Genomic DNA, 288,358 nt, shown 5'->3' with positions numbered 1-288,358 from the left:
AATTTAGAGGTAGTTGTAACTGCACAGTAGTAAAAGTTCACTAAAAAGTTGGCTTCCAAATTGCCGCCAACGACCCGTAGTTATGTCTCACGGAATGACAAACCTGGAGAACAAGGTGTGTACTAGCAACCTTGCAGTCAATTTAGTTGATATTTTTTGTATTATGACGACTTCTGGCCACCTGGTAAAACGATCGATGGTCGTCAGGAAATAACATTGTCCCACGGACTGTGTTAGCAGCCCTGCAATTTCTACATGTATGTGCAGATATCTTGCCAGTGGCATCAGAAAATGAGTAACAGCTATGAAGGTATGTCTAACAATCTTATTACGCTAGTATGTCAGATATACTCATGCCCATGTGCAACAATCTTTTTGCACTATCAAAAGTTGTGTGACCCAGAGTGCAAAAAGATTGTCACACATGGGCATGTGTATATCTGACATGCGAGCATAATAAGATTGATTACATGCACTCCAGAATAGTAAACTGATCCCGCAAGACTCTCAAATTGGACACTTTCATCCATTTATTGAAGACGGACTCATTCATCTGGGGTGTAGACTACAGTTAACAGACCTCACCATTACTTCTTGATTGTTCACCAGAGTCCTCATATTTCAAACACTTATTGGTCTTCATCATCTTGGTGTCTGAATTGTGTTATCCAAACTTTGGCCAGAATTTTCGGTACTTAATGGTCGTCAAACCACTAAAAGAGTGCTGCATACACGCTTACCAAGCAAGATCATGAAGACTGCAAGAGGAAAACAAAGTGAAGGTCCCCCACCCACAGATCAAATGAGACCATCTACTACTTTTGCTGTTACGAGCAAAGACTTTGCTGCTCCTCTTTACATCAAGACAGGCTTGACCATGGAAAAGGCCTATATAATACTCTTCACTTGCATAACAAAATATGCAGTACATTTAATGCTCTGCTACAGTATGAACACCAACACATTTTTGATGGTTTTACAGAGCTTTGCTAGCTGAAGTGGATTGCCACACACCATCTACACTGGTACCGCAAAGACCTTTCACGCTGCTAACCAAGAATTATCGGAATTGTGAAACTCACTGACCACCTCAGAGACTCAAAGCTTCCTCACCAAAGATGGTGAAAGGGTACAGTACCGCCCGACATTGAAAATAGGTACAACATACTTCATTATTTTTGTCAGAACAACACATTATTTTTGTAAAATAACTCAATTTCAATTAATACAGCGAAGTCGGATACCAGTGTGGGAAAGAATGACAATTTATTTATTCAATTGATCACATGTGCACTCCCACAAAGTAAATCCCTACATCCAGTTTGGTGAGATCTGTGAAATGAATGAATGTATGGTCGTCTGCTAACCGCAGATAGTGAATGTGAATATATGATCATCTTTGAGACGATCCTTTGGTGGTACCAAAGAGATGAAACTTACCTGAGCTTTGAGCGCCTGAAATGTGGCTGACCAATACTGTAGCAAGGTGCTCCCCCACTTCAGCAGAGGTGCAAGAGGACCTCGAGAACGGCCATGTTTCAACACTCTGCCGCTGGATCTTGTGCTGTTATGACCTGTTTTAGTTGTGCTCCGTAATGACGAAAGAGTGGAGACATGGTATGCATGTGGAATATTTAAGAGTAGTTTGAAATAATAATTTCTCTATTTCAGGAACTTTTGTGGGGAGAATTAAATGTCAGGCAGGTAATATTAATGGGACTGTAGTAGTCTTCGGAAGTGACCATTGGTCACAATGAAACCACGTGTAGCAATAAGTTGAAATACTTCCGTGTGCTTAAGTTAAGCTGAATTACTAGCGCGTGTACAATAAGTTGAAATGTTTAAGAAATAGCGTGTGTACCATAAGTTGAAATATTTAAGAAATGGCGTGTGCAGGACTTGAAATTAGAGACGAGTACTTCCACGTGGTGAGTACTGTGTGAGTCTCAAACTGTGTATGAGACAAAGGATAAAGAGAAGTACTCGTCCATGGTATCAGTTGAGGACTCGTGTGTGTGATGAATACGTTCTTAATATTACTTTGCGTGATATGATTCCGTGTGACGCTAGAATCAAACTCTGAGAGAGAAGCAAGGTGAGTCGGCCGTCTATCCAGCAACGCCACTGGGCTTGCATTGCACAGGAAGACGTGCATATATCTCCAGATTTCATAGTAGGAAAGTATAATTACGAAGTGGGGCAGTGTCGTATGAAACTGGGATAAATATTAATTGAAGTGGGAAAGCTGAAAGTGATAATGTTGTGACTATTACCTGTGTAGTATTTCATATTGTAGTGTGGTGTATGTCATGTAATTTGGGTATGTGTGGTTTGCATGGGAGAGTAGCGAGGTAGTTTCAAAAGATTAGTGGGTTATGCTTGTTCCTTCTGTACCGCTCGGTCTGGAGGAAAGTTTCGTGATGATGATTGTGAGAGTCGAAGTGTGAGAAATAATAAAAGATCCACCATCCTATCCAGAAAGTGCACTGTAGCGTTAAATAATTACGAGACCATAATATAGAGATTCACCAATGTAAAGCCATGCCCACTGGGCGGAATTTCTCATGTGTTATTGTTGTAGGTTATAGAATTTGTGTGTTTAGGTTATAGAATTTATCGGAATAAATAAGATAGTGAAAAGAAAAAGATTTTCCTTCGAATTGTATGTAGTCATGATGTCCCGAATTTATAATGTGTGCGCCATTCATATTCAGTGCGGTGGCCACGTGTCGATAAAAGCCGTTAAATAAAAGACATAAAGAAAATGTGGTGTTGCCAGTGCGTAGTGAACAGTCTGAGTTCTGTAAATCACTGATAGTCAGATGTGCGTTTCCATTGCGTATTATTCATACAGGAGGATAATTTGTAACTTAATTGTGAGTACGAGAGTTCATGTTACGCGATAAATAAGAATGAATCCACTCGCTTGGCAGACCACTCATCTTGCAGGCCTGACTGCTTGATGCCACAGTATGAGCAAGGCATGTGGGTGCCTCTCAATGGAATCACTTGGAAGTTGTGAATCTTCAGGTTTTGGCGGTGCAAAGACTTTCCACCAGAAGTTGTTCGGAGATTGAAACCAAGTGGTCCGGTGCCTCCTAGACTTTATGGACTACCAAAGGTCCACAAGAAAGATGTTCCTCTACGCCCCATAGTGAGTAGCATAGGCTCTCCGACCTATGACGTTGCAAAACATCTGGCATCATTGTTGAGGCCTCTTGTGGGAAAATGTACTCACCACGTAAGAAACTCTGCTGACTTCATTAGTAAACTGAAATCATTGAAAATGAACCCATCTGATATATTAGTTAGTTTTGATGTGGTGGCTTCATTTACAAAGGTTCCCCTTCCAGAATCTCTACAACTTATTGAAAGAAGTTTTGACAAAGAGATTTCAGCTTTATTTAAACATGTTCTGATCTCCACATATTTCTTAGTTTACAACGAATTTTTTGAACAGACGGACGGAGTCGCTATGGGTAGTCCCTTATCCCCTCTGGCGGCCAATTTATTTATGGAGGACTTCGAGGAGAGGGCGCTTGAATCTGCTGACTTGAAACCCACGGCATTCTGGAGGTATTTTGATGACACCTTTGTAGTTTGGCCCCATGGTGAAGACAACTTGCAAGACTTCTTAAGACATCTGAACTCCCTCCACGATCTAATAATGTTCACAATGGAAACTGAAAAGGAGGGATGCCTTCCATTCTTGGATGTTTTGGTTTGGCGCAGAGAGGATGGCACTTTGGGAAATGAAGTGTATGGGAAGCCGACGCACACCGATCTGTATTTACGTGCAGATAGCTGCCACCATCCTGCCCAGACAATGAGTGTTCTCCGAACATTGACTCACAGAGCGCATATTATTTCTGACGAAAGCAGTGTGCAAGATGAACTTTCCCACTTACAAAGAGTGTTTGAAGACAATGGGTACTCTCCACAACAAATTCAGAGGGCACTGAAAACGAAACCGAAAGAGGCCACAAAGAAATCAGAAGAAGGTGAAGGAACCTTTAAATCGATGGCCTTCCTGCCATATGTGGGAAGCCTCTCATCAAAAATAGGACGCATTCTCGGCAGACACAAAGTAAAAGTGATTTTTCGTCCTCCACCCAAGACAGCTGCACTCATGGGCTCCGTCAAAGATGATTTGCTGCTCCGAAAATCTGGAGTTTACAAAATTCCATGTGAATGTGGCCTTTCTTACATCTGACAAACAACTCGTACTGTCCAAGAAAGATGTACAGAACACCGGAGGTACACACGACTTTTACAGCCTAACAAGTCAGCAGTGGCAGAGCACTGTATGGATAATGGTCACAGTATGTTGTTTGACAACGTCGAAATTTTGGCAACTACATGATCTTTTTGGGACTCAATAGTGAAGGAGGCCAATCGCAATTCGCTTGACGACGAATTTAATTAATAGAGATAGTGGTTTCAATCTTGATAAATCATGGAATCCGGCACTTGCTGTAATAAACTCGCAAAGACGTCGTCACAGTGCAGCTCACAATGATATATCGATATGCCAAAACAAATCAACTGCGGAGTCATAGATACAACTCGCGCATTATGCACGTCTCTGCCGCCGACCAACGTCTATGGCGCATTTGCATCTGTGGCCGCATGCGCAGTCGCGCGGTACAACAGTATAAAGGGTCGAAGCGAGCACTGGAGCGGCAGTCTTGCGGCTAACTCTGAAGATGGCTGAACGTTATACAGATTATTAATATTAGAAGAAGAAGGAGATTTCTTGCGGCTGCACAACCGAAACTTAATGGAACACTTGGAAGTTCTTTACACCACAGAAGTCTTGGTGGGGAGTATGGTGGGAGAGGAAACTGGGCACCATCAAGTAATGCTTATGGAAGGTGTTGGGACGATCAAGTCTACCAACAGAGCAACTCTATACCATCTTGCTTTGTTAGTAAAACCTCATTGTAATCATAGTTAATGTCTCTGAATTTTTAACAGTCTAGAGTTGGTGCTTCGTAAATACGTTCATAGATAAATATGCAACCCCCCATCAGAATACCACTAAAACCCTAAAGGGTTTCTCTGTTGATGAGACTGGTGACATAGGAGAGAAGATGAATGTTGCACAATAGCTTTGTGTATTCATGGAGAAAAAATGTTCATGGAAAAAACGCGAGAGTGATGATTAAGGCTTTTTTTATTGTTTTTTTATTTTTTACTATTGAGTACTCAAGTTTGTAACTAGGAGATTTATAAACAGTTCTTCATGAAAGTAGGAAACGCTTTTTCTACAAATTTTGGGGGCTCCGCCCGAAATGAACTGAACAAGTGACGATGCATTTTTGTCTCCTAATCTACGATGCATTCGATGAATTTTCCTGAGCGTCGTTTTGCCAGCGACAACGTAGCGACGTGTAATTGTGGTGATTTTGGATCTACGACTAGGATTCACACTACAACGACGATTAGGAACAGCAGAGCGAGGCAAGGGGAAATTTTAAGCATGACGAAAGGAGAAATAGCCGATGAAAAAATAAGAAAAAAAACTAGAAACGGCAATATTCGTTGAAATCGGGAAACTAAACAACAATATAAACTCTGCGCCAGTTGAAACGATTAAAGCTCTACATAAGTTAATTTTCTGAACAGTTCCTGAGGACAGAAGAAATCGGAAACGCGTGAGAGATTTTTCTGGTTTTACTGTTCAATCACCATGTGATGTACTGGAAGCTAAGAAGTCCATCACTGAAGCAGAGGTAGGAGTAATACCCAGTACATTTTGTGAAGTAGTGGGCGAAAAAATGAAATGACTGCTGAGATTTGATGCTATTTACCCAGCACTGACAAACTTGGGGTGAACACTAACAACAACATAGAATATGAGGAGGATAGTAATGATGCTGATGATGAAGAAGAGGACGCCATCCAGATGGGTAGCAATAAAATATCGAGTTTACTTGAAAAGATGGAGACAGATTCCAGTTTAGAAAGATACAGTAAAAGGGAACATGATTCCTGCCCCATTCAATGTAAATGGTCAATGTACATTTCCACCGTCATTTCGTGAGGTGGAGGGTGCTATGATGTATCATGCAGTGTAACTTGCTGTGACAGTGTGTAACGGAACATATTAAAGGCTTTACTGTACCGAAGTATGTGATACCCTCCAAATTCAATCAGTTTAACGAGTATTTATGATTATAGAAAAGTTATTGTGTATGTTAACAATGATTGCATAACATGTCTCCATAAACAGTCAACACATTAAATTATACTGAATAACTGACCCACACAAAAGTTAATATCACTTGATCACTGATACAGCAAATGTCATCATGTAAAAACACTAAGTTCATCTTAAATAATTAATATGAAGTACGAAAAATAGTGGCCAACTTAGGTATTTTGGATCTCCTTAAATAAAAATCACCCAGTGAAACCTATTTGTTCACTAGGAGCGTTTTCACTCAGTATTCACGTAATCAATCCTATTTTAGACGAAAACCAATGTAATTCTTAATAATTCATGTTATTTACTTATTTATGCAAATTAGAGAAGTCAATTGACAAACTTATAAAAAACGGCCTTTTTGTAACAAAGAATTATTCTGTCAAGTCAACAAATCTGTCTGTCATTTTAATAACATGTTAAATTATGTCACTCGATGCAAATTAATAACTTTTCTGCACAAATTATGATAACAGATGTACATGTGACTTGTAAACTATATCTCTTTTTAGTAGTTCTTTGACAATGTTATAAATACAAGCAGCAAGAACGGTCGGGAAGCAGTCGGAATGTCACTTTGGTAAAGTGTGTTTGTGTGTTATTGTTTGAGGTGGATAAACAATGCAAAGAACATGTAACGGAAATACTACTTTGTGTTGTGTCATGGTCTTTGGTGGACAGTGGAATTAAGATGGCCACCAGAGTAATAAATATTTGAAGTTTACATATTTGTTGGTTTCGCTCGTTCTTTATCATCAAAAGCATATAAAAAACACGGGACTTCATGTTTTTAACCCTAGACAACCAGATTTAGAGCCAGCATCAGCATCGAGACACAGCAGCGATCCAGCAAGTAGCAGCGATTACCACAACACAATGCATTTTAATGGCGCCAACCTAACATCAAGTGCTAACAAGCTCCATAAATGGTAGTGAAATTGTGCGATTATAGCAATTAGCTATATGTACGACTAGGCGACCATTACAAGTGTGAGAGAGAGACAAAGATATTGTTTATTACTCTGTGGCGGTCAGCGCTCACATAATTATTCTTAGGATATAGAGTTTTTTGTTCTTGTTAAGAGTAATTTTTAGGGGAGAACAACCATTCTTCTGATGTACAAAAATCGACGCCATTGCGAGTTTTTGATTCACATTGTAAAATATAAGTGCATATGGAAGGAAATCAGTTAATAGAACAATAAAATATTGTTCATTTCAAGAAGGTACGTCTTATTATACACCCAGCGATATACTGCTATTGTGATTTACTAATAAACACCAACTGAGAACAGTTCCGACGGGAGCTTTCAGTTCTAGAGAAATAGTTCGATGTTTTCTCAGGAAAAGAAGTCACTTCATGGATCATTCAAATCCACAATAGTAACTGGACATTTCTCAGAACTGAAAGCAATCTGATTGCTATGCAACAGAGCCCCGAAGAATATTTCTCCGTACTTTGGTTACCACTTTCAGCTCAACACGGTATCTGGAGCAGATTTCTACAAAAGCGGAAGCGTGTAATCGCTATCGGTTTCACACGTCGCCCTGTGTACGCTGTATGTATTTACCCACAACAGTGAACATACAGTTACTCACACACATAGAAAGACAGTACTAGGTGGTGTGGGGAAACATTTCAGTATAAAGGCCCTGTAGAGCTAAACAGTAATTAGCCTAGTAAGAAAGGAGTCTTTATAGATGTCTACCGTTAGACAGGACACGATCCTGATACAACACTCATAGTGAACCTGCAATATAAATATGTTAGTAATTTAGTAATCAATGTTTCATTGTGTGTATATGTGTCCAGTTTTATAGAGAAACTACATTATGGTCCTTTGTATGTTTCATGCTAACTGAACGTGCGGGAGTACCTTGTGAAGAGAACGAGTGCGCCGTCCCAGCAGCCGAGCAGAAACTTTAAAAAGGCCAGAACATTTGAATTACTAGCTTTCTTGAGCATTTATGCATTGTATTAATTTTCTAAGCATAAATAGTGTTGCTATATTACTTTTACTAGAATTCCAGTATTTCAGTAGATATAGTAAGAAAATATTTTATGTGTTATCTATGGACTGTTTTTGTGTCACATTGTAAATTGTACATTAACAGCATTAGGGCATTAACGTTTTTGCGTGTGTAAAAGTTAAATAGTCACTTTTGTAGGACTTAATTAAAGGAGAAACTGTCAATTGCTCATTTACATGGTGATAACTAGATCTATGTTCAAAGCCAATAAGCAAGCACGCATCACAATGCCACATAATGAATTAAATAGTGTGAATGCATCGTCAACTAATGCCACAGAATTTAATACCGCCGTAGTTAGCGATATGTCGATTACGGCTGAGCAACCAGCAATAATCAATGCGCTCGCGCCGTCGACACAAACGGTTGCTAGTTCCGACATTCATATGTCGAAAGAAGTCCAGAGAAATATGCAGCAACCAACAAACAACATGATTTTCATCTCTGACACAGACGCGTGCGAAAACGAAATGACTGTACCGAAAATTGTGTCGGTACAATCCTCATTAAGCCCAGTGCAATCGCCAATTGCTGAGAATACCGATTTGTTATCCCAGCTGATGTCAAGTTTGACTGTCATAACACAAGGGATTAAAGCATTGGAAACCACGTAATCTAATCTTTCAACGGCACAATCCACGTTTGCAAACGACATGAATCGTAGATTCCAGGCATTGGAAACTACGCAATCCACTTTTGCAAATGACATGAATCGTAGATTCCAAGTATTGGAGAGTGCGCAATTTAATTTGGCTCAGGAGCAATCTAATAAACTAAAAGAAATAAGTGATAAGATTACTGAAAAATTCCAGAGTTTGGAAACAAAGCAGAGTCACTTGATTGCCAGTCAGGCACAACTCATAGTTACACGAGAACAACAGTATCAGGAATTAACAAACAAATACAAAGACATCTTATGTCGTCAAGATACACTAAATCATCAAGTGCAAGAAGTTATTCATGTACAGAACACTATTGCGCAAGACGTGAATACAATTAAGCATGATAACGAGCAAGCTGTCATTGAGCTTACTCGGAGGATAGACACTCTCAGTCTCGAAGGCGAGAAACACATAGAGAAACTTTTCAGCGAACATAAGATCGCATTCTCTAAGGACATTGAAGATTGGGCGAAAGAGCAAACCGAGACAGTGCGAAATTATGTTTACAAAACCTTGGTTCAAATGGCTCTGAGCACTATGGGACTCAACATCTTAGGTCATAAGTCCCCTAGAACTTAGAACTACTTAAACCTAACTAACCTAAGGACATCACACACACCCATGCCCAAGGCAGGATTCGAACCTGCGACCGTAGCAGTCCCGCGGTTCCGGACTGCAGTGCCAGAACCGCACGGCCACCGCGGCCGGCGACAAAACCTTCAAAGAAACGGTTTCTAACGTGCAAGTTAACAACGAAGCTGCACAAGAACAACTTAAATCAGAAGTTAAAGAGATTAAGGAGAATACAGGAGATGAATTTCCTGCTTGGAAAGCAAAGACAGAAAATACATTAAAAGCATGCGAGCAGGGTCTAGTTAATACTAAAGGGGCACATACTGCTTGCAGTTTATCAAAAGCAGACATTATTCCTGATGAAACCAGTGAAACCGAATCCATGCAACAATATCCATGTATTGGTGCATATTTACATAATCAACCAGAAACAAATTATCGAGATTATCATTCACCGCGAAGTAGCCACCAGATTACACCTGTGACTAGGAATGAAGAAAAAATGCTTAAATATCGTCAATTCCAGATATTTATTCCCGAAAGGAAGTCGATCAATCCCGTGGTATTTATCAAGCAATTTAAAGGGATATTGCCGCGAATGTGGACTGAGCAACAAAAAATTATGTACGTTGCAGGATCAGGATTCATACATGGACATGAATCGATGTGGGCGTCAGAAGCATCCGATTGGTGTCAAGATTATGACCAATTTGAACGCGCTTTCTTGCACAAATACTGGAATAAGGGAGTACAAGAAAGACTACGTAAGGAAGTTTTTGACCCATAACCTTTTTCTTTCAAAAATGGATCTTTAAGAAAGTATTTCGAGAAGTATATAAATAAAGGCAAATACTGGAATGAACCAATCCCGACGCAGGATATCATTCGAATATTAAAGGGCAAACTTCCACTTGAACTTAAGGAAAAACTTCTACATGTGCCTGAACAACATGTAGAAGATTTTCTAGCCACATTGGATTCAATAGACATTCTGTTCGAAGAATCACGTGTGCGCTATAACCAACCAAGTTACCAACCTAAAAAATACAATAGTAACAACAAACAGTATGGAAACAAACCTTTTGTACACAATTCACCAAACCCACAGGTGAATTATTTCCAGAAAAACGTGAAATTTGGTAACGAAAATCCCGACCAGTGTAATCATGACCAACAATGTGAACGAACATATAAACGGAAATGGAGGAGGAATAATAAGAAGAGGAAAGGATACTATCAAGAAGGGAATTATCAGCAAAAACGCCGATATCAGCAACCAACCCAAGAATATCACAACCAACCACAAACTTCAGGTTGGGTACCAAATGATAATGCAAATGAATGGAGAAATCAACCACCAATAATAACCGACGTAACGGAGCAGACATCTACTAATAATGGACAATCGTCAAACTAAACTCGACTGTCAGAAGCCCTGACGGTGCAGTCGAGGAAGTTTTCAGGGGCGAAAATTCAAGCGTCAATTTTTTTTCGGTACAATGATGGCAGATTATTAATAGAAGAACTTCAGCAGGATATGATGCCTTGTCAAGAGGAACATGTCACTGTACCTGTTGCGAAAATTTCAGGCGGTAATTGAAGGCATTACTGTGCAAGTTACTTTAGATACAGGAGCAGCAGTAAATGTCGTTTCTGAGAAGTTATTTCAAAGAATACTTCAGAACGCAAATCCACCGATTTTTCCTGTTCAATGCTGTAGAATTGTAGGTCCTACTGGTCATAAGTCTTCTCAGGTTAAAGTGCAGTCTCAACTCCAGTTAGATATAGGAAATGTAGCTATAAATTGCACGTTCCTTGTAATAGAAAAATTGGATGAGGAGTGTATCCTGGGTATAGATGAATTTAGAGAGAGAAATTGGCATATCGATTTTTCTCTAGGCCGTGCCACTTTTACAATAATGGATCAGAAACATCAACTGAATCTTCTCAGGGAATATAGTACCCATGAAAAGTATTGTCAGGGACGAAAGCTGCAAATAAAGTGGATACATAGCAAACCTGTACGGTATTACCAAATTAATTACTTGCAACCAGTTTTAAACCCTGAAGATATGGTATATGAAAAGGTGCAAGAACCTGAATATTTGCAACAACACCAAAGAAAGCAATTATATGATCTTCTACAGGAATATCATGAAGTCTTTCAAGAAAGATCTGGTGTAATCAAGGGATACACATGCCATTTAGATGTGATACCACACCAAGTTTTCTGCCGTATTTTTTATCTAGTACCGTGGCACCAACGAAAGGCAGTTGATGCGGAAATCCACCAGATGCTTGAATGGGATCTGATCGAACCTTTGACGAGTCCATACTGTAGTCCGCTTCATGTTGTCTCGAAAAAGGGAAGAAAAGTTCGTCTCGTGCTAGATGCACGGCAGATTTAAGATTATCGTGCCCGTGTGAACTCATCTGGAAAATATCGATGAGCTAATTCAAAAATTCGAGGGAATGAAATACTTAACAAATATAGATTTGAGAAGTTCATTTTGGCAGATGGCTCTAGACGAACCATCAAAAAAGTACACCGCATTTGTACATGCAGGTAGAAGCTATCAATTTAAGGTTTTACCTTTCAGGCTAAACGTGAGCTCAGGAGTTTTTATAAATGCTCTAGATTATGCATTGGGACCTGCACTTCAAAGCAATTTAACTCTGTTTGTGGACGACATGCTCATAGCTACGACCACATGGAAGGAGCACGTTGATTTATTGAGAAGAGTGTTAGAACGTTTCAAGGAAGCAGGCATAACCGCAAATCTGCAGAAGTCCCATTTTGCTCGAGATAAAATCCAATTTTTGGGTCATCTTATAAATGGAAAAGGCATCTTACCGGACTCCGAGAAACTAAAGGCAATCAAAACTTTGCAGTTCCAACAACAAAAAGGCAGTTAAAGGGCTTCCTCGGAGTTGTCTCTTTTTTCAGGCGTTTCATCCACGACCATTCTATTAATGTAGAACCGTTGTACAGCTTGTTGCGCAAAAATACTCCGTGGGTGTGGACGCAACAATGTCAGAATGCATTTGAAGCAATAAAACGTGCCTTAGTCAATTCACAAATATTATATCATCCAAATATGAGCCAAGAATTCGGTTTAATGGCAGATGAAGTCGGAAATTGGAATAGGTTCATGCCTCTTCCAAGTAAAGATGATAGATAGAAAATCAACTTTCTGTCCAATAACTTTTGCTAGCAGACTCTTAACTGCTTGTGAAAGAACATATACGACTACCGAAAGGGAAGCATTGGCCGTAGTCTGGTCATTTAAGAAATTTTACTATTACATATATGGAGCGAAGACAACAGTATACTGTGACCACAAAGCGTTAAGTTTTTTGCAAATTTGTAAATGTTGTAGATGGAGATGTAGATGTAGATGTAATTTATTACATCCAAGATTAGCAAGATGGACGCTCTCACTCTAAGAGTTTCAATTTGAAATTAAATACCTAAGCGGACAGGATAATTTCATCGCTGATGCACTGTCTAGAATGCCAGATGGAGATTTGTCAACTATCAACATCACGGGCAATCCGTCCGAATTTAATGTTCTTATAATGACTGATAGAATATATAGGAAACATTTTCTTGACATGTGTAAGAACATGGAAAAACTACAGAATGAAGATCCTCGTTGGCATTCAATAAAGGAAACTTCAGCAAAGCCTGGAGACGATGATCTGAAGAGACTGTACAAAGTTGAGGACGACGTCTTATTTTTCAAAGGGCATCTTGATTCAGATAATTGGAAGGTGTGTATTCCCGAGAAGAATGAGAATGACTTAATTTTGCACACGCACATCACTTGGGGACATTTTGGAGTATTAAAGTGTGCTCGGAAGATTCAAGCATATTGCTACTTCCCAAACATTCGCAGGAAAGTGCACAGACAGTTAAGGAAATGTAAAATTTGTCAGCTAGCCAAATCAAGAAATTTTTGTGTGAAAGATTTCCTACATCCTATAATACCCACTAAACCGCTGTCAATCATTTCGGTCGACGTCTGTGGTCCTCTACCATCATCAAGGGGAGGATGCAAATATATTGTAGCTTTTCTTGATATATTCACTAAGTATGTCAAACTTTATCCATTAAAATCAGCTACTGCTGCATCCATAGCCAAGAAGCTGGTCACAGATTATATAGTCAAGGTAAGCAGACCAGAGGCTATTCTTTCTGACGATGGGTCAATGTTCACTGGATTTCGTTGAGGGCAAACATTAGCCATTATAAAAAATTCTAACATCAGTGTACCACCCTTCGGCGAATCCCGTGGAACGAATTTTTCGTGAATTAAACCGGTTCATGAGAACATATTGCCACAACCAGCAACCCAAATGGATCGATTATCTTCACGATTTTCAGGAAATTGTAAACAATATGCCACATACTACGACAGAATACACCCCATACAAACTGATGTTTGGAAAACAGGAACAGAATTACTGGATCCGACCAATTCCTAAAGTAGTTCTTAACAAAATAGACCTACAAAATAAAGTACGACAATCCTTACTTAATATAATGGACAAGGCAAGAACAAGGCAGATATATTTTGACAATCGACTTGGAAAAATAAAAACATATATAGTGAAAGACCAAGTTTTAGTAAAAACTCATCCTAAGGCTTCACTTATACAGAGCAAGAACACAAAATGGCAATTATTGTATCAAGGACCATTTGTGATTACCAAAATACCCCATCCAGGAACTTATGTTTTGAAGGATGTGAAGAATGGAAAGGTGAAAGGAATGTATCCTCATCATTTGTTAAAGCAATTTCATGATGACCGAAGATTCTGAAGATTGAAAATACTATTCTTATACCTATGAATCATACTTAGGATAGTTTCTTTCTTTTTGCAATTTAGTAGTTAGCTTTTCTTTTCAGGCATAATGTACGAGAGATATGCAGACATTATGTATTGGTTTTCCACTGTAAAGATAAGTTTTCTTTTCAGTATGCAGAGAATTTAGCTATAGTATGAATGATTTCGTTTAAAATTTTTTTATTTAGTAGATAGTAACTTCAATCAGCTTTCACAATGCATAATGACCATGGGTTAGTGACTCAAATGAATCTGGTCTATGGCAAGGTATTTTTTCTTGTGTCAATTTAACAATGTCAGTGTATGTTTGTATTTGCTTTTTTACTCGCTGAGCTGAAGTCATGCTGTTCCGTAGGGGTAACCCGTTCTCGGTTTTAAAAGGACGCCTATTACTTTGTTTCAATCTTTTGTGATGAACATTGTCTTTATAATTGTACTATTGTTGTAACATACCTGTATATGTAAATTATGTTATGTCAATTGTTGCTCACGAAGTTACCAACTGAGCGAATGCCTTTCAGTTATAAGCACATCAACAAGTATTAAAGTCCATCTGAAAGATGACGAGCATAAGTTGACACGGCAGCACCAGTTGGATTTGTGTATAGTGCATTCTAGGGTTGTTGATAGAAATGAAGAACACCTTAAGACTTCCGAATATTTCGAATTCAGGACAGAGAATTAGAAAGAACTTTAGATTAGATTCTATTTCAGCTCAGCATAGATCAAACACCTTTTCCACGGAACTTACACTGACTCTTATTTTCACGTTAACCATATGCGGAAAACCATAATACCCACGAGGAGACGGTGAAATGGGAATAGAATTCAGTTACCCGGAGATGACAGATAGAAGGGGATCGTAGATGGACGTAAACCAATGCGTCAACGGTTCACCTCAAGACACAGAAGATTAACAGTGTTGTGTTTCTTTTGTGAACAGTGTTTAAATTCATTAAAAAAAATCCATATTGTAAATATTTTTTTATTTTCCATTGTAATTCAATTAATTTTCTTTGCAAATGAGAAATACGAGGATGGTAAATCTACCCAGAGGTTTTCTTTGGTTTTCCTTCGTGGGGCTTGGCCGAATGGCTAGATTATCCGTTTGAGACATCCCAAGGCGAGTGACAGAAGCTTTGAGTGATGATGAAAAAGGTTTCTGATCACATCTTATGCCATCCTCGACAAATGAATAAAAGCAAGCATGTAAGCTATGCATATATGCTGCATCAGGAATTCAGCACAGGCTTTGTCAGCAGTATATGCACCCAAATCTATAATTTACATTTAGATAGTCATTCACTAATACCAAAATATCATAAGAAATACAGTGGACATTAATACTCTAGTGGACATTAATACAGCGTCATAAACAATCACCGATATAGTGTTGTGTGAACGCTCGTGTTTGTTTTTGCCCAAAAACGTTCGTCCATAAGAGGGGCATATATGATGTATCATGCAGCGTAACTTGCTGTGACAGTGCGAAAGAGAGACAAAGATATTGTTTATTACTCTGTGGCGGTCAGCGCTCACATAATTATTCTTAGGATATAGAGTTTTTTGTTCTTGTTAAGAGTAATTTTTAGGGGAGAATAGCCATTTTTGATTCACATTGTAAAATATAAGTGCATATGGAAGGAAATCAGTTAATAGAACAATAAAATATTGTTCATTTCAAGAAGGTACGTCTTATTATACACCCAGCAATATTCTGCTATTGTGATTTACTAATAAACACCAGCTGAGAACAGTTCCGACGGGAGCGTTCAGTTCTAGTGAAATAGTTCGATGTTTTCTTCGGAAAAGAAGTCACTTCATGGATCATTCAAATCCACAATAGTAACTGGACATTTCTCAGAACTGAAAGCAATCTGATTGCTATGCAACAGAGCCCCGAAGAATATTTCTCCGTACTTTGGTTACCACTTTCAGCTCAACACGGTATCTGCAGCATCCGGAGCAGATTTCTACAACAGCGGAAGCGTGTAATCGCTATCAGTTTCACACACCGCCCTGTGTACGCTGTATGTACATTCCTGGAAATTGAAATAAGAACACCGTGAATTCATTGTACCAGGAAGGGGAAACTTTATTGACACATTCCTGGGGTCAGATACATCACATGATCACACTGACAGAACCACAGGTACATAGACACAGGCAACAGAGCATGCACAATGTCGGCACTAGTACAGTGTATATCCACCTTTCGCAGCAATGCAGGCTGCTATTCTCCCACGGAGACGATCGTAGAGATGCTGGATGTAGTCCTGTGGAACGGCTTGCCATGCCATTTCCACCTGGCGCCTCAGTTGGACCAGCGTTCGTGCTGGACGTGCAGACCGCGTGAGACGACGCTTCATCCAGTCCCAAACATGCTCAATGGGGGACAGATCCGGAGATCTTGCTGGCCAGGGTAGTTGACGTACACCTTCTAGAGCACGTTGGGTGGCACGGGATACATGCGGACGTGCATTGTCCTGTTGGAACAGCAAGTTCCCTTGCCGGTCTAGGAATGGTAGAACGATGGGTTCGATGACGGTTTGGATGTACCGTGCACTATTCAGTGTCCCCTCGACGATCACCAGTGGTGTACGGCCAGTGTAGGAGATCGCTCCCCACACCATGATGCCGGGTGTTGGCCCTGTGTGCCTCGGTCGTATGCAGTCCTGATTGTGGCGCTCACCTGCACGGCGCCAAACACGCATACGACCATCATTGGCACCAAGGCAGAAGCGACTCTCATCGCTGAAGACGACACGTCTCCATTCGTCCCTCCATTCACGCCTGTCGCGACACCACTGGAGGCGGGCTGCACGATGTTGGGGCGTGAGCGGAAGACGGCCTAACGGTGTGTGGGACCGTAGCCCAGCTTCATGGAGACGGTTGCGAATGGTCCTCGCCGATACCCCAGGAGCAACAGTGTCCCTAATTTGCTGGGAAGTGGCGGTGCGGTCCCCTACGGCACTGCGTAGGATCCTACGGTCTTGGCGTGCACCCGTGCGTCGCTGCGGTCCGGTCCCAGGTCGACGGGCACGTGCACCTTCCGCCGACCACTGGCGACAACATCGATGTACTGTGGAGACCTCACGCCCCACGTGTTGAGCAATTCGGCGGTACGTCCACCCGGCCTCCCGCATGCCCACTATACGCCCTCGCTCAAAGTCCGTCAACTGCACATACGGTTCACGTCCACGCTGTCGCGGCATGCTACCAGTGTTAAAGACTGCGATGGAGCTCCGTATGCCACGGCAAACTGGCTGACCCTGACGGCGGCGGTGCACAAATGCTGCGCAGCTAGCGCCATTCGACGGCTAACACCGCGGTACCTAGTGTGTCCGCTGTGCCGTGCGTGTGATCATTGCTTGTACAGCCTTGTCGCAGTGTCCGGAGCAAGTATGGTGGGTCTGACACACCGGTGTCAATGTGTTCTTTTTTCCATTTCCAGGAGTGTATTTACCCACAACAGTGAACATACAGTTACTCACACACATAGAAAGACAATACTAGGTGGTGTGGGGAAACATTTCAGTATAAAGGCCCTGTAGTGCTAAACAGTAATTAGCCTAGTAAGAAAGCAGTCTTTATAGTGCTTTTAAGTCATTTAGTGGCGGTGACAGATATTTAGAGCATTTTAACAACTGGGGCATCATTCCAATGTACTGTTATCCGAGATGGCAGCGATAACGTCATCCAAGATGGCGGCGATTACGTCATCTAAGTTGGCAGATTTTGGCGGGAAATTTGAATTTTGGCGGGAAAGTGCCACGCATCCCTCCCACAGAAAAATGACGCAAATTTCAAATTACAGCATGATAATGCGTCACACCGAGAAAAATGGCGGGAAAAACGGACATGTATTTTTTATTTAACCAGTATCAAGCATGTGCGTTTGCCATGAGCTCTAGAGTGCAACTGGCTTAGCTGATATCTTCGTCACCAGAGAGCGCCACTGTGACATCATCCAAGATGACGGATTTTGGCGGGAAGTATGAATTTTGGCGGGAAGAAGGTCAATTGGGCTACCTCCACTAACCTAACCCCCCTCCCGCCAGAAAATGGCGGGAAGTTCAAATTACAACATGATAATGCGGCACACATAAGAAAATTGCAGGAAGATAGGTCACTTGTACTTTCGCTACCAAGCGAAGAAAATTGAGGGAAAGAAAGCACACTTGTACTAACCTCAGTCACCTGACTGCCAGCACCTCCTAGGAACTGGCGCCAAGTTTGAATTCTGGCAGTAAAGAAAGGTCACTTCGGCTTTCGTTACCAACGTAAGAAAATTATTGCAAACGAAGCTCACCACCGCCACTAACCTAAGTTACCAAGCCGCCACCTCTTCCTAGGGTGGGTGATAAAAGGACTCAGCATGCATTAGGCTGATGGAGAGAGGAAAGAGTGTAATTTATTTATTTAGGTATGGAGTATATTTATCACAGAACACACACGCTGACGTGTCCCACAGTATACAGACCCGAAATCTACTCCTACACACATGCTTGCTAATTGTAAACCGTCAAAAATAACGCATGCACAATCTACAGACATCCAAACCACTCCTAAATAATGCAATACATTTACGTCGAGAGAGCCAAACAACTCTTAAATTGTGTAAATAATAATCCATGTGAAAGAGCCTGCAAACATGCTTGCTAATCATCAACTTTCTAAATCATTCACCACTCTTTATTTAAAGAATTAGAGGCAGCACCACCACCCAGTGTATTCGCCACTGAGTCCATAGCCCAACTGACTTAGTTCATATCAGTGCCACTAGAGGACGGTGTAGCGACGTCAGGTGGTGACACTAGTACCATAAACTAAGATGGTGCCACCTAGTGGGTTCACCACGAGCTCCAGACCCCAACTGGCTTAGTACATTTCGTCGCCACCAGAGGACGCCTCCATGACACCAGCTAATGGTGCAAGTACAGTTATCCAAGATGGCTGCAAACAGTGTGTTCTCCCCAAGGCCTAGTACTCAGTACCAACAACAGAGGACGCTGTCATCCTTTTCGTGATGTAAACCAAGATGGTGAGGGAAGATGGTGGGAAAACGACTCAGCCTGCTCTGGGCCGCTGGCGAGAGTATGGATGGAGTGCACTCTATTTATTTTCAAACAACTTATTTAAGGATAGAGTATATCTATCACACTCATACAAAACATCCACACTAATGAGCCTGGGGTCATATTGCACAGTCCACAGACATGCAACCAACTCGTGTGTTCAGTACATAATAGCAAACTGCTCCTAAATAATTCTTCACACGGATGTGCAGACACTCTCAGTACTCGTAAACAGTCCAAATAACGCATGGCACAGCCTACAGGTCCGCTCGCAAAATAACGCAACAGACAAGCGCAAGCACCCTCCACCACACCCTGTCCACTGTGAAGTCACACGCCCATCAGCTGTCAAACCGCGCGCAGGTCCCTGCTCGGCTTTGCAAACATGAGGTGGCAGCAGCCCCATTCATACATAACACCTGAGAAATTCCTATCCAAATACGTGTTCACCTATACACACGTGCTGACGTGGTCGGCTGGGAGTGCAACCGCGGGTTGCAGCCCAACGCAGGCCAAGGTTGTAGGTGGGCGCCATTAATGACCAGGGGCTTATTTACATAGTGTGCAATCCAAGCAGAGCCGCGCGCGTGGGACGTTCCTCGCTACCCTCACTCTAACTGCTGTCCGGCGACGACACTGCAGAGTTCAGTCGCATAATAGCAGATCCTGCTTTCTCCTTAGCGATTCTAATGGACTATACATCACGACTGACTCACGCTTCACCGTGCGTAGCCACATACTACCACAAAATGAGGCAGCCGCAGCTCAGGTTTCGCGTGCTCCACCAGTCGCCGAGCCGGCGTCATTGAACATCGTTGAAAGTTGCATGCCTCCATACAGTCACCGTTATACTGTCATTGCATTCAAAGCGTGTTCACGCCAGTCTCATATTCGAGGCATCCCCAGGCGCCACTTGTCTTTACCATTGAAGGCAGAATAGCACAGAACCTGTTGACACACACGTTCATCCACACGTACCTGCCCCAGCATGACTGACACACAGCCATCTAAAACATTCTCAATGTTATTCTTACATCACATGGCTTTGTGAAAAAAAAAAATCTCAGCCAAGTCCAACTCTCCGTAATTTTATAGTGCCTCAGAATTAGTTAACATCCACTTTCCAGACATAACGTGATAGCCTTCCTGCTCGCAACATACTAAATGTTCTCACTGCTCCTATATCCCACCACAATCAGTCGAGCATTCTCATTAGCTCTTATCGAATTTACCAACCCAATTGACCTTCTTCCCGCCAAAATTCAAACTTCCCGCCAAAATCCGCCATCTTGGATGACGTCACAGTGGCGCTCACTGGTGGTGAAGGTATCAACTAAGTCAGTTGGGCTCTAGAGCTCGTTGCGAACACATATGCTTGATACTGGTTAAATAAAAAAGACATGTCCGTTTTTCCCGCCAATTTTCTCGTTGTGACGCATTATCATGTTGGAATTTGAAATTTTCATAATTTTTCTGTGGGAGGGAGGCGTGGCACTTTCCCATCAAAATTCAAACTTCCCGCCAAAATTCGCCATCTTAGATGACGTCATCGTCACCATCTTGGGTGACATCATCGGCGCTATCTTGGTACTCTGGAATGATGCCCGTGTTGTCCCAATACTACGTGGGCAGTTCAATAAGTAATGCAACACATTTTTTTTCTCGGCCAATTTTGGTTGAAAAAACCGGAAATTTCTTGTGGAATATTTTCAAACATTCCCGCTTCGTCTCTTATAGTTTCATTGACTTCCGACAGGTGGCAGCGCTATACGGAGCTGTTAAAATGGCGTCTGTAACGGATGTGCGTTGCAAACAACGGGCAGTGATCGAGTTTCTTTTGGCGGAAAACCAGGGATTCTCAGATATTCGTAGGCGCTTGCAGAATATCTACGGTGATCTGGCAGTGGACAAAAGCACGGTGAGTCGTTGGACAAAGCGTGTGTCATCATCGCCGCAAGGTCAAGCAAGACTGTCTGATCTCCCGCGTGCGGGCTGGCCGTGCACAGCTGTGACTCCTGCAATGGCGGAGCGTGCGAACACACTCGTTCGAGATGATCGACGGGTCACCATCAAACAACTCAGTGCTCAACTTGACATCTCTGTTGGTAGTGCTGTCACAATTGTTCACCAGTTGGGATATTCAAAGGTTTGTTCCCGCTGGGTCCCTCGTTGTCTAACCGAACACCATAAAGAGCAAAGGAGAACCATCTGTGCGGAATTGCTTGCTCGTCATATGGCTGAGGGTGACAATTTCTTGTCAAAGATTGTTACAGGCGATGAAACATGGGTTCATCACTTCGAACCTGAAACAAAACGGCAATCAATGGAGTGGCGCCACACCCACTCCCCTACTAAGAAAAAGTTTAAAGCCATACCCTCAGCCGGTAATGTCATGGTTACAGTCTTCTGGGACGCTGAAGGGGTTATTCTGTTCGATGTCCTTCCCCATGGTCAAACGATCAACTCTGAAGTGTATTGTGCTACTCTTCATAAATTGAAGAAACGACTTCAGCGTGTTCGTAGGCACAAAAATCTGAACGAACTTCTCCTTCTTCATGACAACGCAAGACCTCACACAAGTCTTCGCACCCGAGAGGAGCTCACAAAACTTCAGTGGACTGTTCTTCCTCATGCACCCTACAGCCCGGATCTCGCACCGTCGGATTTCCATATGTTTGGCCCAATGAAGGACGCAATCCGTGGGAGGCACTACGCGGATGATGAAGAAGTTATTGATGCAGTACGACGTTGGCTCCGACATCGACCAGTGGAATGGTACCGTGCAGGCATACAGGCCCTCATTTCAAGGTGGCGTAAGGCCGTAGCATTGAATGGAGATTACGTTGAAAAATAATGTTGTGTAGCTAAAAGATTGGGGAATAACCTGGTGTGTTTCAATGCTGAATAAAACAACCCCTGTTTCAGAAAAAAAATGTGTTGCATTACTTATTGAACTGCCCTCGTATCTAGTTTAAAAGTGGATCATGGACTTCGAGGAAGCCACATTTTTAGTGGGTTAGAGTGAAATGCAAATGCTTGTTTTCACAATAAAGTCATGTGAAAGTCTCGCTAAGCTTTTTGCTCCCCATGAGCTGCACTTGAGCTTTGCAGGAAGAATTCGAAGTGAAAAAAAGTGCTGCAGAGACCTATCAGTTGCGGTCTCGAGGAAAGAAGAAACGGGAAGTATCTCTTCAAGAATATGTTCTCGTAATGAAGGAAACTGCAATCATGCTGATTTCGAAAACGACTCGGTATTTTAGTATGTGACTGACGGGACAGAAGACGACTCAGTCACCATACTTCTACTTTAATGTGCTGGAAGTGTGAAAGAGCTTAAGGGGAAAAAATGAGACAGTATGAAAGATCTGTGAAGTCATTGCCAAAGAGAAGTAACGAAAGATAGAGCAATGAAAATTTAAACTCAAGTAGTAGAAATATTAAAATCACAGCTTGGGATCCAAACAAAAACTATTCAATTAGTGGTCACAAATCCTATAGTGGTTGCAACTACAAGAGCAACTGCAACGAGTATCTGAATGCACAAAGGAGAATAGCCAAAAGGCGGCTATCAATGCAAACACTGTTAAGAAGAGTATTGCCAACCGTAAATTTAGAAATGTGCCAGTAAGTAATTGAGAGATGATAGTGCTAATTGACTGTGAAAGTCAACTACATATAATATGGGTGCTTGTGCTCCATGTTTGCAAAAAATGGATGTAGTGTTGACAGGATTTGATAAAAACTTCATCTCTCCACAAGTGTATTTTACAGGCATTGTTGAGACTGATGATACGCAAATTGAAACAAATAAGAGGAAGCTCATCTTCCATGTACCCACGTAGCAGACAAGTCACTATTAGATATTAAAGCTTTCGTACTGATGAAAGAATCAAACACATCGAAGATTTAATGATTAATCACACCCAAGCAAAGACAAAGTCCATTGGCATGAGAATGGAGAATGTTGTGAGAGAACAACAATTAATATACGTCTAATTCACCCAGAAGACTGTCACCAGGAGAGAAAAAAATTGTTGGCAATCAAGTTGTCACGTGGCAACTACGTTATGCAGTAAATATACCCACTCTATTTTGCAAATTTTTTTAAAGGCCTCAATAGTAATTATAGTAATAATAATAATAATAATAATAATAATAATAATACGTAAGTACTGCACCCAAATTTAAAGCAAAGTTAAGCTCGCCACCTATAAGATGACATGAGTTAATATATTTTCGTCTTTAATCAGAGTAAATGTAAATGAGAGCATGCAGAGGGCTGTGGGCAGGCATAGATCGAACGATTGGTATAGAAGGGTTTGAGTCATATCGAGCAGTAAGGCGCATTGGTGGATGTGGACTTATGTAGATGAGAGTGCCAATCGCGCGGGAAAATGATGAGCTTCTAGTACCTTCTAGAACAATTTCAATGTAGTAATACCGTTCTGGTATCAGAAAGTGCGAGTGGTTGTGAATACTGAGGGGAACCCCTCCTGTGGAACTTCGATAGCGATATTGCGAGATATCGGCGTAGAGAGAAAATAGTCCCACTTGTTCGTAAACCTTTAGGTTAAGAAAAATATATTTTAAAGGTACTCTAAAGCACGTAATTGAGGACATGGCTTAAGAAAACGATCTCCTCCCTTACATGCTGTTTTATTTCATTAGTTTATAAAATACGTAACGACATGGTACCCGTCGGCGCGGAGTTACGAATAAAGTGGAGGGTAATGCTTGTTTTGGCATTGGCGCTTTCGCTCTTGAAGGTCGCTCTGGGTACTTCTTGATGGACAGACCCGTATCTGATCGCTCCGATGAAATGCTATCTTTATTTGGTCAGTAAGTACTTTTACAGTTACAAACGGCTTCCCAGGCAACGCTCCGAGTGTCTGAAACAGCAGCTGAGTAGCGACAGGTTATTCCGCAATTTAATACGCCAGTAAAACCGTACGCAGGGCATTGGTTTTGATTGTGTGATACTAAGTCTTATTGGAACTCTGATGAAGTTTAGAACAACGGTAGAACCGCGTATCACAATCAAGTTGCAGTCTCATCGACTTGGGTAAGTGATTTCTTGCATGGCTCGGCACTGGTGTAAACTTTCGGTAAGTCTTCAAGGTTTTATTGTACGCAAGATTGTCGTAGAGTCGAGTGCAGTTAAACGAATCTAAATTCATTGTGTAATGTAGTATTGTTCAGGCGAGTGAGTGTTTGTTGTAGTTGAATCATTAGAAGTCCTGTGTGGAAGTGCAAAATTAATTGCTTAACTCTGAGTGAAACCGGTATCTAAATTCTATGTACGTAAAGAGAAAACATTGTTTTAGGAGGGGCTAACGTACATTGCATTGTTCTGAAGGATAGAGCCTGGATTCATTGTGAAGATATTTTAGCAACAGAAATAAGAGATGTGTCATCATAAGGCGCATAAGGGAAGACATTAACCTGATTCTCCGTCATTTGTGGGCTCTCGGATTAACTACAGGTGCCAAGCAATACTGTAATAGCAATCCCTTGCACTTGTAACATGTGCTTCATTGGAGGACACTGCGCCTCTGAACTATATTTTATTTGTCACGTTAGGTCAGCGTTCTTATTTGCTGCAACACCCTTTTTCATTACAATATTACTTGGTCGATTTGTTGCTTCCCAAGACTGCTTACAGTGAGTAGTATCGAGAGCGGGAGAGCAGGACTATATTTGAGAACCAAATATCTTCATGAAATATAAAAGTAGTGGTCTGTGGAGCTTACTACAAATAACAAACGTTAGCTGGACGTTGGTATGCTGCGCGCCCGATTTAATACAAACTATATGGCACCAAGGCTCTCAAGTGACTCACCACGGGCCCCGATACATTAAAAATAGTATGCAACTCATTTTGTATCACATTCCAGCATTCGGTTTAATCATAATGGTAGTCAAGTGGAATAAATCTCAGAGTAATTAATTGCTCCACCGACCCTGCTACCTTCCAAAGTCTACATCAAGGAATAACAGAACCAAGTTAATCTGAATGTGCTAGCCACATCGTAGTTGTAAAAAGAAAAATGGGGATTGTCATGTCTGTATAGACTACAGAAACATAAAGAAGATCACAGTGAACGATCGTTATCCATTGCTCCTCATAGAAGATCTTTAAGGTAGACCTCAAGAATGGTTCCTTTCACGTTGTTGTTGAAGAACAAAGCCGAAAATATACCTCGTCTGTGACACAGTCAGGGCAATTTCAGTTCAGGGAAGTTCCATTTGGCTAATCAAATTCACTTGCAGTATTCTAGCGTTTTATGAACACTGTGTTTTGGGCACTGGCTCAAGAGAACATCAACTTTATTTACATGGACTATACTTTAATACCAACAAAGAGTGATGATGATGCAGGTAAGCGGCTTGGTTTAGCGTTAAAAACTGCAGCAGAATACAGTTTTGAAATTAATTTTTCATAATGCCATTTCTTGAAAAGAACTGTTAAGTTTCTTGAGTAAGTGATGGGGTGTGGTCAAATGCAACCTGAGAAGAAAATAGCTGTTCAAAACATTCCAGAACATAAATCTATCGCAGCAATACAAAGTTTCCTAAATCTAACAGGAAGCTTTAGAAAGTTTGTCTCAAATTACACTGCTACTGCCAAACCTCTGAGGGATTTACTGAGGAAAAATAGAGAACATAAATTTGAAGGACAGAGGCGAGTGTTCGAAATGCTCAAAGGTATTTTTTCATCGGATCCAGGTCTAAAAATCTACAGCCCAAAATGTGAAACTGAACTACACACAGAAGCAAGCAAAGAAGGTTTTGGAGCCATGTTATTACAAACACTTGCAGATGATTATAATATCCATCCAGTGTCGTGTATGAATAAAACAAACAACAACTCAAGAGGAAAAATACATCAGTTATTAGCTTGAAGTTGTAACCACTATTAACGCCTTACAGAAACTCTGGCCGCATTTACTAGGAATACGTTTTAATATTGCAACAGATTGTGCTTCATTCCAAACGTCTATGGATATGAAGTACTTGTCACCAAGAATAGCAAGAAGGGCTTTAGTATTGCCAATCTGGCTGTAGGATGAAACATTTAGATGCCCTAAGTATTTGTGTGATTGTACTGTTTGCTGGTTCCACACACTATGCAATGTAAATTCATGAAGCTTGTGCATGAGATTGGTCATTATACAATTAAGAGAACTGAGGAAGAAGTAGAAGAAGTTTTTTATGTAGCAGATTTGACTGCCAAGGTGTAAAGAATGATCTCAAATAGTGTAAAATGTTTAATTGTGAGTAAGAAATCTGGAAATAAGGTAGGTTTCCTTCATCCCTTATTCAAAGGAAGTGAGTCTTTAGGTATATATCACAGGGATCATATTGGACCACTCCAGTCAATGCACAAACGATGCAATCACATTGTCAGTATTACTGATGCATTTACCAAATTTACCTGGCTGTATCTCACAAAGACTACGAAATCAACAGAATTAGTAAGCTGGAATTAACAGCAAACTAATTTTGGAAAACCGTGCAGGTAATTACAGATAGGGGGACTAGCTTTACTTCTCAATAATTCTAGGAGTATTGCACTACATAAGAAGTTGAAAACATTTTAATAACAACAGGAGTCCCTAGAATCAATGGACAGATTGAGGAGATCAATTCTACTGTAGCTAAAATCGTTGGTAAGCTTGGTACTGATAGCCGTAATGATGGTACAAGGTGGTACAGTCAGTTCAACATGTCATGAATTCAACTTACAACAGAAGTAGTGGGAGGACACCATCTGAACTTTTGGTAGGAGTTAAGATGCACACACAGACTGATTTTTACGTCACGGAATTATTAGAAGAAGTAGAGGTTGAAAATACCGCTTCAGTTGTAAGATTCTTTTTATTTTTCAGTGACTATGGGAAAATGAAAAGAACCTTACAACTGAAGCGGTAATTTCAATATCTGCTATAATACTTAGCTGCAGATGAATCTCCAGAAGGATTGTTTGTATTAGAAGAATAAATTATTAATTCATTTGAAAAGAGATACAATAAAATGAAGGGAGATACTAAGCTACAGATGGGGCTTGGACGGGGGGGGGGTTAAGTGTTTCCATGCTGACGAGACTGGTGACATGCCAGAGAAGCTGAATACTGGACAGTCTATAGTCCACAAGTATTTCTGCAATACCGTATTGTTCTTATTGTGTAGTATGTGCAGAGTTTGGAATGAATATGGGAAAGAGTTTTCTCATTGTAAACTAAATCATTACCAACAGTGTAGGATGTGAAAGCAGAGAACACCAAAAACAGTTGTGTAAATATTTTGTACTTGATTTATTATTTTCATGTAAAATGCACTTCCGTCAATAATAATACATGCAAAACAAATATTAAGGTGCGTGTGATAACTGAATACTATGTGTCAGGTTACCATAATTCTTTTCAATACAAATATCAAACTTTAAATGTGATGTGAGGCTTTTCTGGCATATATACTGTTTGAAGGATTCTTGGGTGTCCAACCACATACGATTGTCGAATGCCCGCGACATTTCGGCGAATAACCGTTCCATCAACGTCAAGTGGTGCTGATGCAATGGTCTGTGTGCTTTCTGCCGCTAGTAAATAAATCCAGGTGCTATTCCGTGCGCCGACGGCGCGTGACGAGTCTGATGGTGGGGGGAGCGGTGGCTACGGTATGTGGTTGGGGGTGGGGGGGGGAGGAGGGGGCACAGTATCTCTTCGGTGGCCGTGGCGGAATGATCTCGTGTCCACTTGCACCATTCCTCTTTGATAGAGCTTGTTGGTAAACAGTTTCCCTGTGGATGAATGTTGATGAGATTGTCTGCCACACGGGTTTCTATGGTCTCTTTGAAGATTCAATCCCAGTAGTTATTTGTGGAGCCTAGTACTTTGTCTTGCCATAATTCCCTGTGTGTACAGTGGCTGTACAATGTTCTGCTATGGCAGATTGGCTTGGTTGACCAATGTGGGTGTAGCATTAGTGTTCTTTGTATCGATCTTCCACCATACAAACTGTTTAGCTGGTACAGGATTTGCCACAGCCATACGGAATTTTTATATGCCACCTTTCTTCAGGCCGACATCGTCTTTCACCATTCTTAGTAAGGTGCGCTTCTTAGCTGCTGGTCGGAAGACTGTGTCGATCTTTTGTTGCCTCAGTAGTCTCCCTATTTTGGACGACACGTCGCCTGCAAAAGGTAGAAACACCAGGCCTTTTTACTCTTCTTCTGTTTGTTCTTCATCTTGGTCCCTGCTGTGCTTCTGTTGTCGGTAGATTCTTTGCATTTGGCGGTTGCAGTATCCGTTCTTGCGGAATACAGTCTCAAATTGTTTGAGTTCCGTTGATAGGTTCTGTACGCCCGAGATCGTATGTGCACTGGGTATCAAGGAGTTAAGTTCTCCGTTTAGCTGAGCCAGATGGTGGCTGCTATAAGTATGTAGGTACAGGTCAGTGAATGTGGGCTTGCAGTAGGCACTGTGACATAGCAAGCCATCTAACCTGCGCTACACTGGGACATCAAGAAAGAGTAGTTGTCCACCTTCCTCGATTTACATAGTGAACTCTATGTTATTAAGGATGGAATTGTGATGTAGTAGAAATATTTGTAATTGATCCTTTCCTTATAACCAGATTACAAATGTGTCGTTCACATGTCGGAAGAAACATACGGGCTTCAGTTCAGTGGTTTCCAGGGATATTTCTTTGAAACTCTCCATGAATAGGTTGGCTACCACTGGAGACAGAGGGCTCCCCATGGCCACTCCATCAGTCTGCTTGTCGTATTGGCCGTTGAAGACAAAGCAGGTTGATCTTAACGCATGTCTGAAAAGTTGTGTCAGTTCTGCCCTGAATTTCTCACTGATTAAGTTGATAGAATCTTCCAGGGGGACTTGTGTAAATAGTGACAAGACATCAAAGCTAACCATGATGTCGGATTCTTGTAACGTTAGCTCCTTTAGGTGGCCAATGAAGTCCGTCGAATTCCAGAAGTGGTGCACACATGTGTCCATGAAGGGTTGTAGCAGCCTGCCAGATGCTATGTGAGGGGGTACTTCGGTGCCCCTATGTTGCTAACTATCGATCACATTCCATCTTTGTGCATCATTGGAAGGCCATATATCCTCGATGCTACTGCCGAGCATTAGCAAAGTCTCTCGACGTCCTTATAGTAGAGCATGATATTTTTCAGCATGTTGGAGGTGCCCTATTGTGCACTCCTAGAAATGGAAAAAAGAACACATTGACACCGGTGTGTCAGACCCACCATACTTGCTCCGGACACTGCGAGAGGGCTGTACAAGCAATGATCACACGCACGGCACAGCGGACACACCATGAACCGCGGTGTTGGCCGTCGAATGGCGCTAGCTGCGCAGCATTTGTGCACCGCCGCCGTCAGTGTCAGCCAGTTTGCCGTGGCATACGGAGCTCCATCGCAGTCTTTAACACTGGTAGCATGCCGCGACAGCGTGGACGTGAACCGTATGTGCAGTTCACGGACTTTGAGCGAGGGCGTATAGTGGGCATGTGGGAGGCCGGGTGGACGTACCGCCGAATTGCTCAACACGTGGGGCGTGAGGTCTCCACAGTACATCGATGTTGTCGCCAGTGGTCGGCGGAAGGTGCACGTGCCCGTCGACCTGGGACCGGACCGCAGCGACGCACGGATGCACGCCAAGACCGTAGGATCCTACGCAGTGCCGTAGGGGACCGCACCGCCACTTCCCAGCAAATTAGGGACACTGTTGCTCCTGGGGTATCGGCGAGGACCATTCGCAACCGTCTCCATGAAGCTGGGCTACGGTCCCGCACACCGTTAGGCCGTCTTCCGCTCACGCCCCAACATCGTGCAGCCCGCCTCCAGTGGTGTCGCGACAGGCGTGAATGGAGGGACGAATGGAGACGTGTCGTCTTCAGCGATGAGAGTCGCTTCTGCCTTGGTGCCAATGATGGTCGTATGCGTGTTTGGCGCCGTGCAGGTGAGCGCCACAATCAGGACTGCATACGACCGAGGCACACAGGGCCAACACCCGGCATCATGGTGTGGGGAGCGATCTCCTACACTGGCCGTACACCACTGGTGATCGTCGAGGGGACACTGAATAGTGCACGGTACATCCAAACCGTCATCGAACCCATCGTTCTACCATTCCTAGACCGGCAAGGGAACTTGCTGTTCCAACAGGACAATGCACGTCCGCATGTATCCCGTGCCACCCAACGTGCTCTAGAAGGTGTAAGTCAACTACCCTGGCCAGCAAGATCTCCGGATCTGTCCCCCATTGAGCATGTTTGGGACTGGATGAAGCGTCGTCTCACGCGGTCTGCATGTCCAGCACGAACGCTGGTCCAACTGAGGCGCCAGGTGGAAATGGCATGGCAAGCCGTTCCACAGGACTACATCCAGCATCTCAACGATCGTCTCCGTGGGAGAATAGCAGCCTGCATTGCTGCGAAAGGTGGATATACACTGTACTAGTGCCGACATTGTGCATGCTCTGTTGCCTGTGTCTATGTGCCTGTGGTTCTGTCAGTGTGATCATGTGATGTATCTGAGCCCAGGAATGTGTCAATAAAGTTTCCCCTTCCTGGGACAATGAATTCACGGTGTTCTTATTTCAATTTCCAGGAGTGTATCTTCTCAGTCGGGTCTGCTTTAATTTTCCGATATGCTGGATGATCTAGTAATTGGAGCATCTTATGTTCATAGTCGCATCTCTCAAGAATAAACCCCTTGTCGGCAGAGAGCATGACTATCTCTGTAGACGTCGTAGACCTGTCTTTCCACTGTGGAGATATTTCTTCTAGTCAGCGTTGTTTTCGAAATAATCCGACACGTTTCCCTCCTGATTGCTTCAGCTTTGACGTCAGGTAGCCCTTTCTACTGAAGATATTATTTCAGTGAATGGGAGAGTTGCACGTGTTGGCGCAAAGTTGAGCCTCTTTTCAAGTACAGCTATAGCTGTATCGGTCAAGTGGTTTTCCTATGACGTTGATCACGATGTGTCATGTAGTCTCTGTTTCTTCTTGTGGTTTGCCAGGTAGTCGTGGAAACTTAGTAATCTGCTTCTCCATGGATATCGAGTACGTCCATTCTGCTTGGGCCCAGATGACACCATCCACCCATTCCCAGGTGTATCCTTGGAGCACGAAGGATAATTGCAGGTGAAGGTGCAGCAGCTTCTTGGCATTCTTATCGAGTTATTGTCAGGTGTAGCGAATCCTTACCCTGTCCAGGGCCAGGGCCAGGCTGGCTCTTCACTTCATACGATTCACTGCAGGTGTGCATATGTTATGAACGACTTTGGCGAAAGTAGGGATGGTGTGTCTTTCCCTGCAACTTAACAAGAAGGCGAGAGAACTTGGCAGACATCCTTCCTGTTTTAGAAGCTTATCACTTTCTTCATCATGTTGTTGTTGTGGTCTTCAGTCCTGAGACTGGTTTGATGCAGCTCTCCATGATACTCTATCCTGTGCAAGCTTCTTCATCTCCCAGTACCTATTGCAGCCTACATCCTTCTGAGTCTGCTAAGTGTATTCATCTCTTGGTCTCCCTCTACGATTTTTACCCTCCACGCTGCCCTCCAGTACTAAATTGGTAATCCCTCGATGTCTCAGAACATGTCCTAAAAACCGATCCCTTCTTCTAGTCAAGTTGTGCCACCAGCTCTTCTTCTCCCCAATTCTAATCAATACCTCCTCATTAGTTATGTGATCTACCCATCTAATCTTCAGCATTCTTCTGTAGCACCACATTTAGAAAGCTTCTATTCTCTTCTGGTCTAAACTATTTATCGTCCACGTTTCACTTCCATACATGGCTACACTGCATACAAATACTTTAAGAAACGATTTCCTGACATTTAAATCTATACTCGATGTTAACAAATCTTTCTTCTTCAGAAACGCTTTCCTTGCCATAGCCTGTCTACACTTTTGTTGATGTTCATCTTGTATCCCCCTTTCAAAACATTGTCCATTCCGTTCAACTGCTCTTCCAAGTCCTTTGCTGTCTCTGACAGAATTACAATGTCATCGGCGAACCTCAACGTTTTTATTTCTTCTCCATGGATTTTCATACCTACTCCGAATTTTTCTTTTGTTTCCTTTACTGCTTGCTCAATATATAGATTGGATAACATCGGGGAAAGGCTACAACCCTGTCTCGCTTCCTTCCCAACTGCTGCTTCCCTTTCATGCCCCTCGACTCTTATAACTGCCATCTGCTTTCTGTACAAATTGTAAATAGCCTTTCGCTCCCTGTATTTTACCCCTTCCACCTTTATAATTTGAAAGAGAGTATTCCAGTCAACATTGTCAAAAGCTTCCTCTAAACCTACAAATGCTAGAAATGTAGGTTTGCCTTTCCTTAATCTTTCTTCTAAGATAAGTCTAAGATAAGTCACGTGTTCCAACATTTCTGCGGAATCCAAACTGATTTTCCCCGAGGTCGGCTTCTACCAGTTTCTTCATTCGTCTGTAAAGAATTCGCATTAGTATTTTGCATCTGTGACTTATTAAACTGATAGTTCGGTAATTTTCACATCTGTGAACACCTGATTTCTTTGGGATTGGAATTATTATATTCTTCTTGAAGTCTGAGGGTATTTCACCTGTCTCATACATCTTGCTGACCAGATGGTAGAGTTTTGTCAGGACTGGCTCTCCCAAGGCCGTCAGTAGTTCCAATGGAACGTTGTCTACTTCCGTGGCCTTGTTTCGACTCAGGTCTTTCAGTGCTCTTTCAAACTCTTCACGCAGTATCATATCTCCCACTTCATCTACATCCTCTTCCATTTCCATAATATTGTCCTCAAGTACATCGCCCTTGTATAGACCCTCTATATACTCCTTCCACCTTTCTGCTTTCCCTTCTTTGCTTAGAACTGGGTTTTCATCTGAGCTCATGATATTCATACAAGTGGTTCTCTTTTCTCCAAAGGTCTCTTTAATTTTCCTGTAGGCAGTATCTATCTTACCCCTAGTGAGATAAGCCTCTACATCCTTACATTTGTTCTCTCGCCATCCCTGCTTAGCCATTTTGCACTTCCTGTTGATATCATTTTTGAGACGTTTGTATTCCTTTTTGCCTGCTTCGTTTACTGCATTTTTATATTTTCTCCTTTCATCAATTAAATTCAATATTTCTTCTGTTACCCAAGGATTTCTACTAGCCCTCGTGTTTTTACCTACTTGATCCTCTGCTGCCTTCACTACTTCATGCCTCAGAGCTACCCATTCTTCTTCTACTGTATTTGTTTCCCCCATTTCTGTCAATTGTTCCCTTATGCTCTCCCTGAAACTCTGTACAACCTCTGGTTTAGTCAGCTTATCTAAGTCCCATCTCCTTAAATTCCCACCTTTTTGCAGTTTCTTCAGTTTTAATCTACAGTTCATAACCAATAGATTGTGGTCAGAGTCCACATCTGCACCTGGAAATGTCTTAAGATTTAAAACCTGGTTCTAAATCACTGTCTTACCATTATATAATCAATCTGATACCTTTTAGTATCTCCAGGGTTCTTCCATGTATACAACCTTCTTTCATGATTCTTGAACCAAGTGTTAGCTATGATTAAGTTATGCTCTGCACAAAATTCTACCAGGCGGCTTCCTCTTTCATTTCTTAGCCCCATTCCATATTCACCTACTACGTTTCCTTCTCTCCCTTTTCCTACTACCGAATTCCAGTCATCCACGACCATTAAATTTTCGTCTCCCTTTACTATCTGAATAATTTCTTTTATTTCATCATACATTTCTTCAATTTCTTCATCCTCTGCAGAGCTAGTTGGCATATAAACTTGTACTGCTGTAGTAGGCATGGGCTTCGTGTCTATCTTGGCCACAATAATGCGTTCACTATGCTGTTTGTAGTAGCTTACCCTCACTCCTATTTTTTTATTCATTATTAAACCTACTCCTGCATTACCCCTATTTGATTTTGTATTTATAACCCTGTATTCACCTGACCAGATGTCTTGTTCCTCCTGCTACCGAACTTCACTAATTCCCACTATATCTAACTTTAACCTGTCCATTTCCCTTTTTAAATTTTCTAACCTACCTGCCTGATTAAGGGATCTGACATTCCACGCTCCGATCCATAGTACGCCAGTTTTCTTTCTCCTGATAACGACGTTCTCTTGAGTGGTCCCAACCCGGATATCCGAATGGGGAACTATTTTACCTCCAGAATATTTTACCCAAGAGGACGCCATCATCATTTACTCATACAGTAAAGCTGCGTGCCCTCGGGAAAAATTACGGCTGTAGTTTCCGCTTGCTTTCAGCCGTTCACAGTACCAGGACAGCAAGGCCATTTTGGTTAGTGTTACAAGGCCAGATCAGTCAATCAAGCAGACTGTTGCCCCTGCAACTACTGAAAAGGCTGCTGCCCCTCTTCAGGAACCACATGTTTGTCTGGCCTCTCAACAGATACCCCTCAGATGCGGTTGCACCTACAGTACGGCTATCTGTATCGTTGAGGCACTCAAGCCTCCCCACCAATGGCAAGGTCCATGGTTCATGGGTGGAGGGGTCCATGGTTCATGGGGGGAGGTACATATATTCCCTGTAGAGGTTGATAATATGTGATCTGAGGCTTTTTCGGCGTATAGGCTGTTTGAAGGGTTATCGGGTGTCCAGCCGGGTACGATCGTCGAATGCCCATGATATTTTGGCGAATAACCATTCTGCCATCACCAGATGGTGGTGATGAAATGTTCCATCCGCTCTCTGCCACTACTATTCATCCCTTGCGGGTCCAAGCGTGATTCTGTGCTCTGACGGCGCGCGGAATTTTTGGTGGTGGGGGATGTGCAGGCTCCGGTAGGTGGTAGGGGGACCACAGTACCTCTTCAGTGGCTGTGGTGGAATAATCTCGTGTCTGCTTGCAGGTCCTTGACAGAGCTTAGTATTAGTTCCACAGCCCTTAATTGAGTTGGTAAATAGTGTCCCCGGTGACGAGTTTGTCTGTTTCGCGAATTTCTATGGCCTCTTTGAAGGAGCGCATATGATCTCAGATGAACAGAACCTATCGATGGAACTCAGATACCTGGTGACTGTGTTCTGCAAGAATGGATATGACAACCACCAAATCCAAAGGGCCTTCTACATTTACATCTACGTGATTATTCTGCTATTCACAATAAAGTGCCTGCAGAAGGTTCAATGAACCATCCTCAATCTGTCTCTATACCGCTCTGCTCTCGAACGCCGGGCGGGAGAAACGAGAACTTAAATTTTTCTGTGTGGGCCCTGATTTCCCTTATTTTATCATCATGACCATTTCTCCGTATGTAGGTTAGGTGGCTGCCAACAGAATGTTTTCGCAGTCGGAGGAGAAAACTGGTGATTGAAATTTCATGAGAAGATTCCGTCGCAACGAAAAACGCCTTTGTTTTAATGATTGTCACTCCAATTCACGTATCATGTCTGTGGCACTATCTCCCCTACTTCGCTATAATACAGAACGAGCTGCCTTTCTTTGTACTTTTTCGATGTCATCTGTCAGTCCCACCTGATGCGGATCCCACACCGCACAGCAATACTCCAGAATAGGGTGGACAAGCGTAGTGTAAGCAGTCTCTTTGGTAGACCTGTTGCACCTTCTAAGTGTTCTGTCAATGAATCACAGTCTTTGGTTGGCTCTACCCACAACATTACCTACGTGATCGTTCCAGTTTAGGGTATTTGTAATTGTAATCCCTAAGTATTTAGTTGAATTTACAGCCTTCAGATTTGTATAACTTATCGCGTAATCGAAATTTAACGGATTTCTTTTAGGACTCACGTGAATAACTTCACACTTTTCTTTACTCAGGGCCAACTGCCATTTTTCGCACCATACAGATATCTTATCTAAATCACTTTGCAATTCGTTTTGGTCATCTGATGACTTTACAAGACGGTAAATGACAGCATAATCTGCAAACAATCTATGACGGCTACTGATTTTGTGGTGTATGTCGTTAATATAGATCAGTAACAATAGAGGGCCTATAACACGTCCTTGGGGAATGCCAGATATTATTCTTCTGACAACAGAAGCACAGGAGGGCCCAAGATTAGGAACAAATGGAAGAAGAGAAAAAGAGAAAAAAGGCCTGGCATTTCCACCTGCTGCAGGCAATGCGTTGTCCAAAGTAGGAAGACTATTGAGGCAACACAAGATCGATACTGTCTTCTGAACACTGGCTCAGACACGCGCCTTACTAGGAACAGTGGAAGACGCTGTACGCCTCAAGAAAGCGAACATATACAAAATTCCGTGCAGCTGTCACAACAACAAAAAATCATATGGTGGAGTCCAAAGAATTCATATGGTGGAGGATCGATGCCTGGGCCAACAAAGCCAATCTGCCCTTGCATAACATTGTATAACCTCTCGGCACACAGGGAATTATGATGAGACAAAAGTACTAGTCTCCACAAATAACTATTGGGACAGCAGCTTCAAAGAGACTATAGAAATTAGCGTAATAGACAAACTCATTAACAGGGACACTGGTTACCAATTCAGTAAGCCCTGGGAAACAGTATTAAGCTCTATCAAGGAGTGACGATGCAAGCAGACACGAGATCATTCCGCCACGGCCGCCGAAGAGATACTGCGCCCCCTCTCCCTCCATCCAACCACCTACCGCAGTCTACGCTCTCCTCACCACTGGACGCGCTACACGTTGTTGGAGCATGGAATCGCACCTGAATCCGCGAAGAATAAATACTAGCGGCACAGAGCGGACAGACCATTGCATCAGCAGCATTTGACGTTGGCAGAACGGTTATTTGCCAAAATATAGTGGGCATTCGACGATCGTATCCAGCTGGACACCTGAGAACCATTCCAACAACAAACTTTATCTTGCCAAGAGATTTTGAAATTTCTATAGCGAAGGAAAGTAATGATCTATTCCTCTAGAATCTAGCTACAGACCGGTAACGATAAATGGTAAAACTTGGCCCCACTGCGTCTTCCTCTGATGTGCTCATTTGTGCATTTAAGAAAATTCCTTTTCAGTTTTGATTTAGTATTTCCTTATATTGTTGCTTCCCAAATTTCCTTCTGGGCTATTATTAGTGTTATTTTCTGACGATCTTGTATCATGCAACAAAGAAAATGTACATCATTATTGTATGAACACTGAAGTTCTTCACAATGGTATGAACGATAGCAGTTATAACGTCCAATAGGCACAGTCCCTGTGAGGTCGCCAGTCTAATGAACAAAAAACATAATGATGTCATCATATTGTAGTGGCACCACAGTTTAAGATAGGAAAGTTAGATTCAGTGCAACATTTCTGAGCACACAAGTTACAGCCAGGCGTGGGCCAGTTGACAGTAAGTTATACTGACCAGCGGTTGCGAAGTAGAATGGAGGCTAGAGGGCGGTTGAACTGAAGAAAATAGTAAATGCAGGGGTATGCATGGCGCAAGTTACAGATAGAAGGGGCCCACTGGCGCAACCCAGATGTGGTGAGTATGTGACACGGAGCGGCGCGTTACCAAAACAGGCGCTCACAGCAAAGTACAAATAGGTGCCGTTTTCTAACGAGAGTCAATCAAGTGTGGCAGCTCTCCTTGATGGTGGGACGTGATCTCAGCTATGCCAGCGAGGTAGGATGCAGTGGGCCGCTCGGTGGCCCCCAGCCGAGCATTGCTGAGTCAACGGGGAAGAGGACAGCTGAGTCGGCCGCTGACGCAGCCCTGATGACGCAGTCCTACAAGGCCGACACACAGCAGCGCATTGCACTGGTTCGCTGGGGTGGTGGCCTCAGCACTGCAGGACCCTGTGACATAGACCAAGGTGTATGGGGCACTGTGGTGGAAACAAATAAACCACGTGGAAAGTTCTTGGACGAGTCTCAATATGGTGCCTTCTACCTCATTCCGCTACATTTGGTGTCAGAATATCGGATGTCGTCTGTACAGTACGATGTTCGAGCCCACCGCCTGCATTACATTCACAAGATGTGGTGAGTTTTGACCAGTTTTCTTTTGAGTATTGGACGTTTTCTTGCCTTTTTTTTTTTGTTTTTTCGAGTATGGCTCCTGGCAAGCCACATTTTAGATGTTTTGCTTGGGCATAGTATTTTTTGTTGTAAAAAGTGTTAGTGTATTTGGGGCAGTAAATTTTTTGTGGTATTTAATTACTTTTGTATTGGTTTGAGTATGATGTTACCGAGTGTGATTTGGCGCTCTAGGAAGTCAGGTTGTTCTTGTACTTAGTTGTTTTTTTTTGTGACTAACTGGGAATGAAAGCAACACAATGGCAGAGTCAGGAACGCGAGGTGTGTCTGAACCACAAGCAGTATGGGTTTTGTTGGAAAAAGTAGCACAATTGACAGCAGGCAATACGCAGTTGAGAAATGAATTAACATCTGGAAGTGAGTGGGAAACTGCAACTGATCAGTTGTTGTTGCCTCGGGTGCAGGAGATTGATCCAGCGGCCGCGAGTTTGATTATTCCGTTTTCTGGCAAAGCATCTGAGGATGTGCGTTCGTTTGTGGAGGACTTGGCAATTTCAGCTGTGATGAATGGTTGGTCTGATGAACAGCTGTTACGAATTGCCAAGATTAGATTAACGGGTGGAGCGAAAACATATGTAAGATGTAAGGTGTTCTGAGGCCTTAAGGAAAGCAGGACAGTTTAAGCAGTTAATGGAAGGGCTTTTACAAAGGTACAAGATATAGCATAGCGCTCAATACTTTAGAGAGAGGTTAAGTACAGTGACAAAGAGACAGGGGGAGACAATGGAGAAATTTGCGGACAGGATAAGGGAAATTAACGAGTATACCTACGAGTTGGGTCAGAGTATGAGGCGAATGGTATTCTGTTGCAGGAGGCCGAGCAAAGGGTACTTGATGTATTTTGGAGGGGGTTACCGACCCATATGTCACGGAAAGTGCGCGAAGGGACTTCAAATGATTTGTATTCGGCCATTCAGCTAGCAATTCTATGTGAGTAAATAGACGTGGCAATGTGGGTACGTGCTAGTCAAACAGTGATTACAGTAGGTATAAAATGTTATAAGTGTGGTTGTACAGGACATGTTCAGAGGCAATGTACCCAGTCACCAAGGAATAGAGGAAGGGGTGGAAATCAGCAGCGGGGAGGATGGAGAAGTGGAGATAGCAGATGTGGACGAGCGTAAAGCGGCAGAGGGGGCCCGAGACCCACCTAAGGGAGCTCCCATTTAGTTTCAATGCTACTAATACATATGCAGAGGTGGATTGTTCAGTGGTTGGTTCCATAGGAACTAAAAGGTTTAAGATTTTGTTGGACACAGGGGCGAAAGTGTCAGTGGATACTAGGAATATAATGGGACGAAGGAAGCTAGCTCCACCACGTTATAGGTTGCGGGGAGTGGGGCATAAGGAGGTCACGCCTTTGGGGTCGGTGACAGCTGACTTTCGAATACAGAAAGTCCGATTTAATGCATGCATGGAGGTAGTACCATGGGTAAGCGAGAGCTACGACATGATCCTAGGAGTAGATTTCTTCCATCAACATCATGCCAAAAAATTGAACTTGGATAACGAACTGTGGAACTTGGTGGAATGTTATTTCAGCTAGGGGAAATGTTGTCAATGCAGAGCTGCCGTGAGGGGCGTTAAGCGTAATGAACAAACCAATTGAACCGGTAAATTAGCATTAAGACTTAATTCGCATGAGTGTGTGTCTAGTGGCACCAGGAAGTAGCTTTGGGTAAGTGTGGAGTCGAATCTCCCTGTGGGTACGGTATGTGTTATTGAACCATTGGAAGATAATGAAGTTTTGGGTCCACTGGGTTGTTTTGTGAAAGGTAGTGTTGTACGTGTACAGGAGAGGAACAACGGGTGAATAGTTCCCGTGAACGTGGATAATTTTAGCGCTGTAGACGCGAATTTGAGGAAAGGAGTTTTAGAAGCAAATTTAGATGTGCCAGATGACGAAGACTGATGTTCGAGAGCTAGGCGAAGCGAACAACCACTAACTGCCGATAGACCTGCATTGCGTGACAAAATTAAGCATTTGAAAGGAGGAGAAAGAGAGCATATTGAAGAATTATTGTGGGAATTTAATGATTTGCTTTTTCCTCAAGGGCTGTTGCCAGCAACTCCATTAAGTCAACATAGGATACCTACCAACAGGAAATGCAGCATCTGTTTACAGTAAACCATACAGAATACCTAGGTATTTGCAGCCGATTGTGGAGGATTTCATTGATCAGCAGCTTGTGGACTGTATTATAGAGCATAGTAATAGTTGCTCAGGAGCGGGCATTGCCGTTGTGCCTAAAAAATCTACGGATGGAACTAAGAAATACGGGTTCTGTTGTGGCTACTGATACCTCAATAATAAGACAGTAAAGGACGCATACCCCATTCCAAAAATATCGGAGACTTTGGATCACTTAGGACAGTGCCAGTACTTTTCTACGATGGATTTGACAAGTGGTTATCATCAGTTATGGGTGGCTCCAGAGGATCGTCCAAAAACTGCTTTCTCTACACCTGGAGGCCGTTACCAGTACATTAGAATGCCATTCGGTTTGAAAAACGTTCCAGCAACATTTCAGAGGTTGCTAGACAGTGTCTTGAGGGGTTTGAAACCACGGTAGTGTCTGGTCTATTTGGATGACATTTAGTGTTTTCAAGTAGTATGGAGCAACATAGACAGCGGTTGAGGGAAGTCTTTATGAGGTTAACAGCAGCTCGTTTGACGTTGAGCCTGGAGAAGTGTCATTTTGCATTAGTAAAAGTAAAATATTTGGGTCATATTATCAGTAAGGGCGGAGTGCGAACAGATCCGAGGTTGGTACAGGCTGTAAAGGATTTTAGAGAACCGTAAACAGTTGACGAAGTGCAGTCATTCATCGGAATTTGCAATTTCTATCGAAAGTTCGTGAAGTATTTTGAATATTTCACACAATCGTCGACGCGATTGTTACAGAAGGATGTGAAATTTGAGTGGACAGGAGAGAGTCATAAAGCGTTTGAGAAACTGAAAGAAGTGTTAACATCAAGTCCGGTTCTAGTGTTTCCAGATTTTGAAAAGGAGTTTATATTAGCATGCGATGCATCGAATCAAGCATTAGGGTGTGTTCTTAGTAAAGGAAATTGACGGGAAAGAACATCCTGTAGCCTATGCGTCTAGGCAGTTGAATGCAGCAGAGAGGAATTACTCAACAATGGAGAGGAAGATGCTTAGCGTAATCTATGGAATCACATATTTTAAATGTTATTCATATGGGAGAAGATTTCGGGTAGTGACAGATTGTGCTACGTTGAAGTGGTTGTTGGGGTTGAAGGATTCGTCCACTAGACTCGCTCGATGGGCTGTGAGGCTTAATGAGTTCGACACGACTGCTACGGTCGCAGGTTCGAATCCTGCCTCGGGCATGGATGTGTGTGATGTCCTTAGGTTAGTTAGGTTTAAGTAGTTCTAAGTTCTAGGGGACTGATGACCACAGATGTTAAGTCCCATAGTGCTTAGAACCATTTGAACCATTTAGTTCGACTACGAGGTGGTCCACAAGCCTGGGAAGAAGCACGGTAATGCGGATGCACTAAGTGGGAAGGTGGCAAAAGTAGAAATCATAGGTTATGACCAAGCAGTATGGAAAGAATTACAGGACGCGGACAACGATTGTAAATTGTATCGGACTCAGCCACAATTTAATATGTACGACAGTCTTCTGTGCAGATAAACGAAGTAAGGGCCGAGGGTAGCAGTGCCAGCGAAGCTGAGAGATGAGGTTTTAAAGGAAGCACATGATCATGTCTTATCTGGTCATGGAGGGTGCAGAGTGACGAATAGGAGAGTGGCGGAGAGGTATTGGTGGAGAGGTAGGAAAGGAGATGTGGATCAGTATGTCAAGAATTGTATACCATGTGCGCAGAGAGCAGATTTGAGTCGGAAACAGATACAGCTACAACGATTACAGGAAGCGACATGTCCACTTTCTTTGTTGGGGATTGATGTCTTAGGACCTCTTAGGCGAACACCATTGGGGAACAGTTTCGTTCTAACAATAATAGACCATTTCCGAGGCATGTGGAGATGGCGGCTATACCAAATCAACAGGCAGCAATGGTCGCGCAAACATTTGTAAACAACTGTATTTTGAAGTTTGGTGTATCAGAGACAATAATTACTGACCAAGGGACCAACTTCATGGCAGATTTAATGAAGGAACTGAGTGAATTGTTATATGTAAAGAAGTTGAGGATGAGCCCATTGCATCCACTGGCTGCACGGAAGGACAGAACGGGTACACAGAACAATCGGGATGATGCTGAGTTTTTATGTGGATTCTCATCACCATCAGTGGGACGAGTATTTGAGGCATATTGTATGCGCATACAATGCAAAAGTCCATACAAATACCGTTTTGTCTCAATATGAGGTAACGTACGGGCGAAAAATGCCGTCATCGTTTGATTTAGTGAGGCTACAGAAAGGAAGGGCCGGTGAATCTGTACGTCAATTTGCAAGGATAATTCGGGATGTTTGTAAATGGGTACAAGAGGCGAATACAAAGGCTCTGGAAAGGCAGGAAGATGCAGTAAAGCGGAAAAGAAGTTTACCACAGTATAGAGTGGGGCAATGGGTAATGCTGTCCAGCCCCTATACCGTACGCAAAAATGGAAAACGAAAAAGTTCCTCGCGAGGTATCAAGGGCCATACCAAGTTGTTGAAACCACATCTCCCGTTAACGTTAAGCTTCAGCTGCTGCCAACTAGAACTACAATAGTACGCATTGAGTGGTTGCGGACATTTAAAGGTTGCCCAGATGAGATTCCAGGCGTGTCACAGGAAGGAAAGAGGAAGAAAGAGAGACTGAAGAGAGGTGCTAAGCACAGAGAAAACCAGGAAGAAAGAGTACAGCATGAAGTAATGTATGCTTTGCGATCCAGAAAGTAGTAGAGTGTTTGTGGTTTTTTTGTTTTTCTGGTTATGTATCATTGGGTTTGCATTGATTAATAAGGCATTGTATTTTATACGTGTTTTCGAGTATTGTGAGGCTGCTAGGGGCAGCAGTCTTTTTGAAGAGGTAGTAAGGGTGATGGTCATGCCTGTCCTCAGGTCACTGGAAAGGGAAGTGTAGCATCTGACATATGTGGAGTGTTGTTGGAGGAGAAATCAAACGCAGTTCTGTAGAAATAAATGCTTCGGAGTAAATTTTGCGGCAAACCCGTAATAAATATGTGTTGACCGATGTCAGAGTCGTACGATTTCCTGTTTAAATTTTTAGTTATCGACAATGCTGGGTCAGGAAAGTCGTGATAATTGCACCAGTTCAAATAATGTAATTTAAGGATGAAAGTAGTCGCACAATCGGTGTTGGGTTTGGATAAAAAATAGTGAATGTTGGAGGAAAACCTGTGAAGCTACAAATATGGGACACGTGCACGGTGCAGCTATTTTTAGCCAAGGGGAAAGGAACAGACGGTCCAAGGCACATCGTGGAACCAAAATTGAGCTTGCAACAGGTCGGGATGCATTGGATCTTCTCCACCTATGAGTATTTGTTAGTAGTAGCAAGTTGTTTTGAGTGGGGAGTATTAGCGGAAGCGAAACGTATAGAGCTCGAGGGGAGCAGAATTTTAATCAATGGAATTAAGTGTAACATAATAGAACCAACCTTCCATCTGCCAGCATCAATTTCAGGAGTCACACAATTGAATGTTACACGGCCACAGCTGTACTGGCGAGAAGCAACTTTAGAGGTTTTGCCAAGACAGAAAGCAGCAGCAGCAGCAGCAAGTCGTATACTCTTAGCTTACTTATTTGTTACATAGTTTAACTCTTAATTTCTTTGCGTGTTTTTGGTATTTGCATTGTTTAATTCATAATTTTCGGGCGTATTATAGTATTTGAGAGTTGTAGCATCGCGTTTTAGTACCTGAATAGTGTAAATTCGCGTAGTCGTCTGTCTTCTGTTTTCGTTTTGAACGGCCAGTGTCGGTTGGTCACAGCCAGTGTGCTCCCTGCCGCCGTTGGATAACCAGCTGCAGCAGCAGGTCGTATACTCTTAGCTCACTTATTTGTTACATAGTTTAATTCTTAATTTCTTTGCGTGTTTTTGGTATTTGCATTGCTTAATTCATAAATTTCGGGCTATAATAGTATTTGAGAGTTGTAGCATCGCGTTTTAGTACCTGAATAGTGTAAAATCGCGTAGTCTCCTTCCGCCGCCGAGCAGTGTGTCAGCAGTGCGCAAGTAGCAGCATTACTGCATTTACCAGGCAATCTTGTATTTTAATAACCGTTTAAATTTTGTGTCGAATTGTTTGTGCTCTCTGTAGATTAGTTCAGACGTTCTTTGCACAACAGTTTTTAGCATGGATAGGGACTGCAACTGCTGTGTTCGGATGCAGTCTGAGTTGGCATCCCTTCGCTCCCAGCTTCAGGCAGTGTTGGCTTCGGTCACACAGCTTGAGGCTGTTGCCAATGGGCATTACTGTGGGGGTCCGGATGTGGGTTTGTTGAGGTTAACCAGCTCGTCCCACGCATCCCCCGATCGGACTACGACTGTGGCTGCCCGGGATATTGCCCACATTGAGGCTGATCCCTGACCTGTGGTAGAGTGGGAGTTCGTCTTGAGGTGTGGCAGGGGGCGAAAGACATTCCGGAGGGCTGAACGGAAGGCCTCTCCAGTTTGTCTGACGAACCAGTTTCAGGCTCTGTCTCAGGCTGATACTGATCTTCGGCCGGACATGGCTGCTTGTCCTGTTCCAGAGGTTGCCCCTCAGTCTGCAAGATCTGGGCGGTCGCAGAGGGTGGGCTTACTGGTAGTTGGGAGCTCCAACGTCAGGCGCGTAATGGGGCCCCTTAGGGATATGGCAGCAAGAGAGGGGAAGAAAACCAATGTGCACTCCGTGTGCATACCGGGGGGAGTCATTCCAGATGTGGAAAGGGTCCTTCCGGATCCATGAAGGGTACAGGGTGCACCCATCTGCAGGTGGTCGCTCATGTCGGCACCAATGATGTGTGTCGCTATGGATCGGAGGAAATCCTCTCTGGCTTCCGGCGGCTATCTGATTTGGTGAAGACTGCCAGTCTCGCTAGCGGGATGAAAGCAGAGCTCACCATCTGCAGCATCGTCGACAGGACTGACTGCGGACCTTTGGTACAGAGCCGAGTGGAGGGTCTGAATCAGAGGCTGAGATGGCTCTGCGACCGTGTGGGCTGCAGATCCCTCGACTTGCGCCATAGGGTGGTGGGGTTTCGGGTTCCGCTGGATAGGTCAGGAGTCCACTACACGCAGCATGCGGCTACACGGGTAGCAGGGGTTGTGTAGCGTGGACTGGGCGGTTTTTTAGATTAGATGGCCTCAGGCAAGTACAGAATGGGCAGCAGCCTCAAAGGGCGCGGGGCGAAATCAGGACATGAGGGGGCCAAGCAGCAATCGGTATTGTAATTGTAAACTGTCGAAGCTGCATTGGTAAAGTACCGGAACTTCAAGTGCTGATAGAAAGCACTGAAGCTGAAATCGTTATAGGTACAGAAAGTTGGCTGAAGCCAGAGATAAATTCTGCCGAAACTTTTACAAAGGCACAGACAGTGTTTAGAAAGGATAGATTGCATGCAACCGGTGGTGGCGTGTTTGTCGCTGTTAGTAGTAGTTTATCCTGTAGTGAAGTAGAAGTGGATAGTTCCTGTGAATTATTATGGATGGAGGTTACACTCAATAACCGAGCTAGGTTAATAGTTGGCTCCTTTTACCGACCCCCCGACTCAGCAGCATTAGTGGCAGAACAACTGAGAGAAAATTTGCAACACATTTCACATAAATTTTCTCAGCATGTTACAGTCTTAGGTGGAGATCTCAATTTACCGGATATAGACCGGGACACTCAGATGTTTAGGACGGGTTGTAGGGACAGAGCATCGAGTGACATTATACTGAGTGCACTATCCGAAAATTACTTCGAGCAATTAAACAGAGAACCGACTCGTGGAGATAACATCTTGGACCTACTGATAACAAACAGACCCGAACTTTTCGACTCTGTAAGTGCAGGACAAGGAATCAGTGATCATAAGGCCGTTGCAGCATCCCTGAATATGGAAGTTAATAGGAATATAAAAAAAGGGAGGAAGGTTTATTTGTTTAGCAAGAGTAATAGAAGGCAGATTTCAGACTACCTAACAGATCAAAACGAAAATTTCTGTTCCGACACTGACAATGTTGAGTGTTTATGGAAAAAGTTCAAGGCAATCGCAAAATGCGTTTTAGACAGGTACGTGCCGAGTAAAACTGTGAGGAACGGGAAAAACCCACCGTGGTTCAACAACAAAGTAAGGAAACTACTGCTAAAGCAAAGAGAGCTTCACTCCAAGTGTAAACGCAGCCAAAACCTCTCAGACAAACAGAAGCTAAACGATGTCAAAGTTAGCGTAAGGAGGGCTATGCGTGAAGCGTTCAGTGAATTCGAAAGTAAAATTCTATGTACCGAAGTGACAGAAAATCCTAGGAAGTTCTGGTCTTACGTTAAATCAGTAAGTGGCTCGAAACAGCATATCCAGACACTCCGGGATGATGATGGCATTGAAACAGAGGATGACACGCGTAAAGCTGAAATACTAAACACCTTTTTCCAAAGCTGTTTCACAGAGGAAGACCGCACTGCAGTTCCTTCTCTAAATTCTCGCACAAACGAAAAAATGGCTGACATCGAAATAAGTGTCCAAGGAATAGAAAAGCAACTGGAATCACTCAACAGAGGAAAGTCCACTGGACCTGACGGGATACCAATTCGATTCTACACAGAGTACGCGAAAGAACTTGCCCCCTTCTAACAGCCGTGTACCGCAAGTCTCTAGAGGAACGTAAGGTTCCAAATGATTGGAAAAGAGCACAGGTAGTCCCAGTCTTCAAGATCGAGCAGATGCGCAAAACTATAGACCTATATCTCTGACGTCGATCTGTTGTAGAATTTTAGAACATATTTTTCCTCGCGTATAATGTCGTCTTTGGAAACCCAGAATCGACTCTGTAGGAATCAACATAGATTCCGGAAACAGCGATCGTGTGAGTCCCAACTCGCTTTATTTGTTCATGAGACCCAGAAGATATTAGATACAGGCTCCCAGGTAGATGCTATTTTCCTTGACTTCCGGAAGGCGTTCGATACAGTTCCGCACTGTCGCCTGATAAACAAAGTAAGAGCCTACGGAATATCAGACCAGCTGTGTGGCTGGATTGAAGAGTTTTTAGCAAACAGAACGCAGTATGTTATTAACAATGGAGAGACGTCTACAGACGTTAAAGTAACCTCTGGTGTGCCACAGGGGAGTGCTATGGGACCATTGCTTTTCACAATATATATAAATGACCTAGTAGATAGTGTCGGAAGTTCCATGCGGCTTTTCGCGGATGATGCTGTAGTATACAGAGAAGTTGCAGCATTAGAAAATTGCAGCGAAATGCAGGAAGATCTGCAGCGGATAGGCACTTGGTGCAGGGAGTGGCAACTGACCCTTAACATAGACAAATGTAATGTATTGCGAATACATAGAAAGAAGGATCCTTTACTGTATGATTATATGATGCGGAACAAACACTGGTAGCAGTTACTTCTGTAAATTATCTGGGAGTATGCGTGCGGAACGATTTGAAGTGGAATGATCATGTAAAATTAATTGTTAGTAAGGTGGGTACTAGGTTGAGATTCATTGGGAGAGTCCTTAGAAAATTTAGTCCATCAACAAAGGAGGTGGTTTACAAAACACTCGTTCGACCTATACTTGAGTATTGCTCATCAGTGTGGGATCCGTACCAGATCGGGTTGACGGAGGAGATAGAGAAGATCCAAAGAAGAGCGGTGCATTTCGTCACAGGGTTATTTGGTAACCGTGATAGCGTTACGGAGATGTTTAGCAAACTCAAGTGGCGGACTCTGCAAGAGAGGCGCTCTGCATCGTGGTGTAGCTTGCTCGCCAGGTTTCGAGAGGGTGCGTTTCTGGATGAGGTATTGAATATATTGCTTCCCCCTACTTATACCTCCCGAGGAGATCATGAATGTAAAATTAGAGAGATTCGAGCGCACACGGAGGCTTTCAGACAGTCGTTCTTCCCGTGAACCATATGCGACTGTAACAGAAAAGGGAGGTAATGACAGTGGCACGTAAAGTGCCCTCCGCCACACACCGTTGGGTGACTTGCGGAGTATAAATGTAGATGTAGATGTAGACCTTGTTAAATCAAATTCTGGAGTCAGATTTGTTGAGATCCGTAAACCAGTTCATTTTAGAGTATGAGTAAGAGGGGTTTGTGCAACATGTGGCTCAGTATAGGGAAAGGCAACGGCAAATAACGATCATTTTGAGCACATCTGTGCCAAGTGTCATCGCAGCCTTAAATTTGTTATGTGTTGTTTTCTTTCTGATCAGGCCAAGAGCTAATACCAAGAGGGAACGACGGGTAGTCCAAGTCCCAGTGGATTGGATACCGAGGGCATGAGATGAGTAGGTAAGGGGTTGATCGAGCAGTGGTCATGCAGTAAGGAATTTTTACGTTTTGTTTCATGTCATGGTTTCAAGGGGCACTAGACCACATTTAAGTTTTCTAATAGTAAGGAAATATACCATAGATGCTGACCCAAATAAATTAAGAGCTGGTTAAGGGTCGACCCGGGGACCGGGTCGGGGGATAATGTAGCGGAACCACAGTTTAAGATAGGAAAGTTAAATTAGGTGCAACATTTCTGAGCACACAAGTTACAGCCAGGTGTGGGCCACTTGACATTAAGTTACGCTGACCAGCAGTTGCGAAGTAGAATGGAGGCTACAGGGCCGTTGATCCACTGAAAAGAGTAAATGCAGCGGTTGTTGTTGTTGTGGTCTTCAGTCCTGAGACTGGTTTGATGCAGCTCTCCATGCTACTCTATCCTGTGCAAGCTTCTTCATCTCCCAGTATCTACTGCAACCTACATCCTTCTGAATCTGCTTAGTGTATTCATCTCTTGGTCTCCCTCTACGATTTTTACCCTCCACACTGCCCTCCAATGCTAAATTTGTGATCCCTTGATGCCTCAAAACATGTCCTACCAACCGATCCCTTCTTCTAGTCAAGTTGTGCCACAAACTTCTCTTCTCCCCAATCCTATTCAATACCTCCTCATTAGTTACGTGATCTACCCACCTTATCTTCAGCATTCTTCTGTAGCACCACATTTCGAAAGCTTCTATTCTCTTCTTGTCCAAACTAGTTATCGTCCATGTTTCACTTCCATACATGGCTACACTCCATACAAATACTTTCAGAAACGACTTCCTGACACTTAAATCTATACTCGATGTTAACAAATTCCTCTTCTTGAGAAACGCTTTCCTTGCCATTGCCAGTCTCCATTTTATATCCTCTCTACTTCGACCATCATCGGTTATTTTACTCCCTAAATAGCAAAACTCCTTTACTACTTTAAGTGTCTCATTTCCTAATCTAATTCCCTCAGCATCACCCGACTTAATTTGACTACATTCCATTATCCTCGTTTTGCTTTTGTTGATGTTCATCTTATATCCTCCTTTCAAGACACTGTCCATTCCGTTCAACTGCTCTTCCAAGTCCTTTGCTGTCTCTGACAGAATTACAATGTCATCGGCGAACCTCAAAGTTTTTATTTCTTCTCCATGAACTTTAATACCTACTCCGAATTTTTCTTTTGTTTCCTTTACTGCTTGCTCAATATACAGATTGAATAACATCGGGGAGAGGCTACAACCCTGTCTTACTCCTTTCCCAACCACTGCTTCCCTTTCATGCCCCTCGACTCTTATAACTGCCGTCTGGTTTCTGTACAAACTGTAAATAGCCTTTCGCTCCCTGTATTTTACCCCTGCCACCTTCAGAATTTGAAAGAGAGTATTCCAGTTAACATTGTCAAAAGCTTTCTCTAAGTCTACAAATGCTAGAAATGTAGGTTTGCCTTTTCTTAATCTTTCTTCTAAGATAAGTCTTAAGGTCAGTATTGCCTCACGTGTTCCAACATTTCTACGGAATCCAAACTGATCTTCCCCAAGGTCGGCTTCTACCAGTTTTTCCATTCGTCTATAAAGAATTCGCGTTAGTATTTTGCAGCTGTGACTTATTAAACTGATAGTTCGGTAATTTTCACATCTGTCAACACCTGCTTTCTTTGGGATTGGAATTATTATATTCTTCTTGAAGTCTGAGGGTATTTCGCCTGTCTCATACATCGTGCTCACCAGATGGTAGAGTTTTTTCATGACTGGCTCTCCCGAGGCCATCAGTAGTTCAAATGGAATGTTGTCTACTCCCGGGGCCTTGTTTCGACTCAGGTCTTTCAGTGCTCTGTCAAACTCTTCACGCAGTATCTTATCTCCCATTTCGTCTTCATCTACATCCTCTTCCATTTCCATAATATTGCATGGTGAAAGTTACAGACAGAAGGGGCTCACTGGCACAAGGGTGGCGAGTACGTGACTCAGAGTGGCATGTTACCAAAACAGATGTGCACAACTGAGTATAAATAGGTGTTGTTTTCTAACGAGATTCGATCAAGTGTGGCAGCTCTCCTGGATGGCGAGGCTTGTCACACCACAAGCTACACGCAGCAGCAGATGGGGCACCAGCCTTCCAGTCCACGGCGGGTCGCTGGTTCGACCCTATGAGGCCAACGTGGGGTCCGTAGCCAGCCAGCCAGCCAGTGGTGGGTCACTCCATGGCTCGCTACTGCCGGCAGGTGTCCTGGCTTCCAACACACGCCAGAAGCATCCCCAGGTAAGGGCCACAGATTTGGATGCCGGATCGCAGGCACTTGTGGTCGCCGCGATCTCAGCTACGCCATCGACGAAGGACGCAACGGGCAGCTCCACGGCTCCCAGCGGAGCAGCGCTGAGTCAACAGGGAAGAAGACCGCTGAGCCAGCTGCCAGCACAGCTCTGACTATGTGGTCCTACAAGGCCAACATACAGCAACACGTTGCACTGGGTCGCTGGGATGGTGGCCTGAGCATTGCGGGACCCTGTGACTCGGACCAAGGTGTATGGAGCACTGTGGAGGAAACAAATAAATCATGTGGAAAGTTCTTGTTGAGTTTTAATATGGCACCTCCTGGCACCCAACCACTACAATAATATGGCGGCCCTCATAGAAAGTGAAAGAAATATTTGGTACAAGTTTTTACAATGACATTTTCTAGAGAAAATGTTAACATTTATATATTTTGTCTTTCCTTGATAAATTTTGGTTAAGATTGGCTTTTACCTCAACATTTTGTAGTACCTTGGTTCCTGTAAATTAGCTGTGGTCCACCCAACACATCTTATATTGTTTTCATGTAGCCTGGATTCAGCAGTCGGAAGTGATTTTTGTGTTTTGCTTTCCTGTGGTTTTTGTACACCAATAATTCTTCCTTCATATTTTCAAAGAGAAATAAAAGAATGCTTTTGCTTTTAAAAATGTCGCCAATTACATTTTGCACTTAATCATTTTTATTACAGAGCACTGTTGTGTCTGAGCCTTCTCAACCTCTCATCACAGACAGAAGAGACTCACTAAGAGTAATTGAATGTAGTCTAATTGGCAACTCTCATCTGTAATTTCACACAATTATGTCTTTGGTTCTTATTACACTGTACAATTTACCATAAGCTGTTATAGATAATAAGATTTATCATCAAAACAAAAGAAAAAGTATGACTCTTTTTTCTTTCATTTTGTTTAGATACATTACACTAAACTTAATTACTATTCTGTTGTGTAACAATGTGTGTATGTATGCATGACTTACCCAGATGTAGTCCTTCAGTCCATGAATTATTGCACGACACATTTCCATAACTATGTCTCCAGAGAATACTTTGACGTAAAACTGCATTTGTAAGCTGCAGGTCTTCGAATGTACCAGTAGCTAGGTATCATGGCGTCACAGATCATTGCTGACTTCATGAAACTGCGTCTCTGATTGTAGTACTTTGCTTTTTGATTATGGGGTCAACCATTTCCTGTAATGCCTCAAATGATGGATGATCAACATACAAAAATTTGTGATAGTCTTGTTTTCCTCAATCGGGGGTTTTCATGAGTGAATCTTTCATGCTCCTTGTATCAATTCTTCAGCCATCTTCTTTTATTTTTTGGAATGCAACGAAGTAGAGCAATTATCACAGCACAACTATTCCAATACTCAAAGAATCAATAATATTGTACAATAGCATTGCCCAGCTTTATTGTGGAATCTAGGGAGACCTTCAATATTATTCACAATCGCTTTAGAGAAATAACTGAGCAATTATTTTATGTGATGATATATAAATGACAGGTTCCCATAGTGGAGTTCATACAGGCCACCAACGAACCATCACATCACTCACGTCAAGGTTTATTGAGAAGAAAGTTTTGACGGCAGCACCCTCTGCCAACATTGGGAGTTAACACATTTTCGCTATGCTCAGTCAAGTTGTAGCAGTGGTTTTCACGTATCTGTATCTTTTTAAACTTTATTATATTATTGTGCTTCGTTTTCATGGCAAATAGTAAATATTCTGTGACGACTTCGATATTTTTTCCGGTGAGTTTTCTTTCACAAATAAGTCAGACATCTGAAAGCGAAAAATTATTGAGGCTGTACAATAACAGAACAGAGATAACGCTCACATTTTATATAAATTAAAGAAATAAATTGATGAAGCAATTTTTATTAAATAACTTTGTAAGTGAGAAAGTCACCTCTAATGAAGGAGGAAAAACTTTCTTTTTGAGACGTTATTAGTTACGTAGGAAGGGAAATAATGGTTAAAGTAAACAGGCTTTATTTATTCTCTTATAAATATCGTCTGATGTGTTCATATGTATACTTTTTCACTTGCAGGTAAATGTCTATGTTCTGAAACGTTCTTGCCCTGTTCAGCACTTTACCATACGAAACTGATGAAGCTCATACATTATGAAGTTTACTTTGGCCATTAATAAAGTTTGTGGTTATCATGTAGCACAGGTCGGTAATAACACACTTTAGATACTGTAAATGCATTTATTAGACAATGAAGCAAGCAAGAACACACATGGCAGTTCAAAAGTTGTGCACCGAGAGAGCATAGCACATAAGCAGTCCAAAGAGGCCATAGTCAAAGTTAGGGTGCTCTACGCCAGACTCGCCACAGAGCATCCTCCCCCCCCCCCCCCCCCGGAAGTGCATTGCATTGCAGAGGGAAGCTACCTCACATGAATTCATGCCACTGCGGCGGTTGAAGATAGCAGCCGGCGTAAGAAGTAGGAGCATTGAAATCTGCGTTGCAAGAGTCCCATGCGGCCAACTGCTGCGTAGGCGGTGGAATGTCACTCAAAGTCAAGCCCGCAGCATAAGGAGACAGAGTGGCAGCAACAGCAGGCAGATCATAAGTGTTGGAATGCAGGTCAGAGAGGCAGTTAACAGACGCAGTCTGTGGTCGTCCATTTAGATGAATTACGAATGTATTCACACCTCGAGATAACATGCGGTGAAGGCCCAAATAAGCTGGTTTCAAGGATGCTCTCACGGAGTTGTTATGCAGCATCACAAATTCACATGATGCAAGGTCCTTGTGGACAGACACCAGTGGGGTGGAACGAGGGTGTTGATGGGGGGGGGGGGCGGGGGTGCACAGGTGTGTGACTTTCACATGAACACATTCAACAAGGGCCAGAATATCCACAGTATCATCCGATGGTATGTGGGTGTGGAATTTAGCGACACCGCAGAGCTCACACAGTTGAGCACAGATTCGAACTGTTGTCCCTGATCAGTCGTGAGGGAAGGGGACAGCCAAACCGCATGATCCATGCGGATACGAAAGAGTGAGCTATGCTCTCGACTGTGATGCCAACGAGAGGGACCACCTCGACCCAGCAGGTTACGCGGTCGATGATTGATAATACACTCCTGGAAATTGAAATAAGAACACCGTGAATTCATTGTCCCAGGAAGGGGAAACTTTATTGACACATTCCTGGGGTCAGATACATCACATGATCACACTGACAGAACCACAGGCACATAGACACAGGCAACAGAGCATGCACAATGTCGGCACTAGTACAGTGTATATCCACCTTTCGCAGCAATGCAGGCTGCTATTCTCCCATGGAGACGATCGTAGAGATGCTGGATGTAGTCCTGTGGAACGGCTTGCCATGCCATTTCCACCTGGCGCCTCAGTTGGACCAGCGTTCGTGCTGGACGTGCAGACCGCGTGAGACGACGCTTCATCCAGTCCCAAATATGCTCAGTGGGGGACAGATCCGGAGATCTTGCTGGCCAGGGTAGTTGACTTACACCTTCTAGAGCACGTTGAGTGGCACGGGATACATGCGTACGTGCATTGCCCTGTTGGAACAGCAAGTTCCCTTGCCGGTCTAGGAATGGTAGAACGATGGGTTCGATGACGGTTTGGATGTACCGTGCACTATTCAGTGTCCCCTCGACGATCACCAGTGGTGTACGGCCAGTGTAGGAGATCGCTCCCCACACCATGATGCCGGGTGTTGGCCCTGTGTGCCTCGGTCGTATGCAGTCCTGATTGTGGCGCTCACCTGCACGGCGCCAAACACGCATACGACCATCATCGGCACCAAGGCAGAAGCGACTCTCATCGCTGAAGACGACACGTCTCCATTCGTCCCTCCATTCACGTCTGTCGCGACACCACTGGAGGCGGGCTGCACGATGTTGGGGCGTGAGCGGAAGATGGCCTAACGGTGTGCGGGACCGTAGCCCAGCTTCATGGAGACGGTTGCGAATGGTCCTCGCCGATACCCCAGGAGCAACAGTGTCCCTAATTTGCTGGGAAGTGGCGGTGCGGTCCCCTACGGCACTGCGTAGGATCCTACGGTCTTGGTGTGCATCCGTGCGTTGCTGCGGTCCGGTCCCAGGTCGACGGGCACGTGCACCTTCCGCCGACCACTGGCGACAACATCGATGTACTGTGGAGACCTCACGCCCCACGTGTTGAGCAATTCGGCGGTACGTCCACCCAGCCTCCGGCATGCCCACTATACGCCCTCGCTCAAAGTCCGTCAACTGCACATACGGTTCACGTCCACGCTGTCGCGGCATGATACCAGTGTTAAAGATTGCGATGGAGCTCCGTATGCCACGGCAAACTGTCTGACACTGACGGCGGCGGTGCACAAATGCTGCGCAGCTAGCGCCATTCGACGGCCAACACCACGGTTCCTGGTGTGTCCGCTGTGCTGTGCGTGTGATCATTGCTTGTACAGCCCTCTCGCAGTGTCCGGAGCAAGTATGGTGGGTCTGACACACCGGTGTCAATGTGTTCTTTTTTCCATTTCCAGGAGTGTATGTATCTGTACCGCTCGGAAGGGGCAAGTGAACCAACCCCATCGATGTGGATGTGCCGAAGGCGACCTCTTGGAATGCTGAACTTTCCTAATGAAGGTTGGGCATGCCTGGTGACCTTGCTATGCTAGGGTGGGATGCACACGCTGGTCCAAGTGCGGCAGTCGTGCTTCACGCCGGACCAGACAAAGTGTTCAGTAACCAGTCTCATCGTAGCCTGTGTTCCTGGGTGGGCCAAGTTGTGCAAAGCATTAAAGACCCCATGCCGAAGAGCCAAAGGTACCAAGGGGTGGGGAGTGCCCATAGAGATGTCCCAAAGGACCAGGGTCATCGATCTGAGCAGGACATGAGGTTGCACAGTGAGCGATGACTCGTTATCTGAATCAAATCACTGCATATCGATGTCTTTGGTCTGAAGTCAGGAGAGCTTATCCAAGTTCAATGGTGTGGTTAGCACGCAGATGCAAATAGGTATTCTGTCCAACATTCTCCATGCTGCAGATATAGCATGCGTCAGAAGAGTGTTAACAGATGTAGTCCTTATGGCGGAAACATCTTGGCGGAAGGTCCTTAGCCAGGTTATGAATAGCATCCACAAGAGGCTCGTGATCAGAGTAGATGATGAAAGGTTGCCCCTCAAGATCACTATGGAAGTGTTTAATCGCCTTGTACACTATGAGAAGTTTGCAGTCGAAAGTCGACCACTTACACTGGCTCTTAGTCAGTTTCTTGGAAAAGAAATGGAGCAGTTGGGTGGAGTAGGTGGTGTGCTATTGTAAAACAGCACCCACAGCTGAGTCACTGGCATCAGTCGTGATTGAAATACGGGCCTCAGGGTCAGGGTGGGAGAGAGTAATGGCTTTGGCGAGTGCAATTTTAAGGATACCAAATGTGTCAAGCATGGGTTTGGTCCAGACCAACTTCTGTTTCCCCACGGTGTTTTTGCTGGAGAGGGCATCGGTGAGGGCCAATTAAAGGGATGCAGCCTGAGGGATGTCGCGGCGGTAAAAGTTTGCCATAACCAGAAGACTATGGAGTTAAGCATAGGCTTCATGAAGAGGGAGATCAAGTATGGTTTCGACACGAGAATACGTCGGTTGGAAGTCTGTCAGGAGAGACAGTATGGCCTAGGAACGTAACTGATGTGGAACAGAGTTGAAATTTATCATGTTTGATCACCACGCCATTGGCAACGAGGGCCGAGCGGACTGCACTGAGGTGGACTTGATGCTCCTCAGCAGAGGAGGAAAAGATCAGTATGTCATCTAAGTAAGCGTAAGCAAATGGCAGAGGTAGCAAAATGGAATGATGAACCGCTGCCACATCTGTGCAGCATTTTCAATCCATAAGGCATGTAACAGTATCGAAATAGGCCAAAGGGTGCGATGATGGCCATCTTCAAAATATCCAGCGGATGCATAGGGAAATGATGGTACACCTTCGAACAATCTAAAACAGAAAAGAACTGAGAACCATGTAGTAATTGCTTGAAATCCTATATATGAGGAAAGGGATAGTTATCGATAATTGTGCAAGCATTAAGTGACCTGCAGTTCCTGCACATGCTTAAGGACCCATTCTTTTTAGGAACAAGGTGGATAGGTGAAGACCAGTTGCTATCGGAGGGGCGGAGCACGCTTAAAGCCAACAAATCCTGAACAATTTCTTTTGTGCGCAGAAGTTTGGGAGCATTAAGGGGCCCAGCCTTATAATGTACAGGTGGACTGTCTGTGGTGCGAATCCTACGACAAGTGCCATTACTGATGTCAGATACCTGTGAAGGGAGACCAGCAAGAAAAGGGGGGGGGGTCAGAAGGGTTCCACAGGCAATGACAGTTCACTGACCTTGCTGGGGTAGGGCAACATGGGTCGGGTGTCAGCTGTAGTCAATGAAGGAAGGCGTGGCGCAGTAGCCACGCGATGCGAGGAATCCTGAGTAGTGTGAACAGTTGTGTCTTGAAGATGCGTCTGCAGCGATGTGGAAATGATAGCAGCCAGTGGAATGCTCAATGCAGAAGCAATTTGGTGAGGAGACCCAGTAGAAGCATGTGTTGGTTCACCTTGCTGCAGTTCTGCAGATACACAATGTATTGTACCCCATGTGTGTGACAATTCAGCAGAGACAGAGGCATTGTGGGTGTGTAACGCATCGTTCTGGGTGTGGGGTTCGTCGATTTGTGTGCGAACATCCGACAAATTAGAGAGCTGTATAGTAATATGCTCGAGCAGAGAAGCACATGTGGAAAACATAGGCAAGGAGGCGTAGAGCAAAGTCAGGCTGAACTTGTTCGAGCACGGAACAGTAGAACCAGGTGTGTGGCAGAGCATGGCGGCCTGCAGGTCTGGTGGAAGTTCATAATGGTGTAGAAAGTCCAACCCAATCACAGGTTCATCCACGTCAGTGACGTGGAAAGTCCAAGGGAAGGTGTGGACTGGTGATAGGCGAAGTGACATCTTGATGGAGCCAAGGACCACGATAGGAGAATGATTAGCAGAGATCAAAGCGAGGTTAGAAGGTGAAAGCATGTTGCCTGCGTGCTTGGCCAGGATAACACTGACGTCGGCGCCAGAGTCAACGAGAAAGGGAGTGCCCGATGACCAGTCAGTGATGTAGAGGTTTCGCACCACTGGAGCGAGTGGTGCAGCATCAGACAGTAGGTTCCGTGAAGGAGTGTGATGGGACATGGTGCTTAAATGTGACCACCAGAATCGTTTTGGTAGGCGCAAGGCAGCCGACAGTTGCGTGCGGCATCCCCATAAGTAGCATGGTACCAGCATAACAGTTAAGCTTGGAGGCGAGGTGATGTGGAGTGGGCGGGGGCCGCAGCTGGATGTGTCATTGCTGGTGGCTGCTCGGGCATTTGCTCAGGTGAGGTCAGCTGCTGTCAGGAGACTACATTCAGTACCTCCAGGAGACTACATTCAGTACCTCCTATAGGCCGCTAGGTGGCAGCTCCTGACAGGCGGCTGAGGTGCTGAGGCGGGTGCACTAGTCTCTGCATGCAGAGCGCAGAACCAAAGGTGCAGGCGTGCCAACTGAGGGTGATGGTGATGCCCATGACAGGCGGTGTCAGTGACGAATTATAGCATAACCTCGATCGGGCATATGTAAGTGAACCTTGAGAGGGTCAGCAACGTGTGATAGCAGGTGAAGTTGTAGATCCGAAGGCAGTTTGACCATCCACAAAGTTCAAAGCGTGGCATCAGGTAATGCTTGATCATCAAATAATGCCGAAGGCACCGCCAATGCTGCGAAGGTGTGCGGTCGTCGAGGTGCTTGTCATGAATAATGTGGTGGATAGCCTCTGCTGGTGGGAGAGAAAGGCGCTCCATGAGCAGTGCTTTTGCCATTGAATACTTGTGCAAAGCAGGCAGTAAGAGGAGCAGATCGCTGATGAGGTCGGGATGAGCGTGAATGTGACTCACCAGGCAGAAGAAATGTGCGTCGTCATCTGAAATACCGTGGATATCCAGTAGGTGATTCTCTAACGCGAACCAAGTGTTTGGGTTATTTTTTTGCGAAGCAGGCAGCTTAGGAAACCTGCTGGGTAACACATGTTGATGGAGCACTGGCAGATGTAGATCCGTGTGTGCTGCACAGGAATCCCCTGACACCGAAAGTGCAGTAGCAGTGGATGGTGTATTGCCCAAGATCTGCGTCGGTGGGTGGCTGCATGTAGCAAACGGTGTGGAGGGGGCAGGTACAAAAGTTTGCACGGTGTGTCCCAACTGCAGGCCCAACGATGAACACGATGCTGGTGTAACAGCCGGTGCCGTTGCAACAGCGGGCTAAATGCAGTTGCGGTGCACCCACGGTTGGCTGATCCGGTAACCGGCGCGAGCGGAACGGCTGGTGCCGTTACCAAAGTGCGGGGAAGGCGATCATGGTGTAACCATGGAACGGGGTTGCTGTGACATTAAGTATATAAGAAGGCGCAACCCTGTGCATAGGAATGTTGGAATAACAGTTCTGGAACTTCGTCGGCACATGAAACCAACCCGAAGGTGACTGCGTAGGTGAGGGGTAAACCACAATGTCCTTAATTGGATGATCGTACACGACGCCATTAGGCTGCGTGCACTGTCCATGTTGTGGCCATTGTTGAGCTGCTGCACTTGACAGTGGTCATGTTGAACCGGTTAAGGTTAGGTGACTGGGCGTAAATAATTTTTCACTTTTAACCAAACCCGCATTACGTACATGTGTATATACGCAAGCACAGTTAATAGGGTGCACGGCAATAGCACAGAAAGACACTGGTAGATCCATTGTTCCAAAGACAATGTGGGCTGGCACAGGAAGTCCGTTAACGATGAAAAGGAGTACAAAATAACTCGCGATCATAAGACGACGAAGTCGGGGTCACCACTGTTGTTATCACGTATCGTAGGTCGGTAATAACACACTTTAGATACCGTAAATGCATTTATTAGACATTGAAGCAAGCGAGAACACATATAGCAGTACAAAAGTTGCGCGCCGGGAGATCATAGCACACAAGCTGTCCAAAGGGATCATATTCAAAGATAGCGCGCTCTACGTCAGAGGCGCCACAAGTTTACCACTGTTATTTCCTCAGTTCCGATACTATAGTCTGAATTTTTGCATCGCGCAAGTTAACTCATAACTTCATTTTTCACCTTTCGGTAGTGGGCAGTGATCTCTAAGCTATAGAGGTCACTGGTACTGGGTTAAATGAATCGATATGACGTGACGTTGCGCTACTGTCCTTTGAAGTGACGACCACTATTAGCTGGGCTTAAAGTCTTCTCCACTGATGACAGTACGGTAACTTACGTGCTAGTGTACTTAGGTTTCCTCTAAAGTTTTCGGCTACATCTGAGATTATCAATGGTCGTTAGAGTTGACATTCTATTCCGTTAAAGGTCTGTTTGAATGTCGCTATTTTCAGTGTAACGTTGAATGTTTTGATGTACCGTTCACGTCGAGTGTGAATCGACCTAAATACTCCACCTCCTAGAATAGTCCTTCACTGTATAGTCTTCACTAATGCTGAAGATCTTTGTAGTGAGGCAAAGTGCCCTCATATGGTTCAAAATGTAAATATGGGTGTTGACGTGCGAAAATAGTTGCAAATAATAACTTATAAAATGTAACAAAAACAAATTAATAACTTCTTCCGTGGCCTGCTGCTTGGTGTGTTAAAAAATAACAGTGCAGAATCATATGGAAACTGACTAATTCTCATACTAAAAGCTGAATTATAGTGCTGTAAATATGACTTCAGTTTTTCGGAAACTCGCTGCTGTTAAGATAAAAAATGGGACATTTAATAAAGTTGGCGTCCAGAAAGTCAGCACATGGTCACCCCTTGCTACAGCTTTCAACAGTAGACCAGCAAGAAAATTAAACTTCAGCATTTCACAAGATGATGTGGTGAGTACTGTGCTTTCTGTTTACCTTTCTGTTTATAGCCATGCCCTTTGTTGAAGATGGCATGTCACACCGAAATATGGATTTCGAGAGCAAGATTAGACTAATTACAGCGCTCACAGAGACGTATAAACAATCATTTTTCCTGCTCACCGTACGTGAATGGAAGCTTTTAATAGCTGATACAACGGGAGCATCGTCTGCCACGCAGTTCGCAGTGGTTTACATAGTATGGATGCAGAAGTAACTATATATTCTGCAACCATGTGTTGACTAATACACAGCACACTTTTGGCTAAATCGGCTTTGTTCATACATCGAATATCTCCTTTTTACCAAAGTGCCAGTACACGGCTTCCAAGTCTCGTTTTCGAACCAGCTGTTTTCACTTGCTGATCGCATAGTAATGCAACATTAACGAATCATTGTAAAAAGTACTGTGATGTCGGTAAGTTTGTAAACAACGTCAGATTTAGTAGCACAGAACTATTTTATTTGCTACCACACACACATTCGTTAGCTTCGATAACTCGCAGTCAAATTGTTAGATTTCAACGTAAACTAGACCCAATCAAGATTTCAGAACGCAGGGGGAGGGATGTTATTCCAGTTCGTTACTCCAACCTCGTCCTGTGTGTATATGACGCCAGTATTAAACGCTTCTTCGAATATACCTCTTGCCATTCGTAAACATATGATTAAAAATTCACCCAACTTATTTCTTAATTTTTGTTAACACAAAAGAATTGAGTTGTTTTGTCAGTATAATAGGATGTCGAGTCGTAAACTTTTCACTTCCAAGGTATATCATTTTTGTAAGACTTGTAGCTATGGAGATCTTCAGAATCGGTTATTTTATTTTTAAGTTATTATTTACGAAGCAGATTCTACCAGACACCTTCCTCACTCCAAGATTGCGTAGAATAGAAGACCCATTCCGACCGAAATTTTGGTAGGTCCTCTATTTACTGTAACTTCTCAAGTCCAGTGACGAATAGTTTGGTGTTGTCTAGTTTCGTTTTCTCTGTGTTTTCCTGCTTGTGCCGACTTGATGTAGCCTGACACAGAAGGATCAGTCATGTCATCATGCTCCATAATATTTTACTCTTATAGAATTTACTACAGGTGTTGAAGTAGCTAGGAATGCTTTTCGTTTCAGACATACTGATCAAATTTAGCTGCTGCAGAATGCTTTCAGTAAGGCTGATATATTGACAGCCCACTACCTCTCACATCACAGTAGGGCACCTGACTAACTAAAAGTGTGGTATACTAACCTACCAATGAATGTATAGCTAATACTAAATCTTGGCAAGCAGTACTCAAACATGTCACAGGGCCTTCTCTGACTGTTTCAGTGTGACAGAGCTCAGTGCCTACACAGACAATTGACATGCAGAATATATACCAGAATGATTTCGTGTGATTATGATTAGTGACTGTATCAGTTTTCATGTGTAGAGCATCTGCACAGCTAATTGACATGTTGAATAGATACCAGAATGAGATTGTGCGATTATATTTAGTGAATATGCCAATTTTCAATTCTAGAAGGTAACACGCTCTTCCCAGAAGATTGCAGATGTTTGACTTTGTACTATCTCCGATTCTTTAAGGAGAGTGCCCCTTTCATATTGAAAGGATAATGGATCGACCTGGTAATGACATGGTTGCATAGGTAATCTGTAATTTGATACCAGAAATGACAAAGGATGCAATCAAATGGAGCTAATCACAAATCCAATTTTATTGAATAAGGTAATTTTAGCATAAAGTAAAACTAATAAACAAAAATATGAAAGATGACGTAAGTTCATTACATGGCAAGTGATGAAGAGAAAGATAGATATAATGGTACTCAATAACAGAAGAATTATTAAATAGGCTATTGGTGAAAAGAACAACAACAACCACCACTTAAAAAGAAAAAAACCAAATTTTATGCTGTATAATGATTTCAGTTAATCAGCTAAGATCTTGGATTGAACCATCAAGACCAGCTATGTGTCATAAAAACTGCCTAAAATATTTCTTATAAGTTCTTAATAGATACAGAAAGAAAATGGAAAGGCAACTGAGGGCAAGAATAGATGCAGCCGTGAAATACATACATCCATTTAACATGTACAGAAAGGAAATACACTTGTAACTGATGTGTTACCAATAAATAATGGATGTGATAAAAAGTGACCGCTAACCATATAATTGAGGTGCTGAATAATCGAGAGGCAGGCAAATAAGACTGAGAATGTTGGTAATGTTTTGTATGGATACTTTCTCACAGCTAATAGAAAACCTCCACCTTCTCAGAACAGTATACTCATGTGTATGCTGGCATGAATTTAATTGTGCAAGTGTGCTTGTTCGAATTACCTCTGAGGAAGGGTAGGTCTGAAAGCTTAGGATCATTCTGTCTTACAAAATTGTTGATGCTTTTGTGACTGACTGTTGACTTATTGCCAGTTGGCTTTTGTCTTGTGATCTTCAACTGTCATTTATTTAATGATATTTCTGGTGTTTTGTTACTGTGACAGCTAGAGATTACATGTACTTGTTGTGCTAGTGTCTTGAGAGCTTTCCCCTGGTCGTTACCATTGTGGTTCTCCTCTTTGTCATCTGCAACATGTGGAAAAGTGTATGTTGGAATGACTGGACACTCCATCGGTATAACTGAACATAAATGTTAGTAGATATTGGCACAGCTGGGGAAATTAGCCATTGTGGAACACGCACTGTGTTCGGGTGGCTATTTTATAAAATTCACTGACACGCAGCTTCTCACCATGGAGAAGAGCTATCTTGGCTGTTTGTTCAGGGAGGCCATTGAAATTCATAAACAGTACCACAGTTTTAAAAAGAAAGAAGAAAGACTCAACCCAAACGGGTCCTGGATTCTCGTGCGGCAGTGAGTGAGTGTTACAGGTAACAAGGGGAGAACCAAAATGTCCAGGGGAAGGCACCCAAATGTGGTGTGGCACATCCATAACCTCCAACTGTATGCTCACCCCTAGTCTGTTACCACCGATGTGGTGCCAAACATCAGTCAAAGATCATGAGACGAAAGCCAACAGCCAATATGAGAAGGTGCCAAAAAGAAACCAAACTTTTTTATATTATTTATTAAGATTTGAAACACAAACCTTCAGTCCCTGTCAAGTACTCTCCACTTGAAATTTTTTACTATTTTTTTAAACATTGTTTAAATTCATCTTTTGTGATGCTTAACAGTGCCTCCACAATTTTTTTCTTCACCACAGTATTATCAGCAAAATGCTTTTCCATTATGTGTCTTTATCATTCTTGGAAACAAAAAAAAGTTGGACAGGGCAAGATCGGGTGAGTATGGGGGGGTGAGGAACAGAGGTCATACCTTTTTTGGTGAATAATTGTATAGACAGAGCTGTGGGAGTGGGGACATGGCCATGTTAGAAAAATCAGTCACCTGACTGCTACAAATCAGGCCACTTCTGCCGCACATTGTTGCACAATCTTTACAAACCTTCAAAGTAGAAGACCTGGTTATCTGTCAGACCCTTTAGTAGAAACTCTTGATAGCCTTTGCACATTGAAAAACAAATAAGCACTTTTAATGTTTGATTTCACCTTTTGAGCGTTCTTGGGGCGAGGGGAACTTGATGTCTTCCACTGGCTTGACTGTTGCCTTGATTCAGGATTGTAAGAATAGCATCAGTTTTGTCATCTGTGATAATTTTTGGATCATTTCAGAGCACAGAGAGCTTACATGTTTTTTTTTGCCAGTCATAGCACAGATTTGCAGCCAGCCTTTTCATGCCCAAAGGGTGTGTCACAATTTGCTGCACTGAACTGCACGTCACTACCGACAGCTCCATAATTACAGTGGTCCATCTTCGATCTTTGTTGGTGAATGCATGAATGTTTCCAACATTTCCGAACACTTGACCTGTCCCCACATCATTGTCCTTATATGCCGTTTTTAAAATTCCAAGAGTTTCTGTTCCACTTTTTCCAAGCAAAAAGCAAAAGTTCACTGCCACACACCGTTAACGAAAATCAGCCTTTACAAAAACAGTTGTCACTATAAACTGTCAAAACTAATCCTGACCTCTTTCAGTGACAGCACTTGGCTTACTGACTCTGAAATATTTGCTGTATGTGCTCCTAGTGGCCAATCAAGGTACTACAAAAACTCAGCCCACCAAAAAATTAGTTCAGTTCCTTTTGGGTACCCCCCACATATGTTATCAGTCTTGTTGATATTCCAATCACTGAGTGCAGCTTGTGTACTGGGACTTGGTATCTTCACTCGACTTCCATTATTTATAATCCACCAAGAATTTTAGTTAAAGGTAATAACAGTGGAGATGAATGATGAAATTGAAACTTTCAGAATTATTCACAGGTTTCCTACACATGAGATCATAGCTGAATAATTCCTACAAGGTAATAATAATTTTGATTTAAAAGCTAGGGGACAAAGAAAATTTAAGGAACTGTAAAAGCCCATTCCCCATGAATGTTAATGCGATGGGGTGGTTTGCATGCCTCAACTATACAAATAGCCGTACTGTAGGTGCAAGCACATTGGAAAGGTATCTGTGAGAGGTCAGACTAAGAGGAGGCAACAACCTAATGAGTAGGTACAGCGGCAATTGACTGATGTGGCCTTGGAACTTAAGTCTGTTGGTCTTGTTGTGCTGGTACTGTGAATAGCTGAGAAGAATGGGAAACTACAGCTGTTATTTTCCCAAGGGCATGCAGCTATGCTGTATGGCTTGATGATGATGGTGATGGCGTCCTCTTGGGTAAAATATTGCAAGGGTTTTGTGGAGGGGCAGGGGAAAAAGAATTGGCATTCTATGAGTTAGAATGTGCAATGCTAGTTCTCTTAATTGGGTCAGGCAGTTACAGAATTTAAAAAGAAATGTATGTAAGTTGAAGAAGTTATAGTGAGGATTAATGAAGTGCAGTGGCAGAATGTGAAGCAGACAAATGTAAACAGATGTCTAAAAAAAGTGAGGCCGACAAAAAGAGATGGGAAAGCAGAAATAGTTATAGGAGAAATGCAAAGCTGTAGAAGCAGACATGATCATGGGAAAGGGGAAAGATAAAATAGATACCACTTATACAAAAATTAAAGAACCCTTTGGAGAAAAGAAGTATCTATATGAATGTTAAGACTTCAGGTGGCAAGCCAATGCCAACCGAAGAAGGAAAGGTCAAAAGACAGAAGGAACATATATAAAGGCACTACAAGGAAAAATAAATTGGAGACAGTATTATAGACTAGCAAGATGGAGTAATTAAGATGACATGGACAATATACTGTGCAAAGAATTTGACAGATAACTGCAAGACTTAATCCAACATAAGGCCTGTGGATTGGATAGCATTCTCTTAGAACTATTGTGGTTTTTGGGAGAGCTAGTCTTGACAAAACTATTCCACCTGATGTAAGAGACAGAAAAAAAAATACCGCCTGTCTTCAAGCAGGATTTAATAATTCCAGCCCCCACCCCAAAAGAGGTCCTGACAGTTTGGAGTATTAGTGAACCACGATGTTAATAAGTCATTGCAAAATACTAACATGAATTATTTATAGATGAATGTGAAGACTAGGAGTTGCTGACCTTGGGGAAGGTCAGTCTGGGTTTTGGAGAAATGTAGGAACACATGATGCAATGTTGACCATGTGGCTTACTTTAGAATCAGGAAGAAGGAAGGCCAACCTATGTTACATTATTTATGGATTTAGAGAAGGCTTTGGGCAATGTTGACTCGAATACACTCTTTGAAATCCTGAAAGTAGCAGGAATAAAATACAGGTAGCAAAATGTTATCTACAGCTTGTAACCAGATGGTAGTTGTAGGAGTCAAAGTACATGAAAGTAGTAGTTGAGAAAGGAATGGCACAGGGTGTACCCTATTTGTTGTGTACATTGAGAAAACTGTGAAAGAAGCAAAGAAGAAATTAGGAAAGGGAATTAACGTTCATGGAGGAGATGTTACAATTTTGAGGCTTGCTAATGACATTGGAATTCTGTCAAAGATGGTAAAAGATGTAGAACAGCAGTTGGATGGAATGAACAGTGTCTTGAAATAGGTTTTAAGATGAATGTTATCATAAATAAAACAAGGGTAGCAGAATAAAGTCAAATCAAATAGGTCAATTCCAAGGGCCATGCGAAAACTGCCAAGCAAAACAGATGGTACTGTTTTCAGGAGAATGACTCAGAATATGACATTTGTGGACAACATACACTGTGTGATCAAAAGTATCCGAACACTCCCAAAAACATAAGTTTTTCATATTAGGTGCATTGTGCATCACCTACTGCCAGGTACTCCATATCAGTGACCTCAGTACGCATTAGACTTTGTGAGAGAGCAGAATGGGGCACTCCACGGAACTCACAGACTTCGAACGTGGTCAGGTGATTGGGTGTCACTTGTGTCATACGCCTATATATGAGATTCCTGCACTCCTAAAAATTCCTAGGTTCACTATTTTCGATGTGATAGTGAAGTGGAAACGTGAAGGGACACATACAGCACAAATATGTACAGACTGATCACATCTGTTGATTGACAGAGACCACCGACAGTTGAAGACGGCCGTTATGTGTAATAGGCAGACATCTATTCACAACATCACACACGAATTCCAAACTGCATCAGGATCCACTGCAACTACTGTGACAGTTACGCAGGAGGTGAGAAAACTTGAATTTCATAGTCGAGCAGCTGCTCATAAGCCACACATCACGCTGGTAAATGCCAAACGACACCTCGCTGTGTGTAAGGAGTGTAAACATTGGACGATTGAACAGTGGAAAAATGTTGTGTGGAGTGACGAATCGTGGTATACAATGTGGTGACCTGATGTCAGGGTGTGGGTGTGGTGAATGCCCGGTGAATGTTATCTGCCAGTGTGTGTACTGACAACAGTAAAATTCAGAGGTGGTGGTGTTCTGGCATGATCGTGTTTTTCATGGAGGGGGCTTGCAACCCTTGTTGTTTTGCATGGAACTATCACAGCACAGGCCTAAATTGATGTTTTAAGCACCTTCTTGCTTCCCACTGCTGAAGAGCAATTTGGGGATGGCGACTGCATCTTTCAACACTATCGGACACCTGTTCGTAATCCACGGCCTGTGGTGGAGTGGTTACATGACAATAACATCCCTGTAATGGACTGGCTTGTGCAGAGTCCTGTTCTGAATCCTATAGAACACCTTTGGGATATTTTGGAATGCCGACTTGATGCCAGGTCTCACCGACCAACATTGATACCTCTCCTCAGTGCAGCACTCCTTGAAGAATGGGATGACATTCCCCAAGAAACCTTCCAGCACCTGATTGAATGTATGCCTGCGAGAGTGGAAGCTGTCATCAAGGCTAACGGTGGGCCAACCTGTAATGAATTCCAGCATTACCGATGGAGGTCTCCACGAACTTGTAAGTCATTTTCAGCCAGGTGTCCAATTGCTTTTTATCACGTAGTGTAACATGCTTGGATGAAATAGAGAGTATTTGCTGGAAAACTATGTAGTTTTTGAGTGTGAAGTAGCAGTACTTCGCCTGGTCATACGTAAGGAAAAAAAATGCAAAATATGTTATCAATACCAGAAAAAAACAAGGTGGAGAGGTGCTGACCAGTTTGAAGAGTCTTTAAGAGTCGACCACTTCAAGCATTTGAGAGGAATAGTTATTGAAGATAATATGGTACGATCAGAGATAAAGGCAAGAAGCTGCAGGTAACAGGTGCTGTTACAGCTTCTTTAACTCATTAAACTCATTGGAGTCCTCTAAAATTTCAAGACAGTTGAAGATGCCAGTTTACAAAGCAATTATTAAACCAGTTGTAATGTATGTGTCCTAAATGTGGACAATAACGCAGCAGGTCAGAAATGCCTTGGATGGGTGGGGACAGAAAGTACTGTGCAAGATATAGCCTCATTAATGTTACTAATTGAGAAAAAGTAATTATTTATAATTTATATAATCAATATTAGAGTCTTACAGAATTGTGGAAATCAGGGGGTAATTACCCCCAGGTTGGGAACCACCATTGTACTTGAATATAAGTAATGGAATATTTTGGATAGAATAACAACATAATGGAAAGAATAGGACACCTAAAGTAGTATATGAATTATAATAACTGATGATGGTAGAATTAGAGATGATATGAAATGCACACTAGCTATAGCAAGAAAAGCATTTCTGAAAAAGAGGATTTTTTAACAACAGTACTGTGAAACGTGTAGATTGCTAATCACCAAGTAGAGGAGATGTTGAGTCATGGACATGCACAACAAAAAGATTGCTGTTCATGTGAGCTTTTGGCCAGACGACCTACTTCTAACATAGAGAACACACATGCACATTCACGTCAGCACAACTCACCCACACATGACCAATGTTTCTGCCCACAGAGGCCTAAATTAAGAATCAGACGAAGATTAAGATTAAAGTATGATATTACAGCTCTGCTGATGGCAATAATCAAAATGTTGTAATAGATGAAAATATATTAGGCTTTGTTCTCAAAAGTCCACAAATATTGTAGACTCTTTTAAGGAATTTATTTGTTTTATTAATAATTGCTGCATATTGACATTAAAAATATGCACTTCCTGAATGAGGGGCTTGGTGGCCTTTGAATAGTACAGCAAGGCTGCATACTTAAGATGTGATAAGGGGCAGGAGGGTATAGTCCAATATAGCAAAGACAAGCCTGATCCTTAAAAAAAAAAAAAAAATTTATACAAAGAGAAACACAAGGATTGCAGAGATCAGCTTTCAGTTCCAATAAGCCACAGCTTGTGTTTCAACTTTTTAATTTTGTGATAGTTTGTTTCCAAGTTATACAAACAGTATTTACTGCTGATCTTATTTATAGCTACTACACTTCACTTAAAATAACACTGTGATTGGCATTTCAGTGAGTCAGGTGAAAGAGGTCTGGTGCCAGTCAACTCCAGCTCTATTGCAGGCTGTATGATGCACTAGCTATTTTTTTTTAAAAGCGATGAGCTTTGCCAAGTCAGGCAGTTACATGGGGTGGATGGGAAGACCCAATTATACTGTAATTTGTATCAGTTGTAGACCACATGGTTTGATGCTAATGCTGGGAAACACTGCCACCTACTACTGACATCTACCTGTTACAAAGTTATTTTATTTAAGCTATACTGCTGCTTCTTTAACAGCATGCAGCTGCACAGGATGTGACACTCCTTTAGAGCTTTATGATTGAGATAGTTTCATATGAAACAAATGTGTAGCAAACAGAACATATTCTATGTAATTTCATCTGTATTGCCATGTTGCTTTTCTATGACATTGTGCCACTGCTTTCAACTAAATGTTTTTATCTGAGTGCTTGCTTTCCTTTTTTGAAAGGGTCTGTTTGGACTGCCAGAACTACGAACCTATGACGGGTTTTATTCCATGAAAGAGAATGCTGTTTTGGAAACAGACAAACTAATAGCTGAGTCATGTGATCCAAACAGGTAAATATATTTTGAAGTACAGTATGTAGGTGTGGAGAATAATTTTTATGAATGTATACAGGGTGTCAGGAAGAAAGATACTTGCTTTGAGGGATGATAATCTTGGTGGTTCTGAATAGAAAACATAATATAGACATGTGCCCTCTTCTGAATGGTTTCTGAGATAGAACACCTTTAATGTCAGTTTTGTATGTTTATCTAACTTAAAAACTGCAACCTGCAGTGAGAACCTGTCACAGCACAAATTTAAAGTACCATAAATTTTGTATAAAAAAGGCCTCTTCATTTTTTCTCTAGGGCTAATAGTTTGAGGTAGTTTCCTGACTTGATAGACCACAGGTGTCCTATATCAAATTGTTCATTTTGAATTTGTTCACACTACTGTGGTACATTGTAAACAGTGATAATGTACTGAATAACGTAGAAAGTAAATAACAATGTCCATTAAACTAGTTCTATCTTGGAAACCATTCAGAACAGGGCATATGTCCATATGAATTTTTTGTGTTCAGAATCACCGATACTGTCATCCCTGAAAGTATGTAGCCTTCCTTCTGACTCATTGTGTATTGCGTATGAAACTGTTCAGCATTTTTTATCGGAAATTTAAAATTTAAGTTATAATTCCATCTGAAATTAGTAATTCAGAAGAATTGTATGAACCAAGGGCACCTGTCTATGACAATTTGGGGAGGGGTCGGGGAGGCAAGACCTAGGGTTACGGGGCATTTTTAATATTTTGGAAGACAAATGGTGACTTGTAAGAACACATAAAAAGGTCCCCTTTCTGACCCTATTAAAAACCTGCATAATATCAACTTTTAAATCATTTTCTTGAAGTAATAACACCTGACTGTACCATATGTATTTCTTTCCTTTCCGTTAGATGTATGGCGGGGGTGGGGTGTATGGACTCCCTTGCCCCTCACGTATGGGCACCTTTAATATCTACATTTTTTTGTATGAAATGTAGTTTATGGATTGGTTAGTTCTGTAAGTAAAACAAAAGTTTTTTGTTTTAGTGTTTCTGTGTCTAATTAAAGGGGTGTTATGTCATAAACTGCAGTAGTAACTGTACATTCGTTTAAATTATGGGCATTCTTTAAAATAGTAAGAGGGTTGTATATTCAAACATCAAGGCCACATAAAATGAGCATGAAATGCACAACCATAAAACTGTGGGTACATAGTAAGGATGTATAGACTCAATCAGTTTAAGTTTTTAGTAATTTCCCTGAATTACATCCTGTAAATGCTGAGTTGGTTCCTCCACTGAGGTGACATCTTAAGTTATTGGTGCACCTTAAGTAACATGACTATTGACAGGATGTTGGTAACACTGCAGTAGAATTTTATTTTGTGTAGAAATTTTTTAAGCCAAGTTTTTGCCTATATCACAAAATGATAATTCTTATGGGCTTACTATTTAAACATACAACAAACATCTTTGGTGTGAAATGTGGCTTGACTATGCATGGGGAAAATGCTAGCGAATTTATATAGACTCACTTTCCTTGTATTAACTACTACATTATTGATTTGTAGAGCATCTGGGAGTCAAAGACAAGGAGCATATTATGAATCAAGCTGCCATAATCACTTGTCACATTTAAAGCCGGAGCAAATGATATTTATAGCAAATGACTTGTTGGGAGCTTGAGGGTATGGAACATTCATTTTCAACGGACATCTCAGAAATTTCTTTAACCTTAAATTATTGTTTGGAGTGCACTATTATTTCTTAAGTTTATAACTTAACATCACAATATTAAAACATAAAAGAAACTGTTGTCCCAGAATGAAGCAAGAAAAGTGGTTCATCATTTTGTAACAGTAAGTGACAATAGTATTCTCCTGACGTAATAACAGTCTTGAATACAGTAAAATCTACCTTAATCAGATTATGTAATTTTCTCAAATCCAAAACATGAATATGGTTTCTAACATTGAGCAGTAAGTAATAAAAGTACTAAAACACCTGGGTGAGATGGAGATGCAGTGAATGGACAAAAATATGGAAATGCCAAAAATACAACACATTACCTAATATGATATAGGAAAACTATTGGCATTCAAAACAGGTTTCAGTTCTCTTGAAATGGGTAACTACAAGTCCTGTATGGTTTTCAATGGAATCTTATACATTCTTCCTGAGAAATAGTGGCAAGTTCTGGTAATAACGATGATGGAGGTGGATAACAATCACACACACTTCTCTCCAAAGTAGACCGCAGGGACTCAATAATATTGAGATCTTGTAACTGTAGTGACAAGGGAAGGTGGCACAATTCATCTTCGTACTCGCAAAACCAGTTTTGGACGATGCATGCTATGTGAAGAGGGGCCTGTTGCCTTGGAACACAGTATCACTATTGGGGAACAAACACGTCACCATGGGGTGGATTTGATCAGTCAAAATAGTCACATAATTTTTGGTGGTGATGCGACCTTGCAGAGTAGCCATGGGGCCCATGGAATACCATGATATGACTGCCCGAATCATAAGTAAATCACCAAATCTCCACAGTAGTTCACTCTGGGGGTGTATACTCAGCTGGATGTTGATTACAGTGACTTTCTTCAATTGTACCATAGGTTTTGTGGTTTCAGCACCACGTTTTCCTGTTCAGGCATTTGCATCACTGATGAGTAGTTTTGGAATCTAGCTTGCCTGTAGTTCCCAGTTTGCAGAGCCCCCTTTGTTTTGTTTTGGTGCTGACAGCACCCACAAGTGTGACACTCAGTTCTGCAGTGACTTTCACAGCTTTTGTCCTGTTATTTCTTGTCACAATCCTTTTCAGTGACCACCTGTCATAATCACTCAACACACACTTTTGTCCATGATGTGACTTAGAAGCTAATGTATTTCTGCTTTCTCTGTATGTGGTAAAAAGCTTTGATATGCTGGTTCTTGAAACACCAAACACTTCTGCTACCTTGGTAGAAAAACCGAGAGTGCCAAGCACCAGCTAGTGAGGTACGACTCAGGAGACTTGGTATGAATTTTTACACCTGTGCAGAACGTGGTAGTACTGGTTGGAAAAGTTACCAAAGTGCTACTGTGGGCTGTATTGTATCCTTTTTCACTTGTTGATCAGCATATGCAGAGTCAAGGCATATGACAATTCCCAAAGAAGAAAAAAGAACATTCCACATATGAAGCCCTACTACAATCCTGAGATGCCAATTGACAATGTGGGCTTCTTGTTCCATGAAACTGAAACCTGCTCAATGCGAGAGGCTACCTTCGATAGTCATCATAATGAAGAGGATGTGACTAACACAGCCAGAATGTCAGGACCCACCTGTACTGCCATGAAGTCTGCCATTGACAAGATTTGGATCAGAGATGACTAAGAATTCTGCATGTGTGCGGAGTTCTGTCTCCTGGCTGTACACTTCCCCTGATTTCACGCCGTGCTGTCTGTGTGGGCACAGGACTAAACTGTGAATGTAGCTCATTTAGATGGCAGTGCAACTGCACAAGAAATACTGAATGTCTCGCAAGGTGCTTGATTTCGTATTTCATAATAATGTATATCACAAACACTAAATTTTCAGTATTATGTAATTATTTTTAGCGTACTGAAGACATAAAATTTTGTATCTTGTACAAACTGTCTTCATACTGACAGTTTATCACTAAGGTTGCCATGTAATTGTGACTCAATTAGTTTCATAATTAAAAATAGCCTTCTGCATACATTCGTTGATCAAAACATTGTATCATGTTTGCAACCTCATTATGGAAATGATGGAAATGTGGGCGCTCCTTCTGAGGAAAACAATGTAGAACTCCTAGACAGTTTTATTGGAAAAGAATTAATGTTTTAAACAGCAATTGCATTGCAGATTGATCGGTTCCATCTGTGCTTGTATAGGTCCACTTTCAACTAAAACACTACCTAAAACAGCTGGGAAGTAGATATGAGGCAGCAGCCAGCTGAGACAGATGCAGCAACAGGGAGGTAACCGATTTTGTGAATTTTATGAGTTCCTGACAAGGAGCAAATTTTATAATATCATCAATGTGCTTTAATAGTTTAGTTTCTCTAGTTTCTGCATGTTAATTTAATATCTAATAGCCACAGTTTTCACATTTTCTTTTGCATCAGAAAAGTAAACTGATTTTGTGACATATTACAAGTTAGTAATCAAGGGCGAATTATTTAGTTTCACCTGAGTGCTTCAGTACTTAGGTTTTTGAATCTCTCCGTATTAATCTAATTTATTAGACACAGCTCCTGGGTTTGCGTCAGTGTCTAGAGTTCCGCAGCAGGTGCAGATAGTCCGCTTATCTGGATAGTTTAGTTTTCCAAGTCATTTAGTCTGGGCAGGGACTTTGCGAGCCGAGTTGGTGAAAGTTTGCTCTCAACTCCAGGCAGTGATGGCATTGGTTACACAGCTTGAGGCTGCAGTGGGTTGGCACCACTGTTGTGGGCCGGCCGTGGGCATCCAATGGATGTCCAGCACGTCAGAGTCCTCCGATCGGTCCTCACTGGTGGCCAGCCCAGTTACTACTCCCATTGAGATTGACCCCTCACCTGTGGTCGAGTGGGAGGTTGCCCTGGGGCACAGCAGGCAGCGAAAGACTTCCAGGCGGCCACACGTAAGGCCTCCCGGTTTGTCTTAAAAACAGGTTCCAGGTGCTGTCTGTGGCCGACATTGTCACTGAGCCAGATGCCATCCCCTATCCTGGTTCAGAGGAAACCTCTCAGCCTGCAAGATCCAGACAGTCACAGAGGGTGGGATTATTGGTAGTTAGGAGCCCCAACGTTAGGCGCCTTATGGGGCATCTTAGGGACATGGCTGCCAAAAAGGGAAAGGAAACCAATGTACACTCTGTGTGTATACCGATGGAATCATTCCATGAAGAGCACAGGATACAGCATAGTCGACAGGACCGATTGCGGACCTCTGGTACAGAGCAGAGTGGAGGGTCTGAATCAGAGGCTCAGACGGTTCTATGACCGTGTAGGCTGCAGATTCCTCGACTTGCGCCAAAGGGTGGCTGGGTTTTGGGTTCTGCTGAGTAGGTCTGGTGTCCACTATATGCAAGAGGCAGCTACACAGGTAGCAGAGGCTGTGTGGCATGGACTGGGCAGTTTTTTAGATTATCGGGTCTCGGGAAAACACAAGAAGGGCTTCGGTCACAAAGGGTGCAGACCGAACACAGGAGGAACGTAGATACAGGAACCATTGGTATAACAGTTGTAAATTGTCGTAGCTGTGTTGGGAATGTACCAGAGCTTCAAGCGCTAATAGAAAGCACTGATGCTCGTATTGTTATAGGCGCTGAAAGCTGGCTAAAGCCAGAGATAAGCTCAGCAGAAATTTTTGTGAAGAACCTAACGGTGTTTCGAAAGGATGGGTTAAACACAGTTCGTAGTGATGTGTTTCTTGCTGTTAGGAGTAGTTTATCTTGTCGCAAAATTGAAGCAGATAGTTCCTGTGAGTTAGTATGGGCAGGGGTCATTGTTGGCAACCAGAATAAAATAATAATTGGATCCTTTTACAGGCCTCCCAATTCAGATGATACAATTGCTGAAAGGTTCAAAGAACAATTAGTTTGATTTCAAACACATACCCGACTCATACGCTTATAGTTGGTGGTGACTTTAATTTACCCTCAATACGTTGGTGAAAATACATGTTTAATTCTGGAGATATTCATAAAACGTCATCCAAAATTGTGCTAAACGTATTCTCTGAAAATTATTTCGAGCAGTTAGTTCATGAGCCCATGTGAATAGTAAATGGTTGTGAAAACATGCTTGATCTCTTAGTAATAAATCATCCTGAGTTAATAACTAGCATCAATATGAATACAGGGATTAGTGAACACGGAGTTGTTGTAGTGAGATTGAATATTATAACCCCTAAATCCTCCAAAAATATACGAAAACTATACCTATTCGAAATAGCAGATAAAAATCCACTTGATGCCTTCCTGAGAGACACTCTCCACCCCTTCCAAATTAATAATATAAGTGTGGACCAGCTGTGGTTTGAATTTAAAGAAATAGTGTCGGCAGGAATTGAGAGATTTGTATCAAATAAATTAACCAACAACAGAGCTGATCCTCCTTGGTACACAAAATGGGTGAGAATACTTTTGCAGTGACAACGAAATAAATATGCCAAATTTAAACAGATGCAAAATCCCCGAGATTGGCCACCTTTTGCAGAAGCTCAAAATTTAGTGCGGACTTCAATGTGAGATGCTTATAATAGTTTCCACAGCGAAACTTTGCTCAAAACTGGCAGAAAATCCAGAGAGATTATGGTCTTATGTGAAGTATGTCAGTGGCAAGAAACAATCAATGCCTTCTCTGCGTGATAGCAATGGAGATACTATTGAAGACAGTGCTGCCAAAGCAGTGTTACTAAACACAGCCTTCCGAAATGCCTTCACAAAAGAAGACAAAGAATTTGATTCAACGTAACATAGAAGTAAATATCCTCGGAGTAGTGAAGCAACTTAAATCCCTTGATAAAGGCAATCTCCTGGTCCAGACTGTATACGAATTAGGTTCCTTTCAGAGTATGCTGATGCATTAACTCCATAATTAACAATCATATATAACCGTGTTCGCTTGATGAAAGATCCATACCTAAAGACTGGAAAGTTGCACAGGTCACACCAATATTCAAGAAAGATAGTAGGAGTAATCCACTAAATTACAGGCCCATATCATTATCATCGATATGCATTGATATTGTGTTTGAACATTATGAATTACCTCAAGGGAAATGGTCTATTGACACACAGTCAACGTGGATTTAGAAAACATTGTTCTTGTGAGACACAGCTAGCTCTTTATTTGTATGAAGTGTTGAGTGCTATTGACAAGGGATTTCAGATTGATTCCGTATTTCTGGATTTCCAGAAGGCTTTTGACACTGTACCACACAAGTTGCTTGTAGTGAAATTGCATGCTTATGGAATATTGTTTCAGTTATGTGACTGGATTTGGATTTCCTATTAGAAGGGTCACAGTTCGTAATAATTGATGGAAAGGCATTGAGTAAAACAGAAGAGATTTCTGATGTTCCCCAAGGTAGTGTTATTGGACCTTTGCTGTTCCTTATTTATATAAATGATTTCGTTGACAATCTGAGCAGCTGTCTTAGGTTGTTTGCAGATGATGCTGTTGTTTATCGACTAATAAAGTCATCAGAAGATCAAAACAAATTGCAGAACGATTTAGAAAAGATGTCTGAATGGTGCGAAAATTGGCAGTTGACCCTAAAAACAGTAAGTGTCAGGTCATTCACATGAGTGCTAAAAGGAATATGTTAAACTTCGGTTACACAATAAATCGATCAACTCTAAAGGCCGTAATTTCAACTAAATACCTAGGAACTACAATTGTGAACAAATTAAATTGGAAGGAACACACAAAAAATGTTGTGGGGAAGGCTAACCAAAGGCTGCGTTTTATTGGCAGGACACTAAGAAAATGTAACAGATCTACCAAGGAGACTGCCTAGACTACGCTTATCAATCCTCTTTTAGAATATTGCTGCACGGTGTGGGATCCATACCAGATAGAATTGACAGAAAACGCCGAAAAAGTTCAAGGAATGGCAGCATGTTTTGTATTATTGCGAAATTTGGAAGAGGGTGTCACTGAAATGGTACAGGATTTGGGCTGGGCATCATTAAAACAAAGGCGTTTTTCGTTGTGACAGAATCTTCTCACGAAATTCCAATCACCAACTTCCTCCTCTGAATGCGAAAATATTTTGTTGACACCGACCTACATAGGGAGAAACGATCACCACGATAAAATAAGGGAAATCAGAGCTCGTACGGAAAGATACAGGTGTTTGTTCTTTCCAAGCGCTATAAGAGATTGTATAATTGTGAAGCTAGTTCGAGGAACCCTCTGCCAGGCACGTAAATGTGATTTGCATAGTATCCATGTATATGTAGATGAGGTTGTCGGTGTCCTCAAAGCATTTAGAAAATTATTCCTCTAATTTTTTCAACATGACGATGAATTCTTCAAGATTTGTGTTTCATTCAATGCCAGTGAGCACAGGGAAGTGAATGGTTTGTTTGTCAGTAGTTGCTCCTTCCACAATGTGATTGTGTTAATGCATCCCCACCAAATAAGGAATGAGATCTTTCTCAACTTGCAAGGTCTTACTGTGGATCATGTGCACTCAAGTTCACTTGAAGTGAGATGTCTGCAATCCATTCTGGATGTTCTAATTTCCATTCCTGCTTTCCTCTTTCCTTCAGAAAATCATCAGTAGAGGATCTTAAATCGAAAAATCATTCCAGACATTCCCCTTGATTTAACCAGCATTCTTTACAGTAGTATAAAGTATCACCATACCCTTCACTCATTTCCATCAAAAACTGCTGCAACTGACTATGTAATAGTGCTAGCGACTTCAGAAAATTTACTGTTTGCATCACCAGTTTCATCATGCTCTCTGTACCTGCTAATTTAGTATGAAATGCTTATTGATGTACAGACCAATGAATCTCGTACAAATCATCTGTTGATTGTTGTAATGTTTTGCTCTTTTATTGTCTACTGAATCTTTAAATTCTTTCTGCATAGTGTTGTAATGCGCTGCATAGTGAATTTGTGGCATCAGTCGATTGTGTGACTGCGTAATAGATATTGAGAATTCTCATTCTTCCCTTCTGTGATTTCCATTCATATTAAAAGTTGGGATGATGATTTACTAGAATGCCTATTTTGTGCAAAAAACCACTGGACCTGTGAATGTCCTTTACATCACAAATAAATAGCCAAGGATAAACAATGCTGACACCATCATTCTGCAGAAGTGAAGAAAGTCATGCCAACTGCAAAATGCCACACCAAATGCTAGAAGAAACAAGTGCTGCATTGCCCTGCTAAATGAAATATTGTGCTGTACTGAGTAGTTCAGAGAAGGACTGAGCTAGATGTGATGTATGGATGTGTGGTGTAGCAGTTAACGTCGCTAGCTAGCATGCTTAGTTACCAGTTCAAATCCAACCACCAGCAATTATTTGTTATTTTGTATTTATTGTCTCTGGAATATCTTGAAACATATTATATTTGTAATGTTTGATTGTTCTCAAACATTCGATGTTTTGTGTAAATAGCAGCACTCTACATTCAGGAGGTCTGTTCTGTTCTGGCCGTTAGCTGGTGATCATAATAAACATGCTTTCAGTGTTAAATGTTGTATTTAATTGTAAACCATGCAATTTGATTTTCACTACTATATGACACCGTCATAAGCCTTTTGGAAATTTACACTGAATTCCCACACTTTCTCAGTAATGTATCTGAGGGGGGGACAAATGATCTAATGTGTCACCGTGTCTGTGGAAATTGCATTGGTAGTCCTCATGTAGTTCTTGAGGTATGGAGATCAGCCTGTTTAATAGGCACATTGATACCATTCCTCAGATGTCTCCATCCAGAATTTGATCTTCATATAACTTTTGGATAAAGCACAATAATTCAATCAAAGATTTGCTTTTCTTCATGAGTCTCCATGTGCTTTCTACATCTATTTGTTCTTTTGAACCAGTCAGGTTTTGCCAGGTTACTTTCCATTTATTTGTAATTTTTTCTTTTACTTCTTCCACCAGATTTCCTAAGTTGTATCTAGTAATTTCAGCCTCTTTTCTGTTTAATTTCCATTTGAATTTTATTTTTATTTTTGGTATTATTAAGAATGGAATAAGTACTTATGGCTGTAATCAATAACTGTTTATTTATGCTTGTGATGGTCTATGGATTCTCTCCGTATTTTACTTTAACATTTATTTCCTTTATCTATATGGAGTTGACATGTAGTTTATAATTAATTTATATTTCTTTTTTTGTGAAATGCATGTGGTCATTCAACTGAACCACCTGTTCTTACCATACATTCAGACACACAGGAATGATTCATGTGAAGTACTGCATATATCATGTGTAGAAGCATTCATGAGGCAGTATGTCCTAATTGTTGTGGGAAACAAATTTAGGTAGTTGTAATTGGCACAGACAGTGAATGCACTGTTCTGATCAGATGTTATGAAATATGACATGTGCTATAATAATAACACAAAAGATTAATAGGCATATATTTAGAAAGGGGGAATGGACTCCTAGCAGCAAATAGTATTTTGTTTTTCCTTTCAGAAGGCTGGTGAAAGTTCAGTGCCAAAATGCTCAGTAACTCTTATTATTTTAATCTAACTAGCTGTGTGTGGTGTTATTAGATGCTTACTGAGGATGTATTTAAGGACTGTGATCTTCATGTAGTTTGTGAAAAAGCACAATAATACATACAAAGAAAGAGAAAGTTTCCATTCCTGGCAGCTTTCAGTCCAAAAATTTTACTATTATTTTGGCTGCCAATAGAAACCATTGAATTTATCACTTGGAATTGAAGGTGAAACTTAACTTGGTGAAACAGTTTTTCAAAACACAAAGTGCAAATCATGAAAATATGCCTTTGCATTCATAAATTGCAAAAGACTAGATATCTTCTTTAAGTTCATAATGTACTGTCTTATGTTTTTTGTGTGTTTCAGAGAACTGTTGACTATAATTATTACTCAGATTTATCCAGCATTGTTGTCTCATGTGTTTTTCTTTTTTATATGAAGGTCACGAAAGATGGTTGAAGTTTTTGACGAACTGTCAGATACGTTGTGCAAAGTCGCAGATCTGGCTGAGTTCATTAGAATTGCTCATCCAAAAGCAGCATACTCACAAGCAGCAGAAGATGCATGTGTTAGCATCAGTGGAATAGTTGAAAAGTAAGTTTGGATGGCTGTTATCTTTGTTAGGAACTGCATGGTCATAATGTTGTTGTGATGTGTAGAGAATTTGAATACTATTTAGACCTATAATTTGTTTCTGGCACTTGAAGTAACTTTTCTCTCCGTGCTGTGTTCTGTGTTTGTGGATAATGCCAGTGTTTCACTATAATTTGGATTCCACATTAAACCCAACTACTTCTTGATTAATGACTGAATGTGCAGGTTCACAAGCATCGTGCAATGTTGTTGCAGGTTTTGGTATATCACTGTAGGTATACCATTGAGGTCCCCTCCCACCATAAACTTCTTTTACTCGCTACATATCTATTCAGTGCTTGCACAACTATTTTTCTAAACTTGACCCACAGTACCTTTATGTGCTCCTACATGTTTCGAATTCCTCATTTCTCTTTGTCTAGTTTACTGAACATACAAATATTTCTACTTTTTTAGTTGCTGTTTGTACTTTGGTAATCATTGTATGACTACACAAACCAGAGTGGGAGATGCGAGTCAGAGATACTGAATGACTACTGCTCTATAAGTTCCTACTCTACCATAATCCAGCATAACTGAAGAGGGTGCGAATGAATTAATTTGCATTGTCCAGGGTTATATGCACATCATTATAATTATCTGTCTCTAAAATAGCAGCAATGAGGTGAAAGGTTAAGCGAATATATGGACCAGATTATATAATTGAATGACATTGGATAGATAAAATATCCATTCACCAAGTGGCGGCAGAACATGCACATAAAAAGAGGTTATAATTAAGCAAGCTTTTGGAGCTAGTGTCTCCTTCTTCAGGCACAAAGATTGAAGGGGAAGGAAGAGGGGGCAAAGGAAAAGTCACCCAGAAGGCCTGGGAAGACTGTGTGGTAAGTCTCCCTGGCACATAGTTCTGGATGACTTTTCCAGAATCCATCCCATCACCTAGCTCTCTTCAGTAATTTTCCTTCACCCCTCTTCCTTCCTCTGCAATCCTTGTGCCGGAAGGAGAAGGCACTGGCTCCGAAAGCTTGCATAATTATAGCCACCTTTTTTATATGTGTTCTGCTGCCACTTGAATAGATTTTTTTATCTATCCAATTACATTATATTGTCAAAAATGATTGTTTTCATTGTTAGACTATATAATTTAGGTGATAGATGTATTGGTGTAAATTTTAATTAGAGTTTATTCTATTAAACCTGAATCAGTGTGACCTTTCAAAACCAGGGATCATAGACTTCTTGTTCATGCAACCAGGAGCGTGATAAAATGCCAGTGGTCATTTCTGCTGAATATTAAAGTTCACTTAATACAATTGCACCATTACTCTATGGAAATTCGAATAAAGTTTCATTATTGTTCATAGTAGTAATTCAGTATTCAGCATAACTTGCAATTTTTATGAAGTCCCACATGGAACTAAACCGAAAAATTTATAAGTATAAAAAAATTTAGAATATAAATGATTGATTGGTTGCCTGATTTATGCAGGGAGACAAAACAACAGTGGTCTTAGCCCACTGTTACCCATGCTGAAGCTGAGTTTACTGTATGGTTTCTTTCCCTGTAAGTCCAGTAGCAGGAGACCTTTTACACAGGGACAGTTCCTTCAGGAATTAATGAGCAACTATTCTGTTTCATTTGGCCTCCATTTCTTCACATTGGAAGGTAAAATGTGGCACAGTTTTAAACCCCTCATAACACAGTTTGCACTTAGTGACTTCTTTCTCAATGCCCATCATTTGTAAGTGTTTCTCAAAGTTTCCATGGCTGGTCATCGGTCCTACCATGAGTTTAATCTGTCTCTTGTTCAAACTCAGGGTTTCAGAACTTCTCTAGAAACATTACTTTGGCATCATTAGTTTGCTGTTTTTCTGTTTTTGGGATCTTAGTCCAGTTTTTTGTGTGCTTCCTCCTAATCCAGCTACATAGTTTTCATCTTACCACCACCTTAGTGATGGTTAGAACAGGTTCCGCTCCAACAAATGGAGTCATTGTACCTGTCTTAGGTAGCTTATCAGCTTGTTCATTGTCACTGATTCCTAAATGACCAGGGGCCCACAGCATATTTACCCTGTTGCTTTATTCTTGATTCACTTGGGTTTCATGGCATTTGGCAACAATATTTGGTCTTATTGCAGTGGCTCATAGAGATTTTGGAGCTGCTTGTTAATAAATGTAGATGGCATGATTCTTGTCACACCTATGCAGATTATCTTCCATGCATGCTCTGGTAGTAGATATTTCCACCTGGAATATTGTGGTCAGCTACCCTAAAGAGATTACTCTCTCTAGTGTAGGCTGCATCCCATAAACCCCAGACCCAGCACTTTAATATGTTTTTGATCCTTCAGTAAACTAGGCTATAGCAGTATTGGCAGTATTGAGGTTTGTTCTTCCACTGCTCACTACTTCAAGTTGTTATCTTGAAAGGTTTATTGAAGCAGCTGGAAGTTATTCTACAGCTGACAGACATATCCCTGACCAATCCTTTACTCACCACACACACTGTTTGGTGTGGGATTCTGGCTTTCCTAAAGCTTTTTAGCTATTTCCAGTTGTTAATCTGCCACCTCAATTGTAACCCAAAGGTGCAATGGGGGATGTCCAGCATGGTTTCCATCCCAACAGTGGCCGTGCTGCTAATTCCATCTGTTACGGCTAAGCAGGCCAATCTTTGTACCTTTCCAGGCTCTTTAGTAGCCACCTTCCATTGTTCTTTGTTCCACCATATGATAGCCCCATAACTTATCGTTCCATGTCAACAAACAACCCTTACTAAGGTGGTGATCCGACTTGGCGTGTAGGTCAGAATGCATTTTACTTGAACATTGCATGAGAACGTTGAAATGAAAAATTAGAAATAACATAAAGATTTGAAATACCAATTAGACTGGCTGAGTGACTTACAAAATTTCTCTCCCTTTAATTTGTAGTGGGGCTGACCTGGTTTGAGGGCTTGCCTGTGTAACTGGGGATAACAAAGTTCTGACCTGCTATATTTGCCAGTTGGCTTTATTTACTGGCTTACACAATGGTCAGATGGTGCAGTGCTGGTGGCTGAACGGTGGCCGAACATTTAACAGCACAACATAGATATAGTTAATCATATGCGACAGTCGTGTGACTAACGTTAGAGGTGGCCCTGAGGAAAATGTTGCAAATTAATATGGCTTGTGGATACTGGGGCTGAACATTGTAAGCAATAGTTTCTTTTAATTCTTTCAGTTAACGTTGATAAAAATTCCAAGTATTAAAGGTGACACAAAACAGAATCAAAAAGTGAATATCAACACTTCAAAAAATTAGAATACTGTTAGAAGGTGGCTGAATTTTCAAGATTAGTTCCCATTGTTTAATCCATAATACTTTTATGTAAGAAAAAGACTTTTTAGTAAAACTTGCCCACCTGTTGCCAAGATTGTTTTGACTATACTGCAGAAGTTTCGCCCAGAAACCCTTACCCATCCTCAGTGCAGTCTCAATCTCTCCCCATGCAATTTCCGTAGTTTTGGAGGCCTGAAGAAAGACATATGTAACGACTGGGTAGCTTTGAATGAACAGGTGCATGTGTGGGTACAATCATGAATGCTTTTGCTACAATTTCTGTTGTCGATTCAGCGATTGGGAACAAGATGAGGAAACATGAGAACTGATGAATGATCAATAATATGTACTTATTTTCCTGCTTTGTTTGTGGAAGTGTTTGTTGGATATCCAGATTAATATTTCCAAGGGCATTGAAGCTTCGGGCAGTGTTTGCAGCAGAATTTCAGGCTTAGTCTGTTGTGCACACTATGCACAAGAAATACATGTGTGTGTATAATATTCTATATCTATCATGCCATTGACCTTTCCCCCAATATTTAGCTTCCACATCGGCATTTTTTGCACACTATAGCAAGCTAGAATGTGTAATGTTTCTACAATTTCCGCATAAATTCTAGAACCATTTGCCTGTCCACTGTCTCAGACACGATATTTTAGATGTGAGTGGGAGAGAGGAACCCTTTCTACTGCGCGTCACGTGCCTGTGTGTGTAGGTGTGAAGTCAGTTGCAAGCAAAAGGTCGACGCAGCGGTTGAACAGCACCGGCAAGTACTTGTCGGGTGATCCATGGAAGTTGTAGTGAAAGCACACGGAAGAAGCACGTAAATTCTGTGTTATTCTGTGCTGTTTGTAATTGTGACTATTGTTAGTGAAAAAAGAACAATTGAGATTCAGAATTGTGAATAAACTCTTATCTTGGGCTTGCTGGAGGCAAGACGTATTTTACGATTTGTTTGTAATAGAGTTATGGTTGTTAAGCCAACTATTTGCTAAATTGACTTAAATCTGTTTCTAATGTGAGATGATATGAGTGACTGACAAGAAGTCTGATATTTATGTGTGAAGTGTGAATTTGGTCCTTTATGAAGCTCAAATATACCAATAGTTGTTGAAAAGTATTCTTCGAGTACCTAATTATTTTGCAAGTAGAGAGAGTCTTTAAGGTTCTTGAAACTAGCATCATTCTTTGGAGAAGAAGTTTGTAGAGATTCCAGAAGCCAGCTATCCAGAGAATAAGATCGGCTGTGTATACCAAGTAAGTTGACTCGTATAAGAGAAGTGGGAAGTTTGCACATACACTTCACACACTCTTAGTCGTCAAAATTTTAGAACATGGCAACTGTGACAGGATTGAAGAAAACAGGTACTTTGAGACGAAAAAGAGAGAAAAAACCATAGCAATTAAGCATAATACGACAAGAGAACCATTAAGAGTAACTGGATTATGCTGGAGTATCTGTGGAGAAAATTTGTAAAGGCAAATAAGGGAGAAGACGTAAGAAAGTCACAACTTGAAAAACCGGAGAGAAGATCTTGACGTATTAGACTAAGAAGAGATATGCCTAGAAAGATACGACTAAGAAGGTCTGGTGTGGGGAGTATACAGCTCTCACATGCATCATGGGGATGGAAACCAGCCTACATCCAACACTGCCGGCACCAGCTGCTGTTCACCGGTGCTGACCTGCCGTCACATCCGCTCACCTATGCTGCAAGATTTCTACACCGGGTGAGCACAAAACAGAACTTTAGTGCCTTAGCAAGAAGTGATACAAACCATTTAATGAACTTTATTAATGTAGTTATTATACTTAAAGTTAATTTTTAAATGCTCGCAAGGTCTAAAGCTTGTAAAATTATGGATCACGTTCAGCAAATTGGAGTGACGTCAGGACCAGCCATGGCTATGAGAATTACTAAAGAAGGGCCTGACTGGTCTGAGTTAGTAAATCTAATCAAAACTCAAAATGCTGCTCTAAGTAAGGAACTAAGAGTAGTACATTCTCGTTTAAATGCTCAGAATGAACTTTAGGATTGTTAAATGCCATAGTCAACTTGCAAAGCAAAGAATTTGCTAATCTGTGTGAAAGCGTGAATGCTTTAAAGATTGAATTTGACATCTTGTATGGCAAAGTAGAGGATTTGAAACTAGACTTAAAGAAAGAATTAACCAATTCTTTGGACATTCACGTAAATCAACTGTTCACTGACTTCAGTCAGAAACAGAATGATCAATTACAAGAATTAGCAAAAAAGTTATAACCTGATATTGAGGAAAAATGTAATACTGTAGAATCAGAAATCAATGAAAAGTTAGGATTATTTGAAAATGTATGCAATGTTAAGTTTGATGCTGTAAAGCAGGGATTGTATACTTTAAAAGAGAGTGTTGAAAAGCAAGATAAATTAATGCCAGTAATCCAATCGCAAATTACTGGTGTAAGTATGCGAGTGGATAATGTAGAAAGAAGGTTCCAAGAGAAGATCGCAAACACTGATACAGTAAATATAAGTAGTTTGGAGAACAATTTGGAGGGATTATAGATCAAAAAGTCACGGAGAGAATCTGGGAATGTGTCGCCTATTGTTTCTTCTGAACTTTCAGATACCCGAAAGGTTATAGATGACTTGTGGAAAGAATTCAAACTTATCCAGGACAAAGTGGAAAAACAGACAACTTCACCCAATGTTGTGTTAACTAGTGAAGTAGTTACTGATTTACGATGGTGAGCAAAGTCGGGGTTATCGAGACAATCCCCTAAGTTTAAGCCAGATGGAGATGTCCATCCAACTCATTTTTTGAAAAGATTCAACCAAGCTATGCCAAAGAACTGGGAGGATTCTAAAAAGATTGAATTTGCTGTGGGTTACCTTCTAGGAGAAGTCTCCGAATGGGGCACAGTAAATATTGAGAACATTTCCTCTTGGGAATATTTTCAAAAGAAATTTAAGGAGAAGTATTGGTCCTCAAGTGCCCAGGAGAAGTTAATATCAGATTTATTATTACAATAATACTTGGGGTACAATGAGGAATTATTTTGATTGGCATCTAACATGTGCAAAGTACTTAGATAAGCTGATGGAGGAAAAAGATTAGTGCGGATTTTAATTAGACAATTACCCATATATGTGAGGAAAGGTATCTTAGGTAATAGATGGGAGGTGGTAGAAGAGTTGTTGTTCTTTGTAGATGCACTTGATGCCTTAAATAAGGGCCACAATGAAAACTTGTACCAAAGTGAAAATCCAAACTACAAAAGGAACAGTGGTAATAATTTTAAAAAAAACTTGAGGCTAACTTAGCTAGAGTAGCCAGGAAAAATGGCAATGACAGTTATCAGGAAAAGCACCCACCTTCGAGTTTAGGCCCAGTAACTTCACAGGAATTTGTACCAAGTAATGATAGAATACAAAGTGGTAACGTAGTATCTCACTTTGGTAACCAACCTGTGATGACTGATAATGAGGAAAACGTAGTGCGATCTGGATCCAGGGCCAGGGCTCATGTCATGGAAATACACTAGGAGGCCTTAGTCCAGACAAGTATGATAATTTTACCCATAAAATACCTACAAAGGAATGGTTGCTACTGGAAGAACCAAGCTTGATTACAAACAATTCACAACCTAAAGTAGCAGAGACCGTAGAAAATTCCGAGGTTAACATATTTATAGATTCAGAGAGTGGGGTATCACTCTTTTACAACCATCCTTTAGTTCATTACTGACTAAACAACACTTACCGTTATTTCCAGTGACCGTAATTTACATAGTTTGAATAACAGGAACAAAAAGTAAGGTTGTAAAGTACGAAACTCAAGAGAACTGCAGAATTGGAAATATATTATTTCGTCAAATGATGTTAATAGTAGAGAATATCAGTATAGATGTATTGTTTGGTTTAGATTGGCTATTAGAGTCTAAAGTGATCTTGAACTTTGACAAAAATCTTCTATGTTTTGGTAAAGGGGACAGTAGATATTGGGTACCCTTTGTGACAGGTAACTACATTGGAAAACAAACAACTGAGTGTCATTGCTTTTGATTAACAGCTACAGCACAATTGTCACCAAAGATCAATAATGTAGATCCAGGAACACATCAAATTGAAATATAAGACAAAGTCAATGAATCCCAAATATTAACCGAACAAGAAAGATGAGATTTATATAAAATTGTAATGGAATATGAAATAGTGTTTTCCGATCGTCCAGGTAATACAGCGACTACATATGTAAGTTCAAAATCAAAGATGACACACCATTTTTTTGTAAGCCAAATCCAATACCTGTAAGTTTGGAAGAAGCTGTTGGGATGAAATCAACAAAATAATTGACAGTAACATTATAGAGCAGAGTTCTAGTGTAATGAATAATCCTTTGCTTGTGGTAAAGAAAGCTACTGGCAGAGTACGATTAGTATTAGACGCTCATACATTGAATATACGTATAGAGACAGAAAGAGAAAGACCAATTAACATCGATGAATTTTTGTCAAAATTTGAAAAGGCGAGTTTCTTTAGCATGATGGATTTGACTGTGGGATATTGGCAAATAATTACACCTGGTATCCAAAAAATATACAGTATTTTTGTTTGATGGTAAATTATATCATTTTAATGTATTACTGTTTGGACTAAATATGTCAATGTCTGTATTTATACTTGCACTAGATGAAGCACTAGGGAGAGATCTGCTAAAGGATTTGATAATATATGCAGATAATATCCTTATAATATCAGCTACCTAGGAAGAACATTGTCGAACCTTGAGTAAGACATTGAAAAGATTTAAAGAAAACGTATTATGATAAAGCTATCTAAATCGTATTTTGCGCGCCAAGAGTGTAAGTTTTTAGGTCATTTTGTAGGGGTGCAGGGAATTAGACCAGAACCTGAATGCATTAAAGCTATTAAAGAATGTCCACACCCTAGAAATGTAAGACAGTTAAATGGATAGGTATGGCTGGGTATTACAGACGGTACGTACGAGGGCAAGAACTAAACGACCCAAGAATTTTACGTTTATTAAGAAAGGGAATACCATGGGTTTGGGATCAAGAGAAAATGATGTGTTTGAAAACGTCAAAAGAGCGCTTATTGAATCACCCGTATTACACCATCCAGTTACGGGCGAACCATTTAAATTGTTAACAGATGCATCTGATAACGGTATTGCTGCAGAACTATTCCAAGGAGAGTGGGCTCTAAATAATGTAGAACACTGAACCATAGCTTTTGCTAGCAGTAGTTTAAATAAGCATGAATTAAATTATACAGCTACCAAAAAAGAACTATTGGCAATTGTATGGAGTATTCAGAAATTCAAACACTGGTATGGGGATCAGAAGTCCATGTTTATACTGATAATCAAGCTCTATCCTTTCTAATGAGTTTGTTGCATAGTAGGTTAATGCAATGCATGCTATTCCTACAGGAATATGATATTCGAATACAATATCTAAAAGGTTCCGAGAACATTGTAATGGATGCTTTGTCTAGGCTACCAATTGGAATGGAAGAAGTAAAACGTACGGAAGGACCCAGCATTATTTTTGTAATTAATTTTATGTCAGCAGAATATCCAAACATCAGGGTACAAGAGATGGCTCGAAGAACAACAGAAAATATCCATCATGATCCCTTTTTTACAGAAATGTTTTCTATGTGTAATTGGAATTCCTTATCTGCTAATCAAGTAGGAAAATGGAAAATTATAGGTCATAATTTGCTTTGGAGGGACAGCGTAACAGCGCAACATTGGTGCTTATGCATTCCAAAGGTAATGGAAGACGCACTTGTGTGGTGTGTTCATACAGGATATGGACACTTTGGAATAAAAAAGTGTGTAGCCCATATGAATAAGTTTTATTATTTTAAGAAGCTAGGGCATAAAGTAGCATCTTTGATAAGAACTTGTGAAATTTGCCAGAAAGTGAAAGAGAATAATACTCATATGAAGTACAAAATGTATCCGATTATTCCTAAGTTGTTGCACGATCTCACAGCAGCAGATTTTTTTGGACCAGTTCCAAAAGGAAAGGGAGGAGTGTCATACATTTTGGTCATCATAGAGTGTTGGTCAAAATATGTTAAACTATATCCAGTCAAATGAGCCAATATGCAGACAGTTATACACTGTTTACAATACTGTCTGGAAGTAGGTAAACCAAAATGGTTTATTACAGATAATGGCTCACAATTCATGAGTAATGAATTTATAGAATTTCTAGTGTGGGAAGGTATTTGTCAAGTGCTAATATCCAACTATAACCTGTCCTCGAATCCGTGTGAACGAGTAATGAAGGAATTTGGAAAACTATGCCGTACCTGCTGCCATGAGAAACGTACTTTATGGGCAATGAAAATTAAAGATTTTGAACTTATTCTTAATGAATTACCGCATGTATTGATTGGGTTGACACCATTAGAAGTAATAGGCAAACCCTTTGTAGGTGAACCTGTGATTAAATTGTTTTAATTGGCCCGAACAACCTATTTTCAGTTATGAACTGAATCAGGAAATAGTTTCTAAGAACTTAGTTGAAAAGGCACAACAAAGAGTGTGGAACCTCAATACCAAGTTGGTGACCTAGTTCTCATAAACCATCATCTTCAAAGCTCGACGCTAGAGAAAGAGATTCATAAGTTTTCCAAAAATATGAAGGACCATACCGAGTACAAACAGTTATCCATCCCAAGGCACTATTTTTAGTGGATCCTACAACTGGATGAGAAAAGGGAAACTATAATGTAAAGGGCGTAAAGTTATATATCCCCCAGGGACGTTAACATTCCGAGTTAATGGGCGGAGTGACAACTGTCGGATCCTGAGTTGTTTTCGGTGTTTCTTCCATAATAGTTTTGCTGCACCAAATTCCTATCAAACTATTCTGTTATATATCCCCTAGGGACGTTAACGTTCTGAGTTAATGGGCAGAGTGACGACCATCGGATCCAGAGTTGTTTTTGGTGTCTCTTCTATAATAGTTTTCATGCACCGAATTCCACCAAAATCTTAAACTATTCCACTATCCCACACTCAGAGATACTATTAAAAAAAATCATACTAAATAACATTTGTGATTATATCATCCCCAATGGTTCCTGGTGGGGGATTTCCTTGTTCCATTCCATCAGACTACTAACAACGTCTGGCTCCCTATATAATATCTCAGGGGACTAAAGAAGCTTCTGCATATGTGCCTCTGGTACCACTCTTATGTATCCTGCAAGAGCACGTATGAGGTAGGGATTTGCACAGTGCATTCGCATTTACCTGTCCCCAGTCTGAACTTGTCCCGACTTTGCTCAGTTGCAGCATGAGGTTTAAATTTGCACATATATTGTCTCTGATCCCTGTCATTTGGCACTGCTCTGGGACAAGATATATCAAGTTCACATGGTCAGCTCTTCTCTCCTTTGGTTTTGATCAGCATATTCTCCATGTATAATTAGGTCATATTTTTGCTTGAAATGGTTTTGGTATGTAATCTCTTCACCAGTTTCATTGCAAAGCTGTGTAGAGGTCTTGATAAAAGCAACGTCATCAATTTTGTATGTTCTATTTATATAAGGTGTCATTACGATGACTCCAACACTGGTTTTCATGAAAGATGCCTGGTAATGCCTTTATTCGTCACATATTTATGGGTAAATATGGAGAATCGTGTCATAGCGCATAACTTTCAAAATAATTTCTGAATTCATGAGAATACTATTCTCATATTGAATGTAATATAATCGGACCAGAGTTCCAATTTATACTTCTTGACGCATATTTTTCTTAGTCAACTGAAGGAAATATTAAGTTAGCAGAAAATATAATATTAGATGACTAATTAAACAACTGTGATAACATAGTATATAGATTTTCTACTTTGCAGAGAATATTATGAGATGTATATAATAAGAGGTAAACATTCCACGTGGGAAAAATATATCTAAAAACAAAGATGATGAGACTTACCAAACAAAAGTGCTGGCAGGTCAACAGACACACAAACAAACACAAACATACACACAAAATTCAAGCTTTCACAACAAACGGTTGCTTCGTCAGGAAAGAGGGAAGGAGAGGGAAAGACGAAAGGATGTGGTTTTTAAGGGAGAGGGTAAGGAGTCATTCCAATCCCGGGAGCGGAAAGACTTACCTTAGGGGGAAAAAGGACGGGTATACACTCGCGCGCGCGCGCACACACACACACACACACACACACACACACACATACATACACATACACATATCCATCCGTACATACACAGACACAAACAGACATTCCAATCCCATGAGCGGAAAGACTTACCTTAGGGGGAAAAAGAACAGGTATGCGCGCGCGCGCGCGCACACACACACACACACACACACACACACACACACACACACACACACACACACCCCCATCCGTACATACACAGGCACAAGCAGACATTCCAATCCCATGAGCGGAAAGACTTACCTTAGGGGGGAGAAAGGACAGGTATACACACACACACACACACACACACACACACACACACACACACATATCCATCCACACATACACAAGCAGACATTTCTGCTTGTGTCTGTGTATGTGCGGATGGATATGTGTGTGTGTGCGAGCGAGTGTATACCTGTCCTTTTTCCCCCTAAGGTAAGTCTTTCCGCTCCCGGGATTGGAATGACTCCTTACCCTCTCCCTTAAAAACCACATCCTTTCGTCTTTCCCTCTCCTTCCCTCTTTCCTGACGAAGCAACCGTTTGTTGCGAAAGCTTGAATTTTGTGTGTATGTTTGTGTTTGTTTGTGTGTCTATCGACCTGCCAGCGCTTTTGTTTGGCAAGTCTCATCATCTTTGTTTTTAGATATATTATGAGATGTGATGTAGATGGGAGGGCTTATATCAGTTCTGAAAGGAGTGGGTATTGCGGATAAAAGCATGATTTACGAGAACACACAAATCATGACTGACACAAAGCACACATCACACCTTTCAAACAACCCTCACAAACAAGTGTGCTTGATTCTTCATCACATGCTGTTTCCATAGGTTTGCTAAGATTTCCTTCGGGGACCTCAAGGGTGAAGGTGGGAATGTCCGCTCTGTAGGAGACGAGTTAACACCAAATCTCCTCCGGCACCTCACTCAAGTACCTGTGAGGTAGGGATCACAGGGAAGGGGGATGGGAAGGGTTTCCTGTCTTTGGGGCTATCTTCTTTCTCTTCTTCAATCTTAGCAACCATTTCTATTTATTTCCTTTCTTACTTCTCATTTGAGGATCTACCTATTTTTTCCCTTTTTCCATATTAACATACTTCTGTCACAGAAGTCCTTCCTACTTTCCGTGGTTTCTAATAACCTACATTTTTTCTTTCAATAAAAAGGCCGAAGAATCAGACTATTTACAAACTAATTGACGGAGTTGTCTCATTTTTGGTGAAAGTGTAGCTTAAAGTCCAACTTAAAGATATCACTGTAGGTGTTCAAAATGGTCACCATTAACATCCACACACAAATGATGCTGCCGAACTGCAGCACAAACTGACTGCAACGTGTTCAGTTGGATATTTGCACATGAATGTACAATGGATTCTCAAAGTTCATCTAATGTGTGTGGCTTTTGTCGATAAACGGCGTCCTTTAGTGTTCCCCACAGGTAAAAGTCCAGAGGAGTTAGGTCTGGGGAACATGGTGGATACTCCACAGCACCTCTACGGCCTATCCATCTCCCTGGTATATTTTCGTCGAGATACGCCCTAACACGATTTTGGTAGTGGGCTGGGGCACCGCTTTGTTGAAAGTAAACTCTTTCATCTCCAGACAAGTCTAGGATGGCAGGTAAAATGGATGTCTGAAGCTTCTGAAGGTACACCTCACCAGTAACTGTGCCGTCAAAGAAGAATGGCCCAATCAAGCCCCGGTAAGACAACCCACACCACACATTTACTTCTGGCAAATTCACGGCTTTCTCTACATGGACGTTCGGATGTAGTAGTTGCAATTGTGGTGATTTACTGTACCATTTAGTTTGAACTGTGCCTCATCAGACCACACAATCATCGCTGCAAACTCTTAATCGTTGCGCACCATGTTAGTAAACCACTCGCAGTACTCCATTCTATGATCTGGGTCTTCCTCGTTCATTGCGTGTAGCAATTGTGGAATGGAGCACTTCCACTTAGCTGTCTTCAAAATTCACCGAACACTTGAGCTACTCACTCCAGTTTCACGGGCACGCTGACTCACAGACTTCTGTGGTGAGTGAGTGAATTGTTGTAACACACGACAGGAGTTAGCTGGACTTTTTACTGTTACAGGTTGTCCAGTTCGTTGTTTGTGTACATCTTTAACACAGCCATTGTCTTGAATGCGACGAATCATTAAATGTGTTGGTGGCTCTGTTTGATACTCATTTCACCATTGCTGTTGAGCCTCATTAATGTTTTCGTACTTAAAATACCATTTCAAAACGGACTTCCTTTCATCGAATGTAAGCCTTGCGCCAGCCATGTTTACTCGAGTAACTAAGTGCAACTAAGAACAAAACACTAATGGTAGTCATCCAAGAAAAGTCAGTGTAATAAATACTCGGATCAAGTGAGGAATTGTAGGATAGTGGGACTCGAATAGCCTAAGTAAGCATATTATCTACTGAATAGTGTATATAGACACGGTATCTACTGGAAGTATAGAAGTTAATATGTAGAGGAGGACTCTAGGGATTAGATGAAGTATTAAGAAGTATATGTGAAATGTAGAGTAGATTTGTAACTTTACCAGAAAATAATTATAGTGTGCATAGGAACGTATATTGGGGTAATGAACCGTGAGGCCTACTCAGACAGGATAAGAGCGGCGTACTCGGCATTTGCTAAGTATATGGGGGCAGGCGTACCTGCTTGGAGATAGGATGACCTGTGCCCTGAAAAAATAGGAGTGTTTTATAAAGGGGCATGCCTACCAAAAAGTGGAAAGAGGAAGTGCTCTCATATGGTCAACCCACAGGCAAGGTAGAGGGACTGAGCCTAGGGGGAAGGGATAGTATTGTGACAAAAGTCACTACATTTTGTAGGGATTATTCTGGAAAGTTTGAATTCTAGGCACAATGAGCATTATTACGTTTTATGTAAGTTCACGAGTGTCAAAAAGAACACTTTCATTTTGCCTTGAGTTCTTCCAAACTACAACAGATAATTAAGCTATTACTTACTAAAGAAAAGGTAGTACAAAGGCTAGAAATAATAGAATACTCGAGTGTCATGAACACCTGCAGTTTACGACTGGAAATAAGGTTAAGAGTCCTCACAGTTCTTAAATAGTATAAAAGATGACTAAAAAGACGAAAAAATGTTCGGGTCTTGATGTCAAGGTGAAATAAGAACAGAATAAAGAAAGTCTCAGTTAAAGATTGTTCTGGAGAGAAAAAAGATTGTTGTTAAAGTGAAAGATGTATGTAGAAACAAGTATGAGAAAAGTATATTTTTATGATATGAAATGTTGTTCTGAGTGATGTTATGTGTATAATGATTATGTATAAAATATTGTGTGTCCGATCTGAGGGGGGAGGGGGATATGCACTGTTTTGAGAATTTCCGCGTAAAGTCTAGAACCACTCGGCCTTCCACCGTCTCGAACACACGATATTTTAGATGTGAGCAGGAGAACCCTATCTACTGTGCGTCACGTGCCTGTGTGTGCAGGTGTGAAATCAGTTGCGAGCAAAAGGTCGACGCAGCAGTTGAAAGGCACCGGCAAGTATTGGTCGGGTGATACATGGAAGTTGTGGTGAAAGCACATGGAAGAACCAAGTAACTTCTGTGTTATTCTGTGCTGTTTGTAATTGTGGCTATTGTTAGTGAAAAAAGAACAATTGGTATTCGGAATTGTGAATAAACTCTTATCTTGGGCTTGCTGGAGGCAAGACGTATTTTACGATATGTTTGTAATAGAGTTATGGTTGTTAAGTCAACCCTTTGCTAAATGATCTTAAATCTGTTTCTAATGTGGGATGATATGAGTGACTTACAAGAAGTGTGAAGTGTGAATTTGGTTCATTATGTAGCTCAAATATACTGATAGTTGTTGAAAAGTATTCTTTGAGTATCTAATTCTTTTGCAAGTAGAGAGAGAGTCTTTAAGGTTCTTGTAACTAGCATCATTCTTCGGAGAAGTAGTTTATAGAAATTCCAGAAGCCAGCTATCCAGAGAAGAAGATCGGCTGTGTACACCAAGTAAGTCGACTCATATAAGAGAAGTGGGAAGTTCGTACATACACTTCACACACTCTGTCATCAAAACGCTAGAAATGCTGTCATGACAATGCACAATTATATATTGCTGTATTACTTTTGGTATCACAAGTCGGTTTCCTTGCAAGGCTTTACCATATGAAATGCCTCTTCAGACACAAATTCTGGCAGGGCAACAAGTTGCTAGCATTGCTCATCTTTACCCTGTGCCTCTTCGAATTCACCTGGTAGCATTTTATCTGCTTGCAACACACTGACTTTCCTGCTTAGCACATTGACATTTTAATGAAGTTTTCCTGGACTTAACGTTGGACTTTATAACCATACTCGCTAAGTTTTAGAGCCCCTATGTGATTCAGCTACAGTATAACCCCCCTTTAACGTTCCCAGAATTAACGTTTCCGTGCCGTTTACATTTTGTATTGGTCCTGTCAAATTTCCTATGGCCACAATGTTAATTTGTACCTGATTTTGCATCAATATATTTATAATTTTCCCGCGGTTTACGCAATACGAAAAAATGTTTGTGGAGAAAAAATGATGTTGGCTGTGCAGTAGTGTTTACAAATATTACGTGGTTAAGTATTTTTTGTGATGTTACACAAACAGCACGCGCTTTTGTGTGTGTGTGTGTGTGTGTGTGTGTGTGTGTGTGTGTGTGTGTGTGTTCTACATTACTGATGAGGCACAGTACCTGATAACCTCAAAAAGATGACTACAGTGCAAGAGATGCAGAATAACACATATTCAAACACCACACAAAGTACTTATTTACATATTTACACTTGACGACGAGAAAAAATTCTCGAAATGCGTCGTGCTAAGCGTGAGAAAATACGTAACTAGTGCAGTATTTCATTATTTAAATAATGAATGACAGCTACAGGCTTTCAAAAACATAGATTATGACATATGAAATTGAGTCCAACGTTCCTACTTTCCAGACAGTTGTCAGTTCCAGTTACATCAGCAGTTTTTATTGGATAATAAACAGGTCCCTGACAAGTCTTTTGATGGCTGTTATCTACATATATCGTACATAAAATGCAAGTGGTTATCCTATATGTAACTTTTACAGCTTAAAACATTATTTCCCACATTTTACACTGTTTTTTTGAAGTCCCTTGAAAAGTGTAAAAGTGGGGTTTCACTGTATTTGTAAATTTTGAAGCCATAATAGTGTGGTATGGTCACTGATTACTGTAAAAGATCTGCCCTTAAAGATAGCACTTAAAATAATTTACAGTGGATACCAGAGGTTAGCTCCTTTTGGTAGTACTGTACTTAACTTATTAACCTGTGAGGTTACATGTCTAATTGATTTCTTGACACCGTCTTGTTCCTGACATAGAACAGAGTAAGTAGCATAATCATCGGTGTCTCATGACAGAATAAATGGTTTTTCAAGGTCTGAATAAGCTTATAGAGGGGTTTTATCAAAACATATTTAATTTGCTACGTTACCACATCACATTCTGTGGTTCAGTGGAGAGGTACTACCTTTTTCAGTAATTTAGTAAAAGACTTCATGACCATGGTGTAAACTTGCATGAATCTGCAATAACAGTTTGCATGACCTAGAAATGATTACTGTTCTTTTACATTTTTTGGTGCAGGAAAGTCATTAACGATTTCCATGAGATGTGTATTAGGTTTAATACGTGCAAAATTTATAATGATGCGGCCAAGGTGTTGCATTTGAGACTTTGCAGAAGAACACTTCTCTAGTTTTAAGATCAGGTTTGCATGCAATAGTATGGTCCTTAGTAGTGCCTCTATTGACAGAGAAAAGACAGTGATATTGTTGATGTACACCAAACGAAGAGTGGGCTTCAGTCCGCATAACAGGAAATTTCCAAACTGCTAAAAAGTAGCTGGCTCATTTCTTAAGTCTGAAAAGTATTCTGAGGAATTCATATAGCTCAGTAGGGATGACAAATGCCATCTAGGGTCTATTGTGAGGGTCTGTGACTATCTGATGTAACTTGACCTCATATCTGATTGGTAAAATACTTGCAATTTCCCAAGTGGTTGAGTGTTTTGTTGACTGGGAGGACTGGATAAGTGTCAGGTGTCGTAACTCAATTTACCGCTCATGTATCGACACAGAGGTGTAAGTTTATTCTCCGTTGAAGCTCTTTTTAGGTACTTTGACAATGGGCAATGCTCAAGGACTGGAGGAAGGCTGAGTTATACCCACATCAACTGTGGTTTAATGCTTTTTCTATGACATAATGCAAATGCTAGAGCATTTGGTAAGGCTTCTGAACTATTGATTGTTCATCCTCAGTTGGAACTTTGATCTTTGTTAAATCCATTGCTGGTAAATACTGTCTTTCGAACAGCTTTGTGAATTCCTCTAACACGGGGTACTACATGTGTCTGTCTTGCTGTGATAAATGCTTTAATTTACCTCTCAAGTGATTTTTGATGGTTGACATTGTTGCATATACTTCTATTCAGCAATGTTTTCTGATTCTTCATGGATCATTTTTTTACGTAATGGTGGGTCCTCGAAGTTTCCCCGAGACCATATTTTTTCCATCTGAAAATGTTCAACATTTACTGCTTCTATTTCTGGTCCATTGGCCAATAATGTTCCATGTGGATTTATATATATTGTTTTACAAATTTGTCTAAGCAAGTAGGAACACATGTTTCTCTGGTAATAATTTTGGTTCTGCAAATGCATGTACTTGGAGATGGTCTAGAACTTTGTGGTGAGCAGATTGACCAGACAACATTAGGATACATGGTTTATCGTGACCTTGAGGATTAGACCTTTTCCTGGATTACTCTGACCTTTCCAATGCTATTGCTGCCAAATCTATGCACCATCACTGAGTTGGACAATTTGCGAAAGTGGTGTTGGAAATTATTCCCAAGAATAACATCAAAGTCCTATCTTCTTTTCCTAAGGTCTTCCTGATCAAATTTATATTTCTCTTCATCAATCTCCACCTCAACTCTCATGTCCCCAATGGACTAATAGTTTCTGTCCCCAGTTCACTGATGGAGCAGCCTAGAAACTTTAATGGTGTTTATCACTAGGGGCTAAAAGTAATATGGTCACCTGATTACCCATGTCTATTAAAGTTCTTACCAGTTCGTTACCTTTTATATACATGTTTGTCACCTTGGTTACTCCTCAAAACTAATAGAAATAAAAGATTCTAATGGGAGCTCAGGATGATAGCTACACTATCTCCTATTCCATTCCCATATCCTCTGTTGCCTCTATACCCTTGGAATCCTCTGCAGTTTCTGTTTCAATTATTCCACGAATGGTCACAGTTGGCACTTAAGTGATCAATCTCTCCACAGTTAACACAGCAAGGGGCAGAATACATTTTGGCTGTGTGCAACAAGAAGTACATTATGTCTCCGTAATGAATACATGACAAGAATCATTATCAACAAAGAAAGATAATGCAAAACATTTAGCTTCTTCTGTAATTGATGTAAGGTGCACAGCTTCTTGTAAAGACAAAAGTGATCCTACAATAATTTCTCCATTTGCAGATGTATCCCCTTGATATACACATTCATGGCTCTCACCTTTGCCTCTTCAAGGAGCACATCACTTTTACCTCTGTCCAACCACAGAATAGTACAACTTTAAACTGATCAGATTAAATCGACAAAATCCTCAAAATCTTCCCTGATGTGCTGGCGGTGGGTGGAGAGCTTGTCATGATAAAAACTTACTCCCTTTTTGTCATTGTATTGGTCAGATATCCTCTTGGTCAAAGCTACCTTACACCTTTTGTATCAGTGAATTGGACAGATAACCTCTTGATCAAAGCTACAGGCATTCCATAATGATTAAACAAAGTCTTCATAGCAGTTTGCATCTTCGACCCTCTTTAGACACACTATACAAGTATTAACACGAAACTCGTCAGGCCAAGGATGTATCCTGAAAGTATCATGAAGACTTTGGCAGAATGCAGTGATGTTTTCTGACATTTTCTCCAAGATCAGAGGTATGAAATTAACACTAGGAAAACTGCCTTTGTGTGGGGGGGGGGGGGGGGGGGGGCGACACTATGATACAAGAGAAGGAATTTCAGAGTGTGTAATGGATTTCTCATGAGTTGCCGGATTGTTTACATCTAATTTTTGATAAAAAGGTGACTCTAGTTTTTCTTGCAGCTTGTCCTGCAGTTACAGATTCCTAAGGACAAGGGCCACTATCTGATCTTGCAAAGCTTTAAGTGGATCACTAAAACCCCTCTGTGCAACATGTTCCATTTGTGAGTGAGTAGTAGATATTTCATCCACTAAAGCTAGTGCCAATTGAGAGGGTATGAGATTTTCGCTATATAGTTGGTAAGGACTTCAAAAAAGGAAACCATGTGTTTAAAAGGAAAATTCTGTACTAGCTTGATATATAAATGAACAAGCGTACATAGTTGTGTATTGTGGTACAGTTGAGTAAAAAAAATAATTTTGAGTTAGTATTTTTATTATGTATGGAGGTTTACTATGGAGGACATTCCCTTGTAGTTGTATTTATTTGCATGGACATTGTGTAGTGATGAGAACTGGAGCACTGTGGTTGACATCATCACAAGCACAGCAGTCTGCTGCACTGTGGATGGCTCCAAGGAGTATGAGTGACTCAAGTAATGTCAACATGTATTGAATCTTTTTGAAATAGCATCTGTTATTACAGTGAAACCCCTATTTTACATTTTTGTGCAGTCCAGACTTAAAAAAAACACAAAATTAAGTAAAATCTTAAAACTCCCAGAATGTGAGCAAAATGCATCTAATTGGCATATATGATTAACAATTGCAATCCTCTCCAATACTTTGTGTAAAATCTGTCTAAAGAAGGAAGTTAAATGTACAAGACTACGTTTATACAATAATTTTTGGTAATGAATTTCATCAGTTCTTAAAAAATCACGGATGAGTAACATAAATGAAAACTCCTCAAAAATTTGAAATTAGTATCTGGGTGCAAGGTAATAGAGCTCTTTATCTGATATGCTGTGACTGCAAATTATTTGTTCAAAATACTTGTTTTTGAGAGCTCATCCTTTGTACTCAGCAAAAAGAAAAAAGATGATCATATTGAATTAAAAAAAAAACAATTTCACAATAGCTAAGTGGTTAAACCATAATCTTAACTGCGGACATCTGCTTAATGACCAACTGTCACAATTGATGTTATTGTTTAATGATTTCCTTATGAGCCACACTTATGCTCACAACCATTAAAGTGTTATTTTAGGCTCGATGAGAAAAACAGAGAAGTGAAAAATGATTTTATACTTCCCCAGTTGACGTTACAAGCTTATTAGAAGTCAGCTCAATTAATTTCTGTACACTGTGTAAAAGTAGATTTGAAAGAAAGCTCAGGTGCTACAGTTACACTTCATGCCCTCTGTCACTCCTGCCACTCTTTAAGATCTACAGTGAGCAATGTGTGTTGTGCAAAGTATGTACATGAGTAGTGTATGTAGTTGTTGCAACTGTATCATTACAGATTTGAACACAAAAGTCTTTAAAATGTGCTATTACAAAACCCTTGTTCTATTTCCATGTGACATCGCAGTCATAATACATTGTCTGCACGAAAAGTATATTTTCAGCACTTCACAAAATGTTTTCACCCCTACCTGCACTCCCATTGCTGAAGGGACACTCCCCCTCTCCACACATCCAGTAGGTGAGTTTGTTTTACATGTGTGGTGTGGTGGCTGCACAGGCTATTGGGTGACTAAAGTCACCAGCCAATAACAGTTCACTAGCCGGAAATGGGCGACTTTTTCTCGATAAGACAGAGCATATTCTTAGAGACTGAGTGTTTAAATTTAAGAGGTTGATGATTGATATTATTGTTGAATACAGTACATCGGAAATACATTCAAAAATATGAAACTGAGTTATAAGTGGCACAAAAAAAGGTGCCTGGGCCCCTTCATCACTTGTTGGCTCAGTCTGGGTGTTGACTGTCTTGTTTTTCCATTACCACTGCAACTTAACAGTAGTTGTATCATAATTGCGCTGTGAAGCCAATGTTGCAAGTTGTGTTGGCAACACCGATCGTGGATTATGTCAGCATTTCCTCTCTCACATTTCCCTTCTTCACAATGGCGTAAAATATTACCTTAATTCTCCCACCACCTGTGGAGCAAACCATCTGTCTTTTGAGCCACTTATATTTTGTTCAGTCACATCAAATGTCAACGGGAAGAAAATGGGATGAAGTCAAGTGAGATGTCGAGTAAGAACTTAAGATTGAGGTAAACTTTATTAGGAAGAAATGTAAAATCGGGGAATTTTTAGCATTGGTCTTATGGGTTTTTCACATGGGTTATGAATTTATGGTGTAGAATCGAAGTTCTGCTGTAATTGGTTGAATGGCATAATCTCAACTGGATATCAGTCTAACGTAAAGACGCATGCTAATCTCTTGTCTGATGGAAAGTCAGCGTGTAATGAAGTCTAATTTTAACTCGTAAGTTGTTGGAATAGCCTACTGTTTTAGTAGAAATTGGTGTCATTTCAAGATTTAAGAGTATTTCATCTAGTTGGGAGTTCAGTGACTATCACAGTGTAGATATCTTATTTATCAATAACACACACACACATTGACTGAACTATAGCACATGGTGACATCAGTGTACACAATACCTTAAGTAAAGTTTAAATACCAACCCTTTGCCAGAGAACTCACTACAAAATACTTCCTCACTATTATTCCGTACTGGTAGCAACTTTAGATTATTGCTCCACACTGATGGATTGCACCTATGTACAATGATACAGAATCATATGTAAATAATTATAAGCTTTTTATTAGACAAACTGTCCTCCAAGAGTGATATAAGTTCTGAGAAAATACTTCTTAATACCATGAATTTTGAGAAATGTGATTCCTGCTACTTACTATTCCCTCACTCAGTTACAAATGGCCTCAAATCGTAACTGTAATACAGGTTTTTATCTCTTCCTGTTCCTGGGTCAGATAATACTACTGCTTTTGGTTACTCGAAATGACCTCTATTACAATGGATAAATTTTAATTAAAAATAAATTTTTAATTAAAAATAAATTTTTAATTAAAAATAAATTCCAATCTAGTACTGTATTGGGATACCTTTCTCCTACTCTTTCTTCCTTTTCTCCGTGTCCCTTGTTAGCAATTCATTGGTTGAATGTTAGCATTCTCTTGTGGTCTTTCAACCAACCGCAGAATTTGTACTCCTACTAGTCACCACCCAACTGTTTCTGCTGAAGACACTTTTGTGACAGAATGTGATAGCTCATTCAATAAATTTTCAAATTCTACTTCTTACCATCCGCCTTGAATGTCTGCACAATAGGTCCAGCATAGTTAGCCCAGCCCGTGCATGAATTTTTCAGGAGGATTGCTTTGCAGATGGCATCTCGAAATTAAAATATGATTTATGTTTTCCCCTGTTAGAAATTCTGTGAATTATTTGGTTGTGAAACACATTCCATTGCTGGATAGTGGGTTCTTAGGTTTACCAACATTTTTAAAAGAATGGTCTCTTAAAATCATTTTCACACTATTGGTCATTGCTCGTTTAAGTGGATGTAGTTTAATCAACTTAGACCAGCACTCTAAAACAACAAAGATGTATCGCATTCCTCCTTGCCCTTGAGGTAGTGGACCATAGGTGTCCACTGCCGATAACTCCCATAGCTTGCTTAGAATAATTGGATACAGCATCATGTGTACTCCAACAGTTTGCACTTTAACTTTTTGACAAGTCTTGCAAGATTTTAATATTTTCATTGCTTGGTGACTCATATTTCTAAAGTACTAGTATTTATTTACATGCATGATAGTAAGTAGTAAGTAAGTTAGTTTTACTTGCAGAATAAGATTCCCTTTTGCAGTGTCCACTGGTCACTGGTATTTGCATTGTTTTGTTGTAAGTTATCAATTTGAGTTCTTAAATGTACATCTTGCCTTTGTTCTTTTTCTAAATTGTAACAGAAAGTTCGTATGTATTACCCTTTAAAAAGTAAAGTACAAAGTTCCCTCTTCCTGTTACATCTTGATTTGACTGAAGACCTACAGGTAGTCTATATAGTGCACATGTACTATGTTAGCTTTCCTCTGATGTATGTAATAGGGTAAACTCCTGTAGAAATGAGCCTGTCTTGTGAGTCTACCATGTTATAGTTTGCTTTTCAATACAAATGTTAATGCACTATGATTAGTGGTTCTTTTTTCTCCAAAGGTCTCTTTAATTTTCCTGTAAGCAGCATCTATTTTACCCCTAGTGATATATGCCTCTACATCCTTAAATTTGTTCTCTATTCATCCCTGTTTAGCCATTTTGCACTTGCTATCAATCTCATTTTTGAGTCGTTTGTATTCCTTTTTGCCTGCTTCATTTACTGCATTTTTATATTTTCTCCCTCCATCAATTAAATTCAATATCTCTTCCGTTACCCAAAGATTTGTACTAGCCCTCATCTTTTTATCTACTTGATCCTCTCCTGCCTTCACTATTTCATCTCCCAAAGCTATCCATTCTTCTTCTGCTGTATTTCTTTCCCCTGTTCTTGTCAATCATTCCTTAATGTTCTCTCTGAAACTCTCTACAACCTATGGTTCTTTCTGTTTATCCAGGTCCTATCTCCTTAAATTCCCACCTTTTTGCAATTTCTTAAGTGTTAATCTACAGTTCATAACCAATAGATTGTGATCAGAGTCCACATCTGCCCCTGGAAAAGTCTTACAATTTAAAACCTGGTTCCTAAATCTATTTCTAACCATTATATAATCTGTCTGAAACTTTCCGGTGTCTCCAGGCATCTTCCATGTATACAACCATCTTTCATGATTCTTATGTGTTTGCTATGATTAAGTTGTGCTCTGTGCAAAATTCTACCAGGCTGCTTCCTCTTTCATTCCTTACTCCCATTCCATATTCATGTACAACTTTTCCTTCTCTTCATTTCCCTACTACCAAATTCCAGTCCCCCATGACTATTCAATTTTCCTCTCCCTTCAGTATCTTAATAATTTCTTTTGTCTCATCATAGATTTCTTCAATCTCTTCATCTGCAGAGCTAGATGGCATATAAACTTGTACTACTGTGATAGGTGTGAACTTCGTATGTATCTTGGCTACAATAATGTGTTCACTATGCTGTTTGTAGTAGCTTACCCATGCTCCTGCTTTTTTATTCATTGTTAAAGCTACTTCTGTGTTACGCTTATTTGATTTTGTATTTGTAACCCTATATTCACCTGACCAGAAGTCTTGTTCCTCCTACCACTGAACTTCACTAATTCCCACTATATCTAGCTTTAACCTACCCATTTCCGTTTTTAAATTTTCTAACCTACCTTCCTAATTAAGGGATCTGACATTCCACACTCTGATCCGATAGAGTGCCAATTTTCTTTCTCCTGATGACGATGTCCTCCCGAGTAGGCCCCACCTGGAGATCCGAATGGGGGACCATTTTACCTTCGGAATATTTTACCCAAGAGGATGCCATCATCATTTGGCCATACAGTAGAGCTGCATGCCCGTGGGAAAAATTACGGCTGTAGTTTCTCCTTGTTTTTAGCTGTTCACAATACTAGCACAGCAGGGAAGTTTTGGTTAATGTTACAAGGCCAGATCAGTTAATCATCCAGACTGTTGCCCCTGCAACTACTGAAAAGGCTGCTGCCCCTCTTCAGGAACCACACCTTTGTCTGGCCTCTCAACAGATACCCCTCTGTTGTGGTTTCACCTACGGTACGGCTATCTGTATCACTGAGACACGCAAGCCTCCCCACCAACAGCAAGGTCCATGGTTCACAGGGTGCATGATACTGTATGTATAATTTTTTTTGAATAAATTGCATGAATGAGATAAAACTTTTAATACTTTTTCTGCATGGAACACATTATTGTATTTTAGATTAATCTACGTGGGCTAAATTGTTTCGCTTAATGAGTGTTATGCACTACGAGTAAGATTCTGGAACAAATTATGTTAGAGATTAGATTAGATTAAATTAATACTAGTTCCGTGGATCATGAATAGGATATTTCGCAATGATGTGGAACGAATCAAATTTTCCAATACATGACATGTTGTGTTGTTGTTGTGGTCTTCAGTCCCGAGACTGGTTTGATGCAGCTCTCCATGCTACTCTATCCTGTGCAAGCTTCTTCATCTCCCAGTACCTACTGCAACCTACATCCTTCTGAATCTGCTTAGTATATTCATCTCTTGGTCTCCCCCTACGATTTTTACCCTCCACGCTGCCCTCCAATACTAAATTGGTGATCCCTTGATGCCTCAGAACATGTCCTACCAACCGATCCCTTCTTCTGGTCAAGTTGTGCCACAAACTTCTCTTCTCCCCAATCCTATTCAATACTTTCTCATTAGTTATGTGATCTACCCATCTAATCTTCAGCATTCTTCTGTAGCACCACATTTCGAAAGCTTCTATTCTCTTCTTGTCCAAACTATTTATCATCCATGTTTCACTTCCATACATGGCTACATTCCATACAAATACTTTCAGAAATGGCTTCCTGACACTTAAATCTATACTTGATGTTAACAAATTTCTCTTCTTCAGAAACGCTTTCCTTGCCATTGCCAGTCTACATTTTATATCCTCTCTACTTCGACCATCATCATTTATTTTGCTCCCCAAATAGCAAAACTCCTTTACTACTTTGTGTCTCATTTACTAATCTAATTCCCTCAACATCAACCGACTTAATTCGACTACATTCCATTATCCTCGTTTTGCTTTTGTTGATGTTCATCTTATATCCTCCCTTCAAGACACCATCCATTCCGTTCAACTGCTCTTCCAAGTCCTTTGCTGTCTCTGACAGAATTACAATGTCATCGGCGAACCTCAAAGTTTTTATTTCTTCTCCATGGATTTTAATACCTACACCGAATTTTTCTTTTGTTTTCTTTACTGCTTGCTCAATATACAGATTGAATAACATTGGGGAGAGCCTACAACCCTGTCTCACTCCCTTCCCAACCACTGCTTCCCTTTCATGTCCCTCGACTCTTATAACTGCCATCTGGTTTCTGTACAAATTGTAAATAGCCTTTCGCTCCCTGTATTTTACCCCTGCCACCTTTATAATTTGAAAGAGAGTATTCCAGTCAACATTGTCAAAAGCTTTCTCTAAGTCTACAAATGCTAGAAACGTAGGTTTGCCTTTCCTTAATCTTTCTTCTAAGATAAGTTGTAAGGTTAGTATTGCCTCACGTGTTCTGAAATTTCTACGGAATCCAAACTGATCTTCCCCGAGGTCGGCTTCTAACAGTTTTTCCATTCGTCTGTAAAGAATTCGTGTTAGTATTCTGCAGCTGTGGCTTATTAAACTGATTGTTCGGTAATTTTCACATCTGTCAGCACCTGCTTTCTTTGGGATTGGAATTATTATATTCTTTTTGAAGTCTGAGGGTATTTCGCCTGTTTCATACATCTTGCTCACCAGATGGTAGAGTTTTGTCAGGACTGGCTCTCCCAAGGCCGTCAGTAGTTCCAATGGAATGTTGTCTACTCCGGGGGCCTTGTTTCGACTCAGGTCTTTCAGTGCTCTGTCAAACTCTTCACGCAGTATCGTATCTCCCATTTCATCTTCATCTACATCCTCTTCCATTTCCATAATATTGTCCTCAGGTACATCGCCCTTGTATAGACCCTCTATATACTCCTTCCACCTTTCTGCTTTCCCTTCTTTGCTTACAACTGGGTTTCCATCTGAGCTCGTGATGTTCATACAAGTGGTTCTCTTATCTCCAAAGGTCTCTTTAATTTTCCTGTAGACAGTATCTATCTTACCCCTAGTGAGATAAGCTTCTACATCCTTACATTTGTCCTCTAGCCATCCCTGCTTAGCCATTTTGCACTTCCTGTCGATCTCATTTTTGAGACGTTTGTATTCCTTTTTGCCTGCTTCATTTACTGCATTTTTATATTTTCTCCTTTCATAAATTAAATTTAATATTTCTTCTGTTACCCAAGGATTTCTACTAGCCCTCGTCTTTTTACCTACTTGATCCTCTGCTGCCTTCACTACTTAATCCCTCAAAGCTACCCATTCTTCTTCTACTGTACTTCTTTCCCCCATTCCTGTCAATTGTTCCCTTATGCTCTCCCTGAAACTCTGTACAACCTCTGGTTCTTTCAGTTTATCCAGGTCCCATCTCCTTAAATTCCCGCCTTTTTGCAGTTTCTTCAGTTTTAATCTACAGGTCATAGCCAATAGATGGTGGTCAGTTCACATCTGCCCCTGGAAATGTCTTACAATTTAAAACCTGGTTCCTAAATCTCTCTCTTACCATTATATAATCTATCTGATACATTTTAGTATCTCCAGGGTTCTTCCATGTATACAACCTTCTATCATGATTCTTAAACCAAGTGTTAGCTATGATTAAGTTGTGCTCTGTGCAAAATTCTACCAGGCGGCTTCCTCTTTCATTTCTTAGCCCCAATCCATATTCACCTACTACGTTTCCTTCTCTCCCTTTTCCTACACTCGAATTCCAGTCACCCATGACTATTAAATTTTCGTCTCCCTTCACTATCTGAATAATTTATTTTATTTCATCATACATTTCTTCAATTTCTTCGTCATCTGCAGAGGTAGTTGGCATATAAACTTGTACTACTGTAGTAGGTGTGGGCTTCATATCTATGTTGGCCACAATAATGCGTTCACTATGCTGTTTTGTAGTAGCTTACCCGCATTCCTATTTTCCTATTCATTATTAAAGCTACTCCTGCATTACCCCTATTTGACTTTGTGTTTATAACCCTGTAGTCACCTGACCAGAAGTCTTGTTCCTCCTGCCACCGAACTTCACTAATTCCCACTATATCTAACTTTAACCTATCCATTTCCCTTTTTAAATTTTCTAACCTACCTGCCCGATTAAGGGATCTGACATTCCCCGCTCCGATCCGTAGAACGCCAGTTGTCTTTCTCCTGATAACGACATCCTCTTGAGTAGTCCCCGCCCGGAGATCCGAATGGGGGACTATTTTACCTCCAGAATATTTTACCCAAGAGGATGCCATCATCATTTAATCATACAGTAAAGCTGCATGCCCTCGGGAAAAATTACGGCCGTAGTTTCCCCTTGCTTTCAGCCGTTCGCAGTACCAGCACAGCAAGGCCGTTTTGGTTATTGTTACAAGGCCAGATCAGTCAATCATCCAGACTGTTGCCCTTGCAACTACTGAAAAGGCTGCTGCCCCTCTTCAGGAACCACACGTTTGTCTGGCCTCTCAACAGATACCCCTCCGTTGTGGTTGTACCTACGGTATGGCTATCAGTATCACAAAAAAGTTAATTTAACAACATACTTAAGTTAATATAACAACTCTTTCATTTTTTGTGTTTTCATTTTTTTTTTTTTTAATATTTTTTTTTTTTAAATTGATATCTAAAAATTCCTCTATGGAGTAGAAGGAGTTGTCATTCAGAAATTCTTTTAATTTCTTCTTAAATACTTGTTGATTATCTGTCAGACTTTTGATACTATTTGGTAAGTGACCAATGACTTTAGTGCCAGTATAATTCACCCCTTTCTGTGCCAAAGTTAGATTTAATCTTGAATAGTGAAGATCATCCTTTCTCCTAGTATTGTAGTTATGCACACTGCTATTACTTTTGAATTGGGTTTGGTTGTTAATAACAAATTTCATAAGAGAGTATATATACTGAGAAGCTACTGTGAATATCCCTAGATCCTTAAATAAATGTCTGCAGGATGATCTTGGGTGGACTCCAGCTATTATTCTGATTACACGCTTTTGTGCAATAAATACTTTATTCCTCAGTGATGAATTACCCCAAAATATGATGCCATATGAAAGCAACGAGTGAAAATAGGCGTAGTAAGCTAATTTACTAAGATGTTTATCACCAAAATTTGCAGTGACCCTTATTGCATAAGTAGCTGAACTCAAACGTTTCAGCAGATCATCAATGTGTTTCTTCCAATTTAATCTCTCATCAATGGACACACCTAAAAATTTGGAATATTCTACCTTAGCTATATGCTTCTCATTAAGGTCTATATTTATTAATGGCATCATACCATTCACTGTACGGAACTGTATGTACTGTGTCTTATCAAAATTCAGTGAGAGTCCATTTACAAGGAACCACTTAGTAATTTTCTGAAAGACAGTATTGACAATTTCATCAGTTAATTCTTGTTTGTCAGGTGTGATTACTTTACTTGTATCATCAGCAAAGAGAACTAACTTTGCCTCTTCATGAATATAGAATGGCAAGTCATTAATATATATTAAGAACAACAAAGGACCCAAGACGACCCTTGTGGAACCCCATTCTTGATAGTTCCACAGTTTGAGGAATGTGCTGATCTTTGCATATTATGAGAACTACTTACTTCAACTTTCTGCACTCTTCCAGTTAGGTACGAATTAAATCATTTGTGCACTGTCCCACTCATGCCACAATACTTGAGCTTGTCTAGCAGAATTTCATGATTTACACAATCAAAAGCCTTTGAGAGATCACAAAAAATCCCAATGGGTGGTGTTCGGTTATTCAGATCATTCAAAATTTGATTGGTGAAAGCCTATATGCCATTTTCTGTTGAAAAACCTTTCTGGAAACCAAACTGACATTTTGTTAGTACTTCATTGTTACAGATATGTGAAGCTACTCTTGAATACATTACTTTCTCAAAAATTTTGGATAAAGCTGTTAGAAGGGAGATTGGACAGTAATTGTTGACATTGTTCACTAAGCAAGGTTCTGCTGTACAAGTAAGAGACGAGAAATAGATTTATGTAGTTTTTAAAGGTTAAAATGGTAATCATATAGTAGCTAAGAATAGCCACTCTAGTAGTATGGTCTTGTTTTACAGATTAAGGGTGATAGTAATTTTGGTACAGAACCAGTCCAGAGCAAGGCGCAAGGGACTGAGTCTTCTTTGTGGAGGGGGTGGGGTGGGTAGTGTAGTGACGCTACCCAGTCTTTTAGCAAAGATAATAAAAAGTAGTGAGAAAGCCATGAGGAAGTATTGAATTAATAATTGCAGTGTAGCAACATGTGGGTCAGAATAATGTGCACGTAAGGGGATTGCGAGACGAGACTAACTGCACTCAGTGCAAAACCACACTGCAAAGTGGTAATAATCATAGCAGGTGGGTCGATGTCAACACACTAGGACAAGTCTTTTGTTATTGGTACATGTCTAGGTGCCAGGTTTTAGTGAAAAAAATTCACCTTGGAGTGATATAAATGGGTCTGAATTTTGAGGCAGAAGCATTCTGGTCACCAGAGCCCAGCAGCAACACCGTGGTGTCAGGGTCATGCCAGACAGTGAGACGATAGGGCATTGTCAGCAGCATCCTTGTGTTTGGGGTTGGGCTGCACCTGTCACTGCTGGAACTAAATTCCTCAGTGCCACAGCACTGTCAGCCTGCCATCCGCACATGCTGCTACCAGCACTGAGTTCCATCCTGGGACAGAGCTCCAGCCACTGTCCGATTTTTGCCAGAGAGCAGTGGGTCGAATCCTAAATTCAGAAGTCTCTGTGCTGCCACAATGAACACTTGCAGAGAAATGAACCATTTGACATCCAGCAATTATGCAGATATTTTGTTAAAGCAAATGGATTGCGTATATTTTGACCCTTACACCTCCTCCTTGAAGTGCTTTGTTCACACTTTATGTACATATAAGGAACACAATACTACATATTAGTGCTTTACTGTGATTGAAATATGAACAATTGACAAGTTGATGTTGATATAGTCTGTTTACAAGAACAGTGTTATAGAAACAATAGGCTCCCACATTTTCTTGGGATTATCTTACAATTACTGCCTGTGATTAGGCAGTTCGTGGCATCGTCATGAAGAGTAGGAAATTCACTGTGACTAAGGTGGCATAGCTATGTGACAAGCATATGGCGACAATTGAAATGAAGGACACACAGACGAAGAGGATTGTAGTAATCATATACAATACAGTGTTCATATCCTGTAGGATATTTTCTAGGTAACCTCAAGGTGGTAGCTCCATGCAGATGAGGTCTATGTTTCCTTGTGGCAACAGATGCAAATGCAAAACCTACACTGTGATGCTGTAGGCAAACTGATGAATGAGGTGATATACTAGAGGATGCTATATAAGAACTAGACTTCATTGTTTTATATCTAGAGCATCATATGAGTACATTCAAGGAACGAGCAGTGTTGCTAGTCACGTAGATGTCACTTTAGGAAACCAGGTACCAGCATCTAAGGTTAATAGCTGACAAAAGCTGCAATATTTGACGTTCAGTGATTGTAAAGCAATTGTCAGGAACTCGGTTAGTAGCTGTGCACCATGTCTACCAGAAGCAATTACGTTGGGAATGCTGCAGTTCAGACAGTTAAGCCATCGCAATCTGTTTTCCTGATTTCCAAGACAATCACAGTTTCCTCTATCTGCAACAACAGAGATAGAGGAAACTGTTATTGTCTTGGAAATCAGGAAAACAGATTCGGATGGCTTAATTGTCTAAACTGCAACATTTCCAAAGGAATTGCTTCTGGCAGACATAGTGCACAGCTACTACTTGAGCTCTTGCAAAGAATAAAGGACATTTATATCCATAATAAAAAGAGAAATTATCAGGTTATAATCCTCTGGAGGCCAGAATATTCCATGTTGAGGCGAAGGTAAAAATAAAGAAGCAGCTTTAGGCTGACCAGAGCATGCTGGAAGGCTCCATGAATACAGGGCAGTTAAGATGTACTATAAAACACTGCTTTAGTAAATCGAAAGAATACACTGAGAGAAGTATCTTCAAAGGCAACTGTAATTTGACATTTGGGGAAGACCATATACACTGAGGTGGCGAAAGTCTAGGATTCCTCCTAATAACATGTTGGACCTTCTTTGTCTGGCACAGTGTAGCAGCTCAGTGTGGCATGGACTCGACAAGTTGTTGGAAGCTTCCTACACAAGTACAGAGCCATGCTGCCATTATAGCCATCCATAATTGCAAAGGTGTTGCTGGTGCAAGATATTTTTGCGTGAACTGACTCTTAAATATGATGCATAAGTATTTGATGAGTGACCAAGCCAAATCATTTGCTCGAACTGTCCATAATGTTCTTCAAACCAATTCACGAACAACTGTGGCCAGGTGACATGGCGCATTGTCATCCATAAAAATTCCATTATTATTTGGGAACATGAAGTCCATGAATAGCTGCTAACTGCCTCCAAGTAGCTGAACGTAACCATTTCCAGTCACTGATCAGTTCAGTTGGATCAGACAGAGGGCATAGTCCATTCCATTTAAACACAGCCCACACCATTATGGAGCCACCACCAGCGTGCACAATGCGTTGTTGACTACTTGGCTACTTGGGTCCATTACTTCGTGGGGTCTGTGCCACAATGTAACCTACCATCAGCTTTTTCTCTCTCCCCGTCTAGGGTGCACTCCGTATGGTGATAAGTCCAGGAGAGGTGCTGCAGGTTATATCGTTCTCTTAGGGAGGGTACTCACAGCAGTTGTCTGCTGCCATAGTCTATTAATGCCAAATTTTGCCACAGTCGCCTAATCGATACATTAATCGTATGTTCCACATTGATTTCTGTGATTATTTTATGCTGTATTGCTTGTCTGTTAGTACTGACAAGCAAATGCTGCTGCTCTCAGTCATTAAGTAAAAGCCATCGGCGAGTGCGTTGTCCTTGGTGAGAGATAATACCAAAAAATTGGTACTCTTGACACACTATTGACACTGTGGATCTCAGAATATTGAATCCCTAATGATATCCAAAACAGAGCATCCCATGTGTCTAGCTCCAACTACCATTCCTTGTTCAAAGTCTGTTAATTTGTGTCATGTGGCCATTATCAAATCGCGAACCTTTTCACATGAATCACCTTAGTACAAATGACAGCTTTGCCAATGCACTGTCCTTTTATACCTTGCATATGTGATACCATCACCATTTGTACACAATGTGATCAAAAGTATCCGGACACCTGGTTGAAAATGATTTAAAAGTTCATGGCACCATCCATTGGTAATGCTGGAATTCAGTATGGTGTTGGCTCACTCTTAGCCTTGATGACAGCTTCCACTCTCGCAGGCATACGTTCAATCAGGTGCTGGAAGGTTTCTTTGGGAATGGCAGACTATTCCTCACGGAGTGGTGCACTGAGGAGAAGTATCGATGTCAGTAGGTGAGGCCTGGCATGAAGTCGGCATTCCAAATCATCCCAAAGGTGTTCTATACGATTCAGGTCAGGACTCTGTGCAGACCAATCCATTACAGGGATATTATTGCTGTGCAACCACTCCGCCACAGGCCATGGATTACGAACAGGCGCTCGATTGTGTTGAAAGTTGCAATTGCCATCCCCATATTGGTCTTCAATACTGGGAAGCAAAAAGGTGCTTAAAACATCAATGTAGGCCTGTGCGGTGATAGTGCCACACAAAACAACAAGGGGTGCAAGCCCCCTCCGTGAAAAATGTGACCACACCATAACACTACTGCCTCCAAATTTTGCTGTTGGCACGACACACACTGGCAGATGATGTTCAGCGGGCATTCGCCATACCCACACCCTGCCATCGGATCGCCACATTGTGTACCATGATTAGTCACTCCACACAACTGTTTTTCGCTGTTCAATCGTCCAATGTTTATGCTCCTTACATCAAGTGAGGCATTGTTTGGAATTTACCGGCGTGATGTGTGGCTTATGAGCAGCCGTTCGGCCATGAAATCAAAGTTTTTCTCACCTCCCGCCTAACTGTCATAGTACTTGCAGTGGATCCTGATGCAGTTTGGAATTCCTGTGTGATTGTGTGGATAGATGTCTACCTATTACACATTACGACCCTCTTCAGCTGTCGGCGGTCTCTGACAGTATCAGACGAGATCGGCCTGTACGCTTTTGTGCTGTACGTGTCCCTTCACGCTTCCACTTCACTATCACATTGGAAACAATGGACCTAGGAATGTTTAGGAGCGTGGAAATCCCGCGTGCAGACGTATGGCACAAGTGACACCCAATCATCTGACTACATTTGAACTCCGTGAGTTCTGCGGAGTGCTCCATTCTGCTCCCTCACAATGTCTAATGACTACTGAGATCGCTGATATGGAATACCTGGTAGTAGGTGGCAGCACAGTGCATCTAATATGAAGCACGTATGTTTTTGGTGGTGTCCGGATACTTTTGATCACATAGTGTATGTGTACATACCATTATCCCATGATTTTTTATGAGTCTAGTGTAAGTTGTTGACTGGAAAGGTTAGAGGACCTACAGTCGTGTTCGCAGTTTGTAGTGAAGATGGCTGAATGATGGTTAGGTGGAGGGAGTCAGCTGAACACCTGCTAACTGCCATAGTTCCTGATGATAACACAAACAAAGATTCTGAAATACATGCACATATTTGAAGAAAACTAGGTAATGAATACAACCACCCGATGTTGGAGTTACCTCATGCTCAGGAAGGAGCTGCTTTTTCAATTTCCAAATTCAAAACTGGAAAGGCACCGGTTCTGGGTGGTGTTACACCTGAAGTAATACAGATGACAGGTCCACCGGCAGTGCCTCATTTGACACTATTACTGAATTAGGCATTGCAAGTAAAATTGGTTGGATACTGACAATTTAGAAAACATCTCAGACACTAGTGATTAAAAAGAGAAAGGATAAAAAACCCAGCATCACTCTAAAGTTACAAGTCCCTTTACTTATTAAAGTCTGTGCCTAGGATCAGGAACTCTTGCTTTGTGACTCTTTGCAGGTGCACACAAAGCTCTTGGGTTTGAATCAGTGCCAGTATAGATTCCGAAAAGAGACGTAAATAGATTATGCAGTAATAGAGCTATTCTGACAGCAGAAAATGTGAGTCTGAAATATGCAAATGCACGTATGATTGAAATTGTAGAATCATTGAATAATCTGTGGTAGTTTGCAGTGTTCACAAGCCCAAGAGATCTTGGGGTGCCCAAATTTCTGTACAAGAATTTTATCGATTGTTGTAGTGGACATAGCATCCAGTGGCTCTCAGGGCAGAGTAGGGTAATCAAAAAGATTACCAAATGCTGCCCTCAAAAAGTTTTCCAAGAGCTGTCCTCAAGGCCATAAATGGTCCACTGTTCTGGGATGCTAGTACTGAACCCCCTGTTACTTCTGTTATGTGAGGCAGATATGTTGAAGGTGTTGTTGCAGAGGCGGATGACTTCCTAGTAGTTATGTTGGGAGACTCAAAGATGAGACTTGAGGAAAAGATGAATGTTGTGCTTGTTCAGGTGCAACGGTAATGCATCTATAAAGAACTGGCTATAGCTGTCCATAAAACCACTTACATACTACTGAAGATAAGGCTTTCTCTTCCCAGGAATTCTTAAATGAGGCTCGATATAATCCCTGTAAAATGCAGCACCGTTTGCATGTATCTAGAAATTCTGTTTGATGAGAAAAAGAACTTTCTTGAACCTGTAAAATCCACTACTCAGAAGGCGGTCAGAAATTATTCACAAGATTGCCTGTGCTGACACTGTCAGCTATAAATTACCACCATCAGGATACATTGCCTTTGACTAGGGAGCTACAGAACGAATACATCTACATCTCCATCTACATCCATACTCTGCAAGCCACCTGACGGTGTGTGGCAGAGGGTACCCTGAGTACCTCTATCGGTTCTCCCTTCTATTCCAGTCTCGTATTGTTCGTGGAAAGAAGGATTGTCGGTATGCTTCTGTGTGGGCTCTAATCTCTCTGATTTTATCCTCATGATCTCTTCACAAGATATACGTAGGAGGGAGCAATATACTGCTCGACTCTTCGGTGAAGGTATGGTCTCGAAACTTTAACAAAAGCCCGTACTGAGCTACTGAGCGTCTCTCCTGCACAGTCTTCCACTGGAGTTTATCTATCATCTCCGTAACGCTTTTGCGATTACTAAATGATCCTGTAAATAAGCGCGCTGCTCTCCGTTGGATCTTCTCTATCTCTTCTATCAACCCTATCTGGTACGGATCCCTCACCGCTGAGCAGTATTCAAGCAGTGGGCGAACAAGCGTACTGTAACCTACTTCCTTTGTTTTTGGATTGCATTTCCTTAGGATTCTTCCAATGAATCTCAGTCTGGCATCTGCTTTACCGACGATCAACTTTATATGATCATTCCATTTTAAATTACTCCTAATGCGTACTCCCAGATAATTTATGGAATTAATTGCTTCCAGTTGCTGACCTGCTATTTTGTAGCTAAATGATAAGGGATCTATTTTTCTATGTATTCGCAGCACATTACACTTGCTACATTGAGATTCAATTGCCATTCCCTACACCATGCGTCAATTTACTGCAGATCCTCCTGCATTTCAGTACAATTTTCCATTGTTACAACCTCTCAATACACCACAACATCATCTGCAAAAAGCCTCAGTGAACTTCCGATGTCATCCACCAGGTCATTTATGTGTATTGTGAATAGCAACGGTCCTATGACACTCCCCTGCGGCACACCTGAAATCGCTCTTACTGCGAAGACTTCTCTCCATTGAGAATGACATGCTGCGTTCTGTTATCTAGGAACTCTTCAATCCAATCACACAATTGGTCTGATAGTCCATATGCTCTTACTTTGCTCGTTAAACGACTGTGGGGAACTGTATCGAACACCTTGCGGAAGTCAAGAAACATGGCATCTACCTGTGAACCCGTGTCTATGGCCCTCTGAGTCTCGTGGATGAATAGCGCGAGCTGGGTTTCACATGACCGTCTTTTTCGAAACCCATGCTGATTCCTACAGAGTAGATTTCTAGTCTCCAGAAAAGTCGTTATACTCGAACATAATACGTGTTCCAAAATTCTACAACTGATCGACGTTAGAGATATAGGTCTATAGTTCTGCACATCTGTTCGACGTCCCTTCTTGAAAGCAGGGATGACCTGTGCCCTTTTCCAATCCTTTGGAACGCTACGCTCTTCTAGAGACCTACGGTACACCACTGCAAGAAGGGGGGCAAGTTCCTTCGCGTACTCTGTGTAAAATCGAACTGGTATCCCACCAGGTCCAGCGGCCTTTCCTCTTTTGAGCGATTTTAATTGTTTCTCTATCCCTCTGTCGTCTATTTCAATATCTACCATTTTGTCATCTGTACGACAATCTAGAGAAGGAACTACAGTGCAGTCTTCCTCTGTGAAACAGCTTTGGAAAAAGACATCTAGTATTTTGGCCTTTAGTCTGTCATCCTCTGTTTCAGTACCATTTTGGTCACAGAGTGTCTGGACATTTTGTTTTGATCCACCTACCGCTTTGACATAAGACCAAAATTTCTTAGGATTTTCTGCCAAGTCAGTGCATAGAACTTTACTTTCGAATTCAGTGAACACCTCTCGCATATCCCTCCTCACACTACATTTCGCTTCGCGTAATTTTTGTTTGTCTGCAAGGCTTTGGCTATGTTTATGTTTGCTGTGAAGTTCCCTTTGCTTCCGCAGCAGTTTTCTAACTCAGTTGTTGTACCACGGTGGCTCTTTTTCCATCTCTTACGATCTTGCTTGGCACATACTCATCGAACACATATTGTACGGTGGTTTTGAATGTTGTCCACTGATCCTCAACACTATCTGTACTTGAGACAAAACTTTTGTGTTGAGCAGTCAGGTACTCTGTAATCTGCTTTTTGTCACTTTTGCTAAACAGAAAAATCTTCCTACCTTTTTTAATATTTCTATTTACGGCTGAAATCATCGATGCCGTAACAGCTTTATGATCGCTGATTCCCTGTTCTGCGTTAACTGTTTCAAATAGTTCGGATCTGTTTGTCACCAGAAGGTCTAATATGTTATCGCCACGAGTCAGTTCTCTGTTTAACTGCTCAAGGTAGTTTTCAGATAAAGCACTTAAAAAAATGTCACTGGATTCTTTGTCCCTACCACCCGTTATGAACGTTTGAGTCTCCCAGTCTATATCCGGCAAATTAAAATCTCCACCCAGAACTATAACATGATGGGGAAATCTACTCGAAATATTTTCCAAATTATCCTTCATGTGCTCAGCCACAACAGCTGCTGAGCCAGGGGGCCTATAGAGACATCCAATTACCATGTCTGAGCCTGCTTTAACTGTGACCTTCACTCAAATCATTTCACATTTCGGATCTCCGTCAATTTCCTTCGATACTATTGCACTTCTTATCGCTATAAACACGCCTCCCCCTTCACTGTCCAGCATGTCTCTGCGGTATACATTCCAATCTGAGTTTAGGATTTCATTACTGTTTACGTCTGGTTTGAGCCAACTTTCTGTCCCTAATACTATATGGGCATTGTGACCTGTAATGGATACAGCAGAGTGTTCGCCTCAAGCTCACTGGTAGGTTTCACAGCACACCTGTCGAGGGTACTGGTGATTCTCATATTATATCCAATGGAGATCGTAGTATGTTACAGGGAAACATTGTATTGGTTGGGGCATGAACTATGTCAGAGTGTACAGGACTGCAGGAGCTCATATTTCTAACGAAAGACACTTACAAACCTGGAAGTTAGATGGATGGCAAGCTGATTGGGACACAAGGATATACTGCATATTCCCAAGCATTAAGAATGGGTTCGGTATGCATGACATTCACCTTACCTGAGGTATGATGCACCTATTAACAGATTGTGGTCCACATCCCAAACATCTATATCGAGTGGGATTTACGAACACAACACTCTGTGAATGTAGATAGGATGGTTTCCTCTTGTCATGTCATTTTCACTTGCCCCTATTCTTAGGTAGGGAGTTAATACAGGCAACTGAATGTTGATTTGCAAACAATTGTAAATGACCAAAATTCAGGTACAAAAGTTAATATTATTGCACATCAAATACCAAAAAAATGAATGTCTCAACTTTAAGTCTTCAGGATTAAGTGGGTGCTCTAAATATCAAAATAAAGTCAACAGACCAGAGGAACAAAGCAGAAGACTAACAAAAATTGCTGCCTCTATAACAGAGAATGATAGACATGAATAAAACGTAATTAAGAGAAACTATAAAGTAATAAAATGTGCAGTGGCTACCCACATGGTTGTGCATAGACTCGAGTATTGTGGAGGCATGCAGATTCCCCGAGAGGGGGGCAAGCCAATGTGAAAGCAGCAATAGTTATAAGGGTAACTACAGTTGTAATTAGTTGGCAAACGTCAAGTTTTTCCAAAGCTGCCAGAAACTGGTGTACCAATATAAGCTGGAAGTTATTCATGTAATTAAATTCCTTTTATTTATTGTTTTTAATTAATTATGTTTTCAGTGGTGTTTTATTTCTACATTAATAAACAGCAACAGCATTAACAGCACAATAGTTGCTCCCCTTGTAACTCCTCATTGTAACTACACTGCTCAAGACAATTAGAGGGACAAGCATTTGATTGAATGTACCATGTACATAATTCCTTATTAAGATATATACTGTTGCTTTTAGTCTTCAGATGTGTTGTAATAATGAGAGCAGTCCTCCACAATACATTTGAAAGCCATGACTAAGTGGCAGTATTCAAATTTATCATGCTACGCATAAGAGTGAAATGGATGAGCAATTTTTCACTCTGCCACCTATTGAGTGTAAGTAAAAGTGTGTCTCTATACTCTTTGTGTACATTTCAGCAGTCAACCTGAGGCATCTGACAGAGGCAGGACATGTTCGGGCAGTGACATTACTGCAGGAAGGTTGAACTATTCGTGCATTATCTGCACGACAGGGGAGAAAACAGAAAACATCGGCCAGAGATGACTGATATTTGGTTAATTGTTCTCTCCACTGATGCACTGCAACTGCTCAGGACCAGTGGCCAAACAATATGCAACAGAGTCTGAGATGCCGGTTTAAGACTGACAAGACCTCATCACATCCCCTTGATTAACTGCTCAGCACATGAAGGATCAACTTTTGTTCGTTGAGGAACATAGGCAGTGGTAGCTGTGTCACTGGTACAGTGTATTATTTACGGAGGAGTCCTACTTTCATGCAACATGGAGCAATGGATGTATACCTGTATGTTGTTGTTGTGGTGAACACTATGATGTCGGCTGTGGCTTGGACATGGTGAGGAGTGGCATCATAGTTGACGGCTGGTCGGGCTTTCAGATGCTCAGAGGCCGACTTAATGCTCAAAGGTACATCAGTGAGGTAGTAGTGGGTGATGTTACGCCCATTACGGTGTAATGGGTCCCCAGTGTATCCTGCAACAAGACAATGAGAGAGTGCCTTGAGCAGCAGCCACCATGGAAATGTTACAGGATCTTGGTATTCAAACATTAGGATGCCCTGATCTGAGTCCTGGCCTCAGTCCTATTGAGCACTTATTGGCTATGCTAGACAGACAACTTTGGGTCTATCCTGTAGCACCTCAGACTATTGAACAACTTGTAGAGGTCCTTATTGAGAAAGGGAAAAAATTTCACAAGCAAATGTTCGCAGACTTGTCAGGAGCTTGCCTTGAAGATGGTGCACGGAGGGCCTACATACTTTGGCTTATGACACTGTATTATATTTCTGGTCAAAGCACCAACATATGTTGTAAGAAGAGAACGGGATATATATGTTTCTGTTAAATAAAGGTTTCATTTTTCAGAACAAAATTCTGACACCAAACAATCATGACAAAATAAAGCAGATGTTTAAAATGTTGTCCCTCTGATTTTTTAAACTGCATATATATTTAATACAAAGCATTGTGTATAGTGTTTATTGGGTGTGTACAACCTGCTGGGAGTTTCCAGGTAATGGGTCTAAAATTTATCACAAAGAATTGAATTGAGTTGGACTGCATTGCATTGAATTGAATGTGTACATATCAGTATTTTATGCTCAGTCCAGTCCATAGCGCGATGCATTCAGTCACTGTCTCTGGTCCCTTACGCCAGTGTCCCCCTCTAACATGATGTTTTTAAGATGCATCTTGTAAGTTGTTCAGTGCAGTTTCCACTAGTGTTCATAAACAGCCTGTGGTGTGGAACCAAAGAGAATAGTGAATCAAGTTGTAATGACATTCATTTTTCTGTTGTGTGAAGTTACTTAGGCTGACTGAAATGAGTCATTTTCTGTGTGTTCAAATGGTACAAAAAATTGAGAAGCAAACTTACCTAGAATTATAACCTTCAGTATATTAGTAAATAATATAACAGAGTTCACTGTAAATGTGGTCATGTCTACTAGGATTGAGATGAAGTGATTCACATTTTCTGCATTAATCGCACTACTTGTAAAGGACACAGTGATAAACGTCCAATTCATTTTGAGAATTGTTTTCTTTCCAATTTGCTGTATGTCAGTAACATGTTGTGAAATGTCATTTTTCATGTTCATTCCATTATTTTTACTTCAAGGATAGTAATATAATTTTTTTTGTTTACTTGTGTATGTAAAACGTAACTATAACTTGTTTATTTATTAGGTTAAACACCCACCGAGAACTGTATTCAGCTCTAAGAAATGTTGCAGAAAACAAGGATAAATTTGAAACTACACCAGTGGATGAACATGTAGCACAACTGTTCCTCTTTGACTTTGAGCAGTGTGGTATACACCTTCCAGAAAGTGACCGGTGTCGTGTTGTGGAGCTCAATGACTATATTCTGCAACTTGGCCAGAGATTTATGGCCGGTGCTGTAAGCCCTCGTGCTATTCCGAAAGAAGTTCTGCCAAAGAACATCAGACATTTGTGAGTAACTTCTTTGTATTTATATTGTGTCAGTGGAAACATGTATTTTATTTGTGTACAGCAGAGAATAATTATTATGATAGAAATAGGAAGAAATGTTCTTGCCAGATTGATATGTGGCAACAGGCAGTGAATGCAGGTAAATAAGTGCAACACATTTATATTGTGTACTGTCTAATTTTTTTGGTGTCTTGTTCATTTTCAGATTCACTATTGATGGTGACCAGGTGCTAGTGACTGGTCTTTATGCTGACTCTCCAAATGCAGCTGCACGTGAGGCAGCATACCGGATATTTCTTTATCCAGATGGACACCAAGAATATTTACTGGAAGAAATGTTGAAGGCTCGACATGAACTTGCCAAACTTTGTGGATTTCCAACATACAGCCATAGGTATTGTGTAACTGTAGCAAGAGAAAGTGTATTACATTGATCATAACATAAATTTTTAAAGTTTTTGGGTCTGATGTAGATATTATTCTGACTGAACTGTGTATGTAGTCAAATTGGTTTCTGCTTTACAAAGAAACCTGTAGTGCAGAGATTTATGGAATTATTTTTCTCTCGATAAAATGAGTAGTGCCTCATAATAGTCACTTATGACACTGAAGATTCTTTGTATATAGTTTGATAAGTAGCCCACCTTTACACACTCAACACATGTTCCTTTGTAGAATCTTAATCAGGAGAATGAAGAATTCAAGTGTACCAATTGATGTGGAGCAGTGGTGAAGAAAATGGACTTATCTTAAGGAGGAGTGGATCTAAAATCTCTGATCATCCAGATTAATTTTCCACAGCCACAAGTACAAATGGCAGGATTCTTATTTCTACAAGGCTGCAACCACTTTTCTTCCCTGTCCTCATCAGCAGTGCCAATGCTCCATTGTTAATGATTTTTTTTATGTTTATATTAAATTAAGCTTTCTTCCTTGCTTGTAGTTTAGTATGGAACATGACTGTGATGTCAGGTAGGTATATTGGCATCGATGAGAATTTGGTTGGTTTGACTGAGGTGACATCTACTAAGCAGCCACATAGGGCCGCAACTTGGGTGTTAGCTGGGATTTTGTTGAGTAACTTGGCATTGAGCAGCAGAAAGATGAAATACAGTGCAAAAAATTGCTCATGAATAAATAAATAAATAAATAAATAAAATCATGTGATGAGTTTAATTACACTGGTCAACAATGGACATGATAAATAAATAATTTCAGTTGATTCATATTTATTTTCATCTGCCAAATCTGAAAATGAAGTCAGAAGTGTTCTATCAGCCACCAGCTTTTTGTAATATATAAAAAAGAACTGTTATCATGTTCATTAGTATAGAGCGCTAAACACAGTTAGTAAAATAATATGATTTTATTTAGCTCAGTCATCGATTGACATATTTGTTTTGGGTGATTATTGTCTGTGACTTCAGCAAAGCCAACAATGTTCACAGATGGATTTCCCACTGAAGGTTTGCAGCAACAACAGATAAGGAAGAAGACTTGGTAAAGAAAGAACGTGTCCTTTTTGGTTGCCTGAGCCGTAAAAGCTTTATTTAAAGAAAGTAGCTAATCTTGTGTGTTCTTCAGCTGTGAACTGACAAATGTAGTGTTGCATAATAGTGTGCTTTCTTAAGCATTGTGTTTTAGAGTGAGGAACATGTCTCAAAAAAAGTGTAAATGATAAAAACAATACTTGTTGCATTTGTGTCAATTTCACTTTAAAAGCACAGAGGCAAAATTTGTCTCCCCAAATTGTAAGAGCTTACGCATGTTATTTTGACAATAAAATAGACTAGATTAAGTTTTCTACTCCAGAAACATGTTTCACCAAATGAGTAACATTATTAACTGGCCGGTTAAAAGGATCTTGACATATGCCTTTTGCAGTTTCTATAATGTGGCAGAACTTTTAACAGACTGCTACTTCTGCTTGTCAAATATATTTGCAATTAATTCAAAGTCCAAACATACTGTTAATTATACAGCAATTTGGCCAATTCCCCATGGATCATCTCCTGCAGATGACCAAAAATGTGACTGAAGATTTTGAAACTTTGGATGACTGAATTACAACAGAATGGTCCAGATTTTGTGGAAGGAATTTTACCAATGCACCTCACTTTCTAACAAAGGGGGATTTAAATGATCTGGTTTGTTATCTTGGGTTACCTAAAAGTAAAGCAGAATTATTTGCTAGGCTGAAAAGCTGATACCTCCTGCAGGATTGCACGAAAGTAAGTTCTTTTTGTGAATACCAAAAGCAATTTGAGAATTTATCTTCTAAACAGGAGAACCTATTTTTCTACAACAATGTTGATTCTTTGTTAGAGTCACTGTGTGTTGATCTGAAAGCTGAAGATGGGGGGGTGTGTTCATTGGCTCCTCGAAAACTAGGCTGAAAGGAATTTTGCTATATAATGGAAACGCGTTTCCATCCATGACTTTAGCTCATGCAGTTGGTATGACAGAAAGTTACATAAACATGCATCTTTTGTTATTTATTATCTGATATGATGATTATTCATGGCAGATTATGAAGGGAGAGCTTTTCTACTGGGATTAGAGAGAGAGAGAGAGAGAGAGAGAGAGAGAGAGAGAGAGAGAGAGAGACATCATTGTATTACAAAAGGCTGCCCAGATTATTATTCTGTGCAATACAGGCAGATATTTCTGACCAGCTACTTGTAAGTGGTACAAAATCTGGTGGCTGGTGGATTGAGGATGCAGGGGGATGTCGTACGATACCATTCAAACAATCAGAAGTTCCCAAATTGCTTTATTGTGGCTCCCTGCCAAGGTTTGATAGAGGAAGCAGCTTTGTGGCTGAGGCATCCAGCAGCCTCCTGTGTGTTGCCCCCTAGTAATGCTGACAAAGTGCAACATTGACTGAGCAGCAGCTTGTGACGCAGCTGCCTCTCTCAGGGGCCACTTTGGTCCTGGTGGCCTCAACCAACTACGGCTGTGAGTGTGGTGGTGTGACTCCTGCCCCAGCACTGTCCAGCAGGTGGCAAGCAGGTGACATAACAGCAGTGACCCACTACCCTGCATAGATGGCCGGCAGACTGCTTCCCAGGGCTGGTGCTGGTTCAGTGTGATGGCGGATCCAGCTTTCATGGTTTCAAGGCGAACTGCCCTGTCACAGAACCGAACTGTGGTTTCGCCTTCTGCTTAGGTACTGCTGTGTAAACTGTTTCCACATCTCACTGGGCTGTCTTGCCTTGCAATGTTGTAACAAAGATGATGTATTTTATAAAGCACAACACCTGCACTCGCCAGCTGCTGGCATTGCTGCAATCTACTTCCTGCTCGGTGCATTTTTGATCAGATATGGTTGGTGCACTAAATTGCCCTCCACTTTAATAAGACCTGGTCCCAAGGATCAGCTTAAGCTAGATTATCCTTATGCAAAACTAGAGTGACAAATTCAATGGCAGCTGGTAGAGTTGGCTCTGGTCCACTTCTTGCTCAAGATTACTTTTGTCACTATGTTCTCTTATGCACTGCTTGTTAAAGTTCTGTCAGTTCCTTTCTAGTTTATCTTAGTTATAGTTTCATCCCTTCAGCTCATTGAGTATGTCTATGGATTGAATTAACAAGGGTGCTACAGTATGATTCAATGGAGTCAGATTCACAACTGATAACACTTCTGTAGCTCCCTCTGGCTAATACAGTTGAGGCTGCGTGGTGCTCAGATGTGTTATTCCCAAAATTGTGGCAGGTAGACAGAAAGTAGGTCCCACTATTTCCATTGTATCCAATTTATTAGTAATCCAATTCCATCTAGCGCTAACCTTTTTGCTGTTGTGAGCTTTCCCTTTGTGAAACAACTGCCTACTATTATCACTTTATTGAAGTTAAGAGGTACAAGCAGTGCCTCTACCAGCCTTAAGTACACCTCAGGCCTGATCACCTCTTTCTTGCAGTCCTTTTCTGTTTTCCAACCCATCAGTAACTTCCCTGTGCAGGAGTTCTGACCTCCTTTCACTACCCTGTTCAAACAAACTGTAACATCACCACATACTCTTTGCCTTCCTAATAACATTTTTAAGCATTTTACAATTCTGTTTGTAATGGGCTACTGTAGCTTGATTGTGACTACTTCCAACATTTTGATATAATTCCTGCTTTGTTCTACGTGATATCCTTATCCCACTACTCCACCACCCAGGGTGCCTTGTACTGCTAGTACCCGGTTTAGAACGTTCTAATGAAAAGCAACTTTCAAAGAATATGAGAGATATGTTAAGGGAAGCATTATATTTGTCATCTATGTTATCAGCACTATAAACATCCTGCCACTTCTGTTCCTTGATGAGCTTTAAAAAATTCTCTATTACTGAAGGTTTAGCTTTCCTATATAATTTGTAATTATATGTGACATTTGTTTGAGTACAAAAGCCTTTTAGTGTTAAAATTCGTGCATCATGTTCTGAAAGGCCATTCGCCCTTTTACTAACAGAATGCCCGTCTAGTAATGAACAATGAATAAAAATATTGTCATGGCTGTGGTACTGTTCCCCTGCACCCTAGTTGGAAAAAACACAGTCTGCGCCACATCATATGAATTCAGGAAATCTACCAACTTCCTTTTTCTTGCCCCCCCCAGGGGGCCACAGCCCGTTTTATGGGTACGTGTGTGGTACGCATGGGGCCTCGAGCTATTGCAGTCTCCTTCCTATTTCCAGACTGCATTACCATCCCTGTTCCTCTCCTTCCCTGTCCTTGCTCCTTTCTCCCTGCCCCGTCCTTTCCCTCTTGGTGGACTTCTTTATATCGACCTGCTATCCTTCTGGCTTTGTTTTGGTATGTGCTATTGTTTAGTCTGCTCTTTCCATCTCCCTTTTCCCCTTCGACCCTGGCCCCCCTTCCAGCTAGATCACCAGCATGGTAGCCAGTCCATGTGGTGGGGCTGTTAAGTACTCACATAGCTGAACCCCTTGACAACACAGGGACCACACTGCTAACACCTGAACTATAAATGCCGCATGTATGCCAAGGAATTGATGCTCATCACTTTGTGGCATCAGAACTCCCGGCAATGGCCGCCGTGCCAGACAGCCCTAGCTGTAGCTGGGTGGCACCCACGGGGCGAGCCCCTGGTCAGAGTGGGTGGTACTAGGGCGGATGTCTTGCACATGAAGCGACATAGGTTTCAACATCGTGCGCCCTCCCCCTGCCACCGCCGCCGGAGGAGTGCTGCCCTTCTTCAGCAGCCGCCGGTACTGGAACTCCCTTCTGGGACTCCTTCCTCTTCGTGGCACCCCCCTGAAAGACCATCTGCAGCTCTACATTGACCACATGATCCGTGGCCAGTGGGCGCCAGGATTACCAGGTGTAATTTCGTGCCCGACCTCGCTTCAGTCTGCCAAGAACAAGGGAAAGGCCCCTCCGGTACCCCCTGTGGTGCCGCCTTCCCCTCCTTCACCCAATGAACCAACAGAGTCTGACCCCATCTATATGGACATTACCCCATCCTTATCGGTGACGTGATTTGGCCACATGACCAGCTCCGGTCCGTTCGCTTCCCATTTGGACTCCAGCTTGAGAATCCTCCAGTGGAATTGTAATGGTTATTTGCATAACCTCCCGGAGTTGCAACCCCTTCTTTCCTATTACTCTGCTGCTTGCATTGCTCTCCAGGAGACCCATTTTGTCAATTCTTACTCACCCATCCTTTGTGGGTTCCACACTTTCTGTTGAAACCGAATTGGCCCCTTGCGGTCTTCTGGCTTCTGGTGGTGTTTGCACCTTGGTCCACGAGGACATTTTTAGTAAATGGGTTCCCCTCCATACCACTTTGGAAGCAATTGCTGTCAGGGTCCATCTGGCCACTCCAATCACAATCTGTAATCTCTACCTTTCGCCTGACAGGCCGCCTACATCCCTTGCCCTAACCACTCTTCTTCAACAACTCCCTTCTCCCTTCGTGCTTCTAGGGGACTTTAATGCCCACAACCCTCTCTGAGGTAGTCACACAACTACTGCCCTGGGCAGGACAGTTGAAGCTGTTCTGGCAGGGTTAGACCTCTGGCTCCTAATCACTGGTGCTCCCACACACTTTAGCGCGACACACGGCATTTTCTCTGCCATTGACCTCTCCATCTGCAGTTCCAGCCTTCTTCCCTCCATTCAGTGGGGTGTCCACGATGACTTATGTGACAGTGGTCATTACCCAATTGTTTTGTCCTTCTTCGGTATATCTCGTTCCGTCACCCTCCCAGGTGCGCCTTCTCTAAAGCTGATTGGGGTGCCTTCTCCTCTGCTACCATCCCTCCTGTACTACCACTCAGTAGTATTGATGAGTCTACACAGACTTTGACTGCCACCATTCGTTCCGCAGCTTTTTCAGCCATTCCTCCTTGCCATTCCTCCTTGGTGGACTCCAGAAATTGCTGCAGCCATAAAAGACCACCGCCGTGTTCTTCAATGCTTGAAGTGGCACCCTGCTACTGCTCTCCTTCTGGTTTTTAAACGATTCCACACCCGGGCCCGTTACCTAATCATATTTCAGAAATGGATTTGCTGGGAATGATATGTGGCTGCCATAGGACCGCACACCCCCTCTTCACAAGTCTGGGCGAACCTCAGTCGAATTTTTGGCCATCTCCCCCCCCCCCCCCCCCCCCCCCTCCCCGATTTCACCTACAGCACTTCCCATCGGCAAGAAAATGGGGTTCCACAGGGTTCCATGCTGAGGGTCCCTCTCTTTCTCGTCACCATTAATGGACTGGTGGCGGCTGCTGGGCTGACAGTGTCCCCTTCTTTGTATGCTGACAACTTTTGTATCTATGTCGCTTCCTCCGTCGTGGGCGCTACAGAATGCTGTCTACAGGGGGCAATCTTCCGGGCACAATCTTGGGCTCTCTCCCATGGCTTTCAGTTTTCGGTGGCCAAGTCTTGAGTCGTGCATTTCTGCCGTTGCTGTACTGTCCATCCACATCTGGACCTGTTCCCCGATGGCCACTCCCTCGAGGTGGTTGACACCCATTGCTTCTTGGGTCTTGTCTTCGATACCCGGTTGACGTGGCTTCCTCATCTTTGCCAGCTGAAGAGGATGTGCTGGTTACATCTCAATGTTCTTAGATGTCTGTACAATATCACCTGGGGTGCAGACCGCTCTATTCTCCTGCGATTGTACAAAGCACTGGTCCTGTGTTATTTAGACTACGGGAGTCCTGTCTGTGGCTCTGCGTCACCTTCGACATTGCAGGTACTAGACCCTATCCACCATTGTGGGGTACGATTGTGACTGGTGCCTTCTGAGCTAGCCCCGTGATTAGCCTTCTCACTAAGGGGGGGATTCCACAGCTGCGAGTTTTGCGCCAACAACAGCTGATATCTTATGCGCTCCACATTTGCTGCACCACAAAGCACCCTAATTACGGTCTCCTTTATCCAGACATTGAGATCAACCTCCCGTGGCGGCGGCCACGATGTGGGCTTACTGTGGCTGCCTGCGTTCAGTTGCTCTTTTTTTACCTCCAGCACCTCCCTCTACCACCTCTTTTCTCTGCTCACGCACGTACCCCTCCGTGGTACATTTCTCGGCCACAGCTCTGTCTTGATCGGTCCATCAATTCAAAGGATTCTGTCCCTCCTGAGGCCCTTCGCCACCAATTCTACTGTCTCCTCAGTTCATTCCAGGATTCAGAAGTTATTTATGCTAATGGCTCCATGGTTGCTGGTCGCACTGGTTATGCTTACATCTATGCGAGGCACACAGAACTTCTTTCCTTGCCAGATGGCTGTAGTGTTTTTACTGCAGAATTGGTAGCCATCTTGCGCACACTGGACCATGTCCACTTCTTCTCAGGACTGTACTTCACTATCTGTAGTGACTCCTTGAGCAGTTTGCAAGGTATTGGCCAGTGCTTCCCTCGTCACCTGTTGGGAAATAGACCTTTGCTTGGCATTACGTCGTCAGGTTTTGGGACTTGGGAATGCAGAATGGCACACTCTTTCTTTGCCAAATGAGCTCAGGGTGATAAAGGATTCTACAACTATGTGGCGGTCCTCCTTACGGGCCTCTAGTAAAGCCTCTGTCATCCTTTGCCAGCTCCGCATTGGCTATACTTGGCTTACTCACAGTTATCTCCTCCATCGTGAGGATCCCCCCTCTCTGTCGTTGTGGATCAATGTTGACTGTGGTTCACCTCTTACTGGACTGTCCTGACTTAGCCGTCCTGCGACGGACTTTTAGCTTTCATAACTCGCTACCCCTGGCGTAGGCTGACAATACCTCAGTGGCTGATCTCGTTTTACAATTTCTTTGTGATGGGGGTTTTTATTGCTTTATTTAAGGGTGGGACCTTCAACCTTATTGGTGGGTGGAGAGTATGGCAGGCCATCTTGCTCCTCCCTTTGCCCTGATTGGGCTGGTTTCGACTGGGCTCTGTGGTTCACTCCCACCCTCTGCGTTCCTACCCCTTTCTTTATGGGGTCTGTTTTATCTTGAGTGTCTATCTTGTCTACCTGTGCTTCTTCCTTCATGCCCGTCATTAGTCACTTTCTTCCTCTCCTCTCTTCCGCCTTCTTCCTTCCTTCTCTGTCAATAATTTATAATTTTATGGCCATTGTAGTTCCCTCTTATAGTGTGAGGTTTTATCGGTTTTAATTATTCCGAGGTCGGAGGGACTGATGACCGAGTAGTTTGACCCCTCCACAGCATTCAAATATCTGTTCAATGGAGTGCCGTGATATGTCTATGGACTCGAACAGAATACTGTTTTTTATTATTATTATTATTATTTTTTTAATTTATTATTTTTTTTAATTTATTATTTTTTTTATGTACATGGCCACTACCCCACTCTGAAAGGAACTCCTTGAAAAACGGCCAGCTAGTCTGTATCCTGGTAAAGGAAGCCTCTGAATTACTAAATTATTTAAGTGGTGCTCCGATATACCAGTAATTTCAGAGTCAACATCTGTAAGCAGTTCCCTAACTTTATCTCTAGTAACTCTTATATTGATGAAATATGCTAACTCCTTCTCTACTTGGAAACATGACGTCCTCTGGAGATGATTCCTTAGTTAGGGGGACTTCCTTTAAGCGGGTATACCTATCAGCTGACTTCAATCCAAAAAAAAAGGTGCCGCTCTAACACCAACTACTACAGGAATTTTTGCATGAGTGATCCCACCACCACCCACTACACTGTCGCCTATAAGCTTTGACAGTCTCCCCTTTCCACACCTATTGAGGTGCAGACCATGCCTAGTGAAACCTGATCTACTGATAGACTCAACTGACACCACTGCAATGTGGCCCATGCCCTCTGCCATCAGTGCCTTCTCCAGCACCATGTTAACACTCCTAACAGCTGCATTAAGATGAGGCCGATCATGACGCCAAAACAGTTTCATGAAATTCACATTAGTTCCACCAGTTTTAGTAGCTGTCTTTACCAGGTCACCATCTACATCATATTCCCAGTCCCTATCAAGACCATTCCCTGCTCCACCCACTATCACCACCTGATCCTCCTCCGTAAAATTCCTACGTAACTCCCCTATGCTGTCAGTCACTTGAGCCAACCCTGCACTAGGCTTCACAATGCTGCTGACCTGGTACTCACTCCCCAGCACTTCCTGCAACTGTTGGCCCACACCTCTACTGTGTGAATTACGTAACAGCAGAACCTTCTTCTTTCTGTTTGACTTTGCAACTGACTTAGGCCTCCTAATTGCTGAGGTTTCCTACACCGACAGCTACAAGAAGCTCCTCTCCACTCAACACTGACAGTTGGTCAAATCTATTGCATATACCCAAAGTACGACTGTCTGAATACCTCCTCCTCCTCCCCCTCTTCCTCCTCCCCCTCTTCCTCCTCCCCCTCTTCCTCCTCCTCCTCTTCCTCCTCCTCCTCTTCCTCCTCCTCCTCTTCCTCCTCCTCCTCTTCCTCCTCCTCCTCTTCCTCCTCCTCCTCTTCCTCCTCCTCCTCTTCCTCCTCCTCCTCTTCCTCCTCCTCCTCTTCCTCCTCCTCCTCTTCCTCCTCCTCCTCTTCCTCCTCCTCCTCTTCCTCCTCCTCCTCCTCCTCCTCCTCCTAGCTGCCTTCTTGCCGACTGCCAGTTCCCATTACCCAACTTTGTCATAGTTCGTATAGTCTGCAAAACTCACTTTTCCTCAGTGATATACAGCTTACATATATCAAGGGCATTTAGATAAGTATGAGTTTCATTTATATTTTTTCATTTTCGTCATGTTTTGACATGCATTACCATTTTTACAAAGCTGGTCATTTTATTTCTCTTCAGGTAAATGGAACTGTACTTGAAAAAATGGAAAAAAACATCAATAAATATTACAAACATCATTATTTTTTACTGTGTCCCACCTATCAGTGTTGGAAATACTGCAACTAGGAAGGGGAAGGAAAGTTTCCTGGACTAATGAATCATTTTTGATACCAGGGTATAAGGTGGAGAATACTTCAGCCAGTATGATGCTGTTTAGGAAATTGGAATATGGCAATATTAACATGGATTAAATGGGACTGTAGTCGTGTCTACCATTGCCCCTTACAGATGTAGTGTACAGTGCCTCAGTTGTAGGGTTGTTATATCATGGAAGCATGGTATCCACAAATTGTCTGGTAACCGTGTGGTGAACAAAGTGACAGTACAGACACGTTGTAATATATTGCAACACTGGGAGAATTTTTCCAAAATTTGTTCAATGCACTACTCCATCCCTCTTTCCCCTTCCCGACACAAACACACAAACACACAAACACACAAACACACAAACACACACACACACACACACACACACACACACACACACACACACTACCAAATCTAAGGCCATTATGAGCTCTTCACAAACTAGTGACTAAATATGATAAAACTCACAATGTAGGTTTGTAGAGTGACCTAAACAAACGAATTTTAAATTTAGGAATACCCGCAGCTATATGTTTTAAGCCTGTAATATTTTCTCTCTTTCAGTAATCTCAAAGAAACCAATATCTTCTGCAGGGAAAATGATGTACAAGAACAATCTTCAAAACAATCAAAATACGCTATCCGATCAAAAATATCTGGACACCTATTAGTGGACATTAATATGGGATGTGTCCACCCTTCACCTTTACAGTGACATGAACTCTGCTGAGGACACTTTCTGAATGTCTCTAGAGGAATGGTTGACAATAGAGAATTGGTGATGTTGGGCACTGGGACATGGAGCGAAGTCAATGTTCTAACACATCCCAAAGGTCTTTCATTTGGTTTAGGTTGTTGGTATTCTGGGCAGGCCAGTCTGTTTCAGGAATGTTATCATCTGCTTACCATTTCTTCAAAGATACTACTTCATTACAGGATGTCATTTTCATGCTGATACAGTCAGTCATCTCCAAACTGTTTCTGTACTGTACTGTACTGTACTGTAAGCAGCACACAATGCTGTAGAATGTGAGCATATCCTTCCAAATTCTGCATCATCTTAAGGCAATAAGGGGACAACACCCTAACCAAGAAAAACACTATCTCCTTCATACTTCACTGTTGGCATTAGACATGGCACCAGGTAACATTCTCCAGGCACTAGCCAATCCCAAACTCTTCCATCGTATTGCTACAGGCTACAGTGTAATTCGTCAGTGCAAATGACTCATTTCCAGTTATCCACTCTTCAGTGGGTTCACTTTCCACACCATCTCAAGTGTTACTTAGCATTGACTACAGAAACTTGTGGCTTATGGAGAGCTGCTTGCCTGTTGTACCAGATTCTTGTTAAATCCCTATGCTCAATCATCGAGCTAGTGAACTGCCAGTAGCACTTTTGAACTCACGAGTGGTCCCTTCCACTGATTGTATGTGACTTCTTACAACCACCCTCCGCACTGATACTCCATGGTCACTGTCTGTCAGTATGTGAAGTCTACCTGATTTTGGTGTAGCTATGGTTATTCTTTTGCATTTACACTTCACAATCACATCACCAGCAGTTGAGTTGGCAACTTTAGAAGGGTTGAAATGTCCCTCATGGTTTTACTACTCAGCTGCCATCTAGTGCCTAGTCCATGTTCAAAGCCACCAAACTATCTTGACTGGCTGATTCCGCTTTCACAGCTTCTCTACTGACCACACAATATCCCCCCTTCCTTTTATATTGACAGGTCCACCTGTAGCAACATCTAGTGGTGAATTCTTCATTACTTTAGTATGTCTGGATACTTTTGATCAAATAATATTATATTTACAACCAGCAAAGCAACTTGCAAGTCAAATAACAGTCAAATGAATACGGAAGCTATCGGGTAGGATCATTATCCTATGAATTTTCACCTAGAAAGGTGGCACGGTAGTTAAGACACTTGGCACGGTAGTTAAGACACTGGACTGGTTTTGGGAGGTGGCAGGTTAGATTTAGGACGTCTGTTCTTTTCATAATGTGCTTAAGGCTAATGATAGGATGGTTCCTTTGTAAAGGGTGTGGTTGTTTTTCTTCCCATCCTTAACACAGTCTGAATTTGAGTTCTCTCATTTGTCATGTCATTGACAACTCCATGTTAAACCCTAATCTTCCTTCTTTCCTTTTTATGATCTTCCAGGTGTACACTTGTACTAAATGACATACTGTAGAATAAAATATTACAAACTCCAGTGTTACCTGCCTCCACGGCTGAGGTCAGTAATGGACACTTGTGCAGTGGTGCTTGATCTGGTGGTAAGGTGGTCCAAACACTGGTGATGGCAAAAATTTTCACTACTAATATTTGGCCAGCAAGGGACACACACACACACACACACACACACACACACACACACACACACACACAAAATACATACATTTAGTATTACAAATAGCGTGTAATGGAGCATGTTGTAAACAAACAAGCAAAGTAAGTGCAAAAATTCACAGTTTTTCAGTTACAGTTTATTACATGAAGAAAAAATTGAATTTTGTACTAAACAAAAATAACCAATTAACATCTATGAAGTCAGATGGTAATCATGAAGGGTTATATATTTAAAAAGCTATAAAGAAATCAGTAGATGTAGTAGTAGGGAAAGTTGCCAATGAATTAAGAAACAAAGTTTTAACATTTGGTCACAAAGAAGTGAAGGCGTAATCTTAGTTTAAAAAATCCTCATATCAAGTGTCTCTTGAATAACATCATTTCAACCAACCACGCAGTTTTTAATGGGAAAAAGAAAAAAAACTATGGGAAACATAGAAAATAATATTCATGGGCATCAAAAGAAAGTCCATGAACATCAAAGGTAAGTTCATTATTCTCTAAAACCCTGAGGAGAACTAAAAAGGACATATATTGAATAGTGACACAGAGTACAATTGGAAAAGCGATTCAGAATTTTTTGTGCTATTAAAATATTCATGAAAGCAGAAGAATTCAAATGCAGAAAAAAATGAATGCTATTAATATGGAAAAACCGGCAACAGCATCAAAAGCCTTAGAATGTGATAAGGGCTTTGGAAGCTACAGTGTCAGACGATGATCCTACATGTCTCATTCCAAGAATGAATAAAAACTTTGATAGTCAGAATTAGCAAATGTCAAAGAGGACTCAGAAGTAGGAAATACCAAAGGGGGCTATCATAAAGAAACAAAGAGTTAATATTACTCAGACTGATGGCTTAACTCTGAAACTATCCTAGACATGCTTTTTCTTCAGTCTCATCATTGCATAAACAGAAAATCAGCAGCTGAGTGGAAATCCTCACTTGCAATTTTCCTGTTGATTACCAACCATTAACACATTGGAGGAATGACAGCATTGATTAAAGAAGAAGAAGAAGAAGAAGAAGAAGAAGAAAAGCCTTTGAACACTTCCTTCCATTGCACACAATCATTGTATAACCAGATTCTTCAGAATTGGTTATGCTGGAATGACATATATGTGGAAGAAACTTCATTCTGAATACAATATTGCCAATTGCCCCAATAACTGTTGTCACTTGATGACAGTTGGAGAAGTCTTTACTATTTTTTTTTCCAAAACTGTATTCAGTTGTCAGCTGAAATATATGATTGTGCATAACAGGTTTCAACAGATTAATCTGTCTTCTTGACAAGTCTTCTAAAACTTAGGAAAATATAAATCATTAGAACATGGCCATACATGTATATAAAGTATGAGAAGTGTGTCAAAAGGAAAAAAAAAAAAAATACTCAACAGACATCAATACCTTTGCAGTGAAAGGGAAACATTCCACGTGGGAAAAATATATATAAAAAGCAAAGATGCTGTAACTTACCGAATGAGAAAGTGCTGGTAGATAGACACAATAAAAAACACACAAATACACACACAAATGTCAAGCTTTCACAACCCAAGGTTGCTTCATCAGGAAAGAGGGAAGAAGAGGGAAAGACGAAAGGATGTGGGTTTTAAGGGAGAGGGTAAGGAGTCATTCCAGTCCCGGGGGCGGAAAGACTTACCTTAGGGGGAAAAAAGGACAGGTATACTCTCTCTCTCGTGCGCGGTCGCGCATGCATGCATGCATGCATGCATGCGCGCGCGCGCGCACACACGCGCACACACGCACACACACACACGCACACACACACACGCACACACACACACGCACACACACGCACACACACACACACACACACACACACACACACACACATATCCATCCGCACATATACAGACACAGGCAGACATATATATATAAAAAGAAAGATGATGAGACTTACCCAACAAAAGTGCTGGCAGGTCGATAGACACACAAATAAACACAAACATACACACAAAACTCTAGCTTTCGCAACCTTCTGTTTTTGCCAGCAGTTTTACTTTCTATTCACCTTCTCCTTTTTTACCGTAATCCAGTATACAATTTTATCCCGCCGATATATACTCAATAGTACGTAACAATACGTAACCCACTTCCAAACCATAACCAAAAAAATTTTTTTTCCGCTTTCAACACTACCGCTGCTATAAAATCCACCGTTTCCAGTTCACAAACAGTTCCTTTCAGCTATTAAACAACCTTTTCGGCTAGTTTTAATATCTTTTGCTTTATTTCCATTTCCGTTTTTCTCACATCATCGATCATTTTTAGCCGCTTCCCACAGGTTTTAACGTCATTATTTCTTCATCAGACAATTGTTAGCTTCATTTCCATAATCTGCCACCACCAAACCACCCTTTTAATACATCCTCACGTAGTTTTTTCGAAATTTTCCCGTATTTCTCCACCCTTTAACGTGTTTTGGCGGCAACACAACCACCTAACCTTTGTGCACATCATTATCTACCTACACAAGTTCACCACAGGATCAACATAGCCCAGCTCTAACCAACCCTTTTTCGCCTCTTTTCACACCAGATCTCCATCTGCTTTCTAGTTTTACCTTTATCTCTCCCCATATATTTTTATATTTATTTTTATATTCATTTTTTTTATATTCATTTTCTTTTTTATATTCATTTTTATATTCTTTTTTATATTCTTTTTTATATTTATTTTTATATTTTTATATTCATTTTCATTTTAGCCTCGTGTTCCACTTTCCACCTTCCAGTACCATGTCACCCTCACAACACCTCCACAACGACCCCATTAAGTTTTATTTACATTCCCTCCGCAAACATGCCTTCGCCCTAGCCAGATTACACTCCCATATTTTATTTTCTCAGGCTTGTCTGACATTTGGCATCACCCCCAAAGGCCTCACACTTAAAGTTCCCATCTCTGGCTGCAACCCTTCCTTCCATCAGTCCCTATACCAGTTCCAAACCGAACAATCCATTGCCCTCACCCACCTAATCCTTCACCTACACATCCACTCAGCCAATCAACACACCCATCAACTCCTGTCCCTAATAAAAGTCCTCAATCTTTCCTCTCCCACATCCACACCAGTTGTTCAGAGCATCCTCCTACAGGCCAACCGCAAATTAGAACAACATGCCACCCTCCACCTTAAAAAACTATCCAATCTCCTGGTTTCCCACCTCCGGAAAGGCAACTCACTCACCCTTCACAACCTTTCCAGCAAACCTCAACCTCCTCTCATTGCACACAAACCCAGTCTCTCCCATCTACTCAATCTCCCACTTCCAGCTCCACTCCCTCCAAAACCTCAAAACTCCAATCAACACAATCTGGAACCACAACACCCCAATTCAGTAGTTAACCTCTCCTCCAAACCTCTTTCCCAATCCGAAACCTCTGTCCTATCCAAAGGCCTCACCTTCAGCCCCACTCCCAGATTTAACCAAACAGCCCTTGTCAAAGATTTACTGTCCTACAGCCGTACTCTCTGCTGGAAATATCACTTTGCCACGAAGAAAAATGATCCTAATCCTACTCCCAATGATCCAACTCCCCAAGATACTATCCAAATTGAACCATGCCTGGAACAGTTCCGTCCTCCGTCACAGCGGGACCCACCTCCTCTTCCTCAAAATCACCCTCTCCTAACCTTCCAGGAATTTCTGACTTCCAGCCTTGCCTCTCAATCCTTCTTAAAAAACCTTAATCCTACTCCCAACATCACCACTGCTGAAGCCCAGGCTATCCGTGATCTGAAGGCCGACCAATCCATCGTCATTCTTCCGGCGGACAAGGGTTCCACGACTGTGGTACTTGATCGTCGGGAGTATGTGGCTGAGGGACTGCGTCAGCTTTCAGACAACACTACTTACAAAGTTTGCCAAGGTAATCCCATTCCTGATGTCCAGGCGGAGCTTCAAGGAATCCTCAGAACCTTAGGCCCCCTACAAAACCTTTCACCTGACTCCATCAACCTCCTGACCCCACCAACACCCCGCACCCCCACCTTCTACCTTCTTCCCAAAATTCACAAACCCAATCATCCCGGCCGTCCCATTGTAGCTGGTTACCAAGCCCCCACAGAACGCATCTCTGCCTACGTAGATCAACACCTTCAACCCATTACTTGCAGTCTCCCATCCTTCATCAAAGACACTAACCACTTTCTCGAACGCCTGGAATCCCTACCCAGTCTGTTACCCCCGGAAACCATCCTTGTAACCATTGATGCCACTTCCTTATACACAAATATTCCGCATGTCCAGGGCCTCGCTGCGATGGAGCACTTCCTTTCACGCCGATCACCTGCCGCCCTACCTAAAACCTCTTTCCTCATTACCTTAGCCAGCTTCATCCTGACCCACAACTTCTTCACTTTTGAAGGCCAGACATACCAACAATTAAAGGGAACAGCCATGGGTACCAGGATGGCCCCCTCGTACGCCAACCTATTCATGGGTCGCTTAGAGGAAGCCTTCTTGGTTACCCAGGCCTGCCAACCCAAAGTTTGGCACAGATTTATTGATGACATTTTCATGATCTGGACTCACAGTGAAGAAGAACTCCAGAATTTCCTCTCCAACCTCAACTCCTTTGGTTCCATCAGATTCACCTGGTCCTACTCTAAATCCCATGCCACTTTCCTTGACGTTGACCTCCACCTGTCCAATGGCCAGCTTCACACGTCCGTCCACATCAAACCCACCAACAAGCAACAGTACCTCCATTATGACAGCTGCCACCCATTCCACATCAAACGGTCCCTTCCCTACAGCCTAGGTCTTCGTGGCAAACGAATCTGCTCCAGTCCGGAATCCTTGAACCATTACACCAACAACCTGAAAACAGCTTTTGCATCCCGTAACTACCCTCCCGACCTGGTACAGAAGCAAATAACCAGAGCCACTTCCTCATCTCCTCAAACCCGGAACCTTCCACAGAAGAACCCCAAAAGTGCCCCACTTGTGACAGGATACTTTCCGGGACTGGATCAGATTCTGAATGTGGCTCTCCAGCAGGGATACGACTTCCTCAAATCCTGCCCTGAAATGAGATCCATCCTTCATGAAATCCTCCCCACTCCACCAAGAGTGTCTTTCCGCCGTCCACCTAACCTTCGTAACCTCTTAGTTCATCCCTATGAAATCCCCAAACCACCTTCCCTACCCTCTGGCTCCTACCCCTGTAACCGCCCCCGGTGTAAGACCTGTCCCATGCACCCTCCCACCACCACCTATTCCAGTCCTGTAACCCGGAAGGTGTACACGATCAAAGGCAGAGCCACGTGTGAAAGCACCCACGTGATTTACCAACTGACCTGCCTACACTGTGAAGCGTTCTATGTGGGAATGACCAGCAACAAACTGTCCATTCGCATGAATGGACACAGGCAGACAGTGTTTGTTGGTAATGAGGATCACCCTGTGGCTAAACATGCCTTGGTGCACGGCCAGCACATCTTGGCACAGTGTTACACCGTCCGGGTTATCTGGATACTTCCCACTAACACCAACCTGTCAGAACTCCGGAGATGGGAACTTGCCCTTCAGCATATCCTCTCTTCTCGCTATCCGCCAGGCCTCAATCTCCGCTAATTCCTAATTTCAATCTGCCGCCGCTCATACCTCACCTGTCTTTCAACATCATCTTTGCCTCTATACTTCCGTCCCGACTGACATCTCTGCTCAAACTCTTTGCCTTTACAAATGTCTGCTTGTGTCTTGTGTGTATGGATGGATATGTGTGTGTGTGCGCGAGTGTATACCTGTCCTTTTTTCCCCCTAAGGTAAGTCTTTCCGCTCCCGGGATTGGAATGACTCCTTACCCTCTCCCATAAAACCCATATCCTTTTGTCTTTCCTTCTCCTTCCCTCTTTCCTGACGAGGCAACCGTTGGTTGCGAAAGCTAGAGTTTTGTGTGTATGTTTGTGTTTATTTGTGTGTCTATCGACCTGCCAGCGCTTTTGTTGGGTAAGTCTCATCATCTTTCTTTTTAAATATATTTTTCCCACGTGGAATGTTTCCCTCTATTATATATATATATATATGTATATATATGAATATAATAGAGGGAAACATTCCACGTGGGAAAAATATATTTAAAAAGAAAGATGATGAGACTTACCCAACAAAAGCGCTGGCAGGTCGATAGACACACAAATAAACACAAACATACACACAAAACTCTAGCTTTCGCAACCAATGGTTGCCTCGTCAGGAAAGAGGGAAGGAGAAAGAAAGACAAAAGGATATGGGTTTTAAGGGAGAGGGTAAGGAGTCATTCCAATCCCGGGAGCGGAAAGACTTACCTTAGGGGGAAAAAAGGACAGGTATACACTCGCGCACACACACACATATCCATCCACACATACACAGACACAAGCAGACATTTGTAAAGGCAAAGAGTTTGGGCAGAGATGTCAGTCGGGACGGAAGTACAGAGGCAAAGATGATATTGAAACACAGGTGAGGTATGAGCGGCGGCAGATTGAAATTAGCGGAGATTGAGGCCTGGCGGATAGCGAGAAGAGAGGATATGCTGAAGGGCAAGTTCCCATCTCCGGAGTTCTGACAGGTTGGTGTTAGTGGGAAGTATCCAGATAACCCGGACGGTGTAACACTGTGCCAAGATGTGCTGGCCGTGCACCAAGGCATGTTTAGCCACAGGGTGATCCTCATTACCAACAAACACTGTCTGCCTGTGTCCATTCATGCGAATGGACAGTTTGTTGCTGGTCATTCCCACATAGAACGCTTCACAGTGTAGGCAGGTCAGTTGGTAAATCACGTGGGTGCTTTCACACGTGGCTCTGCCTTTGATCGTGTACACCTTCCGGGTTACAGGACTGGAATAGGTGGTGGTGGGAGGGTGCATGGGACAGGTTTTACACCGGGGGCGGTTACAGGGGTAGGAGCCAGAGGGTAGGGAAGGTGGTTTGGGGATTTCATAGGGATGAACTAAGAGGTTACGAAGGTTAGGTGGACGGCGGAAAGACACTCTTGGCGGAGTGGGGAGGATTTCATGAAGGATGGATCTCATTTCAGGGCAGGATTTGAGGAAGTCGTATCCCTGCTGGAGAGCCACATTCAGAATCTGATCCAGTCCCGGAAAGTATCCTGTCACAAGTGGGGCACTTTTGGGGTTCTTCTGTGGAAGGTTCCGGGTTTGAGGAGATGAGGAAGTGGCTCTGGTTATTTGCTTCTGTACCAGGTCGGGAGGGTAGTTACGGGATGCAAAAGCTGTTTTCAGGTTGTTGGTGTAATGGTTCAAGGATTCCGGACTGGAGCAGATTCGTTTGCCACGAAGACCTAGGCTGTAGGGAAGGGACCGTTTGATGTGGAATGGGTGGCAGCTGTCATAATGGAGGTACTGTTGCTTGTTGGTGGGTTTGATGTGGACGGACGTGTGAAGCTGGCCATTGGACAGGTGGAGGTCAACGTCAAGGAAAGTGGCATGGGATTTAGAGTAGGACCAGGTGAATCTGATGGAACCAAAGGAGTTGAGGTTGGAGAGGAAATTCTGGAGTTCTTCTTCACTGTGAGTCCAAATCATGAAAATGTCATCAATAAATCTGTACCAAACTTTGGGTTGGCAGGCCTGGGTAACCAAGAAGGCTTCCTCTAAGCGACCCATGAATAGGTTGGCGTACGAGGGGGCCATCCTGGTACCCATGGCTGTTCCCTTTAATTGTTGGTATGTCTGGCCTTCAAAAGTGAAGAAGTTGTGGGTCAGGATGAAGCTGGCTAAGGTAATGAGGAAAGAGGTTTTAGGTAGGGCGGCAGGTGATCGGCGTGAAAGGAAGTGCTCCATCGCAGCGAGGCCCTGGACATGCGGAATATTTGTGTATAAGGAAGTGGCATCAATGGTTACAAGGATGGTTTCCGGGGGTAACAGACTGGGTAAGGATTCCAGGCGTTCGAGAAAGTGGTTGGTGTCTTTGATGAAGGATGGGAGACTGCATGTAATGGGTTGAAGGTGTTGATCTACGTAGGCAGAGATGCGTTCTGTGGGGGCTTGGTAACCAGCTACAATGGGACGGCCGGGATGATTGGGTTTGTGAATTTTGGGAAGAAGGTAGAAGGTGGGGGTGCGGGGTGTTGGTGGGGTCAGGAGGTTGATGGAGTCAGGTGAAAGGTTTTGTAGCGGGCCTAAGGTTCTGAGGATTCCTTGAAGCTCCGCCTGGACATCAGGAATGGGATTACCATGGCAAACTTTGTAAGTAGTGTTGTCTGAAAGCTGACGCAGTCCCTCAGCCACATACTCCCGACGATCAAGTACCACAGTCGTGGAACCCTTGTCCGCCGGAAGAATGATGATGGATCGGTCAGCCTTCAGATCACGGATAGCCTGGGCTTCAGCAGTGGTGATGTTGGGAGTAGGATTAAGGTTTTTTAAGAAGGATTGAGAGGCAAGGCTGGAAGTCAGAAATTCCTGGAAGGTTAGGAGAGGGTGATTTTGAGGAAGAGGAGGTGGGTCCCGCTGTGACGGAGGACGGAACTGTTCCAGGCATGGTTCAATTTGGATAGTATCTTGGGGAGTTGGATCATTAGGAGTAGGATTAGGATCATTTTTCTTCGTGGCAAAGTGATATTTCCAGCAGAGAGTACGGCTGTAGGACAGTAAATCTTTGACAAGGGCTGTTTGGTTAAATCTGGGAGTGGGGCTGAAGGTGAGGCCTTTGGATAGGACAGAGGTTTCGGATTGGGAGAGAGGTTTGGAGGAGAGGTTAACTACTGAATTGGGGTGTTGTGGTTCCAGATTGTGTTGATTGGAGTTTTGAGGTTTTGGAGGGAGTGGAGCTGGAAGTGGGAGATTGAGTAGATGGGAGAGACTGGGTTTGTGTGCAATGAGAGGAGGTTGAGGTTTGCTGGAAAGGTTGTGAGGGGTGAGTGAGTTGCCTTTCCGGAGGTGGGAAACCAGGAGATTGGATAGTTTTTTAAGGTGGAGGGTGGCATGCTGTTCTAATTTGCGGTTGGCCTGTAGGAGGATGCTCTGAACAACTGGTGTGGATGTGGGAGAGGAAAGATTGAGGACTTTTATTAGGGACAGGAGTTGATGGGTGTGTTGATTGGCTGAGTGGATGTGTAGGTGAAGGATTAGGTGGGTGAGGGCAATGGATTGTTCGGTTTGGAACTGGTATAGGGACTGATGGAAAGAAGGGTTGCAGCCAGAGATGGGAACTTTAAGTGTGAGGCCTTTGGGGGTGATGCCAAATGTCAGACAAGCCTGAGAAAATAAAATATGGGAGTGTAATCTGGCTAGGGCGAAGGCATGTTTGCGGAGGGAATGTAAATAAAACTTAATGGGGTCGTTGTGGAGGTGTTGTGAGGGTGACATGGTACTGGAAGGTGGAAAGTGGAACACGAGGCTGAAATGAAAATGAAAATAAATATAAAAATATATGGGGAGAGATAAAGGTAAAACTAGAAAGAAAATGGAGATCTGGTGTGAAAAAAGGCGAAAAAGGGTTGGTTAGAGCTGGGCTATGTTGATCCTGTGGTGAACTTGTGTAGGTAGATAATGATGTGCACAAAGGTTAGGTGGTTGTGTTGCCGCCAAAACACGTTAAAGGGTGGAGAAATAAGGGAAAATTTCGAAAAAACTACGTGAGGATGTATTAAAAGGGTGGTTTGGTGGTGGCAGATTATGGAAATGAAGCTAACAATTGTCTGATGAAGAAATAATGACGTTAAAACCTGTGGGAAGCGGCTAAAAATGATCGATGATGTGAGAAAAACGGAAATGGAAATAAAGAAAAAGATATTAAAACTAGCCGAAAAGGTTGTTTAATAGCTGAAAGGAACTGTTTGTGAACTGGAAACGGTGGATTTTATAGCAGCGGTAGTGTTGAAAGCGGAAAAAAAAAAAATTTTTGGTTATGGTTTGGAAGTGGGTTACGTATTATTACGTACTATTGAGTATATATCGGCGGGATAAAATTGTATACTGGATTACGGTAAAACAGGAGAAGATGAATAGAAAGTCAAACTGCTGGCAAAAACAGAAGGAGGAAATAAGATGACAGAAAAGACTACGAAATGTAACAGTGACAATAACAATAACAATAACAAACGTGATTGTTGGATTCAAATTAATGATATGAATATAATAGAGGGAAACATTCCACGTGGGAAAAATATATTTAAAAAGAAAGATGATGAGACTTACCCAACAAAAGCGCTGGCAGGTCGATAGACACACAAATAAACACAAACATACACACAAAACTCTAGCTTTCGCAACCAATGGTTGCCTCGTCAGGAAAGAGGGAAGGAGAAAGAAAGACAAAAGGATATGGGTTTTAAGGGAGAGGGTAAGGAGTCATTCCAATCCCGGGAGCGGAAAGACTTACCTTAGGGGGAAAAAAGGACAGGTATACACTCGCGCACACACACACATATCCATCCACACATACACAGACACAAGCAGACATTTGTAAAGGCAAAGAGTTTGGGCAGAGATGTCAGTCGGGACGGAAGTACAGAGGCAAAGATGATATTGAAACACAGGTGAGGTATGAGCGGCGGCAGATTGAAATTAGCGGAGATTGAGGCCTGGCGGATAGCGAGAAGAGAGGATATGCTGAAGGGCAAGTTCCCATCTCCGGAGTTCTGACAGGTTGGTGTTAGTGGGAAGTATCCAGATAACCCGGACGGTGTAACACTGTGCCAAGATGTGCTGGCCGTGCACCAAGGCATGTTTAGCCACAGGGTGATCCTCATTACCAACAAACACTGTCTGCCTGTGTCCATTCATGCGAATGGACAGTTTGTTGCTGGTCATTCCCACATAGAACGCTTCACAGTGTAGGCAGGTCAGTTGGTAAATCACGTGGGTGCTTTCACACGTGGCTCTGCCTTTGATCGTGTACACCTTCCGGGTTACAGGACTGGAATAGGTGGTGGTGGGAGGGTGCATGGGACAGGTTTTACACCGGGGGCGGTTACAGGGGTAGGAGCCAGAGGGTAGGGAAGGTGGTTTGGGGATTTCATAGGGATGAACTAAGAGGTTACGAAGGTTAGGTGGACGGCGGAAAGACACTCTTGGCGGAGTGGGGAAGAAGAACTCCAGAATTTCCTCTCCAACCTCAACTCCTTTGGTTCCATCAGATTCACCTGGTCCTACTCTAAATCCCATGCCACTTTCCTTGACGTTGACCTCCACCTGTCCAATGGCCAGCTTCACACGTCCGTCCACATCAAACCCACCAACAAGCAACAGTACCTCCATTATGACAGCTGCCACCCATTCCACATCAAACGGTCCCTTCCCTACAGCCTAGGTCTTCGTGGCAAACGAATCTGCTCCAGTCCGGAATCCTTGAACCATTACACCAACAACCTGAAAACAGCTTTTGCATCCCGTAACTACCCTCCCGACCTGGTACAGAAGCAAATAACCAGAGCCACTTCCTCATCTCCTCAAACCCGGAACCTTCCACAGAAGAACCCCAAAAGTGCCCCACTTGTGACAGGATACTTTCCGGGACTGGATCAGATTCTGAATGTGGCTCTCCAGCAGGGATACGACTTCCTCAAATCCTGCCCTGAAATGAGATCCATCCTTCATGAAATCCTCCCCACTCCGCCAAGAGTGTCTTTCCGCCGTCCACCTAACCTTCGTAACCTCTTAGTTCATCCCTATGAAATCCCCAAACCACCTTCCCTACCCTCTGGCTCCTACCCCTGTAACCGCCCCCGGTGTAAAACCTGTCCCATGCACCCTCCCACCACCACCTATTCCAGTCCTGTAACCCGGAAGGTGTACACGATCAAAGGCAGAGCCACGTGTGAAAGCACCCACGTGATTTACCAACTGACCTGCCTACACTGTGAAGCGTTCTATGTGGGAATGACCAGCAACAAACTGTCCATTCGCATGAATGGACACAGGCAGACAGTGTTTGTTGGTAATGAGGATCACCCTGTGGCTAAACATGCCTTGGTGCACGGCCAGCACATCTTGGCACAGTGTTACACCGTCCGGGTTATCTGGATACTTCCCACTAACACCAACCTGTCAGAACTCCGGAGATGGGAACTTGCCCTTCAGCATATCCTCTCTTCTCGCTATCCGCCAGGCCTCAATCTCCGCTAATTTCAATCTGCCGCCGCTCATACCTCACCTGTGTTTCAATATCATCTTTGCCTCTGTACTTCCGTCCCGACTGACATCTCTGCCCAAACTCTTTGCCTTTACAAATGTCTGCTTGTGTCTGTGTATGTGTGGATGGATATGTGTGTGTGTGCGCGAGTGTATACCTGTCCTTTTTTCCCCCTAAGGTAAGTCTTTCCGCTCCCGGGATTGGAATGACTCCTTACCCTCTCCCTTAAAACCCATATCCTTTTGTCTTTCTTTCTCCTTCCCTCTTTCCTGACGAGGCAACCATTGGTTGCGAAAGCTAGAGTTTTGTGTGTATGTTTGTGTTTATTTGTGTGTCTATCGACCTGCCAGCGCTTTTGTTGGGTAAGTCTCATCATCTTTCTTTTTAAATATATTTTTCCCACGTGGAATGTTTCCCTCTATTATATTCATATCATTAATTTGAATCCAACAATCACGTTTGTTATTGTTATTGTTATTGTCACTGTTACATTTCGTAGTCTTTTCTGTCATCTTATTTCCTCCTTCTGTTTTTGCCAGCAGTTTGACTTTCTATTCATCTTCTCCTGTTTTACCGTAATCCAGTATACAATTTTATCCCGCCGATATATACTCAATAGTACGTAATAATACGTAACCCACTTCCAAACCATAACCAAAAATTTTTTTTTTTTCCGCTTTCAACACTACCGCTGCTATAAAATCCACCGTTTCCAGTTCACAAACAGTTCCTTTCAGCTATTAAACAACCTTTTCGGCTAGTTTTAATATCTTTTTCTTTATTTCCATTTCCGTTTTTCTCACATCATCGATCATTTTTAGCCGCTTCCCACAGGTTTTAACGTCATTATTTCTTCATCAGACAATTGTTAGCTTCATTTCCATAATCTGCCACCACCAAACCACCCTTTTAATACATCCTCACGTAGTTTTTTCGAAATTTTCCCGTATTTCTCCACCCTTTAACGTGTTTTGGCGGCAACACAACCACCTAACCTTTGTGCACATCATTATCTACCTACACAAGTTCACCACAGGATCAACATAGCCCAGCTCTAACCAACCCTTTTTCGCCTTTTTTCACACCAGATCTCCATTTTCTTTCTAGTTTTACCTTTATCTCTCCCCATATATTTTTATATTTATTTTCATTTTCATTTCAGCCTCGTGTTCCACTTTCCACCTTCCAGTACCATGTCACCCTCACAACACCTCCACAACGACCCCATTAAGTTTTATTTACATTCCCTCCGCAAACATGCCTTCGCCCTAGCCAGATTACACTCCCATATTTTATTTTCTCAGGCTTGTCTGACATTTGGCATCACCCCCAAAGGCCTCACACTTAAAGTTCCCATCTCTGGCTGCAACCCTTCTTTCCATCAGTCCCTATACCAGTTCCAAACCGAACAATCCATTGCCCTCACCCACCTAATCCTTCACCTACACATCCACTCAGCCAATCAACACACCCATCAACTCCTGTCCCTAATAAAAGTCCTCAATCTTTCCTCTCCCACATCCACACCAGTTGTTCAGAGCATCCTCCTACAGGCCAACCGCAAATTAGAACAGCATGCCACCCTCCACCTTAAAAAACTATCCAATCTCCTGGTTTCCCACCTCCGGAAAGGCAACTCACTCACCCCTCACAACCTTTCCAGCAAACCTCAACCTCCTCTCATTGCACACAAACCCAGTCTCTCCCATCTACTCAATCTCCCACTTCCAGCTCCACTCCCTCCAAAACCTCAAAACTCCAATCAACACAATCTGGAACCACAACACCCCAATTCAGTAGTTAACCTCTCCTCCAAACCTCTCTCCCAATCCGAAACCTCTGTCCTATCCAAAGGCCTCACCTTCAGCCCCACTCCCAGATTTAACCAAACAGCCCTTGTCAAAGATTTACTGTCCTACAGCCGTACTCTCTGCTGGAAATATCACTTTGCCACGAAGAAAAATGATCCTAATCCTACTCCTAATGATCCAACTCCCCAAGATACTATCCAAATTGAACCATGCCTGGAACAGTTCCGTCCTCCGTCACAGCGGGACCCACCTCCTCTTCCTCAAAATCACCCTCTCCTAACCTTCCAGGAATTTCTGACTTCCAGCCTTGCCTCTCAATCCTTCTTAAAAAACCTTAATCCTACTCCCAACATCACCACTGCTGAAGCCCAGGCTATCCGTGATCTGAAGGCTGACCGATCCATCATCATTCTTCCGGCGGACAAGGGTTCCACGACTGTGGTACTTGATCGTCGGGAGTATGTGGCTGAGGGACTGCGTCAGCTTTCAGACAACACTACTTACAAAGTTTGCCATGGTAATCCCATTCCTGATGTCCAGGCGGAGCTTCAAGGAATCCTCAGAACCTTAGGCCCGCTACAAAACCTTTCACCTGACTCCATCAACCTCCTGACCCCACCAACACCCCGCACCCCCACCTTCTACCTTCTTCCCAAAATTCACAAACCCAATCATCCCGGCCGTCCCATTGTAGCTGGTTACCAAGCCCCCACAGAACGCATCTCTGCCTACGTAGATCAACACCTTCAACCCATTACATGCAGTCTCCCATCCTTCATCAAAGACACCAACCACTTTCTCGAACGCCTGGAATCCTTACCCAGTCTGTTACCCCCGGAAACCATCCTTGTAACCATTGATGCCACTTCCTTATACACAAATATTCCGCATGTCCAGGGCCTCGCTGCGATGGAGCACTTCCTTTCACGCCGATCACCTGCCGCCCTACCTAAAACCTCTTTCCTCATTACCTTAGCCAGCTTCATCCTGACCCACAACTTCTTCACTTTTGAAGGCCAGACATACCAACAATTAAAGGGAACAGCCATGGGTACCAGGATGGCCCCCTCGTACGCCAACCTATTCATGGGTCGCTTAGAGGAAGCCTTCTTGGTTACCCAGGCCTGCCAACCCAAAGTTTGGTACAGATTTATTGATGACATTTTCATGATTTGGACTCACAGTGAAGAAGAACTCCAGAATTTCCTCTCCAACCTCAACTCCTTTGGTTCCATCAGATTCACCTGGTCCTACTCTAAATCCCATGCCACTTTCCTTGACGTTGACCTCCACCTGTCCAATGGCCAGCTTCACACGTCCGTCCACATCAAACCCACCAACAAGCAACAGTACCTCCATTATGACAGCTGCCACCCATTCCACATCAAACGGTCCCTTCCCTACAGCCTAGGTCTTCGTGGCAAACGAATCTGCTCCAGTCCGGAATCCTTGAACCATTACACCAACAACCTGAAAACAGCTTTTGCATCCCGTAACTACCCTCCCGACCTGGTACAGAAGCAAATAACCAGAGCCACTTCCTCATCTCCTCAAACCCGGAACCTTCCACAGAAGAACCCCAAAAGTGCCCCACTTGTGACAGGATACTTTCCGGGACTGGATCAGATTCTGAATGTGGCTCTCCAGCAGGGATACGACTTCCTCAAATCCTGCCCTGAAATGAGATCCATCCTTCATGAAATCCTCCCCACTCCGCCAAGAGTGTCTTTCCGCCGTCCACCTAACCTTCGTAACCTCTTAGTTCATCCCTATGAAATCCCCAAACCACCTTCCCTACCCTCTGGCTCCTACCCCTGTAACCGCCCCCGGTGTAAAACCTGTCCCATGCACCCTCCCACCACCACCTATTCCAGTCCTGTAACCCGGAAGGTGTACACGATCAAAGGCAGAGCCACGTGTGAAAGCACCCACGTGATTTACCAACTGACCTGCCTACACTGTGAAGCGTTCTATGTGGGAATGACCAGCAACAAACTGTCCATTCGCATGAATGGACACAGGCAGACAGTGTTTGTTGGTAATGAGGATCACCCTGTGGCTAAACATGCCTTGGTGCACGGCCAGCACATCTTGGCACAGTGTTACACCGTCCGGGTTATCTGGATACTTCCCACTAACACCAACCTGTCAGAACTCCGGAGATGGGAACTTGCCCTTCAGCATATCCTCTCTTCTCGCTATCCGCCAGGCCTCAATCTCCGCTAATTTCAATCTGCCGCCGCTCATACCTCACCTGTGTTTCAATATCATCTTTGCCTCTGTACTTCCGTCCCGACTGACATCTCTGCCCAAACTCTTTGCCTTTACAAATGTCTGCTTGTGTCTGTGTATGTGTGGATGGATATGTGTGTGTGTGCGCGAGTGTATACCTGTCCTTTTTTCCCCCTAAGGTAAGTCTTTCCGCTCCCGGGATTGGAATGACTCCTTACCCTCTCCCTTAAAACCCATATCCTTTTGTCTTTCTTTCTCCTTCCCTCTTTCCTGACGAGGCAACCATTGGTTGCGAAAGCTAGAGTTTTGTGTGTATGTTTGTGTTTATTTGTGTGTCTATCGACCTGCCAGCGCTTTTGTTGGGTAAGTCTCATCATCTTTCTTTTTAAATATATATATATATATAAAAAGAAAGATGATGAGACTTACCAAACAAAAGCGCTGGCAGGTACATACAAGACATACAAGACATACAAGACACAAGCAGACATTTGTAAAGGCAAAGAGTACTTCTCTACCCAGCGGTTCCTACCCCTGTAACCGACCCCGCTGCAAAACCTGCCCCATGCATCCCCCCACAACCACTTACTCCAGCCCCGCTACTGGTAAAATGTACACAATTCAAGGCAGGGCCACATGTGAAACTACACATGTCATTTATCAACTGACATGCCTGCACTGCACAGCCTTTTACATCGGCATGACAACAACTAAACTGGCTGAGCGCATGAACGGACACAGACGAACTGTCCGCCTAGGAGATGCCCAATACCCAGTAGCGGAGCATGCCCTGCAGCATAATTCTAGGGACATAGGAACCTGCTACACCGTATGTGCCATTTGGCTTCTCCCACCCAACACCAGTCCCTCTGAACTGCGGAGATGGGAACTTGCACTCCAACACATCCTTTCATCCCGCCATCCCCCTGGACTGAACCTACGTTAAACAACCTCACTCCCATTTACTCTTCAGTCTTCTCCTCTTTCCCTTTCCTCTTAGCCATTCACGCATCTTTTCATCCTGCATAGTTGTGTTTATCTTTATACTATATACCTCTTTACTTCTGTATGCATCCTCTTTGGTTTGAAGCTGGCACAGTACTTACAGTAGAATATCTTTGGCTTCCCTCTGACAACCATGCCTCCATCCTTGCTACCCTCCCTATTTTCCTTTCCCTGTTGCTTCATAACCTGGGTTGTGAGTAACTGAATCTCCTTTCCCTTCTTCCCTTTCTTTCCCCTCTCTCCTCCCTGATGAAGGAACATTTGTTCCGAAAGCTAGGAACATAAATTTTCGGTTTTGTTTTGTGTGTATCTATCGGCTGTACTGAGCTGAGGTAAGTACTGGCCAGCCCCTCTATCTCTTTGTTAGTATTCATCTTTGTTTTTAGGTATATATATATAAACTTTTACATGTTTTGTGATGCATTTAGATGAAAAGTAATCATTTTATTTAATTTATTTTTAAATACCACTGTTGTTTTGTGTTCTAGGGCCCTTAAAGCTAGCATTGTTGAAATGCCCAGTGTTGTAAATGAGTTTTTGGACATTTTAACTGAACAGTTGTGGGATAGAGCAGCAGCTGATTTCCATACTATGATGAGAATGAAATGTGAAGAAGATCCTCTGTCACAAGTAAGTTTAATAACTGCATATAATCTTACATATTTTGATGAGTGAAGACAGTAAACAAGTTTTGTTTTATGTCTGAAATGTGTACTACCTAAATGTGTTCCCCTGTTTTGTAATATACATTGAGTGTATTAACATTTTCTACTTCCAAAATGAGGTTTTAAATTATTTTACTCAGTTCATTGCTTGTAAACAATGATTAAGTAGCTTTTGCATAGTATGCCAAACTGTTATCTGGCACTGTGTGCTGAATATTGAAAGGAGGTAGCAACAGGAGGAATTAACAACAAATAACAGTTGTTTGTTGGTGCCTAGTAGAAGAGTATGACACACTAAATGTAAACCATTTAAGCTCTTCTTCTTCTTCTTCTTCTTCTTCTTCTTCTTCTTCTTCTTTATTGCTCCCCTTCTTTTTTTAAACAAGAACAAGGATGGGGGTGCTCCATAAATTCTTCTGATAATTGTCTGGCATATTGGTCTAGTGGTAAAGACCATGCCTGAAAACTGAAAGGTCATGGGCTCAGATTCTGGGTGGCGTATGGAATATTTCAGTTTGCCTTTAACTGAGCCTTCACCTTTCAGTGAGGTTAGCTTTCATTAGAAGCAACACATTTTTCAGATTCCACTTTTAAACTGCAAGTTTTCTTTCTTCTACAGGATCAATGGAGTAGGTTAGTTGTCAAAGTGGTGTTCGGTTCAAAGACTTGCATAAGGCCTTTGAGCAACACAGCATTATTATTATTGTTATTTATTATTATTATTATTATTATTATAGTTGAAAGTTGGTACCAACTATTAAGACTATAAAGCTCGTATTTCATTTATTAATTTTGCGTCTGTTGGATTCGAATATGGGAACTTTACGGAGGGAGTATGCTTCAATACTAAATGAACTTAACTGTCTCTCTTATACTTTGTGAGTATCAAAGTTTCTTAGTTATAAAATGGAAAAATGTCACTTTAAAATAACAACAGTACAGATCATATTACTTCGTTTCGTTGACCTTTAGGCCTGTAACACATTCCATAACAGTGGCTAGACTCATCCACACTTTTCTTAACATTCAGTATTGCCAAAGATAATTTCTGATATTGTTAAGGAGTATGAATTACAACTACTTTGAACATATTTCCCAAGCTAAACAATTACTGTGCTTCAAATGTGCCCTATACATAAGCATTGGTCAGGATATCCAAACAGAATCTATACTTCCATGACAATTATGTAGATGCCTCCATAAGAGTGAGCAAAAATTTAACATGATGTAGAGAATTTGATGTAGGGAAACTGGGGTCGGCAAAGCCAGTTTAAGGAACTAATAGGAATAAAATCACATTACTGTGTACTTTTAATTTACATTAGTTACATTTAACTGCAGTTACTATCATTGACACAATGAGCATACCGTTTGTACTGTATCTTACAGAATGTGCTGAAACTGATAGGCATCAACTTCAATGGAAGCATGACATCAGTGAACAAGATTCTGATGCTCCCTGACAAATATCCCTGGTGTGTTTTGAATCACATCACAGGCAGCTACAATTCTGACAGCTAACTCCATCTCCATATTCAGTGGGATCTCATACTCAAGTGTCAGTAGATATCCCCATGAAAATAATCAAGGAGATTTGGGTCAGATAACCTCACAGGCCATGGAATAGAACCTCCCCTTCCAATCCAGCAACCAAGAAATACAGCATTGAGATTGTTGTAGACTTCACAGTGAAGTGAGACAGTGCTCCATTGTATTGTATCCACATCCTCTCACGAACAGCCAAGGGTACGTTCTGCTACAACTCAAGTAGATCTCTTTGCACGAACCTCAAGTACAGGTGGCCATTTAGACAGCCAAGTAGAAGATTTGGCCCAATGAGATTGTCACCTACAATGCTGGCCCAGATATTCACAGCAAAACGTACTTTATGGTGTGATTCTATTACAGTGTAAGGGTTTTCCTCATCCCACACGTGGCTGTTCTTGCTGCTCGAAATACCATCATGATCAAATGAGGCATCATCATAAAACAGCATGAGTTGCAGGAAAATTGTCAATCAATCCCTTCTTAGAACCACTGACACAGTGTGAACCTTGGTGCAAAGTCAGTCACAAGCGTTGCATTGAGTCGCCTTGGGTGGTATAGGTGTAATTGTTGTTTGTGGAGTACTTGCCACACGCTAGTATGTGTGGCTCCCATTTCATGTGCAAAATGATGAGTACTTGTAGTGGGGTCTGCTGCAACACATTCCAGCACCTCCTTTTGAGAATCGGATCTGCAAGTGGTCCTCATGTTGCGAGGTCCTTCGTTTCTTCTTTCCAATGAACCAGTCTTTTGCATTCGTCGATCAAGAGAAATAAACACTCATCGTGGTGGATGATGCCTGTTAGGAAATTGTTCACTGTACAGACTTTCAGCAGTGAGAGCATTGTAATATACTTCCCCATAGACAAGGTTCATGTTAGTGAGTTCTGCGAAACTATGGTGGTACTGCTCTGTTGTATTGTACTGTATGTCTCTGAGTAGCACTGAGTAATGAATGGGTCTGTCATTGATTCATAGCACATTCTGTCATGGGACAACATACATATGATACAACGGATCCACTTTATGGACGGCGCTCTACATTGAAGCAAGCAGAGGAAACATACATTTTCGTCAAACTCAAAAGCTAATTAGTTATCAACTGTTTGCTTAAGGTTGTCAAACACCGTAAGCCTGTATAAAAAATAGAGCATAAATTTTCAGGTGGAAAATGAGATCAGTTTACCATGGTTATGCCAATATAGGAAAACTATAAAAACAAAACAGAAAAATATTTTACTATCTGCCATGCTTCTAACCATGGAGAAGAACGTTTTACTTTGTTTCACTGACCTTTTGCGTATATATATATATATATATATATATATATATATATATATATATATATATATATATATATATATATATATATATATATATATATAATAGAGGGAAACATTCCACGTGGGAAAAATATATTTAAAAAGAAAGATGATGAGACTTACCCAACAAAAGCGCTGGCAGGTCGATAGACACACAAATAAACACAAACATACACACAAAACTCAAGCTTTCGCAACAAACTGTTGCCTCATCAGGAAAGAGGGAAGGAGAGGGAAAGACGAAAGGATGTGGGTTTTAAGGGAGAGGGTAAGGAGTCATTCCAGTCCCGGGAGCGGAAAGACTTACCTTAGGGGGAAAAAAGGACGGTAAAGGTAAGGTAAGTCTTTCCGCTCCCGGGACTGGAATGACTCCTTACCCTCTCCCTTAAAACCCACATCCTTTCGTCTTTCCCTCTCCTTCCCTCTTTCCTGATGAGGCAACCGTTGGTTGCGAAAGCTTGAGTTTTGTGTGTATGTTTGTGTTTATTTGTGTGTCTATCGACCTGCCAGCGCTTTTGTTGGGTAAGTCTCATCATCTTTCTTTTTAAATATATATATATATATATATATACACACACACACACACGCACGCACACGCAAAAGCAAAAAGTTATACCTCAAGGGTAAACAGTGTGTCGTAAATGTATACAGTGTGACCTTAGTTCAAATAAATTAGCTAGTGTAAAGTATTTGTAGCAGAAAAAGTTGAAAAACATAAGAACTAAAAAAAAAATATCCTCACAAGCAAACGCATAATCAACTTCTTAACTTTGCCACACATCTTGTAGCTGATTTTTGTTGTTTACTACTGCTGAGAATGCCTGGGATGGTGTGCCTGTTTGCATGTTGAAGCACTGATTATCTCATTGTGGCAGCAAGCTGCTGGCGTGCTCGGTCTGCCAGCTGCTTGGGTGGTCAGTGACCTCCTAACTCCCAGGAGAGAGGGACTGTAAACAGAGCTGGTGCACAGCTCCCCTCCTTTGCAGCCTCCACTTCTTTGGCTGTCCTTGGCAGTGAACGAGGTGAGGGGTAGCACAGGACTGTGGTGCCAGATCTCTGTTCTGTGACATATAAACAATAGTGTGGCTCAGCATTTATACTCGTAACCGTAAATCAAAATGTGCACAGTGTGTAAAACGCCTGCATTTTTGGTTGGTGTTGTACTAGTTCCACTGTTTGCAAAAATGGCTGTCTACATTGCTGCTCACGTACAGTGTGCTAACATAAACCGTATGGAACACTAGACAAACCACTGTTCATAAACATTTGAGAGTTCTTTTATTTTGTGGGTGACACTCATTCTTCTTGCTGGCCCAATTGTGGTCGGTTGCATCATTGTCAACTTCATCAATGTCTTCTTAGGCCATATATGTAGATATATATAATATTTATGTATTTGAAAGATTTGGGGAAGGGGAGGCGGAGGGGGGTAGTGGCATGCCATTTCGGCTCTGCCTGTTCCGCTTCGTGCAGGTCTGCATGCATACGATTGACCTTAACTGCACACTGCCCTGTCATTCAATTCCTCCTGTGTCACTGTCTCTAATTAAGTGAGCAGTAATCATTTAATCATCTCTCACACATTCGTGGTGGTAATCATGTCTGCTTTTGCTTCCTTCACCATTGTTTCCTCTCACCTCTCCTCTCTTCCAGTTGGTGGAGATACTTGTCATCATATCTGCTCTTCAGTTTCAATTTTTGTGCCAAACAGATGCCTACAAACTTCACATGGCAGCCATTGCACCACCCAGCATACCATGTGACATTCCCCATATGGTGCTTCCAAATACTGATCTCTCTCTGATCCCTTTTCCAAAAATTCAGAGTATGTTCAGTCATACCTCTGGTTGTATGGGTGGTTGCAAATTGAATTTAAAATCTTGTCTTCTTTGCTTTGAGATCCATATTTTGCCAGGAACATTCTCGAACACTGCGAACCACATTTTTTTTTTTTTTTTCTAAGCATGTTCCCGAATTATAAGCCTCGTCTTCATCTCATTTACAATCCAAGCAGTTTTGGCCATCTACTTTTCAATTTATGACAGTAAACTGCAGAAATTGCATCTATGAGGTCTGTCCAAAAAATTCTGGAACATTGTAATTTTGCGCCATTGGTGTGTTGGAGCAAAATGCAGTTTGCATACCTGCACAGGTCTGTGTTTAATGTGTAACTGCCAGAAGTTTCATTGTTGTATGTTTCTTAGTTATTGTTGAGTGCTGTATCGAGTAGAACGTTCTGTCACACAGTTTATGAATTTCGAGATGGCACTGTTAGAGGAGAAATGTGTCTGCATTAAATTTTGTGTGATACTCAAGAAAATCTTTACAGAGAAACACCAAATGTTGCAGGAAGACTACAGTGATGAGTGCTTAAGCTGTACTTGGTGTTCTGAATGGTTCACATGGTTGAAAAATGGCCAGATGGAAGTTAAAGATGACACTTGTTCAGGAAGCCCTTTGATGACTACCGACAATGCTCATGTAAGGAGTGGAAACGGAATTGTGTGTGCCAATCGAAGACTGAATGTCTGAAAGATTGCAAAAGAATGTATCATTTCAGTTGGATCAAGTCATGAAATCTGTAAACAGCATCTTGGAATGCATCATGTTGCCACCAAGTTCGTCCCTTGGCTCAGAAGTCAAGCCCAGAAAGACCTTCACCTCGAATCTGTGAAGAACTTTTGGATTGCACAAATGAGAACAAGATGTTCCTTAAGAGAATCATAACTGTTGATGATACATGGTCTATGATTGTGATGTTGGGTCCAAGGTTCAATCATCACAATGGGCCGGGAAAAGTTCTCAGAGACCAAAAAAAGCTTGTCAGGTCAGGTCAGATGTCAAAGCCATGCTGATAGTTTTCTTTGACTTTGAAGGATTAGTTCATCGTGAATCCGTCTCACAGGAACAAACTGTTATGGTATAATTGGGATGTGTTGTGATGCCTGTGAGAAAATGTGAGAAGGAAACAGCCTGAAATGTGGCAGGAAAATTCATGACTCTTGTTTCATGATAATGCACCCACACATTCAACTCTGTTTGTGCATGACTATTGCAGTAGAAACAAAATCACTATGCTTTCTCGTCTTCTTATTCTTCAGGTCTGATCTCTGTGGACTTTTTTTTTATTTCCAAAGTTGAAAACCCTGTTGTAAGAACTAAGATTTGCAATGATAGACGAGATAAAAGAAAATTCACAGACAGTGCTTTGCATGATCCAGCGAGAGATGTACCAAGACAACTTCCAGAAGGGGAAACAGTATTGGAAATGGTGTATCAGTTGTGGAGAGGAGTATTTCGAAGGTAAGCATAGAAAAATTTTGTGGACAAAGTTATGGAATTTTTTGAACGGACCTTGTATGCACAATTGAATGTAGTTTACCTCTTGGATTAATTTTACTGAATTTACAGCTAGTTACCAGATTCCACTTGTGAGTCTCCTTTCACCCTGATTTTTGATATGGCTTGCAACACACTGTAATTCATTCCTCATCCTCTTGTTAATTGTTTGCTTAGCACGGCAGTCAGTATTTTTTGTTTTGTTTTTTTTACTACTATGTCTAGGGTATCTACTCTTTTTATGTCATCTTTTAACCATATAACTACTTTTTCCTGCCCTTTCAAATGTACTTCCATTACTTCTCTCTGTACAAACCTTTCGGCATGCTTTTTCCATGTCTTTTTCTACCATACTTAAATCCTTATTACGTGTCTTTTTGACATCAGTGACCTTTCCCTGTTTGGCAGTGTATGGCACTTCTGCTTCCATAAGTTCCACAATTACCTTGTCCTGCTTATCTCAAAAATCTACAATTAACTTCTCTTGACTTTTTTTAAACAGTTAACATTCTTGGCTGTTTCCTGTCGGTCCTTTACTTCCGTTGCAGTTTCCTCTTGACTTTCCTTTTGTACTTTCTCGATTTTCCTTAGATTCTTTTGTTCTTTCTTTTATAGCATTGAAACATGCTGCTGTATCCAACTGACTGATACTTGGAGGTTGCTGATGCTCGGTTTTGTTACTAAGTGAGGTCTTCTGTAGCTCTTCTCGCTTTTGTATTTGTAGCATTTTTACTTGCACTAGATTTCACCATTAGTTTCATATAACAGATTCTTTAAATCCTGGACTGTCATTGTCATCCTCGTTACTGAGCTGAGCTTTCACAACACTATTTACTGGTGTTTATTCTTTTACTGACAACATTCTTATACTTGGACATCAAAAGTATAAAACACAAAACACAAGCCCAACTGATTTCCTTTTCGTTTATGTACAAATGTCAGTATGTTCTGTCTATGGAAATTACAACCAAAAATCATGTTGTTTCACCCACAAATTTCATAAATGATTCTACCCCCCACTCTGCAAATAAACCGTGTCATAAAATACTTTTACTCTACAAACCATTGTAATTCATTCAACTTGTAATCAAACCTTAGCAAATTCTTCAGACAGTTTATGCATGATAAGGCAGCATTTGACTGTTCCTTATAAACTACTAGACACACACACACACACACACACACACACACACACACTTGCCTCTGACCAGAAGCATTTGGACAGTGGTGACTATAAATAGCAAGACATGCCTCTGCCAGAGCAAAGACATTTCTGAACTTTAAAAGTTCTAGAAACCTGTGATTTGTAAGGAGCAAAATATACTCTGTTGTAACATCATAGATACCAGTACTACTTACAAGGTGAATAGTATGTAGGGACTGTTTGATACATTTATGGAAGACAGTATATAACAGTTAGCAAACTATTTTTTGTTTTGATTTAATAACTAGATGGTAAATGCAGTATTTCAGTATCATGGCAATCTATTATTATTTTGCAACTACCCAATATCTTTTTTTATTTATTTTTTAATTACCGCAGAGAAGTGTTACTTTATGACAGTACGATCTTCACAATGTAGCATGCAATGTATGGACTACATCTGGAAGCTTGCTGTGCATCATTGTTTGGGATAATATCATAATTGTTGAGAACGATATTTTTTATTTTGTTCTGTGGTATAAACTGTGGAAACTTTGAGTCGTGGAACATACTGTATATATTTAGCAGTGTTCTCCAACTGATACATGCACCGTTCTTTATCACGTTAATGCACCCTCACATTCAACCCCGTTGGTGCATGATTATTGCACAAAAAACAAAATCACTAGGCTCTATCCTCCAGACCTAATCCCTATGGATTTTTTTTACTTCCAAAGTTGAAAACCTTGAGAGTTGCAATGATAGATGAGATAAAAGAAAATTTGGAGATGGTGCTTTGCATGATCCAGCAAGAAGTGTACCGAGACTGCTTTTAGATGTGGAAATGGCATTGGAAGTGGTGATTTCGATGTGCAGTTTTCACAGAGCTGATTTGTAGTCAGGGGCTTATGTTGTTAGCCAATAAACTGATTGTAATAATAATAATACTTAGAAAGTGTATTTTTTTAACAATACAGGAAAAGCTGGCACACTCGTGGGGTATGGAGAGTGTACGAAAAATGCAGTTCATTCTTGTACAGTGTGTGTGGCAAGATGTCCCAGTAGACATCTATCATCCCAGTAATTATTTATCAACCTCTTCAACTAGTTACATGAACATGGTGGTGTAATATGTAGACAGTGTAACAGGAGACTGCGGCAACGCGTTTCCTTCCGTCCCTTGAATGACGAACCTGCACCTACCTGTGAACATTGTCCCAGCAGATCATCAGTAGGGAAGCCGAGCGAAACCTACTGTACTTTGACGTGAACCAGGCTGCAATTAAAGTCACTAATCTATGTTTCGGGATAAAGTTTTCACACGAAATGAAAGGTTGGAAATTTTGTCCTTAATAAAAATATTCTGAAACTTAGGTGAACAAGTATCACTGCCAAGCCCGTGCTAGTCTTAACGCGGTCACTCACAATCCCTTTCACTCACGTTAGCAAGTTTATGGTGTTGCATTTCCCGAAAACGTAATAGCTACAAAAATACGGATTGTTTTTGATTGAGAATGCTCGACAAATATTAAGTCTGTCGGTACCTAACACAGTCACAGTTTTTAGCCACCGACCTGCTCAATACGCCAAGAAGAATTTGTGTTTTTTCTCATCACAAAATTCACTTAAAACTTCCAAAATTTCTACACACCCATCGGAATAATTATGCCGTCACTTTACAACACTTTCGATGTATGAAACACTTTCGATGTATGAAACACTGCTAGATCCGGCAACATATCATTTCCATTGGAACTACTGCTACACACGTCCAAACTCTTTCATGGCTAGGCTCAGACTCCTTTCTAGAATACTCTGTCTTCTCTACCAGCAGAGAAAGGCGCGCGAAGAATATTGCTTTACCATTGGTCAGTTTACTCAACAGCCAATAGCAAAACAATATTCTCCCGCATCAATCCGCACTTTTCATCAATAACCAATCGCAAAATAGTAAACCTAAAGACTACACTTTTTACCGACGTAATTATTTAATATGCTGAAGTTTTGTTTATGCATAAAGTTATTTACTATTGTTATTTATACATGAATTAACTTTACCTTTACCATAAACTTACTTAACAAATCTATTCTACTAAAATCCCCTTTGTCCACATCCATACCTCTTCGAAATGTTCCCACACAAAGTCCCACTACATAACTTGTTAAACAATTATCTTTATACTAACTTTAAACCTCGCTCATGCATCATTCATACTGCTGAAACACATTTATAACATTTTACATACACAAAAAGACATAATAACACTTAATGAAAATACTAGAACAGTTTATGAAAAACATTCTATTACTTTAGTGCACTCTAGTGGGCACAATCGAAACTAAATCAGTCCCCTATTCAATACTGTCCTCTATCAGCTGATACATGAACTACATGCGCGTCCAGTCTCGCATCACCATCTGTCGCTATCCAGCTCTGAGACACATCTCCCACTTAAGCGCCTCCAAGGCAGGATCGGTATACGGCGCTACGCTTCAAGACAAGTGATGACAGAAGAGGGGAAAATTAATGTTCTTGCTGCCGTTGCAGTTGATCCACTCATTAGCTCCCATGCAATCACATGAGGATGAAACAGGCAAATGTCCTACGCATTTTTCATCAACATAGGTAACATTCCTATCAAATGTCTCTTCATCAAGAGCTGCATGGGAACAGTTATGAGGATTGTGTTAACTTCTGTACATGGGCATTAATATAGGATACTCCAGATACATCATGTCTCCTGTTTAGTGATGAAGCCACTCGTGCCAATCATGGCCTGTTATACTGCTGAAACATGTATTATTTGTGTATTGACAATCCCCGTTGGCTTTACCAGGTGGATCATCAGCATGTATGGAGTGCAAACGCATGCTGTGGAACACAGTTGGTCTGTTGACAATGCTGTCAGCATCCATGGAGTGTAAACGTTTAGTGTGGGATAGTGAAGAATCAGCTCATAGGCCCATATTTCACAGATGGAGCACTGAACACATACAAGTATCGCAGCCTCCTAATAGACCATCTTCCATAAATGCTAGAAGACATTCCTCTCCTGACTGAAGGGACATGTGGTACCAACATGATGGCTGTCCAGCCCAAAGTGCACAAAGTACTACAGCATATCTTCACGAATTGTTTCCAAATTGTTGGACTGGACACTGAGGACCTGTAACTTGGCTGGCCCTTTTCGCAGAATTGATGCCTGTAGACTTTTTTTCTATAGGGAAAGTTGAAAGATGCTTTCTACAAGATGTACCAATCACACTTGATGATATGCAACGACGTATTGTGCAGCCTGCTCGGACATCTCTGCTGAAATACTAGCAAATATGCATCAGTCATTCCATACCAGACTGGAAGTGTGCATTGCCTTTGCCGATGGTCAGTTTGAACTGATTGGAATACACATTACTAGTGTATGCACTTGTGTTTTCCTTTAGTGTGTGCTACCACAGGTATTGTATTAAGTTTTGGTGTGGGAACTTTTCAAAATATGGTATAATTCAAAATACAATGTCTTGTAATTGACTAACACTAGAATCCTGCAACAAACACCACTAACATTCTAATTTGCCCTACTTTGTTTCTTAATGACAATAGGAATTGTTCCATTAAAAAAATTGTATGTTTGAACAAAAAAATACACTTTCTTAGCATTGTTACAGTCTGTTTATTGGCTAGCAATATGAGCCTCTGACTAAAAGACCATTTTGTGAAAACCACGTGTCAGTAGCGCTTTCTGTTTCTGCAATATTTGCAGTGAAAGTTTGAAAAAATGGAAATGCAGTCCCATGTCTCTTGACAGAGTGTAAGGGAATGATGTGGGAGACCCACACCACCATACTAGGCAAGGTCCTAGTGGAGGTGGTTTGCCATTACCTCCCTCCAACTGTAATGGGGATAAAAAATGTAAATGTTATGTGACTAGGGCCTCCTGTCGGGTAGACTGTTCGGCTGGGGCAAGTCTTTCAATTTGACGCCACTTTGGTGACTTGGGCATTGATGGGGATGAAGTGATGATGATTAGGACAACACAACACCCAGTCCCTGAGTGAAGAAAATCTCCAACCCAGCCGGGAATTGAACCAGGGCCCTTAGGATTGACATTCTGTCGGGCTGACCACTCAGCTACTGGGGGCGGACTGTAATGGGGATGAATGATGATGATGATGAAGAAGAAGATGACACAACACTACTCAGTCATCTCGGGCCAGGTGAAAATCCCTGACCCTGCTGGGAATCGAAGCTGGGACCCCATGCTTGGGAAGCGAGAAGGCTACCGCGAGACCACGAGCTGCGGACGAAGTAAAAGTTAGAGGACAAAAATATGTTAGCAAAGTTAAAATCTACAAAAGTGCCACTCCTCTTCAAAGTTTTTTTTATCTCACATACAACATACTAGTATTGAGACAATTAAAAGAAAAATTAACAATTTCTCATTCAGTCATAAATCAAGAAAATGAACCGCACATTCGGGAATCATAAAATACTGTCAGGTGCTTTCTTCTCAAAGAAGAAGTAAGCTTTGCAGAAATAGTTTGGTGTATTCAGACACTGATAACTCACAAGTCTATGCACTCAGCTGGAAAAGAAATATAATTATTTAAAAAAATCTTTGACAGTAGTGAAATAGCTAGAAGGATGGAACTGCAGTGAACTAAAATTGTGCACTCAATTCATTATGGGACTGCTCCTTATTACAAAGATAGACTGAGGGAATCTGTTACTTCTTGTAATCATTTTGCTATAGGATTTGGTGAATCACTCAATAAAGTTTGTCAGGAAACTCAAATGCATGTAAATATCTGATTTTGGATCAATGAAAAACTCGAAGTTTGTGCAAAATTCTTAACATATACTCTTCTTCGCCGAAAGTGGGCTTCTGATCTTCTTCTGTCATTCAAGGAAATCCTTCTTCCTTTTATATGCCTTAATAAAATTTCAAAAATCTCACTAGCTGTACCAAATGTTAATCATAAATTTTTCAGAGATCTGAAATCAAAACTGCAGACTGCTAAAGCAATCAGTGATCCAATGATTCTTGATATGAGCAGTTGCAGTTTTCATATCGTGCATGGTGCCTTTAAACATGGAATTGAAGCCACTAATTGGAACATTGTTCAGTTTTTAAGGCCAGTTTACTGCCTGTTTAAAGACATACCAACTTATCGCCTTCAATTAACAGAGTATTCAGGATCAAATGTTTATCCTAAAAAAATCTGTGAGTCCATTGGGTAAAAAACGAAAGTGTTGCTGCTTGTGCTATTGAAAGTATTTGGAATCCTTAAAAAATGGTGGAGGATTTATAGTGTGACAAAAAAGACGAGACTAGCACCAGCTACAAAATTGTAAGAGGAGCTCTTTCAGACCCTTTTCTGCCAGTGAAATTAGCATTCTTTCAGTCATTAGCAAGAATCATAACCATTCCTACAAGAATATCAAACTAATACTCCTGTGGCACTATTTCCGAATAACTCATTAGTGACTCATATTCAAAATATAATGTGAAGGTATATCAAAGCAGTTGTATTGGAGTTTACTGATTTCTTATTAAGTATACACTTCAGATTTGTTGTTAAAACGCTATCAAAGAATTAATAAAATAACAAAAAAGTCACCAATCTTATGACTTTAAAATTTAGAAAAGATGCCGAACTGATTTCATAATACCCTTACTTTGTATGATTACTGAAGCAGTCTCTTGTTTTGAGCCAGGTCTTGTACATTTTCCTAAAGTCATAAGTGAGAGACTGAAAAGTCTACTCACTATTTTGAATGATGATAATTGGGGATCAGTGTTATTGCAGCTGATGAATTTATTCAAGATTTCAACAATTTATGCTCTCAGACTTCAGCTAGATGATTCTTAGAATGAATTAATTGTTGTGCACACAAGTCCACAATCATTAGTAAAACTGTTAAAGATAGTTATTATTTTATCTCTTGGCAATCCTAATATTGGTCTTTCCTGCTCATCCCGTTTGGCAAGTCTACTCTGAACCATTGGTGCATAGATTTTTTATCTATGCAGTTGCATTATATTTTCAGGAATTGATTATTTTCATTGATATATTAGCTTGTGTGGCCATCGTTCCTTCATATGTATCCCTACTGTCAGTCTTTGTTGTCATCTGTCTTGTTCAAACTGTCAACTCTTTTCTACCTTATGTGTCAGTCCACTCATTTATTTATCTGTACCACCTAGATTAACCAACATTTTGCCTCTTCTGACCACCAGCGCCCTGTTGTTGCCCAAACTTGAGTCATTCATTTTTTAAGTAAATTACTGATTTGGGTGGCTGGTCACATTTTCAGTGTTTGCTACACTGAGACACCGATACACTGCAGTGAGAGATAATGCCGATTGAATTTAAATAACCAGTTTTATTAATAATATCCATCTTTTTTGTTACTCTTCTTGTTGTGAGTTGAAGGCTCATTATCCATTTCCTTTCTTTGGTTTAATTTTTTATGATCGTTTAGAAATGATTGGGTTGCTTCAAATGAAATCATGTAAGCACTGGTGGACTTTCTGGTAAATAACACATATATTTTCAGTCATTTCACTTTACAATACAATTCAGTATAACGCACACAACTTGTACTCCATCCTCACACTTTTAACACATACAACCAACTACACAAAAAGCAAAGATTTGTCTCTAACAACATGTAGCAAAGAAATTATCATATATCGATCTATTTATGCAGAATCATATTATGGGACATACATTTCATAATAAAATATAACTAATTGTTTATCATTTTTTGAGAAGTCCATATTCTTGTTGCAATTACATTAAGTGTGTAGAAAAGTTGCAGTTAAACATTTTCGCTTAGCTAGGTAGTAGTGGGTATTTGATTTTTATGTTTCCAATATGGTATCAGTCGTTTCATATGATACAAGATCTATTAGTACATCTATCTCACCATAACCAGTTTTATTACACTCTGCATCTTTTCTAGTACTGATTTACGTGCACATAGATGAGTCCATTGTTATTTACAAATTTGCATATAACAATTCCATTGTTATTTACGAATTTGCATATAATGATTTATTTATGATTCACTACTCTGCAGGACCTTCTCCCGATTCTCTCTCACCAATTTATTTGCAAATTTGACAGCTGTTTTCTTTCCCACTCTCCATTTACCTTGCTTACATGGAATTCTTTCATGTTTTTGGCCTTAGTTTTTTTCCAAACCACTCTGATCGACTTTTAATCGTTTCCTACATTACTTTATTTGCCAGACACAATAGATTGTATTTTCTCCAATGAATTCCTCTTTCTTTTTGCCAGGTTTTTAAAATTTGTCGGTTTTCACAACTTTCACTAACAATTTTTTTCTTTTCCAATCATTTATTCATATCCTATAGGCCACTTTTCTGACGAGAAATTCTCTCCCACTCGTTACCTCTTGTTAACTGTTGTAAATTCTCATGATTTCTTGTATGAATTTTTCTGACTTTCCTAATCATTTTCCCTGTTTTTTTTTTTCAGTTTTTCTATCTTTTTCCACCTTCTGATTCTCTTTTTTGCCACTCCCATAGTCCCTAACATTCCAAACCCTCCTCCGTTGCCGTGATGAATTCTGTCACATATTACATCGATTCCTTTCAAAAACATGCTTTTGCACTGTCGAAACTAATGTCCTGCATTCTGTTGCTTGAAACTTGCTTTTCCCTTGGAGTTACTCCCAAAGGCCTAACATTGAAAGGTGCTGTTTCTGGATGTAATCCTGCTCTACACCAGCCGGTTTTACAGTTTCAAATACAGCAACCTCTTCCACTTCCCTGCTAATATATGATGTATTTGCCTCATCTGCCAATTTGCACTCCACCAGAACTCTCTCCTCCTACAAAATCCTGCAGTTATCTATCCCTCTTGTTTCCTTGAATGGTATCATCCAACAAGCCAACTTCAAACTGCAACAGTATGCCAAACTTTACCTCAGAAAGCTATCACACTGTCTTGTAAACTACCCCAACAGTGGTGTTTCCCTTCCTGCCCCTCTGCAGCTCTCTAAACAGCCACACCATCAACCTTCGCTCCCCTAAAAACCGAGCTTGGCACACCTTCTTAACGTCCCACAGCTTTCACCACTGCATCTCAGACCAATAACAACTCAGTCACAAGAATCAGTCACAACAGTACAGTGTTCTCAACCTCTCTTCTAAAGCACTCCCCTCCTGAATTATATGTGTTATCCAACGGTCTCACTATCAGCCCTAAACCAGCATTTAATCATGGTGCTTTGGTGAAGGACCTACTTTCCTTCACATGTAATGTCAACTGAAAATATCACTCTGCAACCCAGTCCCAAAAACTTTCCTACATCAAATCTGACACTGAACCCAGGTCTTTCCCTCTCATCTCATCTGGTGAGTCTCCTCTGACTGGGGGCTCTGGGCAACTTTTCTGAACTCTGCCTTTTTTTCTAAACCTCGCCAGTACTTTTCTTTCACGCCTTCAGTGCTTCTGCCAGAAGAAGCAGCCACTGGCTCCAGAGGCTTGCAACTGTAATAGCTTTTATGTGTGTTTCTTGTGTCGCCACTTGCCGAGTAGATTTTTAATCCATCCAATTACATTGTATTTTCAAAAGTTCATTATTTTCCCTAATATTGAAAGAGGTTTTCCAGTCAATTCTGAAAGGTTTGTTGAGAACTTGAAAAATTAAATTTTAATTGTTCACTGATTAATATATGACTATATCCTAAATGAAACAAATGGAGATGTTTCAACTCTTAATGTTTAAAAATCTTTAGTTCAGCGTCATTGGAAATGGCTTTGAAAATTGTCAGAAGAAATTGAACATCAGAAAAAAGAAGCTACAATAACTGATTCGAAAAGAAAATGTATTGCAAATAAAAAGATTTGGTGTCAAGAAAAGCTAAACTTATAGATGAGTCAGTACTATTGATGAGCATGTAAAAATCTTCTATAATTTGATCTACCAAATATTAGAATTTTAATTTGTGTACTAGCTCATACAACAAGTTATTAGCTTATTTTTGTGTTACTCATTTTAAATTATATTCATTTTATAGGATTGTCAAATTACCTATAAAATACCAACTACGGAAATGTACTAAAAAGAATAAAATAAAAACTAACTATTTAAATGAACATAAAACGTGTCATCTTAATTTTGGTGAGTTTTGTACCAGATTTAATTACCAACAGAAAACAATCACACATTTAATTGTGTAATGAAAATAAAATTTGAAAATCGTGGAAAATATTACTGGAAAACCTAGAAGTATCAGTGAATTTTTGAATCATTCCTTTGTGTCCATCCTGTCTGATTTCTCCTCTTTTGATGAAACTTTCCCTCCATATTGTGCTACCCATCACATACTTGTAGCAATTTATCCCTACTGCTTACTGTATATACTCTGTTATTATCCTAATGCATACACACACTTTACACTTTTAAAAATTTATAGACGTGGAAGTAATCTATTATTGTATGAGAGATATACAGAAAATAAAATTGAATGAAATTGTACATCATGCGAATAGCAGATTCCTGGAACTAATAAATTTGAAGAATGTTGTATGGTAGGCTTTGTTGTCAGTTTGAGAAGTTCATATAGAAATTGAAAGTGTTGAAATGTATGTGCTGTATAAAGTATCAAAATTGGTGTTAGTATTTGAAACTAGGCAATAAATCTGTGAAACAATAAAAAATTCAGGATGGCCTGTAACAATATTATGAAAGGGATAGTTGCTACTCACCATATAGCGGAGATGCTGAGTCTCAGATAGGCGCAACAAAAAGCCTGTCACAAAGTGAAATTTCGTCCAAAAAGGCTTCATCAAAATTAGACAGCCGACACACGCACCCACGCACGCACACACATACACAAATGCAACTCACTCACACATGACCACAGTCTGAGGCAGCTGAAGCCACACTACGAGTAGTAGCAGCATTGCATGATAGGAGAGGCAACTGGATGGAGGTAAGGAGGAGGCTGGGGCTGGCAGGGGGACGAATAGCAGGGTAGGTATGGGGGATGGTTAAGAGCTGCTAGGCAGCTTGCATGGACGAGGTGGAGAGAGGGTAGGGCAGGTAGGTGCAGTCAGGAGGTTAAACGGAAGGTGGGGGAAAAGTGGGAGGGTGTGGGGGCGGGTTTAGTTGAAAAGGAGAGAAGTAAAAAGATTCAGTGGATTGATGGAATAAAGGGCTGTGTAGTGCTGGAATGGGAACAGATGATGGGACTACAAGGGTGAGGACAATGACTTACGAAAGTTGAGGCCAGGAGGGTTACAGGACAGCCGACACACACACACACACACACACACACACACACACACACACACACACACACACACACACACACACACACACACACACACACGCACGCATGCACACACATACGCAAATGCAACTCACGCACACATGACCACAGTCTGTGGCAGCTGAAGCAACACTAAGAGTAGTAGCAGCAGTAAATATACAAAACCATTAGTATCTCTTGCTGTATTTCATTTTAAGATAGAACATGGTACAGAAGAATTAAATGTTCATCAGTTACTCCTGTGCCATCAATAAAACACTTGAGACATAATCTGTGGTTCTTATTCTGCGACAGTGAAGAAAAATCTCAGTGTATTATAGTTTAATATTTGTAGTACGTTTCTGAATGGAACAATGCATACAAATGTGGTGAAATCTATATGGACCCAAAATGAACTGAAAGAAAATTTGAAAGAGAACACTATGTGTGGTGAGAGTTGTCTATCACATCTTAGTGCTGTAAATGTAAAAACAAAAATTGAAAAATAATAGCATAATTTTTCATGTAAAAACGATATTGTTGTAATATTTGTCTGTTTTTTTTTTTCTTTATCCACTTCTAGTAAAGACACTCATATGAAAGGCAATAGATGTCTTGTGCAGTATTTTGAAAGATAGCAAGGAGAAAAAAATTATTTATTTATTTGCATCTGCCAGCTTTTTGTTTATTTGTTGCACTATCGTACAGTTCTGTCCTTCGACCTTTCCCAACACTGATGTTGGTCATCAAGAAGATAATGTCAACAAATAAGTGTAGAACAGTAAATCCCAATTCTTTAAAGAACTGAACTCCCATTTATAAAACAGCTTTAGAGTTCTGATTACTTTAGGAGAGAGTTAGCGTGTTAGTTATTTGACATTAAGCATATAAGAATAAGAAGTTTAGAAAAGACTTGGGTACTCGGTGCGCTGTTTTAATCAGAAACTAGTTTTTTACGTATCTCAATATTTGACATTGTATCTCTTGAACTTTGCAGGTACTTTCAGTGGTACATGTGGATACTGTCTCCAAATTGTGTTGCAAATAAAGTTGACAGTAAGGAAGTAATTAATTACAATATCATTTCTAATGCTCAAGTTTTACTGCATGAACAGCAAAAATGTAATAAGTGACAAAATTTTTTCCTCTCATCATCTTGTGTGTGCATGTAGGGAGGGGGGGGGGGGCTGTCAATGAGGAAAACGGTTCGTAGAGATCTGAAAGTATGTATAAAGTTTGTTGCAAGTCAGTAAGTCCCTCATTCTCAAATAGTGAATCTATATAGTCTGGGTATTTGCACGTGGTGAGTTATGCTGCCTCAAGACATGTACACAGTTTCTAATTGTAATACTCAGCTTATTGTTTTAAGGCTGTAACATAAGATTATACTTCTTAATGAGTATATTATGAAAGTATATTTAAATTTCATCACTCATGCGAAAAACTGAAAGTAAAACTTTTGTTTCCCTTGGAAGCTGTTAGCAAGGCAACCTAGAACTGGAATTGTGAACTAGGAACTGAGATAGCCTTTTATTAATATAGATATTTGAAATTGACCGAAGGCCGAAACTGTGCAGTAGTACAGAAAATAAATGAAAAACAGACAGTTGCAGGCAAAATGGAATCATTTAAAATTTTTATTGGAACCATGGACCCACGTTCAAAGAAAATCATGACAATTGAAGTTAATGTACTCCAGCAATCTATTTCTCCAATTGGATCCCATTGATGTATATTACTTTGAAATGCATATAGATATAGTAGAACACATAGGTATAGTGGAAGTTCTAAGAATGCCATAGTAATAGCAAAGGGCACTGCTGATTGAGTCAACAACAAGTAAAAATTAATTTGGGAATAGTGCATCAAATTCATGAGAACTGCAGTTCATATCTACCATATAACTGAATTATATCTAAAAACAAAGATGATGTAACTTACCAAACAAAGGTGTTGGTATGTTGATAGAGACACTAACAAACACACACACACACACACACACACACACACACACACACACACACACACAATTCAAGCTTTCGCAACCCACGGTTGCTTCATCAGGAAAGGGGGAAGGAGAGGGAAAGACGAAAGGATGTGGGTTTTAAGGGAGAGGGTAAGGAGTCATTCCAATCCCGGGAGCGGAAAGACTTACCTTAGGGGGAAAAAGGGACAGGCGCGCGCGCACACACACACACACACACACACACACACACACACACACACACACACACACACACACACACATCCATCCGCACATATACCGACACAAGCAGACATATGTAAAGGTCCAACTGAATTAATTTGACAATTCTCTTACAGCAAAATTTAGCTCCATGGGACACTCCATATTTTACCCAGAAAGTGAAACGTGATTGGCTCCAGGTTGGAAGCTCAGAATTTTCACCATATCTTTCCCTTGGAGCATGTATGGAGGGTCTGAATACATTGACGAATAGTCTTTATAACATTAGCTTAGTGAATGATGAAGTACGTCCAGGAGAAGTTTGGTCTCCTGATGTCTACAAGCTTGCAGGTAAAGTAATGCCAATAAATTGTAGTCTTGTGTGTGTTATTAGAACAACTGAGGCAATAAAAATATGATAACAGAAAGCTCTAGTTGAAGTGTAAATAATTGGAGTAAAGGTAACAACTCGCTCAGTAGATGAGGCCCTAAATTGTGGATAGACATAAACAAGTCTGAGAACTTTACTAGCTTTTGAACAGACCCTGTGTGTGTGTGTGTCTCAGTACTTCAAACAGTTGGTGAGTTGATACCTGCCCTTAAGCTATTTAGTACCACTGATGTCATTATAGTTCTTAATTGAGATTTCTTTCTGTAAAACATACGTAATTACAAATGCTGAAAAACTCTGGATGGAATACGAACAATGGAAGAAGTTAAGATAACAACTCACCGAATAGTAGAGGTGCTGAACTGTTGGTAGCTACATAAACAAGAATTTTACACATTCTTTGGCTTTTCTATATCGATTTGAGTGACACTAGAGTATAATCTTTACCCCTTCTTGCACCTGAAGAAACTTTACTTGAATTTGTAATGTATTTTGTTTTATTTTCATTACAAAGAGGGGATATTGTCTATATTTTCTCATATTTAATGATAAGTCTTTTACATTACGGCACTTTTATGTACACCAGAAAATGTTTTCAGCAGATTTACATTGACTTCCCTTACAGGTGTAAAACTTACACGTGTTTTTTTTATTATTATTATTTGTTCCATAGTGGTACACAAAGAGGAAGGACTTCTGGGCCATATATATTGTGACTTTTATGAAAGACCAGGAAAACCAAATCAGGACTGCCATTTCACTATTCGAGGTGGAAAGGAGTTACCTGATGGATCTTACCAGGTAAATATAAATACCTGTGGCTAAGAACAGTTTAATGTAGACATTTGGTTACTTTATTTTTCATACTGAAGATAACATGAGTGAGTAATTAATTGTTGTTATGTATCTAATGCTGTGCTCACCTCTGCTTACCTTATATATTGAGTCACTCTTATCTTGTAATCAGATGTTGGTAATCATATTTTGATGTGGCCAGCTATGCTGGCAATCTCAATATGGAACTGATAGATGTATTAGTTAAGCAAATGTGCCATTCCATGAATTCCGAGTAATGCTCAGTAGGTTTAGTTTGTTAGCCAATTTGTGAACAGTGCATGCTGCTTCAGCTCTGTGTTGTGGCCCATCATGATCTTGTCCAGCAGAAAAGAAAACATTGCTGACTGCAGGGTATCGGGATAAAATGTGTGTCACTCGCAGTATGTGAATTCACCTAGCTATCATCGTTACAGTGGGAACTTGTTGCATTTGCAAAAACATGGGATTGAAGTATTAAATTTTACAAAATGGGAGCATTAAAGTTGAATTAAATTGTTTGTGTTAGTTATCACCATAATTTGTAAGAATTGAATACTACAAATACACTCCTGGAAATGGAAAAAAGAACACATTGACACCGGTGTGTCAGACCCACTATACTTGCTCCGGACACTGCGAGAGGGCTGTACAAGCAATGATCACACGCACGGCACAGCGGACACACCAGGAACCGCGGTGTTGGCCGTCGAATGGCGCTAGCTGCGCAGCATTTGTGCACCGCCGCCGTCAGTGTCAGCCAGTTTGCCGTGGCATACGGAGCTCCATCGCAGTCTTTAACACTGGTAGCATGCCGCGACAGCTTGGACGTGAACCGAATGTGCAGTTGACGGACTTTGAGCGAGGGCGTATAGTGGGCATGCGGGAGGCCGGGTGGACGTACCGCCGAATTGCTCAACACGTGGGGCGTGAGGTCTCCACAGTACATCGGTGTTGTCGCCAGTGGTCGCGGAAGGTGCACGTGGCCGTCGACCTGGGACCGGACCGCAGCAACGCACGGATGCACGCCAAGACCGTAGGATCCTACGCAGTGCCGTAGGGGACCGCACTGCCACTTCCCAGCAAATTAGGGACACTGTTGCTCCTGGGGTATCGGCGAGGACCATTCGCAACCGTCTCCATGAAGCTGGGCTACGGTCCCGCACACCGTTAGGCCGTCTTCCGCTCACGCCCCAACATCGTGCAGCCCGCCTCCAGTGGTGTCGCGACAGGCGTGAATGGAGGGACGAATGGAGACGTGTCGTCTTCAGTGATGAGAGTCGCTTCTGCCTTGGTGCCAATGATGGTCGTATGCGTGTTTGGCGCCGTGTAGGTGAGCGCCACAATCAGGACTGCATACGACCGAGGCACACAGGGCCAACACCCGGCATCATGGTGTGGGGAGCGATCTCCTACACTGGCCGTACACCACTGGTGATCGTCGAGGGGACACTGAATAGTGCACGGTACATCCAAACCGTCATCGAACACATCGTTCTACCATTCCTAGACAGGCAAGGGAACTTGCTGTTCCAACAGGACAATGCACGTCCGCATGTATCCCGTGCCACCCAACGTGCTCTAGAAGGTGTAAGTCAACTACCCTGGCCAGCAAGATCTCCGGATCTGTCCCCCATTGAGCATGTTTGGGACTGGATGAAGCGTCGTCTCACGCGGTCTGCACGTCCAGCACGAATGCTGGTCCAACTGAGGCGCCAGGTGGAAATGGCATGGCAAGCCGTTCCACAGGACTACATCCAGCATCTCTACGATCGTCTCCATGGGAGAATAGCAGCCTGCATTGCTGCGAAAGGTGGATATACACTGTACTAGTGCCGACATTGTGCATGCTCTGTTGCCTGTGTCTATGTGCCTTTGGTTCTGTCAGTGTGATCATGTGATGTATCTGACCCCAGGAATGTGTCAATAAAGTTTCCCCTTCCTGGGACAATGAATTCACGTTGTTCTTATTTCAATTTCCAGGAGTGTATTATAAACACAAGTCTCCTTTGATGGCTGATCACAGGTTAGGCAGCTGCACACACACGTGCCAATGATTGGTGCTGCCACTGGCGTAGTTTGCCCAGCTTCAGATACTAATTTTTTAGAGTTGCCACAAGTTCTGGAAATCAGGGAAATCAAGGAATATCAGGGAATTTCAAACATGTCAGGAAATTTCAGGGAAATTTGAAAAAAAAAAAAAATAAAAGACACTGGGAAAATCTCATTTTTGTCTCAGTAGATGAAATGATTTGTTTATGAGATGTCATGCAGCGTCGCTTGCTGGGCACTGCTTCCCTACCTCCTCATTCTTACTGTTTCTCTGCTTCCTACCAATCCTCTCAGCTTGCAGTCAGTGCTGCCACCACTTCTTGCCGCTAGCCTAGCAGCTGCCAATGAGAGGCAGGGAGGCATGAGGGAGTGGTTTGTTTGGATCCAGTTCTCAGAGTGTGTTGATGCAGCAGCCAGAGACAGTGGTCAAATATTCAGGAGTTGTGTCTGGGAGATTGTGTGATTGTGTATGTGCTCTCATTTTCTTACAAAGGTTATAGCCAAAAATTTACTTGTGAGATTGTGGTGTCTTTTCTACATGCCTGTTTGTGGCTCAACGGTCATCTTTATGGTGAATTGCTACCTATCCTCGTTAGTATTGATTCTCAGAGTATTTGCACAAGTGATCTGTTGCATGAATTGATCACTGCGGTCTCATTTCATCAACATCGTTTTCTGTGACACGTGAATAGCTAGCCACACGAGTAGACTTCACAATAGGCCAAAACTGCAGTTTGTCTATGGACAAGAACACGCTTTTTGTAGAACATAATCTGAACACAAAAGTACAAATATAAAAATTTGTTATATTCATTGGGATTGAGAACCAGAACATCTTCAGTATGTACAGTGCATAAAAATCAAAGAAATAGTGTATTTGGGTGAATGAATAAAGCAGTACATACTGCATTATGAAAGTGAAGTGAGAAGCTACAAGGTAAAAAGAAATATAAACTGCACCAATCATGGAGGCATGCTGGTTGCAGCAAGGTAATGGCCTGTTATACTTTTAATGTAGTGTATAAGAACCTTTGTTTCATTATAATATTATGCAGACAATAAATAGTATGCTAAGAATGTTTTTCTATTATGCTACTGTATCCTTCTGCAAACAACAGTGTGAAAATTATTGTGCTGATAGGCAGGCAGAAGATCACAAATGTGTACATTTTTCAGTGAAGGTTGAAAAAGTGTGTATTTGTAGTAATCTACAGGGAATGTATGACATATTGCCAGGAGAATTGCAGGCAAGTTTGTCACATTTTCTAAGAGTACCAGTTATTATCACAAGTTGAATTACAGGTGGATAGTAATGATTTCCATATATTTAATGACAGATGAAAGAGCCAATCACTGTAACAAACACATATTTAGCTGCTCCATGACTCATGTGCAGTATGAAAGTTGTGGTGTGTGTGTGGTGTGTGTGTGTGTGTGTGTGTGTGTGTGTGTGTGTGTGTGTGTGTGTTTTGACTATTGAGGTGTAAAGCACCAATTCCTGTCGAAAATTCATTAAATAATTGAAGTTTGGGGGTGTAATTGTAATATCTCCTTCAGAGATATATATTTATAAGTCATTGTTTGTGTTTTTATTATTTCTCCCAACTAAATTTGTCACCTTAAGAGATACATTTATGTTATTGTTAGTGGGATGTACTTGACTCTTCACATAATTGGACTGTTTTCTTTAACTATATCCTTTTATTACACCCCAGCGATATTAATTACTATTATTTATCTTCATCATAGCATTTTAATCTACTGTGTGTCCCACATAAAGCAGGTACGCTGCACACCCGAGATTCAAGTAACAATGAACTAACTAAAAAGAGTAGATAATACTAATGTTAAAAAGACATGTAGCTACCATTTTGTAAGAGATGTTAAAAGTGGTGGCCATTGTCATCCAGGTTTCAATGACTTCGTATGATGTCATTACCAGCGACACGCTGTAATTCTGTATGTTTGATGTTGTTTGCTTCTCTAGTAATGTTCCACTTAAGACAGGCTATTGTAAGTGGATTATCAGCATACACTCTGCTTTTTAGAGTGCCTCATAAATAAAAATCACACAATGTTAAATCAGGATTTTGGAGCCCAGAGACGTGTACTGATAAGTCTGCCTTCAGAGAACACATTGGTGATATGGATCATATATAAGTTGGAGATTATGAGGACTTGCTTCATCTCGTTGGAATACTGCATTGGCACTGTTTAAGGTTTAATGGAAAAATATGGGCCAATAATGTGAATGCCAGACAACTGAATGGAGAGGTTCTTCATGCAGAATATGTGGGTTGTCCTACAATCAGTAGCTGCAATTCTTAGAATTTACATAACCTGACAAATGAAACCAGGCCACATCTGACACAATGTAAAGCAAGGGGTCCAAGTAATCGCAAGCAGTTGATGTTAACACCAGTTAGAATAATGAGCGTTTTTTTCCAGCAAATTTCAACTCTGGAACACACTCACAAGACAGGCTTTTAATTTTATATCTTTTAGTACACAATGACATGATGTATGAGATACACCAGCCAGCTGCAGTAACCTCCTCACTGACTTGTGAGGACTTTTCGTAATGTTTGTGTGAATTCTGTCTGTAGTTCCAAGGGTACTCACTGTCAGTCGCCTATGCCTCTGCACATTCTGGACAGTTCCTATGGCCCTCCATTCCTTGTACGAATCTTGAATAATGCAATAATGTGGGGAGTTTCCTACAGGATACTTCAGTTGAAATATTTCTTTACATTTCTCAATGGAGCCTGTCTGTATGTAAAACTTCACAATATCTGTCCCATGAGGTACTCTGTATCTGTTCATCAATAAAATGTCCAACAATAATCCTTTAAGTACCATAAGTGTACTAAAACTTAGCACTGTATGTTTCCCCAAATGCTTTGTATGTGCTTTAGCACATTAACCTGCCTTACCCACAGTGCTGTAGATGTGCCGTTGCTCAGATACCTGTGTACTGTGGACGTATTAACACTCACAGATGTATTTTTGTTCTGACCTCCAAGTAGTTGTTTAAAATTCAGGTTGTGTTGTTGAAGTATTTGGTATGAAACACACTGGAAGATTAAGACTATGTGCTGGACTGCGACTAAAACTTGGGACCTTTTCCTTTTGTGAGCAAGTGATCTACTAAACAATCTACCCAAGCACGATTCATGACCCACCCTCACAGCTTTACTTTTGCCAGTACCTTGTCTACTACCTTACAAACTTCACAAAAGTTCTCCTGTGAAACTTGCAAAACTAGCACTCCTAGAAGAAAGGATATTGCGGAGACATGACTTGGCCACAAATTGAGGATGTCCCCAGAATGAATTAAGCTGTGAGGATAGGTTGAGTGTCATGCTTGGGCACCCAGTGAGTAGAGCACTTGCTCATGAAGGTCCCAAGTTTGAATCTCAGCTTGGTACACTGTTTTGATCTGCCAAGAAGTTTCTTACCAGTGCTTACTGTGCTGCAGAATGAAAATGTCATCCTGAACATTTGCTAGTCTGAACCATGACTGACATTACTTGAATAGTTGTACTGTCTCATAATAACTGAACTTGATGTTACAAGCAATTACAGCTGTCCATGTGCCATCAGTTGTACTTCAGATGTTTGATAAGCTATTAAATAGGGTGAGAGAATGTGTGTCATTGTGACTTGTTTTACATGTTGAATACATTACAGATACTTTATATGCTCACTTTGCTACTGTCTAAGGAACAAATAGTCACTAAACTCTTCCAAACAGGTCTTTTTCAGCAAAGTGAAAAATTGTTGTTACTGTTTGCAATAATTGCTGGTGTGATAGAACTCTAATGCTCTTGATTAACTCCTTTATTGTGCAGTATGGAAGACATTACTTAAACACTGACACAATCAAAATAATAGCCCGACTGTGACAAGCAAGGTCATCAAATGATCAACTTTAACAAGTCCACAAGGAAGATTCATCTATGTCCGTAATACAAAACTGAGAATCATCATTGAAATCTTTGTACACATATTCAAGAAAGAAACCAAAATCAGTCCAATAATGAAAGCCAGTCTGACATATGATATGACACAAACATAAACAGAGCAGTGTTACAGAGCTATGACATTGACCCATATATGTTAGCTATGGATTACAGTGTTTGCCAGTGAGACCTAATTCCTGGAGCATGGTATCACCAGCAGTCATTTGTGATTTCTCTAGCTGTAGTAGTGACTGTGCTGTCATCACTGACTGTATTGAGCCAATCTTGGCATGTTGCAGTAGGCAGTCTATCGACCATTCTACATGGGATATGAGAAGAGCAGTATTACAGATGGTTAGTGTATCATACAAGTAGAATGTTAAATGACGCTGTACACAACAAAACATCTTAAAGTAAACTTTGTTACGGATTATTCCCAGTCCCAGCAAACATAACAAACACTGGCCTCAGATGATAAATCTAAAATTATCTGCTTAATTATTGACAGATTTATTCATTATTAGAGTTAGTACCATGAGGAATGCCTGTGAAATATCAGGTAATATGTTTGGGTTGCAAAGAAGTGACAGATAACAGATTAAATGAAGTGAAAGTAGTACTTCATTTTTGTTACAAGCTTGAAAAATAATTTCAAAAACTGCCAGTAAGTGCATTATTATGAATCTCGAAAACAATTTTTACACTTCTGTGAGTAATGCAATACAATAACTTGTTTATTATGAACTTCAAAGTCAGAAATTAACTATTTGAGTAATGTTTATGGTCACAGTACTTATTTTGCCTTGAACAACAAGACTTGCTAGCTCTTTAGACATATTCAACACCGACCAAAGCAGGCTGCCCAAGTAACTTTGCAGCAGGTAGAAGCCCAAATTCAAGTCATTCAGAGCATGTGAGCAGATAAGTTTTTCTGCAGCAATTAAAGGATTAATGTGTATTTCCTTTCCTGACATAGGTGCTTCACCAACAATTCTAAAGCCTGTCTGCTTTTAACATATTTGACCATGCATTAACATCTAGTTGCATAAATTGCGATTTCAGTTCATCATACAATTTTACTGGGTCAGTTTCTAGTTCTCACAAATCCATTTTTGTTTAATTTTTGCTATATGCTGTGATGACTACTTTTGATTGTTCTGCCTCATCTTAGCAGTTTCCTTCAATATTGTTTCTTGTAATACCTTTGTGGGCTCTTTTTTCTCTTTTGATTGCAAATAGCAACATGGTTAAGTGAAAAATGTAATAATCAAATTAATTGAACGTTTAACTTATCTTGATCGTAACACCTATCAGTTAATTGCTTTAGTGGCCACACTTTCGGCAAGCTGCAGTGCCACTACAACTTAGTCAGCTGGGACAGTAGCTGTGCAGGTGTATGTGTGTTCTGTACCATTTATCACTGAATAAGGACATCCTTTGAAAACTTAGCTATGTTTTCAGTCTTTACGTGGCTATCAAACACTTACTTCAACTATATGGCTCATTGTTACCTTTACTTCTTCCATTGTAGAATTATTGGTGGGTTGGTTTGAGGGATTGAAGGGACCATAGAATTATTGTTCATTAACATATGAAATAACTCAGTATCCATGAGATGTATTTATAGTTGTGAATGTAGGGAATGATCAGCGGTATAATTGAACGATGACAATGAAAATTTGAGCTGGACGGGACTCAAACCAGGATTTTCCACTTATTGCAATTAGTCACCTTACCATTACGTTATCATTGCACGCTTCATCACCAGACCCAAACTTCTATATGTCATCAACTGTGTGTCTGTATCCTGCACCTGTACATCTATTACGTATGTTCATGTACAGGCGAGACATTTTTATTAAAGGTCACTTGCCTGGTGTTGGCATATAGATATGATATTGCAGGGCCTGTGTTGTTCAGAAGTATGATGCAATGCTACTTTGGAAATGCATGCATGTCTGAAGGAGCAGGCACTGCAATGACTGCAGTTGTTTTGACACACATGAAATGTATTCACAGTTGCGAATATGGACAGTAACCAGCTGTGTAACGGAACAATGACAATGGAAAAGTTGCTGCTGATTGGGACTTGAACCTTGATTTCCCACTTATTCTTTCATATTTTGTTAACCATGTGTGTATAACCTGTACTTGTACATCCATTATGTTTATTTCTGTACAGGGGAAACATTTTAATTGAAAGTTGCTGACCTGGTGTTACGAAATAAATACGATATTGCAGTGCCTGTGTTGTTTAGGAGTATGATGTGATGTTCATTTGAATATGCATGCATAACGAGTATTTCTGCGGACTTGGCCCTACATTGTTTTGCCACAGCAGTGGTTTCTGTTGAATAAGTCACAACAAAACCATAGTTTGAATGTGAAGTAAACAGGTCATTGATGCTGCAGTGGCCCCACCTTTCTGCTATGTTTCTGGTATTCCAACTCTGGTTCCTCAGGTGCCCATTAATGTGGTTCTTGCCTGGTGATGTAGCAGCAGTTCTTGTCATATCAGCTGGTATTACTTGATGTAACAATGTCCATCAACTCTGGTCTGACCTCGTCCATGGCTTGTCATGTGAGCCATAGCAGCACTCAGTTGTGCCCAGTACATTATTTTGCCATGCAACAATATTTTGTTTTTAAAAATTAATATGTTCTCAAATTTATCAACTTTACAGAATCCTGTTGTTGTACTGATGCTGAACTTACCTACTCCACGATGGTCAAGCCCCAGCTTGTTGACACCTAGCATGGTTGATAATTTGTTCCATGAGATGGGACATGCCATGCACTCAATGCTTGCTCGTACAAAGTATCAGCATGTTACTGGAACTCGCTGCAGTACTGACTTTGCTGAAGTTCCTTCTGTATTGATGGAATATTTTGCTGCAGATCCTAGGGTTTGTACATTTTCGGTTTATTATGATTTCCACTCTGTGAGTACTATCATTTTTCTCAATATACTGTTGGAATGTGTGATGTATTCCGCTGCTGAAAACTTGTAATTTTACTTTGTTATGAGCTTATGTATTAGAGTAAACTATGCTTGGGTAGTGGCTGCAACTAACAGTGTGTAAACAGGCAGATACTGCAGGGATGATATGTGCTGTTTGCTCATTGTTTGAATTGTAATGAATAAGATCAAACATTTGACAGACATCTACATATAACATCTTTCTGATAATTTCTGAGAATTGTCTCATTGGACAAAATGCACATTGGACATAGAGTGAAAAAAAAACATTGTTCTACAAGTACAGGATAGGGTGCACTGAGTTTGGCAGCCTAAGATTTTTTCATACTACTAATATTGTTTTCAGGCATATGCTGTGATGTGTTTTTATTGAGTATCCATTTAAACACTTTTACACTGGAATATATTTACACATTCTCATAATACAAGTTGTAGTCAAATTATTTACTGCTGATTTGTTATTTTAGATACCATCGAAGTACAGAAAACCTTTTATTCTTTAGCATTAGTTTACAGTACAGTTCATAAGTGTTCTGTCACAGAAATGTTATTTCATTGTTTAGAACAGAGCTTTGTTTTAAACGCCATATATTGGGTTTATAGGAAATTAAACTATTACCTGAAGTAGTGACTTATGCTTAATAACAAAGTCCTGTTATGTAGGGAGCCTATATGCAGAGAGAGAGAGAGAGAGAGAGGGGGGGGGGGGGGGGCAATGATCTGTGGACACAGATAATGTTGTCAAGTGGCCACCATGTTTTTTTTTCAGAATTCATGTGGAATTACTGTACCTGTTGACTATCACAAGACATGTATCTGACATGTGGTAGGTCAGCGGAACTTGTAGCTTGGTGTTTAGTGTATGGCTACTAAATGTTCAATATTGGGTAAATTAAAGTGTGGTGCGATGCAGTGTACAAGCCATTTCTTACAGGGTTCTGAAAAAATAGGAATCAACCGACAAAATATGAGTTGCATTTGTATTATTTCAGAAGCTTCTTGCTTGGATATTCATTGTTGACATTAGTAGCCTTTAAGCTTTATGTATATTTTTCCCCTCTCAGCATATTTGCAGTTTTTATGAGATCATTGTGGATGTTCAATGAGATCATTGTCGATAAAAATTATGATTCAGTATTTGTTAATTGACATTTCCTACTGCTAAAATAACTGTATAAAGGCTATTTGGTAGTAAAAATGTCTCTTTTCTTTTTGTTTTTCTGCTAGCAGCATACAAATTTTACATCCCAAACATTGACAGTGCTTTAAAGAACAATTGATACTACAAAATATTGACATCAGAGCACCAAGTACATACTTCACACAGAAAAGAATAAATCGTCGTTTTCCACTACTTGCCTTTATGATTCACCTCTTCCTGCTTGACAATCAGTGACCACTGTTTCTGTCTTGTAAATACCAGCATCATGAAGCCAAGTTCACTTCGGATTTTATAATCATAGTGGCACGACATGGCATTGCTCTTGATTGTCCAAGAGGTAAATAAGTTTAGTTATATTTAGTAAATTCCCCTCAATCAACATTTTATCTACAAAAACTGGTGTGTAAAGCCAATTGATACTTATTGCTACAGATACGTCTTACAGTTTGCCTTTTTTTTAATCAATATTAAATTACATTAACTGAACTGACAAAGCACATGCAGAAGTGTACCAATACTTACCGTATTTCTGTCTGCAAATCTTGGGAACATTATAATTTAGTTCAGAATAGCACCGTGCACACTAAGACAACAAAAGTAATCACAAGACAGGAAAAAAACATGGTGTTGTGAGCTCTCAGCCAATCCGTGTTGCATTGCCCTCTCTCCCTCTTTCTCTTTTTCCACCCTCCCTCTCACCCCTCCCCTCCCCTCCCTCCTGCCCCTCCCTCCCCCTCCCTCTCTCCCCCCTCCCCTCTGTTCTCTCTCTCTACCCTCTCTCTCCCTTTCCCCCTCTCCTCCCTCTCCCCCTCACCCTCCCTCTCCTACTCACCCCCTCCCTCTCCCCCTCCCCCCCCCCCTCTCTCTCTCTCTGTGCAGGTCCGGGGGTTAGAATAGGCCCAAGGTATTCCTGCCTGTCATAAGAGGCAACTAAAGGGAGTCTCTCACATTTCAGCCTTTATGTCATGGTCCTCTGTAGTGTTTGACAGCCATTTCTCAAAATTTTCCCAAAGAGCAAGCCAATTGGGGAAAGGTGCCTTCCATGGTGCATAGTGTCCATGTGCTGAGACCTCTTGCCTCCTTTGTTGACATGGATAAGCACTTCCGCTCATTCTCCAGCTGCTGGGTGAGGCCACCCTCCTGTGATGTAAAGCCATAGATCCCTCCCCCGATGCGGTGCTTTAAGTGCTGGAAGTTCTGCCATATGTCTTCATGCTGTACTTCCAGCATCACCTGTCGGGATTGGGGACGTCCTTCACATCCCAATACTCCCTGTGTCTCACCTCTCACATCTGTCAAGTTCAGAGAGCACCATTTGTCTTGGCGGACTGCAGGATTCTCCAGAAAGAAAGAAAAATAATGGAATACAAGACCCTGGATCGACTGGCCTACACTGAGGCTAAGAGAAAGTATGAGAGGTTACATCCTGTGCATATGACGTCAACCTACACTGCTGCTATGACAACGGTTCTGCCATTTTCCATTCCACCACGTACAGTTGGCTCTCAGAGCCACAGACTCCACCTACTTCCGTAGCAACACCCCCCAACCATCGGGGACGATAGTCCCCACTTCTCAGCTGGAGAAGTGTATGTCTTCTTTGGCTCCTCTCGCCAGGAAGGGATCCCTTGGGTCACTCCCTTCCCAGGTTTCTACCAGTGGCAAAGCTGACACTTGCCAGTGTCTGAAGCAATGACAGGTAGCTTGTTGTCGGGCTTCACGGTCCTCCTCAGTCCCTGAGACTGAATCAATGAAGCCCTCCCAGCCAGACAAACCTAAGGAGCAGAGAGAGAAACCTAAAAAGAAAAAGACCCCGAGAACCAAGGCACTGTGGTGGCACACACCCCACCACTACCTACATGCTCTGTGTCTGAGGATGAGGTGGAGATTCTGGCATCCGCTGAGGACCTAGATCTCGCTGGGCCCTGAGGCACAATGGATGTTGATTGCACAGGTACTCATCTGGTGGCAGCAGGTGACCCTGAGGCACAGACTGCCACATTGAGTGTTTCATGCCTTCCCAGTCTCATGATCACCTAATCCTCCAGTGGAATTGCGGCAGTTTTTTCCATCACCTGGCTGAGCTACGGCAGCTGTGAAGCTTTACACCTGCTTTTTGCATTGCCCTCCAGGAAACATGGTTCCCGCGGCTATAAGGGATATTACAGGAGCCGTAGCGACTATAATAGAGTGTCAGGTGGAGTTTGCATCTATTTCCTGAAATCAGTATGTAGTGAACCTGTGCCCCTTCAAATCCCTCTTGAAGCTGTGGCTGTCAGGATGAGGATGACACAGGAAATAACTGTCTTCCTCCAGATGGTTTGGTGCAATACCCCTGAATGTATCGGCTGCACTGATTGATCAACTCCCTAAACCGTTCCTACTTTTGGGAGATTTTAACGCTCGTAACCCCTTGTTGGGTGACACCATGCTTAGTGGCTGAGGTAGGGAGGTTGAAAATTTACTGTCACAATTTGACCTCTGCCTCTTACATACAGGTGCCCCCAAATATTTCAGTGTGACCAATGGCACACATTCGGCCATTGATCTCTCGGTTTGCAGTCGTGGTCTTCTCCCATCTATCCATTGGAGAGCACATGATGACGTGTGGTAGTGACCACTTGCTCATCTTCCTGTCACTCCCCTGGCGTCATGCCCTTGGACGCCTGCCCAGATGGGTTTTAAATAAGGCAGACTGGGAAGCCTTCACCTCTACCGTCACTGCTGAATCTCCCCAACATGGTGCCATCGATATTGTCGTTGAGCAGGTCAGTACAACGATCGTTTCTACGGCGGAAAACACAATCCCTTGTTCTTTAGGGTGCCCCCGGCAAAAGACAGTCCTTTGGTGGTCACCGGAAGTAACTGAGGCAATTAAAGAGCGTCAGTGAGCTCTACAGTGACATAAGCAGCACCCTTCCCTATAGCACCTCGGCTCCGCGCCCACATTCGCCAGCTTATAAAACGACACAAACAGGAGTGTTGGGAGAGGTACGTGTCGACCATTGGGTGCCATACATCACCTTCCCAAGCCTGGACGAAGATCAGAGATCTTTTTGGGTACCAGACCCCAACGGGTGTCCCTGGCATTAACATCAATGAAGTATTATCTACCGGCTCAAACGCGATTGCCGAGTACTTTGCTGAGCATTATGCTCGAGCCTCTGAGTTGGAGAATTACCCCCCCCACCTTTCGCACCCTCAAACGGCGGATGGAAAGGAAAGTCCTCTCATTCATTACATGCCACAGTGAACCCTATAACGCCCCATTTACGGAGTGAGAGCTCCTCAGCACCCTTGCAGGTTGCTCTGACACAGCTATTGGGCCGGATCGGATCCACAGTCAGATGATTAAACATCTCTCATCTGACTACAAGCGACATCTCCTTGTCATCTTCTACCGTATCTGGTGCGATGACATCTTTCCATCGCAGTGGCGGGAGAGCACCGGAATGATGGTGCTTAAACCTGGTCAAAACCCATTTTGTATGGATAGCTACCAGCTCATCAGCCTCACCAACTTTTTTTATAAGCTGCTGGAACGTATCGTGTGTCTGTGTCATCAGTTGGGTTGGGTCCTGGAGTCACGTGGCCTACTGGCTCCATGCCAGGGCGGCTACCACCAGGGTTGCTCTACCACTGATAATCTTGTGTCCTTTGTGTCTGCCATCCGAACAGCCTTTTACAGACGCCAACATCTGGTTGCCATCTTTTTTTCACTAGCATAAAGCATATGACACAACTTGGCAACATCATATCCTTGCCACATTGTATGAGTGGGGTATCCAGGGCCTGCTCCCAATTTTTAGCCAAAACTTCCTGTCGCCCCATACTTTCCGTGTCCAAGTCGGTGCCTCCCATTGTTGCCCCTGTATTCGGGAGAATGGCGTTCAGCAGGGCTACGTATTGAGTTTCTCTCTAGTTTTAGTGGTTATTAACGGTCTAGCTGCAGTTGTAGGGTCGTCGGTATCACCTTCTCTGTATTCGGATGACATCTGAATTTCGTACTGCTCTTCCAGCACTGGTGTTGGTGCGTGGTACCCACAGGGAGCCATTCACAAGGTGCAGTCATGGGCTCTAGCCCACCGCTTGCAGTTTTCAGCCGTAAAGTCGTGTGTCATACATTTCTGTTGGCGTCGCACTGTTCATCCAGAACCAGAACTTAACCGTAATGATGATCCACTCACTGTAGTGGAGACATATCAATTCTCAGGACTGGTTTTCGACGCCTGATTGACTTCGCTACCTCACCTTCGTCAGCTTAAGCGGAAGTGCTGGCAGCACCTCAATGCCCTCTGCTGCCTAAGGAACCCCAACTGGGTTGCAGATCTCTCTACGGTGCTGCAGCTCTACAGAGCCCTTGTTCAATCCTGCCTTGACTACGGGAGTCTCATTTATGGTTCAGTGGCACCCTCAGCATTGCATTTACTTGACCCAGTGCACCACTGTGGTGTTCGCCTAGTGGCGGGAGCATTTAGAATGAGTCCGGTGCAGTGTCCTGGTGGAGGCCGGAGTCCTTCCATTGAAGGTTAGGCAAGCACAACTGCTTGCAAACTGTTACGTTACATACACTCGTAGTTCTCCTACGCATTCAAATTACTGTCTCCTTTTCCCAACAATGGCGGTTCATCTCCCACATTGGTTGCCCAGGTCAGGGCATATGATTGCGGTTCACGTCTGTTCCCTCCTGTCTGAACTGGAGTCCTTCCCATTACCACCTTTTTTTGACGTCCATTCACGTACACCTCAGTGGTGTACACCTAGGCCACAGATTCTTCTGGACCCTTTCCATGGCCCTAAGGACTCCATTGACCCTGCAGTTCTCCTCTATCACTTCCTCTCAATTCTCAACATGTACCGGCACCATGAAGTGGTTTACACCAACAGCTCGATGGCTGATGATCACGTAGGCTTTGTGGATGTTCATGGAGGAAATATTGAATAGCACTCCTTGCCGGATGGTTGCAGTGTTTTCACTGCAGAGCTGGTGGCCATATCTCATGCTCTTGAGCACATCTTCTCATGCCCTGGCTAGTCATTTCCTCTATGTAGACTCCTTGAGCAGCCTGCAAGATGCAGGAGTCCATCTATGCCCTGGAATGGTCCCATAGTTCCGTGGTGTTTGTGTGGACCCCAGGACGTGTCGGAATTCCAGCAACAAACTTGCCGACAAGCTGGCCAAACAGGCTACGCGGAAACTGCTTCTGGAGATGGGCATCTCTGAAACTGACTTGCGTTCTGTCTTACACTTAAGAGTTTTTTGGCTTTGGGAGACGGAATGGCATAACAGTATGCACAACAAACTGCATGTCATTAAGGAGATTACGAATGTGTCAAAGTCTTCCATGTGGTACTCTTGCAGGGAATCGGTTGTCCTCAGCCGGCTCTGCATTGGCCTTATGTGGCTAACGCATGGTTACCTCCTTTGTCGGGAGGACCCACCTTAGTGGTGCTGTGGCTCACAAATGACAGTTGTCCACCTCTTGCTGGACTGCCCACTTTTAGCTGCTCTGCAGCAGACTTTTAACTTTCTCAGCACCCTACCTTTGGCCAACAATGCCTCAGCAGCAGCTTTATTTTTATGTTTTATTCGTGAGGGTTTGCTTTATCATTTGATCTAAGTTTTAGCCCATGTCCTTTTTCTGTCTGTGTCCTCCACACTAGTGCTTTTAGGGTGGAGGTTTTAATGTGTTGCAGAGTGGTTGGCTTCTCCCCTTTATTCCCATGGTGAGCCAGCCATGGTAATCTGCTCTCTTGTTTTGATCTCTTCTACATGTTTCTTGGGTCTCTCTGTGGTTTTCTTGTCCGATTTTCTCCATTTTAGTGTTTGTTTGCTCTTCTGTCATTCTTGTGGTTTTCTCCTATCTTCCAGCTGTGTTTTGTATGTCTCAGTTATTTTACACCCACCGTTGTGGAATTATTTTAATCAGAATGAGGGGACCGATGATCTAGCAGTTTGGTCCCTCCCCCCTCGTTTAACCCAACCAACCAATCCTCCCTCTCTCCCCCCTTCCCTCTCCCTTCCCTTCCCTGTCCCTCCCCTTCCCTATCCCTCCCATCCCCTTCCCATCCTCTCCCCTCCCTCCCCCTCTCTCCTCCTCCCTCCATCTCTCCCACTCTCTCCCTCCCTCCCCCTCCCCCTCTCTCCCTCCCTCCCCCTCCCTCCCTCCCCTCCCCCTCTCTCCCTCCCTCCCCCTCTCTCCCTCCCCCTCTCTCCCTCCCTCCCCCTCTCTCCCTCCCTCCCCCTCACTCCCTCCCTCCCCCTCTCTCCCTCCCTCCCCCCTCTCCCTCCCTCCCCCTCTCCCCCTCCCTCCCCCTCTCCCCCTCTCTCCCTCCCTCCCCTCCCCCCTCCCTCCCCCTCCCCCTCCCTCCCCCTCCCTCCCTCCCCTCCCCCTCCCTCCCTCCCCTCCCCCTCCCTCCCCCTCCCCCTCCCTCTCTCTCCCTCCCCCTCCCTCTCTCTCCCTCTCCCTCTCCCTCTCCCTCTCCCTCTCCCTCTCCCTCTCCCTCTCCCTCTCCCTCTCCCTCTCCCTCTCCCTCTCCCTCTCCCTCTCCCTCTCCCTCTCCCTCTCCCTCTCCCTCTCCCTCTCCCTCTCCCTCTCCCTCTCCCTCTCCCTCTCCCTCTCCCTCTCCCTCTCCCTCTCCCTCTCCCTCTCCCTCTCCCTCTCCCTCTCCCTCTCCCTCTCCCTCACCCTCTCCCTCTCCCTCTCCCTCTCCCTCTCCCTCTCCCTCCCCCTCCCTCTCTCCCTCTCCTTCTCCTTCACACTCTCCCCCTCCCTCTCTCCCTCTCCTTCTCCTTCACACTCTCCCCCTCCCTCTCTCCCTCTCCTTCTCCTTCACACTCTCCCCCTCCCTCTCTCCCTCTCCTTCTCCTCCACACTCTCCCCCTCCCTCTCTCCCTCTCCTTCTCCTTCACACTCTCCCCCTCCCTCTCTCCCTCTCCTTCTCCTTCACACTCTCCCCCTCTCTCTCTCCCTCTCCTTCTCCTTCACACTCTCCCCCTCTCTCTCTTTGTCTGTAATTGGTTCTCTAATGTGCTGTACATGGAAATATTGCATATTGGGTTTAAAGCAAATGACTGCCAGAAGTGCTGCTATTGAATTGATACCAAAATTGACTGCATATAAGTGATAAACAAGCATGAATCTTTGAACTTCTGCAACTGTTGAAAGCTCCATAGGCAGTGCAGACATGAACTACTGTAATAATCCATCATGTATGGAGCATAGAGACCTTCAAATTCTCTGAAAGAGCTCTGCAATCAAAGTGTTAATTATTACAGTTCAGTTAGGTGGGTTATTCCAGGTAGGAGATTTATTCAGGAATTATCAGTATCTTTTCTTTCACAGTCTCTTTGGCTTAGATGCATATTTGTTTACATAATTTCACATCCTTTTAATATGGATAATTGTTCACAGTAACATTTGCCTTGGGCACGAACTTCTGTAAGAAACTGCAGTGAGGTGTTGAAGTTTCAGTAGTTATCTGGGTACATTATTAATCAGAGAATACTTTTTAAATAACTTGTCAGTTTGAATGGGAGTTTGATTTTGGTGGAAATTGAAAGTATTTGAGTTTAATTGTTATATATTCTCCACTTCAATAGTTCCAGTGCATGCATAAGTTACCAGTAGAAAAACTAAGTAAATAAAAGACGAGGAGGATCATTCACAGGATAACCCTGTCTCTGATGATCTAATAGGAGAGAAGTATGTTGCTGATTGTGGTGTAATTTAACTGGATAAATAAAAAATCTACTCACCAAGCAGCTGCAGAACACCCACATAAAAGAAGGTTGTAATTAGGTAAGCTTTCATAGCCAGTGGCTCTGTCTGCAGCAGTAGGGTTGAAGGGCAAGGAAGAGTGGTGAAGAAAAAGCACTGGAGAGGTCTAAGAAAAGGGGTAGATTTTGGGAAAGTCACCCAGAACTGTGGGTCAGGGGAGACAGGCTGCACAGGATGAGAAGGAAAAATCGGTTATTGGAGATTGCATTGGACAAGATTTGAAAACCTGAGAGCTTAGAGGTGGAAGACAGGACAGAGATTACTGTTTAAATGGCATGCATGAGCTAAAAAGAGTGAAAAGCTAAGTGCATCGTACATAGCAGAGGTGGGAGGGAGGGGGGGGGGGCAGTGAAATATAGACAGGTAAGACAATGAAAGCTGTAGAAAACTAAAATAAAGTGAAGAAAAGAGTAGTTACTGTGAAGAAATGCCAACACAGAAGAAATTAATGTAAATTAAGGCCAGGTGGGTGTCAAGAATCAAGGTAATGGTGTAGCGCTGGTATATGACATATGACGTGTCGTTTCACAGGTGGCTCCCCCTCCTCTGTGAAATGACACGTTATGTAAACACTGTTTGGCCTTTTACATTGGCATGACTACCACCAAATTATCAATTAGGATGAATGGGCAAATGCAGGGGTGTACAGTGGCAACACGCAATATCCTGTTGCGGAGCACGTTCTACATGTCAATTACGGCCTCGGTGCCTGTTTCACCACATGCACCATCTAGATTCTTCCCACAGACACCAGTTTCTCAGAACTCTGAAGTTGGGAACTAGCGCTACAACATTACCTTCCACCCATCTGGCCTTCATTTACATTACTTTCTTCAGTTTCATCATTTCTTCACAGTAACTATTCTTTTCTTCACTCCATTTTAGTTTTCTACAGCTTTCATTGTCTTATCCATCTATTTTTCATTGCCCCCTCCCACCTCTGTTACATACAATGCCCTTGGCTTTTCACTCTTATTAACTCATGCATGATGTTTAGGCAGTAATCTCTGTCCTGCATATTACCCTGTCTTCTACCTTTAAGCTCTAAGGTTTTCAAATCTCATCTGATGCAGCCTCCAACAATCAGTCTTTCCTTCTCATCCCGTGCGGTAAGTCTCCTCTGACACACGGTTCTTGGTGACTTTCCTGAAATCTAACATTTTTCCTAAACCTCTCCAGTCCTTTCCCTTCACCCCTCTTCCTTCCCCTTCTACCTTTCTGCCTGAAGAAGGAGCCACTTGCTTCAAGAGCTTGCCTAATTACAACCTTCTTTTACGTGTGTGTTCTGCTGCTGATTAGTGAGTAGATTTTTTATCCATGCAGTTAAATAATTCTGTCAAAAATTGATTGTTTTCATTGTTTAGACACTCATGTGTAAGAAACACATGAGTGTCTAAAATACAGAAGGGTCTTTGTAAGTGGAGAATGTGAAAAAAGTAGTGAACCTTTAATATCTAGATTGAGAGACAGTTCATTTGCAATTTTCACTTTTTCTGAGGGTCTTAGGCAGGTCATGCAGGTACATGCAACATTAGTTGAATGTGGGCATGGGAACTGGGTTGGGACCATGGAATTAGAGAAAAATAGAGTGCTTTTAATTTTCTGCAATATAATTGTGCAGCAGTCCAGACACAAGTGCAGAATGTGAGTAGTCCATTTCAGACTTTCTAAAGTGCTTTATGATATTTATGAGTTACTAGATGCAGTTTTCTACGACATCTCACAATATTAATGACCTGTGCATTGAAAATTCAAATTTTCTGCCAATATACTTCATCAATTTATCTTTATTATGCTTTGTTTCTGATCACAGGTTGTACAGACATTTGCCAGACATTTTCAGACTCAAGAGAAAATGCCAGAAGACATGCTCATTCGTTTATGTGCATCAAAGCATTTGTTTGCTGCATCAGAAATGCAATTACAAGTGTTTTATTCAGCACTTGACCAATGCTATCACAGTCACCACCCTTTACAGGGCTCAACAACAGATGTTCTAGCACAGCTTCAAAATAAATACTATGGAATACCATGTGTTGCCAATACAGTAAGTAATTCCTTTGTTCTAAGTACATTTGTTCTTACAACTGTAGTGTGGAATCAAGGGTTGTAATTAATATTGGTTAATAAAAAAGAAACAGTAATTGGATATAAATTTTAATACTGTAATTGTGTGGTAATGGGGAAAACCAACATTTTATATAACTGTAAATGGTGGTGATAAAAAAATGGAAGTAAAATTTTATGTCTAATACAACCATATTTCTGGAAGAGAACCATTCTTTCACGAATTCGATTTGAAATGCAGTGAGAACTTCTGTACTATGGTAGAGACTGATGGTGGCATGAGTTAGAGCTATGAACAAGCTTAAAAAATTCTAGCAATTTATGAATAGGTGTTCTCTTGTTGGAATGTAGTAGTAGCACCTAACTGAAATAAAGCCATGATTTTCTGTATAAAACTCTTCTGAGTTGACTGCAGGCTTGCAGCAGCAGCAGCAGCAGCAGCACTACTTCTTAACAGTGGAACCCAGGCTTACGCATTTCATATTTTGTGACACTTCAGAATACATGCTAGAACATATTATCTTCATCGAGACACAATTAGTAAGTGAGTGGGTAGAGGACTATGTAGAATAGAAGCAAGTTGTGACATCAGATGAAGCCCACTGTAACTTGGGTTAATACAGTGGTCGTCTTGCTGGTGACAGACATGTCTGATGAGATGAGCTGCCAGCTTATGCCATGTCAGCCTTAGCTGGTATCAGTTACTGGTACTCTCAACAGTACCCCAACCACAAGCTAATTGTGGGTGGTGAATTCATATGCGCACTCAAAAAGAAACAAAATAGAGAACCCTGTATCATATCTACTTTCTGTAGTCTCATTCTGGAAAATCTAAGAATGTTTTACTAAAACCTTAAACATGTGTTGCCGAGAATCTTGAGGAATCATTCACAATATCTTGAGACACACACACACACACACACACACACACACACACACACACACACACACACACACTGTTTCTTCCTTTTGCCTCCTGAGTTGTAAGGTTATGTACATGGTTGAGCATATGTAATAGTCGTCACTTGGTTCTTTATCAGAGGACTGCTAACCTGCCTCCACGGCCAGATCACCAGTCTTCACCAATACCCTGCACTACATTCCAAACACTTCTGCAGTGCGTAGTGAAGTGAGGGGATGTGTCAGTATTGTTGCTGATATGTCCGTCTGAAGGGGACGTCAAGTATGTGAGCACCCCCCTCCTCTCTCTAGCCCCCCCCCCCCCCCCACACACACAAATTCCAGGCATTAACACATGTGCATGCAGGCAAGTCGCTTACTTTGCAAAGGAAAGATGCCTGCGGGCACAAAGGACAGTGAAAACCTTTCCAGTTAGGTGGCTAAACCTTCCTTTCAGGATCTCCTAGCCATTCATGCCATACACTTGAGTACTGGACCCTTGTGTCCTGTAAAAGTAACACTTGTCCGTTGCTGGACTCATCAATCATTTTGAGTCCATAAAATGATGAGTAGAAGATTAAATATCAGGGTCTGAAGGCATTAAAAGAAAACAGATTTTCTTCTGGCATTTGCCAGTAATAGACTGAAACTTTAATTTATTTACCTGTATCACCATTTTTGGTATAAAGATTTTGCCTTTGCTAACTGAAGGGTGATCTGTGCATCAAAGATGAAATTAAATTGATGAGTATTTGCTTTACAATATTTCATTTCCCTTTTCCAGGCTTTCAGTACCAACAACCTTGTTATATATTTTAGTGACTATGGTGTTAAAAATGTAAATGTGAAATGTAGGAACGGGAGGAAAAGGAAAGGAATGTGGAGGAAATGTGATGGCTAGTCACACAGGGCATTACAATAAGGCAATAGTGAAAGTTGAAAATTAGTGCTGGATTGGTATTCAAACCTGGATTTACCACTTCTTAAGAATCATGGCCTAACTGCTTTGGCCAGCCGGGCATGGTCCATGACCAACTTAAATTTCCAACTTACTGCACAATGCATTGTAGTGTCTCTCATCCATTAAACTCAGTACTCACAAATCCTGATTCCTGCAGGTATTTGGACAATATTTGTGCATTCGCACTGAAACAAATGTCAAGGAGCTGTCCCCTTCTTTTTTCAGAAGTGTATGTATCTGAGTGGTACCTGTTCTGTCAGACATGTCCGACAGTACAGACATCCTTGATGACACAACTGGTACATACATGTAAACATGAAATGTAGGACCAGCTGCATCGTCACGAGTGAGGCCTGTTCTGTCGGACACAGATATATACATTTATGTTAAAAATGTTTGAAGTTCAAATCACGAAGCACTAGGCAACTTCTGGATGCATCAATTAAGTGTTGGTCTGACTTCCAATCAGTGCTGATTCCCTATCATTGTAAACCTAACACGTGACTCACAGACCACTGAATCACAGCACTCCCACGTCTCATTTTAAAAAATCCATCAACTCACTTTACAAATTATATTTTCCTGGAGACATATTCGAGTCTCAACTTTATCTTCAATAATGTGAGAAGCTGAAGTAATAAATTAAAATTTGTGCCAAGGCTGGACTAGGACGCAGTTGTCCTGCTTACTAGGCAGATGTGTAATCCACTTCAATCACTCTGGCATTGTGGCTGACACAGCTTCATGGGCTACCCTTGTCCAATGCCCTCCCTAACACAAACGTCAGTTCACACCTCAGCCCATCTTGATTTTCTCCTTCTTAAATCGTCAGTATTGCCTATGTGAAGTAGTGAAAACACATCTTCCTAGTAAGCAGGGACCCGAGTTCAAATACAGGCCTTGGCATAAATTTTAATTCCTTACTTCAGCTTGTGTCCTTACTGAAGATAAAGTTGAGACTCAATGTCTGCAGGAAAATTAATTACATCTGGTCAGTAGCTCACCTATATCCGAGGTACTGGCAGGGTTTCCCCATTACATACAAAGCTGTGGTGTTATTCCTATATCGGAGGGCCTCGGCAGTACTTACGATTTAAGGAAAATTAAGATAAGCTGAGGTGTGAATTCAAGTTTGTGTTAGTGAGGGCACTGGACTAGGGTAGTCTGAGCAGTTGTATCAGCTGCAATGCCAGGGTGGTGTCATGGATTACACATCTGCTTAGTAAGCAGGAGAGCCAGTTCCAAGTCCCAGTCTTGGCTCCAATTTTAATTTGTTACTTCAGATTCTATCCTTATCACTTTAGAAAGTAAGCTGTTTGTCCAATCTTCAGCTTTATAATGAAATTCAAAATGATCCCGAGAGCCTTCAGTTCTTTTTATGTTATGAAGTTGCTTAGCCTTAAACATTGTACCATAATGTTTACATGTGTAATGACGTAGTTTGAATTAGGAAACTTCTCACCGATTCAGTCTTCTTCACTTAGTCGCCGTGTGAAATGTGATTCTGAACAGTAGAGTCCAAATTAAAATGAGTATTTGCTTTTCAGTATTTCTCTTCATCTTTCCTAATTTTCAATACCAGCACTCGTGTAATATCCATCTGTCTCCCCCTCCCCTCCTCCCCAATTGCTACAGCTTCACTTTTCAGCCTTGCCAATATAAAATCCACCATAATAGTGATTTAGTGTTTCCTTATATTTCTGACTTTTATTGAAAAAAATAATGCTGTTTTGGAATGTCGATAAACATTTGTTACAGATGTGTGGCTACAAACATTTCATGTGAACAGTATCTAGGCTCATACTAACTAATGCCTTTACATAAATTCTTATCTTTTTCTTCACTAGCATTGTTGTGCCTTATTTCCATGGAAGCACATAGGAATACTCTTGAGATCCTCCGTGGCGCTTGGTACAGCTTTGGTAACTCCATGCAACATCTGCTGTGATGTAGGAATTCCTGCTGTCTAATATCACCCACCACTGAAGGAGAACTTCAAAGAAATAATAAAAATACAAAACAAATATCTGAACAGATATAATGGTGTGTTTATAAGGGCAATAAAAATTGCATATTGCTGAAAATATATCGTAGGGATGTTGACGGGCTTCATTGACAACCACTTCAGCTAAATGTTCAGCAACATTATCTACCATTTTTCTCCAACAGTGTTTGCAGCAATACATCTGAGGTTTGAAGAGTTTACACGGACCACACTATGACTGTGAAATGAATGAAAGCTGGCTAGTAGAAGTGGGTGTGGCTTTCCTGCTTATGCATTCCACAAAGAAAAAATTGAACAGTGGAAACTCCAGGTAGAAATCTCAACAATGTAGGAAAAGATAGATTGCTAATTACTGTAAAGAAGACATGTCAATTTGCAGACAGGCATGATTAAAAGACATTCACGTATAACTTTTTTCTTGGGCCGGAAATCATCATGTGGGAAGCAAGCAGCAAACTGGAGGGGGTGGGGAAGGGATAGTAGTGTGCAGGTGGGGAGTGAGACGGACACTATCTGGTGGAGTGTGCAGGAATTAGACTGCCTACAGGTGCAGTGTCAGGAGGTTGTGGACAGAGAGGTGGGTAAGAAAGGAACAAAAAAGGAGAGGAGTGGGAAAGATGGACCGATGCATTGGCAGAGGGCTACAAATAAACAGGGCAGGAGATGAGAGTGGAAAGCATGTGATAGGACAGAGGGCGTGGAAACTGTTGGGTGAACGGTGTGGGGACAAGATATTACCCTAGGTTGATGCCAGGATGATTATGGGAGTGGAGGACATGTTGTAAGGATAACTCCATCTGTGCAGTTCGTAAAAGTTGGTGATGGAGGAAAAGAGCCAGATGGCTCAGGTAGTGAAGCAGCCATTGAAATTAAGCGTGTTATGTTCAGCTGTTTGTTGTGCCACAGGGTGGCCTACTTTGCTCTTGGCTAGCCGGCCGGAGTGGCCGAGCGGTTCTAGGTGCTACAGTCTGGAACCGTGCGACTGCTACGGTCGCAGGTTGGAATCCTGCCTTGGGCATGGATGTGTGTGATGTCCTTAGGTTGGTTAGGTTTAAGTAGTTCTAAGTTCTAGGGGACTGATGACCACAGCAGTTAAGTCCTATAGTGCTCAGAGCCATTTGAGCCCTTTTTTTGCTCTTGGCTACAGTTTGATGGTGGCTTTTCATCCTGGTGGACAGCTGGTAGGTAGTCATATCAATATAAAAAGTTGTGGAGTGACTGCAGCAGAGCTGGTAAATGACATGGCTGCCTTCACAGGTAGCTCAGCCTCTGATGGGGTAGAACAAATCTGTGAAAGGACTGGAATAGGAAATGTTGCTGGGTGGATTGGGCAAGTTTTGCACCTGGGTCTTCCACAGGGATATGATCCTTGTGGCAATGGGTTGGGATTGGGAGTGGCATAGGGATGGACTAGGATCTTGTGGAGGTTGGGTGAGTGACGGAACACCACTTTAGGAGGGGTGGGTAGTGTCTCGGGCAGGATGTCCCTCATTTCAGAGCGCGTTGATAAGTAATTGTTACCTGTCATTACGCATCATTGATTACCTGTCATCTTGCAGCATTGTGTGAAAAACTGCAGAAATCAATGTGGGACATACAACAAACGTATCCGTTGGGACAGTGTGGCAAAATTTGGTGTTAATGGGCTGTGGCAGCATATGACTGATGCACGTGCCTTTGCTAACAACATGACATCGTGTGCAGTGCCTGTCCTGGGCTCGTGACCATATTGGTTGTACCCTAGATGAATGGAAAAACGTGCCTCATCAGACGAGTCCCAATTTCAGTTGGTAAGAGCTGATGGTAGAGTTCAACTGTGGCACAGACCCCACACAGGCAGGGGCCTGTGTTTTCAACAAAGCCCAATGTGAATACCATCGAACATTTATGGGACACAATCAAGAAGTCAGTTCATGCATAGAATTCTTCACTGGTAACACTTTCACAATTTTGGATGGCCATAGAGGCAGCATGGCTCAATATTTTTGCAGAGGACTTCCAGTGATGTGATGAGTCCATGCCACATCAAGTTGCTGCAGTAGACTGGGCACAAGGAGGTCTGACATATCATTAGGAGTTATCCCATGGCTTGTGTTGCCTCAGTGTAGAATGCTGTACAATAATTGCAGCACAGCACTGCTGTTGTAATAGAAGTATTGTTAGCGTGTTTGATATGAATAGGGAATACTGTCATCTGGATAATCATGACATTTCCATATAATTGTTTGTGGATTTAAGCTTTAGCAATGAAATGTCAGAATGTAGTTGATCATAAGGAGTAGGTAGTAGGTCTGCTATCTAGAGGACACTGGACAAATATGATCTGAGCATTGGGGATGTTGATGTACAGCAATGTGGATTCCACTGTGACAAATAAGGAGTCTGAGGGTAATGGAGAGAACTGTGGATGTGTGGTGGTGGAAGCAGTTAGTGTGTTGGATGTGTGAATGGACATTCCAGACAGTTGGTTGGAGGTGCTGGTTTATGAAGACAGAGAATCTTTTTATGGGAGCATTTTAACAAGTTACAATGGCACCATTCAATGCTAACTTTTTTTATCTACATCTATACTCTGCAAATCACCGTGAGGGTGTATGGCAGAAGGCATGTCCCATCTTGCTGGATATTAGGGTTTCTTCCTGTTCCATTCATATATTGAGTGCTGGAAGAATGATTAATCAAATGCCTGTGTGTGTGTGTGTGTGTGTGTGTGTGTGTGTGTGTGTGTGTGTGTGTGTGCAGTAATTATCCTAATCTTATCCTCACAGTCTCTATGTGATCAATATGTAGCGGGTTGTAGAATATCCCTAGACTAATCATTTAAAGCCGGTTCTCGAAACTTTGTTGTTAGATTTTCTTGGGATAGTTTACGTCTGTCTTCAAGAGTCTTCCAGTTCAGTTCCTTCAGTATCTCTACAACACTCTCCCATGTATTAAACAAACCTGTGACCATTTGTGTTGTGCTTCTCTATATACGTTCAATATCCCGTGTTAGTCCTATCTGGCATGGGTCCCACACACCCTTAGCAATATTTTAGAACCATTTGCATGAGTGATTTTTAAGCAGTCTCGTTTGTAGAAAGATTGCAGTTCTCCAGTATTCCACCAATAAACCGAAGCCTACCACCTGCTGCTTTACCCACACTGAACCTATGTAATCATTCTATTTCATATCCCTGAAAAGTATTACTCCCAGGTATTTGCACGAGTCGGCCAATTCCACCAGTGCCTCATTGACTTTTTTTGTTTTGTGAACATTTAGAGTGAGTTGCCAATCTCTGCACCACATTGAAATCTTATCAAGATCTGATTGAATATTTATGCAGCCTCTCTGAGATAGTACTTCATTAAAGCCTGATTTTACTATTAATATGTCTGCAACATGAAAAGGAAAGGTCCCAACACACTTCCCTGGGGCACGCCTGAAATTACAAAGGTTGTTGATAAATTAAGGTCTACATCACTTTTTCACATAGTAAACATTATTTTATTGCAAAACCAATTACAGTTATATAGCTATTTCTTATTATAGTCCCTGTCGTGATTGATGTGTTTTTGAAGATGCTCTGGAAACTTTTTCATACCTATCCTGTACCACTCTCTCGCCGACTTGTGAAGGAAGGAATGGACAGCTGCCTTCAGCTCTTCGTCACTTGACAATTTTGTTCCCCCCAAACATTGTTTCAAGTTGGGGAACAAATAGTAAATAGTAGTCACTGGAAGACAAGTCAGGGCTGTATGGAGGATGTTGTTGTTGTGGTCTTCAGTCCTGAGACTGGTTTGATGCAGCTCTCCATGCTACTCTATCCTGTGCAAGCTTCTTCATCTCCCAGTACCTACTGCAACCTACATCCTTCTGAATCTGCTTAGTGTATTCATCTCTTGGTCTCCCCCTACGATTTTTACCCTCCACGCTGCCCTCCAATGCTAAATTTGTGATCCCTTGATGCCTCAGAACATGTCCTACCAACCGATCCCTTCTTCTAGTCAAGTTGCGCCACAAACTTCTCTTCTCCCCAATCCTATTCAATACCTCCTCATTAGTTACGTGATCTACCCACCTTATCTTCAGCATTCTTCTGTAGCACCACATTTTGAAAGCTTCTATTCTCTTCTTGTCCAAACTAGTTATCGTCCATGTCTCACTTCCATACATGGCTACACTCCATACAAATACTTTCAGAAACGACTTCCTGACACCTAAATCTATATTCGATGTTAACAAATTTCTCTTCTTGAGAAACGCTTTCCTTGCCATTGCCAGTCTACATTTTATATCCTCTCTACTTCGACTATCATCGGTTATTTTACTCCCTAAATAGCAAAACTCCTTTACTACTTTAAGTGTCTCATTTCCTAATCTAATTCCCTCAGCATCACCCGAGTTAATTTGACTACATTCCATTATCCTCGAGTCCGCCCCAGTAGCTGAGTGGTCAGCGTGACGGATTGCCGTCCTCCGGGCCCGGGTTCGATTCCCGGCTGGGTCGGAGATTTTCTCCGCTCAGGGACTGGGTGTTGTGTTGTGTTCATCATCATTTCATCCCCATCCGGCGTGCAGGTCGCCCAATGTGGCGCCGAATGTAATAAGACCTGCGCCAAGGCGGCCGGACCTGCCCCGCGAGGGGCCTCCCGGCCAATGACGCCAAACGCTCATCATCATCATCATCATCATTATCCTCGTTTTGCTTTTGTTGATGTTCATCTTATATCCTCCTTTCAAGACACTGTCTATTCTGTTCAACTGCTCTTCCAAGTCCTTTGCTGTCTCTGACAGGATTAAAATGTCATCGGCGAACCTCAAAGTTTTTACTTCTTCTCCATGAATTTTAATACCTACTCCGAATTTTTCTTTTGCTTCCTTTACTGCTTGCTCAATATACAGATTGAATAACATCGGGGAGAGGCTACAACCCTGTCTCACTCCTTTCCCAACTACTGCTTCCCTTTCATGCCCCTCGACTCTTATAACTGCCATCTGGTTTCTGTACAAATTGTAAATAGCCTTTCGCTCCCTGTATTTTACCCCTGCCACCTTCAGAATTTGAAAGAGAGTATTCCAGTCAACATTGTCAAAAGCTTTCTCTAAGTCTACAAATGCTAGAAACGTAGGTTTGCCTTTTCTTAATCTTTCTTCCAAGATAAGTCGTAAGGTCAGTATTGCCTCACGTGTTCCAACATTTCTACGGAATCCAAACTGATCTTCCCCGAGGTCGGCTTCTACCAGTTTTTCCATTCGTCTGTAAAGAATTTGCGTTAGTATTTTGCAGCTGTGACTTATTAAACTGATAGTTCGCGGTAACTTTCACATCTGTCAACACCTGCTTTCTTTGAGATTGGAATTATTATATTCTTCTTAAAGTCTGAGGGTATCTCACCTGTCTCATACATCGTGCTCACCAGATGGTAGAGTTTTGTCATGACTGGCTCTCCTGAGGCCATCAGTAGTTCTAATGGAATGTTGTCTACTCCCGGGGCCTTGTTTTGACTCAGGTCTTTCAGTGCTCTGTCAAACTCTTCACGTAGTATCTTATCTCCCATTTCATCTTCATCTACATCCTCTTCCATTTCCATAATATTGTCCTCAAGTACATCACCCTTGTATAAACCTTCTATATACTCCTTTCACCTTTCTGCTTTCCCTTCTTTGCTTAGAACTGGGTTGCCGTCTGAGCTCTTGATATTCATACAAGTGGTTCTCTTCTCTCCAAAGGTCTCTTTAATTTTCCTGTAGGCAGTATCTATCTTACCCCTAGTGAGACAAGCCTCTACATCCTTACATTTGTCCTCTGGCCATCCCTGCTTAGCCATTTTGCACTTCCTGTCGATCTCATTTTTGAGACGTTTGTATTCCTTTTTGCCTGCTTCATTTACTGCATTTTTATATTTTCTCCTTTCATCAATTAAATTCAATATTTCTTCTGTTACCCAAGGATTTCTATTGGCCCGCGTCTTTTTACCTACTTGATCGTCTGCTGCCTTCACCACTACATCCCTCAGAGCTACCCATTCTTCTTCTACTGTATTTCTTTCCCCCATTCCTGTCAATTGTTCCCTAATGCTCTCCCTGAAACACTCTACAACCTCTGGTTCTTTCAGTTTATCCAGGTCCCATCTCCTTAAATTCCCACCTTTTTGCAGTTTCTTCAGTTTCAATCTGCAGTTCATAACCAATAGATTGTGGTCAGAATCTACATCTGCCCCAGGAAATGTCTTACAATTTAAAACCTGGTTCCTAAATCTCTGTCTTACCATTATATAATCTATCTGAAACCTGTCAGTATCTCCAGGCTTCTTCCATGTATACAGCCTCCTTTCATGATTCTTGAACCAAGTGTTAGCTATGATTAAGTTATGCTCTGTGCAAAATTCTACAAGGCGGCTTCCTCTTTCATTCCTTCCCCCCAATCCATATTCACCTACTATGTTTCCTTCTCTCCCTTTTCCTACTGACGAATTCCAGTCACCCATCACTATTAAATTTTCGTCTCCCTTCACTACCTGAATAATTTCTTTTATCTCGTCATACATTTCATCTATTTCTTCATCATCTGCAGAGCTAGTTGGCATATAAACTTGTACTACTGTAGTAGGCATGGGCTGTGTGTCTATCTTGGCCACAATAATGCGTTCACTATGCTGTTTGTAGTAGCTAACCCGCACTCCTATTTTTTTATTCATTATTAAACCTACTCCTGCATTACCCCTATTTGATTTTGTATTTATAACCCTGTAATCACCTGACCAAAAGTCTTGTTCCTCCTGCCATCTAACTTTAACCTATCCATCGCCCTTTTTAAATTTTCTAACCTACCTGCCCGATAAAGTGATCTGACATTCCACGCTCCGATCCGTAGAACGCCAGTTTTCTTTCTCCTGATAACGACGTCCTCTTGAGTAGTCCCCGCCCGGAGATCCGAATGAGTGACTATTTTACCTCCGGAATATTTTACCCAAGAGGACGCCATCATCATTTAATCTTACAGTAGAGCTGCATGTCCTCGGGAAAAATTACGGCTGTAGTTTCCCCTTGCTTTCAGCCGTTCGCAGTACCAGCACAGCAAGGCCATTTTGGTTAATGTTACAAGGCCAGATCAGTCAATCATCCAGACTGTTGCCCCTGCAACTACTGAAAAGGCTGCTGCCCCTCTTCAGGAACCACATGTTTGTTTGGCCTCTCAACAGATACCCCTCCGTTGTGGTTGCACCTACGGTACGGCCATCTGTATCGCTGAGGCACGCAAGCCTCCCCACCAACGGCAAGGTCCATGGTTCATGGGGTGGGTATGGAGGATAGTCAACTGATTTCCCACTTGAACTTGATGATGAGATCCGTCTTGGTGTTGGTGACGTTAGGGCAGTCGTTGTAATGGTGCAAAAGAACTCCCTCTGTCAGCCAAACCCTCCTTTTGTTCTGTATAGTCCAGCGTAGCTTTGTCAGTGCCTCACAGTACCTTGCCACATTGATTTTTGTGCCTCTTTCCAGGTAGTTGACCAGGAGAACACCGTTCCTATCCCAGAATACCGAAGTCATCACCTTCCCCACTGATGGCATTTGCTTGAACTTCTTGACATTTGGAGAATTGGAGTGATGCCATTGTTTTGATTGTTCCGTAGTCTCTGGCATGAAGTAGTGGACCCAGGTCTCGTCCCCAGTTGCAATTGAATCCAGAAACTCCTCATCTTTCTCCCAGTAATGGCACAGAAATGTCTAGGCACTTTTGATGCACTTCCTTTTGTGTTCATCAGTGAGCATCCGCTGCACTTAACTGGCATACTTCAAAATCTTTTCCATGGTAGTCTTAGCGTTCAACAATCTCTCACACAATCACTTGCTGGTCTATAAGCAAAACTTCTTTGACTTTTGTCACTGTCTTGTCCGAAACTGATGGACGCCCACTGCCAGCCTCGTCTTGCTCTTTTGTACGGTCGTCCGCAAACTCCCTACACCACTTATGCACATTTTTTTACATCCACACACTTTCCTCCGTACACAGTGGTCAACTGGTGATGGATTTCAATAGGGTTTGACCCCTTATGTCATTAAGAGCTGATACCCTAAGAATGTGCAGAGAGGTGGGGAATGACAAGAATAGTGGTGCGTGAAGCAAGGAACCCGTGCTGTTGTCTGATTTAGGCTACCTCATTCCGTCTTGATGAAAGCTTGTTGGAGACCTTACTTTAAGGACGAACCTCATACTTGTACATCTGATGATGATTCTCCATCCAAGAAAACATGCCATGTCCTCCCTACAAAAAGTTCTCATTCCAGTCACAAATTTCACTTGATAGCCCATGTGATCATACTTTGGACAATAAGTGTACTTGCAGTATTGAATCGAATGCTTTCTGGAAATCAAGAAACGTTGCTTCTACATGGTTGCCTCGATCCTAAGCTTTCAATATGTAATGTGAGAAAAGTGCGAGTTGTGTTTCACGTGATTGATGTTTTCGAAATCCATGTTGGTTGGCATAGTGGAGGTTGTTTTGTTCTAGATACCGCATTACGTTTGAGCTCAGAATATGTTCTGAGATTTTACAAGAAGTCGACATCACTTAGTGGAATTCATCCTACATGCTCAATATCTAAAACCCATTTTTTGGTTTGAATTCATTGACATCATCATATGATCTGACCCATGATAAGGAAAATGCTCTTCCTTCCATAACTCAACATCTGTTCTCAAATTCATTTGACCTTGTCCTTCTAAACTCAATGGGCTATCTGCCATCTGTGGGTGCCACATCTCTTTTACAAAGCAGGAGTTAATCAAATAAACTGTTACCCTTGTCAGATCGTTCTCAGACAAATGATATTGTGCACAGCTAGCATAGAAACAAATTTCACATGTCACCTCTCCCAATGGCATTAACACAGATATTCACTGTAAATCAATGACTGGGCAGTATTCCCATCACCATTCCCATCACTATGTCACAAAGGAATTAAAAAGTAAACACATCAATTGCCAGTGGTTCAGCTATTGTTGTGCTCTGGTATGAAGGGTGTCCTACCCAAACTCCTATGCTCATCAGTTAGAGTAGTGTTGTATTAAAATTATCGTGAGGTATAGTAGTTGGCCAGTACTTACCTTCAGGCAACAAAATTTCTAGTAATGCTGATAAAAAACATCTAAATAGAAAAATAATAATCAAAGCTTTAGGAACTATATGGTCATTCTTCATGGAGGAAAAATAACTTGGTTGGTAAGTGATAAGTTATATGTGTGCGCAGGCACATTATATTCCATCTGTGCTCTATGAGGTGTTTCATGTGAGAATGATAAACCAAATGTACACATGACTGAATGGCCACTGCCAAAATATGGCTAACTGCAGCCTTGACCAGCCAACTGCTGAAAATTCAGCTCTCATCATCATCATCATTGATGTCAATAAATGCTTCCGTACCTGTTCCATTTACATGTTCACTCCCATTCTGAGAAAAAAGAGCACCAGCTCCTCTGAACTTTTTGGAATTTTCACTCCATTCTTGACCAGTCCTGCACGAGTCCCCTTCCCATTATATTACTCAAAATTTCCCTTTACATCAACCCCTTCTCTCTCTCTCTCTCTCTCTCTCTCTCTCTCTCTCTCTCTCTCTCTCTCTCTTTCTCTCTCTCAACAGTATGTGAATGTTGCCATTTTAGTCATCAGTCAACTACTTCTATTGTCCCTTTACCTCCCTGCTACCTCTCCCCCTAAATTATACCCATCACAGCTGCCAAATCTTTCTTTCTGTCTGACTTCTGTTAGCCTAACCAACCACTGATCAACAGTAACTGTTGTCATAATCACCAGTAGGGGTATTTGGGTGTCTGGTTGTGCGTGAGAAAAAATGTGTGCTTCCACCAGGAAAAGAGCAGCCTCTTTGAAAGCATCTGTAATGAGAGGTATGTATATCATGACAAATCAGTCAGCTAAAGATGAGTGGTAACCTTTTCTCATTTTTGTTTATTGTTTCAATCCTGGTGTGTCTGCTAATTTACTCGATTTTCTCTTTTCTTAGGCATGGCAGTTACGATTTTCTCACCTGGTTGGCTACGGTGCTAAGTATTACTCGTATCTACTTTCTAGAGCATTGGCCTCCTGGATATGGCAGGAATACTTTGAGGCAAATCCTTTAAGTTCATCTGCAGGTGAAAAATATAGGCGTGAATGCTTGGCACACGGAGGAGGAAAGCCAGCAAAAGAGCTTGTATCCCAGTTTCTGCAAAGAGATGTGACACCAGTGAACCTTGCACACAGTCTTATTACTGAAATAGACAATAAGAGAGAGCATATAAATAATGTAAAAAGAACATCTTCCTGTCAAGCTTAAAGTGTTATATTGTACAGAACTGTAAATTTATAAATATTACGATTGTTTATTTATTTAAATATAATTTTCTTGTTAATTTGGTTTCTTTTTAATCAATTTCCTGTATTATTAGAGGAAAATGAAGCCGTCATTACATTTGGTTGCACTGTGTCAAAACAACTTGGTAGCTAAATCCTATTTCATAAATTTGGGAATTTTCATTAATAGAATGTCACAAAATTTCTGTGTCAGTTATGTAAGAGTATCATTGAAAGTACAAATTAACGTTTTATTGATGTTTGAAGAAGTAGTGTAAAAGAATTGTGTAATAGTCATCTATATTACAAAGATTTAACAGACAGGTCCTTTTTAACCAGGAAATTTTGGTTTATGATAGTTTCGGAGGAATGCTCAGAATGCTTTGATAGAGGTAATTTTCTAAACCATCACTTCTACAGCTATATGTTGTAGGTTTTATTTACTGTTGGATTCTAAACTTAATGTTTTGTTACTCAGACTTACATAAAATATAGTAAGACGTGGAATACTCTTCTAGAAATTGAAAGGTATTGTGTCACCAAATGAAGTTGCCTTTTTCCCAAAAGCTTTAATGTCCAGTTTTTATATCTTCTCTGTCTGATAGTTTGTGTTGAGTGAAGTGGACTTCCAATTCACATTAAATTCTTCACTGCAGGTAGGTGCCATTTTGTTGTTGGATTATAGAAACATAGACTCACTTTCACCATGAGGGCCATTATGGCTTTGATGAATCACATGATATTTCCTTGTTGGATTGTTAACATCAGGGTATTACAACTAAGTGATAGTGTTAATGATAGGTCTTAGTAGAGACAGTTTAATAATAGTGTAAAAACAGAAAGACATTGTAGTGCAGCATGTAAAGAATACGGGCTCTTATCCTAACAGAGATTTCTAGATATATGACTACATGACTACATGAAAAGAAAATAATTACAGTTTCATAACTTGAACATTACACAAAAAACTTAAATAAAAAGTCTGCAGTTTGAATCTCTGGAGATGTATCCTCATGATGTCTTTTTGTGTGCATCTTTTCACATATAATTTGATACTTCAAACAGAATGTGATATATATGTTTCCGTGTGTGCATCTTGTGTCAAAGACAGAGACGTGTGTCAAGGCACGTAGCCTCCCATCATGGGTGAAATTTCAGAGTGCTACCTGGCCATCTATTTCTTCATTTGTATTTTGTGTGTTATTCCCTAGGACCAAATTGAGGAGCAAGTCTCCATGGTCATGGAACGAGTCATTATATGACATTATAACAGAAGAGAAATACAGGATGTATACGCTCTCGGGAAAAACCCAGGAATTTTTTCATCCGGGAGAAAACTGGGGAAAAACCCAGGATTTTTTTAGAATTCTGTGAATTTTTCATTGTTTCAGTCTTCAGTTAAATTTTTGTAATTTTGACTGATAAGAACTGATAGTCTAACAAAGAATTTTACTGTATCTCACTACTGCAGAATAATACTGCAGCAATAAAACGTAAATGAGAGAATAAAACCAAAATAAATTTTAAATTGCAAAGAAAATGCACCATTTACAACAACAAAGCACAGTGCACGTCAAGCACTTGCCAAATGCAAGATATGTCAAAAGCTTTAGGACAACGGCTGTGGAATACTTCATAATAGCAAACCACTAGCGATGGTCGTGATGTCACAACTGTTTACATTAAGTTCATTTTGAGTAGTTGCCAGTGGGCTCAGTCACTTGTGCAGTTGAGGTGCTTATGAGCAGTACCTTCTCCCGCTTCTGGCTACCTGAAGTGTGGGTGCAGCAGTAGCAAGAAGCAGTCATGCTACCCACAAAAATTTTCTGGCGTGCCCAAGCTGCCAGATTCGCGCATGTGCAGAGCAGTCTGGGTTGTAGTGGTAAGGGGGATAGTGGCCCAAGTTTACGTTTAGTGATATTGCTGTTTCCTCTTAGTTCACACATCAAATGAAAACAAAATGGATTTCTGTGGCTAGGAGCTATCAAGTGAATTAAAATACATTCACATAATTATGGAAAGCTAAAATATGTTATTAGTTTCAGTTTTCTGATTTGATTTTATTTCCACATTTTTGGCAGTCAAGCAGTAATTGCCTTGCACAATAATGAAGTTATTTGTGTGATTTGCTAAATAAATGTTTCTTTTATCAACCTTTTCTGTAGATGCAGTCAGTTTATAAGAAATGAAGTGTTTCATTCCACACTATTGGCTAGTATTGATTGTACACTGAATTTCTAGTGCACATTTTCATCTTCTAGCACATGTAGCATCATGCCATAATAAAGAACCAAACATGAGACAATACAGTATTGCTACTCCAAGGAGGATCGGACCTGAACCAAAGGCTGAGCAGTCTTGTGCATTACCATCTGTGCTATGAGAACAACTACCACTAATTTTACCTGGCTGGCTGCTTGAATCTGCATGTGTAATGGCCTTCAGTGTTAATGAACTTGGAACTAGCGCAATTTATTGAACTTTTCTCTTAACAATGTCACTTCTCAACACAACATACCCTGTAACACCCTTACAAGCTTTTCAGATTGTTTCTGATCACCCCGTGCTTTCATCCAGCTATTCTTGTTTTCTGATGTAATATGTTATGTTGAGACTATCATAATTTTATTTAACTGTGATGACGTATATTTTAGCGTGCATGGTGAAATGCACAGTGTCATTCATACTTTTACGATATTGCAGTGTGTGTGTTATTATCATTTCCTTTGGAAAAGCAGTCATATACAAAGTAACAGGCACTGCAGTGCCTACAGCCATTATGAAATACATTAAACGTATTCGTAATTGCGATGTGAACAACCATCAACTGTATAATGGAATGACGATAGTGAAAATTTGTGCTGCATTGGGACTTGGGACTCATCATGTATCACTTAATATAAAATGGTTTTTTGCTATGAAATTACCTTATTCTTATTTCACTCTTCTTCTTCTTCTTCTTCTTCTGCTGCTGCTGCTGCTGCTGCTGCTGCTGTTGCTGTGTTTGTCATCTCGATTCATCATCTGCAAGGCGGCTGCAAATTGTAATTGTCTCGGTGAGGCATCTTGTTTACAGCAGTCGGCTGTGATGATTGGCTGCTCCTGTACTCAATGGCTGCTTCCATAGAACCCGGTCACTGATTGGCTGCTGTCATACTGTAGCCATGAAGCACAAGTGCTGATTGGCTATTGCACTTCCTTCGTTTGTTCTTGAGTTCACTATTCAAAGTTCGCAAGTTCTAGTTTATTGTGCCCACATGCAATATTTCTCACCCGGGGCACCATATGTGACGTTTGCCTCTTTTATTTCTTCATTGATTGTCCTTGGTATCGGCATACTGCATTGCTGTGTTGGCTGAAAAATAGATGGTGTGGGGGGGTTGGAAATTCAACACTGACTACTGTAAATGATGTAGCCGATCCCCCAATATTACACAGTTATATGGCCAGTGCAGTTGTTTAACTTCTGATAAGTCTCGTTAATAGGTTGCAAGCAAACATCAACATATTTGTATTTATATTTTTTATTGGTCCTGTAAATCGTGTTTAGGTACATATTTTGCACAAATGTTGTAGGACAAGTCAGGTTGGTACAGTATATACATCATCACACACATCGTTGTTTTGGAAAGATAAATAATTAAAAATTATTCAATACATGTTGAATATTGATGAAAAAATTAATATAATGAAATAAAATGATAGATTGGTTAAGAATATTTGAGCAGTCACACTGTACTTTTCTGGTACTCTAAAAACTCTGAAACAGAATAGAAGCAGTGCTCAAGCAAGTACTCTTTCAGTTTCACTTTAGACTTTCGTAAATTTTGCATATGTTTCTAATAGGATGGCATGTGATTGTACAGCATTGTGCCAGTATGATACACTCCTCTCTTACAAATGTTTGTACTTACTGTATTGACATGAAAATAATGCTTCTGCCTAGTATCATGAGGGTGGAAATCTCAGTTATACCTGAGAATATTTCCATCTTTTAAAATACTTTCTTTTGAGAAATTTAGTACAGGGCTATTACAAATGATTGAAGCGATTTCATAAATTCACTTTAGCTCCATTCATTGACACGACATACAACAGATACGTAGAAAAACTCATAAAGTTTTGTTCGGCTGAAACCGCACTTTAGGTTTCTGCCGCCAGAGCGCTCGAGAGCCCAGTGAGACAAAATGGTGACAGGAGCCGAGAAAGCGTATGTCGTGCTTGAAATGCTCTCACATCAGTCAGTCATAACAGTGCAACGACACTTCAGGACGAAGTTCAACAAAAATCGACCAACTGCTAACTCCATTCGGCGATAGTATGCACAGTTTAAAGCTTCTGGATGCCTCTGTAAGGGGAAATCAACGGGTCGGCCTGCAGTGAGCGAAGAAACGGTTGAACGCGTGCGGGCAAGTTTCACGTGTAGCCCGCGGAAGTCGACGAATAAAGCAAGCAGGGAGCTAAACGTACCACAGCCGATGGTTTGGAAAATCTTACGGAAAAGGCTAAAGCAGAAGCCTTACCGTTTACAATTGCTACAAGCCCTGACACCCGATGACAAAGTCAAACGCTTTGAATTTTTGGCGCGCTTGCAACAGCTCATGGAAGAGGATGCGTTCAGTGCGAAACTTGTTTTCAGTGATGAAGCAACATTTTTTCTTAATGGTGAAGTGAACAGACACAATGTGCGAATCTGGGCGGTAGAGAATCCTCACGCATTCATGCAGCAAATTCGCAATTCACCAAAAGTTAACGTGTTTTGTGCAATCTCACGGTTTAAAGTTTACGGCCCCTTTTTCTTCTGCAAAAAAAACGTTACAGGACACATGTATCTGGACATACTGGAAAATTGGCTCATGCCACAACTGGAGACCGACAGCGCCGACTTCATCTTTCAACAGGATGGTGCTCCACCGCACTTCCATCATGATGTTCGGCATTTCTTAAACAGGAGATTGGAAAACCGATGGATTGGTCGTGGTGGAGATCATGATCAGCAATTCATGTCATGGCCTCCAAGCTCTCCCGACTTAACCCCATGCGATTTCTTTCTGTGGGGTTATGTGAAAGATGCAGTGTTTAAACCTCCTCTACCAAGAAACATGCCAAAACTGCGAGCTCGCATCAACGATGCTTTCGAACTCATTGATGGGGACGTGCTGCGCCGAGTGTGGGAGGAACTTGATTATCGGCTTGATGTCTGCCGAATCACTTAAGGGGCACATATCAAACATTTGTGAATGCCTAAAAAAACTTTTTAAGTTTTTGTATGTGTGTGCAAAGCATTGTGAAAATATCTCAAATAATAAAGTTATTGTAGAGCTGTGAAATCGCTTCAATCATTTGTAATAACCCTGTATTTCATACATATATAAGCAAGGAAGAAGCAGTATATTGATATTTTTAAATATTGGTCTACAGGAGTCTCTGTACTTTGCATGGTTTATTATTCTAACAATCTTTTTATGTAGCCTAAATGTTTTGTTTGCACCTACGGAGTTCCCCCAAAAGATAATTGTGTACATCAGCAGTGACTGAATACTGCCATGGTACATTGTGATCAATGACTGCACGTGTTGTATTTTGTGAGAGGATTCTTACTGCATATGTAAGTGTGTTTAACTTTTTATTTACATGATTAAGATGTGTCTCCTATTTTAGGTTTTGCTGAATATGTATACCAAAAAATTTTGTGTAGCTCACAAATGAGACAGTTTTTCCATCAATTTCGAAAATCGGTCTTGCAGGATGTAGTTTCTGTGATTTGTGGAAATTGACTGTCACTGTGTTTTCATTATTTATTATTAGCTTGTTTGTTCTGAACCATTGTGTTAAATTTTGTATTATACCTGTAGCTGTTTTTTTAGGCTTTCCTCATCACATGATTTGATTAGGATATTTGTGTCATCTGCAAAAAGTACTGTTGTCCCTTTAGTTATTTTTTTCTGAAAAATCATTAACATAAAGAATGAAAAGAATTGGCCCAAGGATTGGCCCTTGAGGAACTCCAAATGTAATGTTTTGTGCATTACTGTAAACATTACAAATTTTTTGTGTTTTTGTCTTTGTATTTTATTTGAGTGATCTGTTGATGGTCATGAAGGTAGGAATGTATCCACTTGTTTGGCAGGCCTCGTATTCCATAATTACGTAGCTTCTGCAACAGAGTGTTATGATGAGTTACATCAAAGACTTTACTAAGGTCAAGAAATATGCCAGACACATGTTGCTTATTATCTACTGCAGTTAAATTTCATTTAAGAAGGTATAAATAGCTGAATGTGTTGATCTGCCAGCTCTGAATCCATGTTGCGCATCACTTATTATGTTTTCTTTAGTTAGAAAGGCTGTCAGCCGTGTAAGAAATAGTTCTTCAAGAATTTTGCCAAAGCCTGACAATACTGATACAGGTCTATAGTTTGCAGCTTCATGTTTGTCCCCTTTCTTCTACAGTGGTGTCACTTTTGCCATTTTCAGATTTTTTGGCAATATACCACTCATGAATGATGAATTGAAAATATCCGTTAATGGTTCTACAATAGATGTTACACTTGCTTTGATGATAGTATCTGGTATTTCATCAGTACCTGCTGAATACATATTGGGTAAGCTTTTTATAATGACAAATAATTCCTCAGACATTGTAGGAGACATAAATGGGCTCTTGTAAGAATTTTTGTATCAGACTGGAGTGTATTGCTGTCTGGTTGTGAGTTGTAATGTTTGGTAATCAGCTGGTGTGCTATGTTAGAAAAGTAATTGGTAAATTTATTAGCCACTACTGTGCGGTTGATTATTTTATTGTTGTTTTCATGAAGTTCTGTATACTGCATTTACAAACACCTGATCTGTGGTTGTTGCAGAAGTAGTGATTATACGAGTTGTGTTAGTTATAGTTGGTTGTAGGTTAAAGGACTTCAGTAAATCTTTGATTTCACCTTTAAATTTGCTGGGTTTGGAGAAATCAACATTGAAATTTCCACATTATTTTTTTTGAGGTTGTTGAAATCCTCTAACAGCTCTTTCATATGATTATAAAAAGAACTTTTTTTATCACCATCTGGTGATGTATATACACAGATGATTACAGAATTCCTAGTTGGCAGCTCTACTATTGAGAGTTCTATGTCTCTTTCTTTAGATAAGCTGCTACGATAGTTTACTGTTGAACATCTACGAGCAGTAAAAACCTAAGCACACAGTTCTTGTTGCATAATATGATACATATTGAACAGATACTGTCATTGTTTCAGCATACAGCGTATTACACTTATTTCACAGTTAATGCATTGTTGTTGTTCTAACCAATACAGGTTCCTCACCTGAAACTTAGACATAGACTGACTATCTTGGGACCAAAAATCGGACCCTTATGTATCATCACAATAACAGGCACTGAAACTAAATATTGTATGATGTTTAATTTACAGAAATTACCATTAAAACTTAACTCATTAAATTAACTGAATACATTGAAAAATTCCATCTTTTTAACAGTTTCTTCTACTGCAAGAGTTAGACTGAATTATTTGTTTAAATGATGAAATTAACAGATATAATTACACAAACAATACTTTGGACAAATATGGTAATTACTTTGGAATTAATTAAGGGCTGTCTTTGCTAACGTGTTTTTGTATAGAGCCAAATAAATACTTTAAGATCCTATTAGTTGTTCTTCCAAATGTTTATAATTAGTACAGAACTTATACCAGTTTCTAAGTCAACAATAGAATTTAAGTTACCAAACAATTACTGATTTCAACCTATAACAAAAGTATTTACCAGAAATAGTAGAAATAAATTACAAAATCAATTACATTCATAATACTAAGCACAAAATTAGATCTGATGTTATATTTTTTAAAACTGAGGGCCAGCCTTTCTCTTTTATGGAAATGCTGATTATACTCACGTGTGTTAATGGTAATAAGTTAAAAGTGAAAAAATGAATCTAAGGTGGCAAATGGCAAAACAAGAGTGTAAGTAAAAATATGTGGCGTCGATAGGTCACATCGACCATGTAAAGCATGGTCCTTGAACTCTTAACTGCTCTGCCGAGCCGCTGTGTTAATGTTCCAGTCAGCATTTGTACCTTGTACAGTGTACACATGTATTTTTCTTTGTGCTGAAATATATGTATATATAGACATTTATGGGAACAGTTTGGTGGATATACAGTTATCCATATTCCAGTTTCCCATATTGGTGACCCCGAAGTTTCTACGTCTTCTGTGACTTCCGTGCCAGCTGTGTGGAATCAACAGGTTTTACATTCAACACCATGGCTGCCTCACCCAATGTTTTATATGAGGATCTGGAGGCTCAGCTACCACTACCTGGCCACTCCAATCCCCTGCTAACAGTTGTTTCTCCGCTAACGGACAGTGCTTCGTGATCTCCAACGAAGTTAACCTCAAACTTTGCAGCTATACAATGTCGTTAACTCAAACAATGGACTCAGGTATTGTGTCACCGGACTGTGCATGCCAACATGTGAAAAATGAAGTGGACAATTTCCAGAATCGTGTAATGATCGATCGCTTGTGTAGTGTTAAAAGGGACCCAAATTCAAACACGTGCTTTGATCCTCTACGCGCCACAATGTTGGTAACAGTAGTGCCATGTGCAATGCCACCATTCGTGCAAAACGCACACATGGTCAACTGCTATCAAGTTTTGCCTTCCTCACAATTTAATAACGGACATTTTTATACATCAAGTTCTCCAGACTCAACCACCAGATCTGTCGCCCAGTTTCTCGACCATGTGGGTTCGAGCACACCTGATGGTGCTTCGCCATCCAGGAACATTGTACCACCTACCACGACAATGTGACCGTCAGCAAGTTTCACCAGTGATTTATGGTCCTACCACATGGGATGCATTTCTGATGTGCACAGAAAACTCTCGCTGTTGTCATACCAAGTACCAAACAACCCCTTCTACCCCCCCCCCCCCCCCTTCACTTAAGTGGGGCCCCGATTCCGACCGTACAGCCAGACACTCCTTCCGTAGTACCGTCTGTGCCTGCCGCACCGGCTTCCCGTGTCATTTCCGAGGTGGACTATTTAAGTGTCGTGCTTTTAACGTCCGGTCCAGTTTACGGACCTACCTCACACGCCGCTCATCCATTTGTTCCTATGGTACCGACCATGCCTGCTGCATCATGCTTCCGTGACTCATCAGAGACATTGCAACTGGCTGTTGTTCGGGACGTGTTTGCTAGTAACACGCCCACACCAGTAGTGCCAGTTTACAGGACAGCCTATCCTACCACGGGACAGCAGGCCTTCCAAGATATGCTGAAGCCACCCACCCCCCACCCCCCCTGGCCATCTGCCAAAGCTACCTCCTTTACACGAGGACAACCCCGTTACATGGTTTGCACTTGTGGAGCACTTTTCGAGTTACATCAGGTGACACCAGCATGGACACTCATCAGGTTAGTTCAAAAACATTCATTGCGTGTGATAATTCGCGTTCAGTGATCTCTGCACTAACCACACGCCTGCTGTGTGCTGTGCCATGTGTTTCCAAAAGTGCTTCTAATGACAGTCACGCGCGCGATGCAAACATGCCCACTGTTTAGGCAGCCCGCCCCGCATGTTGGTAAACATTCTCCCTCTCTCACGCGCCAACCACGTGTTCAGTGGCCATCACCATTCCCCGTACGATGCCAACGCCTCTCGCCTGCGCTGGTTACTCAAGGCAAAGCTGACGACAGACAGTCGCTGCACACCCTGTTCCGCTCTGTGCTGCGCACGCAGCTGACCTCTCCAAACAAGTACATGCTGCGCTAACATAATAGGCACGTGACTTTCGTGCTGCCTTTTCCCATTCGTGCTAATGGCTATGCCTGATCGTGCCTCATTTGTCCCAGAACTTCATATCAGGATTTTACTCAGCCTCGTGTGCAGTTCGCAGTCTCTTCCGTCATTGATGGAATGACACACAAGATAATTACCACTGCCGGCTCCCCTATTACGACAATTCAACTTCTGCTTTGCATACCTGGGTGATATCCTCGTTTTCAGCAAGTTGACTGAGGACCACGAAGATCATTTATTCCAGATCCTCCAGACCTTGAACTCCAACAGTGTTGAGGTCAGCAAAGTCCAATTGCACCAGTCTTCTGTGACATTTTTGGGTTATGCCATCTCTGCAGACAGAATACAGCCCCCCCCCCCCCCCCAAATCCCGTGTGCAGGCTATCACGTCATTGCTACCCCTGGATACGTACAAAGAATTCCGACGTTTCCTGGGTACTATAAATTACTAATGCCGACATCTACCTTCTGCCACCACCGTGCAGGCCCCTGTGACGGACTCGCTGTCCGGCAAACAGACTTCGGGCCTTAAGCCAGTCCATTGGACTGAACATATGCTAGAGGCTTCAGGGCTCTAAAGACAGCGTTAGCTCACGCTGTCATACTCGCCCACCCCGATCCGTCTGATGAGTTGTCCATCACTACAGATGCCAGTGACATCGCAGTTGGGGCAGTATTACAACAAATCAAAGGCGACACGATTTCACCCCTTCATTTCTTCTCTAAAAACTGTCTACAGCATAGAAGAAATATTCTGCTTTTGATAGAGAACTTCTGGCAGTCTATGAAGCTGTCAGACATTTTCACCCTGACATCCTCACTGACCACAAACCACTGGTGGACACTTTCTGCAACCCTCCCGAGGACCCACACCCTCGGCGTTTCCGCCACTTAGACCTGTTCTCCCAATTTACTCTGGACGTACACTACATCAAAGGCATGGAAAACATCCCTGCAGATTTCTTTTCACAGATCAGTACTGTCTCACGCATCGTTGATTTATCTGACCTCGCCGCTCTCCAGGCCTCTGACGAGGAATCTCAAGCTCTCCTCACAGATCCTCAGACATCACTTGTGTTTACCAAAGCCAAGTTCACCGGCGGTTCGGACGAAGTGTGATGCGACTCTTCTACTGGCACTCTGTGGCTGTTGCTCCCTCCCACGTTGCGCCGACAAACCTTTGAGGCCTTGCATAACCTCGCCCACCCTGGCGTCCACACCACCACATGCCTTGTCATTGAGTGTTTAGTTTGGAAAAATGTTAAGCAGGGCTGTCAAACCTGGGCACGCAACTGCATTTCCTGCCAATGCAACAAAATCGAACGCCACACCTCCCCCCCCCCCCCCCTTGGCAAGTTTGTCTTCCGCAAGGACGTTTTCGTCATGTACATATCGACCTTATGGGCCCTCTGCCACTGTCACAGGGCCACAGATATATCCTCTACACAATTGACGCATATCTCTCGTTGGGTGGAAGCTGTTCCTTTACTCAACATCACAGCAGAAACTGTAGCCAAGGGATTCGTCTCATCATGCATCACTAGGTTCCACTGCCCGTCCACCGTCACCACTGACCAGGGTCGACAATTCGAGTCTGCACTTTTCACAATTCCATGTAACCTTCGCGGTATTAAAAAAATTCATACAACAGCCTACCACCTGCAAAGCAACAGTTTAGTGGAACAATGGCACCGCACCCTTAAAACAGCACTCAGGTGACATGACTGCCTCTGGTCTGAGGCGCTTCCTTGGGTGTTACTCGGTCTCCATTAGACCTTTAAACCTTACTTAGAGGGAACCATCTCCGAATTCGTTTTCGGCGAGAACCCGGTTCTACCTGGGGAACTTATCCTGCCTCAAGCACTCGAGGATTTCCCCACCTCCCCAGACTTTATTAGTAGAATGCCCACCCACTTTAGACATGCACGGCTACACCCACCTGTCAGTCATTCATTGCCTGACACTTAGGTGCTCCCACGTTGTGCTCAGGGATGATTCCGTTAGACAACCCCCATACCTCGGCCCCTTTGAAGTACTCTGGAGGGGCGAACGACGTTCGACATTATGGTTAAAGATCGACCACAGAGTATTTTGCTACACAGGCTTATACCTGCTTTCGTAGACTCCGACGTCCCTCTGCCGTCCCAGTCAGACCATCCGGTCGAATTTTCCATTGCCGAGTCTGATAATGAGTTAGCTCATCCCCTGGTAGGGTCTTCTCCTTCTGATGATTCATCACCGCAGTTTGCGGTTTTCCCAAGCATGTCGTCATCAACCCCATGCGCAGGTTTTGATGACGTTTTATCCACTGGAGAGACTTGCTCCTCGACTTTCAACTTGCGCTGCAATGTACCATATAACCAAGTCGATGACGTGTCGATTGTCGCTTTCGACGACCATGTGCTCGTGCTCCTTACAGACACTGCAGACTCGACACTCAACGAGGAAATAGATGTCAAGATAGTGCATAGCCTGTCTCTTCCCCAAGAGTGCGATCCATCAAGAGTTCGTGTGTTCATCTCCTCGGACGGCTCGATCTGCGTTAGGGGCACCCCTCCCCACACCTCTACTCCCGGGCCGGCCGAAGCATCGTCCGCTCGCGCTGTCTGTCTGATTACGATGTGGACCTGCAGCCCGTCACCGCGCCTTCACACGCCGCCCTGACTGAGATGGAGCTTCCAGTCGTTCGCCGACGCCCACACGACCTCCCCTCAGTCCGTACTCCGTACCGCTGGGGACGGGTGGGGGTCGGGGGGGGGGGGGCTGTGTGGCGTCGTTACGTCACATCGACCACATAAAGCTCTATCTTCGAACTCTAAATGCTCTGTTAATGTTCCAGTCAGCCTTCGTACCTTGTACAGTGTACAAATGTATCTTTCTTTGTGCTGAAATATATGTATGCATAGACATTTATAGGAACAGTTTGTTGTGTATACAGTTATCCGTATTCCCGTTTCTCATAAATATCCCAGCTTGCTTTGTCACAAACTGTCACTGGTACTTGCTGTAGGACTTGCGACAGTTTGTGGATAAATACTGCCAGGTTGTGGTTTGTTCATTGTAGCTTGTGTATTATTTACATGCATATTTCGAGATCCGGTAATATTTTCTTCTAAAAGACTGCAGATCCTACCTTCCGCGGCTTGTAGGTTAATGTTTACCTTGTTCACTATTTCATTTTCTTTTTTCTGAATAGCTTTTTCTGCTGCATCTGTGTATAACTCACAATCGGTTACTAACTTCTCTCCAATGGTACATACCTGCTTCGGCTTGGCTAATGATATCACTTAGGTTTCCATTGATCTTCTCTCTTTCCTTCTTAGCACACACTGAGTCAACATCTAATGTTGATACCCTTAAAGTAAGCTCTTCTACAGCAAGAGGTACACCTTCATAGTCTTTGTTTAGTTTATTAACGACAGTGCTTACATTTTTTACTGTCGAACACAACTGGTTCTGCGTGGCTTCAATGTTTGTGTTTGCGTCTGAGATTTTCTTTACCTGTTGCACTACTAGATCATGATGGTCGTTAAAAGAATCTACCTTCTGTTTTAACTCCATAATGTTAAACTTCAGAAAGTACTTCATGCTTTACTTGTTTTTTCATATCATTCAATTTTTCGTCAATTTCAGTGCACAAATTTTTGGCTAAGTCACTGAACTTCTGTGAGACCATGTCTTGCAAATCCTTGAATACTTGTTTTTGTTCTTGTTTTGTCGTATTTAGATATTGTCTGACAGTGTTCTGTTGCTATTTTACGGTGTTCATATCTTGTGTGACGGTGTTCAGATTCTGTGTCAAATTATCAATTTTGGTATTAATATATTGTTTCATATCACTGAAATTGGTGTTCATATTATCTAATTTCGTGTTTATGTTAGATAAACTGCCACAGCAGCGCATCAGTTGTATTACTGTGGTTGCTCTCAGCTTTACTTTCCAAGTTAATGTTTGTTTTGTGAACAAGTGGTGTTAGTAATGTGTTGTCAAGATTCATATTTGTACCGCTCTCCAATGTTTTACTCATGAGTGGTATATCGCTCTGGGCGATGCGTGACATTGTCTCATCAATTGTAAACTTCGTGTTTTCAAAATTATTCTGCTGTGGAGCGTCGTTGTCATTTGTCTCAACTGCGACATTCATCTCTGACCTACTTAAACTTTCTGCTGTAGGCATACATGGCGCCTGAAGTTAATATTGTTCGAACGCGCAACTCTACGCCTTCTTGGCCGATTGCGTTTTCGCTATTGCTGTCAACAATGGACATATATTTCTGCCATGTTGTGTATGTATTTGAGAAAATAAAAATTTAACAAATAATGGAAAAATTTCGTATGCTAATTAATACACTTGATTATTGTAATTTATGCGATGTCAAAACCCGTTTTATGTCTCCTATGCAAACTATTGTGTTGAAATTCTTTATGTTTTACTGACAATGCGTATCACACTGAAATATTCCTGTAGATTTTGCAAAATAAAATTCAAGGAAGGAATAATGAGGAAAATGTACATTAAAAGAGGCACTACCAAACGTAACTAAGCAAGCAACTTGCATAGCCGTCCTATCTTTGCTGTGCTAAATAAAACTGTTTACTATGGAAAATTTTTCGTAACCTGGACCAATTCGTATTTCCTTCCAAAAATTTCTCCTCAATTTTTGGCTTTTTGCTTTACTTGGCCCCCCCGTTGTGATTCATGCAAACAGAAAATACAGACAATTAGTTTTTATGACTCATAACAATATCATAGAAATTTCTTACTATAACAATAACTAACAAACCCTACTAGCAACAGGTGTCCTGAAGTCGTGGCAATTAGGTCCCCAGTTGTATAATAATAATAATAATAATAAAATCGATGGATATATAGATAATTAAAATGGAAAAATTAAAGGATAGTACAACTGCATTATTATTAAATGTTCTGCATGTACGAAATTGTGCTATTGTTCATTCACTTTACCTTGTGTAGTTTCTCTTTTTTCTGTGTTCCTCACTATATATTTTTTAATTCTATTTTTCGATTTTTCCTCTTCTGAAAGCTTCTTCTTGTTAATCTTGCGAAAATATAACCGTGGGCTTCCTTTGCTACATTTCAATTGTAGATGCAGGCAGCCAACTCGGGGGAACACCAGTGCCTCTCAAGATTATATAAAACATGGAGGAATTCCTCCCAACTTGGCTCCACTCCACTTCAATAAAAACTTAATATTATTATTATTAAGCCTTCTCTTATTCAGAATCACATATAATACAAAACACTCATAGTACACCATATTCCGAGCAATACATCTTAACAATCCTTCAACGTACGAGAGAGGGTGAAACAAAATCATGTACAAAAAAGTGAATGGTGTTTTTTGTTCATTTGTGGGCGCCTTACTGTGCATTCATATTTAATATCTTTGCCAACACTTATGGTCGGTCTTTGATTCTGTCACTATCGCTGTTTCATTTTTTAATAAATTTTAACTCTACCATATACATGGGTCTTTCACCACGTACCTACAGAATGTGCATACAGGGGTCTTTCACCATGTACCTACAAAATGTGCAGTGGAAAACAGGATTTGTCAAAATATATCAATAACCTTACCATAGCCTTTACTGACAGACCGTATCCTACCCATCTCGTCCATGAACAAATCTCTCATGCAGTCTGCTCCTCGGATACCAGTGAGTCTGTTAATCAGCCACTGACTAGCACTCCTCTGATCACCAGTATCACCCTGGCCTTGGAAGCTCAACCATGTCCTATGCTATTCCAATCCTACACCCAATTCTGCGCCTGATTGGTCATTCCCTTGTGGTCCTCCCTGGTGCAGGAATTGTTACATACACTCACCAATTATCTCCTACCGCAATCCATTCACAGGCATTTCATATCTAGTAGAAGACAGGGCCATGTTTGAAAGCAGCCATTTTATATATCAGCTATGCTGCAATTACTCTATAGCATTCAATGGAGACATAACATGTAAACATGTAACCAACTGTCTACTTGTATGAAGGGACACTGCCAAACTGGAGCAAACTGCATATCTGACCATCCATGCACTGAATTTTCTGCACACCACAACACAAATGATTTCAACAGCTGCTTCGCCAGTGGTCGATTTGGATGCTCATTTCCGGCAGAAGTTTCTCTGAACTATGCAGATGGGAGTGTAGTGTGAGGAGGGCTATGCGAGAGGCGTTCAATGAATTCGAAAGTAAAGTTCTATGTACTGACTTGGCAGAAAATCCTAAGAAATTTTGGTCTTATGTCAAAGCGGTAGGTGGATCAAAACAAAATGTCCAGACACTCTGTGACCAAAATGGTACTGAAACAGAGGATGACAGACTAAAGGCCGAAATACTAAATGTCTTTTTCCAAAGTTGTTTCACAGAGGAAGATTGCACTGTAGTTCCTTCTCTAGATTGTCGCACAGATGACAAAATGGTAGATATCGAAATAGACGACAGAGGGATAGAGAAACAATTAAAATCGCTGAAAAGAGGAAAGGCCTCTGGACCTGATGGGATACCAGTTCAGTTTTACACAGAGTACGCGAAGGAACTTGCCCCCCTTCTTGCAGTGGTGTACCGTAGGTCTCTAGAAGAGCGTAGCGTTCCAAAGGATTGGAAAAGGGCACAGGTCATCCCCGTTTTCAAGAAGGGACGTCGAACAGATGTGCAGAACTATAGACCTATATCTCTAACGTCGATCAGTTGCAGAATTTTGGAACACGTATTGTGTTCGAGTATAATGACTTTTCTGGAGACTAGAAATCTACTCTGTAGGAATCAGCATGGGTTTCGAAAAAGACGGTCATGTGAAACCCAGCTCGCGCTATTCGTTCACGAGACTCAGAGGGCCATAGACACGGGTTCACAGGTAGATGCCGTGTTTCTTGACTTCCGCAAGGCGTTCGATACAGTTCCCCACAGTCGTTTAATGAACAAAGTAAGAGCATATGGACTATCAGACCAATTGTGTGATTGGATTGAGGAGTTCCTAGATAACAGGACGCAGCATGTTATTCTCAATGGAGAGAAGTCTTCCGAAGTAAGAGTGATTTCAGGTGTGCCGCAGGGGAGTGTCATAGGACCGTTGCTATTCACAATATACATAAATGACCTGGTGGATGACATCGGAAGTTCACTGAGGCTTTTTGCAGATGATGCTGTGGTGTACCGAGAGGTTGTAACAATGGAAAATTGTACTGAAATGCAGGAGGATCTGCAGCGAATTGACGCATGGTGCAGGGAATGGCAATTGAATCTCAATGTAGACAAGTGTAATGTGCTGCGAATATACAGAAAGACAGATCCTTTATCATTTAGCTACAAAATAGGTCAGCAACTGGTAGCAGTTAATACCATAAATTATCTGGGAGTACGCATTAGGAGTGATTTAAAATGGAATGATCATATAATGTTGATCGTCGGTAAAGCAGACGCCAGACTGAGATTCATTGGAAGAATCCTAAGGAAATGCAATCCGAAAACAAAGGAAGTAGGTTACAGTACGCTTGTTCGCCCACTGCTTGAATACTGCTCAGCAGTGTGGGATCCGTACCAGATAGGGTTGATAGAAGAGATAGAGAAGATCCAACGGAGAGCAGCGCGCTTCGTTACAGGATCATTTAGTAATCGCGAAAGCGTTACGGAGATGATAGATAAACTCCAGTGGAAGACTCTGCAGGAGAGACGCTCAGTAGCTCGGTACGGGCTTTTATTAAAGTTTCGAGAACATACCTTCACCGAAGAGTCAAGCAGTATATTGCTCCCTCCTACGTATATCTCGCGAAGAGACCATGAGGATAAAATCAGAGAGATTAGAGCCCACACAGAGGCATACCGACAATCCTTCTTTCCACGAACAATACGAGACTGGAATAGAAGGGAGAACCGATAGAGGTACTGAAGGTACCCTCCGCCACACACCGTCAGGTGGCTTGCGGAGTATGGATGTAGATGTAGATGCCTCCAACACGTCCTACACTCTCACAGTCGCACTGGCCTAAAGCTCCGCTAACCTGTTCCTGCTTACATTTTCGCTTCTCTCTTCTGTTCACACCACTACTTCACCATCTAGATTGTGTACTGCCTTCTCCCACCAGTGTTTCTCCCTCTCCTCATCTTCAGTCTCTCTCTCTCGTCCACTCCCTCCCTCTCTCCTCTCCTTTTCTCTCCCTCTCCCCCTTCCCTCCCTCTTCTGCAGCTCCTCTTCCTTCTCTTCCTTCTCTTTCCTCTCCATTTTCCCCTCTTCAAATGGTTCAAATGGCTCTGAGCACTATGGGACTTAACATCTGTGGTCATCAGTCCCCTAGAACTTAGAACTACTTAAACCTAACTAACCTAAGGACATCACACACATCCATGTCCGAGGCAGGATTCGAACCTGCGACCGTAGCGGTCACGCGGTTCCAGACTGAAGCGCCTAGAACCGCACAGCCACACAGGCAAGCTTTCCCCTTTTCATCTTCCCCTTTATCTCTCCTTTTCTCCCCCAGTATCCCCCTTTTTTCCTATTCCTACATATCGTTTTGTTGTATCCTCTGTACTCTTTTTGTGTTCTTGTGTCGCTGTGGAGTCCTCTGTGCAAGGACCTGCATCTTCCTGCAACTACCTCCTTGCATCCTTGCCTATCCCCTCCACACCGTCCTTAGTTCAGACAGCTATTTCAGTAATTGAGTATCAGTAATTAGTCCTGCTGTGGCCACGGGAGTGCACATTTGGGTGTCTGTGTGGTCGTGTGTGTGAATGTATTCTTTTGCTGGAAAAAGAGATGGTGCTCAAAAACTAGCGTGAATGCTGATAATATTCTTCTCGGGTGTGCAGCCGGATCGTAAAGTAATCTTGACACAATATTTCAGCGGTCAAACTGGCCGCCATCTTCAGGTGAGGGTGCTGGTACACGATCTCGCCGGAACTGACTGCTCAGAGCAAGCGGTCGCCCCTATATAGGCTACAGAAGGCCCACAACGCGTGCGCGAGAAGGTGCCGTAACTGCCCTCTAGCGCAAGTAAACATACAGCGCCCCAATGGTGGAAACAGACGAAATCGAGATATCGCTATCAAAAATTAATTATTCCGAAGATCGAAACACACGCTGTTGTTTTTTAATGTTTGATAACACTGGGTTCCAAGTCTTACTTAAAAGGTAACCCTTGTCTCTATTAATAAGATTATGACATAATCGAATCTTTCTGGATTCTTCTAAAACAGTCCCAATAGCGAGATGCAGGGACAACCATTTGTCTCGTCATACAGCATTCTATGTCCCTCGGTGAGACAGTGCTCCGCCACTGCAGATTTCTCAGGCTGAAACAACCGTGTGTTCCGCTAGTGCTCAATACATCGGTCCTGAATGGTCCGGATTGTCTGACCAATATAAGCCTTCCCATAGTGGCAAGGGATCTTGTACACACCGGGCTTCCTCAAACTCAAGTCATCCTTAACTGAACCAAGAAGCACTCTAATCTTGGGTGGCGGACGAAAAATACTTTTGATATGATATCTTTTTAGAATTCTTCCTATTTTCGAGGAAATGCTCCCAGCAAAAGGTAGAAAAGCCACCGATTTGCAGATATCTTCTGGTGGTACAGGCGGAGGTCCAAAATGGAAAGCACGAAGGATCTGTTTATCTGTATAGCCATTCTGCTTGAACACAACCTTGAGATTATCCACTTCTTGTGTCAAGCTTTCTCCGTCTGAAATGGTATATGCTCTTCTCGCCAACGTCCACAGGAGCCCCGTACGTTGGAACGATGCATGACAGCTAGAAGCATGCAGGTAACCGACCATGTGCCTAGGCTTTCGATAAACACTGTGTCCCAGTGTCCCATCATCCTTTCTGTACATCAGAACATCCAGAAACGGAAGCTTTCCATCACTTTACACCTCCATGGTAAACTTGATGCTAGGATGCACCTATACAGGGGCCGCCGCTTGCTCTGAGTGGTCAGTTCCGGCGAGATCGTGCACCAGCACTCTCACCTGAAGATGGCGGCCAGTTGGACCGCTGAAATATTGTCAAGATGACGTTATGATCCGGGTGCACACCCGAGAAGAATATTATCAATTATTACGCCGAGAAAGCCTTCGTAGTCACATTAGCGTGAATGCTGTTTTCTGTTATATGTTTCTGTGTTCCAACTATTGATCCACTACACATGAGTGGTTGCTTTTTCCTTATTTTTTGTATTCCTCCATGCAGGACTTTCCATTGTTGTGTGTAAGTGGTTAGTGTTGTTGTGTTACAGACTGACAGCTGCAAAAGCGTGGCAAGACCACGGGTGAGGCTTGCGCACGAGACCTGTATGTAGCTGCTGAAACCATTTGCAGTTGCTAAACCTTAACCCCCTGCCGCCGAAACACTTGCTGCTTGAAATGTGCATCAGGCAGCCTACTGTCGTGTAGTGCCATTCTTTTCACACTGAAATTTTGTTTTCATTTCTTACTTTTTCAGGGGCAATAGTTTCTGTTTTAGCTATTTTTTATTTTATTGACTTCAGGCAAAGCCCAGTGCATCTGGCACAGTTATTTCACGTAATGAAACAACAGGACATTTGGTCTTCCATTACAAAATATAAAACGTGATTGAGCCGATTCGCACTCGACAGAACATCACGTCATGTCAAAACATTCCACAACACTTTTCAAATGGCGTCATTCAAACAGGCCATCAGTATCCCAGAATCTCAAGAATTCCAAGAACAGAACTACTTAATGAAAGGGCCCAAGACCGAGGTTAGTGATGTAAACAAAGAATTCAAGGATTATGTGGGAGAGATAATAGTTCATCTCAATCAACCAGACAATTACCAACCCTTGAGTAGCCTAGTAGTGAAAGATCATGACAAAACAGTTACAGATTTCAAATCACCAGTAAATTTTGCGAAGAACAGTATGAACAGACATTGTGTTTCCAAGATGAAACTCGGGGAGAAACTGAAGAAAAATTTGCTGTGTCTTTATTTTGCACAGAAGAAATGCTAGCAAAATATGAATGCTCCTAGTGTTGATATGGAAACAATGGCAGGAGAACAAACAGTATGGATACTGATAGAACGTGAAATGTGCACACTGACTGGAACCAAAATATGTGATCTACAGGTGGACAAAAGATGTAGAAGCACTGGCACAATGAAGAGCGATATTCAAGTAACAGAAGTGCATAAGAGGCCGCCGGAAAAAAAAGGTATTTGACGCAGGCGGACAGAAGTTATCTGACTCGGGCGGACATAAGCATCTTACCTGCTGCAAAACAGGAAACAACATAACTATGGAGGTTATAAGTTCAGATATGATGACAAGGAAGAAGTGGCAGCATCACTCGCTGCAGTGCTAAGAGTGAGGCGTCAGAGGAGAATGAAGTGGGTGAGGCGGAAAAAAATGTAAACAATGAATTTCGTGTGCCGCAATGCAATCAACTCGAGGAAAGCAAACGTCTGTGCTCAGAGCGTCTAGAATTCATCCAAATGGTTTGACATGCCTACACACACAACAGAGGTTTTCGTTGGCAGTTGCAGCTTGATGTTGACAGGTGATGTCGTATCTATGAGTCGATACAGTTCTGATACCAGATCAGGAATTTCTTTGTTTTACCCTTAGGTATATAAGGGATTCATCAATCAAATCGCTTGTCCAACTCTATACAGAGGTAATTTTCTGACAATGCTGTCTCGTCTGTTCCTGTCACTCAAGTGCTTTCATATTTGCTTTTTTACACCCTCTGCCAAACATTGCGCAACAGTTTTTCAATTTTTCTTTTTTTAATGAATTTCCATTTTTCCCCATTCTAGGCATTACTATGATACTTCATAGGGTGAGAGTCCAGTATTGTTGTATACTTTTAGAGTTATTTGTAGACTTGCCAGATAGAAAATACACATCCCAATCATTGTGATGGGTATTTATTTATATAGCTCAAAATTTTGGAAATTGTATAATAAATACGTTCCATTCAATTGAGAATGGAAAGAGCTAGCCCTAAGCTTACGAGTATGAGATAGATGACATAGCTGTTTCCTCAGATCATACATACTATTTATGCCATATCAAGTAGTAGCCAATTGCCCACCATGGTCTGAGCCACTGTATTTGCCTGGTGATCTGGGATTGCAACCATTGTGACATAATGTGAAGAGTGACTCATCGTTCTATTTGAAACCGTGACTGATCAGCCGGCCGAGGTGGCCAAGCGATTCTAGGCGCTACAGTTTGGAACCGCGTGACCCCTACGGTCGCAGGTTCGAATCCTGCCTTCGGCATGGATTTGTGTGATGTCCTTAGGTTAGTTAGTTTTAAGTAGTTCTAAGTTCTAGGGGACTGATGATCTTAGAAGTTCAGTCCCATAGTGCTCAGAGCCATTTGAACCATTTGTGACTGATCAATTTTTGAGCGATGCTTATCCAGAAAGTCAAGTTCTAGGATTACACAGCACCTCTCGCTGACATGTGGCAACATTTCCATATGGTCCTGAAATCTTACTCCTATGCTGAAACTGAGTAGTGTTGTGCTCAATAATAAAACACACAATCTGTATCATGGGCCATTAATCTCTTCCTACTTTAGAGGTTCAGACTATTGACTAATACACGAGCCCCTGTGCTCACTAAAAATTTATGTTCTGTTCCATTTACCATGGCCAACAATCAGCATTCCATCTGTGCATACATTTTTGTAGTATTTCATTCTGCTGGGAATGCTGTCCAACAGTTGAGGCAATCCCTTTGTCGTTTAACGAATGATTGTCCTGACGTTGCCTGTTCTGGTTCTTACTTCAACAATGATGCACTCTGTGCCCTAGTTCCTTGCATTTCCAACATTGAGAGTAGTGCCATTCCTTCGTAGTGTGGTCCATGTGCCCACGCGTCAGAGGAAAACTTGTAACAACACTAACGTTATCCTACTGTATATATAATAAATTTTTTCTTCTGAATTTAGATAAATTAGTATAATCGATATTCTGGTTTCATTTCTTTTTTGTTTCATGCCATTATGTTGAAGAAGCTATAAACAATTTTCGATGTAAATTTTAATATTTATGTCAAATTTCAAGCAATGTTGTAATCAAAGTGAAGTGTAACTAATGTTGGAAATATTGTAAGATGTGAAAGTTGTAATTGTATGCCTGGTCCATACGTAGGCAATGTATTAAGATAAGTAGAATGTAAAACCCTTGGTGAATACCCTGTCTGTAGGGGAGCGGTAAAAGGTGGAGGCAGGCGAGCGCGGGAAAATGCACACGGGCGCTGCACGGCATAACGGGCTCAGCAGAGTAGTCGGAGTTGGGTATCGGTCTAAGAAACACGTCCTGGACCGAGGAGGCTCTCCTGGAAAACGTGATTTCGTTGAGCCTCGGATGTGCTGTTTCCGACGCCTATACAGCATGGCAATATTCCATAGGCACTAAATGGAAAAGCATTGCGACGCCATGAAGAAGTAAAGTGCCGATATTTCATGAGCCATTGCTGTAATTGCACGTGTGCTTTGTGCCTCGCCATCCCGCCGCCTGCCGACCGCCTCATCGATACGAACAGGTTGAAACTTTCAGTACTGTATTCGTGTGGACCAGTGTCACTTTTGCTACATACTGTTCAATAATAAATTTTACCAGAACTGTCCTATCAATTAATTATCCTCACAACTAACCTAGACAGGGTCCTTTCCACATGTTGTGCAATCCGAGTATCCCAAGATGAAGATTTAAAGTTTATGTTAATAATAATTACCTGCAGACCTATCTATGTTAGAATGATGTTTGAAGAACTTTGTTGTTAATGAAATACTGGACGAATAATATAGGTCTGACCAAGTTGGAAGATAATATTGAAATTGGTTTAGTAATGAAGTTTATTTAAATTGAGACAAAAATAACGGTAGTTAAATGAGCAGGAAATAAGACAAAAAGAGTGGTAAATCATATATTGGAAATCTAGAATGCTTAAGGCTCTCAATGATCAAACTTTCACTACAGTGATCATAACAGTTTCAGGGTCCCCCCCCCCCTTCTCCTTTCTTTCTTTTCTATTCATTTGAATCCTGAAGTGTGCCGAACTGCTTTGACCAGCAAAGTTAAAGTCAATATAAAACCTAAATTTATCAGTGTTTTACCCTTCTTAAAATTGACATTGTATGTGTGTTTCAAAAGTGCTGTTTCTAGGGTAACCTATGCCCGATTTCAGTCGGATCAATAGACAAAACGCAGTTTGTAGTAATCATTATAGTGTAATGCTGTGTATTTATAGCTTGTCCAAATTAGTACAGAAAGTGAAAATATTAGTTCAGTAGATTTTTCTGGTTCTAAAATTTACCATATAATGCAGTATTACTACGTGTTGTTATGCTTGTACGTACATCCACTTGTACAAGGAAAAAACTCACTTAATGCCTAATTAGGCTGGTGACCGTATTATTATTAATTGGTAGCATCTACTGTGTATGTTTCTTGCCCGTCCTAACGTGTAGTTGCACTTTAGACTTGCTTGACGTGTCATTGTTGTTACTGATTGGGTGTAAGTCTGATTTTGCCTCCATTCAGGTACACGCGGTCAACATATTTACTAAAATCCTTTCTTATAAGGTGAAGCCCGTCAACTTACCATAGTACAGGCTTTAAAGAGTTAACGTACGCCCGAGCGTAGACGTTACAAACTCACTTTCATCCTCAGCACATGGCAACCCTAATAGCAGCAGCTAAATCTCATGTGTTTTTCATCTTGACCCTTCTCGATATTTCACAAGCTGTGACATGGTCATGAACAGAGCATTCCAGAGAGTGGGGATAAATTGCTTTTATTTCTGTCTGTGTCACAAAAGTGTTAGGTCCTTAGGTCACCAGTCACATCTAGGAGTGAGCGGGAAACCGCATCTGATCAGTCGTTGTTGCCTAGGTTGCTGCAGCAGGAGATTGATCCAGCTGCTGCGAGTCTGATTATTCCATTTTCTGGCAAGGCATCTGAGGATGTGCGTTTGTTTGTGGAGGACTTGGAAACTTCAGCTGTGATGAATGGTTGGTAAGATGGACAGTTGTTACATGTAGCCAAGATTAGATTAACGGGTGAAGCGAAGACATATGTGAGACGTTCTGAGGCCTTAAGGAAGGCAGGACAGTTTAAGCAGTTAAAGAAGGGGCTTTTACAAAGGTGCAAGAAACAGAATAGCGCTCGGTACTTTAGGGAGGGGTTGAGTACAATGACGAAGAGACAGGGGGAGATGGTAGAGAAATTTGCGGACAGGATAAGGGAAATTAACGAGTACACTTACGAGTTGGGTCAGAGCGATGAAGTGAATGGTGTTCTGTTGCAGGAGGCCGAGCAAAGGGCGCCTGATGTATTTTTGAGGGGGTTACTGGAGCGTATATCGCGGAAAGTGCGTGAAGGGACTCCGAAAGGTTTGTATTCAGCCATTCAGCTGGCAGAGCAAAGTGAGGAAATAGACGTGGCAACAGGGTTACATGATAGACAAACAGTGTTTACAGCGGGTATAAAATGTTATAAGTGTGGCCGTATGGGACATGTGCAGAGGCAATGTACCCAGCCACCGAGGAATAGAGGAAGGAGTGGAAATCAGCAGTGTGGAGGATCGAGAAGTGGGGTGAGTAGAGGTGGACAATCGTTAAACGGCAGAGGGGGCCCAAGACCCACCTAAGGGAGCTCCCGTTTAATTTCAATGCTACAAATACGTATGCAGAGGTGGAATGTTAAGTGGTAGGATCTGTAGGAACTAAAAAGTTTAAGATATTGTTGGACACAGGGGCGCAAGTGTCAGTGGATACTAAGAGTTTAATGGCACGAAGGATGTTAGACCCACCACGTTGTAGGTTGGGTGGAGTGGGGGATAAGGAGGTCACACCTTTGGGGTCAGTGAGAGTTGACTTTCGCATAGGGGAAAGTCCGATTTGATGCATGCATGGAGATGGTACCATGGGTAAGCGAGGGCTACGACATGATCCTAGGAGTAGATTTCTTGCCTCAACATCATGCCAAAATTACCTTAGACAACGAACTGTGGAACTTGGTGGAATAACGAACTGTGGAACTTGGTGGAATGTTATTTTAGCTAGGGGAAACTGTTGTCAATGCAGAGTTGTCGTGAGGGGCGTTCAACGTAATGAACAAACCAACTGAACCGCGTGCATTAGCATTAAGGCTTAATTCGCATGAGTGTGTGTCTGGTGGCACCAGGAAGTCGCTTTGGGTAAGTGTGGAGTCGAATCTACCTGTGGGTACAATATGTCTTTTCAACCATTGGAGGATAATGAAGTTTTGGGTGCATTGGGTTGTTTTGTGAAACGTAGTATTGTTACGCGTACAGGAGGGGAAAGATGGGCGAGTAGTTTCCGTGAACGTGGATAATTTTAGCGCTGTAGACGCGAATTTGAGAAAAGGAGTTTCAGTAGCGAATTTGGATGTGCCAGATGACGAAGACTGGTGTTAGAGAGGTAGGCGAAGCAATCAACCACTAACTGCCGATAGAACTGCATTGCGTGACAAAATAAATCATTTGAAAGCAGGAGAAAGAGAATATATGGGAGACTTATTGTGGGAATTTAAGAATTTGTTTTTTCTGCAACGACCGTTGCCAGCAATTCCATTAGTTCAACATAGGATACCATCAGGGAATGAAGCACCTTTCTACCATAAACCATACAGAATAACGAGCTATTTGCAGCCGATTGTGGAGGATTTCATTGATCAGCAGCTTGTGGATGGTATTATAAAGCATAGTAATAGCTGCTTGGGGGCAGGCATTGTCGCTGTACCTAAAAAAACCTATGGATTGAACTAAAAAATGCAGGTTCTATTGTGACTACCGACACCTCAATAATAAGACAGTAACGGACGCACAGCCCATTCCAAATATGTCGGAGACTTTGGATCACTTAGGACAGTGCCAGTACTTTTCTACAATGGACTTGACAAGTGGTTATCATCAGTTAGAGCTTCAGAGGATCGTCAAAAAACTGCGTCCTCTACTCCTGGAGGCCATTACAAGTACATTAGAATGCCATTCGGTTTGAAAAACGCTCCGGCAACGTTTCAGAGGTTGCTAGACAGTGTCTTGAGGGGTTTGAAACCACGGCAGTGTCTTGTCTATTTGGATGACATTAAAGTGTTTTCTAGTAGTATGGAGCAACATAGACAGCGATTAAGGGAAGTCTTTATGAGGTTAACAGCAGCTCGTTTGACGTTGAGCCTGTAGAAGTGTCATTTTGCATTAGAAGAAGTAAAATATTTGGGTCATATTATCAGTAAGAACGGAATAAGAACACATCTGATGTTGATACAGGCTGTAAGGGATTTTCGGGAGCCGAAAACAGTTAAGGAAGTGCAATCATTCGTCAGAATTTGCAATTTCTATCGGAAGTTCGTGAAGGTTTTGCAGATTTAGCACAGCCATTGACGCGATTGTCGCGGAAGGGTGTGAAATTTGAGTGGACAGAAGAGTGTCAGAAAGCGTTTGACAGACTGAAAGAAGTGTTAACATCAAGTCCAGTTCTTATGTTTCCAGAATCTGAAAAGGAATTTATACTAGCATGCAATGCATCGAATCAAGTATTACGGTGTGCTCTTAGTCAGGAAATTCATGGGGAAGAACATCCTGTAGCCTATGCGTCTGGGCAGTTGAATGCATTAGAGAGGAATTACTCAACAACAGAGAGGCAGATGCTTAGCGTAATCTATGGAATCACATATTTTAAATGTTATTTATATGGGAGAAGATTTCTGGTAGTGACAGATCATGCTGCGTTGAAGTGGTTGTTGGTGTTGAAGGAACCGTCCACTAGACTCACTAGGTGGGCTGTGAGGCTTTGTGAATTCGGCTACGAGGTGGTGCACAAGCCTGGGAAGAAGCATGGTAATACGGATGCACTGAGTAGAAAGGTGGCAAAAGTAGAAATCATAGGTTATGACCTAGTGGTATGGTCGAATTACAGGACACGGACAATGATTATAAATTGTATGGGACGCAGCCACAATTTAATATGTACGATAGTCTTCTGTGCAGGGAAACGCAGTTAGCGCCAAGGGTAGTAGTGCCAGTGAAGCTGAGGGATGAGGTTTTAATGTAAGCACATGATCACGTGTTATCTGCTCATGGAGGGTGTAGAGCGACGAATGGGAGAGAGGCGGAGAGGTATTGGTGGAGAGGTAGGAAAGAAGATGTGGATCAGTATGTCAAGAATCGTATACCATGTGCGCAGATAGCAGATCTGAGTCGGAAACAGATACAGTTGCAACGACTGCCGGAAGCAATATGTCCATTCTCTATGTTGGGGATTGATATCGTAGGACCTTTCAGGCAAACACCATTGGGGAACAGATTCGTTCTGACAATAATAGACCATTTTTCGAGGTATGTGGAGATGGTAGCTATGCTAAATCAACAGGGAGCAATGGTCGCACAAGCAGTAGTAAACAACTGTATTTTGAAGTTTGGTGTACCGGAGACAATGTCAGATTTAATGAAGGAACTGTGTAAATTGTTCAACATAAAGAAGTTGAGGATGAACGCGTTGCATCCACAGGCGAATGGAAGGACAGAACAGGTACACAGAACAATCTGGAAGATGCTGAGTTTTTATGTGGATTCTCATCACCATCAGTGGGACGAGTATTTGAAGCATACTGTATGCGCTTACAATGGAAACTCCATACCAATACCGGTTTGTCTCCATATGAGGTGGTGTACGAGCGAAAAATGCCATCACCCATTGATTTAGTAAAGCTATAGAAAGGAAGGACCGGTGAATTGGTACATCAATTCGCTAGAACAATTCGGGATGTTTGTAAACGAGTACAAAAGGCGAATATGAAGGCTTTGGAAAAGCAGGAAGACGCAGTGAAGTGGAAAGGAAGTTTACTGCAGTATAGAGTGGGTCAATGTGTACTGCTGTCCATCCCCTATACGCAAAAAGGGAAAATTAAGAAGTTCCTCACGAGGTATCAAGGGCCATACCAAGTTGTTGAAACCACATCCCCCGTTAATGTTAAGCTTCAGCTGCCAACTAGAACAACGATAGTACACATTGGGCAGTTACAGCCATTTAAGGGTTGCCCGGATGTGATTACAGGTGTGTCACAGGAAGGAAAGGGGAAGAAAGAGAGTGCGAAGAGAGGCGCCAAGCACAGTGAAAACCAGAAAGATAGAGTACAGCATGAAGTACCGTATGCTTTGCAATCCAGAAAGTAGTAGAGTATTTGTAGTTTTTTTTTGTTTTCTTGTCATGTATCACTGGGTTTGCTTAGAGTAATTAGGCATTGTATTTTCATATGTTGTATGTATTTTTGAATATAGCCTGCTGCGGACAGCAGTCCTTTTGAAGAGGAAGGAAGGGTGATGGTGATCCCTGTACTCAGGTCACTGAAAAGGGGAGTGTTGAACAAGTGGTAGGAGTAAAAAACTGAGGAGGTATTGCTGATCTCGGCAATTAACAGCCAGTACGCCGAGATGAAAGGGGAGGAATTACGGAGTTGCCATAGAGGGAAAGTAACGGTATGTCCAGCCTGGAAGGTAAGCACAAATCCGGGCACATGCTCGTTGCAGTTACTTTCAGCCTAGAGGGAAGAAATAGACTGTCCAAGGAACATCATGAAGCCTAAATTGAGCTTGCAACGGGTCGAGATTCATTGGATCTTCTTCACCTACGAAAATTTGATAGTAGTTCAAAATGGTTCAAATGGCTCTGAGCACTATGGGACTTAACATCTGTGGTCATCAGTCCCCTAGAACTTAGAACTACTTAAACCTAACTAACCTAAGGACATCACACACATCCATGCCCGAGGCAGGATTCGAATCTGCGACCTTAGTGGTCACGCGGTTCCAGACTGAAGTGCCTAGAACCGCACGGCCACACGGGCTGGCCGTTGATAGTAGTAGCAAGTTGTTTTGAACAGGGAGCATTTGCAGAAGCGAAACGTATAGAGCTCGAGGGGAACGGAATTTTTATCAGTGGAACTAAGTGTAATACAGGGTGATTCAAAAAGAATACCACAACTTTAGGAATTTAAAACTCTGCAACGACAAAAGGCAGAGCTAAGCACTATCTGTCGGCGAATTAAGGGAGCTATAAAGTTTCATTTAGTTGTACATTTGTTCGCTTGAGGCGCTGTTGACTAGGCGTCAGCGTCAGTTGATGCTAAGATGGCGACCGCTCAACAGAAAGCTTTTTGTGTTATTGAGTACGGCAGAAGTGAATCGACGACAGTTGTTCAGCGTGCATTTCGAACGAAGTATGGTGTTAAACCTCCTGATAGGTGGTGTATTAAACGTTGGTATAAACAGTTTGCAGAGAATGGGTGTTTGTGCAAAGGGAAAAGTTCTGGACGGCCGAGAACGAGTGATGAAAATGTAGCACGCATTCAGCAAGGATTTGTTCGCAGCCCAGGAAAATCGACTCGCAGAGCTAGCAGAGAGCTGCAAATTCCACAATCAACTGTATGGAGAGTCCTACGAAAAAGGTTAGTTATGAAACCTTATCGTCTGAAATTGGTTCAAGCACTGTCTGCAGCTGTCACTTCATCACTGGCCTCCAAGAAGCCCTGATCTTACCCCCTGCGATTTTTTCTTATGGGGGTATGTTAAGGATATGGTGTTTCGGCCACCACTCCCAGCCACCATTGATGATTTGAAACGAGAAATAACAGCAGCTATCCAAACCGTTACGCCTGATATGCTACAGAGAGTGTGGAACGAGTTGGAGTATCGGGTTGATATTGCTCGAGTGTCTGGAGGGGGCCATATTGAACATCTCTGAACTTGTTTTTGAGTGAAAAAAAACTTTTTAAATACTCTTTGTAATGATGTATAACAGAAGGTTATATTATGTTTCTTTCATTAAATACACATTTTTAAAGTTGTGGTATTCTTTTTGAATCACCCTGTATAATAGGACCAACCTTCCATCTGCCAGTGTCAATTTCAGCAGTCACACAATCGAATGTTACACAGCCACAGCTGTATTGGCCAGAAGCAACTTTAGAGCTTTTGCCAAGGCAGAATCTGACCTTGTTAAATTAAACTCTCGAATCAGGTCTGTTGAGATCCGTAAACCAGTTTATTTTAGAGCAAGAGGGGCATATATCAGCCGAACAGCTTGTGCAACATGTCGCTCAGTATAGGAAAAGGCAGCGTCAAATAACGATCATTTTGAGCACCTCTGTGCCAAGTGTCTTCGCAGCCTTAACTTTGTTATGTGTTGTTTTCATACTGATCAGGCAGAGAGCCAATTCCAGGAGGGAACCAAGGGTAGTCCAATTCTCCGAGGATTCGATACCGTGGGCGTGAGACGAGTAGGTAAAGGGTTGATCGAGCAGTGGTCGTCCAGTAAGGAATATTTTTGCGTTTTGTTTCGTGTCGTGTTTTAAGGGGCACAAGACCACATTTCAGTTTTCTAGAAATAAGGAAATATGTCATAGGTGCCGGCCCAAACAAGTTAAGAGTTAGTTAAAGGGCCAGCCGCGGACTAGGTCTTTCCAAAGGGGGGAATGATGTAGCAGCATCACCGTTTAAGATAGGAAAAGGTTAGTTTCAGTGCAATATTCTGGAGTGCGCAAGTTGTAGCCAGGTGTGGACCTGTTTACAGTGAGTTACGCTCACCAGCAGTTGCGAAGTAAAATAGAGGCCACAGGCACGTAGAACTGCCGGAAAAAGTACACGCAGCGGTTTGCATGGTGCAAGTCACAGGTGGAAGGGCCCACTGGCCAACCTAAGTGTTATGAGTACATGACACAGAGCGGCGCGTTTAGCAAAACAGAGGTGCACAGCCGCCTATAAATAGGTGCTGGTTCACTAACAAAGCATTCAAGTGTGGCAGCTCTCCTGGACGATGGGTCGTGTCACACCAGTGGCTACACACAGCAGCAGATGGGGTGCCAGCGTTCCAGTCCACGGCAGGTCGCTGGTTCTACCCTCTGAGGCCGACACAGGGTCTGCAGCCCGCCAGCTGTGGGCCACGCCACGACTCGCAACCGTGGGCAGACTTGTTGGCTCCTAACACACGCTGGAGGCATCCTGAGGCGAGGGCCACAGATTCGGACATCGGATCGCAGGTGCTTGTTGTTGCCCATGATCTGAACCACGATGGTGAAGAAGCATGCAACGGGCCGTCTGCAGCTCCCAGTGAGTGGCACTGAGTTGGCAGGGGTGAAGACTGCGGAGTCAGCTGCGGGCTCATCCTGACACCGATGCAACTCTGCGACTGTACAAGGCCAACACACAGTGGGGCGTTGCGTGGGTCGCTGAGGCAGCCATTATGCGCCAAGCCATTTCACAGACAGTGAAGTGGTGACCTCAGCATTGTGGGACGCGGTGATGCAGACCAAGTGAAATGGGGGCACTGTATCTGGAAATAATAAATCACTTGGGAAACTCAGACGAGTCTTAATATGGTGCCTTCTACCTCTTCCCTCTACATTTGGTGTTGCAGTTACATTTGGTGACTGAAGTTGCCACTACAGATGATTTTTTGGCCTCTGGACGGCTTAAAACTGATTTTTCCCATCCTACCTGTTATGACTTTGTCATGGTGGATTGGCTTACTTAACTAACAGTATCACACCTGTACACCCATGCTCACAGAGTAGTACAGTATATTTGAAATCAAATGTACACATTAGGCATTGTTGTATGATTCATTTGTCATTGGTAGTCAACCACTATTAAATCATGATGCTTATAACGCCATCAATCGCTACAATTGATAACTATTTGTTTTTCTTTTGCTACACATATCCCTCCCCCCTTCTCTGATGATATTATGTTGCAATTTCACGTCATTCCTGACCAGTGGTGTTATTTCTACAGTGGTTTGAAAGTTTAGTTATACTCACCCTGTATATCAAACACAAATGTGACAGTAAAATTTTAAATAATACCATAAATGATTGTTGGTCTCTCTGGCCCAAAATTTTTCATAGTGGCTGATTCTTAGCGTTAAGTTTTGAATGAGAGTCTACGTTTCAAGATTTAAGAAATTCATAGCACATTGTCACATGTAACATAATTAATCTTGCGTAAAAGGAAATTAACTTTGAAAGTAATGCTTCTCAAACCACCACTCCCAGTATATTCCCCTGACCTGTTAGAAATGTAAACAGTTGTGACGTCACGCTCATCAAAACGAGACCTACGAGAAAGACATACTGAAAGCAGTTGGTTGTTACGAAGTACTGCATGGTCTTTGACACATTTTGCTGTCGTCAGACGATTATGTGTGCACTGTGTTTTGTCTTGTAAATGGCGCATTTTGTTTGCAACTGGTTTTATTTTGGTGGTTTTAACAAGAAATACTAGTTCAGTCCCTTACAATTTACTCCTGCGTAAGCTAAATTATTGACAGTAGCCTCCCTGGATAGTGCAGAGGATGATTGCCGAGGACGAGTGGTTCAGACTAGTGGAGCTGTAGGAGTATTGTCATATCACTGGTTTTAGTTGCAGAGTATCTTCGAGGGCGGCAGAAACTGCAGAGTTGAGTGCAGGAGACGGGCCTGTTATGTTGTGCTGTATGTAGCTCTACATGTGAAAGGCAAGTTCAAGTGTTGCTACAAGTGCTATTTTTTGTATGGGTAGGAACGGGAAAAGGAAAATTACGTCGGTACTGCCAATACAGTTAAAGCACCTTTACTAGTGGATAAACATATGCAAACATATTACATAACTTGCAAGGTGGTGCGAAGTTGAAGCGAAGTGTTCTGGCTGTCTGCACCTGATGAAATGGGCTGAAGCAGTCGCAGAGCTCGTACACCTCGACATCACCGGCTAGATGGCGCTGTTGTCTGTGTCTCTCCTAGTGCCAACTTGAGGAACTATTGCATGGCATGGTTGCTATCGTTCCACACTATTACAGTGAAGTAATGAGATATGCAAGTGGATTCAGAGAAACGTGCGTAAAGAAGTAATTAAATATGAGCAGTGCCGCCGATAACGTGTTTCAGTATCCACCCGTTGAATGTTGTACCATACATCAATCATCTATGTTGAGTTCGGCCTCCCAGAACGATCTAATGTGAATCAGTAAAAATAGTTACCACAAAAAGAGAGCATTCAAGTGCCAGTGTCTTGTAGTGAGCGTGAGAACGTGTGTTCGGTCATAGTGTTCCGCGTCATCAACAATCAGCCGCGCTGCGACGGTTGCGCGCACACTCGTACAAGTGAGAACTGAGAACTGTAAATTAACTTTAGGAACAGTGTTATATTATAACAAGTGTCAAGGAGGACTGGTACGAGATATCTGTGTATGCATGCCGAGCACAGGAACTTTCATTCGATCATTCAGCTTCCACATCATCAACAATCACCCGCGTCATGTCGGTTACGCGTACGCTCTTCCAAGTGATATTGTGGACAGATAATCATCGTGGATGTTAACTGGCATTAACAGTACTGAGAGTGCCAGTGTAATCTGCGATTTTCTTATCGTCTCAGAATATAGTTGTTCATACCAGATGTAGAACAGTGTTGTGTTTAATATTGAGTGGCTCCTCTAAACCCGCTGGCATATTTAGATACATAATTTCAGGCAAGCCAGCAGCAAAACAATATGACCGCTGTGAGAGTATCAGGTACGTGGGCGCACGGTCGAAGCAAAACCAATTTAAGGGATCTCCACTATTTGTCCCCCCGGGCGTGTTACATGGCGAACATGACAGGACCTGCAGTTTTGGGTAAGAAGTGCTGTATAATTAACTAGTAGAGTGAACTGTTTGTGTATAAACAGTGGCTGATAATTTGGTTTGTTGAGTGAGCTGTGGGAGTGTACGCCGAAGAATTTGTGACACAGTGAATGAAGTCCTCCGATTCGTGTCAGTCCAAAGAACTTGTGGTATGGAGTAAACATACTCCACAGTGGTATACTTATGACGACGCTAGTAGCACCTATGTGCAAAAGTGTACACTTATTTGGCAACCAGTATGGTAGATGACACTAGTGGCATCTATGGGCAAAAGTGAAATATTTTTGGCAGCTATCACCGTATGCGACTTGAGCGGCGGCTAGGAACAATGCTGCAAACATTACCGCGCTTTACAGAGAGGGTGCAGTGCTGATAGTGGTACGGCGTCAACTGAGTCGGCGCTACGGAACAGCCAGGACTAAAAGGGCGAGAAGACAACGTAAAGTAAGTTACCTCCCACAGCTGAAGCAACAGAGTAATTAACTGGTAGTGCAGATTGCGTTCTATAATTACATAATTACAAACAGTGATAGATAAAATTCTTTTGCATCACTAAATTAGGAGACATTACTTATTTTTTTGCCCGTCATACAGTAAAGTACATATCACTGCCAGACTCTGCTTACTTGGTCGTCTAAATTTTTTAACAACAGTTGATACAATTGCAGAACTGTATTTACCTTAGCTTGTATTTCATCCTTTTCCCTTCTATTATGTGATCTTGTATGTTATGTATGCTTCTGAGCACGAATTACAGCGTTTGAATACATACAGCGTTGTAGTTTGGTTATGGGTATTGCCTTCCATTCTGTGCTACAAATGTTATTGTGATTTGTCTGTTTCTTGCCGGGGTGACTTTGTGGTTCAGTAAACCAAATCATGAGGTTGGTGCAACTGCAGTAGACAGGGAGACGAAAGCAAACTCTTTACGTGAAAGAAATCAGGTGGAGACGAAAACAGAAGCACGTAGTAGTGAAATGTCGAAGGATTCTGGCATAGGGGACAGTAGTTTATCAATAGAAATGGGAAGTTCGAATGTGGTGTCGTCACCAACCATGGAGACGCTCAAACGAGACGAGTGTATTCTTAGGTCTGAACTGTCCATCGTTGACATGTAGTAAACATTACTGCATGATAACAAACAATTGTTGTTGTTGTTGTTGTGGTCTTCAGTCCTGAGACTGGTTTGATGCAGCTCTCCATGCTACTCTATTCTGTGCAAGCTTCTTCATCTCCCAGTACCTACGGCAACCTACATCCTTCTGAATCTGCTTAGTGTATTCATCTCTTGGTCTCCCTCTACGATTTTTACCCTCCACGCTGCCCTCCAAGACTAAATTGGTAATCCCTTGATGCCTCAGAACATGTCCTACCAACCGATCCCTTCTTCTGGTCAAGTTGTGCCACAAACTTCTCTTCTCCCCAATCCTATTCAATACTTCCTCATTAGTTATGTGATCTACGCATCTAATCTTCAGCATTCTTATGTAGCACCACATTTCGAAAGCTTCTATTCTCTTCTTGTCCAAACTATTTACCGTCCATGTTTCACTTCCATACATGGCTACACTCCACACGAATACTTTCAGAAATGACTTCCTGACACTTAAATCTATACTCGATGTTAACAAATTTCTCTTCTTCAGAAACGCTTTCCTTGCCATTGCCAGTCTACATTTTATATCCTCTCTACTTCGACCATCATCAGTTATTTTGCTCCCCAAATAGCAAAACTCCTTTACTACTTTAAGTGTCTCATTTCCTAATCTAATTTCCTCAGCATCACCCGGCTTAATTCGACTACATTCCATTATTCTCGTTTTGCTTTTGTAGATGTTCATCTTATATCCTCCTTTCAAGACACTGTCCATTCCATTCAACTGCTCTTCCAAGTCCTTTGCTGTCTCTGACAGAATTACAATGTCATCGGCGAACCTCAAAGTTTTTATTTCTTCTCCATGAATTTTAATACCTACTCCGAATTTTTCTTTTGTTTCCTTTACTGCTTGCTCACTATACAGATTGAATAACATCGGGGAGAGGCTACAACACTGTCTTACTCCCTTCCCAACCACTGCTTCCCTTTCATGTCCCTCGACTCTTATAACTGCCATCTGGTTTCTGTACAAATTGTAAATAGCCTTTCGCTCCCTGTATTTTACCCCTGCCACCTTTAGAATTTGAAAGAGAGTATTCCAGTCAACATTGTCAAAAGCTTTCTCTAAGTCTACAAATGCTAGAAACGTAGGTTTGCCTTTCCTTAATCTTTCTTCTAAGATAAGTCGTAAGGTCAGTATTGCCTCACGTGTTCTAGTGTTTCTACGGAATCCAAACTGATCTTCCCCGAGGTCGGCTTCTACTAGTTTTTTCCATTCGTATGTAAAGAATTCGCGTTAGTATTTTGCAGCTGTGACTTATTAAACTGATAGTTCGGTAATTTTCACATCTGTCAACACCTGCTTTCTTTGGGACTGGAATTATTATATTCTTCTTGAAGTCTGAGGGTACTTCGCCTGTTTCATACATCTTGCTCACCAGATGGTAGAGTTTTGACAGGACTGGCTCTCCCAAGGCCGTCAGTAGTTCCAATGGACTGTTGTCTACTCCGGGGGCCTTGTTCTGACTCAGGTCTTTCAGTGCTCTGTCAAACTCTTCACGCAGTATCATATTTCCCGTTTCATCTTCATCTACATCCTCTCCCATTTCCATAATATTGCCCTCAAGTACATCGCCCTTGTATAGACCCTCTATATACTCCTTCCACCTTTCTGCTTTCCCTTCTTTGCTTAGAACTGGGTTTCCATCTGAGCTCTTGATGTTCATACAAGTGGTTCTCTTATCTCCAAAGGTATCCTGTAGGCAGTATCTATCTTACCCCTAGTGAGATAAGCCTCTACATCCTTACATTTGTCCTCTAGCCATGCCTGCTTAGCCATTTTGCACTTCCTGTCAATCTCATCTTTGAGACGTTTGTATTCCTTTTTGCCTGCTTCATTTACTGCATTTTTATATTTTCTCCTTTCATCAATTAAATTCAATATTTCTTCTGTTACCCAAGGATTTCTACTAGCTCTCGTCTTTTTACCTACTTGATCCTCTGCTGCCTTCACTACTTCATCCCTCAAGGCTACCCATTCCTCTTCTACTGTATTTCTTTCCCCCATTCCTGTCAATTGTTCCCTTATGCTCTCCTTGAAACTCTGTACGACCTCTGGTTCTTTCAGTTTATCCAGGTCACATCTCCTTAAATTCCCACCTTTTTGCTGTTTCTTCAGTTTTAATCTACAGTTCATAACCAATAGATTGTGGTCAGAGTCCACATCTGCCCCTGGAAATGTCTTACAATTTAAAACCTGGTTCCTAAATCTCTGTCTTACCATTATATAATCTATCTGATACCTTGTGGTATCTCCAGGGTTCTTCCATGTATACAACCTTCTTTCATGATTCTTAAACCAAGTGTTAGCTATGATTTTGTTGTGCTCTGTGCAAAATTCTACCAGGCGGCTTCCTCTTTCATTTCTTAGCCCCAATCCATATTCACCTACTACGTTTCCTTCTCTCCCTTTTCCTACACTCGAATTCCAGTCACCCATGACTATTAAATTTTCGTCTCTCTTCACTATCTGAATAATTTCTTTTATCTCGTCATACATTTCTTCAATTTCTTCGTCATCTGCGGAGCTAGTTGGCATATAAACTTGTACTACTGTAGTAGGTGTGGGCTTCGTATCTATCTTGGCCACAACAATGCATTCGCTGTGCTGTTTTGTAGTAGCTTACCCGCATTCCTATTTTCCTATTCATTATTAAACCTACTCCTGCATTACCCCTATTTGATTTTGTGTTTATAACCTTGTAGTCACCTGACCAGAAGTCTTGTTCCTCCTGCCACCGAACTTCACTAATTCCCACTATATCTAACTTTAACCTATCCATTTCCCTTTTTAAATTTTCTAACCTACCTGCCCGATTAAGGGCAAACAATTAAAGGAAGATATTATGCGCCAGAAAGAAGATATTAAGCAATCGGTAGAGCGTGAGAACAAACAATTAAGGGAAGATATTATCTGCCAGAAGGAAGATGTTAAGAGATCGGTAGTGGAGGTAAACGAACGACTCAGTAAGAAGATCGACGAGACTAATGAATCTCTAAAGAAGCTGGCTGGGTCAAGTCATCAAAGGATAGATGAACTTACCATTCGGTTTGAGGAGGGCGTTGCAGTCAATACTAAACGTTTTGAAAAGGTAGAATCGGATGTCAAAGAAGTGAAGGAAGAACTTACTAAAAAGGTTGAGGTTTACGGTGAACATTTTGAACAACTGGATGAGGAAGTGAAACACTGTAAACACAGGATATAAGCTGTTGCGCTAAAACAGGATGCTTATGCATGGCAAGTAGAAGAGGTGTACAGTGAGGCAGGCAAGACTAAGGAACAGATCGTTCAGCAGCTGAAGAGCAAAGTGAAATCACTGTTACGTGATGGAAGCATTGCGAGATTTAGCTTAATTGGTATACAACATGATGAGGTCTTTCTTGGTATAGGGAATTTTAAGAACTTCGAACCAAATGGAAGATGGCATTCCAGAGATTTCTTAGATCAATTTAAGGGCGTGTTGCCTGAATTACGGGGCGAGCAGAGAAAGGTACACTTTGATGCAGCAAGATTGGAAGGTGAGGCTGGTACCTGGTGTATGGGAATAGGACGTTAGTGTAAAATCTTTGCTGATCTGAAAAGGAATTTTTGAAGCAATATTGGTCGCAACGGAAGCAAAATGAAGTACATAACTGTCTATACCAAGGTAAAAGGTCTGAGAGAGGGCGTGAGCAGAACTTAAAAGATATTTTTTCAAGATTTTTATGAGAGGAACTTGTATTTAGATGATCCATTGACGACAGAAGCAATAGTGTCCCAGATCATAAGTAAACCACCAACTGGAGATTAGCATAGCAATCCCTAGAGATGACGTAGAGGCAATGAAGTCAGGTTCAGGTCAATTAGACACGTTGTCTGAGTCACGAGGAACAGGAGGAGGAGAAGATGAGAGAAGAGTATCAGGGAACAACGAACCCAATACTGATACCCATTGAAACCCTAACAATAAACCAAATGATGACACTGGAATAACAATAATGGCAGGTGACATGACTGTGGTTTCCGTGGCCATGTGGTCACGGAGGACACCATGGCAGCTACGGATATCAGGACTCAGGGCACGATGCATTGGATGACCAGGTGCGAAACTGGAAACAGCAAATGGAAAGAGTGTATAACATATTTTGAGGGTATAATCAATAGCCTACCTCATGATGTGTGTGAATCTGTATATATATCAGCTGATTGTCCTCAAGTACAAACATTAATTTCTGCTTATGTGTAAGGTTTTATGAGGACACTCGAATCGAGTAAGATTTACCTAGGATGTTTTACCACTATATGCAATGTTATAATTTTTTTTTCTCTTTCTGTCTGTTCAGTCTGGATTATATATATTATGTTTCTTCCTTCCAGGACAGAGATATGGTTTGAGTGATTAATGGCGTCTACAGGTTTCATTTAAAAAGTTCTTATTACTCCTGCTTAATGATTATGTATATGTTATATTTTTGTATTATTCACTTAGTAACAGAATTTATTTTAGAGGAGTTTCATTTATTTTTTATTTTTATTAGCCTATGTGTTCATTATATCAGATAGAACATTGTAATGTCCACTGTAGTAGTAACAGACTATGAGTAGGTTCAATAGGCATTGTTAGGACAACACTGAGAGCGTCATTAACCTGTTTCATGTACGCCCATGGACGGATTACCGCAAGGCGAGAGACGAGCAGACGACTATACTGCACATCTGTCGATCTGTGCAGCATCGACAGTACAACCACTTCCCGTTCCCCTTTCAGTGCAGAGAACGCTCCCTTGTGATGCAGTGTTGAGAGTAGTGAAATAATTATTTTGCTGGATTTTGATGGCCTAGTGCTGATGGAGATTCTCTAGTTTTTTATGCCTAATAGTGTCATTAGTGATACTGTCTAACTGGAGTAGCAGTGAACACATGTGTTCTTCTAATATTTATTTTATCTCCTTTCAGGGACCTGTAAATCATATCTAACCTCTTGTATTTGTAAACCTTTCTATTTCAGAGACTTAATATTCTTGTGTTTTATTGTATTAACTCTTTGTTTTTCCACTGTATTGTAACTGTATTTTGCTATACAGGTTGCACAGTGGGCAAGGTTCTTTTGCTATGTATTTTTTCTCTATTTGACATCTGTTTACTTACTGCTCTTTATGTTTCTACTATTGTGAGTAGCTCATGTCTCATCCGCAATGAAGCAATGGTCTATACCCGTGGGATGGGGCAATATACCCCCTCCCCCACACAATCTCTTTACCTCCCTCTGAGAAACAATTATCTAGATTTCGATATTCTCTTCGACAATTCGAAAACTTTTTCGTGCGAGAATGTAAGCGTATTGTCATATCGCTGGTTTTGGTTCCGGAGTATCTTTGCAAGTGACTGCTATTGCAGAGTCGAGCACGGGTACATGCAGCTGCTATGTTGTGCTTTGTGTAGCTCTACATGTGAAAGGCATATTTATGGAAGTTACAGTGTTGCTTCAAGTATTATTACAGTGAAGTAATCAGATATGTAAGTGGATTTAGAGAAAAGTGCGTAAAGAAGTAATTAAATATGAGCAGTGCCACCGATAACGTGTTTCAGTATCCACCTGTTGCATAGTGTACCATACAACATCAATCATCCCCATGTGTTCGGCCTCCCAAAATAAATTAATGTGAATCAGTAAAAATAGATACCACAAAAAAGAGAGAGTTCAAGTGCCAGTGTCTTGAAGCGAGCATGATAACGTGTGTTTGGTCATAGCATTCCTCATCAAGGATCAGCCGTGCCTTGACGGTTACGCGCACGCTCGTACAAGTGAGAACTGAGAACTGTAAATTAACTTTATGAACAGTGTTATTACAAATGTCAAGGAGGACTGATACCAGATATATGTGTATGCACGACGAGCGCAGGAACTTATGTTCGATCATTCGGCTTCCGCATCATCAACAATCACCTGCATTGTGTCGGTTACGCGTACACTCTTCCAAGTGATATTGTGGACAGATAATCAGCATGAATGTTAATTGGCATCAACACTTACGATTTAGAGTGTAAACAGTGCAACCTGCGATTTTCTTATCGCCTCAGAATATAGTTGTTCATACCAGACATAGGACAGTGTTGTTTTTAATATTGAGTGACTCCCCTAAACCATCAAGCCAGCAGCAGTGTGGAGCAGTACAATATGACAGCTGTGGGAATATCAGGTACGTGGTGTGGACTAGGTGCTCGGTCGAAGCGAAACCAGTTTAAGGGACCACGGGCATGTTACAGTGTGTTTCACCTGCAGTGCCGACGTTCAGACGCAAAATGGATAACGGCGTATTTTGATGAATTAATTAAGGTCTTCACTACGGAAGTTGTGCATTTAACATCAGTGTTGATGGTTTGGTATTGGTGATTTATTTGACTAATTTAAATCCTAACTCGTGTGTCGTTTTGCATGACAACGATCACGTACGCGGTAACGGTTGCTGGACAAACAACGTGGACAGGATTAAATCTGAATGAATATTCTAAGTGGAAGAGAAACATATAATCTGTCGGACTAAATCTTATGGGCGTTGATATTTTTCATTTGGCTATCGTACCAGTAAAACGTCAAACAGCCGCGCTGCGAACGGTCACGCGTACACTCGTGAAAATAATTGCTAATACCACTAGGGTAGATTAATGTTAATTGTAATAAATGTGCCACACTTCTAGACTTACCATAATCTATTTCAGCCATGAATTTTACTAGACTAACTGAGTGTTTAACACTTCAACAATAAACTTTATTATACTTACAACAGATTAGGAGGCCTACGAGGCAGCAAAGTTTTATGCAGTGAATATAATCGTAAGTTATTTGTTGTGAACAGTGCAGACAAACTATCTGAATTTATGGATACACTGGCGTGCAGAAGTTAAGGAAGAAAATAACTTCTCAAATGTGTGTCACTGCCAAATAATATAGATCTTTGAAACTTGGACCATACAACGTAAGAACTTCTCCAGTATAATGCAAAAGGTAACTGAAAGCAATATGAAATGAGACGTACGGAAAGAATGGCAATTGCACTGAAGTTAACGCAAAATGGTGTGGATCACAGTTAATAGCAAAATGGTAACACTGATGAAAGTATGCAATAACAAATAAAAATTGTTCGACTAATCGGGGTTACATGAACAAGGCGTTTGCTAGATAACTGCGAACTTTGGTTACTAGCCCCATAGATTTCAGTATGAATTATTGTCCTGTAGTTGAGACGGTGAAAGAGGCCACCTCACAGATCATAACTGGGAGGGCAGCCTTCGTTCTGCCCCACTCTCCTTTGTTGCCAGATGCATCCAAGATGTCGGCGATGACGTCATTCAAGATGGCGCAACAGCACATCACATCAACCAAGATGGCGGTCGTGACGTCATTCATGATGGCGGATTTTGGCGGGAAGATAGGTCAATTGGGCTACCTCCATGAACCTAACTCTCCCTCCCCACCCTTCCCCAGAAAATGGCGGGAAGTTCAAATTCCATAAGGACAATGCAACACACCTCTACTAACCTATGAAAATGGCAGGAAAAAAGTCATTTGGGCTACCTCCACTGGCCTAAGAAATCCGACCGCCACCTCTTCCTAGGAACTGGTGGGAAGTTTGAATTTTGGAGGGAAGATCCGTCAATTGGGCTATCTCTACTAACCTAAGAAAATGGCAGGAAAGAAAGGGCAGTTGGGCTACCTCCACTAACCTAAGTCATCCGACCGCCACTTCTTCCGAGGGATTGGTGGGAAGAGGACTCGACATGTGCTGGAACAAGTCTTTATTTTGCATGCACTATTTATTTAAACAATTAGAGGTAGTACAACCATCAAGTGTAGTCGCCATGGGGTCCAGAGTCCAACTGATCTAGTACACAGTATTGCCACTAGAGGGCGATGTCGCCCATTCTGTGACGTAATCCGAGATATCGGGGGAAATAGAGGGAAACAGTGTGGTCACCATGGGGTCTGGAGTCCAACTGACCTAGTACACAGTACCGCCACCAGAGAGCACTGTCGTCCATTCTGTGACATAACCCAAGACGGATGTCTGGAGGGGAAAATGACTGAGCCTGGGCTGGGCTGCTGGAGAGAGGAAGGAGTGTACTTTATTTATTTTGGAACAATTTATTTAGAGATGGATTTTAGATAGTATATTTATCACAATTATACAAAACACACGCTCTGACATACTTGGGGTCACGCCACACAGCCTACAGACTTGTAAACTACTCCTAAATAATGCTCTGCAGACATGCAAACAACAACTAAATTACTGAAATAATTTCAGTACACAGTACACAGACATGCAAACTCCTCCTAAATAATGCAGTACACTGATGTGCAGACACGAAATCAACTCTTAAACTGTCGAAATAACGCATAGCACAGCCTGCAGACCTGCTCACAAATTAATTCAACAGACATGTAAACAACGTGTGCATGCATCGCCCACCACTCCCGCTCCACTGGACCACACAGGAGACTACCACACATGCTCACAGAAGTCGTGATGCAACGACAGCCCCCGTGAAGTGATGTGGCTGTCAGCTGCCAAGACACATGAGAAATTCATCTCGAAACACGTGATCACCTTGGCACCTTCGCTGACGCAACCGGACAGGACCGAAGACCTATTTGCAGAATGCAGATGCTCCAAAGTCACGCACGTGTCGGTGCCATCGTGACCTGCCGTCGTACGCAACCCAGCATGAGCCATTGCTCTCATGCAGCTGCTGCCTACAGCGAGAAGGTGAAAGTTGGCTCTATTTTCAGGTATACAGTTACAGTTCTTGGAGTGTTGTATTGATGTCACAGAACTTGAAGGCGCACTCATGCTGCTCCCATATGAGAGATGCCTCTGGGCAGCACATGTGTTTACCGTTATTGACGCGATACCTATGGATACCGATGTCACAGAATAGCACAGGGTGCATTGTTCCTAACGATCCTAACAGAACATGCGAGCTGCATCGATCTGTGCACGCATACCCAGCATGGCTGACACATTGCTCGAAATGTTCGTCCTGCTATCAATATACATCTGAGGAACGTTAAACGATCTCACTGCTAAAAGCCTGTGCACGCTCTCGAAAACACTGTTAATCATAAAAGCATTCTCTTTGTTTGGAAAGAGAGCACTCTCTAAGCACAGACGGGGAGAAATCAGAACAATTATGCTAACAGAATTCGAAGCACTGTCTTACAGAAGAGAAAAAAAAGCTATCCAACACATACTAAGTATTAGTTCGCTATTCGGTTGTCTAGAGGACAACACGGTTAAGTCATCTACATTCCTACACTCCAACAGGCCTCTCCATTCTGACAGCTCCTACAGTTAATGGGAAACGTGAATCATCCCCACACAGGTCACCGCTGAGCATGCACAGGTAGAATCATCATCCTAAGAAATCGGTCACATGTATATTTTATCCCTCTACTTACAACTAAATGCTATGATTGCGGTCTCAGTTGAAAGACATTCGACAATGAGCGAAGTATTCTATGCATGGCATATTGTGGATACACATCCCAACATAACTCCGGATGTAAAGCACTGCGGATGCACACTCGAACGCTAACTCGGGTCTACTGCGGTTCCTGGGAGCCTTCTGCGACACATGGATATACACAGACATACAGAAAACAGTGCAAACTCTCTCCAAATGTGGATGTGACTGGATACAATCGAGTACAGTTCTATACTATGCCTCCACATAAGTGCATTTGGGATAGGTGGTGGCAGATGTACTACATTTACAAGCAATTCTAGAACACGGAACAAGAGGCTATGTCATGATCGCATGGATGGAACTGAAATAAAAAAATTGATAGAATTGCGAAAAATGATGGGGGGATAGGTATAAATTGACTGAATATCCACCGAAATGCAGGGAAATTGAAGGAGTACTTGCGTATCCTCTGATTTGCACAGAACAATTTGTACATGGGAACAAGTATGCGGCAGCAAGAGGTATCCGAAAAAACGTCGACATGGATGTGGGGGGAATCAGGGAAGCAGTCAGTTTTTTTTCCCTCGAGGCAGCATTATATTGTATGTCTACTGAGGTACCAGTGATACATGTGAGTTGATTACTGTATTTGACACTTTTCAGGAAGGCAGAGAACCATCCGCTTCTAAACTTAACATGCATCTGCGTTAAAGGATGACAGAGAGTGTACTGGGTGATCGATTGAGATGGAGCTGTAGCTAGGTACGATTTAATGGTAGACTGTTGTTGCATTCTAAAGAGGGGGGGGGGGGGGGGGGAAGATGCTGTAGGTCAATTTTTCCACTGCTCTGTCTGGATGCATCAGTTACGTGACATAGCCTGCGTTCGACTCGTATACAGCCACATGTTCTGTATGTGATTTAAAGCACTGTCTACTTGCGATCGTTAACGGTAAACCTGTCGGTCATCAGAGGACTTCCATCTCATGTGTGATGAAACGTTGACACATTCCTCTAAACGAACTATGATTTTTGCGATGTACTCCATCCCCCTGTCGCATGTTAAGTGCAAAATCGGTACTTCAGTTTCATAACTAAGTTAGCCATAGGTGTTTGTGAGACACTGCAATCCCCTGTGTATACATCTGCTTGACAGATGCGCTGTTTACAGAGTTAGTGGCGGTATGACTTGTAATTTTCATCTGTCGGACGCTGCTGCTATGCGTTTATCTGTTTCCTTGTAAGATGTATTCCCCGTTATTAACCATAATTTTATATAGGGCTGATGCAGGCATAATATAATTTCTGAAGCGTGTTCGGATGTGAACAGTGGACGCTATATATCTCTGGAAAGGTATATTGTGCTTAATGTCTTAAGGAAGTAGTTTTTTGCCGGCTGGTGTGGTCGAGCGGTTCTAGGCGCTTCAGTCTGGAAGTCCCATGGTACTCAGAGCCATTTGAACCATTCTGAACTACTCGCACAAGCTAAATAGAAATATTTTTCTACGTTCTTTAACATTTATTTTAATACCAGTAGTCACTAACAGAGTAACAGTCCTATAGATGCTGATTTACGTCAACTGAATCCAAAAGTTCATGTTTGCCTGACATCGGTAGACCTAAAATAAAAAAATCTCTAGCTAGTTCAAATGACTCTGAGCACTATGAGACTTAACATCTGAGGTCATCAGTCCCCTAGACTTAGAACTACTTCAACCTAACTAACCTAAGGACATCACACACATCCATGCCCGAGGCAGCATTCGAACCTGCGACCGTAGCAGAAGCGCGAACTGTAGCACCTAGAACTGTTTGGTCACAGAGGCCACTCTAGCGTGTTGCTCTGCGTAATTTCCCTCCTTTCATTTGACAGTGTTGCTGCTTCTTTGGTTCTGGAGCTCTTCATTTGGGCTCACGAGACTGTTGAGTACATTATAGGCAGTCTCTTTCTCTCCTTCTCCAGTCGAATCTCGGGTCTCCGCGTTAACAGCGAGTGATGACAGCAACTAGTGCACAAAAATGATACAGGTACTATTAGGGATTGCAGATCTGAAAGATATAAAAAATAAAACGAATGAAAGAACGGTTTGTTGACTTCAGTGTATCTTGAAAGTTACTGGCGGATTAATGCTGTTTGTGTATCATGAAACGAACCCAGAATATTGCCTTGTTCAGACCATGCTGTTATCGACTGCGCTGTCAATGCACCGCTCACGTGCTCTCTCACAGACCCAGCTGCGCGGGGTAGCCGCCTGGTGTGAGGCGCCTTGCCACAGTCCGTGCGGCTCTCCCCGTCGGAGGTTCGAGTCCTCCCTCGGGCATGGGTGTGTGTTGTACATAGCGTAAGTTATTTTAAGTTAGATTAAGTAGGAAAGCAAGGGGAAACTACAGTCGTAATTTTTCCCGAGGGCATGCAGCTTTACTGTATGCTTAAATGTGCTCAGATGGAAACCCAGTTCTAACCAAAGAAGGGAAAGCAGAAAGATGGAAGGAGTATATAGAGGGTCTATACAAGGGCGATGTACTTGAGGACAATATTATAGAAATGGAAGAGAATGTAGATGAAGATGAAATGGGAGATGCGATACTGCGTGAAGAGTTTGACAGAGCATTGAAAGACCTGAGCCGAAACAAGGCCCCGGGAGTAGACAACATTCCATTAGAACTACTGACGGCCTCGGGAGAGCCAGTACTGACAAAACTCTACCATCTGGTGAGGAAGATGTATGAGACAGGCGAAAACCCTCAGACTTCAAGAAGAATATAATATTTCCAATCCCAAAGAAAGCAGGTGTTGACAGATGTGAAAATTACCGAACTATCAGTTTAATAAGTCACAGCTGCAAAATACTAACGCGAATTCTGTACAGACGAATGGAAAAACTGGTAGAAGTGGACCTCGGGGAAGATCAGTTTGGATTCCGTAGAAATATTGGAACACGTGAGGCAATACTGACCTTACGACTTATCTTAGAAGAAAGATTAAGGAAAGACAAACCTACGTTTCTAGCATTTGTAGACTTAGAGAAAGCTTTTGACAATGTTGACTGGAACACTCTCTTTTAAATTCTAAAGGTGGCAGGGGTAAAATACAGGGAGCGAAAGGCTATTTACAATTTGTACAGAAACCAGATGGCAGTTATAAGAGTCGAGGGTCATGAAAGGGAAGCAGTGGTTGGGAAGGGAGTGAGACAGGGTTGTAGCCTCTCCCCAATGTTATTCAATCTGTATATTGAGCAAGCAGTAAAGGAAACAAAAGAAAAATTCGGAGTAGGTATTAAAATCCATGGAGAAGAAATAAAAACTTTGAGGTTCGCCGATGACATTGTAATTCTGTCAGAGACAGCAAAGGACTTGGAAGAGCAGTTGAATGGAATGGACAGTGTCTTGAAAGGAGGATATAAGATGAACATCAACAAAAGCAAAACGAGGATAATGGAATGTAGTCGAATTAAGTTGGGTGATGCTGAGGGAATTAGATTAGGAAATGAGACACTTAAAGTAGTAAAGGAGTTTTGCTATTTGGGGAGCAAAATAACTGATGATGGTCGAAGTAGAGAGGATATAAAATGTAGACTGGCAATGGCAAGGAAAGCGTTTCTGAAGAAGAGAAATTTGTTAACATCGAGTATAGATTTAAGTGTCAGGAAGTCGTTTCTGATAGTATTTGTATAGAGTGTAGCCATGTATGGAAGTGAAACATGGACGGTAAATAGTTTGGACAAGAAGAGAATAGAAGCTTTCGAAATGTGGTGCTACATAAGAACGCTGAATATTAGATGGGTAGATCACATAACTAATGATGAAGTATTGAATAGGATTGGGGAGAAGTTTGTGGCACAACTTGACGAGAAGAAGGGATCGGTTGGTAGGACATGTTGTCAGGCAACAAGGGATCACAAATTTAGCATTGGAGGGCAGCGTGGAGGGTAAAAATCGTAGAGGGAGACCAAGATATGAATACACTAAGCAGATTCAGAAGGATGTAGGTTGCAGTAGGTACTGGGAGATGAAGAAACTTGCAAAGAATAGGGTAGCATGGAGAGCTGCATCAAACCAGTCTCAGGACTGAAGACCACAACAACAAGTAGTGTGTAGGCTTAGCCGGCCGAAGTGGCCGTGCGGTTCTAGGCGCTGCAATCTGGAACCGCGAAACAGCTACAGTCGCAGGTTCGAATCCTGCCTGGGGCGTGGATGTGTATGATGTCCTTAGGTTAGTCAGGTTTAACTAGTTCTAAGTTCTAGGGGACTAATGACCTCAGAAGTTGACTCACATAGTGCTCAGAGCCATTTGAACCATTTTTTGTGTATGCTTAGGGATCGATGACCTAAGTAGTTTGGTCCCATAAGACCTTCCCACGAATTTCCATTTTTCACAGCCCCCACTTCCGCAAGCACCTCCTACCATCTAACTGCACAGAAGTTTTTCTGGTTACTGTGCAGGACTAGAACTCCCGGGAGAGAAGATATTGCGGAGAAATGGCTTAGGCCGGATTGCACTAAAAATTTTGTTTGAGAAAATTGCTCTGTCAAATATACACTCCTGGAAATGGAAAAAAGAACACATTGACACCGGTGTGCCAGACCCACCATACTTGCTCCGGACACTGCGAGAGGGCTGTACAAGCAATGATCACACGCACGGCACAGCGGACACACCAGGAACCGCGGTGTTGGCCGTCGAATGGCGCTAGCTGCGCAGCATTTGTGCACCGCCGCCGTCAGTGTCAGCCAGTTTGCCGTGGCATACGGAGCTCCATCGCAGTCTTTAACACTGGTAGCATGCCGCGACAGCGTGGACGTGAACCGTATGTGCAGTTGACGAACTTTGAGCGAGGGCGTATAGTGGGCATGCGGGAGGCTGGGTGGACGTACCGCCGAATTGCTCAAAACGTGGGGCGCGAGGTCTCCACAGTACATCGATGTTGTCGCCAGTGGTCGGCGGAAGGTGCACGTGCCCGTCGACCTGGGACCGGACCGCAGCGACGCACGGATGCACGCCAAGACCGTAGGATCCTACGCAGTGCCGTAGGGGACCGCACGCCACTTCCCAGCAAATTAGGGACACTGTTGCTCCTGGGGTATCGGCGAGGACCATTCGCAACCGTCTCCATGAAGCTGGGCTACGGTCCCGCACACCGTTAGGCCGTCTTCCGCTCACGCCCCAACATCGTGCAGCCCGCCTCCAGTGGTGTCGCGACAGGCGTGAATGGAGGGACGAATGGAGACGTGTCGTCTTCAGCGATGAGAGTCGCTTCTGCCTTGGTGCCAATGATGGTCGTATGCGTGTTTGGCGCCGTGCAGGTGAGCGCCACAATCAGGACTGCATACGACCGAGGCACACAGGGCCAACACCCGGCATCATGGTGTGGGGAGCGATCTCCTACACTGGCCGTACACCACTGGTGATCGTCGAGGGGACACTGAATAGTGCACGGTACATCCAAACCGTCATCGAACCCATCGTTCTACCATTCCTAGACCGGCAAGGGAACTTGCTGTTCCAACAGGACAATGCACGTCCGCATGTATCCCGTGCCACCCAACGTGCTCTAGAAGGTGTAAGTCAACTACCCTGGCCAGCAAGATCTCCGGATCTGTCCCCCATTGAGCATGTTTGGGACTGGATGAAGCGTCGTCTCACGCGGTCTGTACGTCCAGCACGAACGCTGGTCCAACTGAGGCGCCAGGTGGAAATGGCATGGCAAGCCATTCCACAGGACTACATCCAGCATCTCTACGATCGTCTCCATGGGAGAATAGCAGCCTGCATTGCTGCGAAAGGTGGATATACACTGTACTAGTGCCGACATTGTGCATGCTCTGTTGCCTGTGTCTATGTGCCTGTGGTTCTGTCAGTGTGATCATGTGATGTATCTGACCCCAGGAATGTGTCAATAAAGTTTCCCCTTACTGGGACAATGAATTCACGGTGTTCTTATTTCAATTTCCAGGAGTGTATTTGACGTTTGTCAGTGTTGCCTTTCGTCAAATTTATTTGATCAAATCCAATGCCTCGCCATAGATTTGATCGAAGAAAGCGATCGTCTTCTGTTTAATGAAAGCGGTTGGCTTGTGTAAAACACTGCGAAACTATTGTGTGTACGGAACCGATAAGCACATTAAAAATGCAAAGAAGGTCGTATTTTGGAGCTTATTGTGTCGCTATAAATACAGAAATATGTTTTTTAATTTGGGATGAAATAAAACGTTTTTCCTTTTTATGTAGGCATGGAGATGGAAATTCAGTTTCTTTCTTCAATGCAAAATTTAAATAGTCTGCACTGGCATTTGTACAAGAAGTCTAAATTAGGAAATATGTAAGGCAAGTTTATTGTCATCAATGATGTTTATTTGTTCACTGAAAACGGAATTAAAGATCTGTTGTTGTTTGTTAAGCACAGAAAATTAGCACAGCACGACACACTGATGATGTAGCAGTGCTGGCTGAAAGTTAATAGGAAATGAGTTTTGTGGTAAATGTAATGGAACATGTGCTAGCTGTAGGTTAAAATATGTGCATAAAGAAGAAATCTTCATAGGTGGACATGCTAGAGGACTACATGTTACAGTTAGGAAAGAGAAACATGAGAGGTGCATAGAAGGTGTAGAAACAAGGACAAGATCAAAAGGTGTTTTATAAGGGTAAACAGCAGTTAATGTGCAAGAACGTAAATATCGTGCCTAGATTTGAATGTACTAAAATGAGTCCGAAATCAGTTAAGAATTTCGCGAAACGTTCTATAATGGGCGTAAAGCACCAGAAAATACTTGGAAAGTACAAAAGGTCACAATTCATTTCCTATGTTAAAGGATTTTCGATGATACGCTTACGATTCGGCTACTGTGAACTGCACACGTTACACTGCAATAAGATTTTTATACGTTATCATTAGCAGGAGGTGTGACATCAGTTTAATTACATTTGGTATTCGTGTTGCAAAATATCACTGCCCTGCTTCGTGACTGGGAATTATGAAACTAAAAGTATTAAAAACAGCAATCTCTCAGTTCTTCTGTTATTACATGCCGACCATTATGAAGGAACTGTGACGAAATATTTGATGACAGTCCAATACCCCTTTTTGAGCCACGTCAAAGATGTTTTCAAAGACGTATGATGAATATTTAATCAAATTTTTCGTTGAAGAAATTTGATAGTGTGCACTGAGGTGGCATAAGTCATCGCATAGTGATTGCACAAATACAAATTGAGTTAGTATCGCGTACATGCGGTAGAAAAGGACAATGCATTGGCGGAGCGCTCGTCTGTACTCAGGTGATTCATGTGAACAGGCTGTAACACATATATCAATTAGAAGTAGGTTTATACAATGTCACTGTGTATCTGTGATTGTGAAGTGTTTGTTCTTTGTTACTTAAGGTCATTGATTTGTGACAGGAAATTTAAAGTTTTTATGGAAACAACAAAATAATGTTTAACATAATGAAATTTTATAATATATGTATGTTTATAAAGAATGATTGTATATTGGAAGCTGGTTCATGCTTAGGACACTTGTATTGTATAACGTAAAAGATGTAGGGAAGTCCCTCCGTAACGGATGTGGCTTGGAGCGATGTAAAAGGTGGTTTTGGCGGTCGACCTGCCGCGCGGGATTAGCCCAACGGTCTGAGGCGCTGCAGTCATGGACTGTGCGGCTGATCCCAGCGGAGGTTCGAGTACTCCCTCGGGCATGGGTGTGTGTGTTTGTACTTAGGATAATTTAGGTTAAGTAGTGTGTAAGCTTAGGGACTGATGACCTTAGCAGTTAAGTCCCATAAGATTTCACACACATTTGAAAATTTTTTGCGGTCGAACTAGGCGGCTCCTTGGTGGGAACGGTAGGCAGTCAGTGGCTAGCCGTTGCACAGTACACATCGAGGATGCCAAGGGAGGCAATTGGAAGCCGTTTTGCAAGCAATTTTGCCTCGGGTGTGGATTTGGCTGTTGCGTGGTACTCTAGGAATTGCTCTAACACGTTAAAAATACGCCGCCAAGAAGAAATTGTAAAGAGCATTCAAATATCAAGAGCCGTGAGTACAGTTAGCCGCCACGTAGCTTGCCACCGCTACGTCGCCACTGCTCCACCAACTTCATGCATACAGATATGTATCAGAGCATGGACCAGTTAATTTGTGTGAGTGATTTAATAATAATCCAAGTACTTTAAACCTGTGTTGAGAACAGTATCTTTTATCCTAATCATGAACCGATGGAGGATCCACTCCTAAGTGTTCAGAAAACCGAGTATCCTGTTTCAAACAAACTAGTAATGTATTTCAGTGTTTAACTCTGTAAAAATTCAGTGACAGACAGTGTAAATGTTGCTGTCTAAAATACCTGCTTCAAAGGTGATGAAAAAGGCACGTAAGTTAAACTTATCTGAAACATAATTTGGCCTCGATTGCTATCATGAACGATTTTTTGAGTCACTCGAACTCAGAGTTGGGTAATTTGCCTTGAAAAGAGTAAGACCATAAATTATTCCAAGTGAAGTTAAGAATTAAATTTAGATGAATTGAATTTTGCTGCTGAAATAATCATAGAGTTTGACTAGTGACAATATCAGTTTATGGGTCTCCACAGTATTCTTCTCATATTAGAAAGATAATTGGAACGTTATTGCTACTAAGGAAATCTGATATATTTCTATAAATGGGAGTATAAACAGTGTGATTGTGGTATTATTTATTTCAACTGTGGTATTTATATGTCAGTGAAGTCAGAAGTCTCTCCTGTCCAATTTTAGTTCTGCACTATTTGCGGGAATAATTCAGTAATGATCCAAGTAACAATCTTGAGTGTAGTTCTTTTTTCGTGTGAGTTTGGTACAATTTTGATTTCTCTGGTTATTAGTATGTGCATAACTGGTAACTACTGCTACACACAGCTCATAGTGCCCTGTGTCCGTTTGTATCCTGTGTACTATTCAAAGGGGAATATTAATGAAAGTAACTTCAATACCTAATATTTTAGTTTCTTAAACATATATTTCCAAATTCATGTGCCTAATTGGGCTGCCGACCGCTCATTTTTTTATACATATACGAAATTTACTACTTTCATTAAACCCCAAAGTTTAAAGCCTGTTTAGTTTCTTTCTATTAAATTGAAATATATTCAAAATTACAGTCCGATACGCTTATCCGTTAGACAAACACGTGGTCAAAATTCCAAAATCCTTTCAGAAGGTAACATTAGCTTATGTCACGGTAGGCTAGTGTTATACGTGGCTTTTCTCGTGACAGGACTTGAGATTAGGTTGTTATGGAAGAGTGACATATAACGAAGCTAGTGTTACAAGGCTTCCGACATTATGATTATGACCGCACGACAGGGATTAGCAGACTTTGAACGCGGAACTGTAATTGAAGCTAGACACAGGGGACATATGTGTTTAGGAAATCGTTAGTGAATTCAGTATTCCAAGATCTATAGCGTCAAGAATGACACAGAATACGAAATTTCAGACATGGACAACGCAGTGGCCGACGGCCTTCACTTAATGACCGAGAGCAGCGGCATTTGCGTAGAGGTGTCAGTGCTAACAGACAAGCAGCACTGCGTGCGGCGAAATCTGGCGTTAATGGACTACGATAGCTGACGACCAACGCAAGTGCCTTTCCTAACCGCACGACATCGTCTGCAGCGCCTTTCCTGGGCTCGAAACCATATCGGTTGGATCCTAGACGACTGGAAAACCGTGGCCTGTTCAGGTGAGTCCCGATTTCAGCTGGTAAGAGCTGATGGTAGGTTTCGAGTGTGGCACAGACCTCACGAAGCCATGGACAACAAGACACTGTGCAGGCTGGTGGTGGCTCAGTAATGGTGTGGGCTGCGTTTACATGGAATCTACTGGGTTCTCTGGTCCAACTGAACCGATCGTTGAATGGAAATCGTTAAGTTCGGCTACTTGGAGACCATTTGCAGCTATTCATGGATTTCATGTTCCAGAACAACGATGGAATTTTTATGGATGACTATAAGCTATGACACCAGGCCTCAATTGTTCGCGACTGGTTTGAAGAACGTTCTGGACAATTCGAGCGAATGATTTTGGCCCCCAGATCGCCTGACAAGAATGCCATCGAACATTTATGGGACGTAATCGAGAGGTCAGTTCGTGCACAAAATCCTGCGATGGCAACATTTTCACATTTATTAACGGCTATAGAGGCAGAATGGCTCAATATTTCTGCAGGGGACTTCCAGCGAGTTGTTGGATCTATGTCACGTCGAGATGCTGCACGCTTTGTCACCTCAGTGTAATACTGGCTTAGTCACAGGATAGGGGATTGTTTCCAGAATGAATCTGTAAATCTGCAGCGAGTTTGCGCCGTTTTGGAAACTTCTGGCGGAATAAAACTCCGTCGGAACCGATAAGAACATTCCCGGGGAAGACGAGGTCTGGGTTTGAGTCCCCTTGGGCGCACAGTTTTAATCCACCAGGAAGTTTCAAAACAGTACACACTCCGCTTTAGAGTGAAAGATATATTCGGGAAATCTGCACATGTTCTTGAAAATATATGGCTAATTTCATTTTTCTTATTAACTAAAAAGTCATCTAAAGATTAGACAGGCTGATACTTACGGATTAGCTCTCATCTCGTTTGTGGCTAACATTGCCTTAAACAACAGAGGTGAACGCTCTGAAGGGGGCACGTTCGTCAGACATTCCGTACATGCTACGTGTGTTCGGTTCACTTAATTGTTTCCCTTGTTAAGAGAGTTCCGTTAAATGTCAATTGGACTCTCGGAAGTGCTGGTCCAGGAACCGGTTCCGCAGAGCGCTGGACCACCCCGGAAACCGGCGTCGCGACCGTTCACGGACTTATCTTTGTTTTGTTCACATCCACACCGTCTCCGTGTGGTACAGAACGACACATCATATCGCGAGCCTGCCTCAGACTCTGTTACACCGTCTTAAGGCTCTTAGCCATCTCGAATTTTTCGTACAGTTCCTGTGTTTAATATAATGCTCTCCTTGTCCCTTATTTTCGTATTTTCCGATAACTAATCATCTGTCTCGTCAGCGATCTGACTTCCAAACTGATGGAACAGTTTCCCCTAAGTTGCTTAAAATGTTTCTTGAATTTGAGTAATATTGAAATTATGCTTAGTTGTGTAGAAAAACTGAATCATTTCGTTTAAAATGCTATAAATAGTCAGGCCGGCCGGTGTGGCCGAGCGGTTCTAGGCGCTTCAGTCTGGAACCGCGCGATCGCTACGGTCGCAGGTTCGAATCCTGCCTCGGGCATGGATGTGTGTGATGTCCTTAGGTTAGTTAGGTTTAAGTAGTTCTAAGTTCTAGGGGACTGATGACCTCAGATGTTAAGTCCCATAGTGCTCAGAGCCATTTGAACTATAAATAGTCACTCAAAATCTGTGCCTTTCCTTGAATACGACTGGGGATTAAAGAGTAACAAAAAAAGTGGCTCTGAGCACTATGGGACTTAACATCTGAGGTCATCCGTCCCCTACACTTACAACTACTTTAACCTAACTAACCTAAGGACATCACACACATCCATGACCGAGGCAGGATTCGAACCTGCGACCGTGGCAGCAGCGCGGTTCCGGACTGAAGCGCCTAGAACCGCTCGGCCACATCGGCCGGCCAAAAAGTAACAATTTAATGATATTTCAGTAGAAACAGCCATGTTAGCTATTTGACACACTAAATTGATTTTACGTTTCAAGTACAGAGATGCCACTTTTTCTGTCCTTTTTTCACGTCCACGCAGTTACACGGAAAAAAAGTAAGTCGGTTCTTGTTTGCTGGATGTTTTTCGCAATCGAAACTACACTGAAGGAAAAAAAATCGCATCACCAACAAGGAATTGTGTGAAATAAGCGAAACTTGGTAGGCTTGTTTCTACAACTCTCAGACGACGTCTATTCCAATCTCGCACAGTCTGATAAGAGTGGCGGTAGTAGCGCCACTACGAGGTACAAATCAGGTTTGCTTTGAATACACGCTGCAAGAGTCGTGAGCGTTAGTTAGCTTTGAGATTGAACGTATTGAGTTGATACCTTTAAAGCGGCAAACTCACTGAGTTTGAACGATTTCATGTAAAAAGACTACAAGAAGGTCGGAGTTCCGCCTGCGATACTGCAGAAAGAACAATCAGCAATGTAGCCAATGTAGATGATTACTCGCAGCGATGTCATGAAACTACTGTTGCACGAAGACTTGTCTCCGGATAGCCGCGCGGCAGTGCCGAGAGGTGAGATCATCCTGTTCGGCGTATGGTGGTGCATGGTACTGCATCTGCAGCAGATTAGCAGCAATTGCACCACGGTGACACAACTGGTTACTTTGAGGACAACACCGAGCTAGATGTGCTATAGCGTGCATTCCACTGATCCCAAACTACCTTCATTTGCGACTTCAGTGCTTGCAAGCAAGAGCTCATTGGAGGGCAGGGCAGAAGCCTATTGTGTTTTCTGATGAAAGTTGGTTTTGCCTCGGTGCAATTGATGGCCGTGTGTTGGCTAAGAGGAGGGTCTGCAACCAACCTGTCTGTGTGGTAGATGCACTGGACCTGCAGCTAGAGCTCTGACTGTAAATTTGTACATCAGTTGATGATTCGGCCTATTGTGCTGCCATTCATGAACAGCAATCCCAGGTGTTTTCCAACAGGATAATGCTCGTCCAATAACCTCTGTTGTAATCCAACATGCATTGCAGTATATCGAAATGTTGCCTTGGCCTGCTCGATCACCAGATCTACATGTACATGTATTCTCTGATAACTACTGTGAGACGTATGGGAGAGGGTACGTCCCATTATTCTAGTTATTATGGTTTCTTCCCATTCCATTCACGTATGGCGCGCGGGAAGAATGATTGTTTGGATTGCTCTGTGCATGCAGTAATTATCCTCACGATCCCTATTTCGGTGATATGTAGAGGACTGTAGCATATTGCTGGAGTCATAATTTAAAGCCTGTTCTTGAAACTTTGTTAATAGACTTTCTCAGGATAGTTTATGTCTATCTTTAAGAGTCTTCCAGTTCCTTCAGTATCTCAGTGACACTCTCATACTAATCAAACAAACCTGTGACCACCCGTGCTGCACTTCTCCGTGTACATTGAGTATCGCCTGTTACTATTATTTGTTATGGGTCCCACAGATTTGAGCAGTATTCTAGAACTGGTTGAACAAGTGATTTGCAAGCAAACTCTTTTGTAGCCTGATTGCGCTTTCCCAGTATTCTACCAATAAACCAAAGTCTACCATCTGCTTTACCAATGACTGAGCCTATGTGATCATTCCACTTCACATCCCTACAAAGTGTTGCATCCACATATTTGTATGAGTCGTCGATTTCAACAGTGACTCACTGATATTATAGTCATGGGATACTACGTTTTTACTTTTTGTGAAGTGCACAACTTTAAATTTCTGAACATTTAAAGCAAGTTGCCAATCTCTGCACTACTTTGAAATTTTATCAAGAGCTGACGGAATATTTATGTAGCTTCTTTTATATAGTACTTCATCATAGATAACTGCATCTGCAAAAAACCTGATGTTACTATTAATATTCTCTGCAAGGTCATTAATATACAACATGAACAACAAGCGTCCCAACACAGTTCCCTGGGGAACACTTCTGCATCTTACGGTGGCTCCTCATTCAAGATAGCACGCTGCGTCCTACCTACCAACAAGTCCTCAGTCCAGTTACAAATTTCACTTGATACTCCAAATGATCATAGTTTTCACAAAAGCATATGTGTGATACTGAGTCAAACGCTTTTCGAAAATAAAAAAATACCTGACTGCTTTGATCCAAAGCTCCCAGTATCTCATTTGGGAAAAGTCCAAGTTGGGTTTCATATGATCAACGCTTTCGGAATCCGTGCAGGTTGCCATTGATGGCATTCAAGATATCTCATTACGTTTGAGATTAGAATGTGTTCTAAGATTCTATAACAAATCGATGTCAAGAGTATTGGACGATAGTTTTGTGAATCACTTCTATTAGCCTTCTTGTAGATGGGTGTGACCTGTGCTTTTTTCCAAAAACTGGGAATGTTCTTTTGTTCGAGGGATCTAAGACAGATTATAGTTATAAGAGAGTCCAACTCAGCCGCAAATTCAGTACAGAATCTGACACGGATTCCATCTGGCCCTGGAAGTTTGTTCAGTCTTAAGATTTCAGCTGTTTCTTACCACCACTGACAATAACTTATTTCTTTCATCTTTTCAGTGGTACTAGGATTAAATTTGGGCAATGCTTCTGGGTTTTCCTATGTAAAGGAACATTTAAAAACGGAGTTAAGCATTTCAGCTTTTGCTTTGCTGCCCTCAATTTCAGTTCCTGTCTCATTCACTAGGGACTGGACACTAGCTTTGGTGCCACTAACAGCCCTTACGTACAACCAGAATTTCTTTGGGTTCTGCGAAAGAAGAGTTGATAATATTGTGCTATGGTAGTCATTGAAGGCATCAAGCATTGCTCTCTTGACAACCAAACGCGTTTCATTCACCATCTATCTATAGTCCTACGCTTTGTTTTACACCATTTATGCAGTAGTCTCTGTTTCTTTATAAGTTTCTTTACAGTGACTGTAAAGCATGGAGGTCCCCTCCCAATATGAACTGTTCTACTGGGTACTGGGTACATATCTATCCAGTGCACGGTCATTTTTTTTTTTACTTGAGACATAATTCGCCAACATGCTCTTGCCCTGCGCTGAAAGTTTCAGAGCCGCGCACGATTAGCCGAGCGGTCTCGGGCGCTGCAGTCATGGACTGCGCGGCTGGTCCCGGCGGAGGTTCGAGTCCTCCCTCGGGCGTGGGTGTGTGTGTTTGTCCTTAGGATAATTCAGGTTAAGTTGTGTGAAAGCTTAGGGACTGATGACCTTAGCAGTTAAGTCCCATAAGATTTCATACACATTTTAACAAAGTTTCAGAGTCCTCACTGAGATAAGACACTACTGATTTTTTATCTAGATCACTGAACATAGATGTCTTTTTGCTTGTTTTAGTTGTCCTCTGTATTTTGGTAATTATTGTTACCACAAACATGTCATGGCTACTGATACCAGTATCGATGTGGACATCCTCAAAGGGGGCAGGTCTATTTATTATCATTAGATCCAATACATTTCCATCATGAGTGGGGTTCTGAACTATCTGTTCTAAATAGGCTTCAGAGAAGGGATTTAGCAATGTTTCACAGGATGTCTTAACACGTCCACCACTAACAAAACTTTAATTTTCTCAATTAAGTGTTGGATGATTAAAGTGTCTGCTGATGATTACAGTATGATGGGGAACTTACATACAAGTGAATTGAGATTTCCTCCAAGGTTTTCAGTTACATCAGGAGATGAGTCTGCTGGGCAATAGAAGGATCCAGATACCATTTTATGCCCATCCCTGATACTGAGTCTTGCACAGAGAGTTTCACATGCAGCTTCAATTTCTATCTCGATGGATCTGAGTTGTTGTCTGTTGCGACAAATACACCACATCCAATTTCCATTTGCCTATCCTTTCGATGAACACTTAAATTTTCGCTAAAAATCCCACTGCTATCAATTAAAGGTTTCAATCAGCTTTCTTAATGTCGTATTATGTGAGATTCACTGCTTTTCATGAGTGCTTCCAACTCTGGCACTTTGTTACGAATGTTTTGGCACTTTACCATTAGGATTTTAATATTCTCACCTATGGGGGACACTTCTTTCGATGCTACACTGACAATTCCGGGTTTCCTACAATTATCGTTATCTGAATTGGACGTCGCCTAATCTAAAAAAAAAAAAACCCTTATGTGCATTTCACACCCTGTCAGCTACCTCACTGGCAGCGTGTGATGTGTAGTGCACTCCTAACCCATTTAGGTGGACCCTACAGTTCGCTACCCTATCCCGCAAGTCCAGAAAATAGCATCCTAGCTTGTCACAGAAGCTTCGAAGTGCCTGATTCACTCCTTCCACTCGACTCAGAACCAAAGGGGACAATGCTGCAAATTGTCAGGATCAGTTCTGGGGACAATGCTGCAAATTGTGAGCTTCGTTGAAACTCATGCACAAGATTAGTCTTCTCAACTTTCTCTGACAGTCGCTGGAATGATCAAGAATGACCTCGGAGCCCAGACGACAGGCACCATTTACTCCAACGTGCGCCACAATGTGCAGTTGGTTCCAACCTGTTCTCTCAATGGCTACTGGAATGACCGCTTCAAAATGATGACTGGGGCCTCCAGGCATACACACTGAGCGCACTTGGTACCCTTTCCTATCCCTTGCTGCCATTTTCCTGAGGGGTACCATCACGCCATATGTTTGAACTGCCGAAGATTAATAGACGCCTACCCTTTTGCGTTTGCCTCCTCTTGATACCGGACAAAACAGGTTTCGCCAATTTAGGTGACTGACTCAGTTTCAGTTTTAGAGAAACACAGCACCTCATATTTGTTGGTTAGGGGGATCGGTACAAAAACCTGAACCCTCCCTGCTCCCCATCCACCCCATACAGGACTGACACACCACTCGCAGTCAAGTGGACGAGTAATGACAGATCCTGTGCTTTCTGCAGAGGAGACAGGACCCACAGGAGAGGAAAGTACTTGGGGTACTTCTAGTAGCGGTATCATAGGTACACAACTCTAGGGAGCTTTTCCAACACACGAATTCGCAGCAGCTGCCAATCGTTTGACAGAAGTCAGAACCATTTCCAGATCTGTCTCCAATCGAGCACATACAGGATAACATCGGACGACAACTCCAGCGTCATTCACAAATAGCGTTAACTGTCTGTTCGTATATTGGCCGGATCAAGTGAAGCAGGCGGGGGACTCCATACCACAAAACGACATGTGACACCTCTAACAGACAGTACATGCAACTTTGCATGTTTGCATGGAACATGCTGGTGGTTACACTAGTTATTAATGTACCAGCATTTCACATTTGCAATGGCTTATCTTGTAATTACATTAACCTGGAATCTTGCAGTGTTATTCACGTAAATATGATAAATGTATTCAAAAAATTTTATCACTCTAGATTAATAATTTTTTAGTCACGCGATTTTTTTCTGTCAGTGTATTTTATGATCTCTGACAGGAATCAGCTGCACGGGTAAAGCGTAATAGAGTTACATAATCGGTTGAAACAGCAACACAGCAAAAAAGTGCAGACCTCACTGATGAGAAGATAAGCTGATTGCTTTATGACCCCATTTGGGTTTCCCGAATTCGATGTATGGTCCCAATTTATTCTTTTCCTCAGCAGTTCTGTGTATTCAGTGTTTGTCGGAGTTCAGCAGCTCGTATCGATAACATTATGGCTTGTTGACGGCATAGTATGTGGCACGTAACGTGGCACCAAACACTGAGGATGCGATATTGCAGTGCCTGTGTTATTCTGTATACAATGCAGAGATACTTTGGACACGTGCAGGGACAGCGGCGACTAGATCCGTTATAAAAACATTAAATGAATTCGCAACAGCGAATATGCACAATCTTCAGCTGCAGAATGGAATGACGACAATGAAAATTGACGCCGAATTGGGACTCGAACCCGGATTTCCCGGTTATCGCGAGCGGTAGCCTTACCTTTTGGGTATCCGTGCACGACACACGTCCACACCCAAACATCCACGTGTTGTCAACCAGGCGTCTACAAACTGTACTCATACATCCATTACGTATACTTCTGTAAAGGTAAAAATTTTACTTGAAAATCGCTTGTCCGCTGTCGGCAGATAAATACGATATTGCATGCATGGCCTAAGGAACAGGCACTGCGGTCACTACAGCCATACTGAAACTCATTAAACGGATTCGCAGTTGTCAATATGCACAACCATCAGCTGCAGTATGGAATGGCGACAGTAAAAATTTGTGCCCGACGGGGCTCGCATCTGGATTTCCCGCTTATCGCTAGCGGTCGCTTTCGCATTTGATTTCCGTGCACAAATTTTCATTGATGTCATTCCATTCCACAATTGATGGTTGCGCATATTCGCAACTGAGAATACATTTAATGTATCGTCATTTTCATGTTTTCCGTCTTTCCCCTAGCTGCTTTAAATTCCTGGAGGTATATTCTGTTTACGCAACTAACTGAAGGCAGTTTGTTTATTGCCATACGCCTTTCGCTTCTTTTAATTGGGAAGCATCATCAGTGGCGATTTACAGCGCTGTTAACTCATGTGTGTGGTCCTGGAGAGGTATTAGTGAGTTTCCATACTCCAGCTGGCCGATTTCCGGCGTTCTTTCACCCACATTTGTCACATCTCGAATGTGGGTGAAAGAACGCCAGAAATCGGCCAGCTGGAGTATGGAAACTAACTAATACATCTCCAGGACCACACCGCCACTGATGATGCTTCCCAGATGAAAGAAGTGAAACGCGTATGGCAATAAACAAACTCCCTTCAATTAGTTGCATAGACGGTACATACCTCCACGACATTTAATGTATTTCACAACGGCTAAAGCCGCCGCCGTGCCTGTTCTTTTCGGCATGCATGCACGTCCAAAGGATCTGTGCATCGTATTCAGAATAATACAGCCACTGCAATATCGTGTTTATCTGGCGACACGGCGCAAGCGATTTTCAGTAAAATGTCTCACCCGTATAGGAATATATATAATGGATTTTGATTTTTCTCGCCGTTGCATTTCCTGTCTGGTTTTTGAGTATCAGACAACAGATAAATAATAATAATTATTAATAACAGTATGTGATCACTTTATACAAACTTTACGCGCTTGACAATGGCTGTCTGCGTAAGGTCTGTTCATTGTAAGTTTGACCATGTGTGATTCTTTATCGGACTTCGTACACTGACTAATTCCCAAACTTCGGTTCGTACTGGACCTTTGATATACACTCCTGGAAATTGAAATAAGAACACCGTGAATTCATTGTCCCAGGAAGGGGAAACTTTATTGACACATTCCTGGGGTCAGATACATCACATGATCACACTGACAGAACCACAGGCACATAGACACAGGCAACAGAGCATGCACAATGTCGGCACTAGTACAGTGTATATCCACCTTTCGCAGCAATGCAGGCTGCTATTCTCCCATGGAGACGATCGTAGAGATGCTGGATGTAGTCCTGTGGAACGGCTTGCCATGCCATTTCCACCTGGCGCCTCAGTTGGACCAGCGTTCGTGCTGGACGTGCAGACCGCGTGAGACGACGCTTCATCCAGTCCCAAACATGCTCAATGGGGGACAGATCCGGAGATCTTGCTGGCCAGGGTAGTTGACTTACACCTTCTAGAGAACGTTGGGAGGCACGGGATACATGCGGACGTGCATTGTCCTGTTGGAACAGCAAGTTCCCTTGCCGGTCTAGGAATGGTAGAACGATGGGTTCGATGACGGTTTGGATGTACCGTGCACTATTCAGTGTCCCCTCGACGATCACCAGTGGTGTACGGCCAGTGTAGGAGATCGCTCCCCACACCATGATGCCGGGTGTTGGCCCTGTGTGCCTCGGTCGTATGCAGTCCTGATTGTGGCGCTCACCTGCACGGCGCCAAACACGCATACGACCATCATTGGCACCAAGGCAGAAGCGACTCTCATCGCTGAAGACGACACGTCTCCATTCGTCCCTCCACTCACGCCTGTCGCGACACCACTGGAGGCGGGCTGCACGATGTTGGGGCGTGAGCGGAAGACGGCCTAACGGTGTGCGGGACCGTAGCCCAGCTTCATGGAGACGGTTGCGAATGGTCCTCGCCGATACCCCAGGAGCAAGTGTCCCTAATTTGCTAGGAAGTGGCGGTGCGGTCCCCTACGGCACTGCGTAGGATCCTACGGTCTTGGCGTGCATCCGTGCGTCGCTGCGGTCCGGTCCCAGGTCGACGGGCACGTGCACCTTCCGCCGACCACTGGCGACAACATCGATGTACTGTGGAGACCTCACGCCCCACGTGTTGAGCAATTCGGCGGTACGTCCACCCGGCCTCCCGCATGCCCACTATACGCCCTCGCTCAAAGTCCGTCAACTGCACATACGGTTCACGTCCACTCTGTCGCGGCATGCTACCAGTGTTAAAGACTGCGATGGAGCTCCGTATGCCACGGCAAACTGGCTGACACCGACGGCGGCGGTGCACAAATGCTGCGCAGCTAGCGCCATTCGACGGCCAACACCGCGGTTCCTGGTGTGTCCGCTGTGCCGTGCGTGTGATCATTGCTTGTACAGCTCTCTCGCAGTGTCCGGAGCAAGTATGGTGGGTCTGACACACCGGTGTCAATGTGTTCTTTTTTCCATTTCCAGGAGTGTAATTTGTAACACGGAACCTTTAGCCTTGCCAAGACGCCGTTTAAATGGAACAATAGCTTGCAACATAAATGAAACATAAGATTAAATAATATCACTGTATTCACAAAATATAGTAAACTGAATAACACAGACACTTACATTAATTCTGTTGCTGTGTGCCTAGCGAGATTGCTTCTCAATATCTATAATAACGATGGTGTGCCAAATAATTATCTGCAGCAATGGCAGATTTGCGTCCGATCAGGACGGCTTCCAGAACAAAAAAAAGGGTGCCGTCTTCTCGGCAAGACAACTGAACTGCGTAATTATTTTAATGTTTCAGCGGTTGCACTCCACAATCGATACGACCGCTTATAATAATCGATCCTATGTACTAATACTTATATACTAATACTAATTACATACCTTATGTAATTATTTATTTATACTCTTAACTTATATCTACGTTTTTTCTATATATCCACGCTCATCCTTCAAATGTGCCTTTAAAGGATGTACGAGTACAGGTTGTAGGCCAGTTTTTCCCAACCTTTCTTCGACCGTTACTCCTGAGTGCAATTAGACATTAACTAGTACCCCAACCCTCTCCCCTACCCTGCCGTCTATTCCCCCCTCCCCCCCACATTATCACCAATTTTAGCACCTAAATAATCTGTAGGACGAAAGACTTTTCCTGGAACACATTTATTTTTAAAATGATGTAAGCGAAGTGATATTTAGTTAGTTAGTTTGTGTGTGTGTGTGTGTGTGTGTGTGTGTGTGATAGAGAGAGAGAGAGAGAGAGAGAGAGAGAGAGAGAGAAATTTGAATGAGGAAGGAACTGGTGCTAGCACAACTCCTTCTCAGATAGGAGAGCTAACTATCCACAATGCAGGTAAACACTCCAGAATGAGATTTTCATTCTGCAGCGGAGTGTGCGCTGATACGAAACTTCCTGGAAGATTAAAATTGTGTGCCGGGCTAAGCTTGAATAGCTCAGATGGTAGAGCACTTGCCCGCAAAAGGCAAAGGTCCCGAGTTCGATTCTCGGTGGGGCACACAGTTTTAATCTGCCAGGAAGTTTCAGGGTAAACACTTGTTACAAAACATACTTCCCCAGCATTAATCCTCTCCTCTGCTACACATACTTGACCTCCACACCGCAACCTCATTTAAAAGCAACCAAGTTAAAATGTGTACACTATACATACTGTTCGTAAATCACTTGATTGCTGCATTCTTTACTTCAGAACAGACAGGACCTGGAAGACTTCAGGCCATTAATGCTTTGTGTCTGACCACAGTAATAATGATAATAATAATAATAATAATAATAATAATAATAATATTGTGTACAGCACTATAGCAGCCCTCATGTAGTTATTGCTGCGCTGTGCTCTCAATTAATTCATTTATCTATTTCGAAGCGAGTAATGAAGCTATTTCTGGACTACTGCAATTACTGTCTACGATTTGGAGAAGACATTTTCTTGAGATAGTTAGCATGTGTTACATATATGTCTCACTTTTATCATCAGTGACGTACAAGGCAAAGCACAACGTATGTGTGTAGTGGGTGGACTATATGAGGGATCTGTAAGCTCCACTGCATTAGTGCTACTAATAGAGTAAAGGTAATTATTGTTAATTTATATAACCAATTAGCCTCACAACTTCTGAATTGCTCACAACTAAATAAGAGATTCCCCAGGTCACAACCAGAACACAAAAATGAAACTTTACTACCGCCAGCTCAAGAAGAAATTTAGTCACAGTAGAAAGCTCAAAAATAATAAGTCATCCGTAGAGGGTGGAATTGTAGTTGAGTAACTAAAGAACCGTGATCTAAATTCCTTAAAAGAGATCACTCAAATCATCCAAGAAATTTGGCTGACAAAAAATATTCCAGTGGACTGAAAATGTGCACTAATTCATCGGTTGCACAAAAAGGGAGACAGATCAGATGCAAACAACCACAGAGGCATTTCACTTTTTCCGGTTATTTACAAAATTTTATTCGCGTGTCTCCTAAAGAGGGCTCAAGAATAACTAGAACATATAATATCAGATTACCAATCAGCCTTTCGGCCTAATAGATCGGCCGGAACAGAACTTTAATCTTAAAACTAGTCTGTGCATTCGTTGATTTTTAAAAAGCATACGATTCTATAGATAGACAATCTCTATGTAGTATTCTAGAAGAACGCGGACTAAACACCAAAACCCGAAAACTGATAGAACAGGAACGGACAGACATTAAATCAAAAATTAAATTCGTGGATGAAATTTCGGAATCGATCTTAGTTAAAACGGGAGTAAGAGAAGGAGATGGGATCTCGCCACTATTATTCAACATAACAAAAGAAAAATTCGGAGTAGGTATTAAAATCCATGGAGAAGAAATAAAAACTTTGAGGTTCGCCGATGACATTGTAATTCTGTCAGAGATAGCAAAGGACTTAGAAGAGCAGCTGAACGGAATGGACATTGTCTTGAAAGGAGGATATAAGATGAACATCAACAAAAGCAAAACGAGGATAATGGAATGTAGTCGAATTAAGTCGGGTGATGCTGAGGGAATCAGATTAGGAAATGAGGCACTTAAAGTAGTAAAGGAGTTTTGCTATTTGGGAAGCAAAATAACTGATGATGGTCGAAGTAGAGAGGATATAAAATGTAGACTGACAATGGCAAGGAAAGCGTTTCTGAAGAAGAGAAATTTGTTAACATCGAGTATAGATTTAAGTGTCAGGAAGTCGTTTCTGAAAGTATTTGTATGGAGTGTAGCCATGTATGGAAGTGAAATGTGGACGATAACTAGTTTGGACAGGAAGAGAATAAAAGCTTTCGAAAGGTGGTGCTACAGAAGAATGCTGAAGATTAGATGGGTAGATCATATAAGTAATGAGGAGGTATTGAATAGGATTGGGGAGAAGAGAAGTTTGTGGCACAACTTGACCAGAAGGAGGGATCGGTTGGTAGGACATGTTCTGAGGCATCAAGGGATCACCAATTTAGTATTGGAGGGCAGCGTGGAGGGTAAAAATCATAGAGGGGGACCAAGAGATGAATACACTAAGCAGATTCAGAAGGATGTAGGTTGCAGTAGGTGCTGGGAGATGAAGAAACTTGCACAGGATAGAGTAGCACGGAGAGCTGCATCAAACCAGTCTCAGGACTGAAGACCACAACAACAACAACAATGTTAGACAAAGTAATGAAAGAATGGAAAATGGAACTAAGAAAACAAAACTTCTGAAAGCCAGTCGACTAGAAAGGGGTCAAGGAAAATCGAACGTTCCATATTTAGCGTTCGCAGATGACTTAGTAACCTAACCAACAGTGAAGAAACAGCAGCAAAACAAAATCGAGACCCTCAAAGAATGTGCAGAGAAGTTTGGCCTGCAGGTCTTCTTTGGGAAGATTGTATTCATCTGTTCCAAATGAGATATCCCGAAACTTAAAATAAATTATGGTGAAATCAACAGAGTCAAACACTATATCTCGATGAAATCACTGAATCAACAGTATTTGAAAAAGTAGCAAAAAAAATATTGTAGAAAATCAAGAAGGCATCCGGACTTGTTCAAAATTTGTATTACAAAAAATGCCTGTCAAAAGGCACTAAAGTCGGATACTACAACACAGCAAACAAACCGACAGTCACATACGCAAGTAAAACACTCTCATTGAATCGAAAACTAGATTCACAAGAAATTAAAAAAGTGAAGAGAAAATTTATTAGAAAAATTCTTGGACCGCGATACACACACGATGGATACAAACTGCAAACCACCTAGGCAATAGAAAAAGCATCAAACATCAAAACTGACATCAGAAAGAGACGAATGAATTTCTATGGACACCTAGACAGATTACCTGGAAACAGACTAAATAAACGTCTATAGGACTATGTGATGTCACTCGAAGTACCCATAGCCAGCGTAACTGAAGTTAAAAAGGATTTGGTAAAAGCAAAAATTGACATAAGAAACATACCAGACAGGGATACATTCAGAAGCAAAATTGACAGGCGGAAGTTTAGTGCAGAGAGGGAACCAGAACCATACCGACAAAAGTGGGCCGAGGAAACAAAGAAGGTCTTCGTGGAGAAAATGAAGAAATGTTGGGAAAATAAGGACAACCTTAATACAGATTGAAAATCATCTGGTTATCGTTCTCCAGTAGGGACATTCGCTGATAATAACAACAACAATAATAATAATAATAATATGTAATCATTATTAGAGTCTTACAAAATGGTGATAATAGTAATGATCTTTTGAAAATAATTTAGTTTAGTGACTGAAACAGAATCGATTCGTTTAGTTTTTACCCCTCAGAAAATTTCATTTCGCCCCTCAGGGTGTAATTACCCTCCAGGTTTGGGAGCCACTGTTGACGCATGGTTGACGACATGTGGAAATTTGGATCTGGCCATGAGTCGTACACGGATAGCCAAGCCGGCGGCTCACGGTATATAAGGAATCCGTTTTCGAGTCCGGTCCGGCACAAATTTTCATTGTCGTCATTCCATTTTACAGCTGAAGGCCGTGCATACTCTCAATTGCGAATACAGTTAATGTATTTCATAACGGCTGCAGTCGCCGCAGTGGCTGTTCCTCTAGACATGCATCGGTTTCAGAAATGAAATGAAATGATGGTGTGTCATTGATGGCCGAGAGGCCCCTTCCGGCAGAGTTCGGCCGCCGAGTTGCAAGTCTTGTTTAAGATGACACCTGGGCGGCTCGCGTGTAGGCGATGATGAAATGATGATGACAACACAACACCCAGCCCACGAGCGGGAAAATCTCCAACCCTGCCGGCAATCGAACCCGGGCCCGCTGCATGGTAGGCAAACACGTTACCACTCAGCTAACCAGGCGGACGTCGTATTCTGAACAACATTGCAGTATTACATTTATGCGCCGACACTGAGGAAGCGACTGTCAAGTAAACTGTGTCACCTGTACGGGAATATACACAACGAGTGTATGACTGCAGTTTTTAGAAGTTTGGATTGGGCGTGAGACGTGCACAAATAGCCAAATGGTAAGGCGACCGCTGGCGATAAGGGAGAAATCTGGATTCGAGTCTCGGTCCGGCACAAATTTTCATTGTCCTCATTCCATTCTGCAGCTGATGGTTGCGCATATTCGCAGTTGCGAATACGTTTAAAACACAGGACGACCTCTACGTAAGAACTCATACAACGTGAAACTAGCATACAGTTGACCTTTGAAATGAATTTTCGAGAACTGAAATTCATAATTAGTTTTCTGTGGAAACGATTAAAAGGGACGGAACAATAACTTGCACTAAATGAAATTACATTTGTAAATGTGACGTACGACGTCATTGGACCGCATCACTATTGTAATGAAAACATTAGTGAACCAGAAGCACGCCGGCCTCTGTGACCGAGCGGTTCTAGGCGCTTCAATCCGGAACCGCGTTGCTGCTACGGTCGCAGGTTCGAATCCTGCCTCTGGCATGGATGTGTGTGATGTCCTTAGGTTAGTTAGGTTTACGTGATTCTAAGTCTAGGGGACTGATGACCTTAATCGTTAAGTCCCATAGTGCTTAGAGCCATTTGAACCATTTTTTGAACCAGAAGCTCTCATACTGTGAAATTAAAATGAAATAAATGATCATGAATGTGTTCTTGCCGTTTCCCATAGAATATCTAATCGAGGATCTTAAAGAAACATGGTTAACTTAAGTGATAATTTCAATCATGCAGAGTATTTTCTTGGTTTGACGAATTTTTGGCTGGCGGAAATCAATGGCTATGATGGACAGCTACTGGAAAGAAATTAACAGTGGATGACAGAATGTTGCTCAAATGAGCCATATGAGGTTGTTAACACATTTACCATTCTGTGGCATTTCAGAGTGATCGCAGATGACGACGATGTGTACAGAAAAATATCGTCGCTGAGTGTGTAATACGCCCGGGAGTACAAAAGGGTGGGGTACCTTAAACTGGTTGTCATTTCTGATTTTCTTGACCGTGCGCCCTGTCCACAGCACGTACCTGATAATCCCGCGGCGGTCGTACTGTTCTGCTCCACACTGCTGCTGGCTTGTCTGAAATTATCTATCGAAATATGCAAGCGAGTTTAGGGGAGCCACTCAATGTTAAACCACAACTATATTTCGAGACGATTAAAGAAAATCGCAGGTTGCACTGTTTACATTTTAATTCATAAGTGTTTATCCCAATTAATGGATGATTACCAGTCCTTAATATCACTCAGACGAGCGTACGCGTAACCGACACGACGCGGAAGATTGTTGATGATATGGAAGCCGAATGATCGCACGAAAGTTCTTACGCTCGTCACGCACACACGGATATTTGGTACCAGTCCTCCTTGACACTAGTAGTAAATTTTAACACTGTTCACAAAGTTAAATTTACAGTTCACAGTTCTCAGTTGTACGAGCGTGCGCGTAACCGTCGCGGCGCGGTTGATTGTTGATGATGCGGAACGCGATCATCGAGCGCACGTTCTCACGCTCGCTACAAGACACTGGCACTTGACTGCACTCTTGCATGGTAACTAATTTTTAGTGATTCACATTGGTTCATTCTGGGAGACCGAACACGGTTCGGATGATAGATGCTGTGCGACACGCAACGAGAGGATACATAACTACGTTATCGACGGCACTGCTCATTTTTAAATTACTTCTTGACTCACTTTCCTCTGAATCATTTGCTTATTTTATCACTTTACTGTAATAGCATTTGTAGCAACACTTCAACTTCCATACTAACAATGCCTCTCACACGCAGGCCTACACACAATACAACATAACAGTTCCGTGTCCCGTGCTCGACTCTACAGACGCGGCCACCCACAAAGACACTCCACAACTAAGCCAGCGATATGATAGTACACTTACAAGTGACCAAGGAAACGCAGAACGACTTGGTATTTTCACTTGCTGAATGGAATTTTTTGCTTTCTTACATGTGAATAAATGAATAATAATGAGCATGAAGAACGAAAAATCTGGAACGAACATGCGGAACCAGTAGTAGCGAAGGTGAAAGGAAGGAAATGATTTAGTTGGGAGGACTATGTGGAAGTGCTGTCTGTCTGCGTACAAAACTATAGTATTTTCGAGCTCTGCTTCAGTGTTTGGGATCCGTATCAAGTAGTTCTAACGGAATATGCCGAAAGAGTTATGTTGATATGATCGTTAACAGGTTAGTATAGCGCGTATAAACGTATGACGGAGATGCTCCTTCAACTCGAATGAAAATCGTTGTAAGGGTGGCAATATTATTCTGTCGATACTCTGTTAAGTAATTTTAGGAAACCGCTATTCGAGGTAGACGGTACAAGTATTACAGATGTGCCGTCTCTCGCCTATTCTCCCGTAGATAACGTGTGAGTAAGGCAGGAGGGATTAGGGCGACGACGAGGGCATAAGGGTAGCCCTTTTTCCCCCCTCTCTCCCTTGATTAAGACAGAAAGTGGCTAATACTGCTACTTGTCAAGCACTGTACAATGACTGACAGATATACTGCGCAAACATGTGAAAATAAGCGTGCTTCTGCATCTCGGACAGACTACAGACAGTGTATTTCTACTGTCTTGTGTCGCAAATCTTAATTGCGAGTGCCACCGAACTTCGTTAACTAGAGTATTTTCGGGCGACTAAAGAAGAAAGATTCGACTTTTGCTGAGCATCTTTCAGCAGAGAACCATCCAAAGGATGCAGAATGTGAACTACATTCTGTCAATTAATTAATTAATCAATTAATTAGTGTGACAGGAGCCTCCCATCGGGTAGACCGCTCGCCTGGAGCAAGTCTTTCGATTTGACGCCACTTCGGCGACTTGCGCGTCGATGGGGATGAAATGATGATGATTAGGACAACACAACACACAGTCCCTGAGCGGAGAAAATCTCCGACTCTGCCGGGAATCGAACCCGGGCCCTTAGGATTGACAGTCTGTCGCGCTGACCACGCAGCTACCGGGGGCGGAGTACATTCTGTCAAAAAAGCAGATAGATGACCCTACTGAAAATAATGGAAATCGACAAACACATGTCATAGAATGCCAGCGCACTATTAGATGATCACACTCAGTTTCCATTTGCTCCCTTGTTAAATTAAATTTTCATTACAAATACTGGCTTCAAACTGTAAATTCATTTTATCTCTCATCATTTGTTCTATGAATTTCCACATACAAATTTTGTTTAACATTTTCTAGTTAATGTAATTATTGTAATATTTTTCTTATGTGTCCTATATAAACACTTTCTCACTTTTGTATTTTCTGTAGAGTTATTATCTGTGTAAGTCGCACGTCACGTTTATCTGTGTTTGCGACATTCATTTGTCATCTGAAATGGTCTGAGAATCCGGAAAGCGGTTCGTGGCAAAAAAAAATAATTTTGCAGAACATTAGGAAGCGTTTTCCCTTTTTAATATTATTATCATTATTTTCTGCCAAACACCTAGAGAAAATTCGATAAATGTTATTCTTATTTTGTATGTTTCTCTCAGAATTATCATTTTATCTTCTCACATCCTTTCCACCACAGTTTCAAACAGCTTTTCGTAATTCAGCATATTATACATGTTCATATTACACTTTACTTCGAACTGTCGCCTTCCTTTTAATAGATACCTTGTTCATTTTGAGTTTCTTTGCTTTTTCTCTGAATTTCGACGTTCCTGGTAGATACTGCTTACGAAATCTTCTCGGGCTTGAATTCGAATGACTGCGTTGGAATACCGCGACGTTTCGAAGAACGTCACTCTCGTCATCTCCTGGCGAAGAAGGTGGCCAGAAGATGATGAGAGTGACGTTGTTTGCTTTCGCTTAACTGTAATATCTTTCACCATTAGCATTAGTAGTTTTTTTTTAAATAATCGCCCCTTGTGTCTATGTAGATTCTCCATCTTGTAAGCTGCAAAGTAGTTGCTTATTTTAGTTTTCGATACGTTGCTATTCTTACATAAATACCCATTATAACTTCTTGCTCTCTGAGTGTTTCTTTTCAGCCTTGTATCTAGTTTTACTCTGCATATTGTGAATCAATGAGTTCTAAAATAGTTTAGGACTATCACATCCCATACATATTAAGGTGACCACCACCTACGTTCGACGTCAAGGTGCAATAACCACTCACAGACGGCATAGGTGGCAGCACTAGCAGCAGAGGGTATAAAAAATGGATCGGCGAACGAGAAGAGCACTGCATTCGTTGTCATAATGTGGAAACGGACCGATTTATCTGTCATCCAAAAGGGCACGAACATCGGCTTTCGGGTCAAGGGTGGAAGCATTTCCGAAACGACCAAGACTGTAAACTGTTCACTTGCCACAGTGGTCAAAGTATACCGTACATGGCAAAATGGAGTTATCCAAATCGGTGCTGACGCCGCTGTGGTGCACTACGGGCCGCAGCAGGCAGGGGTGAGCGCCGGCTGTGGAGATGTGTACGGACGAGTACATGGGCACCTGTTGAGCAGCTGACCGCCCACATGAACACAGAGGCTACCAACAGTGGCCCCTCAAGGACCGCTTAGAGAGCATTGTTGTGTATGTGCCTTCACCGCAGGCGCCTGGTTCGTGCACCCATGCTGACTGTTCTTCATCGGCTACGAAGGCTGGAATGTACACTCCAGTACCGAAACTGGACGTCCAAAGCGTGGCGACAGGTGGCGTTTTCAGATGTACCACGTTTTATGCTCCATCGGACAGATGGAGTGAACGGCTCTGAAAGAACCGCTGGAAGGGTTCAGGTCCGGAGTAGAGAAGGTTATGGCCTTGGGAATGTTTTCGTGGTGTCCCTTGAATCAACTCGTCCTACTGGAAGGCACAATTGATCAACACAAGTATGCATCTACCTTGGGACTATGTCCACTCATACCTACAGTTTGTCTTTCCTCGGCACAATGGCATCTACCAGCTGGACAATCCAATTTGTCACACAGGTCGCAGCGTACGCGCATGCTTAGGAAAGCACCACGATGAGTTTACCGTACTTCCCTGGTCATCTAACTCCCCGGATTAAAACCCAGTCGAGAATCTGTGGGGCCATCTCGATCGGGCTGTACGTGTAGTGGATCCTCAACCGAGAAACCTAGGGCAACCGGCCACGGCCTTGGAGTCGGCATGGCTACACATTCCTGTCGGTAGTTCCAGAATCTAACTGACTCTCTTCCTGCATGTCGCACAAAGGTCTGCGCTGCAATAGGTGGTTATTAAGGCTTTTGACAAGTGGTCACATTAACGTGACTGGACAGTGTACTAATGTAAGATCTGTGCAAGGTTTTCCACTCAAGATTAATATATCATTGTCCTACCTCTGCAATAATATAGCACATTGTTATCATCTTGCAGTGGGACGTGCTGTCATTAGTATCGTAGACATTGTCTGACTCATCATAACATGAGCACATTGGTGCCAAGGCTGGAATTATTTCCATAGCGTCCGTGTATAACATACATATTATATAGCATTGTGTACTGTATACAATAGAGTGGAGATGATGACTGTTTGTATCGGCTTAACAATGGACCACGTAATAAAGCAGCATCTGTTAGGCAATGGTTTGTGGAAAATAACAGCTCCGAAATGGATTGGCCTGCCCAGAGCCCCTAGTGGAACCCAATGGAACGTATTTTGGATAAATTAGGACGTAGACTTTGCTCCGGACCCGGACATCACTACCTCCTCTGATTACGGCGCTTGGAGAAGACATTCAGACACCTCACTGAAAGTGACCCCAGCAGAGCACAAGTCATCAAAAAGGCGAAGGATCAGACAGTATGCATATGTAGGATGGATGGTTAGGGAGGATGTAATTAGGCAAATGTAACTGAATGGAAGCAAACTTCAGTAGAATTTAAATAAGATACGAGAGTGCCATATACAGTACGGCGGTTACTCAGTGTCAAGGGATAGAAAAACAGAATCTCGATGCTTGCTAAGTTGTTTCCATATAAAGTGGAATCAGTGTAGAAATTAATAGTTTGACTAAAATTTGGGACAGAAGCCACCCTGACGGCAACTACCACAACCCGATTTCCCAGTAACTTCGCTCAGTGAAAGAAGGGTCGTAATGAGCGAGTTCTTGTGTGGGCTTGTCCGTAGATATTCGACCGTGTCCGAGAAAACGACGGTCAAAGTTTTCGAGGTGCTTTATGTGCCCCTTAGCGTGTAAACAATTCAGCAGAAGCGGTGGCACAGTGACTGCATCGCGGTTTCACACTTCTGCTCCCCGTGTTCGAAACCTGATTATTGTTATTATTTTTGCTTTTGTTTTCCAATCTGTGGTTCATGGTGTGGGTTCCTGGTATCATGTCCTAGTTCATGAACCACGGACAAAGTATGAGTGGCCAAGTAAGTGGTCCTGACAGTCGGGATACCAGTTACTTTGGAATAAGGCTGGGCATATCGGACATATTCCGAGTCGTGGCCACCTTTGTGCTCAGACGGCAAAGACTACCAAATCCATCGGTTAGTCCCTCAACCGTTAGGGGTAAAACTCAATGGGACCCGGGGCAAGTAAGGCTAGCAACCTGCTTCCCTGGTACTATAAATATGATGCTGGCAACAATCAGAGCAAAATGCCTCGGACCTTTGGAGGTGACGAGAGTCCCACCTCTAACTGACAAACCAGGGACTCCTAAGATACGACTCGGCAAACGAATGGTAACCAAATGGGGAGCTATTAATATCAATGGGGGCTACTCTGGGAAGAAGGTAGAGCTGGCAGAGGCTGCAAGTAAGATGGGATTGGACGTTTTAGCTGTTAGTGACATTCGGGTAAGGGGTGAGAAAGAAGAAGAAGTGGGAGAATACAAGGTCTACCTGTCAGGAGTCAAAGCAGGAATAGCACAATGAGGTGTAGGGCTTTTCATCAGGAAAGAAATGGAACCCAGTGTAGTTGCAATAAGGTATGTAAACGAACGACTGATGTGGATAGATTTGACAGTGTCTAGCAAGAAAATTAGGATTGTGTCAGTATATTCGCATTATGAAGGGACAGATCAAGATTAGATGGATAGTTTTTATGACGCACTCAGTGATGTAGTTGTTAGAGTAAAGGACAAGGACAGTGTTCTGCTCATGGGTGATTTTAATGCCAGGATTGGAAATCGAACAGAAGGGTATGAAAAGGTTATGGGTAAATGTGGAGAGGATATGGAGGCCAACAGGAACGGGAAACAGCTCTTGGATTTCTGTGCCAGTATGGGCTTAGTAATCACAAACTCCTTTTTTAAACATAAGAACATTCACCGGTATACTTAGGAAGGCAGGGGAACCAGATCTGTCATTGACTATATAATAACAGGTTAGGAATTCAGGAAGGCTGTGAGGGACACACGTGTATTCAGGGAATTCTTTGATGACACTGGTCACTATTTAATCTGCAGTGAAATTGGTATTGTGAGGCCGAAAGTGCAGGAGGTCAGGTTCATGTGTAGGAGGATAAGAGTGGAGAAACTTCAGGATAAGGAAGTCAGAAAAAAAATGGTTCAAATGGCTCTGAGCACTATGGGACTTAACTTCTGTGGTCATCAGTCCTCTAGAACTTAGAACTACTTAAACCTAACTAACCTAAGGACATCACACACATCCGTGCCCGACGCAGGATTCGAACCTGCGACCGTAGCAGTCCCGCAGTTCCGGACTGCGCGCCTAGAAGGAAGTCAGACTCAAGTACATAACAGTGATCTCAGAAAGGTACCAGTTAGTTGAATGTAGTCAATTGCAGTCACTGGAAAAGGAATGGACAAGGTACAGGGACACAGTACTAGAAGTGGCCAAAGAATGTCTTGGAACAGTAGTGTGTAAAGGTAGGATGAAGCAAACAGCTTGGTGGAATGACACAGTCAAGGCAGCCTGTAAAAGGAAAAAGAAGGCATATCAAAAATAGCTACATACTAGAACTCAGGTAGACAGAGAAAATATGTTGAAGAAAGAAACAAAGCCAAACAGATAATTACAATATCCAAGAAGAAATCTTGGGAAGACTTTGGAAACAGGTTGGAGACCTTGGGTCAGGCTGTTGGAAAACCATTCTGGAGTGTAATTAGCAGTCTTCGAAAGGGAGGTAAGAAGGAAATGACTAGTATTTTGGACAGGTCAGGAAAACTGCTGGTGAATCCTGTTGATGCCTTGGGCAGATGGAGGGAATATTTTGAAGAGTTGCTCAATGTAGGTGAAAATACGATCAGTAATGTTTCAGATTTCGATGTACAATGGGACAGGAATGATGATGGAAATAGGATCACATTTGAGGAAGTGGAGAAAATGGTCAGTAGATTGCAGTGCAATAAAGCGGCTGGGGTGGATGAAATTAAGTCGGAACTGATCAAATACAGTGGAATGTCAGGTCTTAAATGGCTACACAGGATAATTGAAATGGCGTGGGAGTCGGGACAGGTTCCATCAGACTGGACGAAAGCAGTAATTACACCAATCTTTAAACATGGAAACAGAAAAGACTGTAACAACTACAGAGGTATATCTTT

At 42.0% G+C, this 288,358-nt stretch overlaps 1 protein-coding gene across 1 annotated transcript; it reads left to right on the top strand.

Moving 5' to 3' along the window:
- Positions 1–60,726: 60,726 nt before the first annotated feature.
- LOC126182228 (mitochondrial intermediate peptidase) lies at positions 60,727–209,522 on the top strand. The gene is made up of 11 exons (XM_049924832.1): positions 60,727–61,106; positions 70,491–70,600; positions 81,222–81,374; positions 123,388–123,654; positions 123,860–124,048; positions 154,051–154,192; positions 174,189–174,402; positions 175,116–175,243; positions 183,954–184,175; positions 195,006–195,239; positions 209,135–209,522. Exons 1-11 carry the CDS (start codon positions 60,948–60,950, stop codon positions 209,444–209,446), a joined length of 2,130 nt encoding a protein of 709 aa, XP_049780789.1. The 5' UTR covers positions 60,727–60,947; the 3' UTR covers positions 209,447–209,522.
- The last annotated feature ends 78,836 nt before the right edge of the window (positions 209,523–288,358 follow it).

The sequence above is a fragment of the Schistocerca cancellata genome, chromosome 1 (assembly GCF_023864275.1).
Source record: "Schistocerca cancellata isolate TAMUIC-IGC-003103 chromosome 1, iqSchCanc2.1, whole genome shotgun sequence".
Lineage (NCBI taxonomy): Eukaryota > Metazoa > Arthropoda > Insecta > Orthoptera > Acrididae > Schistocerca > Schistocerca cancellata.
The sequence above is the reverse complement of the archived record's forward strand: the minus strand, read 5'-3'. Positions and strand labels throughout refer to the sequence as shown.

Excerpts from the sequence above, each read along its gene's own strand:
- LOC126182228 (XM_049924832.1), top strand. The coding sequence starts at position 60,948 with ATGACTTCAGTTTTTCGGAAACTCGCTGCTGTTAAGATAAAAAATGGG. Across the intron at positions 61,107-70,490 it reads GCATTTCACAAGATGATGTG|GGTCTGTTTGGACTGCCAGA; the intron begins GTGAGTACTGTG and ends CTTTTTTGAAAG. Across the intron at positions 174,403-175,115 it reads TGATGTCTACAAGCTTGCAG|TGGTACACAAAGAGGAAGGA; the intron begins GTAAAGTAATGC and ends TTTGTTCCATAG.